Raw genomic sequence first — 262,943 nt, forward strand, 5'->3', positions numbered from 1 at the left:
AGACAGGGGGGCAAGGATTGAAAAACTATTGGGCACTATGTTCACTACTTAGGTGACAGGATCATTCGTACCGCAGACCTCAGCATCATGTGATATACACTTCTAACACTACTGCATATGTACTCCTGAATCGAAATGAAAGTTGAAATTTAAAAAAAGCAAAAAACAAAATGGAGGGAAAAATGATATAAATAAAAGTAAAAATAAATGGGGTCAGAAAGTTGGGGGAAAAGGAATCTCAAAACATATGGTTAAACTGACCAAAATTAAACAACTTTTAAAGTTGTTTTAAAATTTGTATGGGGGTATTGAGGCTTAATATCAAAAAATTACTAATGCAAAATTAGAATTTGACTTTCTCTTTTGAAGATTCTTATGTATTTTTAGTACTGGTAAAAAAAAAGTGTTCATTTTTGAGTAAACTGCAATAAACGGTGGGGGGATAGAAGGAGAGAAATTATGCTTGCCTCATGTTGTATGGAAAACTGAATCTCCTCTCTGACAAAGGGTAGGATATTTTTGCTTTTTGAAATCTTTTATCACTTTGACTAATGAATGACTATTATTTTATAGCAACCTGTAATCTTATTTTGATAAAGTGTTTTAAATCTTTCTTATTTTGATAAAGTGTTTTAAACCTTTAATATGTCTGACAGTCTTCCCAACATCAAATTTCAAAATCCAAATTAAGCTCTTTTGAACTCAAACTAGCTTTGGGGTGTTACAGAGGGCTCCTGAAACATCCAAAAGAGAGATCATACACAACCTGATTAGATATGTTAAGGAGGTTTATGAAAAGGATGAACGGCTGACAGGTACTCTGAAATACGGACCTGTGCCGATTACTCAACAGGACGAGGTAAGAATTTTAAAACGTCTCATCAACAAAACTGGACTCATGGAACTGCTAACCAAACGTCCAGCAGAACAAGAATCAAGTACATGAGATTGAACTGATGGAGGACTAAAATAACTTCATGACTTTTTTGGTCTCCCACTCACTTGACTTAAAATTACTAAAAATTAATCCTAAAAACTGAAGCTGGACAACTTGATATAAATTTTGGGAAAAATCACTACATTAACTATAATATGAACAGCCTTCATGCCTATTGATGTATGGACTATTCAGAAAGTTCATGATTCAAACTCAGTTTAGAAAAATCCATCAAATTGTCACTGCCTACCCACTCCAACTGCAAATGCTTTAGAGACTCTAGAAAAACTAGCTTATAGATGACTCCAGACATTAATCTTGGTTCTTCTTTTTTCTTCACAGAAAGGTCTCTTGTTGAAGATCTGTTTTTCTACACCATATATAGATGCCTAGCTTTGAGGCCCATCTGCAATGCCATCTCTTGAAATGAGACACAACTGTTGAACTGAACTGACCTGTGCTCTCAGGACTCAGGACTGAGTCAAGAAGATATGGGTGACTTGTTCCAATCTATGGGTTTTTTTCTTCCCCTTTACCAATCTCTTATCTCACAACCTCTACCCCAAATCTCTCCATAGCTACCAATCCTACTTTAATATGTGAAACTTTCTGAAAATAAAATTTCAAATGAGGAACTAAAGGAAACCAAAAATATTTCACCCCAAAATATACTTCTTTGACATATTTTGAGATGGCTATTCAGAGGGCCTACAGACAGAAATAGTCTTGCAAAGCTGCCTTTTGTGGAGGAGATTTGCATCTGTAGAGAAAAATCTACATTAGTGAAATAAATAGCCAGGCTTTCTCTGACAACGCCTCCCCTCCAGTCTGGATCTAGGAAAGACATTTATTCTTTCTGGGAGCTGCTACTAGTGAGATTGCATGTACATAACAAGATCGCCCTTGCTAGCCATGCCTTTCCCCTTCTCTCCTCCCCATAATCTCTTTTACCACACTCCAAGCCCCTATTCTTTCTACAACCTCAAGAAGGGATAAAAGTGTCAACCATCTGAGCCCTTTGTTCATATTTTCTATGAATCCCATGCATATGTGTATGTTAATAAATTTGGGATGCCTTTCTTTTCTCCTATTAATCTGCCTTTTGACAGTTGATTTTCAGCAACACTTCAAAGGGCAAAAGGGAAAAATTGGGGGAGTTTTAAACATTGCATTTGTTGAAAAGAAATCTTCTGGCCTGGCACAGTGGCTCATGCCTGTAATCCCAGAGTTTTGGGAGGCTGAGGCAGGAGGATTGCTTGAAGCCAGGAGTTCAAGACCAGCCTGGGCAACAAAGTGAGACCCTGTCTCAACAACAACAAAATTTTAAATTAGCCAGGTGTGGTGGTGCATACCTATAGTCCTAGCTACTCAGGAGCCTGAGGCAGGAGGATCACTTGAGCCCAGGAGTTCAAGGCTTCAGTGAGCTGTGATCATGCCACCGCACTCCAGCCTGGGTGACAGAGTGAGACTCTGTTTCAAAAAATATATATAATTATTATAAAAATAAAATAAATAAATAAGAATCCCATACCTGTAGCCCATGTCAGTTAAAGTGAACTAGGCTATACTTGCCAAAACTTCTCTTATTGAGGCTGTAACAGTGTTTCTGCAGTTATTATCTAATACTATTACACAACTACAAGGCATTTGACTAAAGTCCAAATACTAGACTCTTTTTGCCTTATCTTGCGTATTTCTGAGCCCAAATACCATCATCAATGATATGTCCACAAATATGAATATAGAGAATCAATATTTCGATTCCAAATCAACCAAGACATTGTTTTTCCCAATAAAAGTTTTGACTAAAGTATTTCTTTCTCTCCAATATGTTGATCTCCAAGTTTTTGCCAGAAATCAATTTATTTTCTGTCTATTCACAAAATGGAAAAAAGGTGATCCTATCAGGTGTATGACAGGATTTTTAGAATATGACAGAAAAAAATCTAAATAAATGTGTCACCTTCTATTAAAAAATAATACTGTTTTAAGGATAACCAATAATGTGGTGAAAGATGGCAAAATTCAGCTGCCTAATAAGTATAATGAAAACCAAATGAACATGTATTCTGTGTGATGAGAGGACTTACACTTATGTAACAGATTTAAGGATAAAAAGCAACGGAAGGACTGATTTTTAAAAAACATACTGACAATGTAAGATTTGTCAATGTTTGAAACTCTAAAAAGTAATGGGGAAAAGTATCACTTTTCCTAAAATTGTTCCTTATGCAAAAGATAAAGCTACAGCTATGATTAGTTGACAACATAGGTTAAGAGCAGCTTTTAAAAAGTAGCAACAGATGTTTTAGCAATTCACTATATTATTCCTTGACAACTAATTGCTAAGAATTATAGTGAGAAACTGAACAAATCAACAGATGGTTTTAGTTCTATTTACATAGTGAGAGTAACCCCTTGAATGATAGATTATTTTGTAAATGTTTGATGACACAAAGAAGAGTTTGTATATATTATGCTACAAAAGGAAATAAGTTGACCCTCCAAAGGAAATTATTTGACTTTTTCAGTTTAATATTTGATACCATTATTAAATACTATTATTGTTTTTTTAGTCTCTCAAATAAAAAATTTAGGAAATTAAAATATTGTGAAGTTACATGAATCCCTTTCAAATAAGAACTTCCTTCATTTGAAGGTTAAATGAAGTCCTTCTTTAGGGAGAAGAAAAATATTATTAAAAAGAAAGCTTAATGAAAGTTTATAGATAATTTTACATAATTTTAAAGGAGGCTTGCCCAGAGAATTTTCAGTTTCCATTTCTGCAGCAATTAGAAAATGACTGGTTTAAACTAATGATCTGAATATATACACTCTGAATTGGAAGGTGTTATAAAGATTTGATGACATTCAATGGTCTATATGATTTTTACAATACAATTTTCTGTGATTTACCCATTTTTAAAAAAGAAATGGAACATGTTAGCCATCATTTTCAGGAAGAATTAACTGAGCTAAAAATTGACTTTGAGAGGAAAGCATAAATTAACTAGTGTAACTATAAAAGGCTTACATCCATTAAGACTCTTATAGTTATTTTTTTGCAGAAAGAACCTAATTACTTATTTATAGCTTTCCAATTACATATTTGGTTGAAAAAGTTTTCACTGGAAAAGGGAAATTACCATAAAATATCAAAGCAATTATGCATATGAACAGAAGAAATGGGAGACTATTTTTTACAGATTTACAACAAAATGTTATTAAATTAACATACACATAAAATGCTGGAATAGCATTGTTTCATTAATAAGATTGTTTATTAAATATTCCATGTTATTGTCACACTTTTAAAAATTTTTGTGAAGCATAATGATATGAGCAACCTAAGGTACTGAAAGATGTATTTGGAAATTATTTGTCTTTGGGTTGCCTGTTGTTTTTCAGTCTCACTCCAATATTATGGCCAGAAGTCTGTGCCATACAACTTCTCTATTCTTGCTTGTGCTTCCATTACCTTTTCCAGTCCATCTTCTATCTCCCATTACTTACGTAAGGCTAGGATCTTCAAGGTCTTTTTCTTTTTTTACTCATAACTACATTAGTATGTTTCTCTAACTGATAAATACCTTAAAAAAAATACAACCAGTACTCCATGTTCACATCTAAAACTACACGTTATTCAGGTCAAGTTTGAGAATTGAGTTAGCTATTCAAATCTTTTGTAACATTATAGATTTACTTTGTATGCTTGCTATTAATATACTTGTTATTGAAAGAGATATAATCTCACACCGTAATTGTGGATTTGTCTACTTATATCATTATTGCCTAATTATTATCATTAATTTGGCTTTATATATTTTGAAGCTGAAGTCACATTATTAGATACATACATGAAACTTGTACAATTGCTTGTTGTACTGATCCTTTTAAAATTATGAAGCAACCCCCTCTATGTCAAGAAACACTTTTCCTAAAGTCTACTTTACCTGATATTAGCATATCAGGTAAAGTTGTTTTGTTGGTTAAAATTTGCATCATATATTTTTTATCCATTTATTTTCATTCTTTCTCTTTCTTTATATGCAAGATGTAGCTCTTGAGTGTATTTGTATATGTTTTATTTTTCAAATTTAGCCTCACAATTCTTGATTTTGAATTCCATTTCTATTTAATATAACATATGTATTTGGGTTGGAGTCTACCATATTACTGGGTTTTTTTTCAGTTTGGTCCACCTGTTTTATATTACCTTTTCTTCATTTTTGCCTTTCTTTGCATTAGTCAATTATGTTTAGCATTTCATTACTGCCCTTTACTAGCTTGTTATTTATATATAAATAGAAAATTTTACTCTGCTTTTACTAGGTATTAGGGATTATAACATGCGTCATTGACTTTTATCATTTCCCAGTTTCAGAATCTTACAACACTGTAACTGCATTCTTCACTTTCCTGCCTTTTGTGTTATAATTATCATGTATTTTAACTCTTCATATTTTAAATTTCATAAAACATTATTTATATTGTAAATAATTCTTTATATTTGCCCATTTATTTACCCTTTCCATCTTTCTTGCACTTCAATGCTTTATCCTGAATCATTTTCCTTCTTTCTGAAGTTCGCTTTTGATTTTCCTTTTTTTAATTTAATTTAGTTTTATTTTATTTTATCTCATTTCATTTTGTCTATTTATTTAGAGACAGAGTCCCCCTCTGTCACCCAGGCTGAAGTGCAGAGGCACGATCTCGGCTCACTGCAACCTCCACTTCCTAGATTCAAACGATCCTCCCACCTCAGGCTCTCGAGTAGCTGGGACTACAGGTGTGCATCACTACACCCAGCTAACCGTTGTATTTGTTTGTTTTTTGTAGAGATGGGGTTTCACCATTTTGTCCAAGCTGGCCTGGAACACCTGGGCTCAAGTGATCCACCCACCTCAGCCTCCCAAAGTTCTGGGATTACAGGCGTGAGCCACCACGCCTGGCAGATTTTTTTTTTTTTTTTTTTTTTTTTTAGTATGAGTCTAGTGAAAGTAGCAAATTGTATTTGTTTTTATCTATGAATATCTTTATTTTGCCTTCATTTTTGAAAGACCTATTTATTGGATGTATAATTCTAGGTTGGTGGTTATTTTCTTTTAGGACTTTAAAGGTGTCATTTCATTGTCTTCTGATTCTGTCGTTTCTGTGGAGAATTCAGCTGTCTTATTGTTACTCTGGTCTATTGTTAGGTATTTTTTCTTTTGATTTCTCTGAATATTTTCTCTTAGTCTTTGTTTTTTAACAGTTGCAGTAGGATGTGCTGAGGTGTGATTTCTTTGTATTTTTCCTACTTGGGGTTTATAGAGCTTTTTCAATATGTGGATTGATAACTTTTATCTGTTTCAGAGAATTCTCACCCAGTATCATTTCCAATATTTCTTTTGTCCCATTCTATTCTACATTTTGGAGACTACTATTACACATGATAGACCATTTTGCTGTCATGTACTTTCTAGTTTTTTCATCTCTGTCTGTGTATTTTCTCCTGATTTATCTTTCCGTCCAATAATCCTCCTGAGATTCCCAATCTGCTGTTAAACTCATCTATATTTTTCATATGTGAACTTTCATTATTTTTTTACAAAGTTTTGATTTTGGTGAAATTCTCCATCTTACCTATTTTATTAAAATAACACATAGTTATCTTAAAGTCTATGTAGGAAAATTCCAATAACTAAATCACTTATGGGTTGGTTTCTAATATCTTTTTTCTTTTTTTGGGGGGGGGGTCATTTGTTTCTATTTTCTTGCACAATAAAATAAAGAATTGAATGATAGATTCTGGAGGTTACTTGAATCTCTAGCTGATGTTATATTCCTCCAGAAAGGATTTATTTTATCTTTTGTGGGTGGGTGGGAGTGAAGATAGGCAGTTATAGTACAGACAGATGATCATAATAAAATGTGGGCTTTAACTGTATCAAAGCCAGGTTTCAGTCTTTATAAAGGCTGGTATTTTTCCAATTTTCCCTCTCTCCTAGGCTCTAGCCCCTTCTGGCATCGTTACTGGAAATGTAGGTGTTTCCAGTGTCACTCTACCTTGATGGGGCCTTGAAACCTCACTTTTATTTCCCTACCCTTGTGAGAGAGCTCAAAGCTCTACTCAGTTTCCAGCTTCTCAGCAGCAGCTGTTTGGCTTCTTAGCTTCTTGGTTTGGTTTCACAAATCAACTAATGTTTTTGGAGGAAAAGTACACACCTCAGTGACTTTCTCTCTGGGATCATGGTACCACAATTTCTGATTGCTTTGGTAGTAGGTCAGTGTCTTCAAACTAGTGTTCATTTGTTTTAGCTAGCATTTCTGTACTTAGTGGACAATGTGGTGTGGCTTCAATAAACTACTGTTGCCGGAATTCAAACGCAGTGCTGTGGCTTTAGCTTCAGGATGGACTCATCCCTTCTCTACCCTATCTCTAATAATATTTGCGTTATATATCTGGGTGAACCAATGTTGGGTGCATATATATTTAAAATTATAATATCTTCTTGCTGAATTGACCCCTTTATCATTATATAGTGACTTTCTTTGTCTCAGAGTTTTTGTCTTGAAATCTATTTTGTCTGATATAAGTATAGCTCCTCGGGCTCTTTTCTTATTTCCATGTGCATGGAATACCTTTTTTTACCCCTTTATTTTCAGTCTGTGCCTTTATAGGTGAAGTGTGTTTCCTGTAGGCAACAGATCACTGGGTCTTGTTTTTTTAATCTGTTCAGTTACTCTGTGATTTGGAAAGTTTAGTCAATTTACACTCAGTGTTATTATTGATAAGTAAGGACTTACTCCTGCCATTTTGTTATTTGTTTTCTGGGGTTTTTTTTTTTTTGTGGTCTTCTCTTCCTTTCTTCTTTCCTTCCTGTCTTCCTTTTAGTGAAGGTGATTTTCTATAGTGATATGATTTAGTTTCCTGCTGTTTATTTTTTGTGTATCCATTGTATATTTTTTGGTTTGAGGTTACCATGAGGCTTGCACATACTACCTTATAACCCATTGTTTTAAGCTGGTAACAATAATGTTTGCATAAACTACTGTCTATGTTCACTTAAGGCCTTGGGGCTCTTCAATCAGCAGGTGGCAAAGCCATCCAGGCCTGTGGCCTTCCCTTCTGGGCAGTGAGTTCTCCTAGGCCCTATGTGGGTCCAGAGGTGCCATCTGGGAGCCAGGGACTAGAGCCAAAAACCTTAGAAGTCTAGCTGGTGCTCTAATGTACTGTGGCCAAGCTGGCTTTCAAACCACAGGATTCAGTCCTTCCGACATCCCACTCTTTTCTTTCCAAAGTCAGAGGAGCAGGCCGGGTGCGGTGGCTCATGCCTATAATCCCAGCACTTTGGGAGGCCAAGGCAGGCGGATCACAAGGTCAGGAGATCGAGACCATCCTGGCCAACACGGTGAAACCCAGTCTCTACTGAAAATACAAAAATTAGCCGGGCGTGGTGTTGGGCGCCTGTAGTCCCAGCTACTCGGGAGGCTGAGGCAGGACAATGGCGTGAACCCGGGAGGCGGAGCTTTCAGTGAGCCGAGATCGCACCACTGCACTCTAGCCTGGGCGACAGAGTGAGACTCCGTCTCAAAACAAAACAAAAAGTCAGAGGAACCTCACCCCATGGGCCTCCACCACGGGCCCACGGGAAGTATTGCTACACTACCACTGATGTTCCGGAAAGGCCCAAGGGCTGTTCAGTCAGCTTGTGGTGAATGCTGCCTGGCCTGGGACTCACATGTCAGGGCAGTGGGCTACCCTCTGGCCTAAGGCAGGTACAGAAATACCATCCAAGAGCCAAGTTCTGCAAATGGGGCTCCAAGAGCTCGCTTGGTGCTCTAGCCCCCTGTGGTTGAGCTGGTAACTAAGGTGTAAGACAAAGTCCCCTTTACTTTTCCCTGCACTTTTCTTCTGTGGGAGGAGTCTTGCCTTATAGGGAATGTGCTGAGTCTCATCTGAAGCCAGAAAGCCCCGGAGTCTCATCCAAGGCCCACAGTGTACTACCTGGGTATCCCTGCTGGTTATTCAGGATGCAAGGGCTCTTCAGTTAGCAGGTGATGAATCCTGCCAGGACTGAGTCCTTCCCTTCAAGGTAATGGGTTTCCTTCTGGCCCAGGGCATGTTTAGAAATGTCATCTGGAAGCTAGGGCCTGGGAAGGGGGCCCTCGCAACTCTGACTGGTGCCCTACCCTGCTATGGCTGAGCTGGTATTCAAGGTGCAAGACAAAGTCCTTTCTACTCTTCTCTCTCCTCTCCTCAAGTGGAAGGAAGGGGTCTCTTTTGGAGCTGTGAGCTGTGCAGCCTGCAGTTAGGGAAGGGGTGATGCCAGCACTCACTAAGCTGCCCTGCTGGAGTCTCAGTGGGTTGTGTGACCTTTCTGTCCACTGGCTCTGGGGCCAGTTCAACACCAGAACTCATCTAGGAGTTGCAGTCCTTGTGACCCAGACTGCCATTCAACTTTATTTAGGGCCACAGAGCACTTTAGCCCATGGTGGCAAGGCGTGTAGGAACTCAAGCTCCAATGGCTGGGGTTGGTGATTCCCCTCTTGTTGGGGCTGGTTTAAATGCTCCCTACATAAGCAGGTGTCAGCTGAGTTTGGCCCGGTTTTGCTTTCTGCTATAACAGGGCAGCACTGTGTTCAGTGCCTCACAACTGCTGTGTTCTCCCTCTCCCCAGTGCACAGAATTACCCTCTGCACCACACCACTGCTGCTGGCGATGAAGGAGGAGAGGCACTGGCGATCCAAGGCTTTTTTCTACCTCTTCAATGCCTCTTTCAGTGACATGAAGTTAAAACCAGATACTGTGAGTGCTCACTTGATTTTTGATTCTTATACAGGTACTTTTTTGGTGTGTAGATAGTTGTTAACTTGGCATTCTTGTGGGGAAACAATCAGTGACGCCTTCTGTTCCACCATCTTGCTCTACTGCAACTCCTGCCCTATCTATCAATATTGTGCATCAGGATCCTATAAATGTACTTCCTTACAGAGTGGTTCTTCATGTTGGGGCTCAGAAAACAATACCCCAAATATGGCACTTTCACATGCTGAACTAAAGAAGCAGCCTCAAGGTCTCTCTGACCTTCCCTTGCCTTCCTTTCTCACTAATCTTCTTTCCCAAAGCACCAGGAGGGACTCTCTGGAATTTCCCTATCTGACTAAGAAAACTTCTTTCCAAAATAAATGTAATCATCTTAAAACTCCTCTCTCTAGGAATTTCATCAAATAACCAGGAATGATTAACCAGCAAAGAAGAGAAGAGACTGGGAGTTATCTCCACACTCAAATAAACTTTCCTCTATTCTTCTGAGGGTAGGTCCAAGAGATTATCTGGGTGGTTTTATCTGCATAAAAGACCTTTGCTCACAGTGAAGTTCTGTCCCTCACCTGCCTACCACCTCCCCCAGTGCTCAGAGGAACTTCATTCAAGGCCATGATTCTTTGGGTTCATTCATTTCCTCTGAAAATCAGTTACTCCTACAATCTCCCCTTCCCTGATGAAGAAGAGTTGGGTTGCTGGGTAATCATTCTCCCGTGATTACCCTGTGCTATGCTTAAATAAATGGCTTTTTTTCTCCTATTAATCTGTCTGTTGTTGGTTCATTTTCAGCACCTTCAGAGGGCAGCTTTCTTTTAGCCCCTACACTCAGTTCAGCCTACTTATTTCAGTTTATCAAGTGAGTTTTTGACTCTCGCCCTTTGGACTAGGGGGTTTAGCATACACAGCATTCATAGTTATGGTAAAAAGGTATTTCCATTCAGGGCCTAATACAAGATCCTATCCTGCATTTAAGATTTAATAATGAATTATACTGCTGAAATATCTCAAGAAGCTTGAAGGCTATGAAAGATTCCATCTCTAAGGTTCACAGAGTTATCACAACTTTAATGGTAATAATATATTTGTATCATACTTCATAATTATATTCTCATCTATTTTTACAGTAATTTCTTATAGGGTAAATGAGACATAGAGATTAAATTTCCTGGTTACATGGCTAGTTAGTGAGAGCCAGTACTGCAAATTTCTTTAACAATCTTTCCACCATATTCAACTATACTATATTTTTTGAATTGCAAATGTAGTCTATTCAGTGGCCTCTGAAAATTTTTCTATTTCAATAGATCTAAATAAGAGTTCTGTATGGTTATTACCTAATGGAAGTCACTTTAGGAGGCATCACTTGAAAAGTGGCCTGGTGGTTCTCAAACTTCAGCCTTTATTCTCTTTGTAATTCTTACCACTCCTCCTAGTTAGGCTTCTGCAACTCTGATTTTACTGATATTCTAGCACATGGAAGTGGAAAGTGGTGAATCCCATTTGTTTCAGTCTCCTAACATTTTCTGATTCTCTCAGTAGGGCCCCACATTTCCTTAAGCAACTTAACTGCCTTTAGCTATAATTTCAGAATGGAAGTGAAATCCTTAGTTGAGCAATATGAACTAGCCGTATGTGTCCCCCTTTTCCTTTTGAATGGAATTCATTGGGCTCTGCAAATGCCTTTGCCTCTCTTTGAGGATCATATAAACTTAGGCTGACATTTTCCTGAAAATTAAGAATCTCTCTCTAAATAAGTGGGCATCCATAAAGACTGAAAATCCTTAATTGGGCTTGAATTCAGTATTCTAGCATGCACATCTGTGTGAAGAGTGATCAAGTTGAGAGTTCTCACCCCAAGTCTTGATGGTAACATTCAAAGGAAAACCTTAAGAATTCTTTCAGCACAAGCAGTAGTTTTTATTAAGTCGTGGTGTCCACATGTGAGTGCCAACATGAAAAGGTTCTCTTAAGTTCATTTGACAATGTTCTTTGGCCGGAAAGTAGGACATGCCTAGCACTATTAATGTCAATTTATGCTTTTTCTACATTTTCTCTCTTTGGTTTTTTTTGTTTTTTTTTTTTTTTTTTTTACCTCTGTCACTATGTTCATGTGATAACCGGTTAGTCAGTAAATAACATTGCTAAAAGCATATGATCAAATATATAGTTGGACTTCAAACACTAACTCTTCAAAAACTGAGAACCATTTCCCTCACTCCCTCCTGACCCCAATGCCCAGACATTGCCATCAGGCTCAGCAAAAAAAGCAAAGAAAATAGATACTGCATGCGATGGGTTAGGAGAACTTGTGAGCCAATGTGGTCTCCTGGGAACACACAAAAGTGAAAAATTTTTAATAAGTGATTGGTATTTTTATGCTTTTTAAAGAAAGTTTAGTTTTCACTTTTATCAAGGTCTCCAATTACGTGGGTGGGGGTGGTAACAAGCAGAATAGTTACGTGTGAAACCCCTTCAAAGTAAAAATGTGTTTTGCTTATTTATGGATATCCTGAGAATTTTAATATTTTCTAGAGGGAGGAATACACCTCTAAAAAAAGAATATGAATTCATACAAAGAGTGGGAATAGGCAGTTATATGTGGTGGGAAAAGTGTCAAATATATATTTTTATATTTCAATGTCCTACCATTTAGCATAAGAGGTTTCTGTCCGTTTGTCCAAGATGTTTCCTTAATCCCTACTAAGAGTTAATCCACTTAACCTTGAATCAAAAAGATTTATTCTTTCTCGTTTATGCAGATCAAGTTGAGCATTTCTCTTGAAAATCAACTAATATTTTTAGGATATGTCTCAAAACAAAATTTTTTCCATCTAATTCCTTTTTTGGAACAACCTACCTCTTCTTCCCAGTTAGAATAAAGAATTTCAGTCTCATGTAGACATCCCCCATCATAAAAGCAGAAAATAGTCTGTAGAAATTCGTGAAGATAGGAAAAATGATTAGCAGGATCCAAAGTTTGACTTTCAAAAATTCTAGGATTTCTGTCAGTGAACATTTACTGGGTATGTTCCCAGTGTATGCTTACTAAAAAGTACCACAAAGTGGAAAGAATAGCTTATAAGTTGATTCTTGCCCTAGCAGAATTTTAGATTTGCAAGAAAGCTCACTGACAAAAAACTAATATTCTGTCCTTCTATATATAAAAAAATTAACTTAAAATTTATAAACTCTAAAACATCACAATCTTTATTTCTGAGGACCTGTGTAGATTCATGCTAGAAAGCACTAATAAAAATTTTTTGACCATAATATTTCCACCACTGCTAAAAACTTACAGTACAAATTAATGATTTATTTTAACCCTTTTAAAAAAGATTAGTCTGGCAGTACAGGGAGGGAAAAAGTAATGATACAAATGTCAACGAAAATTTTGTGATCTGTTGATTTGAGATATGTATTCTAAGACTGGGGTTGTTTTTATGCTTCGTGTAAAATGGTGCTGTTATGAAACAGGAGAGAAGGAAAAGCGAGCTGGCTTATTTCCTTTAATAATGAAGTATTTTCTTCGTAAAACATGGCAGTCCCAAAGATATTGATAGCAAGTCTACAATATATTATGTATTGATTGTATTATCCCGTTTATGTAAAATTGTATAAGGCTATCTCTACGTGCATGTAGGCTCAGAGTCATATAATATCTGGGATTATGTTAATCAAAGTATAAAACAACAGTTTTCTCTGGTGGAAAGGTTTGGGATGATTCTACTTAAAACTTCATATTTTTTCTTGATTGTTTAAGTTGCTTCAAAAAGGACAAATTATTTTTACCAATGTAATCAAAGCATGTATCAGATCCCCCTACATGAAAATATTGCTTCTCCAGCCACTGTTGTGGTCCTAGACTTGAAGCAAGGCACTCTGAGCTCTACAGACAATGACCAGGGTTCGGCTTCTTGCATACAGCAGCCCATTGCTCACTAAGTTCCCTCGTTAACACTGCCTATTTACAGAAACTTACCAGTTATCACCAGATTCCATGCTCTTATCCTTCCCTGCTGATAAAAATCACCAGACTATGATGTTCAGTTTTTGACTCAGTGTGTCTGGTGTGGAGAATAGATATTTGCATTTGAATAAGATCATCTGGTGATGGTGAAGCATAATCAACTTTCAAAGCATCCGGACTCAGCATATCCCAGTAAATGTTCTCTGCAATGGAACAGAGCTTTCTGTGCCCTACACATCAGTTTGCTTCATCAAAGTCTTAGCAACCAATGAACAGCTTCAGAATCCTGAAACTACACCTTAATGAAATAGCGAACCACAATCATGTCAGAATAATCTTTCATAGAAGCCAGGCATGACCATTAAGAAATGGCTCCCTCCCTGGCAGATCTAAGACTATAAGGCTATTTTAAAAGCTAATACAGGTTCTCTCTCTAGCACCATGTTTTAAGACCATGATGTTCTAAGGTCTTACAATATGAGAACATCATGGTCAAGAATCTAGGCTTTGACTTTCACCACACTTATTCAACATAGTACTAGAAGTCCTAGACAGACCAATCAGGCAAGAGAAAGAAATAAAGGCCATCTAAATCGGAAAAGAGGAAGTCAAACTATCTGTCAATGATATAATCTTATATCTCAAAAACCCTAAAGATTCCTCCAAAAGACTCTTAGGTTTGATAAATGAATTCAGAAAGGTCTCAGGTTACAAAATCAACATACATAAATCAGTAGGACTGCTATACACCAATAACAACCAAGCTGAAAATCAAATCAAGAACTCAATTCCATTTACAATAGCTGCAAAACAAAACAAAACAAAGAATCCCTAGGAATATACTTAAGCAAGGAGGTGAAAGATCTCTACAAAGAGAACTACAAAACACTGATGAAAGAAATCACAGATGACACAAAAAAATGGAAAAACATTCTGTGCTCATGGATTGGAATAATTAATATTGTGAAAATGACCATATAGTCCAAAGCAATCTACAAATTCAATGCAATTCCTATCAAAATATCAAAGTCATTTTTCACAGAATTAGAAAAAAAAACCCTAAAATTTATATGGAAACACACAATTCCCTGAATAGCCAAAGCAATCCTAAGCAAAAATAACCAATCTGAAAGCATCACGTTACCTGATTTGAAATTACACTACAAAGCTATAGTAACCAAGAGAGTATGGTACTGGCATAAAAGTAGACACATAGAGCAATGGAACAGAACTGTAAACCCAAAAATAAGGCCAAATCCTACAACCAACTTATCTTTGACAAAGCAGCCAAAAACAAACAAACAAACAAACAAAAAACACTGGGGAAAGAACACCCTATTCAATAAATGGTGCTGGGAAAATTGGATAGCCACATGCAGAAGAATGAAACTGGATCCCTATCTCTCACCATATGCAGAAATTAACTCAAGATGGATTAAAGACATAAACGTAACACTTAAAGACACAAACATTCTAGAAAGAGCAGGGTGCGGTGGCTCAGCCTGTAATCCCAGCACTCTGGCAGGCCGAGGTGGGAGGACAGCTCGAGCTCAGGAGTTCAAGACCAGTGTGGACGACACAGGGAGGCCCTTGTTTCTACAAAAAAAAATTTTTTTTTTTTTTAAATTAGCTGGGTGTCGTGGCACATGCCTGCAGTCCCAGCTACTTGGGTGAGTTGTGGGAGGATTGGTTGAGCCCAGAAGGTTGAGGCTGCAATGAGCCATGATGACCCCACTGCACTCTAGGCTGGGTGATAGAGAGGGACCCTGTCTCACAAACAAACAAAAAAGAATTCTAGAAGAAAACCTAGGAAAAACTCTCCTAGATATTGGCCTAGGCAAATAATTTATGACTAAGACTGCCAAAGCAAATGCAACAAAAACAAAAATAAATAAATGGGACTTAATTAAACTAAAAGCCTTCTGCACAGCAACAGAAATAATCAACATAGTAAATAGACAACCGACAGAATGGGAGAAAATATTTGCAAATTATACATCTGACAAAGGATTAATATCCAGAATCTAAAAGGAGCTCAAAGAAATCAGCAAGGAAAAAAAGCCAAATAATCCCATTTTAAAAGTGGGCAAAAAACATGAACAGACATTTCTCAAAAGACATATAAAGGGCCAACAAACATGAAAAATGCTCAATATCACTAATCCTCAGAGAAATGCAAATTAAAAACACAATGAGGTACCACCTTACCCTAGTCAGAATGCCCATTATTGAAAAATCAAAAAACAATAGATGTTGGTGCAGATGTGGTAAAAAGGGAATGCTTACACACCATTGGTGGGAATGTAAATTAGTGTAACCTCTATGGAAAACAGTATGGGGATTTCTCAAAGAACTAAACGTAGATCTACCATTTGATCCAGTAATCCGACTATTGGGTATCTACCCAAAGGAAAAGAGGTCATACACCAAAAAGACACCCACATGCATATATTTATTACAGCACAATTCACAGTTACGAAGATATGGAATCTACCTGAGTGCCTAACAACTGATGAGTGGACAAAGAAAATGTGGTGTACACATACCATGGAATACTACTCAGCTATAAAAATGAACGAAGTAATGTCTTTTGCAGCAACTTGGGTGAAACTGGAGGCCATTATCCTAAGTGAAGTAACTCAGGAACAGAAAACCAAATACCTCATGTTCTCACTTATAAGCTAGAGCTAAGCTATGGGTATGCAAAGGCATACACAGTGTTATAATGGACATTGGAGACTCAAAAGGGAGGAAGGTGGGAAGAGGGTGAGGGACAAAAAATCATCTGTTGGGTAAAATGTACACTATTCAGGTGATGGGTAGACTAAATAAAATCCGAGACTTCACCACTATAAAATTCACCCATGTAACCAAAAACCACTTGTACCCCTACAGCTATTGAAATTTTTAAAATAATAAAAAGGAAAGAGAAGCAGGAGAAGACAGTAAGTGAAGGAGCCAAGGTTCCACCCAAAAATTAAAATAAAAGCCCAGACATTAAAAGTTTTTTCAAAAAGAGCAATCCAGGTTTTGGAGTTGACAAACCGCTTTTGAATACTAGCCATAGTGGCCTTCAGCAAGCCTCAGTTACTTTATCTATTAAGTAGAAATAATATTTACTTCCTAAACTTTTAAAGTTTTCATTTTCAATAACTGTATTGAGATATAATTCACACAGTATAAAATGCACACATTTAAAGAACACAGCTCAATGGTTTTTTAGGATAGGTATATTGCAGATACTGCAAGTTGGGTTCCTGACCACCGCAATAAAACAAGTATCATAATAAAGCAAGTCACACAAACTTTTTGGTTTCCCAGTGCATATGAAAGTTACATTTACACTATACTGTAGTCTATTAAGTGTGCAATAGCATTATGTTTAAAAAGATGTACAAACCTTAATTTAAAAATACTTTATTGCTAAAAAGAAGCTAACAGTCACCTGAACCTTTAACAAGTTGTAATCTTTTTGCTGGTAGAAGGTCTTACCTCCAATGTAGATGGCTGCTGACTGATTAGGCTGGTGTTTTCTGAAGGCTGGGGTGTCTGTGGCATTTTCTCAAAATAAGACAACAATAAAGTTTGTCATATCGATTGAGCCTTCCTTTCACAAAAGGTGTTTATGTAGCATGTAATGTGGTTAACTTGCTGATAATATTTGACCCACAGTAGAACTTCTTTCAAAGTTGGAGTCAATCCTCTCCAACCCTGCTGCTGCTTTATCAACTAAGTTTATGTAATACCCTAAAGCATTTGTCACTTCAACAATATTCACAGCATCATCACCAGTAGATTCTATTTCCATAAATCACTTTCTTTGCTCATCCATAAGAAGCAACTCCTTATCCATTCAAGTTTGAGCACGAGATTATAGCAATTCAGTCACATTTTCAGGCTCCACTTCCAATTCTAGTTCTTTTGCTATTTCCACTACATCTGCAGTGAAGTCTTGAATACCTCGAAGTTATCCATGAGAGTTGGAATCAAATTTTTCCAAACTCCTCTGAATGTTGATATTTTGAGCTCCCCCCATGAAGCATGAATATTCGTCATGGAATTTAGAATGATTAATCCTTTCCAGAATTCAATTTACTTTGCCCAGATTTATCAAATAAACCACTCTCTATGGCAGCTATAGCCTTATGAAATGCATTTTTAAAATAATAAGACTTGAAAATCGAAATAACTTCTTGATCCATGAGCTACAGAATATATATTGTATCTGGAGGCATGAAAACAACATTAATCTTCTTGTACATCCCCATCAGAGCTCTTGGGTGACCAGGTCCATTGTCAATGAGCAGTAATATTTCTAAAGGAATCTCTTTTTCTGAGCAGCAGTTCTCAACAGTGGGCTTAAAATATTCCAATAAACTGTGCTATAAACATATACTGTCATTCAGTCTTTGTTGTTCCATTTCTAGAGCACAGGCAAAATTGACTTAGCATAATTCTTAAGGGCTTTAGGATTTTCAGAATAGTAAGTTAGCACTGGCTTCAACTTAAAGTTGCCAGCTACAGTAGCCCCTAACAAGAGAATCAGCCTGTCCTTTGACACTTTCGAGCCAGGCATTGACTTGTCCTCTTCAGCTATGAGAGTCTAGCTAGCATCTTCTTCCAATAGAAGGCTGTTTCATCTACTTTGAAAATCTGTTGTTTAGTGTAGATGCTTTCAGCAGTGATCTTAGCTAGATCTTCTGGAGAACTTGCTGTAGCTTCTATATCAGCACTTGCTGCTTCACCTTGTACTTTTATGTTATGGAGATGGCTTCTTTCATTAAACCTTCTGAGCCAACCTCTGTTAGCTTCAAACTTTTCTTCTGCAGCTGCCTCCTCTCAGCCTTCATAGAATTGAAGAGAGGTATAGCCTTGCTCTGGATAAGGCTTTAGCTTAAGGGAATGTTTTGGCTGGTTTGATCATCTATTCAGACCATTCGAACTTTCTCCATATGAGCAATAAGGCTATTTCACTTTCTTACCATCTGTGTGTTCACTGGAGTAGCGATTTTAATTTCTTTCACAATTTTTTCCTTTGCATTCACAATTTGGCTAACTGTTGCAAGAGGCCTAGTTGTAGCCCTGTCTTAGGTTTTGACATGCCTTTCTCACTAAGCTTATCATTTCTAGCTTTTGACTTAAAGTGAGAGTTGTGTGACTCTTTCACTTGGACACTTAGAAGTCACTGCTTAATTTCAATATTGTTTGCATGAGGAGAGGGAAAGAGATGGAAGAATGGTTGGTTGGTGAAACAGGCAGAACACATGCAACATTTATCGATTAATTTGGCTGTCTTATAATGATACAGTTCATGACACTCCAAAACAACTGCAATTGTAACATGAAAGATCACTGATCACAGATGACCATAACAGATATAATAACAATAATGTCCTCACATTTCAATACCAACATTGAATGTAAATGGCCTAAATATTCCATTAAAAAGATACAGAACTGCAGAATGGATAAGAACTCACCAATCAAATATCTGCTGCCTTCAGGAGACTCCCCTAACACATAAAGACTCACATAAACTTAAAGGGGTGGAAAAAGGCATTTCATGCAAATGGACACCAAAAGTGAGCTGGAGTAGCTATTCTTATATCTCACAAAACAAACTTTAAAGCAACAGCAGTTAAAAGAGACAAAGAGGGACATTATATATTGGTAAAAGGCCTTGTCCAACAGGAAAATATCACAATCCTAAACATATATGCACCTAACACTGTAGCTCCCATATGTATAAAACAATTACTAATAGACCTAAGAAATGAGATAGCAACACGATAATAGTTGGGGACTTCAATACTCCACTGACAGTAGTAGACAAGTCATTAAGACAGGAAGTCGACAAAGAAACAATGGATTTAAACTATACCTTGGAACAAATGGCCTTAACAGATATATACAGAACATGTCATCCAACAACCACAGAATATGCATTCTATTCAACAGTGCCTGGAACTTTCTCCAAGATAGACTGTATAATAGACCATAAAACAAGCCTCAATAAATTTAAGAAAATTGAAATTATATCAAGCACTCTCTCAGACCACAGTGGAATAAAACTGGAAATCAACTCCAAAAGGAACCTTCAAAACCATGCAAATACATGGAAATTAAATAACCTGCTCCTGAATGAGCATGGGGTCAAAAACGAAATCAAGATGGAAATTTAAAAATTCTTCAAACTGATTGACAATAACGACACAACCTATCAAAACCTCTGGGATTTAGCAAAGGCAGTGCTAAGAGGAAAGTTCATAGCCCTAAATGCCTACGTCGAAAAATGTGAAAGAGCACCAACAGACAATCAAAGGTCACGCCTAAGGAACTAGAGAAACAAAAACAAACCAAAGCCAAACACAGCAGAAGAAAGGAAATAATCAAGATCTAAATGAAATTGAATGCCCCCACCCCCAAAAAAAAACACAAAAGATAAATGAAACAAAAAGCTGCTTCTTTGAAGAGATAAATAAAATTGATAAACCATTAGCAAGATTAACCAAGAAAAGAAGACAGAAAATCCACATAACCTCACTAAGAAATGAAACAGGAGATATTACAACTGACACCACTGAAATACAAAAGATCATTCAAGGCTACTATGAACACCTTTACACATATAAACTAGAAAAACCTAGAAGAGAGGGATAAATTCCTGGAAAAATACAACCCTCCTAACTTAAATCAGGAAGAATTAGATCCCCTGAACAGACCAATAACAAGCAGCAAGATTGAAATGGAAATTTAAAAATTAGCAACAAAAAATAAGAAAAAAAAAAGGATAGGACCAGACGGATTCACAGCAGAATTCTACCAGACATTCAAAGAATTGGTACCAATCCTTTTGACACTACTCCACAAGACAGAAAAAGAAGGAACCCTCCCTAATTCATTCGATGACGCCGGTATCACTCTAATACCAAAACCAGGAAAGGACATAACCAAAAAAGAAAACTACAGACTGATATACTTGATAAACATAGATGCTAAAATCCTTAGCAAAATACTAGCTAACCAAATCCAACAATATATCAGAAAGATAAACCACTATGATCAAGTGGTTTTCATACCAGGGATGCAGGGATGCAAGTCAATAAATGTGATACATCACATAAACAGAATTAAAAACAAAAATCACATGATCACCTCAACAGATGCAGAAAAAGCATTTGACAAAATCCAGCATCCTTTATGATTAAAACTCTCAGCAAAATTGGCATAGAAAGGACGTGCCTTAATGTAATAAATGCCATCTACGACAAACCCACAGCCAACATAATACTGAATGGGGAAAAGTTGAAAGCATTCCCTCTGAGAACTGGAACAAGACAAGGATGCCCACTCTCACCACTCCTCTTCAACATAGTACTGGAAGTCCTAGCCAGAGCAATCAGACAAGAGAAAGAAAGGGCATCCAAATCGGTAAAGAGGAAGTTAAACTGTCACTGTTTGCTGATGATATGATCGTTTACCTTGAAAACCCTAGGGACTCCTCTAGAATGCTCCTAGAACTGATAAAAGAATTCAGCAAAGCTTCCAAATACAAGATTAATGTACACAAATCAGTAGCTCTTCTATACAGCAACAGCGACCAAGCAGAGAATCAAAACAACTCAACCCCTTTTACGATAGCTGCAAAAAAAAAAAAAAAAAAAAAAAAAAACCTTGGGAATACACCTAACAAAGGAGTCGGAAGACTTACAAGGAAAACTACAAACTACTGTTGAAAGAAATCATAGATGACACAAACAAATGGAAGCACATCCCATGTTCATGGATGGGTAGAATCAATATTGTGAAAATGACCATACTGCCAAAAGGAATGTACAAATTCAACACAATCCCTATCAGAATATCACCATCATTCTTCAAAAAATTAGAAAAAACAATTTTAAAATTCATATGGAACCAAAAAAGAACGTGCATAGCCAAAACAAGACTAAGCAAAAAGAACAAATCTGGAGGCATCACACTACCTGATTTCAAACTATACTATAAAGCCATAGTCACCAAAACAGCATGGTACTGGTATAAAAACAGGCACACAGACCAATGGGGCAGAATAGAGAACCCAGAAATAAACCCAAATACTTACAGCCAACTGATCTTCAACAAAGCAAACAAAAACATAAAGTGGGAAAAGGACACCCTTTTCAACAAATGGTGCTGGGATAATTGGCTAGCCACATGTAGGAGAATGAAACTGGATCCTCATCTCTCACCTTATACAAAAATCAACTCAAGATAGATTAAGGACTTAAACCTAAGACCTGAAACTATAAAAATTCTAGAATATAACACTGGAAAAAACCCTATTAGACATTCGCTTAGGCACGGATTTCATGACCAAGAACCCAGAAGCAAATGCAATAAAAACAGCTGGGACATAATTAAAGAGCTTTTGCATGGCAAAAGGAACAGTCAGCAGAGTAAACAGACAACCCACAGAGTGGGAGAAAATCTTCACAATCTATACATCTGACAAAGGACTAATACCCAGAATCTACAATGAACTCAAACAAATAAGAAAAAAACAAAAGATCCCATCAAAAAGTAGGCTAAGGACATGAATAGACGATTCTCAAAAGAAGATATACAAACGGCCAACAAACATACGAAAAAATGCTCAGCATCACTAATGATCAGGGAAATGCCAATCAAAACAACTATGTGATACCACCTTACTCCTGCAAGAACATCCATAATCAAAAAATCAAAAAACAGTAGATGTTAGTGTGGATGCAGTGAACAGGGAACACTTCCACACTGCTGGTAGGAATGTAAACTAGTATAGCCACTAAGTAAAACAGTGTGGAGATTCCTTAAATAACTAAAAGTAGAACTACCATTTGATCCAGCAATCCCACTACTGCGGGAAAAGAAGTCATTATTCAAAAAAGATACTTGCATATGCATGTTTATAGCAGAACAAGTTACAGTTGCAAAATCGTGGAACCAACACAGATGCCCATCAATCAATGAGTAGATAAAGAAACTGTGGTATATATATACGATTGAATACTACACAGCCATAAAAAGGAATGAATTAACAGCATTTGCAGTGACCTAGATGAGATCGGAGACTATTATTTATTTATTTTTTTTTTTTTTTGAGACAAGAGTTTCACCCTTGTTGCCCAGACTGGAGTGCAATGGCATGGTCTTGGCTCACTACAACCTCTGCCTCCCAGATTCAAGTGATTCTCCTGCCTCAGCCTCCCAAGTAGCTGGGATTACAGATGCCGACCACCACGCCTGGCTGATTTTTGTATTTTTAGTAGAAGTGGGGTTTCACCATGTTGACCAGGCTGGTCTAGAACTCCTGACCTCAGGTGATCCGCCCACTTTGGCCTCCCAAAGTGCTGGGATTACAGGCGTGAGCCACCATGCCCGGTCTTGGAGATTATTATTCTAAGTGATGTAACTCAGGAATGGAAACCAAACATCATATGTTCTCACTGATATGTGGGAGCTAAGCTATGAGGATGCAAAGGCATAAGAGTGATACAATGGACTTTGGGGACTTGGGGGGAAGGGTGGGAGGGGGGCCAGGAATAAAAGATTATAAATATGGTGCAATGTATACTTCTTGGGTGATGGGTGCACCAAAATCTCACAAATCACGATTAAAGAACTTACTCATGTAACCAAATACTACCTGTACCCCAGTAACTTATGGAAAAATAAAATTAAAAATAAAATTTTAAAATGATAATAAAAGTTGGACATATTAAAAAGAATTACCAAAAGGTGAAACAGAGACACAAAGCAAGTATATTTCATTGGAGGATGCCAATGATTAAGACTTGCTTGACACAGGATTGCCAGAAACTTTCAGTTTGTGAAAAAGTACAATAAAATGAGGTATGTCTGTATATTCATAAAATTATGCAACCATCCCCACTATTTAATTCTAGAATGTTTTCATCACCCCAGAAAGGAACTACATATCCATTAGCAGTCACTACCCAGCTCTCTTCCTTCCCACAGCCCCTAGTAAACACTAATCTACTTTGTGTTTCCACGGAATTTCCCTGTTGGGTCATTTCATATAAATGAAATTATACATTATGTGCCCTTTTGTGACTAGTTTCTTTCACTTAGCATAGTATTTTCAAGTTCTATCCATATTGTAGACTGTATTAAAACATTTTCCTTGTTACAACCAAATAAAACTCCATTGTATGAATACATTTTATTTATACATTCATTGATGGATATTTGTGTTGCCTCCATCTTCAGGTTGTTATTAATAGTGCTGCTATGAACATTCATGTACAAGAATTTGTGTGGATATATGTTTTCATTTCCCTTGCGTATAAATCTAGGCATGACTGCTGGGTATTATGGTAGCTCAATGTTAAACATTTTGAAGAGCTGCCACACTGTTTTTTAAAGTGGCTGCACCATTTTACATTCCCAGCAGTTTTGTATTTCTCCATGTCTTTATCTTTTTTATTAATGTCATTCTAGTGAATATGAGGTACTAACTCATTGTGGCCTTGGTTTTTATTTCCCTAATGACTAATGATGTTGAACTTCTTTTTCACACGCTATTTGTAAATCTTATTTGGAGGAATGTTTATTCAGATCCTTTGTCCATCTTTTAATTAAATAGTTTGTCTTTTTATTATTAGGTTGTAAGTGTTCTTTATATAGTCTTTATATATATATATACACTTAGAAATTCTGGTTACAAGTCTCTTAACGGATATATAATCTACAAATATTTTCTCCCTGTGGGTTGTTTTTTCACTTTCTAGATAGTGCTCTTTGAAACACAAAATTTTTAATTTTAATTTTGATAAAGTCTAATGTATCTATTTTTTTCTTTGGTTCTTTGTGTTTTTGGTGTCACATATAAGAAGCTATTGCCTAATCAAAATTTATTAAGATATACTCCTATGTTTTATAGCAGGGGCCCCCAACCCCTGGGCCATCAACGGTACTGGTCTGTGGCCTGTTAGGAACCAGGCTGTACAGCAGGAGGTGAGCAGTGGGTGAGCAAGCATTATCACCTGAACTCCACTTTCTGTTTGTTTGTTTGTTTGTTTGTTTGTTTTGTTTTTTGAAACAAAGTCTCACTGTGTTGCCCAGGCTGGACTGCAGTGGTGCGATCTTGGCTCACTGCAACCTCTGCCTCCCAGGTTCAAGTGATTCTCATGCCTCAGGCTGCCAAGTAGCTGGGATTACAGGAGCACGCCACCACACCGGGCTAATTTTCATATTTTTAGTAGAGACAGGGTTTCGCCATGTTGGTCAGGCTGGTCTCAAAGTCCTGGCCTCAGGTGATCCACCCACCTCGGCCTCCCAAAGTGCTGGGATTACAGGTGTGAGCCACCACACCTGGCCTCGCTTTCCGTAAGATTAGCAGTGGCATTAGATTCTCATAGGAGCATGAATCCTGTTGTGAACTGTGCATGTGAGGGATCTAGGTTGTGCTCCTTACGAGAATCTGACTAATGCCCAATGATCAGAGGTGCAACACTTTCATCTCAAAACCATCCCACTCGCAGCCATTTGTGAAAAAGTTGTCTTCCACGTAACCAGTCACTGGTGTCAAAAAGGTTGGGGACCACTGTCCTACGAAATTTTGGTGAAGATTAACTGGGATAATGTATGTAAATTCTGGGCATGTAACTATCAGTGGGAAGTAATATCTTATATTGTCATTCAGACAATTCCTCCAGGCTTCCACCTCCACCCTCATCTAATTTCTCTGGTTTCCACCTCTACCATACCCTCTGGATTTGCCCCTTGGTTGGACTGGCTCTGGCTTTGATTTCAGACTCTTCCTAAAACACTGCTTCTGCATACCTCATGACCTTTAGTTTCAAGCAAGTGAATGTTGACAGTTGCTTAGCTCAGGTTCTGGACTGTCCAGGAGGGGGCATCAGACAATAAGAAGAGAAGTCCCTAGAAAAGACAGCTTTAATCAAATACTACTGCCATTCATTGAAAACCTGCTGCGTGGCTTCCTCTTTATGGGCATTATCTCTATTCTCTAGAATAACTGTGGGAATAGAGTACAGTATTACCACCATGATATAAAAGAGGAAACTGATTTTCTAAGTTTAATAACTTTCCCAACATTTCCCAGTTTAGTAATTGATGGGCTGGGATTTGACTATATAAAGCTTGTACTATTTCTTTTATACCACCAATCTCGATCTCACAGGGCTACAAAAAATCTTGAAGCAAGCATTAGAACTTCCCTCTATCTTTAGTAGCTCTAAATGACATTAAAATGTGTTTAGAGAGCATTAAAATGTGTTTAACAAAATGTGTTAAGAGAATATGTCCTGTACTTACGGGACAAACTAGAAATCAAGCTTCCAGACCTCAGGACCTACAATATAAATTAGAATGCAAAACACAAACAAGCAACATACCCAGAAGGTAGTTATGAAGTAATAATGACTTGATAAAGTTAACATCATACATTCTGATACTTCATTGAAATTTTCTCCCCTGGGCTGGTCTATGATGTTTTTAAATATCTAAACTATGGCTTAACTTCCATGAAGCTTGAACCTGATCAATTTCTCTAAGGCACTATAGTTACAGTTTGAATATCATTCACCCAGGGGATAGTATTATTTTCTCAAAATGTTTTCTGGATCTATCTGCAGCAGAATCTCCTGCTATACTTAATAAAATTCATGTTTCAAAGCCACTCCTTTCATTTACTGATGTCTACGCTGGTGACTGACATGCTGCATTTTTAAGCAGCTGTTCATTAAACAGCAAGAAACAGTTATTGCCTCACCATTGGACTTCCCTTTTTGCCATTAAGAAACAGCGTCTCCCCTTTAAGTTCTGCCTCTCTTACCATGAGTCCTAAACATTATAAAAGCAATAGTTTATAAAGTTAGTCCAATTTCTACCATTTGGCACATAGTCATAATAACAGCTAACACTTTCAGAGGACTTACTGTGCTCCAGGTACTAGTCTAAGTCCTTTACCTACATATTAGCACACTGAATCCTCACAACTGTCTCCTGTTGTTGATTCTATTAACTTCAAATCTCTTATACAAATGAGGAAACAGACAGGTTAAGACTTGCCCAAGGTTAGGTAGCTTGAAATTGACAGAGCCAAAACTCGAACCCACAGGCAACCAGATTTCAGAGTCTAAGCTTTTGAACATTATAATTCTTCTTTTTGAAAAATGATTTAATGGCAGAAGATTTGGAAAAACAAACTCATATATTCATCACTAGGGGAATGGTTAAAGAAATTATGATTCCCCCAATGAAACACAGCTGTGAAAAAGTAAGAAGCTTTCACTGAGCTGAAAGGCAAGGGTCAGAATGTGTATAATATGCTGACTTTCTGTTTAAAATCAATCTTTTTTCAAATTGAATTTTGGATCTGTATGTATTAGGAATTTAGTCTTTGTTACATGAGTTAAAAATTTTTCCCAATTTTTCATTTAACTTTTTAGGTACTTATGGTATAATTTACTATGCAAAAGTTATCTTTAATTTTATGTACTTGCGTTATTTCACGGTTTTTGGATTTTTAGTCATCATTAGACCTTCTCCACTTCAAGGATAAAAAGTAATTATCCTAATATTTTCTTCTGGTGCTTTCAGGATTTCTTTCTAAATGTGTGATTTTTAATGTATTTTAAGTTTACTGTGATACACAGGTAAGGTATGAACAAGCTCATTATTTGTCTCAACATCCATTATTAAATTGCCCTCTTTGCCCCACTAATTTCAGATGTCCTTTTTATCATGAAGTGAATTTTCTTATGTATTTTGGATTATTTCTGGGCTTATTTTGTCCCTTTGGGTACTAAGTTTTTAGTTTATGAGGCAGCCAGATCCATTTATTTTTGCACTCAAGTATTATTTTAGTCCTGGAGATAAATTTATGGTCTGTTTAATGTACCATGTTATTGCTGACATCCCTTATCATCCTGGGGAAGTTACAGAAATAATGAACAGTAGTTTTACAGTGATGGCTTCAGCAGAAAACAGATCTAGAGAAGCACTGTCCCTGAGGATAGCACATTGAGCCCCACACCTGCTGAGATTTTCAAATTCGTATCATTCTGTCTGCTCAACTCTGCAACTACCTTTCATCTTCCTTTGGAAAGCAGCAGGAATGAGGATTAAGGTTAAATTCCCATTGTCTGTGGTCCAAACAGAAAGCATACTACCACTGTCTGTTCATATTATTGCCATTGTGTTAAAGTGCAGAACCAAAAGCAAACTTTCTAATGTTTCATACTCCTAGCTTGGTGTGTGTGTCTGCTGTTGGCACCCAGGATCTGCCTATATTCCCCAGAAAGCACATCAAAACAGCAGCTTGACTCTCCTGAGAATGGAGAGGTGGACTGGCACAAATCCAATGGAGTATGGTGAGAATGTCACAGGAGCTACTCCAACCAAAATTCCTTTTCATATTGCAAAGCTCCTACATGGGCCACTCTGAGCCAATGTCCCTTTAAGTCCCCTTGAAAGCACTGTTTGAATAGGATAAACTTCCTGACAGTGTTTGAACTTTGCAGACTCCCTATCAGACTCACAGTCTCAAGTTAGCAGCTCACAGTGGATAAGGCGGTGTGAGCGCTAGACCTCAAGGCCTGAATATGATTTGGCCAGCGCTCTTGGCTCAATCCCTGCTCCATGTTAAGCTGCAATAACCACAGCTGGAATGTGTGTTTGTGCCCTCTAGGTCTGAACAGCTGGAAGAAGAGGGGGCCCCCACGACACAAATTAAATTAGGAGGTGTAAAATGCTGTGGGAAGAAAAACAAACCAAGATGACAAAAACAGGCGCCAAAAGGCGTTTGTTCACAACCCCCATCACAGTTTCATTTTTATGTGTATGATTAGCAGCTCAGCTGCCTTAGGGCACATTTCATACTTCTTTGATCTTTTAATGTCTTGAAAAGAAAAAGAAACAGCACCTGCTGATGAAAGATATTCCAAGAGAATAGCAGGCTCTGTTCTCCAACAATTTCAAAAGCTTAACTATCCTACTCTGGACAGTTTTAAAGACTGTATTTTAGAAACCAATCTCTTCAAGAACTAGCTGAACAGTATAAAACAACTGTCCTTTTATTGTTATTTTCCAATTTATTGTCAGAGGATTATCTGTTAATGAGCCTTAGCTTATTAGAAAGACTTAAGGAAGCTAGAAACTTTCACCACAATAGCACTGATTGGTTTGTCATAGTCTGAAGTAATTCTCTTGTACTAGATGATTCATAAATTCTAAATAGGAGACCAAAGGGGCAGTAGTTCTAAAGAGAGCAGCCACACAACCCCATTGCCCAATAAGCTTTGTCAGCACAGCCTGTAGATAAACACTGGGTTGCAATATAGCCACTAATGACTGGTTCTCTCCCTTGTTCATCCATCCTGGGAGATCCACAGGTGCCTTAAATTCTCCCTAAATTGTTCTAGAAGACATCGCCTATGTCCCTTAGCCCGGTCTTCTTGACTACTCTTTAGGTTTCAGCCTTTTTTTTTTTTTTTTTTTTAACTCTCATCTGCTCAGTTTTGTGCTGATTAATGCCTGTAAAGGTACCACCTTGGCTGCTAAGGCCCTCACTCTCACATTTCTGTGCCCAGATTGTAAAGCCCTAAGTTCCATGCCAAGCTCCTGACACCTTGTGCTCCCAATGTCCTAGATTTATTCATTTTCGATCTTATCTTTCATTATACTCTTTACTTTCAGACTCATAGCAGAAACAGGACTTGAGGACCATCTAAATGAGTGATAGACATCCCACCCCTTCCTTCCTGACCTACCATTCTTTAACCCTCTTCCAATACAGTGCATTCCATCCCAAGTTTCTCAGTCCCTCATGCCAATGGTACCTGGCCAGCCTGTGGCATCAGTCCTCTAGACTTGCCTTAGTCTTGGGACAAACTTATGTAGGTCTTCCTTCTAGTAAAACATTGAGATAAAACAACTTTGAAACTGTTATTTCTTCTTGAAATTAGCATTCTGAACTAGTATCATCCTTAAAGGTATGAATCAATAGTTTCATCTCTGATAAATATTAGAAGTCATCTGAATTTCTTTCCAAGTCATTGGAGGGGAGCAAGAATTAATAAGACAAAGAAAATGAATTCATGCTTGTCACTTTATAGAAACGGACCCACTAACTGATACGAAGCAATAATGCCTTGCATGTCCTATGTCCAGTTTTCAAGGAGTCATCCAATTAATAGTGTTATGCACTCAGAGCTCCCACATTCATGAATCAGTCAACCACATATGCTCGTATCTCATGAGCCACTGGTTTTACTGTCCTAACCACTTGCTCCCATTGTGACTCACAGTCCAGTCTCTTTGCTTGCAAACTTAGCTTTCCACCCAGTGGCTCTCTTCTCTCACTATTTGGAGGCAGAACTACAGAGTGATTAAGAGCAACTTGGAATTCTGGTGCCAAGTGTCAACGGTGTGACTGTGCACAGATAATGTACCCTGCCCCTGTAACTGAGTCTCTCCGGCTGTAGAATGGAGGTAATAATAATAATACTTAAATCTTTGGGGGTTTTAAAAGGATTTAAAGCACTTCAAATGTCAAGCACTAATTGTTAGCTAGGATTGCTATTATTCAGGGAAAGGCATGTCACCCATCAATAAAGAATAGCCTCAAGAATCAAACTTTGAAGGGCCACTCTGAAGTGGAGAGTTAGAAGATAGAATGTAAAAGTTCCTAATTATTTTTTGTAAGTTGTAAGCTGACTCGTGGCAAGCTTATCTCCACGACTGCAGCCCAACAGAAATAAGTAACTCCGTAAATGGAAGGCTGTATCATTGCACTTCACAGCACCAAGACCAACGGATGGGCTCTAAGTACCAGCTGGCAGATGAACTAAAGAAACAGAAACTAATTTTTTTTAAATGCTAATTTGATGCTGTTTTATTTATATAAGAAAATCCTCAATGTAATTTGCAAGCTCAGCAATAATTCAAGAAATATAAATAGCTCTGCAAAAGAATGTGTGAACATCATTTAGAAAGCTTAACTTCTAATGAGTGAAAAGTTTCCTAAGAAAAACAAATGACTTAGGCTAACAGGAAAATAACTCCTAAAGCAACACACCCAAGGAGAAGAGCCAGGATCCAGAACCTCGCTGGGTCTCACGTCCACCAGAGCTCTGCTTGCCAATGGTTCACAGGTGCCTAAGATATGTTCTGCTCTCCAGACACCTGGCACACCAAAACTGTTCCGCTGAACTGAGAATTCATTGATTTCATTTCTGGGCTACAATCTTGGCTACATGGAGTCACTGCCCCGTGACTCCAAGGTTTTGCAGTGATTTTGGGAAAGCCCCTCTTTGAGATACTGCCCTCTGTGTTATTATTCCTTACTCATCACTGGAGCAAGGTTATTTGACCAAGCTTTTATTCCAGACTCTCTCTCACTTCTCTTAGGACACATTGTCTTCCAGACGGTTTGTAGGGCCTCTCCATAAGTCAACTATATACCCAAAAGCATCTGAATCCTAGAATGGGCACACCTGAGGCTCAAGCTAGCCCCTGCCCTGGAATGATTTTATCAGTGAATAGGGTCATTTAGCCAGTGGGTTACAGAAACAGTATTTTAGTCAGGAGACTCTTATTCCAATGCCCCTTTTCATTTCCCTCACTTCATGTTGACTCACTCTGTGGAAGAGCTCAGGTCAGTTACAAGTAGAACTAGCCAGGAAGGAACAGGGTCTCACCACAACTAATAAAGGAGTATCTTTCCAACAATTAGCCTTCAGCAGAGGGAATTAATTAGTGAATTCCTTAAAAGCAGTTTTCTATGCACCGACTTCAGACAAGTGCAGTTTTGGTGGGATGTACTTCTGTTGTAATAGGAACCCAGACCTGGTATCTAATCATCAGGATATTATTAATTGCATGATTGTAAGTATCATTTAAACTGACTCCTCAGAGGGAACTCCTAATTCTATCTCAAATATTTCCTATGTAAAACGGAAATAACTATATCTTACAAACTCATATATGTATACTCGGAACTTCTGAATGGTATTTCTGGGTTTTAAGACATGCATTTGAAAATTATCTTGATTTCCTTCTCCCAAAGGATGATTTTGCTTTTCCTGTTGCCCTTGTAACATCTATTGGACAGGAGTCTGCATACTTGGGCTGCTGACCATAACTATGACATCTCTCCATTAGAAATCTCCTTGCTTGTGATGTTCTAGGAGAGAATCAGTGGCAGGCATCCATGTTCCATACCATAAAGCACTGCCATGGCTAATGGGACAAAGAATGGCTCCTGATCCAAAGATGACTTCTGAGGTGCTCCATTCTGAAATCTCCACCCAACAGAAATGCCCTAAACTGGATGTTGACTGGGTGAATCAATCAAATCCTCTCTCCTGGATTGAGCACAAAGAGAAAAAGCAATGAAAAAAATTCCAGAAATGTAGGACACCACTGAGAGAACATCTGAGTAGCAGAGTCCCAGAAAATACAGTAAAGGAACCAAACACAAGAAATAGGTAAAGATAATTTTCCAGAAATAATAAAAGACATAATACTATAGACTCAAGGAACACAATTGTGAGCAAGATGAAAATACACATGTGCACAGGAGCATGTGCTTATGGACACACACACTCCCCTAGACACATCATAGTCAAACTATATAGTAAAACAAGGATTACTGAACGCACCTAAAAAATTAGAATAATAGAAAAAAAGGTGCAATACATACAAAAAAAGAAAATAATTACAGCAGACGTCTCTAACAAAACCAAGCAAGGCAAGCAATGGAGTGATATTTTTAAAAAATCATTAAGACTACTTTTAAGTACAGTTTTAGATTTACAGAGTAATTGAGAGATAAGTACAGAGTTCCATATATCTACACCACCCCCCTCCTCATTCCCCATCCCCAGTTTTTCCTATAATTAAAATCTTACATCAATGTGATATATTTGTTATAACTGCTTATATTAATGCAATTATAATAACTACATAATAGGATAGCATTATTAGTAACTATAGTACATCATCTACACTAAGGTTTATTCTTTGTATTGTACAGTTATATGGGTTTTCACACAAGCCCTTATGACACGTATCCACCATTTTGATTTCATTCAGAATAGTTTTCCCCCATGTGTTACCTATTCATCCCTCCCTTCCCTCTTCCCAAGTCCCTGCAACCACTGACCTTTTTACACTTATGGAGTGGCATATACAAAGTACTGAAAAAAAGTATAGTCAACACAGAATTCTATGCACAGTGAAAATACTGTTCAAAAATGAAGGTGAAATAAAAACTTTTAGGCAACAAAAACTGAGAGAAGTCAAAGGTAGCAGACATGTGCCACAGTGAATGTTACATTAAAAATTTTCTGGCAGGAGTACATTACGAGACAGCAACTTGGATCTGCACAAAGAAATAAAAGCACTGGAAATGGTAAAAATAAATGTAAATATAAACAGTACTTTTCTTCTTTTTAATCACTTTAAGAGATGTCTGACTAACATAAAATAAATAAGTTTATTATAGGGCTTATAGAAATATACTGTTATAAGACTTCGGCTATAAACAAAGCTGTATAATATTTTAAGGCAGCTGTGGTGAATTAAAGTTGTATATTTCAGATCTTAGAGAAACCACTCATTTTAAATAGAAAGTAAAACTAATAATAACCCACTAGAGAAGATAAAATGGAATCATAAAAAATATTCAATACAAAAAAAGATTAAAAGGGAATAAAGAACAAATGGGACAAATATAAAGCAGCTACAGCAAGACAAATTTAAATTCAACCGTATCAATAATTAAAAACAAATGGTTTAACTACATTTAACACATTAAAACGACCACATCTAATACATTACAATACAATAATACAATAATACAAAGTAAAAGGCAGAGTTTTTTTAAAACAACAAAAAAAGCTGACTCTGTTTTGTCAACAAAAAAACCTGTTAAAAAAAGGGTCAACACACTACAACCCACTGGCTAACTCTAGCCGCACATATTTTTTTAAGGCCTTAAAGCAAAGAATGGCTTTACATATGTGATCTATAGTGTCGAAAATGTTAGCTATCTAGCCATTTACGGAAAAAGTTCGCCAACCCTGTCTCTAAACAATAAAGACACAAATAGCTTAAAAGTAAAAGAATGAAAAAGATACACTATTCAAACACTAATCTAAAGAAAGCTGGAGTGGCTTTACAAATATCAGATGAAGTAGACTTCAAAACAAAGAATATTACCAGGGATAAAGAAGAACATTAGGCAATGATAAATTGGTCAATTCATCATATAGATATAAATACCTTGTACATGTATACACCTAAGAACAAAGCTTCAAAAACATGATGCAAAATCTGACAGAAATAAAAGGAAACATAGACAGAATTTATAATTTTAGTGGGAGATGTCAGTATTCTTCTTTCAGTAATTGAAAGACCAAATTAAAAAAAAAAGTTGGTAAGGATATTACAGTCTTGAATAGCACAATCAACCAACTTGATCTAACCAACAATCACTGAATACTCTACCCAGTAACAAGCAGAATATATATTCTTTTGACAAGACAGATCATATTCTAGGCTACAAGACAAACCTCAACACATTTAAAAGAAATCACATTAAGTGTGTTCTCCAACTAAAAAGGAATTAAACTAGAGATCAATAGAAAAATATGAAAAAATCAAAATATTTAGAAATTAAACAACACACACGTCTAAATAACCCATAGGACAAAGAATAAATCAAATAGAAAAAGAGAATCTTCTGAATTAAATCAAAATGGATTTTTAAAAAACTCCAAATTTGTGGGATATAACTAAAGCATACTTAGAGGGAAACTTATAGTATTAAATGATTATATTAGGAAACAAAAAAAGTTTGAAGTCAACAATCTAAGCTTCCACCTTAATAATTAGAAAAAGAAGAGTAAATTAAACCTAAATCAAGCAAAAGGAAATAATAAAGAGTAGACATAAATAAAACAGAAAACAACTGAGAAAAATCAATGAAACAAAAAACAGGTATTTGCAAAGATCAATACAAATAATTAAACTTTAGCCAATCTGATGAGAGAAAGAGAGAGGAAGCAGAGTAGAAACACAGGGAATGGAAGGGTAAAGAAGAAACACAAATTACCAATATCAGGAGTAAAAGAAGGAATAGCCTCACAGTTCTCATATATATTAAAGAGTAGGAGGGGAATACTATATATAGGCAACTTTATGCCAATGAATTGGATTGCTTAAATCAGTGGTCCTCAACCAACAGGGGACATTTGGCAAAATGTCTGGAGACATTTTTAATCGTCACAACTGGGGAGTTTGCTCCTGGCATCTAGTAGGTAGAGGCCTGAGATGCTGCTAAAACATCCCATATTGCACAGAACATCCTCCCACAACAAAGAATTATCTTGCCCAAATGTTACCTTGGTTGAGAAATCCTGATTTAGATGAAATGAACAGTTCAGATAAAATTCCTTCAAAGACTCCAACTACCAAAGCTTTCTCAACAAGAAATAAATAACTCAAACAGTCCTTTATCTATAAAAGACACTGAGTTTGTAGTTCAAAACTTTCCACAAAAGAAAACCATAGCCTAACAGGCAAATTCTAACAATTAGGAAGAAATAATATATTCTTCTAGAATATATAAAAAAAGAGGGAATACACCCCAACTCATTTTATGATGTTGTTGCTTTGCTACACAAACCAAACATTAAAAGAAAACAAGTGACTAATATCCCTCATGATTATATATGCAAAAATCCTTAATAATAGAGATTCAAATCCAACAATATACAAAAAGGATCATATGTCATGACCAATTGGGATTAATCTCAGGAATGCAAAGTTTATTCAATGTTTGAAAATCATGTAATTCTCCATATCAACAGAGTAAAAAACAATACTACATGATAACTGAAAATGATATAAAGGATTTGAAATCTTCAAAAGGTATTTGTGATAAAAGCTGTCAGCAAATAGGAATAAAGAAAAACTCCCTCATTCCAATAAATGACATCTACAAAAAGCCGACAACTAACTTCAAACTGAATGGCAAGACACCTCTCCCTTAAGATTAAGAACAAGGTAAGGATGTCCATTCTCATCATTCTTGTTCAGCAATATGCTGGAGTTCCTAGACAGTAAAATAAAACAAGAGAGAAATAAAAGGCGAAGGGATTGAAAATGAAGATTTTAGGCCAGGTGTGGTGGTTCATGCCTGTAATACCAGCACTTTGGGAGGCCAAGGCAGGTAGATCACTTAAGCCCAGGAGTTTGAGACCAGTCTGGGCAACATGGCAAAACCCCATCTCTACATAATAAAATTAATAAAAAATACAAAAAAAATTAAAAGTGAATATTTTAAACTGCCTTTATTAACAGATGATATGATTGTCTATGCAGAAAATCCCACAGAATCTTCAAGTGAGTTTAGCAAGGTCACCAAATATAAGGTGAACATAAAATATTGTATTATTACATGCTAGCAATTAACAATTGAAAGTTAAAATTAAAATACAGAACGATTTATAATAACATCAAAAAACATGAGACACTGAATAAATCTAGCAAAATATGTAAAGGGTTTGTTCAATGAAACTATAAAACACTGATAAGAGAAATTCTGCTATATTCATAGATTGGAAGATTCAATATTAAGATGCAAAGTCTCACCAAACTGAGCTATAGATTAAATGCAAACCTTAGTAGAGGTTTTTTGTTTTGTTTTGTTTTGTTTTGGGGTTTTCATTTGTTTGTTTTGTCTGGCAGACAAGCTGATTCTAAAATTTGTATGGAGAAGCAAAGGAGCCCAAATAGCTAAAGCTATTTTGAAAAATCAAAACCAAGTTGGAGGGCTCACACTACCCAATTTTAAGATTTAGTATAACTTTACAGTATTGGCAACATAATATATATATAGATCCATGGAACAAAAATCCAGAAATAAAACCACACATACATGGTCAACAACTGATTCAACAAAGGTGTCAAGGTAATTTAATGGGGGACAAAATGATCTTTTCAACAAATTGTGCTGGAATAATTGGGGATTCATAAAAAAAAACCCCAAACTTATACCTCACATCATACATAAAAATATATTTGAGAGATGGACTATAGACCTAAATGTAAAATCCAAAAATAAAAAGCTTCTGAAAGAAAATGTAAGAGAATGTCTCTGTGGTGCTGAGTTAAGCAAAGTTTTCTAAGAATGAAAGGGAAAAATTGATAAATTGCACTTCATCAAAATTTAAAACTCCTGCCCTTTGAGAAATACTTTTAAGAAAATTAAAAGATACAGAGAAAACCTTTGCAAAGCACACATAAAGAACCTGTATCCATAATGTACCCATAATTCCTAGAACTCATTAATAAAAAAACAAAATAAAAAGAAATGAGCAAAAGATTTGAGCACCCCCTTTACCAAAGAGACAGAATGGCAAACAAGCATATAAAAAGGTGTATAACACGTTAGTCATCAGGAAAACCCAAATTAAAGCCACAATCAGAGATAACTGCATACCTATTAAGATGGCTAAACTTAAAGACAAGAAAAGCCTTATAATACAAGTGTTAGCAAGGATGCAGAGCAACGGAAACACACACTGCTGGTGGAAACGCAAAATGCTACAACTACTTTGGAAAATAGTTTGGCAGTTTCTCATAAAATTAAATATACATTTATCACATAACTTGGCAATCCCACTGCTGGGAATTTATCCAAGATAATTAAAACATATGTCCATGGACTGGCACATGAATGTTTATTCTGATGACACCTGGTGTACTGTAATACAACTTCAACGCTAACCACACAGACTTAGCACCACACATCTCAGGTTTAAAAGCATGCTCCTCAATAAGACTTCCCTTACTTCTGAGGCCCAGATGCACTTGTGGGTGCCCAAGTCCCCTGCATTTTTGATCAACTGGCTACCAATCCTGTGGTTTCCACAACGTCCCCAGGTTCGATGAGAGTGACTCATATAACTCAGGAAAGCACTGTAATCATGATTGTGGTTTTATTCTTTATTATAAGAAGTAAAAATCAGAAACAGCCAGAGGAGACAAAGGGCAAGGTCTAGGAGGTTCTGCAACACAGGGCTTTTGTGTGCTCTTCCCATGGAATTAGGGTGTCACTCTTTTTTAAAGAAAAGGCAGCAGGCCCAAAATGGAGTCACTTATGCCAAGGTTCCAGGTCACCAAACCTAAATGTTTCACTTACAAGATATGACCTTCTGAGAAATCAGGAGATGATGCCAAATTCCATTAGGCCAACAAGATTTTGTTTACTCCCGTAAAAGAAATGTAATCTTAAAACAATCCATCCATTAATTTGTTCATTGTTCTTGCTTGCTTCCACTTTTTTCTGCCATAAAACCCATCCATTCTGTCTAGCTTATTGGCACTCCTTTCTATTTTGTAGACTGGATGCTGCTGGGCTCATGAATTGCTAATAAAAGCCAATTAGATCTTTGTAAATAAATGTTTAAATTTTCTTCTTTGATATCCTTGTGGCACACCAATGTGTTCTCCAAACAGGAAACTCTACTGAGCTTTGCTGTCCAGAGTTCTAATTGGGGATTCATTACACAGGCACAACTGATTAGCCAAGTGATTGAATCCAATCTCCACTCTTTCTCCCCTCCTTAGAGGTCAGCTGGCTCAAAATCCCAACACTCTAATCGCAGGTTAAATTTTCTGGGGACCAGCCTCCATCCTAAGTCATCTCATCTTGTTAGCATAAACTTTGATAATCCAAGGGGCTCATGAATCAAATGCATTCCTATTCCTAGAGAAATTCCAAGGATTTATAGTCTCCCAAGAACGAAGGAAAAAGCCCAAATTCTTTATGTAACAATGTTTATACAAGCTTTATTAATAATCGCCCAAACTTTGAAATAATCCAATTGTCCTTAAACTGGTGAATGGATAAAACTGTGGTATATCCATACAATGAAATGTTAACAATAAAAGAAACTACTGATATATACAATGACATGGATGAATTTTAAGAATATGACAATTTTTTACATAGAAACTGTAAATGGAATAACTATCAATACAGCATCATCTTATGATCTGTAGCATCAGAGAAACAAATGCTTTTTTATAAAGCTGTAACTTAGTTCAGTGTTTCACAGCCTCAGTGCTCTTGACATTTTGGACCATACAGTTCTTTACTGTGGGGAGCTATAGGATATTTAGCCTCATTCCTGGCCTCCATCCACAAAGACACCAGTAGCAATGTCCCAGTTGTGACCATCAAAAATGTCTCCAGATATTATCAAATGTTCCATGAGTGGTGAAATCACCCCCAGTTGAAAACTACTAATTTAGTTAAACACATATCTTTTATATCTTCATAATCTTAAGTGTTTTGTGGAAACAAAAATCTTACCTGATCTATTAAATCAGTGTAGAAAATTTATGGCATTCAAATTATGCTTTCCATAGAAAAACATATCAAAATTTTACATAAATTAGAAACTTTAGAGCAGTATTATTTTTCACATCAGGGCAAAGATATAGTTGACTAAAATAAAAATTATTACACTTGTCTAAATTGTCCAAGTATTCACTTTGTTTAGTAACATTACCTGATCTTTTTCCACCATTTAGTTAATAACAAAAACCTCATTTTTTTAGAGCTAATTTTTTGATACATACTTGTACATATTTATGGAACATATGTGATATTTTACATGCATAGATTCTGTAATATCAGGTCAGTATTTGGACATCCATCACCACAAGCGTTTATCATTTCTATGTGCTGAGAACATTTCAAGTCCTTACATCTACCTATTTTGAAATGTACAATACATTGTTGTTTAGTCACCCTACTCTACTATATTATAACTTACTCATTCTAAATGTATGTTTTTGCCCATTAACCAACCTTTCTTCATTGTCTCCCCCCAACACCTCCCCACTGACATTCTTCCTAGCCTTTTATAACAATCATTCTACCTTTTACCTCCATGAAATCAACTTTTTTAGCTCCCACATATGAGTTGGGAGGCGTATAATAGCTTTCTGTCGCTGGTTTATTTCACTTAATGACCTCCAGTTCCATCCATGTTGCTGCAAATTACGTGATTTCATTGTTTTTTATGGCCAAATAGTATTTCATTGTGTAAATATACTACATTTTCTTTATCCATTCAGCTGCTGGTGGACACTTAGGTTGATTCCATGTCTTTGCTATTGTAAAAAGTGCTGTAATAAACATGAGGGTACATGCATCTGATATATTGATTTCCTTTCCTTTGAATAAGTACCCATATGCTGGATCATATGGCAGTTTTATTAGTTTTCTGAGAAATTTCCATACTGTTTTTCTATAATGGTTGTATTAATTTACATTTCCACCAACAGCGTATGAGAGTTCACTTTTCTCTGTATCCTTCCCAGAATCTGTCATTTTCTGTCTTTTTGGTAACAGCCATTCTAACTAAGATCACATCTCATGGTTTTGATTTGCATTTCCCTGATTAGTGATAATAAGCCCTTTTTCATACACCTGTTGGCCATTTGTATGTTTTCTTTTGAAAAATGTCTATTTAGATCCTTTGCCCACTTCTTAATAGGTTTAAAAACCTCTTATTTAAAAATACTGACGGTCTTAGATTGTTTCCTGTTATTTGATAACAAATGCGTATCTTTGTTTCTTGTAATCTGGCAATCAAGGCCATTTAACCATGGCTAACTTCTTCAACCCATCTCCTTAACTATTTGAAATTCCTTAAAAAGCCAGTAAACTTACCCACTGAAGTTTTTTGTTTTTTTACTTTCTCTCTGAAAATTTGGTTTTCTTACAAAAGTCTTACTTTGTTTATGCCAATCGAAATAGGAGCTTGTGTTAGGCTGTTCTTGCATTGCTATAAATGAATACCTGAGACAGGGTAATTTATAAAGACAAAAGGTTTAATTGGCTCATGGATCTACGGGCTGTTCAAGCCAGCATCTGCTCAGCTTCTGGGGAGGTCTCAGGGGACTTTTACTCATGGCAGACGGTGAAGCGGGAGCAGGAATGTTACACGGTGAAAGCAGGAGCAAGAGAGAGGAGGGGGAGGTACCACACACCTTTTAAACAACCAGGTCTCACATGAACTCACTCATCATCAAGGGGATAGTGCCATGTCATTCACGAAGGATACGTCCCCATGATCCAAACATCTTCCACTATGCCCCACCTCCAACACTGGGGCAACATGAGATTTGGAGGGGACACAGAGCTTCGTTAAATTTAAGAGACATTAAAATCTAATTTAGTACTTATCTCTGGAGAGAAGCAAAGGCATGCAAGTTTATCAACAAATATATTTAGAAAATATTGTACACTCATAAAATACTTTTATCCAACATCTGGGCAAACTAGGGTACTGTGGAGGAGTTTAGTGCCAAATTTCTTTCCATTTCAGTATTTATGTGTGTATGTTTTGTTTTTAAACACAAAGCTTTTTCAGACCACCTGATTTGTATTTGATTCATTTTATTTTATGGGATGTTTTTTCTTTTTTTTAAAGAAAGGAAAAATAAAAATCCAAGCTACTCAGCACCCTTTAGGTTGCTTAGGAGGTCATCAATCTCCAGAAAAAAACAGAAGTAATTTTCCCATTCAGTCTGCTGTCTCATTCCATTACACATACACATTCATTAATATAAGTGTTTTTTAAAGGAAAATTCTTAAATCTGAAGTCTTTACAACTATGTAAAACTAATTTCAATTTTTTACTTAAATCCCCGCATCACTCCCCATCGCTCCCTGATATTTGATGGTTAATCTGTATTTTTAAATTAGGTATCACCAGTAGTGCATAGAAATGATCACTTTTTATGTCTAATTAATATCAATAATTTCCAGAAGTTGAAAGACCATAAAGTGGGTATATGCCAGCTGCAAATACAAAAAGTGTTACAAGCATAAACATCTGTAAAAAGCTTTTACAAGGAGAGGTCTTTTCTTTCATTTACACACACACACTTTACAAGGAGAGAAGTCTTATATTTACACACACACACACACACACACACAGAACTAGCAGCCTAACTTTTATAACTTCATCCTTCTTAATCAAAAATAAAGAATAAAACTCACCAACTTATTGGAGGGAGATCAGAGACACGAAGGATAGCTGAAAGATGCCTGCTTTCCAGCAAGCATGAAAACTATTTTCTCGAATACTTTTTAACGCTCATAGCACTGTGTAAATAAGACAAGGAACATGCACAAGACAGGGAGCTCTCTGGGCTTCTCCGTACAGGGGGCCTTCAGCAAATGGGCTAGAAAAGGAGAAAGGGAGGTCGAATTCCTCCCTTAGAGCCAGACCCTGCCACACAGGTTCCAACGGCCTTAGCCCCCTGCCCTGGCTGATGCTCCCTCCCCCTCTCCCCCTCAACAGGGCCCTAAGCCCACCACACAGCTGAGCTGGACCAAGCTGAGGAGTTGCTGGAGCAGCAGCTGGAGCTGAATCAGGCCCTGCTGGAAGGGCAGGAGGGGGTCAGGGCCGAAGCCCTGGTGCTCAAGGTCCAGAAGCTGAAGAAACAGATGAGGAAGCACAGATAGTCTGGGAGGAGACACCCAAGCTTCCCACCAGTGCCCATAGCACGCTCCATCCCTGGAAATACTACAAACCAACCCCCCAGGAGCCCCGGGATCAGAAACATCCCAGTCTCTTTCAGGCCAGATAAAGCAGAAGAGACCCCCACAAAGGGCCGGCAATTGGTAGGCAGTGGGGGAGCCAGGGCTCTGCAGTCTTAGTCCCATTCCCCCTTGACCTCGCAGCAGGGCACCCAGGCCTTACAGGAATTTACCCTGGACCATGCCCTAAAATAACCTCACCCCAAATACAACAAAACAAGAGAGCACCCACACATTAAAAAATAATAATAAAATAAATAAGACAAGGAACATGAAGGATTCTGCCACTGGCAGAAGAAACTGATCTAGGCTGCAACATGAACAACTTAATCATACAGGAGAGACAAGATATTGGCCTGACTGAGATGCCAGTTGATATCAACAGCCTTGAAGACATGAAGATAATCAAGAAAGATAAATAGCTGCTTGGCAGAAAATTAGGTCAGACCACAAAAGTCAGCTCTCTTACACTGCTTCCACCAATTCAGAAATAAAGCAGCTATGCACTTATCAAACCCAGAACCAGACTTAACCAAGACCCAGAAAAAGAGCCATGAGGAGGGGAAAGTAGAAAACAGTCAGCAAGTGTAAAGGCTCTAACTGTTTAATGAGGTTCATCCCTGGAGGCAAGGTGAGCCTGGATGTAAACAGCCAACTAGGCAAAGCTGGCTCAGCAGGTGAGTCACCTGGGCATCCCAGTGGAACATCCACCTGTCAAAGGAAAACTCAGACAACAGCATTTAGGAAGGGAGTTTACTTGCAAAGAAGGCTGCAAGAAAATTTTCAGGCTTTAGAAGGACTGGCTCACAAATAAAAAGGACAACAGTTATTTGAAAGAAAAATAACTTTCCTAAGAACCAGTATTACTGAATTAAAAATTAGCCTGGTCAGGGTGTAAAATGACAATTTTCTCATGTAATCATTTACCTCACATCTTCAAACATCTTGAAAAACTGTTTTTCTTATTTATCTTAGGTTGTAAGTCCCTTCCCTACCCAACCTCCCCCAGCTGTGGGATGCTTACTTAACTGAAAGCAAGCTAAGAAATTTGGACTTGTTGCACCCCCACCACCCCCATCCCTTTAGGGCAGAAGTAGGCATTCCATTTACATTCCCCTACAATGCAAGCCACAAATTTGTCAGGTGATTGCTTAAAAAGAGAAGACATTCAGCAATCCATAGTTCAATCTTCAGTCCCTACTTACCTTGGTTATTTGACTGACAGCTAAGGTCAGTAGTTTTCAATTGGTGGTAATTTGGCACCCCAGACACTATTTGGCAATGTCCACATACATTTTTGGTTGCTACAGTGGGGGAGGGGGTGCTACTGGCATCACCTAAAGGGCAGAGCCCAGGGAAGAGGCCATCTCAACATTAAGAGGTATTTCTACTAGTGAAGTAAACCATGTTTTTTTTCTAACAGCCTAAGAATATTACACCAAAAACAGAATTTTATGTAGACATATTAACACCAAGCATTTATTAGTTTTCATTATAAATCTGACAATTATTTTGAGTATCTCTGGTGTTGAGATGTTAAAAAAAATTAAGTTGAACTTCTCTTAGATTAATTCCATTACTATTGTAAATGTTCTTAAATATTAGGTACTAATGGACAGAATAAGTAAAATAATGGATTACCTGTAATGCGCAGGATAGTTCCCACAACAAAGAATTACATAGCCCAAAACGTCAATAGTGCCACTGCTGAGAAACCATGACACAGACTCTGGAGCCAGCCCACCTGGGTTGAGATTTCAGCTTGATGACCAGTTACCAGTTGTGAAGCTTTGGACAAACTGACTCAACTACTCTGTCGTATTTAGTTTGCTCATGTAGAAACTGAGTAAGATAAAACAGTACCTATAATGCCTAAGGTTGCTGTGACTATTAAGTGCCATATAACTGTTTGCTATGGTAATCTTTATCGGAAATACTCCTCCTGTTTCTCAGACTGCAATATATATCCGTATCAGTATCACTTCAATAGTTTTTCCTTTTATTTACGTTAAAATTTCCTCTGTCATGTTTCCACTTCTAGATATGGAGGTTTCAACACAAGGATAAATCTTATGGACTTCCAACATCATCACTTTCTATTATATATAGTCATACAGAAGAGTTAACATAGGAGGCTTGACTGCTCTCCTTGGAGGCCTGCTTACAAGGTTGGCCCTTGTTCTCAGGTGTTTGAGAATTTAAGATTTTAGGAGTGTTCCCATCAATTCCCAGAACTGATAAAAGTGGCTCAGTAAGCCTAAACTATACCAAAACTATGGTGTATGTTGAACACAATTCTCTGAGAAATTCCATAAAGGAATTCTGTTATGTGCCAGGCAGAGGGTGCCTAAATAAATGCCCTCAATGAAAACCCCAGGCACCAAGTCTCGAATGAGCTTCCCTGGTTGGCAACATTTCACAGGTGTTGTCACAACTCCTTGCTGGGGGAGTTAAGTTGCATCTTGTGTGACTCTACTGGGAGAGAGCAGTTGGCAGCTGGAGCCTGGTTCCCCCAGACTTCATCCATGCACTTTTTTTGCTCTTGTTCTATATCCTTTTGCCATAATAAATCTTACCTGTGAGTATGACTATATGCTGAATTTTGTAAGCCCTCCTAGTCAATCACCAAGGCGGAAAACTCCTAACAAATAGTTCTTGTTGTTTCATTTCATTCTTGATGATATGTAAAAGATCATGTTTACCAATTTAAAATATCACGTTTAATACATGTCTCATACACTGCATTGGTAAACAGATGGGTTAAGTTTCATTTTCACGCAGCTACTGCAAGTTTTCCTAAATCAAACATATTCTGTCATTATATATATGGGTCAATATCTGGCACAAATATTTTATAAACTAAACTGTATGGCATTTCCTTCTTCCCCTTACATTTCCGAGTTACTGTTCTTCTGGTCACATGAGCAAAATCTGTGGAAGTATCTTTCCCACTTCTCATGAGATGTGCTCTATTATTCCTCACTGAAGTCATTATTCTGGTATTCAGAGCCAAATTCAACTCTTTAATATCTGCTATATAATCAGCTGTTAACTTTCCATCTTCACCCTTTTTCCATCTTTCCCTTTTCTTCCAAAGATTGAACTTTCCATTAAAATGGCAGGCAAGAAAAAAATCTTTGTGCTCCAAATCCACTGGGTTTTCTGTCCAGTTTACATTCCCTAAATAAAGACACTTCACCTTTTTTTTCTCTCCTACTAAAGATTTTCCAAACTACATTCCGTGAGAACATCATCCTCAAGCTGTTCATGACAAAAGATTCTGTGGTTAACTAAGTTTAGGAAATTAGGTAAGCAAAATTAAACAGGTTTCTTATGGAACGTCTCAAAATTTTTGATATAATCATTTGAATTATGGAGGAACATTTTTGCTTTTTGGTTCATATTACAGATAGTCCTGTATAAGTTACATAAAAGTATAAGACTTCTCCCTCAGGAACATCTTATAGGGAACAATATTTTACCATATGCATTTTAAGAAATATTATGCCAATCCCTGATGGGCTAGAAGTTATCACATCTGAGGCCTTAGAAGTCTGTTGATACAGCTCCAAGAAAGATGCAAATATTATGACCAATCTACTTTTAGAATGGCAAAATCTAAAATATTAGCCAAAATATGAATTTAAAATGAGATCAAATAAAATGGATTACTAATTATAAATCTTTTCATCTGTGGGAAAACACTTTATAATTTTATATGATGAGGAAGTATAAAGTTTCTTTAACACTGTGGTGTAAATTATTTGCCCCATAAAAGAAAAAGTTAAATTCAGTCCATTTAAGTCAGTAATCACTCAAGCACTCATCTATCAACCTGGAACTTGAATTGGTTGATATCTAAAAGAAAAGAAAATACAAACAGATACTAAAAATAAGACTACTGAGCAAGCATCTTAAAAGTAACAAAAATGCATTACTACTAAATGAACTCAACAAAAATGTTTGTTAATACTTTATTAGTATTTTCTAATGGACAGAACACAAACCAAATAAATTTTTTAATCCTTTTAGTTGAATAAAAATAACTGACATTCTGATTGTTGTTTCTTCTTTGTTAAAGAAAGAAAGTATTGATAGAACAGTTAGGCACACAGTTGACACTTACTGTACAATGATATGCACACATTATCTTTTAACAATTATAATCCTAAAATGTGCTCTTTATATTTTTTCCCTTGTAATACAGGAGCCATGCTCCTATAAGCAAAATTTACTACTAATAAAAGAATTTTCCAAGGAGTGACAAAAAGACTTTTAAAACAAGTCCTTAAATAAAAGGATGCAGCAACAACGGAATGTAAGTTGTTGGATTAAGAAGACAGATTAAGCTACATCTCAAAAAATTAAAAATTCATTTATCTTACAATTACTCAAATACACATGCATTAAATGAAAATATTGCACAAAATTAAAATTTTAGATTGTGAAATTTATATTATTCTTAATTTTTATAAAAATTGGTACACTTTCTGGTAGCACTTAACTGTTTGATTTTTTTTCCCAAATACCAGCAGCACAAACTTAAAATGAACAAACTGAAATATTCAAGAAAGTTTTTAATGTTTTTTTTTTTTTAAAAAAATTAAGGCTAACCAAGTGCATCCATTGGTCAATGGCACAATTGATTTCAGCAACTATTTGGAATATCCTAATTATAGGAAATGCCCATCTAAGTGATATATTTAAATAATACAATCAATTTTTTAAGGTGAATAAACTATGATGGTTTCTAAATAGTGTACATGTTACCTGAAAAATCAGAAAACACAAAGAATGATTAATTTCGAAAGTTCTTGCCTAAAGGCACCACTGACTTAAAAAACATTCAAAATCAAATACCAGAAGACATAAAGCCTCTTCATGTATATATTCATATACGCAATAAATGCATTAAATGTAACTTTATTAAACATAGTACACTGTACTTGACTTATGGTTAAATATTTTACACACAGCTTGACCAAGTCATTCAAAAAGTTATCTCTAATTTTAGCATGACCACAGCTCTTTCTGATGTAAAAGACAGATGTGCACAGAGAAGGTGCACCACCATTTACAAAGACTATCATTTGACATTTTCTGCTTCTGAAATATAAACTCTTCTAAACAAAAATTTAAAAACCCATTTACTCAAATAGTTTTTGGTATGATTGCAGTTATCTTGCAGGGCTCTATTTTGAAAATTTGCAATATTACATGACCTTTATTTCCCTGACTGATGGCCAGTGCTCCTCACATTATATAGAAATGCTTTTTCACATGTACACGTTAGGGTCTTACATGAATTATTCTGTATACTGTTAGATTTATTCATGTCAAAAATATACTTGAAATGAGCAGAGGCATATATGAAAATCATTGCACTTATGGCCATGCTGATGCTTCCTACAGACATGTTTCATGTTTCAAACATCTTCACTTTTAAAGCCTGGGGCTCAGGGAGGGGCCAAGGCAGGGAGACACCCTGAGAAGAAGAAATACTATTTCTTCCACCAGAGCCACTAAGGGTCTTTTCTCACTTGCAAGTTGCAATGAAAGGGATTTCATTTTATGTAATTCTGAAGACATGCAACATATGCTGAATATATGCATACTATAAGTATGCACAACAGCATTATTAATAAATATGATTATTATAAAGCTTTAAAGGAAGGCTTTATTCCGTTAATAACCCTCACTTTGTAAGTAGGATCTAAGTGAAAACAAGACAGTGATATCTTGTTCCAATCTTAAAGCTCCCAAATAACTGGGATACCAATACTCTGTCCCTTTATCTTAAGCACCCAGACTTTCTTTTAATACCAGTATCTTGGCTCAGTGGTCTGATAAGTAGCTTCATTATTTTAAGGTTTTAGTGTTAAATATTTTTAAAACAAAAAAAGCTGACACACCCAAACCCTTAGACAATGAAAGTATTTAAAACTATGCAGAAATCCTGCATAGAAGGGATATGAAGACTTCTAAGATGGATAAAATGGACAGTCAGAAAACTATAGGAAATACAGAAGCTCCAAAACTAGAGAAAGTATTTTATTTTATTGATATAAAATTAATTTATGGGTTTAAAGGTATACACTGAGGGGTCTTGCCTACTAGCTTTATTTTGTAGAATTTTACATTATGTGAAATATAAATAAAAGCATATTTTTAAAAATATTATAGTTCTTTTTTCATCATTTATTTTCATATATGTACACTGTCATAGAATTAGGAATTTGTATGTTTACTATGACTAATAAGCTCATTAATCATTTAATTTGCTATTTCTGCAGTTACCTAAGGCATGTCTAGATCACACAATTAAAAATTATCATATGGTAACTTTCCAGACTACTATTTAAATTTCCATATTTTTAGAAGGACAAAATGTATTTGGCAGTTCTTCCAATAAATTATATCTTCTGTATAATCAGTAATCTGTTAAAGATAAAACTAATAATTTTGAAATTTAAATGAGAGCCACCACATGCTTCTTTTTGCACAAAGAATGCCAAAAGGAAACATAAAATTGAGTACCATAAGAGCAAAACACAGCCCTTAAAGCACACATAAGAATAAAAATTGTTGTATACCAATGAATAACAAATCCAATCAAATTCTGTGTTTGATTGGTTTTATTTTATACTCAGCTTTATTTTATATCACAAAACTGTAATTCAGGTATAAGGTTATTTCACACTTTAAGGGCATTCTGTCTCTTTCTCCAGACCTGAAAGAGATGTTTCAAGGATCATTCACCTGGCTAATCCACAATATATCAAAATGCTGACAGACCTACAAAATCATTATGCCAAACAAACTCCTCCAAATCGTACACTGCACAGTCTCCAACTGTTAAACAAATTAGCCAATTTATCTCTGAACCATTGTTTTGTGCTTTCCTTAGCTTTCATATATACACTCTGGCACTTTGTCATTGCTGGAGAATGCTGATTAGTTTGAAATGGAAGAAACCAACGCCATTCTTGCTTGAGATGGGGGCAGTTTTCTCTCAATGTTGCAAAATATGCACCAAATCATTTAAGACACAAAAATCTCTCTTGGTAGCGGTGGATTATAGATGAGAATGAGAAGAACCACAGACTTATGGATGTATTAATAATCTATTTTGAGACACTAAAAGACTGGTGCAGACACAACAGTATTTTGAGTTAAGCCCCAGAAGATCTGTCCATACCATTAGTCCTGGACAAAATGAACACCAGCTTCATAGAGTGGAGTGTCACCTTTTCTGCAAAGAAGGCGCTTGAGTAGTTTGAAGTTTCTGTTTATATTTCTGCATCTGCTTTGACCGTGAATGCAGTTTGTTGAAAAGTTCACGGAATTTATACTGTGGAAATAAGGTTTCTAAAAAGCCTTCCAAGAAGACATAAACCATTCTCCTATTTAATTGGTTGTGCTGAAACATTTCAAAAACACGAAGAATACCTTTCCGTGTTGTCTCAGCCCCAATAATGTGCTTCAGCTCATCTAAATGAAGTGGGGGAAAATACACATAATTATTCAAAGGAAACACAAGGCCTAAACTCTTAAATGCTCTTAAGTTAAGGTACACAGCAGAGTAACTGATAAACAGTAGGTAACCAGTTAATGCATTTCAGCTATGTAGTATAGCTGAAACTTAATATGCATCTTTGCATGCATGCATCTATTTATGCACTTAATGCAAAAGCTACTGGGAGACAATATAGCAGAGGTGTAAGAGATAAAAAATAAAAAACAGTCTCAAAGATCCCAAACTATGATTACAAAACATGTCCCTTAATACCCATATGATACTTACCCACCACCCTGACTCTCTTTTCTCATCTGAAAAGGATTTATAATAACATCCTTATAAGGATTTATAAGTCTTTAATGAAATAATGTAAAAAGTGATCTGTAAACTTTGTAATATTATACAAATATTCTTAGTATGCCTAATGAATAGTGACAAATGCTGTAAGGAAACAAACTAATCAATGATGGTGAATAAAGTTTCATTGGAACACAGGAAAAAAAAAATTAATCCCTGATCTACAAAAACCCCTGGCATAGTAACTATACCATAAAAATGCTAAAAGTATAAGAATATTGGTAGTGGGGAGACTTCCAGACGCGATAACAAAGAAAAGTTCCCTTTAAGGAAGTGGCAGGTAAAGGAGACTTTCTACTTGGGCAGGATTTTGATAGGTGCAATGAGATGAAGGATTAGCCTTGGTGAAAAGAACATGAATGAGCAAATAAGCAGTAACTAGAATAACAAAGCATGTTCAAGAAATAGGGATAGTACAAGTTTGGCTGAATTTTATTTAAATTCAAAGTGAAGAGAGCAAAAAAAACAGAAAACCGATGGTGCTGTGACTAAGAGTGAGCAAATTTGGTGTTTAATCATAAATAACACCAAGTTATGAGACCAACATGTATGATTATTAATTATTCATATTCTTATTCATAATTACAAATAATTATTCATAATACTGATAATATAAATATTATTTTGCTGCTTTGGAAAGAAACATGCAATTTCCAAAAAGTCTTTATCTAACTAGGGGTACGATATAATTTAAAGCAAAAATTTTGAGAATTTACTAAAAAATAGGCAAGGATTATGTATATATAAATTTATATACTTTCATATTTACCCTTACTTCCTTCAGATCTTCACACCACCACCATCATCTCAGTGAGGCCTGCCCTGGCCACCCCATCTAGAACTGCAACTCATCTGACACTACCTAGTCCATTTTCCTGCAGTATCTTTCTCTCTAGTACTTACCACTTATCTAACAAACTACGTTCCATTTATTTGTTCTGTGTGTTTTTGAGTCTCTCTATTTCTACTGGAAAGTAAGCTCCAAGAAGGCAAACATAAGTGCAAAGAACAGCACCTGGCACATAATAACTTTCAATAAATATTTAGTGAATAAAGATTTCTTCCAGCTAGATAACTGAGTCAGTCTATATAGCACAATCAGGTTTACTATAATAGTATATTAAATAATATCCTAAGCAATTGTTTCTTATTTTTCTAAAATGTTATTTCTATAATTTGCTTTTTTATCAGCAAATGAAACGGTATATAGGTAAGAATTAAAATTGTGGCAAATTTTTAATTTAATTGACAGAAGAGAAGGCTGTTCATTAAAATTTATAGAGAAAATACATGTAAGAAAACAAAATTAGAGAAAAAATTGGTATTGTGTGATATTAAAGAATGTACAAATATGTCTGTTCATTCTCTACATCCAGAATTAAAATACAGAGAAAAGACATGTAGGCATTTTCAAAGATACTCATTAACAAGGGGCAAAACAACCATCACCACCTCCCAGCCGCATTAAATTGCTTTTTACATTATATAACTTCTCTGATTGAAAGAAGAAAAACGAGAAAAAGTAAATCTAAGGTAGTGAGATAGCTGTACCCTAATGAAGCAACTAAAATCAGACCAACAAAATGCTACTAAGTATACTTTGTTTGGGATTGTATTTTAAGTAATAAAGATTAATAATCAGCCAATCAGTTGTTTCTATGTAAATGGAGTTTTTGAAATAACCTGTTTTCCTAAGTACAACAAATATTCTTCCTGAAAAATTCATACTTTATATTTTATTAGCCCTTTCACCTGTCATGTATTTTATTTATTTAACTTAACTCCCAATATGTTTCAAGGCAGCAGAGCGAAGTGGCTAAAAGCATAAGCTTTCACATCACTTAAAGCCAAGTCAGAATACCAACTGTTGCTTAGTAGCTATAAACCTTGGATAGATTATTTAACCTCTCTGAGCTTCCCTTTCCTCACATATAAAGCGGTGATGTTAACACTCCTTAGCTTTACAGTACTGTCATAAGGACTGATTAAGAACATATGAGAAATGCCTAGTACAGTGCCTGATATGTATTAAGCCATCAAAATGTAGTTGTTATAATCAAAAGGCAGTTACACTGGCATGATGAATGCTAAAAATTCAGAAGAATGACAAATTATAGAGATTTTTAACTATACATGCTCACTCACCTGGCATAATTGCAAGTAATTTCGTTTTTCCTGCTACTCTTGTTCTCATTCGAATACTTTTATCTCTGCATGGAACAGCCTCTGCTAAAATGCCATTTGGCCAAAATGCATCTCTATTTGAGAAGATTAAATACATTTTGTAAACATTTTCATTTTCTAATGATACAAGTTGATAAAATTATTTCAAATTTCTACAGAAAATACAAATGTGAACAGAAAGAAAAGTTTCTGAATAATAATATATAGCTATAATGATATTCAACAAAGATCAACTAAGTGTAGGGTTCAATTTTAGGGGTTCAAAAAAAACGAACGCAAGAAAAATAACAGATAAAGTCTGCACCAATGCAGTTCATAAATACTAATGAAGACAGCAAAATGGAATATGTAGATGACTATATCACAGCCATTTAAACTCAAAGTGGGCATCTGCTGATTGAACATCTCATCCAAATGCAATCCTACAATATCTTGAATTTCAATGCCTTAGAATTTAATAGCTATCTCCTTCAGTTATGCCATCCCACTCCTCTTACAATTAAGCCTACATAATACTAAATTCTAAGCCCACAACTTACAGATGGATTGACTATAATGGTCCTTTCACAAGTAAAACAACCCATTCTTCTTAACTTTCAGTGTGCTTTACTCCTGTTCCCTAATTCTTGGCCTGAAGGCAGGGACTGAGCACAAAAACTAAGCTTTCATCTGGGAATTTGGTGTAAGGGCAAGACTCCCCAGAGCAGCTGTTCTTAACTTTACACATTAGAAGCACCTGAGAGCTTTACAGGCTCTTAATGCTCGGGCCTTTCATTGGATTAAGTCAGACTCCCTGGACATGGGATCTAGGCATTAGTAATTTTTAAAGCTCTACAGGTGATTCCAATGAACAGCCAAAGCTGAGAATCACCACTCCAGAGGAACATCATTTACCTACCCTGAAATAAAATGAACATGCCAGGGCAGCTAGTCCAGGTTTTGGAAACAGTATGGTACAGTGGGAAGAAACTTAGCTTCAGATTAGAGAAACCAGATTCCCCACTTTGTAGCCTGAGAGCCTATTCAACTTCTCTAATCCTCAATTTCCTTAGAACAAAATAGAGACAAAAATACCTACCTCGAAAAATGGCATAAAATCAGAAAGCATACATAAAGTACTGTGCACAGTGCCAAGAACTTAGTGTTCAGTACTGATAGTTCCCTTCTTGCTTCCTTTCCTTCCTTTCAAAATACGTGATGCCATGAATTTTTACGCATTGCTTATCTTCACTTTCAGAAAAGAGGTTTATTTCTCTACTATCTGTACTTTCCTCAAGGGACTGCATCTTATCTCAGCAATGGGCTGAGTGCTAGGCACAGAGGAGGCGCTCAGTATTTTTTGTAGAAAGAAATATGAAGTAGGGTATCTACTTAATTTTTGTCCCTTGTAGAGGTTCTAATATTTAATAAAAAATTAGAACATAGCCAGAGAGACTTATCTAAAACAATTTCATTTAAAATGAAGGTTAGAAAATACAACTGAGAAAAACTAATCCCCAAAACTAGATATTTGATGATATAACCGTATCATTCTTAGGTGAATATTTCAATTATCTTACAGCCATGGTACTGTGATAAAATGTAGCTTATCATTTGAAAGATCTTTCTTCTTACTTTTCCTATTCTGGTTTTAAAGAAACAAAGATCAATAGGTTCATAAGACAAATGTTTAGTATAATTCTTAGAAGTCTTTTTGCTCATCAATGATAACTAAACCAACTTTATGTCCAGGAAGGAAACAAAAGCAATGAAAGTTAATTAGTGATAACAATGCTAAACTCTGTACTACCTGAAAGAAGTGACTGTGTCTTAAGATATACCTGAAACGTTTCACTGAGTCGGCTACTTGTTCAGGTGAAGTCATCCAGTCAACATGGTCAACTATTTTTCTGAAAGTAAATTAATGTAAATGAGTAAGGTTAAAATTTTAGAAGGTGAAAAAAATAAACGTGACTTTCATAGAGCAAGCAACTTAATCTGGATGTAAATTATCCCTGAGAGCAACAGACTGCTTTAATGATGTTCTTAAAAGGCCCAGAGAAAAAAATTCTCCTACAAAGGTTGAGCAATCTACTTCCAGAAGTAAGAGTTTAATAGCTAAGTAAGATCAGATTAAAAGCGAGGAGGAAAGAGTGCTACCTATTAATAGTATCGCCATATGTAGCTCTAATAAGCTGTTGAAGTAGGTTTTTGATATTCCTTCGCAACCACTGATTTCTTTCTTTTAAGTCGAATACTTCATCCATGAGAAGCAGCATTACCCTAAGTGGAATATTGTCATCCACCTGACAAAATATAAGAAATAAGAATAAGTTTGAGTTAGCTATCTACTATGAATTGTTACTTTTGTTGCTTTTACAAAATGATTGATATTTCACAAGTCAGAGAACAAGTTACATTTTAGCCTTCGTAACTTGACATTAAATTCTAATGTAGAAAAAATATTTCTAGTAGTCATTCTGACAGAATACAGAACTTCATAGCCCCACAATAATGAATAAATTTTAAGGCTATAGTTTAACATTTTCAAGGCAAAGTAGATTCATGATGGTCCTAGGAAAAGATGATTTGGTTCTTACTATTGGAAGAGACTGTATGAGTTTGATAAGGCAAATGCTAGACCCTTTGTCTATTTTCTGATGCATCTTTTTCACAAGAATAAGATATTCTCAACATCTCCATATATTTAATAGAACAAAACATGAATGATACAGAATAATGTATTTTGCTTAGTTAGTAAATTGTATGTATTTATGTACTTTCAGGAAAAAGATGCTGAAGTTCAATCCATCACACAACTAAATTCACATTACAAAAGGCATAGTTTACTAAATTACTAGAATTTTCTTTTAGCTTTTAGCAAATAAAAGTTAGTACACTTTTATTATGGGAGTATACAACCACTAAGGTAAAAAGGAAGATGATCGGAATGCTTTGATGCAAAAAAATACATATAAAATAAAAAGCAGGTACAGATTTAGTACCACATATAATTGTTAGTAATTTTATAATTCTTTCATCACTGAGAAACTGTTTCCAATTATTTCCTCATCAACACTGTAATTTAAATACTGGCAAGAAAGCATGAGTTATACATTTTTCACTGTCATGTTACAAACATTTCCTTAGTGCACCTTCCATTTCAAAAACTGAAATCATACAGCTTAATCAAAACCAGTAGGGAGAGGGAGACCCATTTCATTACTGAGACAGAATAAAAACTTCTGTATTCTCTGATCAAGTATATTCCTACGAGTTTGGTGCCATATGAAAATCTAATAAATAGCTAAACTGTCAAAACCACATACCAAAGGTACAATGTTATGGATATTATACCATCAATAAACATAATAAACATTCTAAAATAATCTTGAAAAAGCAAATGAAAATATTATTTTTGATTAAGACAGTTGATTATAAACAAATTCAATTAGAAACAGAAAGGAGATAATTACAACCTTAAAATAAATCTGCCTAATAGAACAGAATAAAACAGATCCAAACATACATGGTAACCTGATTTGTGATAAGGGAGAAACAGTACAGTGGGGAAAAGATGGCCTTTTCAGTAAATGGTGCTTGGATCAAATGGACCCATACCTCAATCCATATACAAAAATCAATCCCAGATGAACTGCAAACTTAAATGTTGTTACAGTAAAACAAAAAATGTTTTTAAAGAAAATTATAGGACATCTCTGTGACCCTGCAATAGGCACAGATTGCATATATAGCACAAGAAAGAAACCTAGAGAGAAGACAATGTATTACATATATCTGACAAACAACTCACATTCAGATTAGATAAAGCACTCCTACTATCAAAAGAACTAAGATAGCTAAGAACTAAGACAGCTAAGCCAACAGAAAAATGACAAAAGGTCTTGACAGAAGCACAAGACAGAACATTCAAATGGCCAATAAACATATAAAAAGGTGTGTAACATTTCAACAGTTATCACAGAAACGCAAATACGCATGAAATATAAAAACCAGAATGGCTAAAATAAAAAAAAAACAAAATACTGAGTACTGGCAGGAGGTAGAACACTGGAACTCTCATGTACTGTTGATGGCAATGTAAGTGGTACAAATAATTTGAAAAAGTACTTGGCAGTATCTACTAAAACTGAACATATATATATATATATATATCCTGATACAGCAATTTCATTCCTAAGTATAGATCCAATAGAAACAGGTACAGACATGTACGAATGTTCATAGAAGTATTATTCATGATATAACAAATAGATTGTACTATATTTACAAAATGGAATACTATAAAGCCACAAGAATGAAGAAACTAAAATCATACAAAACCACATGGAAGAACATCACAATTTCGAGCAAAAAAAAGTCAGACTTCATGGAATACGTACCTTACAGTTTCATATATACAAAGTATAAAAGCAGAGTAGAAGTTAGGATAGTGATGGTCCTTGGTGGAGGAGAAGGTCCTAACAGGAACAGAGGATGAAGGGCTTTTCTGGAGTAGTGATAATCTTATTTTTTGATTAGAGTGTTAATTACATGGGCATGTTCAGTTTGTAAGAATTCATCAAGCTTAACACTTATAATATGTGCACATTAATGATACATATAACACTTCATTAAAAAGTTAAAAAGATATGCCAAGTATGACTTAAACTAAATACTACCAAGAATAAAATTAACTCACATTATCATCAAGTTGAGCCGAAACTCGGCGATGTTCAGGGTCTGAATCAGTCTTAGGAATTAAAGGAGGCACCTAAAAATAAAACCAAACTCACAAAGTAAACACACACTAAAGCAGACAGTGAAAGAACACAACACAATCATAAACCTAAATGAATATCAGCATTTGATCTGACTTTTGGTACAATTTATAAGCCAAATTTAACAATCTAAAATTTGGAACCAAATATAAAGGGTAATTATTTCATTACTAAAAGGGTTTTCTCCTTTACAAAATAAATGACTTTTGAGTTAGAAAGAAAAATTAGTCAGTCAAACTCCCATATTTTTTAGAAGAATTCAAAGCTAAGAAAGGTCAAATGACTTGAAAGCCAAAAAGTCACGCATCGCATAATGACGTTTTGTTCAACAATACCACAGTGGTCCCATAAGATTGTAATATTATATTTTTACTGCATTTTTTCTGTGTCAATATATTTAGATACACATTTGTGTACCATTGTGTTAAAATGCCTACAGTATTCAGTACAGTAGCATACTGTAAAGGTTAGTAGCCTAGGAGCAATAGGCAATACTATATAGCCTAGGTGAGAAGTAGGTTTGTGGAACTTACACATACCATCTAGGTTTGTGTAAGTTCACTCTATGATGCTCCCAGATGATGAAATCGCCCAGTGACACATTTCTCAGAACATATCCCTGTTGTTAAGTGATGCACATCTGTAGTTAGTAGTACTGCCAGGGAACAGAGCTCCAATCTTCTTTCTTTTTACCATAAAGAGCTTTTGATACAGTATGTTAATATGTTTAAGAAATTAACAAAATGTTAGATGGAAAGAAGGACAGAAAGATCAGTATTAGCTGAAAATCATTTGTCAGCACAAGGACTGTCAAGACCATCTCAAGTTATTGGTGATGACAAAGAGGCCTAGAAAACTTCAGTGACTTTTGTACAAATTCATATGAGTAATGAACAGCAGAAGTGGGACTGAACAATACTGATTTCAGTGTTAGTATACTTCCTCACAAATAGAAATAAAAAGGAGGCATCAGAGAAAGTATGAGAATTAACAGAAAAGTATGATTTACACAATTTTAGGAGTGGCCCTTAGATTAAAGAAAACCTGTTTATATACATTTCCCCTACATTCAAGCATAATCTATCAAGTACAAAATTCTAATACCTATATGTTTTATAGCCTTGATTACAACTTCAAATAACTACGTCAAAATGATTTTTAAAATGTTAATTAGGAATTCAACAAACTACACAGTCTAGTACCTTTATGTGTTAATGTAATTTAAAAAAAAATCTCCCTGTGAAATTCTTCTATGACACGCAGAGGTCTATACCCAGTAACATATGAGCCCAGAGATTGATGGTAATGATGAACTTTTCTTCTCTTTGATCTGGTAATCATTCTATCATGTAAATCAGGAGAAATAAGACTTTATGCTTCCTGAGTGAATACTAGTATAACTCATCTGCACGACAGAATTTGTTTGCTACTAAATTTAATAGTACTTCATGATAAAAATGGCATAATGAAATAAAACAAGATAAAGAATGTTAACTTTACTAATTTTCAGTTTTTGTTTTAAATGAATTTTAAAACCCTACCATAGCAGAGACTAACAAGCAAGTGGATTTTATAATACTCATTTCTGGTAAGAATTTTTCTCTTTAGTTCTTTATTCTTTATGAGACTATGTGTCTAGCAATGTTTGGAAAAGAAATAAGGTTAAGGGACTAAGGTAAATCCAACCAGAATTCAATACATCTTATTGACTTAAAAATAGTTTGCTTTAGACATTACTGAAAATGTCTTCTTACCTTAAAAAATGATTGCTTTATGTCTTGACCTAATCTTTCTGACATTTTGCCCATGTTGTCTGACATTTTAGTCATTCCCTCTGCCAAGCTATCAGGAAGGGATTTAACTGCATTTGAAACATTCCTCATTGAATTGCGAAGTGGATTTACAAAAGTGTCCATCTAAAGGGAAAAAAGATATTATACCATGACTTTATTGTACCAGGGTTGTTATCCAAATGACAAGCCTTGGAAAATATAGAGTGCAACACTGGAAAGATGCAGTAATTTTCTGGTCTATATTATGTCGTTACATTTTAAAAGTACAGAAATGCTGTCTTCAGTGTGTCTTAAAAACGTATTTTCAGCTGGGCACAGTGGCTCATGCCTATAATTGCAGCACTTCGGCAGGCTGTAGCGGGAGGATCACTTGAATCCAGGAGTTTGAGACCAGCCTGGGCAACACAGTGAGACCCCATCTCTACAAAAAAAAAAAGCCAGGTATATTGGTAATGTTGGTACACACCTGTGGTCCTAGCTACTGGGGAAGGTGAGGCAAGAGGATGGTTTGATCTCAGGAGTTCAAGGCTGCAGTGAGCCGTGATCATGTCACTGCACTCCATACATTCCAGCCTGGGCAAAAGTGAGACCCTTGTCACAAAAAACAAAAGTATTTTCACATACATATATACGATTTGAAAATCTGCCAGATGAGGTTATTCTTAGAAAATCAATATAAGCTTTGGCTGCCTTCTTATTAAAGAAATTTTGAATAAAAAAAGTTTTCCATTCAAAATTGTAAAACAAAAAAAATTAGCCGCTATATACTTCTGGCACAGTTCAAGGCAACAATTAGGTATTTTGAGTAGATACTGAACAGAAAACAGGTAAAATAAACAGAAAATTGAAATAACTAATAAGTATTTAAGATTTATTTTTTAAAATAATTTTAGAATACATTATATGTGCAATTAAAATCTACAGAGGAAATTTGAAGTTCATTGCAAAGAAGGAAAAGAGACGTTGCAAATCAGACATGTAAATCTTATCTTAGCAAGGTGGAATACGAAGACTGTAAAAGGAAATATGACCAGAGATATAAAAAGGAATTAAAAATCTTCAGAGTGACAGAAAGCAAAAATGGTATAAAATTAAAATAATTTAAATTAATAAAGAAAGAGACATCTAAAGAAACCAAACTAGAGATGCAGATGAGACTGAGTGATTTTTTAACAGAAATAAAGAAATCAAAGAAAAGACACAAAACCAAAGTCATACAAAACTACAGAAATAGTTTCCAAAAAAAAAATTAAGTATCATAAAAGCTACCAGTGAAAACAAATTATGTTTCATGCAAAAACAAAAAAATGAATAACAGTAACAAAACTGAATCTCACTGCTTAGGAATCATAGCAACATTAATAGATGATAAGAAGACAAAACTCCTTCACTCTAATTTTATTTTCATAGCTTCCATCAAGAAAAACTAGAAGAGGTAAAATGCGTATTAATAAAAAGTGAATTTCAAGATAACTATACAAGGGCTGAGAGTTTTGGTTGGTTACTCCCTGGCTTAAGCTCAGCCAATAGTACCATAGATATGCTTGACGGAACATCCAACCCTAGAAGAGACTGTCACAGTACAACCCAGAGTAAAACCAAAGAACAGAAACTGGCTTGAATAAGGATTTGAAAAACATGACCACTGGTGGAGAGAAACATAAAGATAAAAAGATGAAGTTAAGTCTCACGTTTGGCTAATGATTCTTTGTGTGTGTGTGTGTGTGTGTGCGTGCGTGCATGCACATGTGTAATTCTAATTCTATATACTGTAGTTTTTGGTCAACCAGAATAGTATGTTGAAATCAATCGGGACATTATTTGCAACACTGTGGCCTTTTCTTTTAAATGGTAATAACATATAAATAAGCTAAGTCATGAGAACATAGCGTAGAATTCTAAAGAGAGATAAGCATTAAGCATGACAATGCAACATTTAAAATGTGCAGCTTGGGAAAAAACTGCCACCTTGCTAATAAGCTAAAATGTTCACAGAAGAAATAGCATTTCAGAAGCATAAAAGGCATGAATTTCAATTTAATCTCCAACCTGAGTTTAAATAGTGTGATATCCTCAAAAATATTTTAGAAATTTATACATCTTACAATTCACAGCAGAAACTTGAGTTTACCTATTATGAATTGGTTAAATGAATACTATCTCACATGCTTATCTAGGCATGAGGCTATACTACCATTGATACTCTAAGAGAAAGTAAATCTATATAATGAATTTCCTAATAATTAAAAATAGTTGTCTGTATAGCATCCCAGAAGTACTGAAGCCTTCTTTTTTGTTTGTTTTCCCCACCAAAAGGTAAAGCCCAAGCATTTGTATTAGGAGGGAAGTGGGGTAAGAAGAATGAAAAACCTCTAAAGGTGACTCTGTTGGTTAACCATGAAAGAGGCAGAATTTCATAAGCATAAAAGCAAAGCCCATCATTGTATGAAAACATTTCCAAAAACAAGATTTGTTTTAAAGTAGATTTTTAGAAAAAAAGAAAAACTTTCAGATGATCATGCACAGGAGATTACGGATTGCCAGCTAAGTGTACACTTAGCTGTCCTTACACAGATGCTGTGTATTCATTCAATTACCACCCCAGCTGAGTTATTTGTATTGTTAACAACATACACAATGGTATTTTAGCTTAAATTTAGATCTCTAATTATAGCTTAAAATGCCTTCACCATGATACAAAACTGGATAGAAAGATACTGTGTACAAAGGAGAAAGGCTACCTGTTACTTTTTCTAAAAATTGTTTCACAGATTTTCCAAAGCTAGGATACATTGCGTGACCAAATTAATGTGTTATAAAGTATTATTTCTCAAGTTCTGAATAGCCACTGATAAAATGTTTGCAGATGATCTACTTTAATAGCTATTTAATTTCCAGTGAAATATAATTAAGGAAAAAAATATTAAACTATCATTTAGCCAAAAAGGAAATAAAGTTGGAAACCCCCAAATTCTTAATATGCATAAAAATTATTCTGACATTCTAAAGAGGTCTGACCTTGGTTATCACCAATATGGTTTATGAAAAATGTGTGTTATTGTGGATTGCCAGAAATGAATCAGAAAGATAGGTAGATGCCATTATTAATTAAAAAAACAAAAGTGAGTGGCTGGCAAGACAGCCAAATAGGAACAGTTCCGGTCTGCAGCTCCCAGCGAGATCAACGCAGAAGGTGGGTGATTTTTCCATTTCCAACTGAGGTACCCAGCTCATCTCACTGGGACTAGTTAGAAAGTGGGTGCAGTCCACAGAGGGCGAGCTGAAGCAGGGTGGGGCGTCGCGTCACGCGGGAAGTGGAAGGGGTCGGGCAACTCCTTCCCTAGCCAAGGGAAGCCATGAAGGACTGTGCCTTGAGGAATGGTGATTTTTGGTCCAGATACTACGCTTTTCCCACAGTCTTTGCAACCCACAGACCAGCCGATTTCCTCCGGTGCCTACGCCACCAGGGGCCTGGGTTTCAAGCACAAAACTGGGCGGCCGTTTGGATAGACACCAAGCTAGCTGCAGGAGTTTTTTTCATACCCCAGTGGTGCCTGGAATGCCACCGACACAGAACCGTTCACTCCCCTGGAAAGAGGGCTGAAGCCAGGAAGCCAAGTGGTCTAGGTCAGCAGATCCCACCCCCACGGAGCCCAGCAAGCTATAAGATCCACTAGCTTGAAATTCTTGCTGCCAGCACAGCAGTATGAAGTCCACCTGGGACACTCGAGCTTGGTGGAGGGAGGAGCGCCCAGCTTGGTGGGGGGAGGGGCCCCCACTAAGGCTTGAGGAGGTGGTTTTCTCCTTATAGTGTAAACAAAGCCTCAAGGAAGGTCGAACTGGTTGGAGCCCACCACAACTCAGCAGAGCCACTGTAGCCAGACTGCCTCACTAGATTCCTCCTCTGGGCAGGGCATCTCTGAAAGAAAGGCAGCAACCCCAGACAGGGGCTTATAGATAAAACTCCAATCTCCCTGGGACAGAGCACCTGGTGAAAGGTGCAGTTGTGGGCGCAGTTGCAGCACGCTTAAACGTTCCTGCCTGCTGGCTCTGAAGAGAGCGGCAGATCTCCCAGCACAGCGATCGAGCTCTGCTAAAGGACAGACTGCCTCCTCATGTGGGTCCCTGACCCCCATGCCTCCTGACTGGGAGACACCTCCCATCAGGGGTCGACAGACACCTCATACAGGAGAGCTCCAGCTGGCATCTGGAGAGTGCCCCTCTGGGATGAAGCATCCAGAGGAACGAACAGGCAGCAATCTTGGCTGCTCTGCAGCCTCTGCTGGTGATCCTCGGGCAAACAGGGTCTGGAGTGGGCCTCCAGCAAACTCCAGCAAACCTGCCACAGTAGGGCCTGATTGTTAGAAGGAAAACTAACAAACAGAAAGGAACAGCATCAACATCAACAAAAAGGACATCCACACAGAAACCCATCTGAAGGTCAGCAACATCAAAGACCAAAGGTAGATAAATTCACAAAGAAGAGGAAAAACCAGTGCAAAAAGGCTGAAAATTCCAAAAACCAGAACGCATCTTCTCCTCCAAAGGATCACAACTCCTTGCTAGCAAAGGAACAAAACTGGATGGAGAATGAGATTGACAAACTGACAGAAGTAAGCTTCAGAAGGTGGGTAATAACAAACTCCTCTGACCTAAAGGAGCATGTTCTAACCCAATGCAAGGAAACTAAGAACCTTGAAAAAAGGCTGAATTGCTAACTACAATAACCAATGTAGAGAAGATCATAAATGACCTGATGGAGCTGAAAAACACAGCACGAGAACTTTGTGAAGCATACACAACTCTCAATAGCTGAATCAATTAAGTGGAAGAAAGGATATCAGAGATTGAAGATCAACTTAATGAAATAAAGTGTGAAGACAAGATTAGAGAAAAAAGGATGAAAACAAACGAACAAAGCCTCCAAGAAATATAAGACTATGAGAAAAGACCAAACCTAAGTTTGATTGGTGTACCTGAAAGTGACGGGGAGAATGGAACCAAGTTGGAAAACACTCTTCAGGATATTATCCAGGAGAACTTCCCCAACCTAGCAAGGCAGGCCAACATTCAAATTCAGGAAATACAGAGAACACCACAAAGATACTCCTCGAGGAGAGCAACTCCAAGATACATAATCGTCAGATTCACCAAGGTTGAAATGAAGGAAAAAAAATGTAAAAGGCAGCTAGAGAGAAAGGTCGGATCACTCACGAAGGGAAGCCCATCGGACTAACAGCTGATCTCTCTGCAGAAACCCTACAAGCCAGAAGAGAGTGGGGGCCAATATTCAACATTCTTAAAGAAAAGAATTTTCAACCCAGAATTTCATATTCAGCCAAATAAAGCTTCATAAGCAAAGGAGAAATAAAATCCTGTACAAACAATCAAATGCTGAGAGATTTTGTCACCACCAGGCCTGCCTTATAAGAGCTCCTAAAGGAAGCACTAAACATGGAAAGGAAAAACCAGTACCAGCCACTGCAAAAACATACCAAATTGTAAACACCATTGACACTATGAAGAAACTGCATCAACTAATGGGCAAAATAACCAGCTAGTATCATAATGACAGGATCAAATTCACACATAACAATATTAACCTTAAATGTAAATGGGCTAAATGCTGCCATGAAAAGGGACAGACTGGCATTCGGATAAATTGTCAAGACCCACCGGAGTGCTGTATTCAGGAGACCCATCTCACATGCAAAGACACACATAGGCTCAAAATAAAGGGATGGAGGAATATTTACCAAGTAGATGGAAAGCAAAAAAAAAAAAAAAGAAAAAAAGCAGGTATTGCAATCTTAGTCTCTGATAAAACAGACTTTAAACCAACAAAGGGAAAAAGAAGGGCATTACATAATGGTAAAGGGATCAATGCAACAAGAGCTAACTATCCTAAATATATGCACCCAATACAGGAGCATCCAGTTTCATACAGCAAGAGACCTACAAAGAGACTTAGAGTCCCACACAATAATAGTGGAAGACTTTAACACCCTACTGTCAGTGTTAGACAGATCAATGAGACAGAAAATTAACAAGGATATTCAGGACTTGAACTCAGCTGTGGACCAAGCGGACCTAACAGATATCTACAGAACTCTCCACCCGAAGTCAACAGAACATACATTCTTCTCAGCACCACATCGCACTTATTCTAAAATTGACCACATAATTGGAAGTAAAACACTCCTCAGCAAATGCAAAAGAACGGAAATCATAACAAACAGTCTCTCAGACCACAGTGCAATCAAATTAGAACTCAGGATTAAGAAACTCACTCAAAACAGCACAACTACATGGAAACTGAACAACCTGCTCTGGAATGACCACTGGGTAAATAACGAAATAAAGGTAGAAATAAATACGTTCCTTGAAACTAATGAGAACAAAGATGCAACATACCAGAATCTCTGGGACACAGCTAAACAGTGTTTAGAGGAAAATTTATAGCACTAAATGCCCCCATGAGAAAGCAGGAAAGATCTAAAATCGACACCCTAACATCGCAATTAAAAAAACTAGAGAAGCAAGAGCAAACAAATTCAAAAGCTAGCAGAAGACAAGAAATAACTAAGATCAGAGCAGAACTGAAGGAGATAGAGACACGAAAAACGCTTCAAAAAAATCAATGAGTCCAGGAGCTGGTTTTTTTTGAAAAGATCAACAAGATAGATACAGGACTAGCCAGACTAATAAAGAAGAAAAGAGAAGAATCAAATAGACACAATAAAAAATGATAAAGGGGATATCACCACCGATCCCACAGAAATACAAACTACCATCAGAGAACACTATAAACAACTCTACACAAATAAACTAGAAAATCTAGAAGAAAGAGATAAATTCCTAGACACATCCACCCTCCCAAGACTAAACCAAGAAGAAGTCGAATCCCTGAAGAGACCAACAAGTTCTGAAATTGAGGCAGTAATTAATAGCCTACCAAAGAAAAAAAAAGCCCAGGACCAGATGGCTTCACAGCCAAATTCTACCAGAGGTACAATTCTACCAGAGGTATAAATTCTACCAGAGGTACAGAGGAGCTGGTACCGTTCCTTCTGAAACTATTCCAAACAACAGAAAAAGAGGAAGTCCTCCCTAACTCATTTTATGAGGCCAGCATCAACCTGATACCAAAACCTGTCAGAGACGCAACAAAAAAAGAGAAAATTTCAGGCCAATACGCCTGATGAACATCAATGTGAAAATCCTCAATAAAATAATGTGAAACTGAATCCAGCAGCACATCAAAAAGCTTATCCACCACAATCAAGTTGGCTTCATCCCTGGGATGCAAGGCTGGTTCAACATACACAAATCAATAAACGTCATCCATCACATAAACAGAACCAATGACAAAAACCATATAATTATCTCAATAGATGCAGAAAAGGTCTTCAACAAAATTCAACACCCCTTCATGCTAAAAACTCTCAATAAACTAGGTATCAATGGAAAACGTATCTCAAAATAATAAGAGCTATTTATGACAAAAACACAGCCAATATCATACTGAATGGGCAAAAGCTGGAAGCATTCCCTTTAAAAACTGGCACAAGACAAGGATACCCTCTCTCACCACTCCTGTTCAACACAGTATTGGAAGGATGTCTGGCCTGGACAATCGGGCAAGAAAAAGAAAGAAAAGGTATTCAAATAGGAAGAGAGGAAGTCAAATTATCTCTGTTTGCAGATGACATGATTGTATATTTAGAAAACCCATCATCTCAGCCCAAAATCTCTTTAAGCAGATAAGCAACTTCAGCAAAGTCCCAGGATACAAAATCAATGTGCAAAAATCACAAGCATTCCTATACACCAATAATAGACAAACAGCCAAATCATGAGTGAACTCCCATTCACAACTGCTACAAAGAGAATAAAATACCTAGGAATACAACTTACAAGGGATGTGAAGGACATCTTTAAGGAGAACTACAAACTACTGCACAAGGAAGTAAGAGAGGACACAAATAAATGGAAAAACATTCCATGCTCATGGATAGGAAGAATCAATGTCGTGAAAATGGCCATATTGCCCAAAGTAATTTATAGATTCAACGATATCCCCTTCAAGCTACCACTGACTTTCTTCACAGAATTAGAAAAAACTACTTTAAATTTCATATGGAAGTAAAAACAGCCCATATAGACAAGAGAATCCTAAGCAAAAAGATCAAAGCTGGAGGCATCATGCTACCTGACTTCAAACTATACTACAAAGCTACAGTAGTCAAAACAGCATGGTACTGGTACCAAAACAGATATATAGACCAATGGAACAGAACAGAGGCCTCAGAAATGACGCCATACATCTACAACCATCTGATCTTTGAAAACCCTGACAAAAACAAGCAATAGGGAAAGGATTCCCTATTTAATAAATGGTGTTGGAAAAACTGGCTAGCCATATGCAGAAAACTGAAACTGGACCCCTTCCTTACACCTTATACAAAAATTAACTCAAGATGGATTAAAGACTTTAAACATAAGACCTAAAAAACATAAAAACCCTTGAAGAAAACCTAGGCAATACAATCCAGGACATAGGGATGGGCAAAGACTTCATGACTAAAACACCAAAAGCAATGGCAACAAAAGCCAAACTTGACAAATGGGATCTAATTAAACTAAAGGGCTTCTGTACGGCAAAAGAAACTACCATCAGCATGAACTGTAGGAACCTACAGATTGGGAGAAAATTTTTGCAATCTATCCATCTGACAAAGGGCTCATATCCAGAATCTACAAAGAACTGAAACAAACTTACAAGAAAAAAAACAAACCCATCAGAAAGTGGGCAAAGGATACGAACAGACACTTTTCAAAAGAAGACATTTATGCAGCCAACAAATACGAAAAAAAGCTCAACATCACTGGTCATTAGAGAAATGCATATCAAACCACAAGGAGATACCATCTCACACCAGTTAGAATGGCAATCATTAAAAAGTCAGGAAACAACAGATGCTGGAGAGGATGTGGAGATACAGGAATGCTTTTACACTGTTGGTGGGAGTGTAAATTAGTTCAACCACTGTGGAAGACAGTGTGGCAATTCCTCACGGATCTAGAACCAGAAATACCATTTGACCCAGGAATCTCATTACTGGGTATACACCCAAAGGATGATAAATCATTCTACTGTAAAGACACATGCACACGTATGTTTATTGCAGCACAGTTCAAAATAGGAAAGATTGGAACCAACTCAAATGCCCATTGATGATAGACTGGATAAAGAAAATGTGGCACATATACACCATGGAATATTATGCAACCATATAAAAGGATGAGTTCATGTCCTTTACAGGGACATGGATAAAGCTGGAAGCCATCATTCTCAGGAAACTAACATAAGAACAGAAAATCAAACACCACACGTTCTCACACATGGACACAGGGAGGGAAACATCATACACCGGGCCTGTCAGGGGGTTGAGGTCTAGGGGAGGGATAGCATTAGGAGAAATACCTAATGTACATGACAGGTTAATGGGTGCAGCAAAGCACCATGGCACATGTATACCTATGTAACAAACCTGTACATTCTGCACATGTATCCAAGTACTTAAAGTATAAAAAATAAAAAATGAAAAAAAAAGTGTTGTATAACTGTTGGGACATACACATGTGCTATTGTTGTTTGGTTAAAAAAAAGTGTACTTTAATATTTCTTTTATCTCCAAAAGCTGTTATCAATTTATTACTTTATCTTAAAATGGATATAATCTTTAAAGGAGAAAAGATACATAAACATAAAAAACACGGAACACTAAAATGCATCTCTAGTGACAATAAAACGGTTCCAAGTTGGAATTTAACTCAATCACTTCCATCATGAAATACGCAGAAAAGCAACATATATTTTTCCCCTCCATTGTAAGGTCCACACTCTAGAACTTATTATTAAAATAAAACACTAACTTAGAAATGTTATTAGGTTGGTGAAAAGGTAATTGCGGTTTTTGCCATTTGTTTTAAATGTCCAAAAACTGCAATTACTTTTGCACCAAACTATACAATCAAAAATCCTAAAGTAATCATATGAACTCCTTTTTTTTTTTTTTTTTTTTTTTTTTTGAGACAGGGTCTTGCTCTCTCACACGGGCTGAAGTGCAGTGGCATGACCATGGTTCACTGAAGCCTTGGCCTCCCAGGTTCAGGCAATCCTCCCACCTCAGCCTCTTGAGTATCTGGGACTATAGGTGTGCACCACCATGCCCAGCTAGTATTTTTTATTTTTTGTAGAGACAGGGTCTCGCTGTTACCAGGGTTATTCTTGAACTCTTAGGCCCAAGCAATCCACCCGCCTCAGCCTCCCAAAGCACTGGGATTACAGGCATGAGCCACTGTGCTTGGCCCAAACTTCCTATAATTGTTAATTCTTACTTATTTTGTATGAATTCCTTAATCTTTTTAAAAAGATGGTCTTTTTAGGGGGACGAAGAATAGTGAGAAAGTCCTTGTTCTTTTTACATTTTCATTTTGAAATAATTTCAGACTTATAAAAAGTGATAAAATACAAAGAGTGGTATAAATAATACCAGCTTCCCCCACTGCTCCTCCTGCTCCTATTGCTATTATTACTAAGAGCAAACATTTATTCAGAGGTTTATTATTTTCCAGGCACTGTAATATACAGAATATTGCATGATTCACATAATGCTCTAATGAAATTTAAATCTTCATTTCTTGAGTAAACTGAAGTACCAAAGGTTCAGTAACATGCTCAAGGTCACAGCTAGTAAATAGTAGAGCAGGGATTTGAACCAAAAGACTGCCTGATTTCAAAGCTTGTGTTCTTACCCACTAAGCTATCCTACCTAATTTAAGCACTTATTTACTGTCTTATCTTACCATTTGATTCCAAGTATAGGTCTTAAACCCTATTTTAAATTATTTAAAATATTTTATATAATGATGATTTTATTCAAAAGGCATACTTTCAGAACATATCCTGTTTAATATTTTTATCATTATTCCAAGAAAATGACATTTTCTCTCAGAATGAAACATTTCCCTCTAAAGATAACGAAAAGCTTGTGACTTGTCTCAGGCAAACTTTTCTTAATGTACCATTTCAAACTTTTTTTTTCTTCCTTTCAAGCGTCTGCTGAATTATAATAAACATGTCAAGACAGGAGTTTATATGTAGATATTCCTATCAATAGTGATAAACATGCCAAGGAGAACTTAATAAAATTTTCTAGTTTTAAAACACACATACAAATCTAAATTTATTTTCTTTTATTACAAACAAAGTAAGAAAACAGACCTAGAAAGAAACCCAGTGCAGTGGTCTGCTAACTTACCTTGCGAGCAAAATCCCCTTTTCCTTTACTGTAGGCTTTGTTCTCAAGGAAATCATACACATAGTGAGCTAAAGCTGGGGATGCCTTCATCATTTCAGGAGCTAACAGTAACTAACAAGAAAAAAGAAAAAAAGAAGAGATTATCTTAAACTGACAGAATGCTAGAAATTACCATTGTTTATAATTTTAGCTCATAAATTTTAAGAATGTATAGTAAAAAATATTGATTTATATTTTTAAAAACCCAATTATACAGTTAGGATAAAGTCACCAATAATTTTATGACGATTAACAGTTTGGTATATATATTCTTTATATCAGCTATTTTGACTTTAAGTGTATCTAATGTGAAAGTTGTCTGAACATATTTACTATTTTATTTTCAGATCTTATAGCTTATACTAAGAAGATCCACGTTAGAAAACCGTCACGTTATTTGCACAACAATTCTAGAGTTAACATTAAATAAGCTGGGCAAGGTGGCTCATGCCTGTAACCCCAGCACTTTTGGAGAATGAGGTGCGAAAATTGCCCGAGCCAGGAATACAAGACCAGCCTGGGCAACAAAGCAAAACCCCATCTCTACAAAAAAATTTAAAAAATTAGCCAGGCACAGTGGCATGCACCTGTAGTCCTAGCTAGTCAGCAGGCTGAGGCAGGATGATCCCTCGAGCCCAGGAGTTCAAAGTTACAGTGAGCTATGATTGCATCACTGCACTCCAGCCTGGGTGACAGAACAATATCCTGTCTCAAAACAAACAAAACATTAAATAAAAATGGTATGAAATAAAGTACATAAAATAATCCAAACAAAAACATTCAAGTGTTATATGGAAGCCCCAAACAAAATACTGCTTTCACAACTGCTAATATAACAACATTCTAGCTTGGTTCCTTCAATGGAACAAGTTTTGACATACTGAGTTCATTAGCTAAGAAGTATATAATACATCGACATCTAAAAGATACATTTAGGATAAAAGATTTGGGAAAAGGTGGTTTTTCTTAAGAATCTTGTAAATACATGACACAGACATTTAGCACTTTAAAAAAAAAATTCAAATGTTTGAGCCAGGAGAAGACAGGCAAGTGCATTTATCTAAACACAAACAAGCAAAATCCCTAACATGGAGTGTCTAGAAAACTTCTAAGTTAATCAATACACACAGAAATAATGTTTACAAATTACTAAGCAGACTGCACGTCACATTTGACATGCTGCACAAAAGTGGTTGCTACCCTGTGATTACAGTAAAAACATTCTGTGTGCTATATTAAATGAAAAACATTCTATACCTGTGTGCTATATTAAATGAAAATCTGTGGATTATAGTAAGCATGAGCTTACCTGCAAATATGCATTTAGATCCTTTTTTCTCTTTTCTAAAAAATCTCTATCCATATTATTAAAAGTCTTTTTTCCAGGAAGTTTCAATATGCTTGAGAGACTTTCAAACTGTAAGACAAAATACATTCAATAGCACCTTTTTTTAAAGACAAAAGGTTTTCTCAAGTGATTGTTTCTCTACATATTAAAAACATCTTCAGGCCAGGTGCAGTGGCTCACGCCTGTAATCCCAGCACTTTGGGAGGCTGAGGCAGGCGGATCACCTGAGGTCGGGAGTTTGAGATCAGCCTGACCAACATAGAGAGACCCTGTCTCTACTAAAAATACAAAATTAGCTGGGCATGGTGGCACATGCCCGTAATCCCAGATACTTGGGAGGATGAGGGAGGAGAATAGCTTGAACCCAGAAGGTAGAGGTTGTGATGAGCCGAGAGTGTGCCATTGCACTCCAGCCTGGGCAACAAGAGCAAAACTCTGTCTCAAAAAACAACAATAATAACAACAACAACAAAAACCCATCTTCAACAGATAATTTTGCAACATATTACGTGAAAATCAGAAAATAAAAACCATTGTCCAAATATACTCAAAACACAGTTCTAATATTATTTATTAAAAAAGTATTTTAAATCAAGAATGACAGATTTGCATAAATGATGAAGATGGATTTTGACCATGTGGGGTTTCATTTAATATTCTCCCTAATATTGACATTGTTCAAAATTTTCTTAATAAAAGGTTTTAAAAAATATTTTCCTTAATAAGCCTTTGACCTGTGAAGTACTAGCAAATAAAAAGGCAATTTTCAAAATACAGATAGTAGTTATATTATAACCCCGTGTATACACAATTATAATAAATATTGATACCTTTGCCCCATCAACCACATTAAACATAAACTCATAGATTACACTAACCAAAAAAAATTAAGAACAGTCAGCATATACTTTATCTTTGTAAAATCACAAACACAAAGTAAATGTGTATACCATAAGTCTAGCACTTATGGACTTAACATTTGGATGCACCTTCAAAGGTCCATCATCGTAATCTGTAATGCCTTGCTAAAACACTTTTTTTTAACCATACGAGCTGCTAAAGTAGTTTAAGAGCAAAGTCATTTAACTAGTGACTGTACCTGACCAACAGCCTAGTGCTGAAATTCAAACAGCCTTACCACTTTTCCCTTGTGATACATATCCTAAAGCGAAGCAAACTTTTTAAAACAATTATTTGTTGAAAACAACGTCTCTGTAAAGAAAACTAATTCTTGGTGCAGAGATTAAAGAGAAGAGAAATGAAAAGGATTAGGATAATTTCCATCCCCAAACTGGAAGATTCTGATACATTAAAAGAAGGACAAATCTGATGGCTGCTTAGAGCTAAAATGTGAACAAGTTCATTATATGTTACACATGAAAGGTAAAAGCAGTTTTTTACTCCAGTATCGGGAGGAAAACCAATAAAGGGTAGAGGTAATTTATAGAGAAAACATTAACTATAGCAATATTCTCAAATTTGGTGATTTACAAAAGTATTAGAAATGGGTCCTCACTGAACATCACATGTGAAAAAAAAATTTTTCGAAGTAAATTTACTTTTTCAAGGTGTCCTAAGAGATATTTCCTGCAATATGACCTATCCACATTAAACTACTGACTCAATTTTAGAAAATACATATTTTTTCTGGTATTACCAAGTCTTGTGTGCTTGTACTGTATTTCCTCAAATTCATGTTGAAGCCCTAACATTCAGTGCCGCAGACTGTGACTGAATTGAGAGACAAAGCCCCTAAAGAGATTATTAAGTTTAAATGAGCCCCTTAGGGTGGGCCCCAACCCAACCTGACTGGTATCCTATCAGAAAAGAAAATTTGGACCCACTAAGAGACAACAGGAATGCATCACATAGAGAAATGGCCACGTAGGGACATGGCAAGAACCCTGCCATCTACAAGCCAAGAAGCGAGGCCTCACGACAAACCAAACTTGTCAATACCTTGATCTTTGATTTCTAGTCTCTGGAACTGTAAGAAAATAAATTTCTGTTGTTTGGGCCACCCGGTTGGTGGCATTTTATTAGGGCAGCCCTACCAAACTAATATACCAAGGAAATATGACACTATCCATTAAAACAACAATTTATTTCAGAAACTTTAAAATATTAAACCTTACTAATAAAAAGAAAAAAAAACCACAGTAACAGTTATTTTCTTAAAGCCTAAATTACCAAAATAAATTCCTTTGTAAGTTGTCTGTCTGGAACAGAAACATAAATCACTAACAGTTTTCTCAAACTATAAAAGCAAGGGAGAAAATGTGAAAATTTATACTCTATATTAACTCATCATAAACTTGCTATTTAAAAGATTATTTTAAACTATGAACAAAACAATTGCCCATTCCCTGAAAAGTAATATAATCCCCTCTGCCAAAAATTCATGAAAATATTTTTAAAGGCATTTAAAAGAAATTCAAAATTCAGCAAAAAAGAACTAAAATAAATTATATCAGAGGATTTCAATGTTTAAAAATAATTCAAATACTACACATAAATCATGGACATTCTAAAATCAAAGATCTTACTTTTCTACATTAAAAACACAAGTTTAGATTCCTAATACACTGCTGGAAAATTTAAAGAACAGACGTGAAATTCTGTATTAAAATAATTCAAAATTTGTTTAATATGGTGCATATTTTTACTCAGTTACCTTAATGAATACTTAATATGATCATTTAAATCATGAGTAGTTTATCTATACCTATACGGATTTCACCAAATAAAACAGAAATGCACAGTAGCTATTACACTACAAGCTCTTAGAGGCAAGGACTTAGTCTGTCTTGTTCTCTCATATGTTGCCAGCACCAAGAAAAGTACCAGACACATAGGAAAAGCTTAATAAATATTTGTTAAATCAATGAATGAGCAGCTCAGGCCATTTCCAAAATCATGACATTTAACATTTTAATTATTTTCTTGTAAGTCTCCATAAAATATCAAATAAGATTATTAAAATATTTAAGGAAAATAAATGATAGCTCATACATTTAGCTAGGATTTTCATTCATTCATTCATTCATTCATTTATCCATTCATTTATGGAACAGGGTCTCACTCTGTCACCCAGGCTGGAGTGCTGAGATCTCAGCTCACTGCAATCTCCACCTCCGAGGCTCAAGTGATCCTCCCACCTCAGCCTCCTGAGTAGCTGGGACTACAGCCCAGCTAATTTTTTTGTATTTTTGTAGAGATGAGGTTTCGCCATGTTGCCCAGGCTGGTCTCAAACTCCTGACCTCAAGCAATCTGCCCACCTCAGCCTCCCAAAGTGCTGGAATTACAGGCATGAGGCACCACGCTTGGCCTTGGAAAAAATGTTGTATCACAAAATTATATAAACAAAATGAAACTTGTTTTAAAATAATTTTACTTTAAGAGCTCTATGCAGTTACCATTTATTCATGTTAACAGGCTGTACTGTGACCAACTGCTGAATTACAAATCATTACATTTTTCTTCCATTATTTTATAAGGGATTTGAGTTTTTAAAATATAGATAAGGCTGAGCTAAAAGGCAAACACCCTAAATCTTATTTACAGATACTTAATATTTTACTAAAATCTGATTTTCATTTAAAAGGAGTTTTTAATTTCTTAAGTTCTGTGAACAATCTAAACACTTAGGTAATCACAACTACTGTGGCTTTATAAGAAACACACACACACACACACAAACACACAAAAGGAAACACCAAGTCAAAACATGTCCATTTCACTCACGTGAGCTGTTTGAAAAAGAAATTGTACTGTATCAATTTCATGTAATTTTTGGCACTGAACTGAAAAGGGAAATTTCTGTATGAGCTGTCCTCTTAAAGTTTTCTTAAAAAGTATGTTCTTCATTTACATTTGTCAATATGTAAAATAATGCTTACAGTTCTAGTCTAGAACATTTAAATCAGGGAATGATTATTCCTCTTAACTAGAAAGAAAATTACAACTATTTACACAATAAAAAATTTCATATTAAACTCTCATTAATTTGCAATTAATTCATTTGCAAATAAATAAAACTCTTACCAATTCAAATTATTTTTTAAATTATCATGTTTGGTTAAAGTGTAAGGATTGGAATAAAAAGATATATGAGCTATATGCTTTTAAAATATCAAACAGGTAATATTTTAAAAAGTAAAGCAATTATTTCTTCAATGTGGGGCAGAAAATTATTTCATCTCTGCAAACAAATCAAGCTAAACATGAAGAAAAGTTATATTTGACACCAGAAGAACGCGCATGTCCAAAGTTATTAATTTAATTTTCTTATTAATATAACACAAAATAGTCCTTTTAATATAGGCTTCAGAAGTCAACATTAACTTGTTTTTCATCACTTTAAAGCTATTAATAGTTTATCTCACTCTATCCACAAGATATTTTAATAAGATTATCATGGTGCCAACTATATATTTTCCACTATATTAAGTTGAAAAAGATATTTTCTGATTTCTAAAGTAGTACAATGTCATTTCAAAGCTTTAGCTCACCCAATCAGATGTCACTTTTAACTATTATTGGTTTAATACCAGTTGTATACCTAAAATCCCTGAATGAGTCAGACTTTTTAAGAGTTAAAATAAGTTAAAATAAATTTCATAGATCATTTATTCCAATTCATCAAAGATCTTTTTGAGAAAATATTTAATTAAAAAATAGGACAGGGAAATAATTTCTTTAGATTTGTTATCTTTAAGAGTACTTTCAAATTATTTCTATAAAACAAGAGCATTGTATTTAATAAGAATTGAAAATATTACTTGGTTAATATTAAATTTATTTTAGGTTGTGATTCAAAATAATTTGAGTAATGGATCAAGGATTCATTTCACTGTTACACTGCTGGATTAAACTGCCATTTAAAATAACTTCCAGGTTTAAATTATGCCTTCAAAAACAAAAGCACAAAATGTCCTACAGCAATCTCCATTCCTACTTCAATCTAAGCCCAAAAAACTTTGAAAAGCACAATACACACACACAAATTTTAAAATCAGAAACATGTATTCACTTTAATTTTCCAAGGTATACTCTTGATAGTTTGTCACTAGTCCGTGATGGTTAGGACTGAGGAAGTGTTCAACATTTGATTTACTGGTTAAATGCTCAGATTAATTCTAAGATTTATGGTGATTATACCAAAAATTCTTACCTTATTTTTTTAATTAATCACTCTATCTGGGCATCCTCAGATTTATAATCAAAATCAAATCAAGAAACAACATAAAGTACACAAGTTTTTAAAACTTCATTACCTGTTCAGTGATTCTCATGTGGAAGTCATGGAAGTCACTATAACGACGATAGGTTTTCCACATCTCCTCACTGTTTAGGTTGCGCCGGTGTACAGTGATGGCATATAATGCATATGTCTTGCCATGATCATTACAAACGCCTGCCACAGCATATGGGTCATAGTCAGCATATACTAATCATTTAAAACAAAATGAAGAGAAACGAAAGACACAAAAAAGGAGGAAGATGAAGAAAACAAAAAAGATAATATGAAATGAAGAAGAATCTGAAATGACAGACTGAGACAGAAGGATGTCAGCAAAGGATAGACTCCCTTCCTCCATATTCACATCCATAAGGTATTACATATAATGGCTAAAATACAAAATAAACTAAGTTCAGTATGACACTGTCAATCACAAAGTGGTACCTATTACAATTCTCTGTCTTCCAAAGAGCTTTCTGTTACTACATCACTACATCATTACATTACTACATCTAATGTTACCTTAGAGAGTAAAATTAGAATTTCTTAAATTTAATATAGAAAAAATAGACAAAATGATGTTTTGTACTAGCCTTCACTCCTCAGTTGTATTACAATTAAAATCTTTTCAACTCAACAGCAACAGCCACGGGATAACATTTATCTTCTGGCAATTTTCTTTTCCTTTGATATGTTCAATAGTTCACAAGTGCGGTTTATTCTGGGGATTTTTTTTTTCAAAGCATTTTCGCATTAATTTGCCACATACCAAGCAAGTCAGGTAATCTCTAAAATCAAAGCCTGTTCCTATTTTGTACTAATCTTAACTAAGGAGATGCACTTTAAATCATTTTTCTCTAACTTGTCTTTCTGATGTTCCATTTCTTTATCTTTCTGCACTCTACAATTAACGTCTCCAAAAGTTAATACTGAGTCTCTTCTCATCTGTATCTGGTCTATTTCTTAATCCATTCTCTGACCTTACCTTCAATCACTGTATTTTTTTGATCTCTAGAGTTTTATTTGGTTCTTTTTCATACTGTTTATTCTTGTCTTAGGATTTCTCTCTAGGAATATTTTTAACATACTTATGGCCAAGTCTATTAAGACTGCCATCTCCAAGTTCACAGGATGCAAATTATCTGCTGGTTCTGTTGGCTTTCTCTTATTGTGGTTCATATTTCTTTCTGTTGCTATTATTTGCTTTCTGTAAGCTCATTTCCAGCTGGTTTTATTTCTCCCTGGGTGTTCTGAGTGCCCTGGGCTAGGGAAGCGTTCACATTGAACAGTGTCAAGTGTCACCACTCTAACTGCTGGTTTCGGTGGTTCAGAAATAATTTTAATACTAACTCTCTGGCTTGAGATCTTGTAGTACATAATCACTTGAGGACAGCTAAATCCAGACATACTCATGATAGGATGCAAGCTGGGCTTTCAATTTTTTGTGGGTGACAGATACCATTTCCAATCATGATCTTGACATTTCTTGTTCTTTCTACTGATGGTAGGCTGTTTTCCTAGTTCCTCTTTGACAGTGAGCTGCCCTTTGTGACTCTAGGCTTTATGTAAAGCACTTTGTTCCAGCATCCCATGGCCTTGGCCTATCCTGCCTCTTCTAAATTTGAGGGCAGGAAAATGCTATCAAAATCAAGATCCAGTCTTTATGCTACTATGAGCCCCTTGCTTTAACACCCCTTCAATTCTCTGAATTTATTTTTCCCCATGGTCTATGGCATCTGTAGATTTTCCCCTTCAGCTATACTTATAATATTGTTTTTAGCCTTTCTATGAGTGGAAGGCATGATTTCTCATAGCAGTTCAGACTACCACAGTAACCGGAAGTCTAAAACTGATCTTGTAATAATGGATTACGTTTATTCATAAGTGTGAATAAACGTGGTCAAGTTCTGGGGCTAACATTTTGCTATTTTGTATATAACTGGGCAAAAGAAGGTCACTACAGCTTTTTGGTAAATTAATAACATAAAAGTTAGGACTCTATATTGGCAAGAGTAGTTGGACAGAAGATCTTCCCAAACTTTCTTAAAATTTTTTCTAAGATTTGTACTTTCTTTCCAAAATTATCTTTCATTCCCTTTCCATCTATTATCACTGTTTCTGATTTAACAAAGTATATGACTAGAAATAGACTTTGGACATCTTGCTCTATAAGCAGCACTATTATTCACTGTTCACCTTGTCCAGTTATCTTTCTCTCAGAGACTTATGCAAATTAAACAGCACAACACGTTTTAATCACGTTAGAGAACCACCATTTCTCAATGGAGTTAGCATGGCAACAAGGGAATGGTTTTATCAGGTGTGTCCAAGATAGGTTTGGGAAAGGAAAATAGAAAGCAGAGGCCAATTAGGCAGCTAACCATAACTAATTAAAAATTAACAAAAGTAAGGAGAATAGCAAGGAACAAAAAAGGAGAAGAGATATAAGAAAGAATAATCAGGATTTGTCAAAAACCAACAGGCTTGGAAGATCACCCAGGGTGGATGCACAATAGGAAGAATAATGAGGTAATTATTAAAAAAAAAATGCAGAAGACATCAAGGTAATCCGACTTAAAGGAAGATATTGGGGTTACATATATTGGTTTTGTGAAGATGGTGATTTAGCTAGAGGGGTTTGTTTTTATTAGGCCAATGTTACTCATAGCAGGCGATCTGCAAACTATTTGCTAGTAATTCGTATTATGTAAAAAAAAAAATAGCACCAGAATGTAAATCAACTCCATTACTAATCATATTGTTTAATTTAGCCAATACTTTTTAAAGCAAGATTTCTCAATGAAGGAAGCAATACACATACTAGACCACCATTCTTGTGTGTGTACTGCTTCCTTGGGCCATTCTTTCAGTAGCACTGGACTAGTCTATAAGCTCCTACTTTCTGAAATAGAGATGCTAAAAGATCTAGAATCAAAGAGACTCTGAAGTCCAGTTGGTAAAATAAGTATTTAATGAACCAAAAATCAAATATGTCTACCATGCATAATTACCAATGTAATTAATTAGTTCCATAACAACCCTATGAGTTATGTATTATTATTATTATTACTAGCCCATCTCACAGGTAAGGAAATTGAGGTACAAGGAAGTTAAGGAACTCACTCAGGTTCACCCAGCTATTTTTTTTTTTTTAACTAGATCTTAATTTTGGATGGCTCACCCAACTATTAACTGGCAGAGCTGGGGTTTGAGCCCAAGCAATTCAGTAAAAAAGTTATACTCTTAACCACTATAGTATGCTGCTTCTTCAGTATTTACATATGTTTGTCAGAAAGAAATAACTTTTTTTTCTTTTTTGAGACGGAGTCTCGCTCTGTCGCCAGGCTAAAGTGCAGTGGTGTGATCTCGGCTCATTGAAACCTCCACCTCCCGGGTTCAAGCGATTCTCCTGCCTCAGCCTCCCTAGGAGCTGGGACTACAGGTGCGCACCACCACACCCAGCTAATTTTTGTATTTTTAGTAGAGATGGGGTTTCACCATGTTGGCCAGGATGGTCTCAATATCTTGACCTCGTGATCCGCCTGCCTCAGCCTCCCAAAAGTTCTGGGATTACAGGCGTGAGCCACCAAGCCCAGCCTGAAATAATTTCTTAACAATGCCTAGCACAGTGCTTCCATACATTTTAAGAAGCTAATAAATACTTGTTTTCTTCCAGAAATCTGGCAGGCAACAAATGTAAATTGAGACTTCAGTTCCAGTGAGAAGAAAAAGGAAATGAAGATCTATTTTAAAAAGATACAAGTTAATGTCTTCTAAACTAGACTAGACTAGACTAGACTATAAAATCTCTTCAGTGTCTAAAATGTAAGCATGAAATTGAATTGAGGTATATACCTCAGTATGTTTATACTTCAGTATGTAATATGACAAACACACTTCTACATTCTAAGAACAGTGAGAGGTCAGATAAGAAAACTATCATTATTTAATACTCATTAGTGTTATCTAATAACTCAATAGCAATGATGAAAACTGGTTATTTTTCCTGGATTTACTAACAATTCTTCACATATGCTGAATGATCACAAAGTTTTAGAGGTTTCTCACCTCATTATTCAAGCACTTCTTAAAGTTCTGCAAACCTCTATACCTGGGGCTTCATTTACCCCAGTTATCTAGCCTGACTTTGTATATATGAAAACTAATCCTGAACTAAGATCTCTCCAGAAAAGATTTAATGAGAATTATACAGACAACTATCAGCTAGACTCAAGAACAAAGAGGAAAAGAATGGTTTTAGAGTTTATTAGAAATAGTAAAACACTTAGAATATAAGCATTTTCAAATGTTGATAGTGACAATCTTAGAGAGATCAAACACATAAACAAATAAATATAACAGAATTTAATGAAGGACATGCTGCAGAAAAAAAGTAACAAAAATATGACTAGAGAACAAAAAAATGGTTAGTAAAAATTAAGTGTGGAAAATTATTTAGGGATATAATAATACATAGTTTTAACGCAATAATTATACTTCAAACTCTCTTACCTGTGTCTGAAATGTAGGCATGAAGTTGTACTGAGTCATCAGAAGAAACATTTGAAAGGTCATCTAAAGACTGAGAAAAAAATAATCAGGAAACAAATTTTTAAAATTTTATAGGAAAAAAAGAGTAAAGAATTCTACATCATATATTCATTACAATTACTCATTTCCCTGCATGTAAACTATATATTATTTGTATACCCTCCATCCCCTCCATACACAATAATATTTTCCATTTAGGTTAACAGAAAAAAAGCAAAGATTAAGAAACAATAAAACAAAATAATTGAGTAATAAACTTAATATATTAAATTATTTCTCCCTTAATTGCTTGTCCATCTACAGTAACTTGCTACTTTTCAATTATGGTCCTTATATGGTAAGAAAATCTAGATAAAAATAAGTAGACATATTATGTTAACATTTACGTTGAAATATACTAGAACCAGCTCTGTAGTTTTTAACTTAATAGTTTTGTTACTATAAAAATAATTTTTAAATTTAATTCAGATTCCTTATCTATAAAATGAGAATACTACCTAAGTCAGAGAATTATGTGAAGATTAAATAAGACATGTAAGACATTTAGAAAACTGCCTAATATAACAACTGTTAGCTATTATTCTGATTATTTATTAAATGAGGTGAATCCATAGACTATGATAGATTTTAAATGATTAGTTTTCAAAAACAATTCCACAAACATAAATTCCTATTGACTGACTCAAAATGAATCTTTTATAACTACGGCCTTTGGGTCTAAACTTTAAAAATGTTTTTGCCACATATACATATATCCACACATATATAAAAAGGAACATAACCATGTAATTAAAGCAGGCTGCAGAGTTAACATGGCAGCCTGAAACTGCTCTGCCTAGAAAAGACTGCTTCCAAGGTTGTCCCTCGGATGGAATATGGGAACTTAAATTTAGGGAAGATTCTCAGCATTCTCTAACCAATAAGAGTGGTTTACCATACCTAAACTATCTGTATAAGAAATGTTTATGCTGAACACCTGCTTTCCTTCTAGGAGTCTAGAATTTTGGTACGTGCTATATAATCTGCCTCCAATAAAAAACCTGTACATTTAGTCTCCAATGAATTTTCCTGGTGGCAACATTTCACATGTGTTGTCTTGCTGATTTTGCTTTATAACCTTTCATGATAAGAAATTCTAGCCATGAGTAAGACTACAGTGTGTTCTGTGAGTTTTCTTAGCAAATCACTGAGCCTGGGAGTGGTCTTGGGGACACCTAACATATATAATCTAGACATATTTCACGTATTTATATTATTCACACATTTCACATATTCATATTATATAACTCAGATATATTTCACACTTTAAAAATAATAGGATGTGAATGAGCTTTTGAGTCCTAATGTAATATTATTATTACTAAAAGGGTCATCTAAATGACTTAAAAGCAACCATCCATATGGCACAAAGTCACTTAAATTAAGGCAATTGCATTCTAAGAAGAAGGCCAAAAATGTATCTATTAAAAACTGATTGTTAAGAGAAGCAAAATGTGATAATTCTATACAGATAATCCACAAGTCTTCCCTGGTCAACTCAAATGGCAAAGACATCAAATTAAATTAGATCTAGTCCATGCTCTACTACCAATACCTTAAGAGACTTTAACCATATCAACTACTTTCTCGGATTTCAGTTTTCCCAGTGGTAAAATGGGGCTAATACCTGCTTTACATCTCTGTCAGGACATACTGTGAATGAAAATGCTTTGGGAAAAAAAAGGAGTGCATTTATTTTTATGTGCTCAAGAAATCATTTTGATAGAAATAGCACAACCTTTACTTCAATATTTTTATGTGAAAGAAGACTCAGAGGAAATGGAATAGTCTACCAAATTCATATTATCTACTATAACTTCTTCTAATTATAAGCCAGCACAGGTAACATAAAATAATCTATTTTTTTAAAAAAGCATTATTAATAATGGTAACCTTCCCTTGTATGTTAACATTTAACATGCTAAATGTACTTATCTCTTTAAACACGTTAGCATCTCATACTATGCAATCCAAAAGTTGTTAAAAAGGCTTTGTGGAGAAATGTCTTTTTGTCTCTTTTAAAATATGCAATTAGTAAATATTATTTTCATTACATATGATGAAAACTTTGGAAAAACATTAGTTACAGTTATAGTGCACGTAAATATCAAGTGGACTATAAAGTTACAATTGGTAAAATAATATTTACAAAACTACATTTGATTTAGGAATGTATTAAAAGAGAATTGTGATTTCAAAACAAGTACATTAATGCTATATTGAAATAAGCATAATTTGCAAAGTACTCCTTAAGTTATGATTCTTAAACTCCCTGTAAGAAAGTGTTTTTTAACACTAAGACAACAACTGAAAATTCAAATTCACAATGATAGTCATCAAACACAACCAAAATGGCACTAAAGGAAATGCTTGTAATTTACCTACCAAGCTACCAATGGCAAAATGAGTAAAATACCAAACACATTAAATATCTCCTTTGTTTAGTATATTGGAATAAACTATCGTGACCTAGTTTACAATCTTAAGCTACTTTTAAAATGCAGATATTCACTAAAATTTGTCTACATGGTCCAACTACTTGAAAGTATGAATTAAATAGATTTATGGGAATAAAAAAATACTGCAAGTCACTGACTTCAAGTATGACCTTTTTTTGATCCAGAGACTATTCTGGTTTATATTACCATGTGACAAAAGAGACTTATCTTATTTGGAAAAGCATTTATTCCAGACATGGAATAAAGAAAAAAAAATTTTTACTAGTGTTTAAACATTTACACAAGTACTACAAATGTGAATACTAAAAAATTTCAAACTAAGGAAGGGTTTCATCACATTTGGAAACTTTTCTATATAATGAACATTATTTTTAACACTTCCTTCAAGCTCTAGGAGCAATTCCTTTTAGTTTAAAGCTCTGGACTATAACAAGTAAATGGTAATGACACCAAATGATTTAGGAAATATTTTAAAAGTTACAAAGTACCTGACAATTCTACGACAGATTTGCTTTAGTGTTTTACTAAAGGTTATAATATAGTAATAGAACATTTACTCAATAAGGTTATTTTAGAAGCAGACATGGTAGTACAGCTAACACCTAAGACGACTAACCTCTAAAACATTTAACTATTATGAAAGGTCTAAAAGAAAAAGTAATGCAGGTAGGAGGAAAAACAAAACAGACAACACCTTACCTGTTTTTCCCCTCCCCAACCCAGCCAAACTGAACTGAAACCTTCATAGAACACTAATATTTCTTCCTAACAGCATCTTAGAAAATAAGTTATTCAATGGCAAGGCTGGATATATAAGAGAACTGAAACTTTCATTATTTTACACTGTACCTTGAATATATAAAATGCCAATGACAGTTGAGATTCTAAAAACATGTCATTCTAACCTCTAATCATTAAGGATGTAGTTGCTGTAAAACTGTCTAAACTTACAAAAAAAATTTTTTTGTTTACAATGACCTGAATTTGTTTTAGTGCAGACTTAAAGAAATATCTATTTGGTTTTGGTTATCCCCACTAGTTTTATATTTCTTTCTAAATACAAGAGGAGAAAAAAACTGATTCCAATATAAACATTTATGTGTCACGAACTTATTGCCTATCATAGCAATTTAGTAATCATAGTAATTTAAACATGCTAAATATTGGAATTGAAAATAACGAAATCAATTTATTTATAAAATGCAGAAAAGCAATTATGCAGGTATAACCTAAGCCAATTTTTTAAATAAAGATTAAATATAATTTTTAAGTTCTAATTCATAGATGCCTTATATGTGAACTTAGCATTTCTTTAAAAGCATAATAACTTTTTACAATACTAAAGGATGATTTGGGGCCTTCTTTATATATCATTTATTTATATATATTAAGGCTCAGCCTTTTACATTATTTTCAAGTCACTTTAATAAAGTACCCATAATAGTACTTACCAAATTTATGCTTCCTGTAGGAGACCCATTAAAAGATTCTGCAGGGGGGAAATTCAACTTAGTATACAGCAAAAAAACTTTAAAACGGTTGCTTTATCTAAGGTTCAAACACTAAGAATGAAAGTCACATAAGCCAAGATATAACATAATAGTAAAAAAAAAAAAAAAAAATTGTGGATACTCCCAAAAACTTGATCCCTTAAAGTCCCATGGTTTTCTAAGACAGGCATTTAAGTGACAATATAGTATGTACCTGATAGCTGGCCAAAAATCAAAAAGGCATTCGTGTTCAGGAAAGTAATTATTAAATGTTTTTATTCTCATGGTATCAAGTAAGTTGCCTAATACACTATAAGCATGAGGAAAACATTGCAGAATGAGGCCCATTAGGAAACACCAGCACTATTTTGTAACTTCTGTCTCACTGGATTAAGAAAGATTACAAATAAAATCAGTCTGTACTGTAAGGGATAAACAGACTTATTTTTAATAGGTCTATTAAGTCCTCTTATTCTTGGTGGTAGATTATCTTGAAAACACTAGAAGTCCAGATTTTTAAATCAATATATAACTAATAGACAAAAAGACAGTTAAAACTGCATATGCAATTCCATTTCATTAAAAAGCAACTAGGACAAATTAATGTTAGAGAATAAGTCAATGTTAGATTGTTAACATTAATGTCAAACAACAATCTTTTCCCTTAGAGTTTTATTATAAATCTAAGAAAATTAAGTTACCAATTAAGGTGTTCCTTTATTAAACACACAAACAAATCTATGGTAAAGCAATATTCATACACAGTTTAATATATGGTTTCGAGCACTTAAGAGGTTATATATGAATTTGGTTCTCTAAATGGGTCTTCAAAAAAGCAACACTACTATTCCTACAAGGAGGCAGCTGATATTGCCTTCCAAATTTACTCTAAATGCTCAAGAACATTTCTTGGTTCTTCAGCCCTTTGGTCATAAAAAAATGGGAATTTCACCTAGGATTATCCCTTGGTGATACTTAAAATGAGTAAAATAGTTCTCTATCCTCCTTATTCAATTATATGCCTCCCACCTCTTCTGTAGTGTGCCCACCTCTTAAATCTTCCCACCAAAGACAAGTCAAGTTAAAGGAGAATTTGGGAGCAAAATAGGGCATAGTTTATTTTCTTGATCAACAATAAGAAGATCCAGAAATACAGTATAAAATCAGTCTTGGTCGACATTTAATCAAGAATTGGATGACTACCTACAAATATTAGAAAACAAAAGAAAGCACTGTTCAACATGGTGAGAAAAATAATGTTGAGATTAAAATTTAAAAAGGAAAGCATAATTTAGTTTTAAAAGCCTATGAGACTGTTTTAATAAAGGAGAAAATATCTACTTTTAAAATAATTTCATAACTAAAGAAAGTAATAATGAATAGAGAAAGGGCAAAGGAAGAAATGAGGAGAAAAGGAGAGAGGAGAGATAGTAAGCACAAGCAAGCCAACCAGCTAATTCTCTACCTAATGTTAAGTTTGGTTAAATAGGAATGAAATTTCTACTCAAGCAAAGAAAAACCACCAGAGGATACAGTACTATACCATATGATATGACTTGGTCCTTTAATTTTAGGCTCAAATGTAGACTACTTTAAAAAAATCAGCTGTACATTAATCCCTAGGTTAGATAATTATTTCAGAATGTCTAAAAGGTGGTCAAAATTTCAGAATGTCTAAAAAATGCATGTAGTGCTCAGCAGCTTAATTTTAAAAGTCAGAAAACTAATTTATAACAAAAAAAGTGGAAAGGCCTATTTTTGATTAAATAATCATATAAAAAGAAGTATATCAGAAGCATTACTAGTTGAGAAAGGTAAACCAGTGGCCTAAAACCTAAACACTGACAAAGACAACAAAGCTGACAGTTACTTTAAATAGTAATGTTTCATATTATACCCATCACTCCATATACTTTTTTCGAATGGTTTCAAAAAAGGGATAGGTAATTTCACAGTATAAAACTCATCAATTAGGAAACAAAATATTAGACAGCAATGTCCTAGAAAGACAATAAGATACATAAGTATATAATCTCAAACTACAATCAATGATTCAAATGTGAGGGATTACTCAATAACTGATATATAAGAGAAGCATATTTACTTCAGATCAAAACCAGTTCCAAAAAAATTTTTTTTAATATACTTCGTGTTTTAAAAAAGTACAGTGTATGATTTTAGGAAGTTTGAGACTGCTTATAGTTTGCTTCCAATAGCTGTACTGAAGAAGACAGACTGGCTAGAAAGATATGAATGGAAGCTAGAAATCCATTTAAAAGACTGGAAGCATTCTTAAGTTACAGGATCAAAAATTACTTCCACAGAATATATTGCTACTATCACCAGTTTAAATTACACATTACTTAGAAGCCCACACAATTATTTGGTTATGACTTTGTCTTCTCTCTTTCTGAATCACATAGCAAATCCACTTCACAAATACGAGGAAATTTCTAAAATAGATAAAATTAGTATAAACAACAAAAACTTTTGTAATAGTCATTTTAGGATGGTTAGTTGACTGAGTTGCTATTGCAAATTTCATAGCATCTCTATAAAAGAACATTTTTCAACAGAATAAGTACAGATATATAGAACAAACTAGAGGTACATAAAATTTTACTATTCAACTCAGAGAAGAACTCTGTTTTTTAAAAAAATCTTCCTTAATTATGCAATCAAAATCAGTTAATACATTATTCCAATTGTAAACATAAGTAAACTTGAAAGAGTATTAATTTAAAAACCCAAGGCATCAGATAAATAATCAAAGAAAAGTTACTAAATTTCAAATGTAAACTTCAGTAACTAGATTTCTTAGATTATTTAAAAAACAAAATCTCACTAGTGTAGACAAAGGGATAGGAGGTGGAGGAGAGGGGAGGCTGGGAGACTTCCATAATAGAGGTATTTTTTAAAGCAGTGCTCACTACCTAACAGCTCTATTTTATCTCCATTCTCAAGTGTGCTTGCCATAAAACCTATTCATAAGTAAACAGTCATAACTAAAGCACTTTCTTAAAATACTTAAATCTTTCCCGTTTACTTTTTATTGACTTCATTCACTTGGTAGAACATACTAGAAAGATCATCCAACCCTAGATATTTAATTAGAGCTTAATAAATACTTCTGAATTGAATCACAAGTTAATGATCATTGGGCCTAAGAATTTGGAAACTTGTGTTCTAAAGGCTATCCCTCCCACTATTCTTATATAACTCACTATTTACTAACAAAAATTGATACTTGTGTTTTACTTTATAAATCATTTTCAAATGCATAATTCCATTTAAATCTAACAATGACTAACGTAAGATATTATGAGGATATTATTTCAGATTTGCCAACTCAGAAAAATGAGGCTTGAAGAATTGAAGCAGTTGGACAACTTCACACAGGTAGTAAGTGATAGAATGGGAGTAAAATCTAAATATTCTGACTCTTAAACCATTTTATTCACTATAACATGTAAATAGAACTCATTATCCTCATTTGAAAAAACTGAAGGTTGGGATAAATGACTCCTGCGGCTTTTTCTAGCTCTAAAGTCTCTCGACACTGTGTAGAATTTGGAAAAGTGTACAATTAAAGACATTTAAAACTGTAGTGTTTTAATAATGCTTTATAGTTTATGATATACTCTGAGTCATTACTTATTGCATATTAAATCTTCTCAATAATTCTATTGTTAATCATGAATATTGTTACTTACTCCCAAAAGGGAAACTGCCATAAAAATATTTTAGTGACTCACCTGAAGAAAACATTCCTCTTCTTTAAGAATTCAAGGCTTCTATAGTTATATTCTAATCCATTATTAAATTTTCAACATTTTAATTTAGTATAGTCACTAAACTTTGTCATTCATTTGTAGATTTTTAAATATATTACAGTTTATATTTGGACTCCAACAACATTTTTAACTTATACAAAAGCTCTTTTGGTAAGCAGAATATACATAAATATATATGCATATTATGTGTAAAATGGGTGCCACCTTACCTCCATCCCCATCATCGGATCCTCTGAAACTAGGATCTTTTAACATGTCAAGCTCAGCTAACATGCGCACATAAAGTGCATTCTGTCTGAAGGACGGATAAAATCTTTCATCTCGTAGCATCAATTCATATACCTTGGTGAAATAAATCAAGATATTCAACAATTAATACAGATATGTGGTGATTTTTACAAAACACAATTTCACCAAAAGACACATTGAGGTCTTGCCATAATGTATCATCGTTACAAGCTGTCAGCAATAAGACTATTTCACAACTAATGATTTCCTCTGATCCCTCCAGTAACTAAATTATATTGAAAAAAACCCTACTACTGCAACACAAGTCACAGACAGCAGGTTCTAGGAATTGTTTTCTAAGAAACAAGTATATGTAAAGGTTCAAGGCTCATGTTAAAATGAATTTGAAAGACATGTTATTTATATGGCATCAATTCATCAAATTCTGAGACTACAATATCTAGCTCTACAATCAAATTCAACTAAAACAACCCAACTTAAGGATTTTCCTCAGAAAATTAATGAAATAAACAAAAATACTGGTTTACATTTCTGGAATTGAGAAGTATAATTGCCATAGCTTATCTTTTTAATACCACTCTACTTTTAAAAAGTTTTTAAAAACTAATTACATTACATAAAAGTATTTTTTCTCAAAAAAGATAAAATGACAAATGCTGTACATAATAATACCTTCCTTTGAATGTCATCAAAGATTTCAGGGGTTGGATCTTCATGATTCAAAGTATCTGCTAATTTTGCTACTAAATAGTCATCAACAGTAACTCTTGGAGATGCCTAACAGAGAAAAATAATAGTAATGATCTCTGTAATTTCTTAATACAAGATGATACTTGATAGTATGATAATAATGGAATCATATTATTGAAAATAACTGGCAGGTAAGAATCATTGGTTTGTAAATGACACCTTGATGTTTAAGAAGGATGAAACAGGACTAAACCCTTCTCTTCCTCATGTACTACAAAGCAGGCTGGCAAACAAACACGGATTTAAATCTCAACTTTTGCCTAGCAAGTTATCTCTCACTAAGCTTCATTTACCCCATCTGTAAAATGGAGATAATACTATATAAGGTTATTTAAGATTATTGTAAGGATTAAAAAAGATCTATATAAGATATATACCATAGTGTCTGGCACATAGGAAACATTGTCATTAGGAGTTAGTGTTTAGTATTCAGTAGTACTAGATGTGTATTAATATGACTGCTGAACGAATAAGCCATTTCATTTATTATTTGACCCTAGAGAAACCTTTTGAATGTCCTTTAAAGAGACTACTGTTATCCTAAATTTGGTTTTATAACTAATGCTGCAGCAAAGTTCCAGTGTGATATGGGGAAAAAAAAGCCTTAAAATTAATTTGTTTTAAGAACTTCCATTTCAAAGTATATAACACAAGCAAATACAATATTTGACATTTCAAGTTCAAAAATTACTTTATTAAAAGAAAAAATGCTGAAAAGCTAGACATGTCAACAGCTTCAGCACATCAACTTTTGCATTTTCAGTTCTGAAAAGTCTGGAGAGTAAATGAGTCCTAGAGATAACATTTAGAGAAACTAACAAAAACAAAAACCATTATTTACATAACTTCTCTAATTTATCCAATAAAATAAAGAACAGGTAGATAAATCAAGAAAGGAGAAAAAAAAAGTAAACATCAGGATATAAATATGTAGGAAAAGGGCTATACAACTTCTAATGCCCCATTGTCAATTTGACGCTTTTGTTAGTAAACCTAAGTAGGTTGTGTGGTGGTTGTTTTTTTGAGGGGGATGCTTATTTGTTTTGTGTTTCGGGGGGCAGTAGAGTTGCCCTGAAATAGAAACGGGAGAACTAAACAGCTTCAAGTATTTAACAAACATTAGAGAGGAATATGACGTTACTTGGTTTTGCCCTTTCATTTGCCCTCTAAGCTCACTAAACTCACTTTCTAGGAAATAAAAAGGGTGAATTTGAAACATCATATTTTACGTTTCTTTAAACTTTACTTTTTCCTATATATCTCAAGTATACAGAATAGATTAAGCCACATCTTTGGTATAGGATGACCAACACTTTTAGTGTACCAACATGAAACACAACCAGTCAGGATCCCCTCTTCCAAAAAAAGTAATACAAAAATAATACTTATATGGCCAGGCATGATAGCTCATGCTTGTAATCCCAGCACTTTAGGAGGCTAAGGCAGGTGGATCACTCGAGGCCACAAGTTCGAGAACAGCCTGGCCCACATGGCAAAATCCCTGTCTCTTTAAAAAAAATATAAAAATTAGCTGGATGTGGGTGCATGCCTACAATCCCACCTACTCGGGAGTCTGAGGCAAGAGAATTGCCTGAACCTGGGATGCAAAGGGTGCAGTGAGATTATGCACTCCAAACTTTACGACAGAGTGAGACTCCGTCTCAAAAAACGACAACAAAAAAGAAATATTTGTACACATTTGTTATTACTTTAATGTGAAAATATAAAAGTGAATGTTTTCCCAAAATTATCTCTTAATGTGTATTCTTTACTTTTCTATTACAGAAATGTGATTATTTAAACAAACCAATGGGACTAGTTAACAGTGGCAAATAATCTGTGTGAGAAAAATACAACAATATGTAATTTATAATGTTTCTGTCCTCTGATATACCAATTTAACTTTTTTTAAAACTCTATTGGATACTTAAATGTTATAGGCTATATTGTTTTGTATTCTTAAAATACAGAAAGACTTTTTAAAAGACAAACGTACATAAAAGCAAAATGTACATGCAAAACAGGTATTAACTGTATTTAACAAAAATAAATAATGACTTTTCTATCGAGTCCATGATGCAGTAGGATATTTTTGTTTTTTCTGTTTCCTTCTCTAATAATACTTTTCTGAACTGCCTGCAGCCTTTAGGACATCTTTTATGCAGTGTTACCACCGAATATAATCAAACATAAAAATTCACCTTGATTTTTAGCTCTGCTCTTTTCAAGCCCACCTCACACTTATTTCTTGTGTCAATCCAATGTGAAGGATCAAGTTAAATAAACTTTTTAAAAAAAAATTTTTTTTAAAGGCAGAATATTGTTCTGTTACCCAGGCTGGAGCGCGATCATATGATCACGGCTCACTGCAGCCTTGATATCCTGGGATCAAGCAATCTTCCTGGCTCAGCCACCCAAGTAGCTAAGAATACAGCCTTGTGCCACCAACTCCAGCTAATTTTCTTTTCTCTTTTTCTTTCTGTAGATACAAGGTGTTGCTATGTTGTTTGTCCATGCTGGTCTCAAACTCCTGGCCTCAAGCAATCCTCCCACCTTGGGCTCCCAAAGCACTGGGATTTTAGGTGTGAGCCACTGCACCTAGCCTAAATATCCTTTCAACAAAATAATTTGGGAATGTAATAATTGGGATTTTATTTATTAAAAACAGGTTTTTAAATGTGTAGAAATTTGATTTCGGTGCTCCAAAAAAAATCCAAAAACCATATATATGGCTTGTTTGGTAGGTAGATCAACTGTTTGTCAATCAGGTCTTTTTCATCTATAAATTCATCATATAGGCTATCCAGGCCTACAATACTCATTTTTAAATACTTTGAAGCAAAATGATGTCATCATAAGTTAAATCCCTTTTTGAGGAAAAATGGTTTTTAAATAGACAGATAAACTTGTCAAACTGAAGTTCAATTCGAAATAAATTACTTTTAGTAAAGAAATTTAGAAAATCCTGTTAAAGTTGGCTGTCCTTTTCTGGTGACACATTTTTTTTTTTTTTAATATTCAAGTAGTCTTATTTTAAAAACAGGAGTCATTTTGCTCACTATATGAGTTTTTATCACAACCTACATGTATCATCAAACAACTCAGATCAGTCTGTCAACTCTTTTCTAGGCTGCTTTTGGCCTCGTCAAAGATCACCTACCAATTTTAGAGAAACAGTATATAAATTTCTGTTTACTGTAATCCTTTTCTCCATTTTCATTCAAAAAGTATTTCAAATTAGAGAAAAACATTTTTCTTGTCCTATACTTAAAAAAATATGATTTTACCACAGACCAAGATTTTAGCATTTTTTCTATAGCTAGCAAGAATCAGACCTTATTAAGCAAATTATTTTATTTTCTATTTCTTCTTGAGTTAGTGTGGCAATCTGTGTCTAAAAATTTGTCCACTTTAAGTTGTTTAATTTGTTGTCATAAAGTTGATCATAATATTTGCTTACTCCTTTTAATTTCTGTAGGGTCAGGGTTCATGTCTCCTCTTTCATTTATGAATTTGGTTATCTGTGTCTTCTCCCACTTTTTCATGGCCAGTCTAGCTAAAGGTTTGACAATATTGTTGATATTTTCAGAGAACCAACTTTTGGTTTTAGATTTTCACTATGGTTTTTCTGTTTTCTATCCACTGATTCTCACAATAATCTTTGTTTCCTTCTGTTTGCCTTGGATTTATTTTTCATTTCTAGATTTTTAAGTAAAAAAGATTGTTGATTGTAGATCTTTTATCCTAGACATTTTTAAAGCTACAAATATTCTTCTAAGCACTAAGTAGCTGCATCTCATGAATTGATACAATGCATTTTCATTCTCATTTAAAAATGCTTTCTAGTTTCCTTGTCATTTCTTGTTGACTCAGAGGCTATTTAGAAATATGTTGTTTAATTTTCAATTATTTGTAGTTTCCCCAAATTTCCTTTTGTTGATGTCTAATTTGATTCCATTCTGATCAAAGAACAATTCCAATACTTTTAAATGGAGACGGCTTTTATGGCCTAGCAAATGATTTATCTTGGAGAATGTTTCATGTGTTCTGGAAAATAATGTGTATTTTGCTGTCATTAGGGGAAATAGTCTATAGAATAATATATATATATGTATTACAGTATTACATTACCTATTATATATATAACAATATATGCATATATTACAATATTATAATTGTTATTAGATTAGAATTATTACAATATTATTAGATTAATTAGAATACATGTATTCTATAAGTTCTAAAGCAATTCTATTCTATATATGTATTCTATACATTCTATAATAAAATAATCTATACAATCATATTACATAAAATATATTCTATAGACGCTACAGATTATATATATTCTATAGAATTATAGTGTATTACATATATTCTATAGAATTATAGTATAGTATATATATTATTCTATAGGATTAAGTGATTTATAATGTTCCTAAAGTCTTGTATATCCTTGATGTTTTTCTATCTAATTGTTTTATCAATTATTCAAAGTGGGGTATTGCAGTCTCCAACTATAACTGTTGAATTGTCTCTCTTACCCTTCAATTCTGCAAATTTTTGTTTCATTCATTGGGGGGCTCTGTTATTAAATGTACACATGTTTAATACATACATTTAAACATATATACATTTTTAAAATATATATACGTACTCTCTTTTGTTTACTTTTGCATGGTTTATCTTTTTCTACCCTTTTACTTTCAGCCTGTGGTGAATCTAATGTGTGACCTTGAATCTTATTCTATCATTTAGTATTTGCATGACGGTGGCCATGATAATTTGACTGGCTAAACATCAGAATCTTCACTTAAACGAGGATACAGACAGACAAGAAGATTGTTATCGATTAAAGGAGACAATGTTTTCGAGGTAATCAGCCTGGCATAAGCAATGGATTACAAAAATTATTAATAATACTGCTAAAGAAGAAAACAGTAATCAAAATACAGCCTCACCTTTTCTGATAAATACTGTTCATAAATTCCAACAGCAGCTGCTCTTAAAAGACCTTTGGTTTGGTTGGTTTGATGTTTTCCGTCTCTCTGACGACTTAATAAAACTTCTAGCTGCTGTTGGGCAGTAACCCGGTATCCTTCCACTGTCATCCAAAAGAATAGATGTGCTTGACCTCCAGTTTGCTGCATGTAATCTAGCAATCAAAAATCCATAATAACATAAATATTAGTGTCACACAATTTGGGGTCCATGTAGTTTTATGACAAGTAAAGAAGGATTAAAGTTTCAAGTGTTTAAAACTCCACATTTTGAAAATGTTTTAGCAAATCCCTGAGGTGAAAACATAGTTGTAAATTAGTTAGGCTAAAAAACCAGTTATGTTGAAAACAAAAGTGAAGTCATGTATTTCAGAATTTTTTCAATCCCACTTTTCATAATAAAATCTCTACTGAATAAATTTGTTACATAAAACATTCAACATTTGTTCTCAATAAAGATTGTTATAATATGAATATTTCTAGGCATATTTTTAAAAATGACTCTTCAAACCATATATTTATATTTTTATCACAAAAATGAAAATGTATAGAGGTTTGCTGAAAATGTCCTCCAGATAAAAGCAATCCTAATGTAATAGCAATAAGATCTAAATTAAAAAGTATATATTAAAATGGTATAAAAACAAAATCCTTCATGTACACATGAACAAAAACGATACAAACAGGTTATATACATTGTATGTTCCCAATAAAGTACTCTTTCTCAATGAATTTTAATTTGCATTAGAATTTCCTAGAATTTATTTTAAAAGCAGTTTGGTAAATGCACATTATTTATGATAACTATTTCCTTCAAAACAAAACAAAGCTCTACCTCCATGGTTTCTAAAGAAAAACATTTCAGAGAATAAAGGCTGGACTGAATTTGGCACGCAAAATATTAACTACTTAAAATTCAATAATATTTAAAATTCTTAAAAATTTCAAAGAAGATGTGGGAGTGTGAAGCACCAGAATTCTATCTCTCCACCTCCACAACAAGTGCAATGGCAGAATCTGATGTAACTAATTTGGAACTCTGGAATCTACTGAAGATTTGCAACATTTAAGGGAAGGCTTGGGAAGTAAGCTTTGGTTAATCTCAGTCCATTCCAGCTCTTAGCACAACTGCAGCTACCACTCCCCACTCTCAGACCACTAGAACAAGTAGCTGTGCATGCACTCCAGAATTAGCTTGTACACAGCAAGGAGGAACCAGGGTGGACAAAAAACAACTTGTCCTTCAAATATTCAGGATCTAGGCTCTGACAGCACACTGCTGCTTCTGATCAAAGAGGTACAGACAAATAGGCAGCCTTTGTTGTTGCATATCTCTTGATTGGTCCAAGCCCCTTTCCTTTCTGCTGAAGTAACAAGCAAGGGATTTAGAAGACTGGCACCCTTTCTCCCTTGACTCCTACAGTTTTACCTTTATCTCCCTTTGGGAGCCATGCATTAAAAATGAGGACATTCAAAAGCAACCACATATGTGGGAAAATTAGAAAGTGACTATGCATGCCCAGGGAAAACCACAAGCTCAGAATAGTCTTGAGAAGACTTTAAGTTTATACCTCAGGCTGATCCTTAGCATAGACAGCCTACATATTAAAAACAACAATAAAGAACAGCAAACCCTAAGGAAAGGGAAGTGATTTCCAGTTACTACCTTATTAGATTCAAATAGCCAGTTATTCATACACACACACACACACACACATGCACACACACCCCAAGGCATACAAAGTACATGGCAAGTGTGGCCCATTCAAAGAGGAAAAAAAGCCAACAGACATCAACAGAAACTGTCCCCAAAAAAGACCTGATGGAAGATCTACTAGATGAAGACTTTAAAACAACTACCTTAAAGATGCCCAAAAGACTAAAGAAAGATGTAAAAAAGTCAATAAAACAATCTATGAACAAAATGGAAAGATCAATAGAGATAGAAAACCTAGAAGAAACCAAAATAAAATGGAGGTGAAAAGTACATAACCAAAATAAAAAATGCACTAAAGGAAATTTAAGGTAGATTTGAGCAGGCAGAGGAATCAGCAAATGTAAGGATAGATTAATAAAAGTTTTAGATTCAAGAAACAGAATGTAAAAATATAAAGAAGAGTAAACAGAGCCTAAGGGACCTGCTGGACCAAGTTACATATGGGAGTTCTATAAGGAGAAGAAAGAGAGAAACAGGCAGATCATATTTGAAGAAATGACTGAAAATTTTCCAAATTTGAAGAAAGGCACAAATATAAACATCCAAAAAGCTCAACAATCTCCAACTAAGATGAATTCAAAGATACCCACATGGAGACACATTATAATTCAACTTTCAAAAAATAAATCATCCGAAAGCAGAAAGAGAAAAACAGCACATACAAAATATCCAAAAGATTATCAGCAGATTTCTTTCAAGAAACTTTGGAGGCTAGAAGGTGATGGAGTGATATTCAAAGTGCTAAAAGAAAAATATTGTCAACCAAGTTCCTATATCTGGCAAAACTATACTTCAAAATGAGAGAGAAGTAAGGATTCCCAGATAAACAAAAGCAAAGGAAGCATCTTACCATAAGACCTGCCTTGCAAAATGTGCTGAAGGGTAAATTAAACAAAAGGACACTAGATAGTAACTTAGTACTTTGAAATCATATGAAGAAATAAATATCTCAGTAAAAATAAAAATATGGGCAATTATAAAAGCTAGTATTATTAACAATGATTTGTAACTCTATTTTTTTGTTTTCTATGTGACTGGAAAGACGAATACGATTTTTAAAAAAATCAACTATCAGTCTGAAAGCCAGAAATATTGTACTTTGTTACTGCACATCCTGGTTTCTACATAATTTACAAAAGTAACTCATTTAAAAGAGCTATTAGTTCATATTTTGAACACACAATTTGTAAAGACTTAGTTTTGTGACATCATCAAAAGAGGGATGGTGACAGAGCTGTAAAGGAGCAAAGTTTTGAATATATTTGAAATTAAGCTGGCATAATTTCAAATTACAGTGTCATAAATTTAGGATGTTACATGTAATCCCCATAGTAACCACAAAGAAAATGGCTACATAATATACATAAGAGGAATGAGAAAGAAATTTAAACATGTCACTACAAAAAAATCAACTAAATACAAAAGCCAGTTATGTAGAAAAGACTATCAAAAAAGACATAAAGCATGTAGAAAACAAATAAGATGACAGAACTCTTTCCTTATAAATAATTACTTTACATGTAAATTGATTAAACTTTCTAATCAAAAGACAGAGACTGGCAGAATGGATTAAAAAAATCAATCCAATGATATACTGTCTACAAAGACTTTAGATACAAAGACATAAATAAATTGAAAGTGAAAGAATGAAAAATCACATCACATGCAAACAGTAACCAAAATAGAGCAGGGGAGGCTATACTAGTATCAGCTAAAATAGACTTTAAATCAAAAATGGTTAAGATGTAAACAAGGTCATTATATACTAATAAAAGATTCAGCATAACAAAATAATACAACAATTATAAACAGTTACATACCTATTAACAGATCACCAAAATATATGAAGCAAAAACAGACAGATTTGAAGGGAAAAAGAGACAGTGCCACAATAATAGTGGGAGATTTCGATGCCCCACTCTCAGTAACGGATAGACCCAGACAGAAGACAAGTATGGAAATAGAGGACTTAACACAATATACCAGGTAGACTTAACAAACATACAGAACACTTCCCAACAACAGCATACAGCTTCTTCTCAGGTACACATGGAATATTTTCTAAACAGACCATACAGTGGGCCACAAATTGAGTCTCATAAAGTTTTTAAAAATGGGTATCATGCAAAGCATCTTCTCCAACTACAATGGGATAAAATTATAAATCAATAACAAAATTAAAACTGGAAAATTCACATATTTTTGGAAATCAAACAACACACTTTTTATTTACCCTACTTATACTCTGAAAACATGAAAACACACTCACACAACCAATGGATCAAAGAAGAAATCACAAGAGAAATTAGAAAATACATAAAGATTAATTAAAACAAACATAACATACCAAACTAATGGGACACAGCAAAAAGGAAAATCTCAAATCATCTTTCCTTATGTTATAAAGCTTTTTAACTTTACAACATAAAGAAATAGAAAAAGAACAAATTAAACCCAAAGCTAGCAGAAGGAAGGAAACAGTAAAGATTAGAGCAGAGATAAACAAAAGAGAGAACAGAAAAACAATAGTAAAAGTCAATGAAAGCAACAGTTGATTATTTGAAAAGAGTGACAAAATTGACAAACATTTATCTAGGAGGACAAAAAGAGAAAAGATACAAATTACTAAAATCGGAAGTGTAACTGGGGATATTACTAATGACTCTACAAAACTAAAAGTACTATGAACAACTGTATGCCAATAAATCGGATATCCTAGTGGAAATGGAAAAATTCCTAGAAACAGAAAATCCACCAAAACTAAATCATGAAGAAATTGAAAATCTGATGAGGAGACTGATAGGTAGTAAGGAGAATGAATCAGTAACCAAAAATCGTCAATAAAGAAAAGACCTGGACCTGAATAGCCTTACTGGTGAATTCTATCAAACATTTAAAGAAAAGTAACACCAATCCTTTTTAAATTTTTCCAAAAAATTAAACAGGAAACACTTCCTAACTCATTCTATGAGGCCAGCATTATCCTGAAAACAGAACCAGATAAAGACAGTACAAGAAAACTACAGACCAATGTTCCTTATAAATATAGATGTAAAAATCCTCCATAAAATACTAGCAAAACAAATTCAGCAGCATATTAAAGAAATTATACACCATGACTAAGGTGGCATTTATTCCTGGAATCCAAAGATGGTTGAATATACAAAAAAAAAATCAGTCTAATACAGCACAACAGAATGAAGGATAAACACCACATCTTAATTGATGCACAAAAAGCGTATCACAAAATTCAACACACTTTCATGACAAAAACACTCAATAAACTAGGAACAGAAGGCTACTATCTCAAAATAATAAAAGCTGTATCTGAAAAATCCCACAGTGAATAATACACTCAATGATGAAAGACAAAATACTTTTATTTAAGATCAGGAACAAAAACATTAAGATCAGGAACAAGACAAAGATGCCTGTATTTGCCACTTCGTTTCAACATAGTACTGGAAGTACTAGGCAGAGAAATTAGGAAAAGTGGAGGGAGGGGAGAAGAGGTAAGGGGAGAAGCAAGTGTGTGTGTGTGTGTACACACACACACACACACGAATATTATTCAGCATTAAAAAGGAAGGAATTCTCACATATGCTATAACACGGATAAAACCTGAGGGCATATCCACGTTAAGTGAGTAAGCCAGTAACTAAAAGGCAAATACTGTACAATTCCACCTACGTGAGGTACTTAAGAGTAGTCAAAATTATAGAGACAGAAAGCAGAATGATGGTTGCAGGGGTTGAGGGTGTGAGGAATGGAGAGAGTTGGTGTTCAATGAGTAGAGTTTCAGTTTCGGAAGATAAAAATAGTTCTGGAGACTGTACAACATCATGACTACATTTAATATCACTGAACTATACACTTAAAAATAGTTGAGATACTAAATTTTATGTGTATTTTACAATAAAAAATCGAAAAAGAAATTCAATGGCTGTATCATTTAAATAGAATTGATCTACCTACCCATAAAAAATTGTAGTGCAACATTGTCTACAAGAATGCTGTCCAGGGGGACTGTGCAAAGTTTCCCAAAGTTTGCTGCAAGTTTCACAGTATTTATTTCCTACAGGCAAAAGTGAATATAAGTTAATATTTTATCTGATCATTCATTGGTAAAGATGTTTACATAAATATAAGGAAAAAAATCAAGCTAAAACGGAGTAAAGATGAAGTTTTTCCCTTCTCATGCATGTTGTTTCCCAATAGGTATACATTGTGTGAATTTAAATTCCTAGTTAGGAGTTGCTTAGCAAATTAAAAATATTAACACATTAAAAATAATAGCATTCAACTCTTTCAATATAAAATAAATAGAATCACTATATTTTCAATTATTCTCTATCTCTATATATTCCAAATGAAAATGAACATTCCAAAGGCTAAAAGGGTGAAGGAAATGTTTAATATATGCAAGAATTTTAAAAACTCAACATTTTCATGTATAAAGTCTATTTACTACTAGGAAAACAAAATATGCCTAAAGAGTAATTTTGCTCCTAACTCAGTAAAATCTCTAATTATTAGAGAAAATGTGTTTTTTTTTCCAGACTCTCTAAACAGTGAATTTCAGACATACTTTTCAAAGTCACAGAGCAAGGAAACAACCTACATATGAAAAAAAAAAAGGGAAAAATTGCGCCCAAAATTTAAAGAGCATCTACGTATCAGGCTTTGGGCTAGTCACATTACACATATTACTTCATTTAATCCGCAAAGCAATCCTGTTGGATATGTATCACCACATCTACTTAACAGACAAGGAAAACGAAGATGAAAAAGGTTGCCTATTAAGTCACAAAGCCGGTAAGTATGACTATGTGTTTTCAAATGCTGCTGCCCTTTCCAATAAGAGCCATGATGTTTCTATGAATTATTTATTTTCACTGGCTTCTCTATATTCCCAAGTTCATATTTCAGAACCCTCTATTTAAAAAAGAAAGATAGGCAGGTTTACTGTAAATGAAGTAGGCTGCCATATTCAGAGGCAGATACTAAATTAAGCATAGGTGGTAAATAAAGGAAAATGTAGAGAATTAAAAAAAAAATCCATCTCTATAATTTGTATTTTCCTTCATATAAGTACTGAATAATAACAGCTAACTGACTTTAAATGTCTGGTAGAGAGCAATCTAGAGGCAGCACATGATTCCTACTAAGTCTTCCTTCTTCAAATTGTATCACCTCTTTCTCCTGCCCAGCAGCGGCTCCACAGATACAGGATGGGAGGAAAATTCGCTGAGGATAAAGGTTTCTAAGATTTCAAGATAAGTAACATGGCTATATAACTGCAAATCCGTGCGGATTCTGAGTTTACTTACAAAGGAAAACAGTGTATGATCTGAGCTCATTAAAAAATAAAGCTTGTATTCAAAATGGAATTGACAGGCTTGTAAACAAAATACCTAAATTTTAAAAGGATTCAGTATCAAAAAGTGCCTGGGAAAACACACTGAGTAATGACGCTGAAAGATCACTACCTCTGAGATCTAGATAAGGAAGTAGTTAAAGAAAAGCACAAGTGAAACCGTATCTTTCTTCTATGCTCATTTGCACGAGTATATAAACTAGTTTTAAAATAAAGTTAACCAAAACAAAGGTACACACACACACACACACGTAACAAATATGGGCCTCAAGTAATGTTTCTTAAGTTATAATTCACCTAGAAAACTAAATTTAAGGGGTTTTTTTGTTTGTTTTTTGTTTGTTTGTTTTTTTGAGACGGCGTGTCGCTCTTGTTGCCCAGGCTGGAGTGCAATGGTGCCATCTCGGCTCACCACAACCTCTGCCTCCCAGGTTCAAGTGATTCTCCTGCCTCAGTCTCCCGAGTAGCTGGGATTACAGGCATATGCCACCACGGTTTTTAAAAATAATTCTTCTATTCCTTAAGGAATTTAAATACACTGTAAAATTATAAGACCAGAGAGTCATAAATAAATTTTCAAAACAGAAAACCACAGCAAAAATGTGACCTCATTAAAAACCTAAGGGTATTTAAGAAATGCTTTTTCCTGCTTTAAAGCCCCAAATCTCTGCTCTCCTTTAGGGCAAAACTTCTCTAAAGAGCAACTATCATTACTGTTTCTAATTTACCTCTTCCCATTCTCTCATGGACAAACTCCAATTAAGATTTTTCTCCACTACTCCACAAAAAATGCTCTCATCAGATCACCAATAATCCAGAAGGTAGGAAGTCCAATGGTCAATTCTCAGTCTTCATCTTTCTCCATGTTATCCTTCGATACACCTCTTCTTTCCCTTTTATAAACACTTTTAACATTTGGCTTCTGAGATATTATTAGGGACAGGGGGCACAAAATTCTAGGCAGAAAAGGGTGGTCCCTGGCGAAACACCACCCCCTCAAGCCAAAAAGCCTGAGCCCACAGTCCTAAATGAGAATTTATATCCCTGTTTTCCTGCTCGAATGTTGCCTTTTCCTAAACCACCCATGGCCGCACACCACCCCATCCTGTGCCTATAAAAAACCGAGACTCAGCTGGTAGCCGGGACTACGGCTGGACGTTGGAGAGAAGCGGCTCAACTTCAGAGGGACAGCTTGATGGCATAACTTCGGAAAGAATCCAAATGGAGACAGCTGGACTTCAGGAGAAGATTACCTACCCGCCCCATTCCCCTTTTCAGCTCCCCTTCCCACTGAGAACCGCTTTCATCGGCCATAAAGTCTCCAGCATTTACCATCTTTCAACTCATTCATGCAACTTCATTTTTCCTGGACGCCGAATAAGAGCTCAGAAGCCACGAGTGTGCACACAAAAGGCTTTCACACTGGCCCTGTGCCGTCACTGGTGAAGGACAGCCGCCTCATGCAAAAAGGCAAATGGTCCACTGAGCTGTTAACCCTTAAGCCATCCAAAGACAGCAGAGCTAAGAGAGCACTGTAACACACCTTCTAGGGCTTTGGGAGTCACAGGCACCCCTGACTGGACAGCTGTAGGGCCTGAACAGAGTTTGCTCTTGCCAGTGCTAATGCATCTGGCCAGTTCCTCCACCCACTCACCTGTGCGCTCCCTCTCGCGAGGGGTGGAATACAGTGGGTCCGAGTGAGTGGAGTTTGATCCCGCCAGTGCCGAAGTGGCAGGCTGGTTCCAGCACTCCTTCACTCAAGTTCCCACTGGCTTGCTCACACGCTCCCCACCACAAAGAGTTGAGAATAGCAGGCTGAGTAGTAAACAAGACACCCCTGTTGCAAGTCCTGCGAAGGGGTCAGGGAAGTACCCTGCTTCAATATCACATGCTCAGGTTTTCCTGCAATCTCACTGGCTATTTACTCTGTTTCTTTGCCTAGACTCTTTACTTTGTCTTAAACTCTGTTCACTGAAGTGTAGTAGGACCAAGTCACCAGTGCATTCCTACTTACACACACTCTTTTAGATAACATCATCCAGTCTCTCAACATTAAACATCTGATAATTCTGAGGATTTACAAAATTCATCTCCATCACTAACTTTTCCTTAGAACTCAAGATTAACAATTGGCATGTCTACTTGAATGTCAAACAGGGATCTCAAATTAAAATACCCAAAACTCAATTCTCTTTTCCAAACTTCCTCCCCTCTCAGTGTTACCCAATTCAGTAAACAGCACCACTATTTATACAGTTGCTCAAACCAAAATACCCTGAAATTATCCTTGAGTTATTTTTTCTTTCTCACCCCATATTCACTCCATTAAGAAAATCCTATTAGCACTATATCCAGTCTCTAATCGCTTCTCACAACCTCTTTTTTAGACATAGACATCTCTTATCTAGTTTTAAATCAGGAGTATTGCAAATAATCTCTCAGTTTCCATTCTTACCCCCATCATCTCACACTTTGTGTCTATTCTCCACAAAGAGTAAAGATAATAATTTTAACTTTTAGCTTGTAAGTCAGGTAATGTCACTTGTCAGGGCAAATCTCCAATTGATTTTCATCATAATTAGAATAAAATAAAATTCTTACTATGGCCACTAAGACCATATATGACCATATAAGATTTAACCCCCCGGTTCTTCTATGACTTCATTCCTAGCACAATAGCTAATTCATTCCATACCAACCACAACGACCTCCTCCAATTCACCAAGGACATTGTTACTTTAGTGCCCCTGCATTTGCTCTCATGACTGCCTCTAAGATAGATACTTCAAAGGCAAACAAAAATACATCACAGGACTAACTGCCTCATGTTATTTAGATCTCACTACGATCAAGTGTCGTCGAACCTCTTGGAACCTATCTAAACCAGTCCAAGACATTCTCTATATGCTACTTTGCTTTATTACTGTTTTTTGCAGTAGATGTCACCACCTGATATTACGCATCAATTTGCTTATTGGTTTATTTCCTGACTCCGCAACTAAAATGTAAACTCCATGAAAAGAGTCTGTCTGCTTGGCTCTTCTAAAAAGTACCCAACTCACAAAATTGAATAAATGTAAATTTTGAATAAACAAATGATACACAAGTAAATGCATAAATAAATCAAGGAATAAAATAAAATCTTCAATTACTTTAACATTTTTCAGGCAGCATTTTAGTTAACCTTTTCGGCATGTTTTAACAAATATTTATATCACATTGTAGAAGAGAAAACTCTTTTTAAAGTCCTCTTGTAAAGTGCTGCACTGGTAAACGTCCTACTTTTTGTCCTTTACTGTGCATTTTTAATCCCTATAGTATAGTATTTATAACTAAACGTTAATTCAAAAGTACTTTACTTACTTTGCCTGACTGCAATCGCTGTATTCTTGAGTCACATACCTTCTTCACAAATAGTAAGCTATTTATTTGATTTTTGATAGTGTTGATATCTAAAAGCAAAGAAATCATGAACTAGAAAGTGGTGATGTTATTTATGAAATACTTTAAACATGCACTTACTGTAATTTAACAAAATAACCAATAATACAGCAACTGTTTTATTCAATAAAAGAAACCATCTGAAATTATACAGTGAAATTATTTAATTAAAAGTAAACCATGCCAATTACCTTCACTTTAGGGATAATTACAATAATCACATTCTCACATTCTGAAAATAATGCTTTTACTCTAAGCACATGTTAACCTAATAAGGAAGATTTAATTAAGGTGAAAACATTAATATCAGAAAATGACATTTAGGTAAATTAATCAAAGTTTTGAAGATAAAATAATACTTCAAAAAATATATTTTAAATTAAATACATTACTTACCATCACCAGCTGTATCTAGAGATCTAAGATACTGTAATTCTTCTGCTGCCTTATCTCTGACTGCTTCTAGCTCTCCAATATTGTCACTCAATTTAATAATGTTCATAAAGGCCTCATAGTTGCAGTTAGAATCACGGATCTGAAAACAAGTTTAAGAAAAACAGGTGGGAGAGGAACTCACTTATGAAAAGGAAAACTGAATCTTGAGTGCCTACTATGTGCTAGGACAATTTGCTACGTACTCAGTGCTTACAACAAAAAGAAAAAAGTTCTGTATTTGGGCACCTATATTCCAATGGGTCTTAGACTGCAAATAAAATAAAGTAAGTATTATACAGCATGTTTGAAACTGTAGGAATAGGAACATGCTCACAATATTTGATGATAGCAAAGAAGCCATGATGACTGGAACTAAACCAAAGACAAACTGAGCAAAAGATATGGTCAGCAGCAATGGAGGGCAAATCTTCTGTTATAGTACAAAGGTTTTAGCTTTCACTCTGAAGCAAGTCAGAAGTTATATTGGAAGGTTTAAACAGAAGAGTAACACTCTCTAACCTAAAATATAACACAATCACTGTGTTGTTGTATAAAAATAGAATAAAGGCAGAGCCAAAATCAGAAAAAAAGACCAGTTAATAAGACAAGTGAAAGATAATATAGTCAGGGAGCAGGGTGGTGACAATGGTGGTGTGGTACAAAGTGTTTTATAGAATGTTTTCTGGTAAGACGGGTTTTGTAAAGACAATGCCAAAAGAATTTGCTGATAAATCAGATGTGGCCGTGAAATAAAGAGAACATAGAACTACACTAACATCGTTGGCCTGACAACTGGAATAGTGGAGTTACCACTAAACAAGATGGAGAAAAAAATTAAGAGATGCAGCATTTGCCGGGGGGTGGGAGTGGGGGAGGCAAAATATTATGAGGGTGTTTTTGGCAAAATTAAGTGTGAGATCCCATTAAATATAAAAATGGCCATTAGTATACTTTTGAATATGATGGACAAGAGTTCAGAAAGGAAGGCTACACAGAAATATGCATTTTAAAGTCACTGACATGGAGATGACACTTAAAACCATGAACATGGATGGGAATAATCAAGAGAATGAGGGTAGAGTGAAAAAAGAAGAGATCTAAGGACAGATACTCAGAAGATTTACTTACACAGCAAAAAGACTGAGAAAGGCCAAAAACGTAGAAAAAAAAATCAACAAACTTTGGTGTTCTAACAAGCCAAGTAAAGAAGTGTTTTAAAAAAGAAAATGACGGCCGGGTGCAGTGCTTGTAATCGCAGCACTTTGGTAGGCCAAGGCGGGCAGATCACCTGAAGTCAGGAGTTCGAGACCAGCCTGGCCAACATGGTGACATCCTGTCTCTACTAAAAATAGAAAAATTAGCTGGGCATGGTGGCAGGTGCCTGTAATCCCAGCTACTAGGAAGGTAAAGCGAGATAATCACTTGGGCCCAGGAGGCGGAGGTTGAAGTGAGCTGAGATCGTGCCACTGTACTCCAGGTTGGGCGCCAAAGTGAGATTCCGTCTCAAAAAGAAAAGAAAAGAAAAAAAGAGAGGGGAGGGGAGAAGAGAGGAAAAGAGGATAAACTGTGTCAAGCATTTCATATAGGTGTAAAACAAAAATAAGGAATCTAAGAATTGACCATAACAATGGGGATTATTCTCTTTGACTTGTAAAAGTTTATTGGAGGAGTTCAAGAAAGAGAAGACAGAAAATGTAGACAGCCAACAGTCAACCCTCTTATAAAGTTTTGCTGTAAAAAAAATAAGCAGGAGTAAAGAGTACTGCCTAAAATGGAATGTAAGATCAATGACTTCTTTCATCTTCTTTTTAAGATGAGAGAGATAATGACAAAGGTGTATGATAATAAGAATGATCATATAAAGAGTGAAAATGTGATGTTACAGAAAGAAAGCGTAAAATTGCCAAAGCAATAAAATGAAATTGTCTAGAAGGAGTTGGTTACAATGCTCACATAAAGGACTTGCTTTAGCTAGATACATGGATATTTCATCCACAGTAACAGAAGAAAATATAAAATATACATGCATAGATACAGGTTATGAATGCACATGGTAACAGGATATTATGAAACATCTCTTTCAATTTCCTCAATTTTTCAGTGGAGAACTATGGTCATGAGCTAAGAGAAAAGATGTGAAAAAATATATTAAATTAAAGTGAAGGAAGTATAAAAGAGTTGGTCAGAAGAGTGGGCCAGGTAACCTAACAGGAAAAATTTAATGATTGCAAGGCAAGAATAAGGGCACAAATGAGATTAGTGCTCATGAATTTAAAATGAGACCAGTGTAGGTTTCTTTTTTTTCATAAACCACATTCACCTGCTTAAAAATAGGAATGGAGAAACAGTTATGTTGGATTTAACCAGTGTTGTGGTGTCAATAAGCAAATAAAGTTAAGGAGGTAAAGTAGTACAGGATGTTGTAGAGGGATTAATAACTATGACTGTAAATAAAATTTAAACTAAGCAAAGCAGGAAGAGTGGGCTATGAAAAGGTAATAGACTTCAGATGTTATCCATTTTAAACAAAAAGCCAAATAACTGAATACTGTAAAAGTACAAGACTATGTAAAAAGATGCATTACATAGAGGGGATCAATTATACAGTGGAAGTTGACTTCTAATTAGAAACAATAGAGGCAAAAGGAAAATAAAACAATTTTTAAAGTACTAAAAGAAAAAATACAGCAATTCTACATCAATGAAATATCCTTCAAACTTGGCAGTAAATGAAAATATTTTCAGAGAATAAAAAACTCAGATAATTTGTCACAAGAAAATTGGCAATAGGCCAGGCACAGTGGCTCACCCCTGTAATCCCAACACTTTGGGAGGCTGAGGTGGGTGGATCACGAGGTCAGGAGTTCAGGACCAGCCTGGCCAAAATGGTTAAACCCCGTCTCTACTAAAAATACAAAAATTAGCCAGGCATGCTGGCGGGCACCTGTAATCCCAGCTACTTGGGAGGCTGAGGCAGAGAATTGCTTGAACCCGGGAGGCGGAGGTTACAGTGAGCCAAAATCGTGCCACTGCACTCCAGCCTGCGCGACAGAGCGAGACTCCGTCTCCAAAAAAAAAAAAAAAAAGAAAAAAGAAAAGAAAATTGGCAATACACAGAATCCTAAAGAAAGTTCTTCAAAATGAAGAAAAATGACAACAAAACTGAAATTTGTACCTACAAAAAAGAATGAAGGGTATTGAAAACACTAAGTAAATGTATGAGTGTAAAAGATTTTTTTTCTGTTCTTTAAGAAAGGGTGTTTAACGCAACAATCAGCATAGCACTGTGGAGTAAATTATGCATGCAGATGTAAAATATATAATGAAAAAGAACAAAGGGTGGGGGCTAATTAAAATTATGCTATAGCAAGGTTCTTCATATTTCATATGAGGTGATAAAGTACTGCCCTCTAGGCATATGATGACAACTTAAAGAGGACACTAATTCCTAGAGCAACCACTAAAATAATAATGGTTATAGGAACAAGGAATAGCTAGAAAGTCATTAAAATAATAAAGCAGAATACAGGAATACCTTGTTTCAATTCCACTGTGCTTGACTATGACACATCACACTGTGTTTTTTTAACAAACTGAAGTTTTCTAGCAACCCTGTGTCCAGAAACTCTTACCAGCATAATTTTTCCAACAACATGTGCCCATGTTATGTGCATAGTCACATTTTAATAATTTTCAGAATATTTCAGACTTTTTCATTATTACTATATCTACTATGGTGATCAGTGATCTTTGATATTATTGTTTTGGTGCACTACAAAACAATCCTCATTTAAGATGACAAAATTAATTGATAAATTGTTTTGTATATTCTGACAGCTCCACAACTGACCATTCCTCCGTCTCTCTCCCTCTAGGAGGGCCTCTCTATTAACTCACATATAACAACATTGAAGTTAGACCAATTAGTAACCCTACAATGAACTCTTAAGTGTTCAAGCAAAAGGAAGAGCCACATATCTTTCATTTTCAATCAAAAGCTAAAAATGACTAAGCTTAGCCAGGAAAATGTATCAAAAGCCAAGACAGACTTAAAGCTTGGTCTCTTGCACTAAACAATTATCCAATATGAGAATGCAAAAAATAAAAAAAAAAGGTTCTTCAGGGAAATTAAAAGTGCTGCTCCAGAACAGATGACTGATAAATGTGAAGAACACTTATGGTGATATGGAGAAAGTATTAGTGGTAAAGGATAGAAAATCACACCAGACACAACATTCCCTTTGTCCAAAGCCTATTCCAGAGCAAGGCCCGGACTAGCTTCAATTCTATAAAGGCTGACAGAGGTAAGGAAACTGCAGAAGAAGAGTTTGAAGCTAGCAGACATTGGAGGTTTGAGGAAAGAAGCTGTCTGCATAACACAGAAGTACAAGGTGAAGCAGCAAGTCCTGATGTAGAAGCTATATGGCAAGTCATCCAGATTTAGTCTGGATCACTGATAATGGTGGCTACACTAAACAGATTTTTCACTGTAGACAAAACAGCCTTATATGGAGAAAAGATGCCATCTACTACTTTCACAATTAGAGAGTAAAAGCCAGTGTCTGGCTACAAAGCCTCAAAAGACAGAATTAGTATCTTGTTAGAGGCTAGTAGTGACTCTAAGTTGAAGCCAATGCTCATTTACCATTCCAAAAATTCTAGGGCCCTTAGGAATTATGCTAAATCTACTCTACCTGTGCTCCAGAAATGGAACAAGAAAGCCTGAATAATAGCATGTCTGTTTACAACACGGTTTACTAAATATTTTAAGCACACTGTTGAGATGTACCACTTACAAAGCGATTCCTTTCAAAATATTACTGCTCACTGACAACACACCTGGTCGCCCCAGAGCTCGGATGAAGGATATCAATGTTGTTTTCATGCCTACTAAAACAATATCCATTCTGCAGCCCAAGGATCAAGGAGTAATTTCACCTCTCAAGTCTTACTATTTAGGAAATGCATTTTTTGTAAGGCTATGGATATTTGCTCTAGATAGTGATTCCTCTGATGGATCTGAACAAAGTAAACTGATAACCTTCTAGAAATGACTCATTATTCTAGATGCCATTATGAATATTCATGATTCATGGGATGAGGTCAAATATCAACATTCACAGAAGACTGGCAGTTGATTCCAATCTTCATAGATGACTTTAAGGGGTTCAAGAGTTCAGTGAAGGAAGTCACCACAGATGTGGTAGAAATGGCAAGAGAAGTAGAATTAGAAGTTGACCCTGAACAATATCAACAATGTAAACTGAAAATAAAAGTCAAAATGTGGGAGGATTAAAGTTTAAAGTTCTTTACAATTTTCTTTGTTTCTTTCTTTGCAATCAAAGTTAATTTGTCATCAGTTCAAAATAACTTGTTATAAATTTAAGGTATCTTTTGTAAGCCTCATGGTAATGACAATCCAAAAACCTGTAATAGTTAAACTAAAAAGCAAGAAATTAAAACATACTACCAGAGAAAAATCACTTAACCACAAAAGAAGACAGTAAGAAGGAACCAAGAAGTTACAAAACAACTAGAAAATAGTTACCTCCCTACCTATTAGTAGTAACACTAAATGTAAGTGGACTAAATTCTCCAATTAAAAGACATAGAGCAGCTGAATGTAGGCCAGGTATATGGCTCACACTTGTAATCCCAGCACTTTGGGAGGTTGAGGTGGGAGGACTACTTGAGCCAGAAGTTTAAGACCAGCTGGGCAACATAGTAAGACCCTGTCTCTACAAAACAATAAAAAAATTAGCCAGGTATGGTGGCATATCCCTGTAGTCCCAGCTACACATGAAACTGAGTTGGGAGGATCACATGAGCCTGGTTGAGGTTGCAATGAGCTGTGATCATGCCACCACACTCCAGCCTAGCTGACAGAGTGAGACTCTCTTAAAAAAAAAAAGAAAGAAAGAGAAGAAAAGAAAAAGAAAAAGAAAAACAAAATTCACCTCAAGGAACTAGAAAAGCAATAACAAACCAAACCCCAAATTAAGATTTAAAACAAAAATAAATGAAATTGAGACTAAGACAACAATACAAAAGATTGAGTTGAAAAGTGATCTTTTAAAGAGAGAAACAAAAGCAATAAATGTTTACGCTAGACTAAGAAAAAAAGAGGCACCAAAAAAATACAATCAGAGATGAAAATGGATATACTACAACTGATACAACTGAAATATAAAGAATCATCAGAGACCATTATAAATAATTATGCTCCAACAAACTGGAAAACCTAGAAGAACTGAATAAATTCCTCACACATAAAATTACCAGCAATAAACCATAAAGAAATAGAAAATCTGAACAGTCCAGTAACGAGTAATAAGACTGAGGCAGTAGTAAAAGTATCCCTCCAAGAAAAGCCCAAGACCTGATGGCTTCAGTGCTGCTAAATTCTACCAAATATTTTTAAAGGAACTAATATTGATTCTATTCAATGTTTCCAAAAATTAAAGAGGAAGGAATACTTTGAAACCCAATCTACAAGCCCAGCATTACTCTAACACCAACACCAGACAAGGACACAACAAAAAAAGAAAACTACAAGCTCATCCCTGATGAACACAGATGTCAAGATCCTCAACAAAATACTAGTAAACTGGCCAGGCGCGGTGGCTCACACCTATAATCCCAGCACTTTGGGAGGCCGAGGTGGCAGATCACCAGAGGTCAGGAGTTCAAGACCAGCCTGGCCAACATGGTGAAACCTCATCTCTATTAAATATACAAAAATTAGCAGGGCATGCTGGCAGGCATCTGTAATCCCAGTTACTCAGGAGTCTGAGGCAGGGAGAATTGCTTGAACCTGGGAGGTGGAGGTTACAGTGAGCTGAGACGGCGCCACTGAACCGCAGAGCAAGACTCTGTCTCAAAAAAAAAAAATACTAATAAACTTAATTCAACAACACATTAAAAAGATTATTCACCATGATTAAGTGGGATTCATCACAGAAATGCAAAAATGGTTCAAGATATGAAAATCGATAAGCATAATACATGATGTTAACAGAATGAAGCACAAAAAACATTATCATTTCAAAAGATGTTGAAAAGGCATTCAATAAAATTCAACATGCCTTCAAAATAAAATCTCTCAAAATATTAGGTATAGAAGGAAAATACCTCAACACAATTAAACGCCATTTATGACAAACTCACAGTTAACATCATATTGAGTGGAGAAAAGCTAAAAGCTTTTCCTTTAAGAACCAGGAGAAAAAGGATGCCTACTCTTACAAATTTTATTCAGCCTAGTACTAGAAGTCCTACCCAGAGTAATTAGGCAAGAGAGAAATAAAGAGTATCCTAACTGGAAAGGAAAAAGTCAATTTGTCCTTGTTTGCAGACCACATGAACACCTATTTAGAAAAACCTAAAGATTCCAAAAAATGTTGCAGAATACAAAATCAACATATAATACTGAGTATCATTTCCATTTGTCATTAGTAAACAATCTGAAAAATAAATCAAGAAACAAATCACATTTATAACAGCATCGAAAATATAAAATATAAAAATTTATTTTAAAAATGTGAAAGATACATAAACACTAAAAATTACAAAACAATGCTGAGAGAAACTACAGAGGCTTCAATAAATGGAGAGATGCCATGTTCCTAGATAAGAAGACAAAATGTTAAAATATCCATTCTTCCTAAATTCATCTCTAGATTCAATGTAATCACAGTTAAAATTCTAATAGGTTTTTAATAAAAACTAAACTTTTGATAAATTTTCTGTGAAAAATAGTCAAAACAATCCTAGAGAAAAAGAAAAAGTGTAAAAGACTCATACTGTCCCATTTCAATATTACTATAAAGCTAATCAGAAAGTATGATATTTGCATATGGGTACACAAAGAGAGCAACAGAAGAGTCCAGAATCAGAACCAAGCATATTAGAGCAAACTGATATTTTAGTAAGGTGCCAAGGAAATTACTTTTATGAAAAAGTCTTTTCAACAAATGGTGCTAGAATATCTAGATGTCTGTATTTTAAAAATCAATCTAAACTGTCATACTCCACACACATAAAAAATGTGAGATAAATCATAGAACAAAATATAAAAGTAAAAATTATAAAACTTAGCATAGGCAAATAACTTGGTAATCTTCAAACAAACAAGGATTTCCTAGAGAAGACCAAAAAAATACTAGCTGTGGAACCCAAATTGGGAAATTATGTTTCATCAAAACTTTAAAATTGTCATCAAAAGACATCACTGAACGAGAAAAAATACCAAGTCATAACCTAGGGAATAATATCTGCAATACATATATCTGATAAAGAACTTCTATGTAGAATATACGAAGCATTCTTACATTATCAATTTAAAAAAGATAAACGGGGAGAAAATGAGCACTTGAAAAAAGATACAAAACAGGCCAATAATCACAGGAAAAGACGCTCGGTATCATTAGTAATAAAGAAACTGCAAGTAACTACAACAAAATACCAATTCACACATACTAGAGAAGTTAAAATTTAAGATTGACAATGCTAAATGTTAATCAGAATGTGGAAAGACCAGAACTATAAAATACTGCTACTGGAAAGGCAAAATTATAATACAACTCTGAAAGACAATTTGTTCATTTCATTCTTTTTTCTACTGTGGTCAAAAACAGAAAACATAAAATTTATCACCTTAAACATTTTAAGTTAACAGTGGTATAAACTATTAGAACATTGTTTTTAACAGTTCTCTGATCTTTTATCTTGAAAACTGAAACTCTAGGTCCACTGAACAACAAATCCTGTTTGTTCTCTCCTCCCAGATCCCAGCAACCAACATTTTACTAAGAGTTTGACTACTCAAAGAGGGATCATGCAGTATTTGTCTTTCTGCGATAAGCTTATTTCACTTAACACAGTATTCTCAAGGTTCATCATGTTGTAGGATATACAGGATTTCCTTTTTTTTGTTAAGGCTGAATAATATTTTACTGTATGTATATACCACATTCTCTTTATGCATTCATCTGTTGATAGACACTTAAGGTTATTTCCACCTCTTGGCTACTGTGAATACCACAATCATGATTACACAAATTTCCCTTTAAGATCCTGTTTTCAATCCTTTTGGATAGAGACCTAGACGTGGGATTGTTAGATCATACGGTAACAATTTTGAGAAGAACCTCCAAACTGTTTTCCAAAGTGTCTGCACCATTTTACATTCCATCGATAGTGCAAAAGAGTTTAAATTTTTCCACATCCTCGCCAATACCTGTTATTTTGTTTTTTTTTCTTTTAATAGTGACCAAATGGTTGTAAGATAATTCATTTACTATTATGGTTGTGATTTGCATTTCCATAATGATTAGGGATGTTGCACATCTTTTCATATTACTGTTGGCCATCTGTATAACTTCTGTGGAGATACGTCATTACACTATTTTGCACATTTTTAAATACTTTTCTTTTTCCTGTTGTTGAGTAGTATGAGCTCCTTATATATGATGGATGTTAATTCCTAATCAGATATATGGCTTGCAAATATTTTCTCCCATTGTATAGGGTACCTTTTCACTCTGGTGATTGTTCCTTTGCTGGGCAGCTTTTTAGTCTGATACACTCCCACTCACTATTGCTGTTATTTTTGTCTGAGCTTTTGGTATCATATCAAATAAATCATAGTCAAATCTAAGAAGCTTTTCCCTTACATATTCTTCTAGGAGTTTTGTCATTTCAGGTCTTTAATCCATTTTGAGTTAATTTTTACATGCAGGGCAAGGTTAAGGGTCCAACTTCATCCTTTTGCATGTGGCTATCCTGTTTTCCCAATACCATTTGCTGAAGAGATTATTCTTTCCCATTTTGTAGCCTTGATACAAATCTATGCAGATCATTTGAGTACGCACATGAGAACTTACTTCTCAGTTCTCTATTCTGTTCCACTAAGTCTACATTTCTATCTTTATGCCAGCACCATACAGTTAATTACTGTAGCTTTGTAATAGGTTTTGAAATCAGGAAGGGTGAGGTGCAAAGAAATATCACTGGGATTTTGGTAAGAATTGCACTGAATCTGTAAATTGCTCTGGGCAGTATGCCTGTCTTTACAATATTAGGTCACTTCATGAACATAGTATGTGTTTCCATTTATTTGTGTCTTTTTTTTGTGATGGGGTCTTGCTCTCTTGCCTAGGCTGGAGTACAATGGCACAATCACAGCTCACTGCAGCTTTCATCTGCTGGGCTCACATGATCTTCCCCCTTCAGCCTCTGGAGTAGCTAGGACCACAAGTATGCACCACCATGCACAGATATTTTTATTCCTGATATTTTGTTGCACAGTACAATAGGGACTGCATTCTTGTTCAGCAGGAGAGCACCCCTTTCACCCCACCCCTGCCAGAAATGTCAGGCAGCCATCAGGTGATGGGTTTGGCAGTTATCACACATACAGTTATCACACACACACACACACACACACACACACACACACACACAGAGTGTGATAACTGCAAAAATAATTCGCAGCCCACACCAGGGAGAGGCAATTTCCTGATGGTCCATAGCTGTCACACTAAAGTAATCATTGGTCACAGGCACCAGGAAGTGGCAATTTCCCAAACAGATAAAAACACTTGAAATTGGTAACTAGCTTCCAATAAAATCTCAGGAAATAGTCAAGTGAGCTCGAGGATGTGCATTGAGAGACAAAATGACAGAGTATGACCTTCTGGTGGAATGCCCCTAGAAAAGTGAAGAAAGTCTCAGATGGACATGTGTACAACTTCCTAAACACACTGCATGTGCTCACTTCCCAAGTGTAAGGAAGGCACCGTGCATGCGGGCAGCCCACCCAAAGGGAAGAATCATGGGAAAAGGGATGCAAGATGCCAGAAGTGGACCAGTACAGAAAATAGTAGGATCAAGGTTAAACAGGGCACTTGACCTCCAAAGTGCCCACTTGGGTCTCTTCCAGTGTACTTTCCTTTCTTTCCTGCTATAAAGCTTTTTAATAAACTTCCACTCCTGCTCTGAAACTTACCTCAGTCTCTTTTTATGCCTCACGCCTCTCAGTCAAATTCTTTCTTGAGGAGGCAAGAAGTGGGGTTTCTGCAGAACCATCAGTAATTCAGCTATCTGCTGCCCCCAACAGTTTGAAATATTTTTAGAATATAGGCTAAGCCCACTCCAAAATGTTTTTACTATATACGTAATTACAGTTAATGCAGTTAATACATGCTTAGGAACAGAAAACTGAACACTAAAAAATATCTGTATAGAGACAGAGGGGAATAAAAATAATTCCCAATCCCATGAGTGAGAGATAACCATAACATTCTGTTCAACTTGCTTCCATTTTTGGACCAGAGTTAATAATTGTATCCTGATTATTTAAGTTTAGTATACAATATCCATTTTCTGTACTACTAAACAAATTTTATTACTATTTACCCTGAATTTTAACTTAAATGTTTATAAATTTTGCATGTAAGTTTCTACCGCTTAAAAACATACTATTTTATTACATAATCCATACTCATTACAAGTGAAATGAAACACATAAAAAAGAAAAATTACTACCTTTCTATTAACATTTCAGTGTATATCCTATGAGAATTACAGTCATTAATAAATACATTTTTCTAAAGAATGGGATATTTATCTAACATATATGCCAATTTTAGTTATCTTTTTCATGCAAAAGATATGAACAATTTTTCAAGTTCATAAAGATATACTATCACACTTTAAATGGGTACATAGTATTCAATTGTATCAATGTGTTATTATATATTAACTAATCCCCTATTTGGGACATTTAAGTTGCTTTCCATTTTTTGCTACTATAACCAATGCTGCTATGAATGGTCTTAAATATACATTATTGGAGGAGGCCGAGCAAGGTGGCCAAGTAGAGCCCTCCAGCGATCATCCTCCCCACAGGAACAACATATTAAACAACTGTCCATGCACCTTCATAGGAACCATAAAATTAGGTGAGTGATCACAGTACCTGGTTTGAGCATAATATCAAGGAAAGTGGCATTCAAAAGGGTAGGAAAGACAGTCTCGCATTGCCTCCACCACCCCTCCCCTCAACCCTGGACAGCACAGCACAGAAAGAGAATCTGTGGGCTTGTGGGAGGAAGAGTGAAGTAAGTATAGAACTCTGCTTTGAAACTCAGAACTGCTCTGTCACAGCACAGGACAGAATTCCACTAGCACCCAGGGAAGGAGCATTTAGACCAGCCCTGAGCCACAGCAGAATTCTCAGCTCAGGGGGAATAACTCAAATCCAGGTGGCTTCACTATGGGCTGACTGACGTGGCCTGGGACACTAAATAAATATGAGTGGCAGTCAGGCCACAAGCACTGCAGTCCTAGGGCAAGCCCTGGTGCTACATACACTCTTCTCAGCGGCCAGTAGACTTCGGGTATGACCCGGTGTAACACCAGCTATGGTGGCCAGCAGAGTGTCTGTGTCATCCCTCCACCACTTCCAGGCAGTGTAACTCCAGCAAAGACTCCTTCCACTCAGAGGAAGGAAAGGGAGGAATACAGAGGGCTGTGTCTTAAAACTTAGGTACCAGCTCAGCCACAGTAAAACCAAAAACCAGGCAGATTCCTGAAACCCAAGAATATACATCTTTCCTCCTGGACAGCATTTCTAGACCCACCCTTGGCCAGAAGGGAAGCTGTTGCCCTGATGAGATAGACCCAGTCCCTAGCAGAATTCACAATCTGCTGACTAAAGTGGTCCTGGGCCATGAATAAATAGCAGCAGCAGCCAGGCAGCAGTGGCCACAGGCCTTAGGCAAGCCCCAGTACTGTGCTGCTCTGCGAGGTTTGAGGTACAACTCTGCACAGTGCCAGCCATGGTGACCATGACAGTGTCCATGTCACTGTTTCCCCAACTCCAGGCAGCATTACACAGAAAGAGACCCTTTGTTATTAAGAGAAAGAGAGGGAAGAGCATGAAAGACTTTGTCTGGTAACCTAGGGAATTCTCCTTTATCTTACTGAAGTGCATCGTGGCAGTGTATTTAGGAGTCTCCAAGAGTCACAGTATTCCTGGGCTTAGGGATCCCACTAGTGCTGAAATAGCATAGTGACCATAGGCTTAGGTTACAACATTCAATCCCTTTTGACTTCATGAAAAGCCCTCTCAAAAAGGATGGTACAAATAAGCCCAGATTGAGAAGATTAAAATAAAAATTAACTCTTCAATGTCCAGACATTAATGAACATCTACAAGCACCAAGAACATCCAGGAAAACATCACCTCAAGAAACTAAATAAGGCACCAATGACCACTCTGGAAGTGAAGGAAATATGTGACCTTTCAGACATGAAATACAAAAGAGCTGTTTTGAGGAAGCTAAAAGAATTTCAAGATAACACAGAGAAGGAATTCAGAATTCTACTGAGAAATTTAACAGAGGCTGAAATAATAAACAAACTCTAGAACTGAAAAATTCAATTGATAAACTGAAAAATTCATCAGAGTATCTTAACAGCAGAATTGGTCCAGCAAAAGGAAGAACCGAGCTAAGACAGGCTACACGAAAATACATAGAGAAAAAAAGAATCTGAAAAAAAAATGAAGCATACCCACAAGATCTAGAAAACGGTGTCATAAGGGCTAATCTACGATTTATTGGCCTTAAAGAGGATGTAAAGAGAGAGACTGGGTAAGAAGTTTATTCAAAGAAATAATAACAAAGAACTTTTCAAACCCAGAAAAAAACATGAATATCCAGGTACGAGAAGGTCGAAAAACACCAATAAAATTCAATCCAAATAAGATGACCAAAGGCATGTAAATCAAACTCTCAAAGGTCAAGGATAAATAAAGAGTCCTAAAAGCTGCATAAAGAAGGAAAAGAAGGAGAAGAAGGAGAAGGAGGAGAAGGGGGAGGGGAAAGGGAAGAAAGGGAAGGAGAAGGAGGAAGAGGAAGAGGAGGAGGAGGAGCAGCAGCAGCAGCAGCAAATAACACAAAGGAGCTCTGATATGTCTGGCAGCACACATCTGAGCAGAAACCCTACAGGCCAGGAGGGAGTGGGATCATTCATACATTCAAAGTGCTGAAGGAAAAAAAATGTCTTCCAACCTAAAATATATCCTGCAAATTTATCTGTCAACTCTGAAGGAGAAATAAAGTCTTGGCCAGACAAACAAAAGCTAAGGGATTTCATCAATACCAGATGAGTCTTACTAGAAATCCTAAAGAGAGTTTTTCAATCTGAAAGAAAAGCATGTTAATGAGCAATAAGAAATCATCTGAAAGTATAAAACTCATTGATACTAAGTACACAGACAACTACAGAATAATACTGCAACTGTGATGTACAATCCACTCATATCTTTAGTGAGATGACTAAAACACAAGTCAACAAAAAATAACTGATAAACAAATTTAGTAAAGCTTCAAGATACAAAACGAACATACAAAAATCAATAGTGTTTCTATGTGAACAATTTGAAAAAGAAAACAAGAAAAGTAATCCCATATAATCACAAATAAAATACGTAAGAATAAACTTAACCAAGGAAGTAAAAGATGTCTACAAGGAAAACTGTAAAACACTGATAAAAGAAATTGAATAAGACACAAAAAAAATGAAAAGATGCTCCACGTTCATGGATTGGAAGAATCAATATTGCTAAAATGTCCATAGTACAAAAAGCAATCTGCAAATTCAAAGCAACCCATATCAAAATACCAATAACTTTCTTCACAGAAATAGAAAAAATAATCCCAAAATGTATTAATATATGGAACCACAAAAGACTCAAAATAGCCAAAGCAATCCTAAGCAGAAAAGAACAAAGCTGAAGACATCACATTACTTGACTTCAAATTATACTACAGAGCTACAGTAACCAAAACAGCAGGGTACTGGCATAAAAACAGACACATAAACCAATGGAACAGAATAAAGAACACAGAAATAAACCCAAGCATTCACAGTAAATTCACTTTTTACAAATGTGCCAAAAACACACATTGGGGAAAAAAACAGTCACTTTAATAAATGGTGCCAAGACAACTGGATATCGATACGCAGAGGAATGAAACTAGACCCCTATCTCTCAGCATATAGAAAAACCAATTTAAAATGGATTAAAGACTTGAATCTAAGAAGTGAAACTATAAAACTACTAGAAGAAAACAGTGGGGAAACAATCCATGACGTTGGTCTGGGCAAAGATTTCTTACATAAGACCTCAAAAGCATAGGGAACCAAAGCAAAAATGTACAAATGAGATTACATCACGCTAAAAGGCTTCTGCACAGCAAAGGGAATGATCAACACGAGACAATCCACAGAATAGGAGAAAATATTTGCAAGCTACTCATTTGACAAAGAAATAATAACCAGAATATATAAGGAACTCAAACAACTCAATAGGAAAAAAAAAAAAAGAATCCCATTAAAAATGGGCAAAAGATCTGAATAGACATTTCTCAAAAGGCAACATATAAATGGAAAACAGGTTATTAAAAAATGCTTAACAGCACTTATCATCATAGAAATACAAACTACAATGAGATACTATTTCACTCCAATTAAAATGGCTTTTAACCAAAAGAAAGGTAATAACAAATGCTTGCAAGTATGTAAAGAAATGGATAAAGAAAACATGGTACATACACAAAATAGAATATTATTCAGCCATTAAAAAAAGAATGAAATATTGACTGGGGGACATTATGTTAAGTCAAATTAACCATGCACAGCAGGCCAAATATGTGGGAACTAAAAACAAAACAAAACAAAGACTGAACTCATGGAGATACAGTGTCAAATAATGTTTCTTTACCAGAGGCTGAGAAGGGAACTAAAGAAGGAACGGCTAATGGGTATAAAACACAGTCAGACAGAAAGAGTAAGATCTACCATTCAGTAGCACAACAGGGTGGCTACAGTTAACAATAATTTATTGTATATTTCAAAATAACCATAGGAGTGGAATTGGAATGTTCCTAACACAAAGAAGTGATAAATGCTGATCTGATGGATACCCCAATTATCCTGATTTGAACATTATACATTGTATGCTTATATTGAAATATCACATGTACTCCATAAATATGTACAACTCTTACATATCCATAATTTTTAAAAATTAAAAACTTGTTAAAATTTTTAAATATAGATTGTCACAAATTTGATTATCACTTTAAAATAACTTCTTAGGAGTTCCTAGCCAAAGGAGACTCACTTTTTTATAGTTTTAATTGTGCAGATACGTGTATTTTCAAAGCTTTTATAGTGCCTAATGCAAAGTCTAAAAAAGTTCACAGAGGAAAAGAAGAATCAAGTTCCATGGTCTCCAGGAAAGGCTCCAGAAGTACACAATTAATAACAGTTTTTGTCTGCAGGTACTACAATCTGGTCAAAGGGTAAACCTTTGCAACAACAATAATAAAACAACAGCAGCCAGGCACAATGGCTCACACCTGTAATCCCAGCACTTCGGGAGGCTGAGGCAGGCAGATCGCTTGAGCTCAGGAGCTCACGACTGGCCAGGGCTACATAGCAAAACCATGTCTCTACCAAAAGTACAAAATATTAGCGGGATGTGGTGGTGCATGCCTGTGTCCCAGCTACTTGGGAGGCTGAAGCGGGAGGATCACTTGAGCCAAGGAGGCTGAGGCTGCAGTGAGCCAAGATTGTCACTGCACTCTAGCCTGGATGAAAGAGTGAGATCCCATCTCAAAAATAAATAAATAAAAATGAAGTAAAAAAAAAATAAAACAATGGCAAGTCTGACAATGCCTAAGGGAAATCAAAGAACAATCAAGTAATTCTTTCTTAAGAAAGCTACACTGAGTTAAAGGAAGACAAATGTGAAGTAGAAATCCCAGATTTAAGAAAATAAATCAAAGATCTAGAAGTAGGTATCAAAATATTCCCCGAAGGTGGCCCATTTACAATTCTTCCTTGACCATGAGTTTATTAAGGAAAAGTATACATTATAAAGAAAAAAAAATAGGGCTTGTGGACTTAGTAATAACTAAGTCTTTGATATGTCTGACAGAAGAAAACTATTGAGTTAACTACTACAGACACTAGGCAACTTACAGAAACATCTAGAATCCAGATCTTCTGGTTCTCATTCTACTATTCTGTCCTCCATATTTTCCCCATTATACAGTATAAAATGTGAGTTACATGTCAAGTAGTTCAAATCCCAAGTTGTATTTAAAAATCAAATAGTAGCCATTAAAAATACTCATCATCTATAGACACAGGTAGTAACATATTCTATTTTTTTAAAGAAATAGTAGTAGCACCATAACCGCAAGGAAGATAATCAACAAAATTCTTTATTAAAGACAATTTGGCCAACACATACAAAATATAAGCAAATAAAAATACTGGAAACACGGAGATTACTTCAGAAATATTTTTACTTAATTTCTTTAATAAATTACTGCTTAAACACCCTATCTCCCAACTATATTTTTACATTTAAAAAATTATTTCTAAAACAGAGTTGTAATTTTAAAAGGCACCTACCATCCATATGACATACTGATTAATATAATCAGGATCACTGAGTTGATTTATTAATGGAAGAAGAATTCCTCGTGCAAGGATTTCCTGAAAAAAAAAGTAAAAAACAAAAACAAATTTAATCTATTTCTGAAATCAACAGCAAAATGTAAATATTCTAACACAATGCTGTTACTTAAGAAAAGTATGATATACATGTAACTAGAACTTGATAAGCAACACAGTCTTATAAAAAGATGAACTACTGTGCCTCAGTTTAGATAAATGAGATAAAGTTACCTATATCAACTTGGACACATCTCCACAGTAACAACTGTGGAGTGAAATAAAGCAAGATGATACCTCTAGTATGTTAGCATTGATGTCAATTTTAAAAAGACAAAATATAAGACTAACAGTGTTCATGGATTCATTTATCTTTATTAAAACTATAGAAACAGAAAAGAAAAGGGAAGGATACACACTGATTTTAGAACTACTACCAAGGGATGAAACGGCAACTACAGTACATTATCAACACTGGTTACATCTAGGTGGTTGGTACATAAGTGTCTACTGTATTATTCTCTATGCTTCTCTGTGTTTGAATAGTTTCCTAATAAACATTTTTAAAATAATAGATATGTTAATCGATTCAACATTCTCTAAAATCTACCTTCCCATTCTTTGCAGTTGTTTATGTTCCTATGCAGAACAATTAACTGCAGAATCAATTACCCTATTAAATAAATCTTGATCATTCCAACAGAAATATGCTTGAAATACTCATGCCCTGTATGTACAGCATTTAACACTTGATATTTTCTCTGTAATTATAAGTCTTATATTTTTCTAATAGAGGCAACTATCTAGGAAACCTCCATATGAGTGGAATTGGTCAACTTATCTATTGAATTATTTATTCTCAAAAATATTTACCTTCCTCATCCCATCTTCTCAAGGTCATTGTTTTAAACATGGCAGGCATTTGATAAATGAATAGAAAAAAAGAAACTAAGAATTTAGTAGATTCTATAAATACAATGATTTCACCTGGTATTACCCTTTAGTGCCAGTAATATATAAATTTATGAAACCTAATTTCTTAAGAATATTGGGGGAGGTTAAATAACAATCAGCTTAACAGGATGTATAATTTTTCTAAGTAAAGGATCACAGAAGGTGGTCTTTATTTTTAGTAAACTGTACAAGTCTCTTTTGTAAGCTGTACAAGTCTCTGCCAACTATTACCCCCATGATGAATCACTATTTCCAAAAAGCACTAATGGAGGCGCCAGTAATTTTTTTGAAATGTCTTTGGAGACACTTTACAGTCTGAAATGACAAAAAATTGCTTCTTTCAAGGTTAGTTTTAGTCTCCTACTTCTTTAAAATTGTATTTACGTATGTAATTCCTTCCTTCAAATTATGTCTCTGGCCACATGTTCAAATTTTAAAATGCACTTTGTTAGGAGAAAATTCACACACACTCACACACACACACACACACACACACACACACACACACACACACTTTTTCCAATGCTTCTTTTCAAAAGGAGAAAAAAACACCTGGGGAAAATTTTTGATTAAATTTTGTGTTTCTTATTAAGTTGGTGCAATGAGTCGATTTGTATTAAAAAACTTCTAATCTGTCACATTAAAGGGTTTGGTTAGTCAAGGGCTAGTCATATGACTCAAGGTCCTAGTGAGAGCTCTAAATATTCCAAGCAAGTAGCCACTTCCACATAATTCCTACTTTAAGACCCCCAATTTTTAGAAGACAGCAATGTTTGTCAAACATGGGGCCTAAAAGATACAAAATCATTGAAGCCGTATCTTTAAAGGAATAAAACATAGTAATGGCAAGAAAGTAGAGGCAATTAAATAGCAATTATCTCAAATACTGTGACTTACACAATCTATACAAAGTATCCATACAAAGAAAATTAAAACTCTTTCATCTGTTATTTAATCTAAACAAAAATATCCTGTGAGAAATTTTAGAATTACTGACAAAAGAAAACAAAGAAAGAGCTAAAGGAAAAAAAACTGACTTGCTGAATGCATGGTCTGCAATTATCCTCACTTAATTAGATTCAACCAAAAAGTAATAAAATACTGGCCTAAAAAAGAAATTTATTTTAAAAAAAATGTGCTCATTAAAATCCTACTTATTTTAAATAACTTCCCGTAACAAGGCAGATTTTCATTCATGGCTCTTAGAAGTCAACTTAATCTTCAAGAAGCTGCAGTAGCATATGCACCACAGCCATCAAGAGGGTAAATGGGTTTCCTTTTGCATTAAAACTGATTGTCTGAGCATCTGCTATGTGCCAGGTATTATGTTAAGCACTAAGTATATATTTATGACAAATACAGATATAATCTCTGTCCTCATTAGAGTTACAATTCATCTGGGAGAAAGAGGTATCAAATTAACAACCAAATTACCATCTTAAAATATGGTAAATGCTATGAAGGAAAACAATTGGATACTATCCATAATAACAGGGAATTATGAGGGAGATTTAGATCGGGTGGTCAGGGAGGGCATCTCTAAGGAAGTGACATGTAGTGAGATATGACGAATGAATACAATTTAGCTGATAGAATAAGAGGAATCGGATTTTCTTTTTTTTTTTTTTCTTTTTTTTTGAGAGGGAGTCTGGCTCTGTCGCCCAGGCTGGAGTGCAGTGGCCCGATCTCAGCTCACTGCAAGCTCTGCCTCCCGGGTTCATGCCATTCTCCTGCCTCAGCCTCCCGAGTAGCTGGGATGACAGGCGCCTGCCACCATGCCCAGCTAATTTTTTGTATTTTTAGTAGAGACGGCGTTTCACCGTGTTAGCCAGGATGGTCTCGATCTCCTGACCTCGTGATCCGCCCACCTTGGCCTCCCAAAGTGCTGGGATCACAGGTGTGAGCCACCGTGCCTGGCCGAGGAATCATTCTTAACAGAGAAAAAAAGGACATGAGAGACAGGGAGGAAAATGGCACTTTTGGGGGAAAATGCCAGTGTGGCTGGAGTATAGTGACCACTAACAAAGACTATCCTTGACCAAACTAGGCTCCTCTGAATCCTCCACCCATTTACGCCTTAACCTTTGAGTTTTCCATGTCCATTCATCTTTTCATTGCAGTTTTAGCAAGAATTCTATCAAGTGGGTTTAGCCAAACCTCACTCACCTTAAATTCCTCAGTCCCCACCCTTTGTGTCTGAACATCCCATCCTGCTTTCAACAAGAATCCTATTAAGTCTGTTTAACCAGAATTCCCACTACATCTGATGTTTCCTTTTAGTAATTTTCCATCCACTGATCCCCAGCCTGCTCCTTGGCTATAAATCCCAACTTGTTCTTTTTTATTCAGAATTGAGTTCGGTCCTATACCGAGGTCACTTTTCCCCTACTGCAACAGTTGCTGGATAAGGTCTGTTTTTTACTACACTTACTGTCCAGTTCTGGTTTTCCTTGAGATTGCTTGGCATGAAGGCTAAAGAGGTAAATAAGGCCACACTACATGCGAACCTATAAACCTCTTGAAGGACTTGAGATCTGAAAAATTTACTAGATGATCATACCACTTACTAGGATGGAGAGAAGACTAAAAGGCACACAGGATATGAAGGTAAGAATAAGACTTCCACTTTGGATATTTCAGTTTTAAAAAAGCTGTGAGTCACTCAAGTGGTGATTTCAAGAGGGCAGCTCAGAGTTGCCCGGAGCTCAGAAGGTAAATCTGAAATAAAGCTACAAATTTCAAACTCATTAGCATTTGGAAAGGCGTTTAAAGTCACAGTAATGGATGAGCAAGAAAAAGTCCTGGGACTTAAGACCTTGAATAATCAAAATTTAAGCAGAAGAGAAGTTAAGGAGTATAAACATGACTAAAAAGGAAAACAAAGGTGACTAAAAATGAGACCAGTGACATGAAAGAAAGGAGAAAATAGAGTTTCAATAAGGAAAAGATGGCAAGACATGCGAAATAATGCTGAGATTCCACGTAACAGTAGCTGGCTGGAGTAATATATAAACAGATTATTATGCCAAATGGATACTCTGCATGAACAAGTGCTATACCTGACTAGTACTATCTTCCTTAAGTGACAGATATGAATCTAGTGATAGACATCTAGGTACTTGCCACCCTTCATAATGACCAGCCCAAATAATTGGCCTTAACAATATATAGTTAATGTATCAGGCTCCTCCCACCAAAACTAAGCACTTTCTATTACTTCACATAAGTACCATTAACATACCTGAGAAGTACACTGAACCCCAAGCTAGGTAGATGTTAGGAAATTGTATGGTATTGCTTATAAACAATAACATGCAAGCATAAAAGCAAGTCTCAGGAATTGTTATCTATTTTGCAGGACAGACTAAAGAGATCATAAGCTTTTGTTTTTAGGAAAATTCAAAACTTTCACGTTACACATTCAACCAGGACATGTTCTTGTGGAGCTAGCCTTTCTAAATCATTACCAGCAGCCAAAGACAAATGTTATTCCTTTAAATTTACACACAGAACTTTACTCTGAAGATTTATACTCAGGGAATAAGAAGTCCAAGACTACTATTCTCATCTGACATTAATTTTCCAATTGCTAAAAAACATAATCTTAACTGTACAGTTTTTAAAGTTTCTGTCCAAAAATGTTATTTTTATCTAACCTGATTTAGATAACACTAGGGTATAAGAAAATTTAAAACAAACTTTTGTCATAACCAAAAACCAAAGCACCTAACTATCAGCCAGAGACTTCTGGGGGATTGGGGGGAGGTTTCCAGGAACCTGAAGTTCCCCCGAAGCTTGGGTTTCAGGTGACCCTTTCAACACCATTTTCATAATAATGCTAAGACATTATTTAACTTTTCACTCTTGTTCTTTCATGTACACACAGTGACCTTTACAAAGTTACATAATGCTATGATGGTATCGAGCTATTAGGTAATGAAATACATGCTTGCATATTTTCATGTTTTAAAAATTTCTTAGTTTTCACTTGTGTAAATATTTTAAAGAAAACTCACATAAACAAAAGCTCTTTGGAGTCTTCAATAATTTTTAAGAGTGTAACAGGGTCTTAAGACCAAAAATTTTGAAAACTACTGCTCTACATTTTTTTACAGGTATGATTCGGTATGAGTTTAAGCTTACCCTGACAAAGTATCGCATGATCTTGTTCTGGAAATCTCCAGGAGGTAGCAATAAATATAGTAAGACCTCACACAAATCCCTTAGGAATCCTAAAAGTAGAAAAAGTAGCTATCATAACATTAGAAAATATAAAGTCTACACTTCCTCTTGATATATAAGATACATTAAAAAAGGCAGAAATCACCAGTTCCCTGGTTACAATGGCTTATTTTAGTAATTAGTACACATCAGTATTCATTAAAAATTCCTTCATTATTCTCCAAGTAGTAACTATTCATTAATCAACTTAATTTTTTTTAATTTTGCTGTTTTAACCAGTTTTTTGAATCATAAAAAAATTTCGTTACAAGTCTTTTTTCCCAAAATAGTTTTAGATGGACCAGGTACTCTGTAATTCTACCACACATTAATTAGCTTTCCATACTTAAAAGTTATTCACACATTTAAAAATATAGCTGTAATTCTTCTTTCAAGAAAACACCTCCACCATCTCAGCAGCCTATAACAAAGGAAAAAAAGAGTATGCTCTTCTATTCTGCTGATTTAAGAGAGCTCAACTTACATAAAAGTATTGCACATCAGTATATCTATGTGTTACATTCTAAGTTACTGTAACATAAATTGACCCTTGAACAAAGAGTCTGAACTGCTCAGGTCCACTTATATGTGGATTTTTTTCAGTAAATATATTGGAAAATTTTTTAGAGATTTGTGACAATTTAAAAAACTCAAAAGATGAACCGCATAGCCTAGAAATATCAAAAAAATTCACAAAAAGGTATGCCATGAATGCATAAAATATATGCAGATACTAGTCTATGTGTTAATCAATTGTTTACATTATTGATAAGGGTTATGGTTAACAGTGGGCTGTTAGTATTTAAGTTTTTGGGGGTCAAAAGTTATGCACAGAATTCTGTCTGCACAGGGAGTCAGTACCCCAAACCCTCTCACTGTTCAAGTGTCAACTATACTTCTTAACAGTGCTAATAAACTGGCCATTAAAAGCTGAATTATACAATAAACATAAAAAGAAAAGGGAAAAGAAGGAAGAACAAAGGAAATAAATAAAAATATTTAAAACATTTTCAAAATCTAAGAAAACAATTTCAACAACTAGAAGGGCTTTTCTATAGTTGTTCCTATGCTGACACTTTCTGGGAATATAATTGCATAAGTGATCCTCTTAATTCAAAACTGTGCCAATTAACAAAGACTTAATACTTGCAAAACTGGGAAGATAACGTCCTCAGCTAAAACTTGTCTAGTGTAAACTCCTACCAATAAAAGACGAGCCCGTTGAAATCTACAAATTTTATTTGAAATCACTGTATCATTCCCTTAGGAAATATTTTATGGTAACAGGTATACTTCTGAAGCAAAAATAACAAATTCAAGAGGAAGAGAAATTACTACAGATAAAAAAATTCAGTCATAAGATGTTTGTGTTTGCTATATTTTAAAAGTAGATTGATAATTTCTTTTCTTTTTTTTAGACAGGGTCTCACTCTCGTCACTCAGGCTGGAGTGCAATAGCATGATCACAAGTCACTACAGCCTTGACTTCCCAGGCTCTGGTGATTCTCCCACCTCAGCCAGCTGATGTTTCGTACTTTTAGTAGAGACAGGGTTTCGCCATGTTGCCTAGGCTGGTCTTGAACTCCTGGACTCAAGCAATCCAGGCCCTTCGGCCTCCCAAAATGATGGGATTACAGGCATGAGCCACTGCACCCAGCCAGGACCAGTTAATTATTAAAGATGACCTTTAAAGAAGAAAACAGAATCTGGAAACTACTTTTAAGAGTTACAAAATAAAATAAAATGAAAAGCATCTTTACTATGCTACCTGCCCTAAGTAAGAATAATTTTACCCTTAGATTTTTTCACTGGTTCTGCTAACTTGACTCTAGCCAGCTACTATTGTCAAAAAAGTTAAATTAAAAGAAAACCTTCTTCATCTTTGGGGGAAGTGCACACTAGATCACGGCAAACCTCCTTCTCCATTTCAACTTCAACTTCAAAGAAGGTATCTACAAGATCTTCTGCTGTACCTAAAGAAAAACAATTCAAGATATATAAAATGATGAAAGGAAAACAGATTTTTAAATCCTAGTTTTCAAATGGAATAAAGATATTACCTTTCACTTGATCATCTTTCTCTGTTATTTTCTGTTGAGCCTTTCTGAATACTCGTAAGTGTGTGCCAAAGTCATCTACAATGCGTGTAGTAAAATAAGGTTGCCAGTCTATTTCTTTTGACCTTATAAAAAACACATTACATAAAAGGATTATATAAATGCTGTCAGAAAATATAAATTCATTTTAATGACTACTGACAAACAACATGATTATCTGAGACTGTAAATTTAAATTGAGATTTTCATTCATTATTACCTGTTAGTACGGTTTCACAAGATTCAAAGTAAATCAAATCTACTTCACTAAGTCTTCTAACAATATTACTTGAATTATTTTATGTGTCAAAGCTTAAAACTACTATCTAAAGGCTTAAAATAGAAAAAGAAATTAATTTTTTCCAGTTAAATTTGAAGTGAATCTGACAACAGTATATCATGTAATTTCTCAGCCCCAACATAAGAATACATAAGGAATTGTGAATAGTTTTGTTTGCTTTAAAAGAGCATTTCAAACATTTCTTGGTTTCTTCTGAACTCTTTCTGAATTCTCCACATTCGTCTTTTTAGCTATGCAACACATGTTCTGAACGTTCTGTTTGAATACACTAGCACTTAAAAACTTGGCCATGGCCAGGCACAGTGGCTCACGCCTATAATCCCAACACTTTGGGAGGCTGAGGCAGGAGGATCACTTGAGTCCAGAAGTTCAAGACCAGCCTAGTTGACATGGTGAAACTGTCTCTAAAAAAATTACAAAAATTAGCCAGGCATGGTGGCATGCACCTATAGTCCCAGCTGCTAGGGAGGCTGAAGTGGGAGGATCACCTGAGCCCAGGAGGTCAACGCTGCAGTGAGCTGTGACCACACCACTGCATTCGAGCCTGGGAACAGAGCTATCTCACCAAAAAAAAAAAAAAAAAAAAAAAAGCCGTAACCATTAGAAATAACTAATTACAAGGAAATGGTATAAAGAATGATGTAAAATATCACACATATAAAAGCCTTTAGAATACTCATGAAAAAGGTGATTACTAATTTTAAGAAGTCACCTAGTACTCTATCTCAAAAGCAACAGACCTCAAAAGATACTGTTAATTCAGTATACCAGTGAAACAGGTAAAAAACACAATAGATAACTCAAAAACAATTTATATCTCTCCTTGGATTGGGTGATTTTTTAATATAATGTTCTTTTTCATAAAATCGCACTAAAATTAATTCACCCAGGAACATACCAAGTAGATAGAAAACAAAGAGTCTATTCATGAAGATGCTAGACAATGGAGGAACCAAAAAAGTATACCATAATTCATTATGGTAATTACCCACACATACAATAAAAAGGCTAGTGAAGATGCTGACTTAATTACTGTTACTTTTTGGGAAAAAAAAAAAAAAGCCTTAAAGAGTCAGTATGATGTTGAAAAATAAATGGCTGTCTTCAAGTAAAAAAATAAGTTATTAACACTAAGGTTTGTTGTATACATGAAACTAAAGAGAAAGCCGTAAGTATATGAACACGAAAACAAATTAACATAAAAAGGTGGATCCCTAAGCTCAGTAATCCGAGGATGAATTAATTAACATTATTTAGAATATAAGAGCCATGCATATAAGCATATAACTAAACTTGATAACAATATTCAGTCTCAACATAAATCTAAAATAAAAACTTAAACCTAGCAGTCTCTAGAAACTCTTTTTTCTTATTTAAAAAAATAAATCACAATCTGTGTAAGCATCTTTCAAAAATCTTTACATGAATATTTATTCAAAATCATCCATACTTGAAAATTTTATAAAAACAAAATTTACTTAGTATAGGCCATAGCTCATTTAATCCATAAAAGGTTCATTTTGACAAATTTAGAAGACAGCAGAATATATAATATTTCAAGTTACATCTGTCCTGTTTCATGGTACAATGCTGTTTACTTAATTTACTGAAACTTTCAAACAAAATAAATTTTACCAATTTAGAAGATATTTTAAATCCATCTTGATTCATTATAGAGGATGTAATGACATTTTAAATGAATAAAATTATCAAGCAATGCAAATACATACAAATTATTTTAAATTTGATGTACAGATTTCTATTTTCAATACAGAAATATGTTGAGGGTAGGAAAAATAGGAAAAACAGTACCGATATCTTATCTCTTTCTGAGGTTATTTTCCTTCTGCTTGACTTATTTCCACTGACTTCATGCAAACTTAATATAAATCTCAAAAGAACTTTCTAGATTAGGAAGAACAATAGCACACTGCTTCCCATTTATAAATCAGGATATATACTAACAATTTCTAGTAATGTTTGTCTTAACAAAATTGGAAAATACTTTGATGACAGTGAAGCACTTTCTAAAATCATGACATGATAAATATGTAATAAATGCAATGTGAAAAAGAGAAAGAAATATTTCATTTATGTAATAGCCATACTTCTACTGCATTTACTACATAGCTTTCTATTAGAGCTCTTAGTATCAATTATTCTTACATTATGCCAACAGTCAAAACTCTTTTTCATTTTGCTTAAAATATTCCCCATATAATTCTTAGTCTAGTAAAACAACCAGGCTATTACATAATGCATCTTATTACCGACACTTGAGCTTTATTATTACTAATAAGCTGCAATTTCTTGAATTTAAAAATAAAAGAACACAACCCCTATATGACCAAAAAAAGTGATACAATTAACCCTAGCTTGAAAACATTTACAGTAGGCCCCTGAAGCTTATGTATCTTGACAGAATGGTTGCAAGAAAAAATTAAGAAGGTTAACTAGGAATGCAAACAACTCATGAAATTTTAACTGAAAGCACAAAAGCAAAACAAAACTATAAAGTGTGTCTCTCTGAACATAAATTTTGCATGCCCTTATCTCTGTCTCTAATGCTACCATCGTATCCCTCGCCACCATTCTACTTACAGGTCTCCCACATCCACTCGTTTCCCTTGCATTCCAATTTCCATAAAGCAGTCAAATTTTTAAAATAGGATATATACAGCTTTAAAACTGCAATAACACCCCATTATTATTAGGACTAAGCACAAACACCTTCTCTAAGATCTTCCATACCGGAAAGCCCTTGTGTATTTCCTCATCACCATCTATTTCACCCTCTCCCTTCCTCTTTGTTATGCAGATTCACAGGCTTTCTTTCCATTTCTCAAGTGCAAATATGCCCCTTTCACTCTCAGTGCCTCTGGACAGACTATTCCCTCTACCAAATTTGCTTGGCATTGCCTACTCTCCATAAATTTTCCTTCTCTCCCCCCATTCACTTGACAATTCCCACTTATACATTAAAGTTCATCTAAAATGTCAATTCCACATGCCAGCCTTCACTGACCCCCACCCTCTCCGCTATTCCTTCAGACTAGGTCCTGTCTCCAGTTATGCATTCTAATAATACCAAACTTTCCACTTTTTATAGCTCTTACAACCTACAGTTGAATTATTTGCTGTTAGAACATTAATCTCAGTAAGGCACAGATTGACTGTCTCTGTTTTTTTTGTTTGTTCATTTTGTTTTTTTTCAATAGAGTCTCGCTATGTTGTCCAGGCTGGAATGCCATGACTATTCACATGCATATTCACAGTGCAGCCTCAAACTGCTGGGCTCAAGTGATCCTCCTACCTCAGCCTTCTGAGTAGCTGGGAGTACAGGCACATACCACTGCACTCAGCCAACTGTGTTTGTTTTATTCATAGCTGTATCCCCCATGGAAAAGTAATGATTCGAACATTATTAGAGGCACTCAATGCATATTGATTTATTGATTCCTTTTTCAGGGTCGGAGCACTGTTTACAATGGGTGTTTGGAGAATGGCAACAGGAGGCACAAACAACAATTGCTTCCTTACTCCTTAAAGTGTTAAAGTAGAATATGTACTGAGAAGCTCTTTTTGTCCCATGGCTACTTAATGCCAATCCCTTAAAAAGGCAAGTAAAGTCCCAAATATGTGGTTGAGTTTAGGATTATAAATTGCCTCACTTGTTCCATCTATTCTAAGCAGTGTACAGCTCATCATCAGTAGCACAAAACACTACCAAAATCAAGTATTTCTGGAAAACGCACTGGACTGACACAGATGCCTTTGATTCTAACAAAAGACTCCCCCAAATGATGGGTCTTTTACTCAAATCAAAGGCATCAGTGCCAGTCTATGAAATTCAGCAAGTCACATCATTTCCCAAAGTTTGTTTTCTCTAACAACACTTATTACATCTTTGAGTCTATGATTATATTAGCTACATAAAACCACACATATACATACACAGGGATGGAGTGTATAAAAAACTGGTAATTGGGCAGTAGGTAAATTTAAACATTCAATCAAAAGAGGGAGCCATGAATATATTTCACTTTAACTTCAATTATATAAATCTTCCTGTGCAGGAATAAGACTTTTTCTTTGGTTAAGGCTCTGCTGAGTGGTATTAACATGACCTGGGTCTTGAAAAAACTATGAACTGTTCCTACACTGCAAAACCTATGGTTTCCAGTTTCTTTAAAATGGCATGGCAATAAAGACATTTGTGAACAAATTTGCATGCAGAGTCCTTGAAGACTTTCAAATTTCATAGTTGCCTTTCGCTCACTTAATTCAATTACACTCTTCAACCAGCTGCGAGTAATTCCAAAGCAAGTGACTTGGTTTTCATAGAAACTACCTTGTCATATTCATATTTCTTCAATCTAAGTTGAGTGTTAATTAAACTACCTGATTATCATAAAAAGTGTAACTGGGATATTTAGGCTCAAAAACAAATACAACTTTTATTTCAACGTGTTTGATTATCTGTCTCCTCTAAATCACCAATATTCAGGTCACACTACAGACTAATTGTATCAGATTTTCTGGAGATGGGGTCCAGGTATCACACAACTGACTTTTGATAAGCATAAAACTCCAAGGGTGGAAACAGAAGTGGATAGATGTAATAGAGCCTAGTCTTAATGCTAAGGTTATCAGTCAGTACAGCATACAAAGGGAATGGAGAGCACTGGCTAACCAAACATCAGTTAAGAGAACTTTCACTGCAACAGCACAGAATAGGAACCATTTCAAAATCAGCTTAAAATTTTGTTGACGAGAACCACACACACAAAGACTATAGATTAAGTGATATGTCATAATTTAAAGAGGCTTCATTAAAGAGGCTACACTTAAATCTTGATGAAAGAGCAGTATTTATATGAGAGAAGAAAGGACACAGGAATGAGCAGAAGAGGGGGATGAGCATGATAAATATATATGCAAGGGTCATCTTGTAGACTTGCCTGACTAGAGGAGAGGGTGATCATTTGGCAGTAAAGGCGATCTTCATATTCATGGCAGAATATTTTCCTGGAAAAGGTGCCTTATGTCAAAATGATAAAAGTAAAACCTGCTTTTTCCACAGAAAACAATCCCATAATAAATGTTATGCTCCTGATGCCACATTAGTTTTTCAGAGAAATGACTACGAAGACCTTTTTTAAAAACAGTAAGAATGGTATACTATATACTGCATAATGTGTAGGTATACATATAGACACTATATGTACAACACACACACACACACACACACACACACAAACACAGAAGTCCATAGAATCTTAGTATTTTAGAACTGAAAGGAATCTCAAGGGAAAAGGTATATACATATATACATACACACACACACACGCACGTTAAGAGTTGGCCTTTTTAAAGGTATGTTAATAAGATCAATATAATAACCAATCACATAAAATTATATGTATTAATCTTCTACAAAAGGTCTTTATCTTCTATGTAAGAAAAATAGAAATTTTTGAAAAATCATTAAAATAGAATTCCTGGTTTTCTTGGGTAGATTTTTGACAAGTAACTTTGAGTAGATTTTGAGAAAAGTTTTACTCCATTAGAAGGCCTTTTGATCAACTGACTCAGACTTTTTTTTGTTGAGAGAAAGCAACTGAGTGGCTTATCTGTGAAAGAAAAAAATTCCTTCTCCTGAGCCTCTGAATCAGATACTAAGTCCCCCTCTTAATTCACTATTAGAAAGGATATACTACTCTTCACTCTAAATACATAATCCTTTACTTGTTTCCATCCTTCAAAGTCCTTGAAGAACTACTTTGTTAACGGTGTCAAAAACTCAGGCTGAAATTGAATTTGGGTAAAATTGTAAAGGCACAGAATTGTAAGCTTCATTTTGAATCCACTAAATCAATCCCCCCTACGTCAATTCAGTCATAAATACTACATGTTACCATAACCATCTCTCTAGAGTCCCCTTTTATCATCCACTTTAAGGATTTAGTTGTCAGTATTGATTAAAATAATGAAACTAATTTGACCTTCTTCACAAACATTCCTGAACTTAAAGTTAATGTATGAGTACCCCCTACCATAGTCCTCAAAAATATATGGGGAATTCTTTCATAGGAGCTAAATTAGTAACCACACAAGGAAATAAATCTCATTACTTCAGGTTTACAAATCTGCCTCTGCCCCCTCTTCACTTAGCTGTATCCTCTCCAACTGTGAGCTGGAGTAGGCAAACAATTGCGTACATCTCTTCCTATTTTCATGTTCAGTGACTTCATGCTGATAGCTTAAAACTGAACATGGTGGGAGAACTTACACTTCAGAACACTTAAAAAAAATCAGACTCATAACACTACAGATTTATTGTTTTCAGCATTCTATAAAGAACAGCAATAGTCTGGTTGTACAAAAACTTTTTATTTCATTGATACAAGGGTTTTAATCATCGAGAAAAGATTAGTAAATGTATTTTATGTTTAGAATCAAGCATTCTTTCTGATCATTTAGAAATATATTAAAAGGTTTAAATAAATTTTGTTATCCTACTATAAGACCCCTACTAATAAAACAATTGATATGAAGAGTACTTTAATCCCAAAGTAAATTAACTCTAATTAGCAATCCTATATACTTAAAAAAAAATAACTCCCCAAATGGTATTCAAAATGTGGAATGTGATGGAGTATGCTAGTGTGTGTTTTGGGAGGAAACATGATTGAAAAGAAATCAAGATTAGTAACAACCTGACCAGAGAATCTTACTATTTTAGAACTGAAAGGGTTTTCAAATCACTACCACAATTCCCTGTAATTTCAGAGCCAGAATTTAAATTACATATTCTAGGAGACACAGTGAGACCAAGGTTTTGTTAAACAAAACAGGGTTCCGGGAAGCGGAGGTTGCAGTGAGCCGAGATTGCGCCATTGTACTCCAGCCTGGGCGACAGGGCGAGACTCTGTCTCAAAAACAAAAACAAAAACAAAAACAAACAGGGCTCTTAACTTTCAGTTCAGTGTTCTTTCTACTCTACCATAACAAGAAAACAAAACATCCTGATTCATAGAAGTAATAAGCAAATTTGTGGAAACGAACTTAGGCATGCAGTTTTATATGCCTGTATTAAAGGAAATGGTATTTAGTGAGCTATAACACTGCTTAAGAAGTGCAGTCCTATATCCTATATTTCAATGCTTCAAAGAGATTCCAATATCCAGATGCTCTGAAGGACATAGATCTCAGAAAATAGTAAAAAATTTACACAGAAGTACACACATAAAGTATAGTCATCATTTCAGGAGCACAAAAAACAAGATGTGAACACCTTAGTTAAGATAAAATACAGGAAAAAAAATAACATGGGGCTAAGTGCACATCTTCTTAAGTATGTTAAAGTATAGAAAAACTCATGATGTTAACTATTTTAGTAAACAGGAGTATTAATAAAACTACTAAAACTAAGACCTAAGTCCTTCAGAACATCTGGACATTTCTTCTATAGTGAAATGTCTATTCAAATTATTTCCCCATTTTTTAATTAGGTTACTTGTCATTTTATTATTGAGTGTGCTGTTGCTTTTTTTAATACATACTTTAAATTCTGGGATACATGTGCAGAATGTGCAGGTTTGTTACACAGGTATACACGTGCCATAGTGGCTTGCTGCACCCATCAACCTGTCACCTACATTAGGTACTTATCCTAATGCTATCCCTCCCCTTGCCCCCCACCCCCCAACAGGCCCCGGTGTGTGATGTTCCCCTCCCTGTGTCCATGTGTTCTCATCGTTCTCATCTCATCACGCCACTCATGGGTGAGAACATACGGTGTTTGGTTTTCTGTTCTTGTGTTAGTTTGCTGAGAATGATGGTTTCCAGCTTCATCCATGTCCCTGCAAAGGACATGTACTCTGCTTGTTTTTATAAATATAGTTTTATTGGACAGTTATGCTCATTTATTTGCATTTTGTCCATAGCTGCTTTTGTGCTACAATGGCAGAATTTACTAGCTGTGACAGAAATGATGTGGCCTACAAATCCTAAAATCGTTGCTGTTTGGCTCTTTAGAAAAAAGTTTGCTGATTCCTGCAACAGACAGTTTTATAGCCATTAAAATATGTAAGAAGAATTACAAATATATAGAAAATACATTAGAATCACAACTATACAAAGTAGCATATGCTGTATGATTTTTAGCTATATAAAAATTGTGACTATGTATGCACAGCTAAGACATTAAAAGGAAATACACTAAAACATTAACAGTGATCTTTGGATTGTGGGTCTATGGCTACAAATAGCTAATTCAGAAAATCTAAAGAAGAAAATTACATTTTACAAAATAGGGATATATTACTTTACAGCCAGAAACAGCAACATTTGGTTGTCAGTAATAAAGATACCTAGGATGACTTTTTAAAAAGTTAATTTATTTGCCATTTTTCTTTTCTATTCTTTGTGTTTTTATGAACGAAAACATAAGAATTGTTTTTTCAACTATAGATAACAATTTTGTATAGGCAGCCACTATCTGGAAACAAATTCTTACTACCATGGTTTGTACATGATGGAACAGTAAATACCCAATAAATATTGTTAATAGAGTTCCCACTTGTGACTTCCATGTTTTTTCCACACATTTTAATATGCTCCCATTGGGTCTATGAACATTTCATTTTTCATAGACACTGGGAAAAAAGTATGATTGAAAACAAACCATCTATCTGTAGAACAAATCACATATCTATAGAAAATATACAAATGACCAATAAGCACATGAAAAGATGCTCGATATCACTAGCTATCAGGGAAATGCAGATTCAAACGATAATGTAATACTACTTCACACTCACTAAGATGGTAACAAAAAGACAGACAATAATAACTTAAGTGTTGGTCAAAGAGGAGCCTTCATACACTGCTGGTGGAAACATAACAAAATACAGCCACTATGAAAAAGTTTGCAGTTCCTCAAAAGACTGACCATACAATCCAGAAATTATATTCCTAGGTATATATCCAAGAGAAATGGAAACATTTGTCCCTCAAAAACTTGTACATGAATACTCATAGTAGCATTATTCATATGATTCAAAGAGTAGAAACAACCTAAATGCCCATTTACTGATGAAAAACAAATGTGGTATGTGTTCAACGGAATATTATTCAGCAATAAAAAAGAATAAGCACTAATTTATGCCACAACATGAATGAACCTTGAAAACATAATGCTAAGTAAAAGGAACAGGAAAAAAGACCACATATATTATTTCATTCATATAAAATGCTCAGAATAGGCAAATCCATAGAGACAAAAAAAAAAAAAAAAAAAAGATTAGTAGTTACCTAGAGCTAGAAGCTTGGGGAAACGCAGAAGTGACTGACAATGGATATAAGGTTTCTTTGTGAAGTCATTAAAATGTTTATAATTTATTGTGATGAAAGCTGTACAATGCTTAACTAAAGCTACTGACTTTAAGTGGGTGAACTGTACAGTTTGTGAATTGTATCAGTTAATAATGAATTATTACCCCAGGTCTATTCTACAGATTATAAAAACGTTAGGCTGGGCGTGGTGGCTCACGCCTGTAATCCCAGCACTTTGGGAGGCTGAGGCCAGTGGATTGCCTGAGCTCAGGAGCTCCAGACCAGCCTAGGCAATGTGGTGAAACCCCGTCTCTACTAAAATACAAAAAATCAGCCGGGAGTGGCAGCGTGCACCTGTAATCCCAGCTACTCAGGAATCTGAGACAGGAGAATCGCTTGAACCTGTGAGGCGGAAATTGCAGTGAGCCGAGATCGTGCCACTGCATTCCAGCCTAGGTGACAGAACAAGAGTCTGCCTCAAAACAAAAACAAAAAACGTGAACTATTTCCCCTTCTTTTAAATATTTAGATAAAATTTCTAATTTTAAATTAGTTTCTAATTGTTTTTGCTGTACTGTAATAAATATAACTGTCTTTCCAAGTAATGTCAGTTTTTACCCAAATTTCATAAGGCAAAGAATATAAAATGGTAAAACAAAAAAAAGGATAAAACTTTGTTGCAAATGTCCACTATTTGAGTTTTGTTCGCCTTTTAACAAGTGTAGGGATATACCATTTATTTTCATTATTTCTATGGCAAAAGGTAGTAAGAAAATTGGTAAAACTTCAAGAACACATTCCCTATCATTCCCTGTGATACTATATCATTAGTATCACAGCCAGCAAATCCTGAAACCTATGTATCTATCCCTCCTCCCTCTACAGGAAGATCCTTCAGTTAGGAACACAGTGGCATTAGCATATACCTACTTTCGCTGGGGGGCACAGTGACTCACGCCTGTAATCCCAGCACTTTGGGAGGCTGAGGGGGGCGGATCACGAGGTCAGGAGTTCGAGGCCAGCCTGACCAACATGGTGAAACCCCGTCTCTACTAAAAATACAAAAATTAGTCGGGTATAGTGGCGTGCGCTTATAGTATCAGCTACTAAGGAGGCTGGGGCAGAAGAATTGCTTGAACCTAGGATGCAGAGGTTGCAGTGAGCCGAGATCGTGCCACTGCTCTCCAGCGATCATGCCACTGCACTCCAGCCTGGGTGACAGAGTGAGACTCCGTCTCAAAAAAAATATATATATATATATATTATGTACTTTCTGCTAATCTTGGGTTAAGGGGAACAATGATGGAGAGATTTACCACCCACATTTCACTTTCAAGATCAACAACAAGGTTGCCTGTTATAGTTTCTACTACACTATCCTTATCTTCTTTTTTAGAAATTTGCTCAAACTATTCTTATTTCCTAACATGTCCTTCCTCTCTATCTATCCAAATAACCCATTCTTGAAAACCAGTTTTGGTCTCAACTCCGTTCAGATCTTCATCAGCTACTGTGGTTCACTCTGTCGCTACATGACAAACTGCTCTCAATACCACAGAAATGATTGTTTTATTTCTCTATGTTTCATGTGCCTTAATTTTGCCCTCTCCACCTCCCTTGCTCTACAAAAAAAAAAAAAAAGAGCTAAGACAGGGTCAAAGAATCTGTGTACACAACCTAGGAACATAATAGCAACAATAATAACAGAGAAGTTAACTTTACTGAACACTTACTATGTGCCAGCTTATAGAGGCACAGAGTCAAGTGAATTGCTAAAAATGTCATTTATTGGTTGGCAAACACTTTACTAAATGTTTCACACACATCATCTCATTTTCCCCTTACAACTCTAAGTTTGCTACAAGAATTAGTATTACTATTTTACAGAGACATTAAAAATTTTCTTTTCGATACACTAAAACTTAACAGTAGAGATAGAATTATAGATTTTATGACACAGACCAAGGCTGTCTGCATCACACTATAATATCTTATTTAAAGGGTGAATAAAAATACATGGGTTATCCAGGATTCATCCCCTAAGGCTCCCATCTAATCCACACCCAAATTCCACAGAGAAGGAGAACTCAAGGGTGCTGGAGGAAAGTTTCCTTCCCCAAGCTGGTACTGGAATAACAAGTACTAATACTAAATAAGATGTTATCACTACAAAGCACTCTCCCACACATGATGTCATTTAATCCTAACAACCACCTCATAAGGAGATATAAGTTATCATCTCCAGACAAAAAATGTATGTGTTTTGTTCACTCAAGGCCAAGAGCTTAAGAAGTAATAGAGCTAAGCTCAAATCCACAGCTTCGGACTCAAAATATACATTATTTTCTTCCCATCTTTCAAAATTAAGCACTTCATTTTACAGTGACATTCTCTAATTGCTTCTCAAAGTTGATGAATAAATACAAACACTAGAAATCATGGGTTCTAAACATTTTCTGAGTTCATGACCCTTTAAAGAAATCAAACCTATGAAACCACTGGATAGGAAAAAAAAAAAAAAACCACAGTTTTTTTTCCAGGTTTGTGGGTCCCTGTTAAGAGCCCTATAAAGGACTGTAAGTTAAAGAATAGAGGTGATAGTTTTTGCTGCTATCATATGTTTCACAGTATACAGCAGACAGCACAGAATAAGGCTTTTTGAAGTATACGAATGATTGTAAACAGACTAATTTTCCTGATATTGGCACCAGAAGTCATGGAGCCTCTAGTAAGTCATATATTTGTGTAGTAATAGAAAAAGCGAATGTAGGAAAGTCATTAACAGAGAAGGAACAAACCAACAATTAATGAGTTTTACTGCATGCTAAGAACTTTATTTGATACCATTTTTTAGCCTCAAAGCAGCCTCTAAAGTAGTTATTATCTGTATTGTTTTAATTTTCCAGAAACTTAAGGTAAATGGTCAAGCAAAGACATAAATTTAGATCAGTGTAGGATGGAAAAAACCTTGCTTTTTCACTAAGCTTGATAGCACTGAATGTTTTCAAAAGAAAAAAAAAACTTAATACCTAAAGTGAAAAGAAAGGTGACTAGGGGATCAAAAACAGGGAAAGTATTGCAATAACAGGAAAGAAGAGCAGGAAACTAAGATAAATAACCTAAATTATAAAATATTTAATTGGGTAGGAGAAAAAATACCAAACTTAAGAACAATTTGATTCTAACTCACTAGATAACATTAGACTAACCATTTTACCTTTCTGGACCTTAGCTTCCTCATCAGTAAAATTATGGGTGTTGGATGGCATAAAAACTTAAATTTCTAAATTCCTTCACAATTTTCAAAACACTGTCACAGGTATTTCATTTCACTCCACTGAGCAGGGACTTTGTTTTATTCACTGCTGTATCCCCAGCATCTGGTTGGTACAAAGTATGCCCAAAATATTAGTTGAATAAGATGAATTTTGATCCTGACAATTATCCTGAGAGGAACACAGAACAGGGCAGTTATTATCACACTTATTTTACACATGAGAAAAACCAAGGTTCAGAGTTTAAAGACACTTGCTCACAGTCCCATAGCTAGAGGTGGAGCTAGAATGCAAACTCAAGTTTTCAGATTACTTGTTCAAATCTCTTCCCAGGTCTAAAATGTGTTACACATTTTTATATATTTTTCAATAGTCAGGCACAAGAATAATGAATTCTTCCTATTCTCACCCTTTCAAAGAAAAAAAAAAGTCATCAGGATAGTGTTGCTATAGAAAGCAATAAATAAATATTTAGAAGAGTTATCTGAAAGAATACCTAACACTCAATAATGGTGCATATGAAATAAAAGAGATTAAATTCAAGTTCTGACTTTCTTTGATTATACCAATTATATGTTCTGTGTTCCACAGTGAGTCTGCATCTGTAATTCTGGCTGGCTACTTTGTAAATTCTTGCTCCTAAACACGAGGGATGAGGAGTACAAATCTATCTCTATAACAATTATTGTTAAAATCATAAAACTTGTGCCAGGATCCCCAATGAGGTTGGGAAACACATCCAATGCCCTTCCTCTAGCCAACTCCAAATCTAAAGCTTTATAATCAATGGAGATAGAGGAAAGGGCCTGAGAGGGCAGCATGGCTGGAAATACCTAGCAGGGCAATCTTTGCGTGTGATGGTAGCAACAAATTTTAATGGAATAAAAAAAAAATCTACAAACTCATCCAAACATAAAATCTTTCTTTCAAAAATAAATAATTTCTAGAACACAAGTATTCCCTTTCACATAACGTTGCCCATTAAAAGGCTTTCAAAAAGTTAGACATCAAGGATGGAGGGGAAAAAAAGCCTTCAAAAATAAAAATGAAAGTAAACATAACTTAAACAGGTGTGAAATAGCCTCCCATCAAAAAAAATCAAGCAGTTTAAGTACAAGAATAGAAGTCAAAACACTTTCATAATATGGGAAGCAGTATATAGCTGGTTTGTAAAGTAAGAATTTTAGTATATCTGACAAGAAAAGTTTGTTAAAACAAACTCACCAAAATATACTTCTCTTCTGAAAAATATAAACTTGAATATTCTCCACTGACTTACGTTCCTTTGGTCCCCTCTCGTCCAAGAGGACTTCCAATAGATATGTGTCATAATTAGGAGAAGGGTTACAGCAAAACTATGTGGAGAAGAGCAGTTACACTGAAACTAATCTATTTTCATAGCACTCACATAAAATAGAGGGTCTAGGGAAGCGGGAGGGGGGAAGTAGCAATAAGTGGGGTAACAGATTTGAAAAGTCACCTGATTTGGACCCTAAAGAAAAAACTACCAAACAGACTTAGAAAGCAGGGCTTAATCAAAATAACATTCTGTAAAAACCTAAAATCTGGGGTAATTTAAAGGTTTTAAGAGCTCTAGTTGTAAAATCTTGGAGTTATCCCACAGTAATAATCTGCTGTTCTACTTACCTTTTAATAAACAATTCCTCCCCTTAAAAGTTGTTTTCCTTACTGGTACAAACCATACATCTAAATTTTTCTAGATAAATACAATGTCGTGTCCTTACCTAGTAGCAAACTGAATGAGTGCATTTTGAAGAGTCTGCCTAATTTCAAGAAGAAAAGATTCATCATCGCTTAGTGTATAATACCAATACTGGACATAATCCCTCAAGGAAAACTGGATAACCTATAACAAAAATATTGGAAAAAAAATTACAACATTTTAGGATTTAAAAAGTTACAGTGGTAAACTAAAAAAGTATGCTGTATCTACCAATTTATATTTACTCTCTACGTATTAATTTATGGTGGTAAATACCTGCCCTCATTACAAAAACATCAACATACTAAAAACCATTTCAAACATTTTTAAATTATTCTGGTATCCCAACTTACCTACTGCCTAGATTTAAAAATAAAATAAAATAAAACACTATCTATGGCCAAGTCCCACAGAAATCCAGGTAAAGACAGGGTTTGCAGAAAAAAAAGAAACTTTCCATGCTATAATCTAATAAATAATATCAATCAGTTTAATGGAATGAGATGTAAAATAAGAGACTATAATTCCAAAAAAAAAGTTTTTTTAAAGATTATATCATCAGATCCATTGCAGTCTAATTATAAAAATGATACAGGAGTTCACTTATTTCTACTAATACCTTTGATACTGCCAACAGTATTCAGACAATAAATAGCAAATAATACAACTCAATGTATAATTTTCACAAATCAGATAAACTAAATATTAGTAATAATAATAAATGTTAAAATTCTAAAGTACACATTTTTATAATCATATAATCAAACATCAATGAAAAATATTTCAGGGGGCATAGTTTTTTTTACCTATCTCTAATTTTTTAATGTTTTTGGATCGGATATTTCTTTTCCACTTTTTAAAAGGTAACAAGTAGGAAAAAAAGTCTGATTTACCACACCACTAAGCTTGTTCATCAACAAAAGAGTAACACTTTAACTGTAAAATTTTAAGAAACACTATCAAATGTCAGTAAAAACTTTTTTTCTAAATCCAAGTTCAATCGAAAGGCTTTTACATAAAGTAAACCACCTCATTAGAAGTGAGTTAATAAATAAGGAAGCATCTTCAAGTATAAAATTCAAGGATAACATTAAGAAATTCCAGGATATTATTTAAAGAGCAAAAAGTATTTCCTGGTATCTTCAAAAGAAATATACCTAGAACACAATATATAGAATTCAAATACCACACGCTGAAACTCACTTGCTGGAGAGGTTCATCAATTATATTGGCACCCGTCAATCTTCTATCAATCTTAATAGTCCTGGCTTCCCGTTTCATTTCTTCTAAGCACTTAAAGGAAATCAAAATATCTTACTGAGTAGTTTTCTGATCTAAAATCTCTCCAGTTTAATTCCAGTTGAATACTCAATGTAACATCCCTTCATTATCCTCAAGTAAATACATAACCTTATTTGAGGTGCTACTCTATAAGCCAAACACTATTTCTCAAGTTAACAAAATTAGACACTCCCAAAAAAATGATTATCCTCAAAAATTTAATCAGCAAAAATTATTTAGAATGTGGGAAAACTGCAAATGTACAGGTATGCTGCTGCCATATTTCAGTGAAACTCTACAACTATAAAATTAGTGTTTCATGTAAGTCAAACTGTCTTTACTGGACACTCTCCCTCTTGCCCCTCCCCTTTCCCAGCCCAAAACAGTATACCAGCTGCAAAATAATTAATTTTTAAACAGATTTTATTTAGGGATAGTTTTGGCAACTTAAGAAAATGTACTTCTCTACTTTTTTGTGTTCAGAAAGATCAGTGGCCTGAAAATTGGGTAAAAGGTAGTGGGAGATTCTTAAAAAAACAAACCATAAATATATATAAACATAGATACAGATATAGACATAGATATCTATATTAAAAATACATGCTTCAAGTTATAATATGAAACCACTGATATTTTTTCATAAAACATACTTAGAAATCATATTTTAGAAATAGCAAATAAAACCCATTGTTTTTATACTATTAAAAATGGATTATAAAGACTTAACCATTCTTGAATATAATTTATTACTGTTAAGGATCTTAATTCTTAAAATATTTCCTATTCTCTGTATATGCCACTCAAATGAAGTACACTATAAATAGCTAAGAAATGGTTCAAAAAAGGAAAGGTTAATTTCCTAAGACTTATAAGTAAAAAAAAAAAATACATATTAATATGAGTCCTAAAGGAGAGAAAGGTTTCAGATTATAAAAAAGTTTAAGTATTAAAAAATTTGTTTATCAATATAAAAGTCAGTGGAATAGAGTGAAATTCTTTTATTAATGTAAAATAATATTGGACATTATTTACTTCTACATCTCCTGCACCTTAGCATGTAACAGACAAATTAATAACTGTAAAGAAAGTTGTTATTAGCAACAACTCCAGGCCATCTGCCTCTCTTCATACAAAATGAAACCAACCCAACTGCACAAGAATTGAAGGCACTACAATCTGAAACCTACACAACTCCGATTTTATTTATAGAGTATGATACTGAAAAAATAATAGCACCATTCAAGATGACAAAAATTAGGCCTGAATTATTAAAATTACAGATACTGCATAATCTAATTATAAGCTGTATTTTTCAAAGTAATGAAAAGTATCCATTTTTTCCTCTGATTCCTCTGCAATTTATTTCATTCAAACCAGAATACTCATTGACATTGTTACAAATCATATGCATGATGCTTTGAAATACTATGATAAGACAGCAGGAAAAATACCCAAAATAAACTAACCAATTTCTATCGTTTTCTCAAGTTTGTATTCCCACTTTTTAAATCTAACACTAAGAAAGTTTGTAAGATGGCCTTTTAAAATATATTTTCTAAGTATAATTAGACAATCTCACATATATTCCCAGTGAGCATTAGTAAACTATACGAAAATTTGTCACGCTATATATACAGATGATTACTCTATTATCATTGCAAAGAACTGGACTTTGAGGTTTTATATTCCCTCAAACTATTTACCTTAGGAACCCCAGTTGATGTTGGAGGAAGAAATGAGTGTTCACACTGTTCTAGGTACTTCTCTGAGTTTGTTTTTCCAAACAGGAGAGTAACCACTAAACCCCTAGAAAGAAAAATTTAATCACAAATATAAAAACAAAATTTTCTTATAATTTAATGAATCTACTACCAAGTATATTTTCCAGAGTTCACAGATGGCTCATCATTTACTAAAAAGTCAATTTGTGACTTTGGCAAAGCAAGAAATTGACAGATTGTTTTGGGTTCTGAAGTTTAAAACAACTACGAACATTTTGTGAATTATACAATAATACTTTTTAAAGTTTTAATCCAATATATTTCCTAAAGAATCTTGTGACAAGGCCAGGTGTGGTGGCTCATGCCTGTAATCCCAGCACTTTGGGAGGCCAAGACAGGAGGATCACAAGGTCAGGAGTTCGAGACCAGCTTGACCAACATGGTGAAACCCCGTCTCTACTAAAAATACAAAAATTAGCCAGGGTGGTGGCGTGCACCTGTAGTCCCAGCTACTTGGGAGGCTGAGGCAGGAGAATCGCTGGAACCCAGGAGACAGAGATTGCAGTGAGGTGAGATCATGCCACTGCACTCGAGCCTGGGTGACAGATCAAGACTGTCTCGAAAAAAAAAAAAAAAACTTAAGTGACATTTTTCAAACTTAAAAAAAAATCAGGCTGAGCACAGTGGCTCATGCCTGTAATCCCAGCACCTCGGGAGGCCGAGACAGGTAGCTCATCTGAGGTCAGGAGATCGAGACCACCCTGACCAACATGGTGAAACGCCGTCTCTACTAAAAACACAAAAATTAGCTGGGCGTGGTGACATGCACCTGTAATCCCAGCTACTCAGGAGGCTGAGGTAGGAAAATTGCTTGAACCGGGGAGGCAGAGGATGCAGTGAGCCGAGATCGCGCCACTGCACTCTAGTGACAGAGTAAGACTCGCCTCAAAAAAAAAAAGAAAAGAAAAATCAGCCCTTATTAAACAAGTAGGCTAGCTAATAACCATGGATAAAGACAAATGAATCTAAATATATAGCTAAATGACCAAATTCTATAGTTCTGTTAACCAATTCACGTGAGGTATTACATTATTATAACTTTCCAGTATGAATACAGAATACATAAAGGCTATTTAGGGAAAAAAAAAATCTAATCTATGATTTGTTTAAAATAAGGCTGGAATTAAGAAAATATAAATGTATCCCAAAAAAAGTTAATTATTTTGAAAAATAATTACAGGATCAAGGAAGATAAATGGTGATTTAGAACTACTTCACTCTAAGTATTAACTAAATATTATCAATATTTCATAGATTTTAAATTTACCAATAAAGCAAAGTGCTGGAAATCCATCAAAAAACATTTAATCTAATAATGATCTTACAGTAATGTTACAATGATTCAAAGACTGTAATGACAGGAAGGGAATAGTAAAACATTAAATACTGTCAGTCTCAACTACTGAAAGGAAGATTCTCAAAGTCCTCCAATTTTTGTGGCTACCTGCCCTCTCACTAGTCCTCAGTACAAGTATCACAAAAGCAGGGGTTGGGGGTTGAGAACATGGATAAAGTCAAATCAGTTTAAGTCATTAATTCTATTTTTGTTATTTGTAAAAGGCTGGTCTCAGAATTACTGCTAAATTTCATCTATCTGTGTTATATCTGATATTATTATTAAGATTCAAGTTGGCCCTCTACTTCAGTTTTACCTGGTTATTAAGCATTTATAGACAAAATAAAATGTTTATATTAACACTGTGTTATTAAAAACATCATCAAGAAACAGACTGATAAGACATTAATTTTTGCCCACAAGTGTGTAACGATAGGAAGACAAGATAAAGAGCAGTCTGATTTTAAAAGAACCTAAATAGTAGTTTCAGCTGTAAAGTTTAAGTAATAATTTAAACTGTAGTTGGGTGCAATAAATAATTATATAACCCAACAAATACAACAGAATGCCACAAAATAACCATAATGCAGTAAGATGAAAGTATCCTACAACAACAAAAACGAAAAATCCCCAAGTGTTTTTCTTTCCAAAAGCATTCTTTATATTAAAAAATAAGGAGTTAACTTCGACTATAAGCAAAATATAGACATTATCAACACTTGACAAAAATAAACTACGCAAGTTAAAAACTTAAGTTTTATTAGAAAAACAAAACAAGAGAGGATTCCACAGACCCTACCATGTGACTCTTAATATTCTCTAGAGTTTTTTAGTACCCATTATCCTCTAGTATCCCACCTTATCTCCAAATTTTTACAGAACTTTGTAAGCATCCGAAAGATTTTTTGAAATTATTCCTTGATAAACTACAACATTTAAAAAAGGAACAACAAACGTTCTCATGACTTTAAAAATGAATAAACTTTGTGCAGGATCTGGTTTTATTAAAGATTTAAAAACTTAAAAAATTAATAAACTGATTACTCTTCTCTTTTTCCTAAATTTATTTGGAGCAGTTGAGTAAAAAAAGAAATAATTATTCACTTACCCACCTTCCAAGGGCTCCTACCTTAGCCTATAAAGCTGCAATATCCTCCCTTGACAAAGTATTGGGAAATACTCTGAAATCCTTTTCCTTCACTCTTACAAGGGCTAATACAATTAGTGAAATTAGAAGAAATTTCTACCTTTCAAAAAAAAATGTCAAGACAATTTCCTTTCCAATTAATAAATGCAGCCTCGACTCTGAGAGGGAGAGGTGCAACCATGTCACTATTCAGCCATGCTGTCGCCTTAACTGTGACTGAGAAGTATAATTAGGAAACCCATTTGGCTGCAGATCTGTAGTATCTTCAATCATCTTTATCATCTTCAGTCATCTTTATCATCAATAAAGATATTCTCAACTCCATTATCAGACTCTTACAGCCGAAATAAGTTTAAATGTTTCAGTACACAGTATCGTATCTAGGCCATAGATATGAAAATACTAAATCTAACATAAAATATAGTTTTATGGAGAGTCCTTGACATAGCTGCTCAATTAAAGAAATTATCACTTGTTCAAGCATATGCTCCCTATAGAAAGACTACAACATGACTATCAAATCTGTATCCCCAAAAAAGTGATAGATATATTTAGAAGCTAACCCTTCAGTGTCCTATACAGTTTCTCAAGCTACTGTTTATATATGCTATTCAATTCAGCTAAATCCTCCAAACCTATTGGCTCAAAAAACTCCTCCAAATATCTCGGGTCTCAAAAGATTTTTCAGAAAGAAATCAGTGTTCATTCCACAACTAACTACATAAATACGTCATGTTATAAACATACATACAAACACATTAACAACAAAAGACTCATTTCAACTAAGCTATTTTGGTAACAGTGTCTAACAAACATCCCTTCTCTATATATTTTCTAATATTTCCTTGTAAGTCATGTCTGATACCAAATGCTCTGCATACAAAGCTACAATAAATTATGACTGAAACCTCTCTTGTAAAGGTTTATCAACTTAAGGGAAAATATAAACGTACACCAAATAACTATGAAGAGAAAACTGCAAAATCAGGTATTTGAATTTTCTAGACCGAAATGACAACATTCATTAAAGGAAAAAATTAACATTTGTTTGAAGTCTAATCACAATTTCTATAACATAAAACTTCATGTGTAGTCTCAATTTAACTTACTTATTAACATAATGCAAAAGAAAATTTCAACTTTAAAGGAGAACCACCACCAAAAGGAATGTGAAAAATTTTTTAAACTTTACATATTATCACCAAAAAAAGTTCATACCTTTGGAAATGGACATCTTATTATTGAAGGACTACCCATATTTCTGATACAAATAATGACAATCACTGTTTTTATTTTTATGGGTATCCTTATTTTTTTAACTTTAGTAAAAGCAATTTATTAAAAATGGCATTCACAAATAAATCATACTCCCGTTTCTCAGTCATTTGTTTCCATTTTAACAAGATATGACACATGAATTATAAAATTATAATTGAGTATACTTACCCACCCACAAAGCAGAGGATATAAAATGTCAAATAAAATATTACAAAGGGTCCAAAGGTTATCAGAAAAAGGACAATGCCAAGGCTTCCCCATCCCCATATGGATAGACTGGCCTGAAATACAGAAAAAATATAAGTAAATTAGTAAATAATTCTCCACATGAATTAGAAAAGAACCAACAAAACTTTTACATAGTTTTAAATTTCTTCTTGTAAACATTCATGGTATTATTTCAGTAACTTTTGAAAATGTGAAGTGTATACTTGAAAATTTATCTCCACAAAACAATATACAAAATTTATATGTATAGAGAGATTTACAGAGCATCTGCAATTACTTTTCAAAAAAATCCTAGTGGCAATGCAAAGGTACAGGACAGAAATAGTTATACAAACTGTTAAATGAAATCCTGGCATGAGAAATACAACAAAGTATGTACAAAAACATCTGCACATTTATATTTGCAAATGCATATACAAAAGGATAAGTAGGCTACGAAGTTATACTTACTTAGAATTAATATTTCATCTTGAAACTAGCTCCCAATATAACTACAGCATAAGGAGACATTTTATTAGAAATTTAAATTTCAAGGTAAGAAATCCTTATCTCATTGAAAATTGTGATATTATTTTACTCAAATTATGTATAGAAACTCATACAATTATAATTACAAAAGTTCCAACTTCCAGTTACCGAAATTTACTATGAGCTCAACAAAACATCACCAAAAAGTATCCATACATTAAAAAAAAACCTATTTCATACAGAATTATACTGTTTTAGCCAATAAAAAAAAAACGCCTTTTATTAAAGGCAAACTGGAATTTGGCAATTTAAGTCGTTATGAATAAATACATGTGTTCAATTCAACAAGTTCCTACATCCATTCGCCTTGCACTGTGAGGTAGTACACAAAGCAAGCATTTGTCCCACTCACGCCGTCAAGGAGCATAGAGAAGAATCTCCTATAGGAACGAAACAGTTAGATACTGAACCAAAAGAAAATAATAGAAAGCATTATAAGATGCTAAACTGAACAAAATTAATGACCAAAAAACTATAGAACAGACAGTAAGTGCTGTGGATTATGAGAGAAAGGAGGGCTTTATTTATTCATTCATTCACTCACCAGTCATTGCTTCCTATGTGCCAAGCACAGCTGAAGGTAGTGGGGATACCATAAGGGATAAAACATACCCTCATAAATCTACATTCTAGTAAGGAAAGAAACACAAGCATACCCGCATAAGTTCACATACCTTCATAAGTTTACATTCCACAAGTGGGGAAAAAGAAAATTAAGTAAATATATAGTTATATCACATGGGGATAAGTGCTATGGAGAAAAATAAAGCAACTGTGTAGGGCTGGTCGAAGCAACTCTAAATGATTAGATGACAAATAAACAGAAATCCTGGATAAGATTTATTTAGGGAGACACATAATACTCAGTCTTCCTACCCCAAAATGATATTTTTCCATTAATCATATCTTCTTTTACGTCCCTCAGAGTTATACAACTCTTATTCCTTTGTGTTTTATTATCCTTTTTCCACATCTTGGCCACTTTTATCTTTTAACCAAAGGACAGAATGCCTGCTAACGAAGTTTCTGCTCTGCCTCCATGCTCTCTTCTCTCTGAATCAGGGGGGAATACTATTTCACCTACAGAAGTGTCCTCTGACTTCCTTCTAAGAGCGGGTAAGTAGGACATAGTTATTTAGAATAAAGTACAGAGACATTCAGTTCCTCTGATAATACTTTGCTGAAGTTCCTAATCCACACTAAAATATGGCATGCCACTCTCTCCTGGCCTGCACAACTTCCACTGAGAAGTCTGCTGGCAAATGTACTGGAGCACCATTACATGTTTTTTTCTTTTTCTCTTGCTGCTTTTAGGATCCTTTCTTCATCCTTGACCTTTGAGAGTTTGATTATTAAGTATCTTGAGGTAGTCTTGGGTTAAATCTGCTCGGTGTTCTATAACCTTCTTGTATTTTAATACTGATATCTTTTACTACGTTTGAGAGGCTCTCTGTTATTATCTATCTGAATAAATTTTCTACGCCTAACTCTCTCTCTACCTCCTCTTTAAGGACAATAACTCTTAAATTTGCCCTTCTGAGGCTATTTTCTAGATCTTGCAGTTGTGCCTCATTCCTTTTTATTCTTTTTTCTCCTCTGTGTATTTTCAATTAGCCTGTCTTCAAGTTCACTCATTCCTTCTTCTGCTTGATCAATTCTGTTAAGAAATTCTGATGCATTCGTCAGTAGGCCAACTGCATTTTTCAACTCCAAGATTTGTGCTTGATTCTTTTTATTATTTTAATCTCTTTGTTAAATTTACCTGATAAGATTCTGAATTCCTTCTCTGTATTATCTTGAATTTTGTTGTACTTCCTCAAAACAACTATTTCGATTTTTCCACCCAAAAGGACACATATCTCTGTCTCCAGGATTGGTCTGTGGTGTCTTATTTAGTTCATTTGGTGAGGCCAATGTTTTTCCTGAATGGTCTTGATGCTTGTGGATGTTCACTGATGTCTGGACATTGAAGAGTTAGGCATTTATTGCAGTCTTTACAGTCTGGGCTTGTTTGTCCCAGTCCTTCTTGGGAAGGCTTTCCAGGTATTCAAAGGAACTTGGGTGTTGTGATCTATGTTTCTAGTAACTGTAGCCATATATACATTAGAGGCACCCTAAACCTACTAATGTTGTGGCTCTGAAAGACTTGTAGTGGTATTGCCTTTCTGGTCCTAAATAAGATGTGGAAGAATTATCTAAATTACCAGGCAGAAACTCTTGCTTTCTTCCCTTACATTCTCCCAAAGAGAGTCAGTCTCTCTGCTGAGTTGTGTGGAGCTGGGAGAGGGGTGACACAAGCAACCCTGTTGCTACCTCCACTGTGATGGCACTGGATCATACCTGAAGTCAACAAAGCACTGGGTCACACCCGAGGCCTGTGGTAACCATGGCCTGGCCACTGCCTATGTTCACTTGAAGCCCTAGGACTCTACAATCTGCAGGCAGTGAAGCCAGATAGGCTTGTGTCCTTCCCTTCAAGGTGGAGAGTTTCTCCCATTCCTGGGCAGGTCAAGAGATGCTTCTGGAAGCCAGGGTCTGGAGGTGGAAACCTCAGGAATCTACCTGCTGCTCTACTCTACTGCAGGTGGGCTAGCACCCAAGCCACAAGACGAAGTCCTTCCCATTCTTCCCTCCCCTTTCCACAAGTAGAGGAGTCTCTCCCTACAGCAAGCACAGTCCCCAGGCCCATGGCAAGTACTGCCTGGCTACCAATGTTCATTAAGGACCAAGGGCTCTTCTGTCAGCTGTGGTGAATGCTGCCAGGCCTGGGACTCTCCCTTCAGGGCAGTGGGCTCCCCTCTGGCTCAGGGTAGGTCATGAGATGCTATACAAGAGCCAAGGCCTAGAATCAGGGACCCCAGAGCCCACTTGGTGCTCTATTCCACTGTAACCAAGCTGGTATAGCTAAGGTGCAACACAAAGTCCCCTCACTCTTCCCTCTCCTTTTCTCAAACAGAAGAAGTCCCCCCGCATAGTTACCACAACTGGAAATGTACTAGGTCACATCTAAAGCCAGCATGTCTCTGAATCTCACCCAAGGCCCAGGGAAAGTACTGCCTGGGTACCTACCGCTACTGATTATTCAGGGCCCAAGGGCTCTTTAGTCAGCAGGCAATCAATCTTGCCCGGACTAGGTCCTTCCCTTCAAAGCAGTAGGTTCCCTTCTGGCCAAGGGTGTGTCTAGAAATGCTGTCTGGGAGGTAGGGCCTGGAACAGGGGCCTCAGGACTCTGCCTGGTGCCCTGTCCTACTGTGGCTAAGCTGGTATCCAAGTTGCAAGACAGAATCCTCTTCACTTTTCCCTCTCCTCTTCTCAAGCAGAGAGAAGGAGTCTTTCCCGGACCTGCACTACTTGGGGTGGGAGGAAGGGTGGTGCAAGTGCTCTCTTCGTCGCCCCAGCTGGTGTCTCACTGGGTGGTGTGGTAGCTCCAAACCCAGCACAGCACCAGGACTCGCCCAGGAATTGCACTCCTTGTGGCCTAGCCTGCCTTTCAAGTTTACTTAGGACCCCAGAGCACATTAGCCAGCAGTGGCAAGGGTTGCTGGACTCAGGTTCCAACCACTGGGATGGGCAATTCCCTCTGCCTAGGACTGGTCCAAATGCTTCATCCACAGGCTCTGGCTGGGTTCTGCCCAGTGGTGCTTTCCACTGTGACAGGGCAGCACTGAGTTCCAATGCAAAGTCCCATAATCACTGTGCTCTCCCTCCCCCAGGTGCAAAGATTTTCTCTCTGCACCACTCAGCTTCTGCCAGGGGATGAGGGAGGGGTGGCATTGACAATTCAATATTGTCCTTCCTACTGTCTTCAGTGCCTCTTGCAGCAATATGAAGTTAAAACCAGCTACTGTGATCAGTCCCTGATTTTTGGTTCTTATGAAGGTGCTTTATATGTGGATAGTTGTTCAATTTGTTGTTCCTGTGGAGAGGACAATCAGTGGAGGCTTCTATTTGGCCATCCTGCTCTGCATCCCCCAGTATTCTATTTTTTAACCAGTTGTTAGGACTAAACTGTATAAATGTTTTATTCTCTCTTATGTACAAATCATATCTTTCACAATTAAAGAAATTTTCAAAAAAGAGTCAAAATGAGTTGATATGGAGAAGATTCATGCACCAATTTGTCAACAAGGGGAAATACTTGATTTTTCTAAAAACTCAACTTTTCATATTCTAACAGGTGTTTTATTATTCATTTGAAAACAGTAGCAAAATCACCTAAACCAAAGTCCTATTCATTCATTCAACAACTATTCTGTGTATTTCTGCAATGTGCCAGGTGATAATTTAACAGTGAAAAAACAGTCATTACTGTCATGGTTTTTTTTTTTTTTTTTTTAGAAAAAAAAGATTCTTTCCTTAATTAAGCTTGAGAGAAATTTTTAAATTCCAGAGACTACAAATATTATGCTTTTCTAATCAAGCAAGTGCAGTGCTAATTTGCTTGGTAGTTAATCTATTACAACAGTTAACTTCAAATGTTAAACTGTTCATTGAAACATCAGAATAGCGAATTGTCCAAAAATCAAGTTATGTTATTCTAAGTGTTCTCATATGTATAACTGGCTGACATTATAATCTTATTAGTGAGATAAATTAGGAAAAACATTTGATCTAATGCCACATAAAAATAATTGGGTTCTAATTATTTCCTAAAATGATACAGGACAAAATTTAGGGTAATTTTCTTCTATATAAGAAACCTTTCACAAATTCAAACAAGTATTATCTCAAGAGTTGTCCTATAATGGAATCCAAGGAATACAGACAAATCTATATGACAGTGATTTACATTTTCTTTAATACAGGAGTCCCCAACCCCCAGGCTGCAGACCATTAGGAACTGGGCCGCACAGCAGGAGGTGAGCATGCCGCGAGCATTAGCACCTGAGCTCTGCCTCCTGTCAGAGCAGCAGCAGCATGAGATTCTCATAGGAACGTGAAACCTATTGTGAACTGTGCATGTGAGGGCTCTAGGTTGAGTATTCCTTATGATAATCTAACTAATGCCTGATGATCTGAGGTGGGAGAGTTTCATCTCGAAACCATCCCCTCCACCTCGCAGGCCATGGAAAAATTGTCTTCCATGAAACTGGGGGTCCCTGGTGCCACAGAGGTTGGGAACTGCTACTTTAATATAGTACCATTTTCTTTGCTAAATACAATAATCAACATTGATATATCCATGCTGACTGGTCCCAGAATCACTCACAACTGTGAATTGGAAGAAACTCTCAAGATCATCTACTGCAATACTTCTCAAACTTTAAGGATATTAAATACAGTTTCTTAAAATGCAGATTATGATCCAGTGTGTCTGGGATAGGGCCTATAGTTCTCTCATTTCTAACAAGCTACCAAAACTGTTTAGAAGGAAGGACAATTATATATTTATAATTTTCCCTAAATTAATCTCTAGGCCATAAAATCTTAGTCACAATTTTAAAATCTAAAATGCTGTGGAAATCATACACCTCAGAACAACTTAAGAAGCAGTAGAAGGCAGCAACATAGTACTCAATAACTACACACTTAGGAGTTAGGACTAGCTGAATTCAAATCTCACCTCTACCATTAGTTGTGTAACCACTACATGCCTTCATTTCCTCCCCTATGTCATGTGGTTACTGTGGGGAGTAAATGAGTTCACAGTCCAAGGTCAATTTTGGCTTAATCACTATTATTATGCAAAGTTAAACAATAAAAAAGTTTTTAAAAATTGCCCAAGGTCACACAGCTATAAGGGTAAGATCTGATACTAAACAAATCTTGACTCTTTAACCCATAAAATTTGTCAGCTGACAATTGTCTTAAAAGTCACAGAAAAAAATGTTAATATCATAAATGAATGCTTTTACCTAAATATTAATCAGCTTAATATGCCTCCCAAGAAAGTAGTCAGAAAACTACCTGCAATAAGTGAATATAATAAATTCCTGGTCTGAAAATCAATTTATCCATGTATCTTCTAAATACATAACGGAAAAAATTTGAGTTTCAAAGGGTGTCTACTTACTAGCATGCTTAGATAATCTACCTGTATTGGTTTGAACTCAGGGACACAAAAAAACATAAAAAATGACCTCAACTTCCATGATTCTGAAAATTAAGAAATGGCAATGCAAAAAATCACATATGCATCCTGACCAAAGAAAGGAAGTAGAAATAATTTATCTGGTGATATTTTCTGCCTATCAAGGCGTACTGACATTTATCTCATTTGATCCTAAAAAGATATTTATGATAGGAAAGGCAGCATAATATACTACTTAAGAGTCAGAAATCACGGATTCCAGATTGCCACTAACTTTCTGTATAACCTTTGCAAAATCACTAACCCTCTCTTTGATCCAGAATACCTATCAGCACCATGAAGGGGCTGAGTTGTGACATCATCTCTCAAGTCTAGTTGTAGCAGACTGGTTCATTAACTCTTCACAATCACACAACTAATTCAGTGCTTAATTTAGGCCTAGGTTATCAGTGCTTAATTCAGCTAATTCAGGTGCAGATTATCCTGGTTCATGTGGAGAGTGGGGGTTAAGTGGAAAATGCTGTTTTAGATCAGCTGTTTTATACCAGCTATCTCAGAACAGACTGTCAGAACTACCACAGAAAGGAACTTCGACTCTGAGATCGATCTCACTAGAATGGGGTCAACCACTCTCCAACTTATATTCACCTGGTATATTTAAATACATATGGCTTAAGGCTACCAAACAGGGCTAAGAATCTTACAGTTGATACTACTTCAGTGCCAACTTGAGTCATAGAAATTATATATATAGTTCAACAATAAAAATAAGTAGCCATAAGAAGAGTGGTCTTATAACAAGTACAGACTGTTTTCCTCCCACCTTATTCTATCTACAATAAGTTGGACGTTCTTCTCCAGGTAATTTCAATAGAATGTGCTCCTGATGTGGAACCCTGTCTCATTCAGCATCAAATAATAATGTAACCAAGGCCAAGTACACAGAAGCTGCTCATTAAGTATGAAAATTACTAACTAGACAAGTGAAATGAGGGAAGGAATGGAAAAAGGAGAGAAAAGGGGAGACCAAGGGAAGGGGGGAAAGGACAGTGAAAAGGCAAAGGATCTTAAAGTGTTCCTCCTCAGTCTCACCTGATGGCTTCAGATACAATGCTATATACTCCTATGATTAGTTTATAGTGCAGCAACATATGCGTGGCTATACAATTAAGAAAAAAATTAAATATGAAACTAAGTAATGAGCCTTAGTATTCTATTTTATGTGTGGGTATGAGTACATTTAATTTAAAAACTACTGTCCTCCAACCCAATTATTTTGGAGGCTTCATATTGATTCTATTGTTACTAGGTGGGTATGTGCTAGGCCTTAACGATACAAAGATGAATGAGGCAGTTTCTGCCCCTAATATGCTCAGAAGCTAAAAAGGTAAAATATACATAAATGTAGTAAATACCACAATAAAGAGATTCACAAAGTGTTTGGGGAATACAGAAAAGATAATGCCTTTAGAGCTTAAATATTTTTGGAACTCCTTTTAAATTGTCTTCAAAAGGCAGTTTTGCAGGTGAACAATAAAAATCAATCTCTTTTATTTACAATTACCCAATTCTTTCCACCAAAATAGTACTACCCAAAACCAGTTACTAACTTTATATGCTAAAGTTTTGGTAATTTCCAAAAACAAAAACTTGAAGTGAACAAATATTCACAAATGTTGAGGCTGCTCAACAGTGTACCCACAGGGAAAGTACTCTTTAAAACTCTTGATTCAACAGGAGAATATAAAATAACATTTGTTTAGTGAACCTAAGCCCAACGCTCAAGGCTATTTACACTTTTACAGATTTTGTCTGTTTAAAAAGATGGAGTCTCTCACTCTCTTCCAGACTGGAATGCAGTGGTGCCATCACAGCTTAATGCAGCCTCCAATTCTGAGACTCACAGGATCCTCCCACCTCAGCCTCCTGAGTAGCTGGGACTACCAGCATATACCACTTTACCCTGCTCTGGCATGTCTAAATATATATAAATATTTCATTTATAAATGATAATAAAGAAAGAATATGATTCTTACTCAACATATACTAGTTTGTGTGGGATAAATGCACTATTCAAGAGTTTCCAAAAAGTAATTTTAAAACCATATATAAATAATCACAAGTACAAGATGATTTTACAAAAGAGGGAGAACAACAGCTAGATGGCACTAGCCATGAATTATAATAAACTGATACATGGTTAGACTTATCAGTGCCCAAAAGAACAAATGAAAGAGAAAAAAAATGTAAAAGTCACAATTCATTCGACATTTAATAAAACATAGAAAAAACTATTTCCACATGATATTAAAATTAACTGCTTAGATTCATCTCATAGCTTTTATCATCCCTAACATTAGTATAAGGAAATAATAGATCAACAACTCTGGTATAGAAAACCTTAAGGGAAACTATAAATATATATAAAATATGTACCACACAATTTAAAAAAACCATTTGATCAAAATTTTAGTTGATATGGTAAATTCACACGTAGTTTATTTAGTTCCAACTATACTCCCACCTCAAAAAAAAAAAAAAATCACACCTCCTTTACTCAGGAGGCCTACTCCATAACTTCCTCTCATAATCTGATATGGCCAAAAGGTGGTTAGAGCAAGAATCAATGATCAAATTATAATATCTTGTGACACATTTTTCAATTATAATTTTTAACTGTAAGATCTAATTGTTATACAAGTGGAATTTATTTCCAGAGAAATCTGTTCCTAAAAGTGAACACACAAACTCAAGGAATCATAACTCTTTCTTTCCACAGGGTCAACCAATAGAAGAGCCAAAGGTCAGTTCCAATTACCTCCTTGATTTTTCTATAGAATAAATAGGAGACTTCCTGTAAAAATTCTTTAAACTGATTCAACAAAAATAAATAAATAAATAAAGATAATATAGTCAGCCCTAACAAATCATCCTGTGAGCTCATTTGGTGTATCAGGTGTTCGGATTTTGAAAGCCACAGGCTGACAGAAACATTTCCATTCATGTTGGTTATCTTCTTGGGGTGAAACACCAAGTATTTTTTGTATTGTGTTTATAATTTTGTACTAAAATATGCAGGACAAAATAATAGAAAAAAATCCTCCCTAAAAACCATTCCAGTTTCAAGTCCCAGAAACAACAAGACCTCAGCAAACAAGGAGCCAAAGGTGGCAATGATTGATTCACTGCCAGTACAGTCACTACAGATGGGTCTCAGCCCATCTGACTTATAACCTCTATTACTCACTCAATCTCTAAATCTTCTAAGCCCAGGGACTCAGTCTGTCTCCTTTTCCACTATAATTTTCTGTAGCTTCCAGTCAAGTTTTTTCTTTCATCCTAGTATGCAACAGAAACAAGTACATTTCAATACCTCAGAAGGTGATACTAGTTGCTCTTTGTTACAGAGAATGTAAGGATTGAGAAAGGGATCAGAAACTGACAATGTTTTACCTGACCAACAACAGCACTTTTAAAAATTCTGAGTAAGCATTTAAAAATCTGCAAAAAATCAGGATTTCTGGCTTTTCTTGAAAAACAGAAATATCTGGAATCAGGAATCGGTGGAATTGAACTCCTGCAAGGCAATAACTGGATAAAACTGAGTTGGCAGCAACATCGCCCCTGAAAATGAGCCATGAATGTTTTAGTACTGCTACAGCGCCACACTTGCTATAAGGTTTATCTGATGCTGAGTCCAAGACATGATATCTCAACATAATTTTACTGCCATTTTGATTAAAGTTGGGAAAGCATACAGGAAATAAAAGGGACCAAGAAAAACTAACACTACTTTGCAAGTATGCCCTTGATTACCTTTAAGCAGAAGAAAGCTTGCAATTCCCAGGGTTCTGTTTTTACCTTCTTATAGTCTTACTAGATATGCAATCCTTGAGTTTTCTAGTCCACCATTTATAACTACCCATATGTACTGTGACTTCCAGAACTGTGCCTCCAGCTCAGAAATATCTCCTGAGTTTCAGAAACTTATATTCAACTACATACTGAACGCTCCTACCTGAATTTGTCATAAAGATCATAAACTTATCATGTCCAAAATTAAATTCATTCAAGATCCCAAATGTTTCCTATATTCCTTTACTTTTTTAAAAGGAGGCATCAATACCTACCCAGTTACTGAGAAGAGAAATTCTAGAGTTGCCTTGGATTACCCTCCTGGAATTTTTCAGCCAATTAGCTATCAGGGCCTGCCTGACCATTTTATATCTTAAGTATCTTTTGAAACCTTCCCTTCCTCACAGCCAAAGCTTGACACAAAACCTTCATTATAGCTGCATGACTGTATCATTACTGCTTCTCCCTATATTCCATCCTCCTTACTGCCAAAATGACCTTTGAGAAAGATTCTAAAATACTTGGCTTTTCCATGATCATGACTTGCTCTCTTGCTTCTGTTCTCTAGGATGGATTACTTTTACTCCCTAGCAAACAATTCTATCAAGTTCCCCTCAAGAACCAGCTGAAATTGTTATCTCCCATGAAGCAAATCTTCCCTCATAAACACCTCACACTCTTCCCAAATATATTTTTCCTTGTATTCTCTGCTTCCACTGCACAATTTACAATTCTACAGTAGTTATTTATGCATATTTGCCTCTTCTAAAGTAGAAGCTTCTTTCATTCATTCACTAAACATTTACTGAAGTCTATCATGTGCCTAGGATAGTAAGGTTCTGCAATTTCAAAGGTAAATAAAGCATAGTTTTCCTGGAATCAAAAAGCTCACAGTTTTGTAGGAGACAACATACATATAATTACAAAACAATACAGTAAGTAAAATGACATATGCTTCAGTTATTACAAGACATTAGGAAGGAACATATCATCTGACTCAGCTAGAAAGGGTGGGGCGGGGGGGGGGGGTCAGTCAGAGGAAGCATCTTGGAAAAAGCGACACCTAAGATTAGTCTCCAAGAATTATAAGGATATAGCCAGGTGAAGAACAGAATAACTGATAAAGAGACCATAATATGAGTAGGCACTGAAGCAAGGAACGATGTTCTGTGTGTTAAAAGAAAACCCTTAAACAAACAAAAGACACGAAGAGACACTTTGCAAAAGAAACAGATGAAAAGCTCAACATCACTAATCATTAGAGAAATGCTAATCAAAAAAATAAATAAAAAAAAACATGAGATACCATCTCACGCCAGTCAGAATGCCGATTATTAAAATGTCAAGAAACAACAGATGCTAATGAGGTTGTGGAGAAAAAGGAATGCTTTACACTGTTGGTGGGAGTGTAAATTAGTTCAACCATGTGGAAGACAGTGTGGCAATTCCTCAAAGACTAGAGGCAGAAATACGACTTGACCCAGCAATCCCATTACTGGGTATATACCCAAAGGAATAGAAATCATTCTATTATAAAGATACATGAACATGTATGTTCACTACAGCACTATTCACAGTAGCAAAAATATGGATTCAACCCAAAAGCCCATCAACGATAGACTGGATAAAGAAAATGTGGTACATATACACCATGGAATACTATGCAGCCATAAAAAGGAACAAGAGACTAACAAGATTACATCCTTTGTAGGGACACGAATCAAGCTGGAAGCCATTATTCTCAGCAAACTAATGCAGGAACAAAAAAACCGAACACTGCATGTTCTCACTTGCAAGTAGAAGCTGAATGATGAGAACATATGGACACACAGATGGGAAAAATACACACTGGCACCTGTCTGGCAGGTGTGGATGGGAGGAGGGAGAGCAACAGGAAGAATAGCTAATGGTTGCTGGGCTTGATACCCAGGTGATGGGATGATCTGTGCAGCAAACCACCATGGCACACACTTACCTATGTAACAAACCTGCACATCCTGCACATGTACCCCTGAACTTAAAATAAAAGTTGAAAAAGAAGACATATTTGAATAGTATTTAACCTATCTTAAACCATTAACGTTTTCTACAAATCCATTGATCAAATATAATACAAGAAATTGTTTTAGTAAATATGTCACAGCAATACGATGGCCTCAAATTTAAGGAGACTCAAAACCGAGCCCTACAAACTGACTCCTAGAGCAAAGGTAGAAGACAGAGAGATCTGACCTGTACTTAAGTCAATTAAAACCTAACATAACTCCTTCAAAGTACCCAAGACTATTTCAGTGTTGCTATTTCTTATTGATTATTTTCCTTTTATTTTGTGCAATAAATAGACTGATATTTAATTAGACCTCCAAAGTCATTCCCGTAGGTTTTAGGAACATAAATATAATAAGGGAAAAGAAATTCACCTCAGTTTGAATGAAAGGAATAAAACAAAATACAATTCAATAAACCACTGGAAAAATAACAGATAAAACTGGTTGAAAAATCTGTTGCAAAAGATGTACCGAGAGTTCGTACCTCAAACAAAACGACTAATTTTTGGCTTTCTTTTTCAAGTCAGCATGATCTCAGCATGATGGAGGACAGGGAAGATAAAAACAAAATGGAGGTATGTACAATGGTGCTGCCACTGTGTAAAACAATCGGCAGTTTCTCAAAAAATTGAACACAGAATTATGATATGACTCAGCAATTCCACTCCTATGTACATACCCAAAATGATTAAAAACAGGTACTCAAACAGAAACACGTACACACGTGTTCACAGCAGCACTAATTACTATAGCCAAAAGGAGGAAATGCCCCAAATGTTTATCAGTGAATGAACAAATTGTGGTATCTACCTATAATTCAGCCATGAAAAGGAATAACGTACTAGTACATGCTATAATGTGAATGAGCTTAAAAAACTTATGTTAAATGAAAGAAGCCAGACACAAAGGCCACAGTTTGTGTGATTTCATTTATATAAAATATCCAGAATACATAAATCCATAGTAACAGAACTCAGATTGGTGACTGCCACGGGCTGGTGGGGAAGAGGAAAATGGCTTAATGGATACAGTCTTCTTTTTAGGGTGATAAAAATGTTCTGACACTAATTAGAGGTGGTGGTTGCACACCATGGTGAATGAACTCAATACCAATGAATCACTCATTTTTAAATGGCTAATTTTACATTATGTCAATGCTAACTCAACTTCCAAACGTTAAAAAACAAAACAAAACAAAACTGGGCCTGTTGTTAGAAGACACAATTTCTAGACCAGGTTCTAGGCTAGCTACTTTTTGTTGACCTCTCCAAGCCATGGTTTCTTCATCTGTACAACAGTTGAAAACACATGATATCCAAGGTCCCTCTCATTAACTGTATCTGTAGCACTGAATTTATAAAGAATTGTATCATATAGGAATGTATCTGAAAAACAAAGTGTGAAGTAGTAGTTAACGTTCTCAGCAACAGTTTTTCAGGAAAGTCATTAGAAAGCTAAACATAATTGCCGGGGCGCAGTGATTCATGCCTATAATCCCAGCACTTTGGGAGGCTAAGGCAGGCAGATCACTTGAGGTCAGGAGTTCAAGATCAGCCTGGCCAACATGGTGAAACCCCGCCTCTACCAAAAATACAAAAATTAGCCAGGTGTAGTGGTGTATGTCTGTAGTCCCAGCTGCTCTGGAGGCTAAGGCAGGAGAACTGCTTGAACCAGGAAGCAGAGATTGCAGTGAGCCAAGATCGCGCCACTGCACTCCAGCCAGGGCAACAGAGCGAGACTCTGTCTCAAAAAAAAAAAAAAGTTTAACACAATTGCTTCCCATAACGACTTTACTTAAAAATTGATGTAAGTATTAAAAGATAATGCAATGAAGGCAATGCTACAGGGAGTACAATATGTTATTAAGATTATTATCTTTTAGCGGTCAAACTATACTCAAGGATAGAAATCAGAGAATCAAAAATAAATAAGTAGATTTTTTTAAAAAGAGAGAGAGAATCTACACAAAAAGCCTGGACTAAATAAGTCTTGGGCATCTTCCCCAGCATCAGTTCTTTCAGGCTTTGAGAGATACTCAAGAGTATCACATAGTCTGAGGTCACTAAATGTTGGCACTCTATATTTGCAATTAGAGTCAATCCAGGCAGATTTTTTTCCCAAGATTGTGGATTAGAGGTTTTGAGTGTGCCTCAGCCACTTGGAATTAGCAAAATAGTGCATAAAGATCAACTCTGCAAGCTTTAATTCAAGAAAGAAAACAGGATTCACCAGAATGCAAAGAACACCCCAGAACCCAGGAAGAAGAAGGTGGGCAGGCAGCCCCAGGGACAGCATTTGGCTGAGAAAAGTAAGTGAAGCTCCAGTACATGAAAGGGACAGTCAGTATCCCTCTGTGACTCATCTTTCCACTAGGGATCTGTGCAACCCAGGCCATGGGAGAGTACCCTGTTTCTCCCAAACACTGACACTAAACTGGGAAAAGGCTGAGAGATTGAGACAGGAAAAGACACCAGGAAAAGCTGCAGGCATTTTCCCAGGCATGGGAATAAGAGGAAAATGCTTTTTTTTTTTGGAAATGGAGTCTCACTCTGTTGCCCAGATTGGAGTGCCGTGGCATGATCTCGACTCACTGCAACCTCCTGCCTCCCGGGTTCAAGTGATTCTCCTGCTTCAGCCTCCTGAGTAGCTGGGATTACAGGCACCCACCACCATGCCTGGCTAATTTCTGTATTTCTAGTAGAGACGGGGTTTACACCATGTTGGCCAGACTGGTCTTGAACTTCTGACCTCAAGTCATCCACCTGCCTTGGCCTCTCAAAGTGCTGGGATTACAGGCTTGAGCTACCATACCCAGCCAGAGGATGCCATTTCTAATCTGGGCTCATGCAAAGTAAGTCACTGTTTGGCAACCTGGCAGCAGCAGCCATTGCAGGCACTTTTGTCTCAGGCCAGAGACTGGAGCACTTGCCCTGGAGTGGGGAAAGGACCCTCACAGTCAGAATTGAGTGGCGAGTGTGGAAAGCACCCAAGCAGCAAGCACTGAAATTAGACTTTCCCATCACAGGACTGGAGCAGGAAGAGACTTGTGAAGCTGAGGTTTCTCCTAGGATGCAAGACTCGCAGCCAGGGACAGCTCTGCGACCTGAAACTGGTCTATGTGTGTCACTGCTGGGCACCCCAGTCTGCTTTCATGGACAGTTCAGGGAGAGTGTCTCACTAGTTCTGAGGAGCGGGAGGGAGGCAGACTCCACTCCCATGGAGATCTAACCCTTGGCATGGACTGCCCCTGAGGGAGAAGGGAGAGCACACCACCAAAACCCACCTTGGGTCAAAGGAAATACAAGAGTGGTGGCAGCCACAAAAGGAGGGACCACCAAAATCCGGGAATGAACTTGAAGAGGGGGTAATCTCTTAATCCCCACCACTCCCCAGTGCACTGTTGCAGAGACAGCAGTGGCTCTTCCCACTGGGGTCCAGGGAACGGGGGCTGAAAGAGGCCATTTCTTAGACTTCTCCAGAAGCTTCACCCTCACCAAAGGTGAGCACACCCTCACCAAAGGTGGAGCACTTTTCAGGCTTCTCCACTGCCTCCACCTCTGCTGAGGGTAAGCATGTGCAGAGTTAAGAGCCCACCTGCCAACTCTTAATCTTAAGTGCCACCTACTGGACTGCAGCCTAAATCATACCACCAAACAAAAATATGTTGCTACAATAAACAATATCTGACAAAACCACCATATGAATTTATCTGCAACCAAGGAACCCATACGGAGCCTTGGCCCTCTGAAAGCACCCAGAAACAAAGCCAACTGATCACATGCAACATACATCAGTCATACCCTCAAGGGAAAACAGAATTTAAAAATCAAAAAGCCCGAGCCAAACAATAGCAAATTAACAAAAAAAAAAAAAAAAAGAAGAAGCATCGGCTCCCTCAGATGAGAAGGAACCAGCACAAGAACTCCGACAATACAAAAGCCAGAGTGTTTTGTCACATCCAAAGGATCACACTAGCTCCCTAGCAATGGATCCTAACCAGAATGAAATATCTGAAATGACAGTATAAAATTCAGAATATATATGGAGCAAAGAAACTCAATGAGATCCAAGAGAAAGATGAAATCCAACACAAAGAAGCCAGAAAAACAATCCAATTCAAAAGATGACATAGCTGTACTAAGAAAGAACCAAACAGAACGTCTGGAATTGAAAAATTTCAAAATACAGTTGGAAGCCTTAGGAATAGACTAGACCAAACAGAAGAAAGAGTTTCAAAGTTCAAAGGCCAATCCTTCAAATCCACCCAGTCAGACAAAAGAAAAAAGAATTTAAGGAAATGGGAGAAAAAAAAAAGACTTCAAGAAATACAGGATTATGTAATGCAATCAAACCTATGGCTTATTGGCATTCTTGAAAAAGATGAAAGTACGCAACTTGGAAAACACATTTGAGGAAATAATTCGGGAAAATTTCACCAATCTGTCTATAGAGATCAACATACCGATACCAAAAAATTCCAGAGAAATCCTGCAAGATACTGTACAAGATGACAATCTGCAAGACACACAGTAATCAGACCATCCAAAATAGAAAAAATCTTCAAGGCAGCTAGAGAAAAGAGCCATATTACCTATAAAGGCAAACCCATCAAACTAACAGCGGACTTCTCAGCAGAAATTTTACAAGCCAGAAGAGACAGGGGGCCCATTTTAAGCATTCTTAAAGAAAAGAAATGCCAGCCAAAAATGTCATATCCCACCAAACTAAGCTTCATAAGTGAACAAGAAATAAAGTCCTTCCCAGACAGTCACTAAAGAAATTTGCCACCATGAGACTGGCCCTACAAGAGAAGCTTAAGGGGGTTTTAAACATGAAAACAAAATAACAATACTTGCTGTCACAAAAGCACACGTAAGCACATGGTCTCCAGACCCCATAAAACAACTAACAATCAAGATTATAAAGCCAACTAGCTAACAACACTATGGCAGGAACAAAACCTCACATATCAGTATTACCCTTGAATGTAAATGGAATAAACACTCCACTTAAAAGACACAGAATGGCAATTGGGCAAACAAAGACCCATTCTTTTACTACCTTTAAGAGACTCATCTCACATGTAATGACACCCATAGGCTCAAAGTAAATGGTTGAAGAAGGATCTATCACACAAATGGAAAACAAAAAAGACAGAGGGATTGCTATTCTTGTATCAAATAAAACAAACTTTAAACCAAAAACACTAAAAAAGGACAAAGAAGAGCATTATATTATGATAAAGGTTCATCAACAGGAAGATGTAACTGTCCTAAATATACACACACCCAACATTGGAGCACCCAGATTTATAAAATTACTACTGTTAGGGACAAGCTGCCCCAGGACCCCCGCCCCTCTATGCAGCTGACCCTTACCCTGAATACTCTGCAGCTGCATTCCTGAACCCTTACCTAGGCGCCACAGCAAGGTCACCAGACTTGCTGAGCAAAACCCTGATTACAGCCCCCTGGGCGGCACTGGGGAGGTCACAAGAAACGTGGATAAACCTAAGTTACACCCTCTTGTAAATTCCTATATTGTAAGCCCGTCAATGATAAGTGGTAAAGTCAACCAACAAACAACCCCAGGGTCTCTCTCCCCCATATAAACCCCACACTTTTTAAGATCAGGGCTGCCTCCTCTGACTGTGGTGGAGCAGCCCAACAGGTGAAGGAACTTACTCACCTGACCTTGGAGGTGTGTCTCTGTCTGTCTGTCTGTCTGTCTCTCTCTCTCGTCCTTTCTTTCAGCTAACCTACAACTACTACACCTAAAACAAGACTTAGACAGTCACACAATAATAGGGACTTCAACATCCAACTGACAACATAAGATAGATCAACAAGGCAGAAAACTAACCAAAAAATCCTTAAGTTAATTTGACACTTGACCAATTGGACCTAAGAGACATCTACAGGACACTTAACCCAATGACTGCAGAGTACACATTCTTCTCATCTGCACACAGAACATACTCTAAGACTGTCCACATTGCTCTGCCACAAAGCAAGTTTCAACAAATTCAAAACAACTGAAATCATACCAAGTATCTTCTCAGACTACAGTGGAATAAAAATAGAAATTAATACCAAGATGACTCTCAAAACCACAAAAAATACATGGAAACTAAACATCCTGCTCCTGAATGACTTTTGGGTAAACAATAAAACTATGACAGAAAACAAAATCATTTGTTAAAAAATGAAAACAGGCCAAAACCTCTGGGTTGTGACTAACACAGTGTTAAGAGGACTTGACAGCACTAAACGTCTACACCAAGGAGACAGACAGACGTCCAATTAACAACCTCACCTCGCACCTAAAAAAACTAGAAAAACAAAAACAAACTCCAAAAACGAGCAGAAGAATAAACTCATAAACTAGAAGAAGAAAGCAAATAACTAAAATCACAGCAAAACTCAATGAAATTGAAAGCCAAAAAACATACAAAGGATCAACAAAGTCAAAAGTTGGTTATTTCAAAGGATAAATAAGACTGACGGATCATTAGCTAGCTAAGCAAAGAAAAAGAAGATTCACAAATAACCACAATCAGCCATGAGAAAGGTGACATTACAAGCAACCTAAGAGAAATACAAAAGATCCTCAGACTACTATAAACATCTGTATGCACACAAACAAAAAAATCTAGAGGAAATGGAAATATTCCTGGAAACTCACAAACTCCCAAAATTGAACCAGGAAAAAATGGAAACCCTGAACAGATCGATAACAAGTTCCAAAATTGAATCAGTAACAAAAGAAGAACGTATCAACCAAAAAAAAAACCCTGTACCAGATGGATTCACAGCCAAATTCTACCAGATATACAAAGAAGAGTTAGTAACAATCCTACTGAAACTATTCTCAAAAAATCTAGGAGGAGGGATTCCTCCCTAACTCATTCTACAAAACCAGAATCATCCTGATAGCAATTTCTGGCAAAGACACAACAAAAAAGGAAAACTATAGGCCAATATCCCTTATGAACACAGATGCAAAAATCCTCAACAAAATACTAGCAAACTGAACCCAACAACATATGAAAAAGAAAATTCACCTCCATCAAGTGGGCTTTATTCTTGGCATGCAAGGATGGTTCAACATATGCAAATCAATAAATGTGATTCACCACATAAACAGCATTAAAAACAAAAACCATATATGATCACCTCAATATATTCAGAAAAAGCATTCAGTAAAATCCAACATCTCTTCAAGATAAAAAACCTTCACAAACTAGGCATCAAAGGATCATACCTCAAAATAGTAAGAGCCATCTATGACACACCCACAGCCAACATCATCATAAATGGGCAAAAGCTGGAAGCATTCCCCTAAGAACTGGAGCAAAACAAGGATGTCCACTCTTGCCACTCCTATTTAACATAGTACCAGAAGTCTTAGAGCAATCCGCCAAGGAAAAGAAATAAAAAGCATCCAAATAGAAAAAGAAGAAGTCAAATAATTTCCCTTTGCTGACAATATGATTCTATACCTAGAAAACTCTAAAGATTCTGCCAAAAGACTCCTAGACCCGATATACAACTTCAGTAAAGTTTCAGGATACAAAAATCAATATTATTTCTATAGACCAATAACATTCAAGCCAAAAACCAAATCAAGAACACAATCCCATTTGCAATAGCAATAAAAAGAATAAAATACCTAGGAATACAGCTAATCAAGGAAGTGAACGACCTCTACAAACAGAACTATAAAACACAGCAGAAATATGTTACAGAAGACACAAACAGGAAAAAAAAAAAATCCATGGTCATGGAATAGAAGAATCAATACTGTTAAAATGGCCATAGTGCCCAAAGCAATCTACAGATTCAATGCAATTCCTATCAAAGTGTCAACATCATTTTTCACAGAGTTAGAAGAAACTATTCTAAAATTCATATGAACTACAAAAGAGCCTGAATAGCCAAAGCAATCCTAAGCAAAAGAAAATAGGTATCACATTACCTGACTTAAAACTATACAAGGCTACAACAATCAAAACACCATGTACTGGTATGAAAACAGACACACAGACCAGAATAGAGAACCCAGAAATAAAGCCACACACCTACAACCAACTGACCTTCAACAACGTCGACAAAAATAAACAATGGGGAAAGGACCTCCTAGTCAATAAACAGTGCTGGGAAAACTGGCTAACCACATACAAAAGAAACTGGACTACCTCTCACCATGTATAAAAACTAACTCAAAATGAATTAAAGACCTAAAACTGTAAAAACCCTAGAACAAAACCTAGGAAATACGCTTCTGAACATTGGCTTAGCCAAAGAATTTATAAGTCCTCCAAAGCAAATGCAACAATACCAAAAATTGACAACTGAGACATAATTAAACTAAAGACCTTCTGCACAGCAAAAGAAACTATCAACAGAGTAAACAGACAACCTACAGAATGGGAGAAAACATTCGCAAACTATAAATCTGACAAAGGAATAATATCCAGAATCCGTAAGGAACTTAAGATGAATCAACAAGAAAAAAAAAATTAAAAAATGGGCAAAGGATATGAACAGCCACTTCTCAAAAGACATACAAGCAGCCAACATATTTTTTAAAATGCTCATGACTAATCATTAGAGAAAAGCAAATGAGGTATCATCTCATGTCAGTCAAAATGACTATTATTAAAAAGTCAAAAAATAACAGATGTCTGTGAGGTTATGGAGAAAAAGGAAATGTTAATACACTGTTGGAAGTAAATTAGTTCAGCCCCTGTAGAAAGCAGTTTAGAGATTTCTTAAAGAACTAAAAATGTAATTACCACTGGACCCCACAATCCCATTACTGGGTATTTACCCAAAAGAAAATGAATCTTTCTACCAAAAGGTAATCTGCACTCATATGTTTATCACAGTACTATTCACAATAGCAAAGACATGGAATTAACCTAGATGCCCATCAATGGTGGACTGGATAAAGAAAATGTGGTACATATACTACGCAGCCACAAAAGAGAACGAAATCATGTCCTTTGCAGCAACATGGATGCAGGTGGAGGCCACTGTCCTAAGCAAAATTAACACAAAAACAGAAAACTACCTACCATGTTCTCACTTAAAAGTAGGAGCTAAACACTGGGTACACACGGACACAAAGACGGGACCAAAAGACACTGGCCACTGCAAAAGAGGGGAAGAATGGAGGGAGCCAAGGGTTGAAAAACTACTTACTTAGTGCTGTGTTCACTATTTGGCTGATGGAGTCAATAGAAGTCCAAACCTCAGCAATGCACAAAATACCCATGTAACAAACCTGCACATTTATCCCCTGAACTTAAAATAATTTGAAAAACAAAAATAGTTGGTCCATATACACCTAAAAATCAGAAAAGCCATAAATACTAAATAACCTACTTAGTGTTCTCACCACCCTATTATAAGGTGACATACTATAGCAAAGTCAAATAAAAGCCAAAAATTTCCTCAGAAAGCAGCTTCGAATATATTCCAACATAACTAATGTTGTCCTGAGTTACCAGAATTTCATACCATACAGTTCAGTAGAAATAATTTTGGTTAGAAATTCTCAGCCAAATGATGTCACCTACCATAGCCAAAGAAAAATCTTAATAGCATTCCTACAAATAGTCTGAAACTGTATCTATAAAACACAACTTAGAAATGTACCCCTAGATGACAGACAATTGATCTAATGTGCAGAGTTCTATAACAAATACTCGAGTTTTAGAAAAATTGATACTATTCATATCCACCTAAACATCAGTTAAGTCAATGAAAGCAACTCAGGAGGAGGAAAGCGAAACAAGCATCATTTAACGTAATTGCTCTTCAGTTTTCGTCTTGCACATCTAAAACATCTAAAACATGAATACAAAAGATACATTATAAAAATGTATGTCACTCAGCTACTAAAAGTTTACTTTTGGGCTGGACAGGGTGGCTCACAACTGTAATCCCAGGACTTTGGGAGGCCAAGGCAGTAGGATCATTTGAGGCCAGGAGTTCAAAACCATCCTAGGCAACAGTGTAAGACCCCCATCTCTAAATAAATTAATTAAATTAATGAATGAGTAAAGAATAAAATTTTAAAAAGAAAAAAAAGTATCCTTTTGATGTGGCCTAAATCCCCATGACTTAAAACAGGCTTCATCTATCTGGTGTCATAGCCTCAAAAAGTTACCTTGCGTTTCACAATTCAAACACAGGTGAAATAAGATCGCTATACGCAAAATAGACTAATGTTTAAAAGCATAAAAGCTTTAATCATGATATATATTTCGCTTAGTAAAAGCACATGGGTTTTAATTACTAGTTAACATGATATACTATAATTATGTGAAAGTCTTGTTTTCACTTAGCATACAATTTTCTTATTTCTACAACAAACTGTTACCAAATTTACCATTTTACTACTTACCTTATTCTGACCAAAAATATATTTGAATGTTTTCGAGAAGGTTTGAATGAACTCTTCATTCAAAAGCAATTTCATAGTTCTCTTGCATAACTAGAGTAGCTTTTAAAGCCTACACATACAATGTACTTTTAAAAGCTTTCTTTAATTGTAAAAGAAAAATAAATTTGAAGCACTCTGTGGGCGGTGATGTCTGATGCTCTTATATTTCAAAGTTTAACAGTGAAAAATACAGAAATCAAGTTACGTGTCAAATTAATAAAATGAGTTGCAGTTAACCCATTTATTCTTACAAAAACTTTGAATCAGTGCAGCAATTATAAATTTCCAGCCCCATATACAGTTTATACTTTAATCTAAGTAAGAGGGTTCTTTGTGAATTTCACTTTGATTCTCTATGCATAAAAATTCTAATGCATAAATAAGAGGAGTTTGCCTAGATAATATATAAGGCCCTTTTTCACTCTAAGTCTGTATCATTTCTTGTATGTTGAAAAAGTGAAACCTATAAATAGTTGCTCACGAATCTAGAACTGGACAATTTAAAGTGTTCCTGAAAAGTAGGAAGTATAAAAGTAAAGAAATAGTAAAGGCTTTGCCATCATTTGGTGCAGCAGCGTGTACCCAGCCAAGCAGCACATTGGAGTGAGAAGAACAAATCTGACCAAACCTTAAGACTTCACAGCCTCCCCCGCCAGCGTTAGAAAAGACTCCAACCACTATCAGGAGCCTGTGGGACAACAGCCCCAAACTCTAGGGCTCTCCTTAGATCTTGCACAATCAATCCAAACCCCTTACCAGAGGATACAAGGATAGGACTTCCTATGAAATTCAGTCTATCAAGGTCTGGACTGACTCCTAAGAACTGTTTACCCAATTCCCAATTATTGGGCACTACAGGACTGCTGGATGTGTTCTCTAGACTAATAATGAACCCACTAAGCCTTGTTATCCTTGTTCATCATAGAGAGATAAATACATTCAGTTATCGATTCTCTCCTACACTCTGACCGCTGTACTGTTCTTGCTTTTTCCTCCCTTATACAATTTCCCAGTGATTCCATCCCTCCTAAACTTTCCCTCTAGGATCACTCTGTTCCAAAGTCAAAACAAACACTTCCATATCCCCGACAACTTCACTATTTTTGCTTCAAGTAAAAGCTGCTTCTCCTGCAGCTCTCTCAAACAAAGGCTGCTTATTCTTTCATTAATCATGTACCCAACTTCAGGATGCAGGGTCACGATCCCAACCATAACTCCCAGCCCATTTCCTGTAAAAACCCCTGTTGTTCCTGTATAATTCCTGCCCATTAGCATTACCTGGGGAAGTAGGGGGATTTTAAAATCCCACTACCCAGCTTATGCCACATACAAATTAAATCAAAATAGCTAGGTATGTGAGCCATGCATCAGAATTTCCAATGTTCAGGAAAGCTGAGATAAGAGCATTGTTAGTTTGTGAAGTTCCCCAGATGATTGCAATATGCAGTTACTTTTGAGAACCACCGATGTATGCACTACTAATCCATAAACATTCTTCTCTATCAGGAATGCTGAATAACCTTCAGTTATTTTAACATACATGTGGATAATCCATCAAATATGCTACTTTTAATATCATAAGCATTTCACCTCCACCAACATTCACTACAACTTCACTTTAGACACTACAAGACCACACACCCTCATTTACATAACCCACTTCTGTACTCACTTTCCTATCTAGATTGGACTCCATGGTTCACCATTCCAACCATTCTCTAGCAAATATCCTCATTTATCACATTATGTTGGAACTGCCTGTCTACTAATGGAGTAAACAGGTCACACAGGCAGTGAGCACAGGGTTACAAATACTCATTTCCACTTTTGGAGGAGTCCTCTTCTAGTTGCGGCTAACCAGGGAGAATACTCACAACAGGGCAGTGGAAGAGGACACTGCAGAATTTAAAGCTAGTGGGGTCTTAGTTTCCACTACAAAGCACAGCAGTTGTTAATTTTTCAGCACTGCTACATGTAAACCCAAGCCCCCACTGCCCTCATGTATATACCACATACTGTAAGTCTCCTGAGGGCATAAACTGTGTATGTTTTGTTCAGTGTTGTCTCATGCCAAGTATAACAACATCTGCCACACAAAGTAGGCTCCCAGTAAGTATGTGTTAACTAAGTAAAACAAAAATAGAGTAGAACTTCTGATTAATCATCTAAACCAATGTTTTCTAAATCGAGATTTTTTTCTTCAGTGAACATCTTCACAAGTTTATTTTCCTTTCTGATCATTAATTGGCATCATAACATTTATGTTCAGCTTGACCTTGGTTTCTGTATCCAGTCAATTCACTGGGCAACTACTATGTTCAGAGCAGAAAGAAAGGGAGAAGATTTAGAGTATGAAGTGTAGCAATAAACAAAAACTACTGGGAAAAAAAAAAGAGAAAATTATCAAGGCAGAAAAAGATAATTCACAACACTACCTTTAAGAGTAATTTTTTAAAATGTAATGAAAAATCTCTCATATGTGCTTACTCAGAAAAAGGTATGAAAGTAGATATGCAGACTGTTTTTAAAATGAAAACGGTAAACAATATTTTAACTTAATACACTTTCACACTGGTTTACTTTTCAAGTAGCAGGTAGTATTATAAACAAAAAAATGCATTGCAAATAATATTTTATTTTTAGATAGCACATACCACTTTTCTACAAAGAACACACCACATGGTTAACTCATTTACATTCAGTTAACACTCATTTAAAATATTTAAGTGAAGGCATTACTCCTAACATTTATTTCTACCATGCAAAAGTCATAAGGCTGTCACAAAACTTGTACTCCACCACGTGAAAAAACATGAAATATCCTGTTTGAGAAAGCAAAACAAGAAAGTTGGTCCAAATTGTGGTAATAATCAGGAAAAATAACTTACTATACACAGGATCTTTAAAACAGACTTGCATATAGAAAGTTGTAAAGAGAAAATGAATATGTATTTATATACTGTCAAGGTTTAACTATTTAAATGGCAAATAAAACTTTTAAAACCCCTCAATGAGAAAAGGTGTAACATTAGGAAGGTGGTAGCAATGAGGGCAAACAGACTGCTGCCAAGTGACTCTGTTAAGAGGCAGCTGGACCAAAAACAGATGATCCTCAAGAATACCATGATTTGAGCTATAATTCTTAGACCTGGAGTGTTGCTAAAAGAACGGGTCAGCCCAGTAGGGATCTCCAAAGCCAAAACCCAGAGAGAATGTGCTGGGAGAAAAAATAACAGAAAGCACCCCAATAATCCACGAGATCATGAAGCAAGGAGAAGAAAACAGATCACATATGCAGGGAGAACAGAGAAACAAATACTAGTTTCTACTTTTGGGAGTCCTCTTCTTCTCGGAGTTGTGGCTAATCAGGAAGAATACTCACAATAGGGCAGTGGAAGAGGACACTGCAGAATTTAAAGTTACTGGGGTCTTAGTTTCCACTACAAAGTACACTGGTTGTTGTTAATTATTCGGCACTGCTACAAAGTAAACCCAAGCCCCCACTGCCCTCAAATCCTCAATAAAATATTCTATAAATATATACACCATCTAGATATGATAGAATTCATGAAAAATACATTTATTCAAAACTCAATTTGGGGAAAACTATAATGGTTTAACTTCAGCTCTTCTTTTATCTATTTATCTTGTATATATGATATTTGACACCACTAATGAAGCTAACTTTTTAATGCATATCTTTTGACACCAAAAGCAACAAAGTAAACATAAATTGGACTACATCAAAATTAGAAAATCCTGTGCTTAAATGACACCATCAAGAAAATGAAAAGCTGTCCCATAAATGGGAGAAAATATTTGCAAATCATGTATCTGATTAATAGACTTCTACTCGAAATATACAAAGAATTATTAAAACTGAGTAAGAAACATGAATAACCCAATTTAAAAATGGGCACAAGACTTGAATAGACATTTCTCCAAAGAAGATATACAAATGAAATATGAAGATATACACATGAAAAGGTGCTCTCTAGAGGCACTAGAGAGATGCAAACAAAAACCACTAAGAGATGCTACTTGAGCTCACCAGGATGACTGTAATCAAGTGTTCTGGAGGATATGGAGAAAACAAAACCTTCCTACACTCCTGGTAGAAATGTGAAATAGTGCAGCCACTTTGAAAAATAGTTTGCAGTTTCTCAAAAGGTTAAAGAATTACTGTATAACCCAGCAATTCCATTCCTAGGTATAGACTCAAAAGAAATGAAAACATATTTCCACAAAAAACACTGTGGAAACACAATACAAATGTTCACAGCAGCATTATTTGTAATGACCAAAAAGCAGAAATAACCCATATGTCCAGCAACTGATGAAAGGATAAGCAAAATGTAGTATATCCATACAGTGGAATGTTACTTGGCAACAAAAATAAATTTGAAGTCCCATTACATGATACAACATGGATGAATCGTGAAAACATGCTAAGTGAAATAAGCCAGTCACAAAGGCCCACATATCGTACAACGCCACTCATATAACATGTTCAAAACAGGCAAAACCGGCCTGGCACAGTGGCTCACCCCTGTAATCCCAGCACTTTAGGAGGCCAAGGCGGGCAGATCACTTGAGTTCAGCAGTTCAAGACCAGCCTGGCCAACATGGTTGAAACCCCATTTCTACTAAAAATACAAAAATTAGCTGGGCATGGTGGCACGTGCCTGGAATTCCTGCTACTCTACTCAGGAGGCTGAGGCAGGAGAATCACTTGAACCTGGGAGGCAGAGGTTTCAGTGAGCCGATATCATGCCACTGCACTACAGCCTGAGTGAAAAAGTGAGACTCCATCTCAAAAAAAATAGGCAAAACCATAAAGACAGATTAGTGATAGCCTGCTGTGTGAAGGAGAAAGAAGTGTGGAGTAACAGGAGGAGGAGTTTTCAGTTTGGAGTAATGAGGTACTTCAACTTATTTTGATGACAGATGCCCAACTCTGTGAATATAGCAAAAGCCATTGAATTGAATGCTTTAGTTAGGTGAATTGCATGGTATATGAATTATATCTCAATAAAGCTACTTTTCAAATTACAACTAAACAACCCAGAGAAGTAAAATACATAAGCAGAATAGGCTAAAGGACAGACATATAGATCAAGGGAACAAAACAGATTCAAGATAAAACAAAATAAAAGCAATTCTAAAAAATAAGTAATTTAAAAAATAAGGTACTATCTCTAGTGCAGTGGTTCTCAGCCAAGGGCAATTTTGCTCCCCATGAGACACTTGGCAATGTATGGAGAAAGTATGGATTATCACACCTTGTTAGGGAAGGCACTATCATAGACCAGGCCAGGGATGTTGCTAAGCATCCTACAATGCACAGGACAATCTCTCACAACAATGAAGAGGACGAAGAAGGGGAAAAAAGAGGAGGAGAAAGAGGAAAAGGAAAGGAGAAAAAGAGGAGAAAGTGGAGGAGGAATAAAGGTATTCTATATTAAAGAGACATAACAATCACATTACTGAATTAGAACCTGGTTCTAACTGGGAAAATTTGCACATACCAAGTATTAGATTATAATTGGGAATTGCCGATAATTTTACTAGGTGTAACAATAATGTTGTGGTTATAGGTATTTTTTACATTCTTATGCCTGGGAGATTCAGGAGCGCATTTTAAAAAGTGACATAACATCAGCAATTTACCTTAAAATAGTTGAGCTATAATAACAACAAAAATAACAGAGAAAGTTAGGGCATATCCGTAGAGCTAAGGTAACAGAAGATAAATACGAAGAAAGTAGAGAGAAAGCAAATATGACAGTTTTAACAAATCCAGGTAATTGTATAATGGATGCTAGTGACAGTATTTTTTTTCAGGGTTTCTGTATGTTTGAAAGTGTGCTATATAAAAAATTAATTTAAATTAGGAATATTTTTCCCTTACAAAACACATCACAAATATACTAACAATACGTAGAAAACTACTTGGAAATTCTGGCTTAAAAAAAGGTAAATTGTTGTATTATCTAGGGCTGGGAAATGTCATTTTTAGAAAGGCAAAATCTATAGAAAAAGATCAACATATTTGAAAACATAAAATTAATTTTTTACTAATAACAAAACAAAATCAGAAAGTATACATATACTTGTAAAAATACATGCACCATATGCAACAAAATATTATAATCCATGAGTAAACAGATGTTTATAAATCATTAAGAAACAGACTACTACTCCAGACCCGGCACAGTGGCTCACACCATCACTTTGGGAGGCTGAGGTGGATGGATTACTTTGAGCTCGGGAGTTTGAGATCAGCCTAAGCAACATGGTGAAACCCCATTTCTACAAAAATACAAAAATCAGCTGGGCATGGTGGCACGTGCCTGTAGTCCCAGCTACTTGGGGGGCTGAGGCAGGAGGATCACTTGAGCCTAGGAGGTCAAGGCTGCAGTGAGCCGTGTTCGTGCTACTGCACTCTAGCCTGGACAACAAAGTGAGACCCTGTCTCAAAAAAGAAAAAGGAATAGACTACTACTCCAAAGAAAAACAGGATACGAACAGCAATTCAAAACAGGAAATATAAATGGCTAATAAGCATATGAAAAGATTATCTACCTTACCAGCAATCAAAGAAATCCAAAATTTTAAAGCAAGAATGTAATTTTTCACCTATGTAATAAGCAAAGATAAAAAGTTATGTCAAATTTTTTGTTTTAATAAGCTAAACAAGATTAAAAAATATAAACTATGCTCTTGACATTTATTTTGACATATATACACATTATATATGTGTATATATTATGCATGTACATATAATATATATGTGTATATATGTGTGTATATATATGTGTGCATGTGTGTATATATATATGTGTGTGTGTGTATATATATATTAGAAACAGTGTCTCACTCTGTTGCCCAGGCTAGAGTGCAGTGATGCGATCATAGCTCACTGCAGCCTCCAACACCTGGACTCCAGCAATCCTCCCGCCTCAGCCTCCTGAGTAGCTAGGACTACAGGCACACACCACCATGCCTGGCTAATTTTTTAATTTTTTGCAGAGACAAGGTCTCCCTACACTGCCCAAGCTGGTCTAGAACTCATGGGCTCAAGCAATCCTTTCACCTCAGCCTCCTGACGTACTGGGATTACAGGCATGAGCCACAGCACTCAGCCAGAAATTAAAATATTCTTGACTGTCCAGGTTTCTCAATAATTTTCCTATTCCATAAATACTCTGTTCTCTTTAGACTGCCTGTCCTTATGACACTAAACCAAAATAAAATTTATTATTTTGACATAATACAACACTACACTTGGCATTTCTAACCTTCTGTCTACCTCCTAAGCACTCTGTTTGGGCCACATGATAGTACTTAAAATCCTCAAGCATCAAGACCATTTCTATCATTACCTCATACTAAAAATAAGCTCAGTTACATGGAAATTCACCTTCAATTCCTTTAACTGAGTTAGAACAAATTTAGTTTATATATCAGAAGATTTCCACTCACAAAGTGTTCCTCTACTAAATAAAGTACACAAAACTTTTATCACAGCAGTTCCCTGGTACATAAGCAAGATAAAACAGGCCATATTCACAAATGTCCCCCCATCCATCTGTCATTCATACAGGACTATAACAATACAATAAAAGTCCTAATATTTACAAGTTTTGACTTCTGCTTTTCTCCATAATACAGACTCCAAGGGGAAATCAAAGCAACACAATCCTACCACAGCAAAGAAAGCTAGATCCTCAACGCATGGTATTAACACTTCATTTCTTTCTTATGAAAAGGAGCACCCTCTAAAACAACAATAGGAGCTATCATTTATTAAGTGCTTACTTGGCCAGGCACAGCAGCACATGGATGTAGTCCCAGCTACTCAGCTACTCAGACTGTGGCAGGAGGGTTGCTTGGGCCCAGGAGTTTGATTCCAGCCTGGGCAATATAGCAAGACCCCATCTCTAAAAAAATATATATATATTAAGTGCTTACAGTTGGCTAGGATTTGCTAACCACTTTAACTATATCTAGTTCTCACAATTCTATGACATAAGTTATACTAACTATTCTACAGATTTAAGAAATAACAGCTAAGTGATAAAACTGGAGCATGAACTGAGCTTTGGCTTAAAACCCAAGCATGTTCTTGAACCATTACTTTACACTGACTCTAAAGGTTTTTTAAAAGGAAGGATGGGCAAAATTCTGAATCAAACAAAACTGATTTACTTAGATTCAAAAAATTCAATTATGAGAAAAAAACAGAACAAACTAACCTGCCACTAACATCTTAAAATCCTTGATGCTTTTTAGGAATCTGATGTAGATTTTGTAGGTGTTAAGATAACTTTCAGAGTATGTTCTAAAGTTAGTAACAACTCAATATCAGAACAATGACTCTGACCCTGAAAATACTACAAGATTCTTTTAACTCACAATAAAAAGTAAGATTAACAGTGTTCATGTAAGTCCAAGATGATGTCTTTTCAATCAAGATAAATTCAGATAAGAGGTATATCAGAAAATTATACTGGGCTCTACTGCTCATGAAAAAAGTATATAAACCATTCTATTTGTTACCCTTTTAAATTAACAATAAAAAGTATTTTTTAAACCTAAAAATAAAGTATAACAAAAAATAGAAGTTAAATTTTCTATTTTGGCTTTTTTAATCTATTTGAGAAGGGATAGAAAGATTAAAGGCTAGGGAATATACCCTGAGAGAGAAACTTGCAGGCCTGTAGACACAGAGAAGAATAATGAATACAGAAAGGAGAAAAAACAAATCAACAACTACACAAAGCATCAGTGACAAGAAAGAAAAGATGGAAAGCATAGAGTGTAACTATATAAAGGAATAGAGATAGATATAGATTCACCCATAAAGGACCTTAATGGCATAATCTCCAACTAAGTAAAATGTTACTGTAACAGGCAGAAGACCCCACTCCTTGAGTATAATAGTTTATTCTATTATTATGTGAAAAGATAAGCAACTGCTGCATAAAGGGACTGAAATTATGTATATGCTTAATATCTACAATTTAAATTTATATCAGCACAAATTTTATTTGTAATACCTTAGCCCTAAGTCTCTTTACCTACCGCACAATACTATTAACACCACTTAAGTCAACTACATATTTAAAAAAAAAAAAGATTTTTAACACTCCTCACCTTTATGCTCTAAGACAATTCAACAGAAGAGCTTATATAAATGAGAGCCACTTTTCATAAAACTTTATCAAACTGACAAGAACCATAGTACTTCTCATGTCAGAAAACTACAATAATAGCATTTCAAAAGCATAATATGCAAGTGTACTACAATCTTTCCTTTTCATCTACAGTAAAAGTTTTAGTGTCCAAAAGAAACATATTGGTTAGCCAAAAATTATGGTTATGATCAATTCATATTACACAGGTGTCATCCCTTTTTATTTCCTCCCGAAATTCAGTCTAAATCTCACTCTTAGTATTCACTTTGGAAATGCAATACGTAAATTGAAAAGTTAGTAAAAACTGAGATAGAAAGTAAGGAAAGAATTAGATCATCTGGGTCATACAGGATTACTCTTGACATTTTAAAACTACCTCAATCAAAGAACACTAAAACAACTTCAAACATATTAAATTCTAAGTTTTGAAAATAAACCGCTTGCTATTTACATCAGAGGAAATAAGAATAAAGCCTCAGATTTATTGTTACTGTAGGAAACACTGCACAGTACATGTGTTACTTCACTTAATACTTGCAACAACCCTATGAGGTCAGTACCATTAATTTATAAGTCACACATATAAGAAAACTGAGGCTCTGAAACGTTAGCAACCTTTCCAAGGACAAAATGCTTGGAATCGAGAAAACTTAGATTCAAATCCAAATAATCTGACACCAGCCATCACTCTTAACCAAAAGTATACACTTTTATTCAGAAATTAGGAATATTTGGTTTGGGATTAGAGGAGATATATATACATATATAAAAAAGATGATTAACACTGAATCCTAGTATAAAGATAATCTTTCATCATCACATAAATTTTGTGTTAGTGCCTATTATATGATTGAATATTCTGAGCTGCTGACATTAATTTCTGGAGTTTCAGATTCATAAAATACATTTTTAATGCATCATAAAATACTCTCAAGTCTACTTGGTTTTTCTAAAACCTTTATGCAACCAATACTCACTATTTGGAAAGTATATTATTTCAGTTTCTTTTCCTGTAACTTTGTGGTGTTCTGCCCTTCAACCCCTGGGCCACAGAGCATTACAGGTCCATGGCCCATTAGGAATCAGGCTGCACAGAAGGAGGTGAGCAGCAGGGTTTAGTGGCGGGGAGTGGGCTTTTCCACCTGAGCTCAGCCTCCTGTCAGATCAGCTGGGACATTAGATTCTCATAGGAGCACACCCCCTATTGTGAAGTGCACATGCAAGGATCTAGGTTGCATATTCCTTATGAGACTCTCATGCCTGATGATCTAAGGTGGATCAGTTTCATCCCGAAACCATTCCCCCCAACAGCCGTCCGTGGAAAAAATGTCTTCCACAAAACCGGTCCCTTGGTGCCAAAAAGGCTGGAGACTGTCATTGTAGCCCATTTATTTTACTCTCCTGACTCCCACCAGGATTAAGACTATTGCAATACTTTAAGTGTTGAGCAGTTAGGTACCATACAAGAAAAAGATCAGATGTTAGTAATTAACACCACATGTAAAATAGCTGATTATATTAATAGTTGCAGTCTGAATTAAACACCAGTTGTGTTTCTCAGCTGAGAAAAATTCTGAGAAAACAAGCTATCTCAAACTCGGGAAGAGAACAAATTGCAAAATACAATATTACAGCTTGGAGAAACACTGGATAACACAATATCACATCTTAAAGTCAGAACATTATTTCCTAATATTTATATAATAACAGAAATAAGGTGAAATTTTATTTCACATTTAACTCTTCCACTAAAATTGTACAACTTCAGTTTTATAATTTCCAAACTTCACATGACAATGAATCCAAAGGCCATTCTCCACAACTCTAGCTCGAAAATAAAAGAAATCACAAAACAAAGAATCACAACTCTTTCCTATGCTAAGCCAGTCAGGCTAAAAATAGCCCCCAAGTTTCAGGTATAAAACCAATTCAGGTTTAAATGGAATAAGAACCAAGGATTCTCCAACAATGCACAGCTAAGGTCAAGAGCAAAGCTGGATTCACCTTAGGGTCTTCACAGATGCATCAGAATAAAAAGATCCCTTAGGAAATCAGAGAAAACAGTGCAATAAGTAAACAATGGTGAATTATTCCAGTTAATATACATGATCCTCTCATAAGTATATTTACAGACCATTATTCTACTTTAACAGTGGAAAAGAGGAGAATCATCTTATTGAACTTTTCTGGTATATATTATTTCTGAATATACAGTGGAATTACAGATGGGCAAACGACATAACAGTACTCTGTCTCCAACATTGAACAGAGACGCATTTTAGTCAAGAGACTGTGGTAGCAGCTGCCCTCCTTAAAAATGGACCCCCAAAATTTCCAACTTTGAAACCATGGCCAAATTTTTACTGATACTTACAAACTTTCAAGATAGCATCAAAGGTCATACAAACTGAAACAGTCAACAAAGTGCCATGAAAATCAGCATTATTGTACTATTACAGACAAAGCTTTTTTTAAATGTATCTAGTTTAGGAATTAAATTTTAAGTAATATTAATGAAATCATAATATCAAGTAGTAAGAGATACAAAATAAAATCCAAGTCCTTCTTGCATTTATAATTGGTTATATCAAAGTAACAACCTAATCAGATTTTTCCCTGTAGGAAAAATTAAGACAGAATTTCATTCCTAACTAAAAGCCTCAGGTTCAACTTTTTTTTGTCCCATTGCTCTTAAACACAATATTTAACCACAACGTACTTACTATATAAAATGTCTAATGAACAGATAGTAACCAATCCTTTAAGGGTAATTAATATGATGGTTTAAATTTATCATTGACAATTTCATCTCCGTAATTTTTCACTTTAATCTTAATTTTTCTTGAGGAAATATTCAACATTCATTCATTCAACAGATATTTAGTGAGGCCTACTAAGTATCAAGCTCTGTTCTAGGCTCTGGGAGTACAACTATGAGGCCCATCCTCAGGAGTTTACTCTATTAGGGAAAAACATGTAACAAGCAAATAAATATATACATAACACATGGAGGTGGGAACCGCAGGATCAAGTATTACTTTCACCAGGTTGACTCTTCAATTGCAAGAAATCCATTTCAGAGCTGCTGTCTCATCCAAACTAGTAGATTTACCAGGAGTTGTAAAGCTAACCCAAGACACAGTTATCTTTTAATTATATTCTCCAATCTTTTCCCCTCTTAACTTTTCACCCTTTAGTGGTATCATTTTATTCTGACAAAAGACCTCAAGGCTCCCGCTTTGATGGCCTAAGTGGTACAATGCTAAATTTAGCGCTGATAGTGATTTCTGAGGACAGGTTTCCCAACTGACTCACCACTTCAACACTAGAACTTATCAGCATGTGCCTAGTACAAAGTAGGCATACTCTTGTTTGGTGAAGAAATCAATCCATAAAAATCAATCTCCAGCACAAGTTATAACGAAAGCCTTATAAACATTATCCTTAATAACAGCTTTTCAAGGATTTACTAAGTCTGATTAAAAATAAAAGATTTTTCTTCCCACAAATGTTTGGGAATATGTACAGACAAATGACTGGCAACCCTCAAATAAATCATCTTTTTCAAAACATTTTTTAGAACTTTGCTTTAAGGCGGCCGGGCCCAGTGGCTCATGCCTGTAATCCCAGCACTTTGGGAGGCCGAGGCGGGCGGAACATGAGGTCAGGAGATGGAGACCATCGTGGCTAACCTGGCGAAACCTGTCTCTACTAAAAACACAAAAAATTAGCCAGGTGTGCTGGCACGCGCCTGTAGTCCCAGCTAGTCAGGAGGCTGAGGCAAGAGAATCGCTTGAACCCGTGAGACAGAGGTTGCAGTGAGCTAAGATCGCGCCACTGCACTCCAGCCTGGGCAACAGAGCGAGACTCTGTCTCAAAAAAAAAAAAAAGAGAACTTGCTTTAAGGCATTCATTGAAATCGGTTTACCAACCACACAAGAGACTATCCCCTTTTTTCTCTTTCACTTCTTTTAGTCTATTCCCTGTCTCCCCTGTAACTGCACCACTAGCCAGGAGACTCCCCTCCTAATTTCCCCTCAGGACCCACCCACCTAACCACCAAGAAAATAGTGAGCAATAAAACTACATGGAGCCTAGGATTTACATTCATTAGTACAAGGAATATACAGAAAAAAAAAAAAAAAACCCTGATGTACTACCACTATTTCTATAATGACTGGCAATTGACAAAGTTATACCCTCCATCATCTTATATGATCTTCATAACAATGTGAGAACAGCAAGAAAGGTGCTATTACCCCAATTTTACACAGAAGGAAATTAAAGCTTAGAAAGTTCAAACTACTTCCCCAAAATCCCATCATAAATAAGTGATAAAGTCGAGACTCATCCCTTATAGTGCTTAACATACAGGTTTGTGTGTTGCCATACATATAATTTGTTGATAGACACAGTATTTATCACTATCACTCCAGCCTATTTATTCATTTAATTCCAAATACTTTTAAAACGTTAAACAGTTTAAGAGCTATCTGCTTGCTTCAACGTTTCCTCTCCTTACACATATTTAAGGCTTTGTGTCACCAAAATTAAACCTGACTCTGAAACAGAAAGTCAATTCCAGATTACAATCAATTGAGGAGGCACTTCATGGTCTATGAAACCACAGAATTTCAAAGCACGGTTTAAAAAGCCATAATCTGAGAACCTCATTCAGGGAAAGCTGTAAAGTCACTGTGGTGGATAATTTTAGATGTCAGCTTGACTATATTAAGGAATACCTAGAAACCTGGTAAAGCATTCCTTTGGATGTGTCTGTGAGGATGTTTCCAGAGGAGACTGAGATTAGCATGTGAGTCTGAGTGGACTACCTGGAGGTCTGCCTTCCATGTGGGCAGGCACCACCCAATCTGCTGGGGGCCCAGAGATAACAAAAACAGAAAGATGTATATCTACCAGAGCTGGGATACACTTTTCCACTCCACCACTTGGGAGAAAGTGTAAACCATACATGTGATAAGGGATTAACAGACTAAATATAAAAGGAACTCAATTCAATTTCAAGAAAATAACCATTTTTAAAATGGGCAAAGGGCTTGAATAGACATGTCTCAAAGGAAGACATAAATCTGGCCAACAAATACATGAAAAACTGCTCAGCATCACTAACCATTAGGAAAATGCAAATTAAAACCACAATGAGATATCACCTCACACCTGTTAGAATGGCTATAATCAAAAAAATGAGAGTAAGTGATGCCATGAATGTGAAGAAAAGGGAATTCTTGTACACTGTAGGTAGATATGTAAATTAATACAAACATTATGAAAAATGGTATGTAGGTTCCTCAAAAACCTAAAAATAGAACTACCATACAATCTCACTCCTGGGTATATTTCCAAAAAACGGAACTCAATATGTTGAAAGGATATCTGCACTCCCAGGTTCACAGCAGCATTAGTCACAAAATCCAAGACAAAGAATCAACCTAAGTGTCCATCAATGGATAAACAGATGAAGAAAAGGTGGTAGATACAATGGAATACTAATTGGGCTTAAAAGAGAAGGAAATTCTGTCACTTGCTACAACATGAACGAACATGGAGAACATCACGCTAAGTGAAAAAAGCCAAGCATGGGAAGACAAATACCACACGATCTCACTTATATGTGAAATCTTAAGAAGTCGAACTCACAGAAGTAGACAGCAGAATGACAGATACCAGAGCCTGGAGAAGAGGGAGCAATGGGGATATACTGCTCAGAGTACAAAGTTTCAGATAGATAGAAGGAAGAAATTTTTAGATCAATTAAACAACTGTCAACAATCATGTATTATATTTTTTAAATAACTAAATTTCAATTGTCTCACCACAGAAAATAATCAAGGTGATATGTTATTCAGCTGCACTTAATCATTCCACATTGTACACACATTTCAAAATATCACCCTGTACTCCATAAATGCATAAAAATGACTGTCAATTAAAATAATATTTAAAAAGAAAAAATTCTTTAAGAATGTTTATCAATATTCCTCTTGGTTTGTCAAAAGATGCCAAGTAAGGCTGTGTGTAGAGTGGCAAGCCAAACTCATTTTAGATACTGATGTCCTTCCGCTCCCGTTATAAAATCCCTTTCCTACCTCTTAACACCTCTGAATGCCAGTGGACCTATGGTCTTCTTGCTTTGGTTAGTAGCTCTTGCAATGTCATTAATAATTAAAGAAATAGCTTATATAGCTTAAGGATTAATCGGCCCCAAGAGTATTTCTATTACAAATATATTAATCAACAAAACCAAGTCATAATATTTTACTAAGCACTTATGGGCAAGATAACTGTGTGTGAGCGTGGATGTATGTGCATGTGTGTGTTCAAAAGGACCCCTGGATGTTCAGGGAGCCTTTCTTGATACGTAACTCATCACTCCAGGATTTCCCTAAGTGAAATACAAGAAAGTATATTCACCTCCATGGTTAAATGACTCTGCAATATGCTGTAAATTCTATCATCTTCTTGGAAAATAAATCACCTATCAAAAACTAACTATGGTAAGTCCTCCAGAGAAGAAACCTATTAACCTTCTTTAGGCAAATATCCTCCAAATTTATTTCAACTACAAAACCTTTTACTTCTTTAACAACTATTAACCTGGAACTTCTCAAAGTGCTGCACTTTATGTCTTTTCCCATTTATATCAGATCTGTTAACTCTGAGAATCAGTGTTAATATTGAAAAATCAACAAATCTGGATGGAAGTAACAACACAAATAGAAACTATTTTTATTTAATAGTCACTTAATGATTCATATTTACAGACAACTCAAACAACTAATAGCTTTAAATAGCTACACTGTTTATTATTTTTTAAAACACAGGACAAGTGACAACACGTTGATAACTGGTTTCTATGCAAAAACAACCTCCAAAGTATGCCACAACACTGGAAAGTATTGAGCACATTTTCCCACATTTCTTACCTTTAGTTTTCTGTAATAATAAATGCTCAGAATTATAATCCTAATTGCTCCTGGTATCAAGAAAAGTTTAAAAGTGTGTTTGATGAAAATTCACTGATAAATATTTCATTATCTTCTAATGTTGTGAAAACTCGGATTAATTAAAACAAATTCTCAGGTAAACAAACATCCCATGCTCTAATTTCGATATATGAAGTTTACTGTTAGGGAAAAAAGAAAAAAAAAGAAGGGATAGAGGGAGAGTGAGGAGTGAATATTAAACAAGTAACTTTCATGTACACTATGACAAATTTTTTGCCAAGTATAGCAGGAGTCACATTAGGAGCAGGAAGTCCTAACAGGAGCAAGGACAACAGAAGGGGAAAAAAACTAACATTAAAAACAAACAAACAAACAAAAAACTAGCTAGACATTACATACAGCTCATCCCTGTATGTAAAATGCAAAAAAAAAAAAAATATATATATATAAATATGACTAGCAAGTTTTCTAAATAATTCCATTGTATTTAAGATAAAATAATATAAATTGAAGCCAAAAAGTTTACATCGAGAATTATATGGGAGCTATACTTTCAATTTACATTAATCTATATTTCATAGGCTCAAAGTTCAACGTACATATTAGTTTGCTCAACTGAGTGATATTCCATTTTAGCTTAACTTAAAATGGTCCCTAATTGATCACTTGTGTGGCTTCTCATTTCTGAAAAGGTTTCAATTAGAGATATATTTTTGGCCCGGCGCAGTGGCTCACGCCTGTAATCCCAGCTGCTTGGGAGGCTGAGGCACGAGAATAGTTTGAACCTGGGAGGTGGAGGTTGCAGTGAGCCAAGATCGCGCCACTGCACTCCAGCCTGGGCAACAGGGCAAGACTCCGTCTCAAAAAAAAAAAAAAAAGATATATTTTCACAAAACGCAAAACTGAAAAGTTTCATATGAACACTTATCATTACTATTCTCATTATGTATCTATGTACTTAATATCCTCACCTTGGTTAAAAAAAAATAAAAAATAGTATGCTGATTTTATCAGCTACAAAGAAAATTAATGATGCATTCCACACTGAGACATAAAAAGCACACAATGTGGAAAAAGAGGACCTAAATATGATTTCTGTCTCCTCCATTCTTTATACAACTCTAAGTAAGCTCTTTCAACTTTCTCAACCTGTTTTATCATTGGTTAATGGGGATATCACCTACCTCAGTGTTGAGATGTAAAGAATCCAGGCACATAGTACAATTCACCACTTTCTGAGCACAGTAAATGCTTGCTGAGCATGACTAATATAAAGACAGGAGAATCTTTCATAGCACAGCTCATCACTACACATTTTGAGACCTAACATGAATTAAATCACATCTCCTAAAAGCTGCTGATCTAAGTCAGCAATGTCTAGCAGAAGCAATAAAAAGGAAGTCTCACACTAATTTTGTAGTAGCCAATATTGAGTGAAATTTTATATCTAAAATATCTCAAAATAGGACTAGTTTACGAGGCTTAGAAGCCTTGTTTAAAAAATGAAAAGGAAAAAAGCTAAGGTAAAGCAGAAAGTCTTTAAAAAGTAATAATCATTTTCAGTTTACTGACAATATTCAGACAAGGAAGTACAATAGCATGTTTTAAAATCTATCAAGAGAGCTGAAAACTACTTGAGAGGCAGCAAAATGGTCAAATGGTCAGAGCTCTCTACTGAGAGTTAGGAGATGAGATTCCAGTTTCGACTGTCACTAATATTTAATAATTGACCTTGGACAAGAGTCTCTGGCTTCAGTTTCCTAATCTATAAACGACTACTGAAAACTATAGGGAAGACTTTAGTACAATTTAATCTGGGCCTTACTTTGGCGAGGCAATCTAGAAAAGTTAATAGAATGGGCTAGGTGGCAACTGCCAAGGTTGGAATCCTGGTTCTGCCACTTATAAGTTGTGCAGTGTTCACACAAAAAGTACTGAAGTACAGTTTACTTAATATTATCATTGATTTACTGTTTAAAATATTTCCCTAAAACGCAAAATTGCATTAAAATATAGAAGCTGAGAAAGCTCCATCTTTCCAAATCATTTTACTGGCAGACATAGAAGTAGTTCATTTGAAAGTACTAAAACTCTAAAACATGTTAACATAAGCTAAGTTTAATGAAAAGATCGTATCATATAATATTACACATTAGAGACAACACTAAACACTTATTATAAGGCTAACTGTTCCCACTAAAATATCACACTTAAGGTAAAAATGAAACTTCTGCTACTTATGTCTTTTTTCTAATCTATTACTGCTAATCACAACACAAACTTATGCTATAACCATAATCTCAATTAACTCCAAGAATGAAAAAGCTGTAGAATTTAGAAATATAAAATGAACTTCAAACAACTAAAAATACGTACTGTAGAAGTTACAATCAACCAGTAAGTATTTATCATATGCCAGGCTCTGGGCTTAGATTAAGTACAAACAGCAAAGTATAAAGTTCCTCAAAGTTAGTCACGTTCCAAGGACCTGAAATTTCAGGCAAGTACGTGCTTTACCATCACTTTTCACAAAATAAAAGCCACTCACCTACAAATGTTTGTATTTCCTTTTTGGCCCATGTAGGAATACTTCCCATTGCCCACTAAAACTGTTTCCTATTCAGTTCAGCCCATAAAAATGCCCAATCCGGTCAGTTCCTCACGTCAGGATACTCACAGTACTTAAAGTGAACCGCTTCGAAAAAGGTATTTCATCAAATCACAAGGTTGAGTATTTTATGTTCAGTGACACCTACACCTGCAGATACTACAATACATAACTGGGCTAACCTGGGTCAAGTACCTAGTTGCACCGATTTAGTTCTTCCCCTTAAAGTGTTGCTAGTAAAGGCAAACTCTACTTCTTCAAAAAGTCGGCTTTTTGCAATGCCCATTAGGCACTAGAAAAGGGAAATTGATTGGTTCGTCATAGTTGCCCTACTTCCATTTCAGGTCCAAAGAAAAAAACTATTCCATAGAGAGTAACAAGGGGGCCACACGCAAATCAAGGTGGCAGATGCTAAACTGAACTTTGTGATGACCACGATTTAACCGAAAAGGTGATGGATGTGGGGGAGGGGGATGACACAACTGAGCCATACAAGCGCAGCTTGAGATAAAAAGTCCACTTCATGAAGCAGTCAAAGTAGAGGGTGGGAAACAAACCGGTCGGGCCGAGCAACAACCCCAGGTTGCTGACCGAGCTCGGAGGCGGAGGGCCCTGGAGCCCAGGGACCAGAGAAAGGAGACCTAGGGCAAACCATAGGATAACAAGAACCAGCAGTAACGTGGAAAGGCCAACGCTGCCACAGAGTAGCGTGTAAGGGGACACGAAGAAGGGAGCGATGAGTTAGAAGGGAGTGACAGCAGGAGGGAGACCAGTGCCAGGGGCGAGTGGCAAGTGGCAACTGCGAAAGGCGAGGCACGGGCAGCCGGAGGTGGTGGGACTCTGTTGAGTCAGCACAGCTCCTACTCTGAGGGCACTTGTAGGATCCCTGCTGCTCCTCGGACCCTGGAGCCCGCGGCGAAGGGTCAGGCCCACCTTCCGTAGAGATGATGTTCTCTGACGGGCTAGCGCCGGCCCCTTCCCCATTTCACAGGTAAACACTGGCCACCGTCGCTGCTTACCTCAGTTAACATTATTACACCCCGGGGAAGTGAGGTCCTCCCTAGCCTCGCCTCATGGCAACAGCCGTAGCAGCAGCGAAAACTGCTCGGGCCGCCGCCAACGGCGGCAACTGCTCCTTCAGTCTTCTCCCGGGCGGCGGCTTTACTCGGCTTCTCTGGCCTCCCCGCGGCCCGGTCGCTCGCGACGGACGCGCCGCCATCTTGGAAGAGCGACGTCCGCGTCTCGCTGCAACGTGCGTTCCCATTGGCGGGCGCAGGGGCTGCCGGCGTCTCGTGACCGTCTCCATAGCGCCGGCGCGCGGAGGAGCGGAGGTAGGCTGTCGGCAGTCGGCTTGGCGCTGGCTTGTAGGGCCCCGGGACCGGGCGCCTGGGCCAACTTGGGACCGCTGGGAGTGCAGAGGGGCCCCAGCGCCCGAGCCTTCCGGGAACGGACGTGCGCGCCCTTGGGGCCGGCGCATCATCCACCGCCCACTAGCGTTGGCCCGCCCTGGGGAGAGGAGAAAATGCCAAAGGCCGACACTTGACTGATGGCGCTGCGGACCTCGCTGGTCTTGGGGACAAGGCGGCAGATTTCCTTTAGAAAAACTTCCCTCTCGCGTCTCCCTGGCCCCGCGGCGACCGAAGAGTTGGGGTTCGGCTTTCTTCTCCTGGGATTTAAGTGTTAGTTGAAACAGCTCCCTGCGCGGCCCTTTTCTCCTGAACTTTGACAGAAACTTCCCTTTGTCCCTACCAATCCTCAGTGAGTTCTTTACAGGGGTCCGAGACAGGTTGTAGATATGATGCGGCTTATCGGCTTTACCCCGATCCTAGCGGAGTTAGGACTGTTGCTGATGTGATTGGCCAGCACCTGCCTAGACTGTTGCTGATGTGACTGGCCAGCACCTGCCTAGACTGTTGCTGATGTAATTGGCCAGCACCTGCCTAACGATGAAGGTTTAGTTATGCTACAAGTAAGACGCCTCTAAAAAAACGTAAAACAGGCTTTACGTTTTACCTGCTATCTCCACAAGTTTACTAGCTGCTTAATACAATATGCTTGTATATCAAGGTGAGCAAATTTCAGCAAATGTCATTGTAAATAGTCCCAACTTAAATGGAATTGAACTCTGGAACTCAATGTGCATAGAAGTCCCTGAGACTGACGCCATTCTAGATCTACCACTAGATGGTTTGCGATGTACGGAATTAAAGGCAGTCACTTCTACCTGAATTGTGATGAAAGTAGTTTACCTGAACATGCTGGGAAAGTGTGCTACCCTGTTTTGTATTAGAAACCAGTTTCCAAGTAAATTGAAAAGCAAATTTTCAGACTTGACATTAAAAACACCTCCATGTCATTCTTAGAAGAGGTACAAAAGCATTTTAGAAAACTAAAGCCGGGAGTTTCTTCCCGTTTACCAGAATCTTTTCCCTCCATTTAACAATAGTACTGTTGTGCTAAATGAAATTGACTTAGTGTATTACTCTTACCGTCTCAAAACAATAAGGGCATTGCAAACCTTGTATTATCTCTGTCGTGTCAAGGAAACAAAACGGTTCATTTAAGCAGTCATGCAAAAAATTCAAGAAAAACTGATTTTGCTCAATTCAACTAATTGAAGCAAAGTAGTTTTTCTTGTTGTTTTAATCTGCATTTTGTACATCATTTCCACATTGCTGGACCAGCAAAATTCTGACCTCTGCAATACAATAAAATGTGTTACTGGTATTGACAGATGAAGCCACAAATAGAAAATGAGCATGGAAATCCTACCTGGACTGAGGTATCAAAGGATACCAAGAGATACTAGAGACAACAAGGAACCTGGAAAAAGATAGTGTTCCAACCTGTAAATAAGAAAACAGAGAAGGAGGTTCATTAATATTTAAGATACCAGCTAGTAAATTAAAACAGCAATGTAGTTGTCTGGCTTGAGTATTCAGTTTTATTCACTACATCTTTTTATCTTTTCTAGAAGCAAGGCATTAAGTGTTGACACTTGAGTTTTGAACCAATCTGTGATATGACATGAATATGCCTTTAACTTTCAGAAGTTTGTCTACAGACGTACGAGGAAACCAAAAGTAGTCGCTCTTCCAATGGCTTCCTAATTTTCTCAGCCAGAGTCTTTTCTGCAGCCTAAAAATCCTATGCTAGTTGGCCTCCCAAGTCCTACCTCACCTCCACCCCTCTGACCTCATTTCTGCTAAGCGCTTTGTTCCAGCTACACAGACCTGCTCCCTGCTTCTGTAACACCAAAGCATCTTCTTGCCCTGAGGCCCTTACACTGTGTATAGTTTCTATCTGCAAAGATCTTTCCACCAAATACCTGCATGGCTAGATCTTCCACTTCTGTCCAATCTTTGCTTAAAAGTCATCTTTTTTCAAAGAAGCCTACCCTAATCATCTCATTTAAAATATTGCCCCTTCCCCAGAATCCTCCCTTCCTTGCTTCTGTTTTTTTCATAGTACTTACCTTCTAACATCGTCATTTTCTATTTTTATTTTCTATTGCCTTCCCTCCGCTAGAATGTAAGCTCCACAAGATCAGGGATTTTTTTTTTCATTTTGTTCAATGTTTCCTTAGTACCTAAAATACTAGAATAGTAGATGGCACAGAGTAGATGCTCAATAAATTTTTCTTAAGTGAATAAATGAATGGGTGAATCATTGCCTAAAAGACACTAAAAGGAAAAGACCTAATTAAAACTATTTAAAAACAAAATCCTTGGTGTTGAAAGATTAAATTATTTAAAAATTGGCCATTGTGTGTTCTCGTCTTCCAATTAATAGGAACATCACTTCTGCCACTGGAATGTTGAAGTGTATGACAATTGTTACTTCCACTAGAATGCTACAGAAAAGTTTATGACAAAATTGTGAGCTATGCGTTTTCCTTCACCTTTTGTCTTTTCTTTTTTTTGAATGTGTTGTAGAGATGTGTTCTCACTGTGTTGCCAGACTAGTCTCTGGACTCCTGGCCTCAAGGATCCTCAGGCTTTAGACCTCTCAAAGTGCTGGGATTGCAGGAATGAGCCACCACACCTGGCCTCCTTCACTTTCTTAAATACATCTTGGGCATGAGTCAAAGTTAATTTCCTAGTAAGGGAAGCAACAAAGCGAATAAGGTATACTATTTAAGAGACTTACGGAAATTAAGGAGTTGTATAGTTGGAAAAGAGAATGCTTATAGAAACAGCTAGCTTTAAAAAAAAAAAAAAGCACGTAATTTGATACAGATTCCATGTCTTAAAAACATCCTATTCATATCAGTTGTTACAGAGGAAACCTGGGACAGGGTGATCTGAGATGCCTGGTTCCTTGGCTATCAGAAATTAAAACAAAGCAAGCTATCGTAAGGGATGCATCTGTGACTGTTACTGCAAAAGGTTTGATTCCTCAACAGCAGTGTCCAGTCTGTCTGATTAACACAGGAAAGCATGACAAAAAGAGGTAAGAGGCAAAAGTCAAGTGTATTTTTTGAGACGGAGTCTCGCTCTGTCACCCAGGCTGGAGTGCAGTGGCGCGATCTCTGCTCACTGCAAGCTCCGCCTCCCGAGTTCACGCCATTCTCCTGCCTCAGCCTCCCGAGCAGCTGGGACTGCAGGCGCCTGCCACCATGCCCGGTTAATTTTTTTTATTTTTTATTTTATTTTTAGTAGAGACGGTTTCGCCATGTTAGCCAGGATGGTCTCCGTCTCCTAACCTTGTGATCCGCCCGCCTCAGCCTCCCAAAGTGCTGGGATTACAGGCGTGAGCCACCGCGCCCGGCCGTAAGATGCTTTTAAACAAGCCACTGCCAGTGATTTCTAAACCTACAAGCAAAAATTCGGAATATCCAAGTTGCCTGTTTTTTAGTTTTGAAACAAAAATTTCTTCTACATATTCAGGTTGTCACAAATTGGCTCTAATTGCTTTTTGAGAAGCAGGAAAAGTATGCCTTTAACCTCCTAGGCAAATTGCATGTAGCAAACAGTTGTCTCATTTAATCTTCCGATGTCTTAAAGCATTCTGTTAACTCCAGTTTCTTCACAATGCAATATTATCAGTGTCATCTACCATCTCTACTGAACATTAAATACTATATACTCATTAACAAGGATTGGTGTCAAAACCTGCAAATTGGTATTGAAATCATGCATTGACAACAGAGGAGACATCCTAAGAACAGATAAGAGTTGGATATCCCGATTCTTTTTTACAGCTTTAATAGGGCAGTAGTAAGCAGAAATCTCAGAGCATTTAAGAGTACTCTGAAGTCTAGCCCAGCATGTACTTTTTTCTTGCATGATACTTTTTGAGACAATGTTGAGCCAACTCAAGACAGAAAGACAGAAGCAGAAATAATATGAGGCTTTACTAACAAATGCAGCCATAACAAAATAATAATGTACACAAATGCCTTCAATATTAGCTCCACAATGCAAAGATCTAAATAGAAAGAACCACATTATAAATTTGTAAAAGTCTATAAAATAATTAAGAGGTATTACTACATCAATGACACCTCAGTCAATCATTTTGAAAACAAAAATTTAGAGCACTTTTCAAACATTTAATTCTTAATTATGGATACTGTTTTTCAGTATCTATTATGGGCCAGGCACTGGTGGTAGACATTTTGCATGTATTATATTTAACATTTGAAAAAGACCATTACAGTAGATCACTACCCTTAGAGGCCACTAGAGGTTTAGTAATTTGCACCACATTACCTATCAAGGATTCATACTATCAACATGATTTATCACTGGTGATGTTGACCTTTATCACCTGAATGAGATAGTGTTTGTCAAGTTTCTCCACTGTAAAGTTACCATTTTCCCCCCTTCTATGCTATCCTCCTTGGATGGAAATCACTATGTGCAGCCCACACTTAAAGAGTGGGGATTTCTGCTTCTCCTTTTGCTGGTGGAATATGTAGATAAATTATGTGGCATTTTTTTTTTTTGCATGGGAGATTTGTCTTTTCTCCCTTTTTATTTAATCATTTATTTATGTGAGTATGGACATATAAATATTTGTTTTATACTTTGAGTTATAATCTAATACTACTTTGTTGTTCAAATTGTCCCAGCTTTGGCCACTGGAGCTCTCTCAGTTGTCCTATTTCCTTTTAATATACTCCCATCAATGTGGTATGGTTTATTGTTTGGTTAGTTTTGTTTTTAAGCACATGCTTACTTTCTAGTACTATAAGATGCTCTGGGGTCATCATGCCCCAGGCCTAGAATTAGCCATATCTTTCAGAAATCTTGGTTTCTTTTATTGGAGAATGGTGTCAGAAACCAAAATCTGGGCTCAAGAAGTGCTATTTGCTGCTTCAGTGTCAATTCTTTTTAAGACCTGGTAGCTGACACAGCAAGGAATTAAATACTTGTATACTAACCCATGTATACATACCTATGTATAAATATTTCTGCATGTAATCATCTGTATTTATATTAAGCTAAACGTGAATTCATACTGGTATCTCCAACTCTAATCCATTATCAGATGGATCATTCTAGTCTCTTCCCCTAGCTTATCTGTATGTAATTTCCACTTCAACAATGAGAAACTGACACCTAACATGTACCATCCATTTACTTAATTGTTCAGTTTGAAAATACATATATGGCAATTTCAGAATTGTTAACCCATACTCCCATTGGAAACAAATTTATCAACTAGAGTACATTGCCTACATGCAGTTCCTTCAGTCTTATAGACAAATCATTCCTAAAGTCACTTAGTTCAGCACCTTTTCTCCCAACCCTTTCATTGAGGTTGTTTCATACCTTTGCAATACATTTAAATTCTCTTGTCAAAGTCAGCATTCTTTCCTGAGGTCTGCCTACCTCCTAAATGATTTGATTTTTAATTTGCATACATTTTCACTCTTTGTGCTGCAAAGTTCTGCAAGTTCTGACAAATGCATTATGTCAGGTCTCCACTTTATAGTATCATACAGAATAGTTTCATAGCCCTAAAACATAAAGGAAAAGAGAAGTACGTAACAAAATTGCCTTTACATATTTATCTGTAGACCCAAACAACTGATCATTGTATTGAATAAACTTCACTTGAATCATAGAGATATTTATATTGCTAAATAATATGTAATCGATTTCTCTATAATACCTAATTACCTAATACTTGTTAAAGTCTTACCATATGCTAGTAGCTGTTCTAAGTGCTTCACAATAATCCTATAAGATAGAAACTGTTGTTATTTCCATTTTACAAATGAGTAAACTGAGGCTCAGAGAGTTAAAATTTTTTGCTGAAGTTTACATAGCTAGTAGAAGAGCCAATATTTAAAGAAAAAAATATATATATACATTTATACATAACCGTGTATATGTATAAACTTATCTATATGTATGTATATATGTCATGTGAAGTTGTATGATACAGAATTGTGTGTATACTGTGTCAAGTATATTAATTAAGCTAACTTTAAGAACTAAAAATTTTCAACCATCTTTGTCCTTCATTTTTTATGTGAATCATAAATGTTGTGGTGGGTCCTTGAACTCCTGTTTTTGCCTTTAGCCAAAGAAGGAAATGAGAAAAGGAATCAGTACTCATAGATGAAGCTTAATACGTGCCTATATTTAAGGCTTACCTCAGCTGGTTTCATTTTTACAGAAGAAGGGTGAAATCAAAGGCTGTCATTATATTGCTTCCTGTTTTACTATTTTAACAACTGAGGTAAAATAATAAGATTATTCTAAGAATTGCTGTTGTTTTTAAATGATAATATGATAATTTGCACAGTTAATTTGGCATGTCTTCACCCTTGCATATATGGTGATCTTTTTGTTTTGAATGAAAATTTTAAATTGAAAACTATTTATAATAAATGTATATACAATTAAATGGAAGAGATGTTACACACATGCCCCGTAATATTGGCTGTGGAATAAAAAGAATACAAGCGTGGAAAGATTTGCACTGTGGCCTTGCCTTTGCTGTTTAATGAGATTAAACCTTGGAAATGAAAGATCACCATTTGTTGAGCTTCAGTTTCCTTTTCTGTAAAGTAATGAAATTAAAACATATAATTAGAGTAACATTAACATACTGTCTACATTAATACGGTGGGTTATTATTGTAATCATTGGACAATGCCTTGTGGCTCAAGATCAAATGCTTCATAAGGTTTCTTTTCGTGTTAAAACTGTTATACTTAATGAAAGTAAGTTGCAGTTCATTTTCTTATCACTTTCCTTCAACAAACATATGCATCATCACCTTTTTACAAAAACCTTGCTACCAAGCAGTGGCAGAAACTGCTGTGAACTATTTTGCGTATGATAATGAACTCCTTGAATTACCACCTGTCTATTTAAAATGAGACACCTCCTACCTTATAATGGCCATATGTGCAAATATCCATGAACAGAAAAATCAGCAAAAATGTCAAGAAAAGTCCTGGTGTATAAAAACAAATCAAATTATCAAATAAAAGACATGTAAAATCAGGCTATTTATTCTTGAAATCTATGGGATGTTCACCTAATCTGGATGGATAAGATTTGTATTCTGTCTTGTTCACTAAATCAGCAAAATGCTGAGGGCTTCACATTTTATTTTTAAAAATAGATGTCCTTTTCGAGTTTTCCTGTTGCTGGGGAAGTGTTCTTGCTGTTGCTAACAGAGAGCTAAATGTTCTGCTTTGAATGGGATGTGTTTGTTTTTATTGGTAGGAGTGGCAGAAGGATGAATGAAGGAATTCATGTTTTTTAACTGTGTTTCTTTAAGTGAGATGTCTGCCTTCTGGGTAGAGGTACCCTATTGGCTATTTACCAGATAATCTGTCTATACAATCATAGAATATGCTCATTTGTTTACATATTATTTTATTCATTAAATCTTAAATGGGCTAACTACTCAAATTTAGAGAGCATAAGGTTATGGAATTCATATCAGGAACATCAATTATCGCTCAACATCTAGTGGTTAGAAGGTACACAGAAGATACTTAAACCCTTTACATTTTTGCCTAATGTAATTTAGCCTCAAAAAAGGGAAGAAAAATAGATGAGATCTGGCTTTTTCTTTAAATCTTCTGATCATATAATTAAAATACAAGCCATTGTTTCTTAATCTTTATATATTACTCTTTGCTCTATTTACCACAGGAAAATGATGAGAGAAATATCACAGACAAAATATTACAAATTATTACTTTGGTATATACTGTGCTTAAAACTGCATGGAAAAACAGTAGTTATTCTGGCTATCCCAAGCTTAAAATAGGAATTACAGAATTACTTTTTAATATAATTGTATTGCCCTAAAGTTAAGTTCTATATTATTATGATTTTAATTCTGTTGTAGTACTCTGTAAAAGATTGTTGATTTCTTAAACAAGAGCTTTTACTTTGTTTGAAGTTATGTCCGTTCTTCTGAGTAATTCATTGAACTTTATGGTTATGCCAGAAAATTTGGTAATGCTGAAATTCTACACTGTGAAAATATAATTGAGTTTCTAAATTTCATGTTTGTCTTTAGGGGAAGGTTGTTAATCTGTGAGTCATTGGTTTATGGGGAGGAGGCAATATTTCATAATATCTCTCTAAATCAATCTGTAGCATGACGATGCTATGTGTTCACCTAATTATTTCATTTTCCTCATTGATGTTGAAAGAGCTTACATGCTCTACCTATTTGGGCAGGGTGGTCTAACTAGCTTACATCAAAGGAGTGTAGCAATCTTCCCATCTCTCCATCTTCCAAGGTGACCTTGGATGCTACAGATTGAGATAACAGAAACTCAAACTGGAAGGAACCACACAGGAGAACCCATCTACTAGATCAGGAAAAAAATACCTTTGGACTTTGCATGAGTGACAAATTCTTTTATTATTATGGGTGGCTGTTACAGCAGCTGACAATATATGCCTTGAATTAAATGCCCTCTAACTCTACTTACTGAGAATAGAAAGTTTCTAACCTAAGGAATGTTTGCCCTCTTTTTCCCCCCACCCTTCAGAATGAGGGGACTGTTGTAATTAAGTGATATTACTTAAGTAGGATCTCCAATTGATATACAATTCTCTAAGGACTATGGCCTTAATAAATCATGTCCTAGGTGTTATAGATTAGAACACACACACACACACACAGATTAAGATTTCTGGGTGAAAAGGGTGACCTCAAAACCCTGCTCTGGCCGGGCGTGGTGGCTCACACCTGTAATCCCAGCACATTGGGAGGCCGAGGTGGGTGGATCACTTGAGGTCAGGAGTTCAAGACCAGCCTGACCAACATGGTGAAACCCTATCTCTACTAAAAAAAAATACAAAATTAGCTGGGCGTGGTGGCACACACCTGTAATCCCAGCTACTCGTGAGGCTGAGGCAGGAGAATTGCTTGAACCCAAGAGGCGGAGGTTACAGTGAGCTGAGGTCGCACCATTGCATTCCAACCTGGACAACAAGAGCAAAACTCCATCTCAAAAAAAAAAAACAAAAAAACCCCTACTGCAACCAGGTTACACAGAAAAGAAAACCAAGGAAGCAATCAATAGCAATAAGGATGAATAAGACAGTTATGGACCGGAAACAGTGAACAGTTACTCTGAAAATCCTGAGAACCTCTCCAGAGAGTTCCAATAGCTAATATAATCCAAGGATGTGGTCAAATTCGAAGGGAGTACATGTAGGTGTTTTGCTTAGGAATCTGCATCAAAGAATAACTCAAGTCACCTGGATTGGGGCGGATTTTGCCCTGGGGATGTTTGACAGGTGCTTCTCACCTCTGACAGTCACCCACACTGACAGTTCACTTGGGTGAACAAGGGAACTAATGCTTATTGAATGCCTCCTCTGTGCCAGGCCCATTATGTGCGTTACCATTAAACCTCATGGGGTAAGTATTGCTGGCCCCATTTACACAAGGAAATAAAATTCAGATGGATAATTTGCCCAGGAGTTATTTGCCAATAACAGGCAAATCAATTTGAGTCTAGACTTTTTTTACTTGGAACTTACTCTTTTTTCTGTAAGCTCTCACAAGTTGAATCTCAGTTCTAGGAGTTAGTACACCTTTTGAATTCCCATAAAAACCTATCTCCTTTTCCAGAGCATGTTTTGCTTTTTTTTTTTTTTTTTTTTTTTTGAGACGGAGCTCGTTCTGTCGCCCACGCTGGAGTGCAGTGGCCTGATCTCGGCTCACTGCAAGCTCTGCCTCCGGGGTTCACACCATTCTCCTGCCTCAGCCTCCCGAGTAGCTGGGACAACAGGCGCCCGCCACCATGCCCGGCTAATTTTTTTTTTTTTTTTTTTGTATTTTTAGTAGAGACGGGGTTTCACCGTGTTAGCCAGGATGGTCTCGATCTCCTGACCTTGTATCTGCCCACCTCGGCCTCCCAAAGTGCTGGGATTACAGGCGTGAGCCACTGCGCCCGGCCCCATTTTTTGCTTTTTACAGTCTATTTCTCATAAAGAACTCTTTAAATAAACTATCATTTATCTAGTGATGATGAGTTTTTCCAGTTTACCTACTTTCTCCCCTCTCATGTAAGAGACAAGAGTGAGTCCAGTAGTTTTATCTGATTTCTCTTGTTAATTTGTGAAAATCTAACCGTAGTTCTATTCCGATCTTAACAAACTTTACCTCTCCTCTTTGTAAATTGCTAATCTGACACATTTATTTTTCTCATTGATTGACATGACATTATACATTTGGAAAATCCAAAATGGCAAATAATCTAAAACTTGTCAAATTATAAAGTAAAGCAATTCAAATTTTAGTGTTTGACACTGGATATTCACCTAAATATAGTTACTGAGTATGTTGTTTTAGATAAATCACAGGGATGCCGTGGCTGAATCTTGATTTTACATGTCAGCTCTCTAAGTTATTAATAATAACTTCAAATTATTGTTTCTTAATTTAAATTTTCTTCATAAGAATCATGCAAAACATCTTTCATGATTTGCTGTTACTTGTTTGAACTGGCTCACAGAACAATTGTTAAATTTTTGGAATTTTGCTAAATGATTTCTAATAACAGCCATTATTAAAAAATAAAGTATATAAACTTACAATTAAATAGATGATATATAGGGGCACATGTCATCAGGACCTCTTGAGGCTGTGTCACAGAAAAAAATATAAATAAATAAAATGGGTGATATATAAAACGAAGGTAGTGAATATTCAAAAATCTTTACTTATTATTTTACCCTTTTTTACTGTTACGTATGTTTTTGAGGTTATGTATGTCTTGTATGGTGAAAATAATATAGATTGGGGTGTTAGTGCACATCTCTGTGTTCAGTGATGTCCTGTCAGTAGCTTAAAACCAGCTATAGTGGGAGAATTTACACAACAGAAATAGCCAAGTGAAAAATTAAGGCTTGAATTATTGCTTTCCTGATTTTGTAGAGTTAAGACCAAGAGAAAACGTTAATAATGAATAATAGGCCAGACATCGTGGCTCACACCTGTAATCCCAGCACTTTGGGAGGCTGAGGCAGGAGGATTGCTTGAGGCAAGGAGTTTGAGACCAGCCTGGGCAACATAGTGAGATCCTGTTTCTACAAAAATAAAATAAAAAATAGCCTGGCATGGTGGCACATTCCTGAAATCCCACCTACTCGGGAGGCTGAGGCAGGAGGATCACCTGAGCCCAGGAGTTCAAGGTTGCAGTGAGCCATGATCATGCCACTGCACCCCAGCCCAAGCGACAAAGTGAAACCCTGTCTCAAAACAAGAAAACACACACATAAAGGTGTCATGACTAGCTGTACATGACGTATAGCACAAAGAACTATCCTTCAAGTATTAGGCACAGCCTTTTTTTATTGTAGTTTGTTTTATCGCGATTTGCTGATATTGCGGTTTTTACAAGTTGAATGTTTGTGGCAACCCCGCATCAAGCAAGTCTGTCAGCACCGTTTTTCCAACAACATGTGCTCACTGGTAATTCTCACAATATTTCAAACTTTTTCATTATTATTATATCTGTTATGACGGTCTGTGATCAGTGATTTTTGATGTCAATATTGTAATTTTGGAGGGGCAATGTGTACCACATCCATATAAGACTGCAAATTTAATCAATAATGTTGTGTTCTGACCGTTCCACTGACTGGTCTTTCTCAGTCTCTCTTCCTCTCTTCGGAACACTTCATCCCCTGACACACAAGAATATTGAAATTAGACCAACTAATAACACTATAATGGCCCCTAAATATTCAAGTGAAAGGAAGAGTCACGCATCTCTCACTTTCAATCAAAAGCTAGAAATGATTAAGCTTAGTGAGGAATGCATGTCAAAAGCTGAGATAGGCTGAAAGCTAGGCCTCTTGCACCAACAGTTGGCCCAGCTGTGGATACAAAGAAAAGGTCTTGAAGGAAATTGAAAGTGCTACTGCAGTGAACACCTAAAAGATACGAAAGTGGAACTGCCGTGTTACTAATATGGAGAAAGTTTGAGTGGTCTGGATAGATCGACCCAGCCACAACATTCTCTTAAGCCAAAGCCTAATGCATAGTAAGGCCCTAACTCTCTTCAGTTCTATCAAGGCTGAGAGAAGTAAAGAAACTGCAGAAGAAAGGCTTGAAGCTAGCAGAGGTTGGTTCAGGAGGTTTAAAGAAAGAAGCTATCTCTATAACATGAAAATACAAGGTGAAGCAACAAGGGCTGATGTAGAAGCTGCAGCAAGTTATCCAGAAGATCTAGCCAAGATCATTGATGAAAGTGGCTATATTAAACAATATATTTTCAAAGTAGATAAAACGGCTTTCTATTGGAAGAAGATGTCATCCAGGATATTTACAGCTAGAGAAGAGAAGACAATGCCTGGCTTCAGAGCTTCAAAGGACAGGCTGACTCTCTTATTAGAGGCTAATGCAACTGGTGAGTTTAAGTTGAAGCCAATGCTCATTTGTCATTCTGAAAATCCCAAAGCCCTTGAGAATTATGCTAAATCTACTCTGCCTGTGCTCTAGAAATGGAACAACAAATCCTGGGTAACAGCACATCTGTTTACAAAATAGCTTACTGAATATTTTAAGCCCACAGTGGAGACCTACTGCTCAGAAAAAGGGATTCCTTTGAAAATATTACTGCTTATTAACAATGGACCTGATCACCCAAGAGCTCTGATGGAGATGTACGGGAAAGTAATGTTGTTTTCATGCCTGCTAACCCAACATCTGTTCTGCAGCCCATGAATCAAGGAGTAGTTTCAACTTTCAAGTCTTAGTATTTAAGAAATGCACTTCATAAGGCTGTAGCTGCCATAGATTAATGATTTCTCTGATGGATCTGAGCAAAGTAAATTGAAAATTTTTGGAAGGGTTTCACTCTGCTAGGTGTCATTAAGAATATTTGTGATTCATAGGAGGAGGCCAAAATATCAATATTTATGTAGGAGTTTGGAAGAACTTGATTCCAACCCTCATAAATGACTTACAGAGGTTCAAGACTCCAGTGGAGGAAGTTATTTTAAATGTGGAAGACATAGCAAGAGAACTAGAATTAGAAATAGAGTCTGGAGATGTGACTGAATTGCTGTAATCTCATCATCAAACTTGAGTAGATGAGGAATGGCTTCTTATGGATGAGCGAAGAAATGGTTTCTTGAGATGGAATGTACTCCTAGCGAAGATGCTGTGAACATTGTTGAAATCACAACAAAGGATTTAGAATATTACATAATATTATTATTAATATAATAATATATTATTAGTTGATAAAGCACCAGCCGAGTTGGAGAGGATTCCAATTATGAAAGATGTTCTACTGTGGACCAAATGGTATCAAACAACATTGCATGCTGCACAGAAATCTTTCATGAAAAGAAGAGTCAATCAGTGCAGCAAACTTCATTGTTATCTTATTTTCAGAAATTGCTACAGCTACCCCAACCTTCAGCAACCTGCTAGCCTGATCAGTCAGCAGCCATCAACCTTGAGGCAAGACCCTCCACCAGCAAAAAGATTACCACTGGCTGAAAGCTCAGATGATTGTTAGCAATTTTTAGCAGCAAAATACTTTTAAATTAAATTATGTATATTTTGTTAGATATAATGTATATTTTGTTAGACAAAATGTATATTTTGTTAGATATAATGCTATTGCACATGTAATAGATTACAGTTTTATATAAACATAACTTCTATATGTACTAGGAAGCCAAAAAATTTGTGTGACTTGTTTTATTGAGATATTTGCTCCATTGCTGTGGTCTGGAATTGAACCCGCAATATCTCTAAGGTATGTCTGTATTCAAAAACTTAATTATCCGATTTAGTAAAGAATTTGCTCACATGAAGTTGTTCATTGACAAATGAGTGAAGTTCTGACATTTTACTTGCTAATGAAAAAGAAAATATCAGCCAACACTCATATTTATGGAACACTTTTTATTAATTGCAACCATAATTTAGGGAGGATACAGGAATTCAGCAAAAGTCAGCAAAAGCATTAGAAGAGATTTAATTGGCTATATGAAAATCATAAACCTCATGAATATATCATTTTTAATAATTGTGTGCCATTTATTCTTTATGTTAATAAAGTATATTTCAAAAGTATATACGTGTATGTATTTTCTTTCCTAGAGAGCAAATTTATCAGCGCAGCACTGATACTGTTTTACCCCCTTCACATTGCCTTAGTTTATCCATTAATTGCCAGCTCGTTTCCTTCTTTGACATTCTCACATTTGTTTGGCTGAAACTTGAAATAGTTGTCAGATAGAAGTTGAGAAAGGTAATTTCTCACCATTATCTCTGTGGTCTTAGATACTTGATACTGGAAGCTGTGGATATTGGTGATAGTGTTTAAGGTATTACATTCTCTTTCTTCTAGTTACAAAATTTGCCTCTCTTGCCTTCCTGCCACAGAGGAAACTATGGGACTCAGACTTGATTAATTTGAGCAACAGTGATTAGTGGATTATCAAGTGTCCTAATCAGAGAGAGAATTTGTCTCTGGGTTTGATACATAGATGCTCAGGGGAACTTCTTCCTAGGGTGGCTAAGCCGGATCTTCTGGCAGGTTAAGTTCTCCACCATGTGAGGAAGGTATCTCTACAGCAGGAGAAAATGAGATTACTGTGCCAAGAGAGATAATTCCCACAGTAGTGAACAGCAGATAGAGTACATCCTGGTAATGCTGAGTCTCCAGACCCAGTTCCTGTGGGCATTATTTCCTACAGCCATTGAGTTATTGTACGATTTCCCCAGCTATATGGGCAATATATTGATATTTGCCTTAAGATAATATGAGTTGGCTTTCTCTTATTTGCAACATTGGTGTCCTGACTCATACAAATCCCGGTATATTTAGTGAGCAGGCTTCATTGAGTTTGCAAACTTTCTGAAATTCTATGCAAGATTTGTGTGTTTCTGTTTAGGTGCATTTTTACCCCCTGGGAATAGGGTTCATGGCTTTCCTCAGATTTGAAAAAAGAACCATACACCCACAAAAGCTGACTAAAGTTAATGTGAATCAAAATAAGCTAAATACATAGCTTTCTATGTCAGAATTTGTTCAGCATGTATCACACAAATCAAGTGGTGGTTACATTCACCTGAGCATGAATTTGAGTCTTTCTTTGATGTTTTTGACCTAGATTTCAAAGCTTCCTAAGAGTTGTAAGTCCCAAAGGCACTTAATTTTCATTTGATTTCTTCCTTGTTACTTTCTTCACATAGTAACATTTTTGTATATGTGTGATATTGTTAGCATATTTCTCATGAGAGACTAAAATGGGAGGCACTTGTTATTCACTTGATTTATGAAATTCCAAGAAGGATGAACAGTGAATAAGAAGTATCTGTATTTTATCAAAACTTCAAAAAATGACTTTTATCTGTCTTTAGAAATAACTTTCAAGGAAATGACATCAGGCAGTAAACTCAAATTTGGTGACTATTTCTCAGATGTTTTAAGATTACTTTTACAAAGACTTCTATGTTAAGAGGACAATGAAATTAAGTTATAGAGTGGGAAGAACCTTTAGTGGGGGCAAATTAAAACTAGACTTATTGTGAATGAGAAAACAGTAAAATATAAGAAACCTATCTTTTTCTCTTGTGATGTTAGCTATCAAGTGGAAAATAATTGCATTTGGTAAAAGGCAAAATAAAGTGTTCCCAATACCATACATTTAATACCTTTACTTCAGAAACAGCTAAAGTAATTTCAGAGGATGATTTTTGTCTAAAAAGGTAATTTATTGCTTGGATAAGCATGACACAGAAGGCTGTACAGGTTCTGCTTGCCTAACTGAAGCAATATTTTGTCAGCCTCTGTAAGAGTTTTGATTGATTGTATCTATGGCCCTAAAAAGAAATTATTTAAATCTTCTTTAAAATGTAATGCACACAATAAAGTAATATAGTCAGTTATTTGAAAATAAATCTTAATTAAAAATTAAAATGCAGTATATTTTACTTTATAAAAAATAAAAACACTTTCTCACTAGAGCCAATAGACAACATTATAAATATCCTGTCAAAGTTGAAGTAAATAAACAATGTTTAAGGCTTACGGAAGAATACAAATAGACTAAAATATCAGATTAATAGATAAGTCTAGTAATGAGAGTTTAAGAGCTAAAGCTATGAAATTAACTGGACTTATTTTTTCTTTTCTTTTTTTTTTTATTTTTTTGAGACAGAATTTCACTTTTGTTGCCCAGGCTGGAGTGCAATGGCACGATCTCAGCTCACTGCAACCTCCGCCTCCCGGATTCAAGCAATCCTCCTGCCTCAGCCTTCCAAGTAGCTAGGACCACAGGCATGCGCCACCACACAAAGCTAATTTTGTATTTTTAGTAGAGACGGGGTTTCACCATGTTGGTCAGGCTGGTCTCGAACTCCTTACCTCAGGTGATCCACCCGCCTTGGCCTCTCCAAGTGCTGGGATTACAGGCGTGAGCCACTGTGCCTGGCCAACTGGACCATTTTAAGAAGAATTTTACTACATTTAAATTTGTGCACTTAGTTGAAATTTAGCGTTACTTCTCTAAATCATACAAACCATTAAGTTACTAGCTGAGAATGATTAATTAATACACAGAAAGAAATTCTATCCTTAGTTCTAAGGCTGCAGTAGTTTATACCTATTTAATGGGTAGTTTAGCTAGTCTAACCTTTAAGGCTAGCTCACATTCTTGGAATCTATATATTCACAAATACCTCTCATGCTATTGGCAATAATATTAAGTCAAACATATGCAAAGATAAGTTGATATATAAGCATGACACAGAAAGCTATTAAGTCCTTGTTCACTGAACTGAAACAATATTTTGCCATCCTTTACATGAGTGTGTGCATGTGTGTGTATGTGTGTGTGGGTGTGTCTAAAAGAAAGGTTTGGGTACAAGATTAATGAATTGGCCCCTGAATGTTTCTGATGACAGAACTCAGATTTTCATGATCATTCATTACAACAGAACTGCAAATTAACATGGCTTTAGGTGTTGTGTTCAGTGCCAAGAAGAAAAAGTTAGATGCAAAGAAATCTGGTTCGAGACAAGAAATACGTGACTTATAATTCTTTATTATCTACTTATTGAAATTCTTTATTACTTCCATAATATACCTTACCCTGATGTCGAAAGTAGTAACTGATCTCAAACTAAACCGTGCTGTAAAACAGTTTGGCACCTATTTAAGTTGTTATTTTATTTGACATGCAGATGGAGTTTTAAAACACAAAATAAATAACCAACAGATCCATGTGGCAACTCCTCACACAAAAGACTTTATGGATACTAAGGTGTATATAAAACACCACGCTCTCACCCATGGATAATATTAATACTGAGTTAGAAGATTTTCACCCTTATACTGCCGGAAAGGAAATTGCAGACAGATGATATACACAGTTCATTGATATGCTTAATACACTTACTCCATGAAGTATAGAAAAACTGCCAAAAAAGAAATTATGAACAGCATTCCAAACGCTTAGGAAGTTAATGTTATATTTTAGAAAAGTAACGACCAAAAACCATTTTCTACTTCATACATGCTACTTAGATATCTGCACAAGCTTTCCCCTCACATATAAAAAGCTGAAAATAAATGGAAAACACCAATAAAGCTGGCCACTAATATTGCCACTTCCAGAAGAAGGACAATAATGTGACATCTTTCATAGCTGGCAGGATTTCTGCCAGAGGCTTGGTAGATTGTCCTCTACTGAGTTACTTCTTCTACCTATTTCTCAATTACAAGCTTATGTTCCTGCAAAATACTAACCTAGCCAAATAAACAACCATTGTTTCTGAAAACAGCATCTGCCCTGTGTCCCTTCTTCTATTCTATCTTAATAAATCAGGGTCAGTACATGACAAAAACAATCTGAAATCTTCTCTACTAGTCTCTTCGGAAATACAGCATCCAAATTTAATCCTAAGCATCCACTTTTGTGCTTTCTCCCCTCATACCTTATAATGGCCCCTCTACCTTTTCTGATTCACAGGTAACTCTTAAACTAAAGGTACATCAGACCCAAAAGGCAGAAAAAGAGCCTGCAAGGCAAGAGAATGAGACCCAAATGCTGCACCAGTTCAAGCTGAAGTACAAAGGAGGCCAAAAGTTTACCCTACTGTGTTAGATTTTTAAAATTCTATAGCCCATTTTAGGTTAAAGATCCTATCTCCTCTTTTTTCAAAATGTCTAACCCCATTCCAAACATGAGAACCATGTTTGGAGGGGTAGAAAACTACCCTCTTCCAAATGTGAAACCTGCTGAGCAATTAAAAAGAACAGAAGTCAATAGGCACTGAGGAAAAACATGGGTCTCAGAGTTGGTTTGTGGTAGGGACAAAACATTTAAAGTATTAGTATAAGCCCTTTAGCAAAAGTAAGAGAATTCTTTTACTTTCAGAATTTTTATTTGCATAACTTCATTTAATAGACAACTGACTGAACTTTGATTATAAAATAATTATGAAAACCCCAAAATGAATGTGACTGCTTGCCATAATTGATGCAGCTACAGTTTGAAAATAACACATGAGGCAAGGAGGGGACACAGCAGAAAATTTAGAATAATAACATGTTAGGCAGTAACTGTTGATGAATGCCAATTTTGAATTATTTTAAAAACCAGAGATTAATAAATAGTTTTATAGGACTCAGTTTTATAAAACTTAAAACTAAATATTTTTGTGAACTCTCTAGAGAATAACTTTTGGCAAATATACTAGTGATGAAACACTTTCTATTCTGTAATAATTATATTGCATGCAATCATTATTTTGTAGGTCTTTCCTCTACTACATTGAGCTTAATAAAGAGCTTATCTTTGTATCTGCAGGTCCTATACAAAATGTAACTCAATAAATGTTTGCACACTTACTTAATTTACTTATTTATACCTTATATTATTATGGAATACATTCTTGAGAGTTTACATTAGAATCAGTTCTGAAGCTTTTTATAAAACAAATGCTCAGGCCCCACTCTGCACATAGGGCTAGATATGTTTTAAAAGCTGTACAAATTGATATACATGCTATGAAATGATGGATATATAGAGACATGATGGAAACATTCCTGCCAAAGTCAGGAACAAGGTAAGGAGAGCTATCAGCTCCACTGCTACTAAACTTAGACCAAAGCTACTAGCTGGTGAAATCATACAAGGGAAAATAAGCAGCATTGTAAGAATTTGAAAAGAAAGAACCCAGTGCAGTAGTGTGTACCTGGCAACTGAAGTCCTAGCTACTCGGGAGGCTGAGGTGGGAGGAGGGCTTGAGTCCAGGAGTTTGAGGCCAGCCTGGAAAATGCAGGGAGATCCCATTTCTTAAAAAAAATAATAAATAAATAAATAAATTAGAAAACAAAGAGTAAAACTGTATGTAAAGACATATGATATGTTGGTGTACTGAGAACACAGAAGATAATGCTAAGACTAACACAAGTAAGAAAAAACATTTAATAAGGTAGCAGATATTAAAAATATATAATTAAAGAAACTTGTTTAAAATAAGGACAGAAAGAAATATTTAGAAATAAATCAACAAAAACTGTGCAAAACCTATATAAGAAAAACCTCAAAATATTCAAATGCAGAAAGTAGGCCTGAAATAATGGAAAGACATCCCTTCTATTTGGGAAAGAAAATTCAGTATTATAAAGATGTAAATTCCCTTCAAGTTAATATATAAATTAAATGTGATCCCAGTAAAGATACTCTGAAGTTGTTGTTATTTGATGAAGATAGATTAATGCTAAGATTCATGTGGAAAAATAAACATGCAAGAATATGAAGGGAAACTCCAAATAAAGAAAAGCTAGGCTAGGCGCAGTGGCTCACGACTATAATCCTAGCAGTTTGGGAGGCCAAGGTGGGCAGATTGCCTGAGCTCAGGAGTTTCAGACCAGCCTGGGCAACACGGTGAAAACCCATCTCTACTAAAATACAAAAAAATTAGCCCTCCATGGTGGCATGTGCCTATAGTCCCAGCTACTCGGGAGGCTGAGGCAAGAGAATTGCTTGAACCCAGGAGTTGGAGGTTGCAGTGAGCCAAGATCATGCCACTGTGCTCCAGCCTGGGTGACAGAATGAGACTCCATCTCCAAAAAAAGAAGAAGAAGAAGAAGAAGAAAAAAAAGTTGGCCAGGCGCAGTGGCTCACACCTGTAATCCCAACACTCTGGAAGGCTGAGGTGGGCAGATCACCTGAGGTCAGGAGTTCGAGACCAGCCTGGCCAACATGGCAAAACCCCGTCTCTACTAAAAAATATAAAAATTAGCTGGGCATGGTGGCACACTCCTGTAATCCCAGCTACTCAGGAGGCTGAGGCTGGAGAATCTCTTGAACCCAGGAGGTGGAGGTTGCAGTGAGCCGAGATTGCGCCATTGCACACCAGCCTGGGTGACAGAGCAAGATTCAGTCTCAAAAAAAAAAAAAAAGCTAATGAGTGGGAAGTAGACTTACATGACATAAAACATACTTTAAAGCCTCTATAATTAAAAAAGTAGAGTGTAGATGCAGGAATAGAGAGACCAATAAAACAGAATACCAGGTCCAGAAATAGATCCAAGCACATAAGAAATTTAGTAAATGATAGATGTGGAAGTTTGTATCACTGGGGGGAAATGATAGTCTTTAACAAAAATTGTATTCAAATATTAGAATTTTGGAGCCAGGTGCAGTGGCTCATGCCCCAGCACTTTGGGAGGCTGAGACAGAAGGATCACTTGAGGCCATGAGTTCAAGACCAGCCTGGGCAAAATAGTGAGACCTCGTCTTTACAAAACATTAAAAAAATTAGCCGGACCTGGTGGCATGTGCCTGTGGTCCCAGCTACGGGGGAGGATGAGGTGAGAGGATCACTTGGGCCTTTGGAAGTTGAGACTACAGTGAATGGTGATCCCGCCACTGTACTCTATCCAGCCTGGGCATCAGAGCAACACTCTGGCTCAGACAAAAAAAAAAAAATTTTTTTGAAAAAAGACAAAATTAGATCCATACTTCATCTATTCAAAAGACAATTCTCCAAACACATCAGGCATCCAAATGTAAAATATTAAATCATATAATTACTAGAAGAGAACATGAATGAGTTCATTTAAGACATGAATGTCAGTGCCGCTACACACATGATCCCATACCACACACTGTATATAGGTGATCTCAATGAAAAGTTGCTCAAAACTCAGTGAGGAAGATACATTGTCATCATACCCACTCTGTCGATGGAGAAACCTGATGCAGATAAGCTATGAGATAGAAGGCCACATATTTCCCTGGGTGGTCTCTCTCAGCCTGATCATGTAAATTAACACCTTATAGTCATAGGGATATTCAGAGTCTAAAGAAGATTTTAAGAAACAAGGTATCACACCCATTGCAGGCAGCCTTGCAGCCTTCTTCAAATTCCTCACGCCACAGAACCTGCAGTGTAATGACACTAGTTAAGTCCAGGCCTTTTCGGGAAAAGCAAGGGAAGATACTGCTGAAAGGTCGCAGGCTCATTGCAGACGATCTCAAGGCTGGAGCTGTGCTGAAAGTTTTCTTCTCTAGCCATCTATAATACATAAAGAAGCTGCTCATCGATAAGCTGAAGGGTGTCAGCCTCATTAAGATGAAATTCGAGGACATCAAGGATTGGTCCAACCTAGTAATGCCACAAGAATAATGGGGATTTTTGCCAAACCTGACCATGTTAACATGACATATCCAAAGACTCAGCTTTAGCACTCACTGCCTTTATTATTGATTTGTGACAGTCTCTGCGACCCTGGGAACCTGGGGACAATTCTGAGATCTCCAGCTGGGGAAGGCTGCAGCAAAGTGTTACTCACTTTGAAAGGCTGTGTGGATGCCTGGGAGCCCAAAGTGCTACAGGCGGCTATGGGTGCACATTTCCAAGTGCCCATTATCAATAATCTGAAAACGAAACAGTGCCAAATTACCTGCTCCCTGACACCCAGGTCTGTGTGGCTGACAACTGAAGCCTTTATGCTCAGGCTCAGATGTCTAATAAAGCCAGGGACTATGGCTGGGTGTAGGATTGGCGATTCCTGAAGTTTCACAAGTATGAAGAAAAGCAAGGTCTAGAAACTGGAGCCAGTAAAGGTTTGCTGCCTGTTATTGAGGTTCAGAGTTATGACTTGGACTGGACAGAGGCACCAGCAGCTGTAGTGGTTGGTGGCGAGACCTACGGCATGATCCTGGAATCTCTGTAGTTGGCCGAGAGCCCTGCGGGCAAGAGGCTGCTGATCCCTGTTGCACCTGGAGTGGACAGCCTCAACTCGGCCATGGCTGCACGCATCCTGCTTTTTGAAGGGAAAATACAACTGCGGGTGAGGGCGGAACACTTGAGCAGGGACAGGAGTTACCACTGAGAGGGGACAGAAAAGTGAGTTCTGCTGAGGACATCTCCAGCTCCCCCTATCCTGGCACATCGTTAGGAGGCTGGCAGAGTCGGAAACTGTGGCCTCTCAGTTGGTGACTGTGGCCTCCATGTTCAGGAGGCAACAGGTAAGCATAATACCATCATATGGTTATAGGAAAAATCAGAATTTCCATAAATTTCTGCTATTCCTCAGAAATAACAGGTCAAAATCCTTCCTGAGAACCCCCATCTCTTCACTGATTTTGAGGTTATATCTTATTTTTTCCCTTGGTGACAATACAAATAGGGGATCCACATGGCTCTGTATGTGTGTTTTTAAAAATTGTCCACTGAGAAGCATTTCGTGCCCAGAAAGCTCCTGAAAGCATCATCTTGAGCAGGGAGGAATTTGCTCCACCAGCTGGTGGGTGTTTTGCAATCATCAAGCACTGGTTATAGGTCATGGCCAAGTCACTCACATGTGATCATTGGTCAATGGTAAATAAAATAAAGTGTAGAACCACCAGATTACATTGAAAAGTTTTATTTGTGTGATCAAAAAAATAAATAAAATAAAACAAGAATGTAGGGAAATCCTTTCTAACTATGACTCAAAATCTAGAAGCATTAAGAGAAAATATTTTACTTTGCAGCTCTTATTGCCAAAGGGATTTTTATCCAGTGAAAGGCTGACTTCACCAGAGCAAGAAAAATCAGCCAGAGGCATCTGGGATGAATCTTGCAGCTACAGGGCCAGTACCCAGACCATCTGTGAGATTTGGGCAAAACTGTGCTCATCAAGTGCAGCCTACCTCTACCCTCACAGTGTTGCCCACTTCATTCAACTGGGATTTTTTTCCCTATTAGTACTCCACCAAAATTAGAGCCTCTAGTCTGTTTCTCCAATACCCAGAGGCCCTGAATAGAATTTACTACCATTTTCCTACCAAAGGCCACATCCTATTCCGGAATTCCCCATACTATTAGTCGTTAACTAAGGACCTGCTTTAAAATAATAACCCAGAACCAGAATGCCATCAAATTGACTTCCTCTGGTACTTACACTTCCTTGTACATATTTATACCCTGATATGACATGGACCCCTTGCATTACCTGTCACCTCTAATAATTACTGCACAATTGGTTCTTCTCAAATAATGACTCCTGTTAGGACCAAGACCAGGGCTTCTTTCAACTTTGCATTTTCGACTACTAGCTTGGTTTCCTCAGTTTTTTACCTGCAGTGAAGTCACTCTTCTCAGTGATGCTTTTCCCACACAATCCTGCCTTTCCTTTCCTGTGTCCAGTCCCTATCGCTAGAATTAGCTAGCTCTCTTTAATCAACAAATTGCCTTTTATTATGCTGTGGCAGACATGATAGCGCCCAGTTATATCAGTTCTTTCTTTCTGGAAATGTGTTGCATAAAACTTCCCTGTCCACCTTTTAGTTAGGTGATATTGTCTTAGGTCAAGTTTCCCAGATCCAATCTGTAAGACAAGAATGTATATGCAAGTGATATATTAAGGAAATATTCTCATGGAAGACTGTAAGGAAGTGATAGAAGCAAGACAGAGAATGAAATAAAGCCAAGCAAGGCAAAAGTCCCACACACGGTAGGCTTTAGGAAGATCCTACAAGAGAATTTTGGAGGGCAAACAATTTCTCAGAGTTATCCCAACCTGAAGCAAGGGAGCTGAGCTAATATTCCTGTACAGAACAGTCTCTAATCAACAGCCACAGACAGGCACGGTGACTCACGCCTATAATCCCAGCACTTTGGGAGGCTGAGGCAGTCAAATCGCTTGAGCCCAAAAGTTCGAGACCAGCTTGGGCAACATAGTGAGAGTCCATCTCTACAAAAAATTAGCCAAGCATAATGGTTCTCACCTGTAGTCCCAGCTCCTTGGGAGACTGAAATGGGAGGCTGAAATCGCTTGAGCCTGGGAAGTCGAAGCTGCAGTGAGCTGTGAACACACCACTGCACTCAGCCTGGACGACACAGTAAGACCTTGTCTCAAAAAAAAAAAAAAAAAAAAATCAACAGCCACTTGAAAGTATGCACCAGGCATTTCTGGCTCTTGATGCAAAGGGGCTCCAGTAACCCAAATGGAAGCTATTGAAGAAGAGTCACAGGTGCTGGCCATTGAACACATGCCAATCAGGGATTTAAGCCAATGACAGACATTGTCTGTTTCAGGTCTCAAGTGAGTAGTTCTCTGGCCAATGATTTTTGAAGGGAAATTATCATCACAGTGAATTTCATTTTCAGTGTGCACTCCTCCAGCAATTTTTTCTCCTTCCTTGTGTCAATCTAGAAGTCTACCTGCTTTAGAAAATGCAGCACCATAAGGTGGTAGAGTCTGGTCAGATTGCATCTTTGAGTTATGGAGGCAGAGCTTTCTTCTGACCTATGTTAGACATTTCTATCAAGTGAGAAATAAACTTAGTATGTGTTTGTTATTATAGCACATCCTCTCCTATCCTGACTAATACATATCCCATATATGCATTTTTCATTCAAAAATATTTGCTGAGCAAATATCATGTGCTAGATATTATGCTAGAGAATATAAAGACAAAAAAGAAATGTTCCTTTTCCTCAGAAAGCCCCTCATCATAATAGAGTCTAGTTAGTGCCATGATAGAGATATGCGGTGGGACCCAGAATGCTTTGTGAACAATGAGTAGGAGACTCTAAAAGAGACAGCAAGGCCAGGCAAGGCTCCTTAGAGATTCCACATGAGTCACATTATAAAGCATGAGTTAAAATTAGCTAGAAAAATAAAGGGGCTGGGAAAGGAAGGTCAACAGAAGCAGCCAGAACACGAGATGCAAAGTTCTGATTTGTGAAGGACAGGATACACTGATGACTCACTAATATATAACAATATACAAAGTAGTATTTTGATATTTTATTTGTTGTAGCTTGGCCTGTCAGATTGAACCACAGACTAGTTAATTGACAGGAAGTAATTTCAAATGATGAGCTAGTTCATGACCTAAAGCAAATTATTGTTTTACTTCTCTGTGTCCTGTTTACCTATTCTGAAAGATGAAAGTACTGACCTACTTCATAGAGATGTTGTTTAATTACTATTCAAAGTTGCTTTGAAAATATCAAGCCCTTCTCAAACATAAAGGACTAGTACAATTTCCTTGGGAGCTGTGCTAACAGAAGAAAATGTAGGTTTAAATCTTTAGACTGGAATAAATCTAAAGAAGAAAATAATTATTGCTTCCTTTCCACTAGTATTAGAGCAATTTCTACTGATATGTCTTTAATGATCTCAGGCTAAAAAAAAAATGGTAAAGGTATGATTATTCCATGACAAGAATAGGAAAATTTTTAAAGTTACCACCCCTGGGCCGGACGTGGGCTCACGCCTGCTATGCTAGCACTTTGGGAGGTCAAGGTGGGCAGATCGCTTAAGCTCAGGAGTTCGAGACCAACCTGGACAAGCAAAACCCCATTTCAACAAAAAATAAAAAAAATTAGCTGAGTGTGGTGGTGCATGCCTTTAGTTCAGGTTACTTGGGGGACTGAGGTGGGAGGATCAGTTGAGCCCAGGAGGTCGAGGCTGCAGCGAGCCGAGATCCTGCCACTGCACTCCAGCCCGGGTGACAAAGTGAGACCCTGTCTCAAGAAAGAGAAAAAAGTTACCATCACTGGAAGGGGCTTCCAGGGAACAAGTACTCAGATGACCCATTTTACCCTTTTAAATTTAAATACAGACGATCATGATAACTAACATCTAATGAGCAAAATAATATGTTCTAGAATGGTTCTATGTGTTTTTCCATGTATAATCTTTGGAAATTATCTAGGCAACTTTATCCCTAGCTAGTAAAAAACCTAGATAGGTTTATTATTATCTCTGTCTTGCAGATAAGGAAATGCAGGCACAGAGAGTTTAGCAATGCGCCCAGGGCCACTCATTATATTCCAGGGTACTCATGATATTCCTGAGTACTTGTGTGGCTCTGAGAAACTCTGTTTCTCTGTGTCTTTTTAAAACATCCACAATTTTCCTTTAGGGCTCAAGGGAAGAACAGTACCTTCAAGGTATTTCTATACTTGTGGTAAAATTTCTGCTTATATGACCAGATTAATAAAAGCTGTTATCTTAGAAGGCAAACTATATAGAAAAGTTCATCTGAATTCAGCTTTTCCCTGACCACTTTTATTGACAGTACTCAGTTGACCCGTCTGTTTCCCAATTTAGCTTCCCTCAAGATTGTGGGAAATTTCTGATTTTTCTCAGGAACAATTGTGGATATGTCTTTTTTGTGCACCACTATTTCTGAAACTTCTGCCCACATTTAATGCCGCTTCCTTATTAGGAATTATAATTATTAATGCCACTGTCTTACTATTGTCTCTAATTTGTCTCTAGAATTGAGACAAAACTAGAAAGCCTGCCATAGTTTCATTTTACTTACCAGACCAGTCCCTGGCTTTCTTCTTTGCCCATGCTGGTATATGACATTGAGCAATAATACACACTAAAATAATCCCCCATATTTTCTGTTTTTTAAACACCAATAATATGCACCTTCCTGTAGCATATTTTCAGTGTTCTCAAATGTATTGAAGTATGGAAATCATCTGTGATCTACATACTGAACAAATAATATTAGTATTGCTTAATGTTTCCCTTCATAGACTTTTTTCTGAGGCCCCCATTCAGACTACAGCATTAAAGAAAAGCTAATGTCAATCAAAATTCAAGTGAATTATAACTAGCAGTGTGTGAGCAGTATAATCGATTAGATCAATCTGAAAAGATAAAATTATGAAAGCAGAATTGTGTCTGCTTCTCTAGTGGGCATGTCTAATTATTTTTATTTGCATGGAATATTAGTCAGACATTTAATAGTTAAATGTAGATTCACTTATAGAACAGTAATGCAAACAATAGCTAATATTTATTGACCACTTACTATGTGCCCAGCACCGTGCTAAGCATTCAGTTTGCATGATTATCTTCTAATACCTCCCAAACTCTATAACCTATATCATATATATATATACATATATAAATAGTCCATATGCTAGTTGATACACTGATTGATAGATGGCAGAACGTATTCCCATTATATAGACTGAACAGATGTTTCATTGATATGGTTTTATGAGGGCTATGAAAATTTATCTAGTCGCCCTACGTTAACATGCAGTTTTTGCACTTATCACCTACTTCATGTAGAAAATATCTTTTGTTCTCTAAGGGTTAGATCATTTATTCCAGCGAGTTCTATCAGGAAAATTAGCCTGACATTAACAGTCTTTAGCAAGAGTCAGAATTTACCAGAATGAAACGTAAGGAGAGATTAGAGGAGGAAAGGATTGTACCTGGGGCTTAGGATCTTTATCAGTTCAAACAACAGCCAACAAAAAGACAGTATTAGGTTGGAAGAGGCATAATTGGGAGTACAAAAGAAGGAAAAAGAAAAAAAGAGTCACAACTTTGGATTAGAATCATAATATTGGCTAAAGGCAGATATAATTTCCATTTCACACAAAGGGAAATTAAGAGATCAATAACCGCACAAAGTTACACAGGTGGTAAAGCCTGGAATCAAATTCCAGGAGCCTGGTTCCAAATCCTTTCTACCATTTTTAAAAAATTATTATTATATAAGAGTGCTGCCTGGATCCGTTGTGTTTTTTCACTGCAAAAGTCGAAGGTGAGATGACTTCCTAAACCCTTCTTTAATCAGCCTAAATCTACGTTTTCTCATGTCTTTTGAGGTTCATGGCTAGCATTGGGTAAAAGCAGTTAGGAAGAAAAGCTAAAGCAGTATAGCCCAGTAACGAAATCTATGGACTCTGGAGTCCAAACTTTTTGAGTTTCAAATTCCAGCTTTATCACTTACTGACTTTTCTTTTGGACAAGTTACTTGAACTCCTGCATAGCTTTCCTTATCTGTAAAATGAGCACAATAAGAATACTACTCTCATGGAGCTTTTTTAAAGGAAAAAGTAATACAAACTGCAAAACATGCAGAAGAATCCTTTTCACACGGGGAATGCTCAAGTCATGTTGCAAGATATTTCAACATAAATGGTAAGACACTGTTAGGACTGGGCATGGAGATGAAAATCACGAAGGCAATGAGGATAGAAATCCTCTAAAATAGACAAAAATGGCTTCATGAAAGTGACAGAAGAAACAGAAGAGATGCAAAGGTATGTGTTGGCAAGCTGACTGAGCAAATAAGGTGTAAGTGTTAAATAATGAGGAGGAAAAGAATGCAGTTTAACGTGTAGAAATTTCTAGGGAATAGGGAGGAAGCTTGCTTTGCCTACATTTTGGCTGTTTATAGAAGCAGTGGAAGGCAAGAGCTTCACAGAGGAAACTGTAAGAGATGCAAAGACATGGGAAGAGTTTAGAAGAGATGGAAGGAAGCTATAGAAACAGACAGGATTAAACACAGGTTTTCCCTCAGAGGACTGGGCCATGGGAGTTACAAAGAGATAGTGGAAAGGAATGTTGAAACAGAATTTTATGGGAGGAAATGAGGATAATAAACTTGCCCTGGGAAAGTGGGTGGGGAGGATAAGAATGAGGAAGTATTAGAGGAGAAAGAAGTAGGAAATTATATTTGGCAGAAAAGAGTCAACAACCTATATTCCATCCTCTGACAGGCTTCAACATAAACCAGGTACGTAGCCAGGGTTAAGAATTCGAGCAGTTGGCCAGGTGTGGTGCCTCGCTACTGTAATCTCAGCACTTTGGGAGGCCGAGGCGGGAGGATCACTTGAAGTCAGGAGTTTGAGATCAGCCTGGCCCGCATGGTGAAACCCCATCTCTACTGAAAATACAAAAATTAGCCAGGCATGGTGGTGGGCACCTGTAATTCTAGCTACTTAGGAGGGTGAGGCGGGAGAATCGCTTGAACCCAGCAGACAAATGTTGCAGTGAGCCAAGACAGAGCCACTGCACTCCAACCTGGGTGACAAGAGCGAAACGCTGTCTCGAAACTAACTAAATAAATAAAATAAATTAGAGTAGTCAGGTGGCAGACAAAGTAGAATTTTTCAGAGGACGTATTAGCGTTGGCTCTCTTCTAAATCTTCATCTTATAGACCCATCTGCTTGACCCAGAAAAGCTCAACTCTGCCATGACATACACACAGAGACTTAAGCCTTGATCCATGATGTGCATGAGTAGTTAGATGTAGAAATCCTTTTTCTACTTGTGACTGGGTGAAAATTTGGGGTAGGAATGGCTGTTCTCAATTTTTGAAACTGTCTGGGTTCTTTTATAGCTACTCCATTAATTTTAGGGATTCTGACAAGAGTATGGTTTTAGAGTAACCTAGTTAAGGAGGTGAGATATTAGCTTTCTAGACCTCACAAAAATTAACTGTTTTATTTTTTTAATTTTTTTTAATTTTTTTTTTTTTTGGAGATGGAGTTTTGCCCTTGTTGCCTAGGCTGGAGTGCAATGGCGCAATCTCGGCTCACTTCAACCTCCACCTCCCGGGTTCAAGTGATTCTCCTGCCTCAGCCTCCCGAGTAGCTGGGATTACAGGCATGCGCCACCACACCTGGCTAATTTTGTATTTTTAGTAGAAACGTGGTTTCTCCATGTTGGTCAGGCTGGTCTCGAACTCCCGACCTCAGGTGATCCGCACATCTCGGCCTCCCAAAGTGCTGGGATTACAGGCGTGAGCCACCGTGCCCAGCAATTTACTGTTTTATTTAAATTTGAATAGCTCACACAGTGAACTGTTTTGACAGTGATCTTACTAAGTGGTAGAAGCCTCTGACCCACAGTGTACATGTAAGTGAAGCAGGAAGACAAATAGGTTATGATTGAAAGAGCTGGGCTGAATATAATATAATATAGTATAGTATAGTATAGTATAGTATAGTATAGTATAGTATAGTATAGTATAGTATAGTATAGTATAGTATAATATATAATATATACTTTTTTTTTTATTTTGAGACAGAGTCTTGCTCTGTCACCCAGGCTGGAGTGCAGTGTCATGATCTTGGCTCACTGAAACTTCTGCCTCCCAGGTTCAAGCAATTCTCCTGCTTCAGCCTTCCAAATAGGCTGGGACTACAGTCACACACCACCATGCCCTGCTAATTTTTGTATTTGTAGTAGAGACGGGGTTTCACCATGTTGACCAAGCTGGTCTCAAACTCCTGACCTCAAGTGATCTACCCACCTTGGCCTCCCAAAGTGCTGGAATTACAGGCATAAGCCACAATGCCCAGGCTGAATATATTTTTGTTCAAGGAATTTAGAACATAAGACATTCTAAATAATTTGACCTTTTGTCTGTGAATAATTTGCATATGTTAATATATTAAATATACTTTCTCAAAGACTATTTTAAAAAATATAGCCAATAGATAATAACATATATAACATCTTTTACTTCTAGTAATCTTGTACTGTACTCATTCAATAAAAATCTTTTTTTTTTTTGCAGAACTTCCAAATTTATAGAGACATGGACTCTACAGATAAAGGATTAAATGGGCTCTATAGTGAAGGTCTTTGGTGTACATGTTAAATATGTGAGACATCTAAAAATCTTGGACTGATAGGGTCATTTTTATATTAGATATTGAACTGAATTTAAATCTCAACTCTAGGTGGCAGTTTACACCATCACTTACTTTAGTTCTTTTAACAAGCAGTAGATTCATTCACAGTTTTTCCATGAATGCATAATTTTGTGTAAAAATTAGCCCCTGGCTCTCGGTATCTGTTAAAAATAGATTTGATTTTAGGAATAAAATCATGGCTTGAGATGCAGGTTTTCCATGTATCTTGTCATTCTTGGTTTCATTAAGCCAACAGAATAAAGCAAAAGAAAATAGATAAAAATGAAGGTTTTAACCGAATTTTTTGGAGAAATATAATATTTTAAAATCATAGCAATAGTTCTACATCAACGTTGTGCTTCTGTCGTGCAGAATAGATCTTAGTATGAATAATTTTTCCATGAATACCCTGATTTTCAGAACTATCAAGGATATTTGAGATTCTGGGTTTTCTGAGATTGTTTAAGCGTATTGATTTAATTGAAGGAAAAACTGTCCTGCAGAAAAGGAAAATGACTCATAGCTGTGTTTCTTTGCATCTTATTGATGAAAATAGCCAAAGCTGGAGTTTAATTGGGTTGTCAAGGACCAAAATACTCAGGCTGCCCAATTAAAAGCAATATATCGGCAGGGCGTGGTGGCTCACGCCTGTAATCGCAGCACTTTGGGAGGTCAAGACGGGCGGATCACCTGAGGTCAAGAGTTCGAGACCAGCCTGACCAACACGGAGAAACCTCATCTCTACCAAAAATACAAAATTAGCCGGGTGTGGTGGCACATGCCTGTAATCCCAGCTACTCAGGAGGCTGAGGCAGGAGAATCTCTTGAACCTGGCAGGCAGAGGTTTTGGTGAGCCCAGATCATGCCATTGCATTCCAGCATGGGCAACAAAAGCAGAACTCCATCTCAAAAAAAAAAAAAAAAAAAAAAAAGCATATATCAGGCCAGGCGTGGTGGCTCATACCTGTAATCCCAGTACTTTGGGAGGCCTAGGTGGGCAGATCACTGGAAGTCAGGAGTTCGAGACCAGCCTGGCCAACATGGTGATACCTGTCTCTACTAAAAATATAAAAAGTAGCCAGGCGCAGTGGCGGATGTCTCAAAAACAAACAAACAAACAAACAAAAACTCCCCCACCACATACCCCAGCAGTCCTGCATGAGGCATTTTGTCCTGATTCGTATTTGCAAGAGCCCCAATGATAGGATACACAGAACAACTCCTGGGCACTTATCACATAAAAAACTTGCTACACTTCACAGTTCTCTCATTGTTTCAGTTCTAGCAGGAGAAAAATGCATAAAGGATTTAAATTTTGTCCTAAAATTAGATTTTCTTTAAATTGGGGGTAATAACTGTGTTGTGAGCATGAAATAAGATTATGTTTGTATACAGTGACTGGCACCTGGCATTCTGCATATTAGTTATTCTTATTCTTACTATTCTTATTTTTATTAATAAGAAATGTTAACTACAATCCCAAAGAGACTGGCCAATGTGGCAAACTCATGAGCAGCTTTTATTTAGGGAGTTGCATGCCTTCGGCTCCCCTGGGGCCTATCCCTGTCTCCATACTCGCCTATGTGTAAAAGGAACATAGGAAAAAGCCATATGGCATGGGCGTAGGGGGTGAGGATATTAGTCACTGGAGTGTGAAAATTAACAATTTCCAAAATGTGTCTAATTGTTTATAAAAATGAATACAAAATTATATTTGGCAAAACTTGGAATCGTTTCTGCATTTCTCCTTGATATATATGTGTGTTATGTGTATGTATATATATATGTGCATATATAATATAAATGCATATATATTTATAATATGTGTGGATGGAGAGAGAGGTATACATTTTAATGTCATCACCATCTGCACTCTCAATTTATTGAATGATATTCTTCAGGATTTATGTAGAAGTCAAAGGTACCAACCCTATGAATAGAATGTAATCTCTCATTTCAATCAAGTTCCATTTATAAATTATTCACATAAATATGTCTAAATAAAAACATCCTTGGCCAGGCGTGGTGGCTCACGCCTGTAATCCCAGCACTTTGGGAGGCCGAGACGGGTGGATCACCTGAGGTTGGGAGTTCAAGACCTGCCTGACCAACACAGAGAAACCCCGTCTCTACTAAAAATACAAAAGTAGCCAGGTGTGGTGGCACCTGCCTGTAATCCCAGCTACTTGGGAAGCTGAGGAGGCGGAGGTTGCGGTCAGCCAAGATAGCGCCATTGCACTCCAGCCTGCGCAACAAGGGCTAAACTCCGTCTAAAAAGAAAAAAAAATTCTCTATCTTATAACAGAATTGATCCCCTATGGCATAGTTCCCTAACCGGCGTGCCACATAGGAATAAGTAATAGCTATATTAACGTGTTCATCCTTGAAGGCCTCAGGGCTCCTAGGTGGGGCCGCAGCAGTTGTGCATGGGGCCAGTTGCCCTCAACAGTTAAAAGCCTCATCTATTTAACCCAATGTGCTACAAAAATATTCTTCTATGCATAGCCTCATGTGAAAAAAGTTGGAGAGAACTATTCTAGCATTGCCAGGTATTCTCATTATCAAGGTCTGAATATGTTCCCCCATTGCCTGTCGAGCAAAGGCCAAACTTCCTATGGTGCTATTCAAGTCCCTACACCACCTGGTTCCAGGCTGCCCTTGCAGGTCTATTTGTCATCAATATCCTTCCACATCCCACATAGGGATGCCGTGTTTCCACCTCATTTCCAAATGGCCAAATCCTACATGGTTCAAATGCAACTGTCTCTACACAGTCCTGATTCCTCCAACCGGAATGAATCCCCTCCTTTTCTAGAGCATTTGTCACTCTGTATGGCTATTCTCATATTCTACAATAATTTAAATCTTGGTGTTAACTAGGATTAAGCTCAGCTACACGTAACTGAAAATCATCCAAAATAATAATAGCTTAAACACATATATTCTTTTCTCTTTCACATATTGAAGTCCTGAAGGAGGCAGCTGAAAGCTGTTTCACTGCTTCATGGTGTCATCAACTTAGGTTCTTCTGTCCTGTTGCCCTGCCGTCCTCGGCACATGGCTTCAACCTCAGGGTCTAAAATGGTTGCTCAAGCTGGGGCCATTGTATCCACAATCTAATCAGCATGAAAGAGGAAGAGAGGAAGAAGAGCATCACCTCTGCACTTTAAGGACCCATTCTGAAAGTTGCATATACCACTTCCACGTATATTACACTAGCCAGGACTGAATCACATGTCCATATCTAGCAACCAAAGCAGCTGAAAAATGCAGCCTTTATTCCATGTGGCCATATGCTGAGTTTAACAATATAGGGGTTATATTAATAGGGCATAAAGACAGGATGATATAGGTACAACTATTAATCTCTGTTCCATTTACCTATGAGAAGTATAAACTTTTTGATCTATGTTTGATTAACTTTGTAATATAAATCAATACGTTTGATCTATAGTTGATCTAACTTTATAGTCTTAGAATCAGGAACAGTGTCATATATATTAATATTGAATGAACAACTACATGGATAAGAGGTATGGGGATACTAGTCCTCTGCACTTTTATTGACTCTGTCAATTCAAGTGACATTGAATATTGAGCTTGAATACATCTGGCATTGATTTTATTTTCTCTTTATTTTCTATTTGATTTTATTTTTGAGACAGGGTCTTGCTCTGTTGCCCAGGCTGAACTGCATTGTCACAATCATGGCTTACTGCAGTCTCAGCATCCTGGGCTCAAGCAATCCTCTCGCCTCAGCTTCTCGAGTAGCTGGAGTAGGCACGTGCCACGACGCTTTTATAATTTTTTTTTTCTTTTTTTGTAGAGACAGGGTCTCATTATTTTACCCAGGCTGATCTGGATCTCCTGAGCTTGAACAATCCTCCTGACAGCCTCCCAAAGTGCTGGGATTGCAGGTGTGAGCCACTGCACCTGGCTTTGATTTTATCTTATTATGCTCACATGCCTACCAGACATTGAGAACCAAAGTGATATTTAAATATAGGGAAGTAAGGCCGGGTATGGTGGCTCATGCCTGTAATCCCAACACTTTGGGAAGCCTAGGTGAGCAGATCACCTGAGGTCAGGAGTTCAAGACCAGCCTTGCCAACATGGCGAAACCCTGTCTCTACTAGAAATACAAAAATTAGCTGGGCGTAGTGGTGCATGCCTGTAATCCCAGTTACTCAGGAGGGTGAGACACAAGAATCGCTTGAACCCGGGTTGGGGGTGGGGGGAGGTTGCAGTGAGCCGAGATTGTGCCACTGCACTCCAGTCTGGGTGACAGAGTGAGACTCTGTCTCAAAAATAAAAATAAAAATAAATAAATACAGGGAAGTGAGATGAAAGTGATTACTCCAAATATTTTGAGCAATGGAAATCTGGAAATCATGTGTATTATACTTATGCTAACGTCAAATTTAAATGCCATTATTGGCAAGCTTACTGTTATTGCTCCACTCCAAATATCTGTATGGTTCAGATTTATTTTTATACTTTTTATTGTTTTGAGACAGAGTCTTGCTCTGTCATCCAGTGCAGTGGCACAATCTCAGCTCACTGCAACCTCTGCCTTTCAGGTTGAAGCAATTCTCCTGCCTCAGCCTCCCAAGTAGCTGGGATTGCAGGTGCCCGCCACCACGCCCAGGTAATTTTTTGTATTTTTAGTACAGACGGGATTTAACAATCTTGGCCAAGCTGGTCTTGAACTCCTGACCTCATGATCCACCCGCTTTGGCCTCCCAAAGTGCTGGAATTACAGGCATGAGCCACCGCACCCGGCCAATGGTCCGGATTTAAAATTCACAAATCTGAGCCTGGGTGATTATCAGAAGCATTGGGATTGTCAACTTTAATTTAAAAGAAGAAATGTGGATTACTGTCTTTCTTGTTTCTTTCTCTCTGGGCCAGTGACAGATTATGTCATCTTGTCACTGAAAGCTGCTTGGATTTGAAGAAGCTTTCTAAAATGTACTCCTCCACTACCACCCCCAATAATGAAAAATGTTGGCTTTGGAGGAGTTAGGTCATATCCCCTTGGGTACCCCGACACACTACAATTTATAATTCGAGTTCCCTAGCTCCATCTTAGATTGTGGTATGGGAGGAAGACTGTTGAATTTCACTTTCTAGTTTTCTATCTATTGGTCACTAGAGCTTAGGCCTCTAAGGCTTCCTATCATGTTTCATGTCCGCATGAAGGTTTAAAGCATTTCCCTAACAACTCACAGATATACCGTTGGGAAGCAAAGGCCTTCCATTTGGGCAAGAACAGGAAGAAGAGGGGAGTGGGAACTAAATACTACAGGAATTTAAATATAAAATAAATTGTATCTCTGTCTCTTACATTCTCTCTATAATGGCTACAATCTTCTAATTTTGTTTGACTTCCTTTTATGTGCCTAACACCATAGAGCAGGCTTTATCATTAAAACTCAGATTTGATCAGGTTTTGATGAAGCTCAGAAGCTTAATCTTCTATACACTGACAGGAAGATTTAAAGTTGAATCCACCCACCCATTCAACAACTGCCTGTTGAGTGAGGACTCAACAGGCAATATGACTAACATCAATACTTAAAATGAACACAAAGATGAATCTCATGTCAGGTTGGCTCTCAGGAAGATGACAAGCTAACCACACAAAATAAATATCACACAAGAGGTATAGATTCGCATTATTCAAAATAGCAATGGATTAAAGAAGATATTTCTTTTCCATTTTAAGATATGTAGAGGTGGGAAACCATGGTGACAGGGTTACTCTGCCATGTCTAGCCCTGTCTAACTTTCATTTCTAAGGCTCCTTCATGGTCTCATGCTGTTTTGGGAGTTCCAGCCTTCAGAATGAGCAGGAAAGAAGAGCGGCTGGGCGTGGTGGCTCACGCCTGTAACCCGAGCACTTTGGGAGGCCGAGGCGGGCAGATCACGAGGTCAGAAGATCGAGATCATCCTGGCTAACACGGTGAAATCTGTCTCTACTAAAAAATACAAAAAAAAAATTAGCCGGGCATGGTGGCGGGCGCCTGTTGTCCCAGGTACTCGGGAGGCTGAGGCAGGAGAATGGTGTGAACCCGGGAGGCGGAGCTTGCAGTGAGCCAAGATCGCACCACTGCACTCCAGCCTGGGCGACAGAGTGAGACTCCGTCTCAAAAAAAAAAAAAAAAAAAGAAAAAGAAAAAAAAAAGAAGAAGAGCAAGAATGGCATATTAGATTCCTAGGGGTGCTGTAAGAACGTGCCACAAACGTGGTGGCTTAATACAACAAAATCTTATTCTTTTATAGTTTTGGAGGCCACAAATGTGAAACAAGGTGTAAGCAATCAATCAAGGCACGAACAGGGCCATGTTTCCACCGAGGCTCTACTGGAGAATCCGTCCTTGCCTCTTCTACCTTTTAATGGCTCCAGGTATTCCTTCGCTTGGGGCTGCATAACTCCAGTCTCTGCTCTGTCGTCGTATTGCTGTCTCTACCGTGTGTCTCTGTGTTTCAAATGTTCCTCTACCTTTGCCTTGTCATTGGATTAAGGGCTGCCCTTCCTGTATTTAGGATGATTATCTCAGGATCCTTCACTTCATCACACATGCAAAGATTCTTTTTCTCGTTTCCACGTGGACATATCTTTCAAGAAGCCACAATTGAACCCATTGTACCCTCTCACTTTTGATAGAAACTATTTAGTTTCCATACCTAACTACATGGGCAGCGGAGAAATGTAGTATTTACTCAGCGGACATGTACTCAATTAAACACGAGACATTCCATTACTAATTATAAGTAAAAGTGATATTGTTTTACTAAAAAGTTACTTAGAAAATGTGACAGATTATTATAACACTCTGCTCATTTGGAATGATGCCCAATTCTAATGTTAGATTTGTATGCTTTATAAAAATAAAAAGTAGTAACCTCATATAAAGCAGAAACTGTAAAAGCCCTACTGGGGGCCGGGCACAGTGGCTCATGCCTGTAATCTCAGCACCTTGGGAGGCTGAGGCAAGCGGATCACGAGGTCAGGAGTTCCAGACTAGCCTGACCAACATGGTGATACCCTGTCTCTACTAAAAATACAAAAGTTAGCCAGGCACGGTGGTGCGTGCCTATAATCCCAGCTACTCGGGGGACTGAGGCAGGAGAATTACTTGAACTCGGGAGGCGGAGGTTGCAGTGAGCTGAGATCTCCCCACTGCACTCCAGCCTGGGTGACAGAGCAAGACTTTGTCTGAAAAAAAAAAAAAAACAAACTGACAAATTCCATAATTGCCATATTTTCCTGAGGTGTTCATAGGTTAGGTAAGCTAGTTTATACTCCTTTTGCTGTTGCTTCTCTATGCCTTAACTCTAGCTCTAACTCTGAAAAATCTCATACTTTTTTAAATTAATTTTTTTTTGAGATGGGGTCTTGCTTTGTTGCCCTGGCTGGAGTGTAGTGCTGTGGTCATAGCTCACTGCAGCCTCAAACTCCTGGGTTCAAGCAATCCTCCTGCCTCAGCCTCCTGAGTAGCTGGGACTACAGTTATGTGCCACCATATCTAGCTAATTAAAAAAAAAAAAAAACCTTTTTTTTTTTGTGTGTGTGTGTGTGTAGAGATAAGATTTCATGATATTTCTCAGATTCCCAGACTGGTCTCAAACTCCTGGCCTCAAGTGATTCTCTTTCCTCAGCTTCCTGAAGTGCTGGAATTAGAGGCATGAACCACTGAGTCTGGCCTCAGACTTTTTTTTTTAATCAAGAAAGAAATCAGCCGGGCGCAGGGGCTCATGCCTGTAATCCCAGCATTTTGGGAGGCCGAGACAGGTGGATCACCTGAGGTCGGGAGTTCGAGACCAGCCTAACCAATAAGGAGAGACCCTGTCTTTACTAAAAATACAAAATCAGCCATGCGTGGTGGCTGGCACCTGTAATCCCAGCTACTCAGGAGGCTGAGGCAGGAGAATTGCTTGAACCCTGGAGGCGGAGGTTGCAGTGAGCCAAGATTGCACCATTGCACTCCAGCCTGAGCAAGACAGCGAGACTCCATCTCAAAAAAAAAGAAAAAAAAAGAAAAAGAAAGAAATCAGTCTACATTTGAGAAGAAAAATCTGTTAAGCTCACAGACATATAATATGGGGGCAATAAAGTGTTTCTTTTTGAAAAGAGGCAATTGATTATCTAGTCAGTCTAGTCAAATGGAACCATTTCTATATAGAGTTGAGAAAAGTAAAGAAATAAAGCCTCAGGCTTAAAATAAACTACACTACATGAAGAGACATTTCTAGGACTCAGAAAGTAGAGAGCAGCCTGATACTCAAAGTTTTGGGTGGTGGATCTTGGTTTATAAAGCTATGAAGAGTAAAGTCAAGATACGGGCGTACCTCAGCGATATTGTAGGTTTGATTCCAGACCAGCGCAATGAAGCAAATGTAACAGTGATGCAAGTCCACTAATTTTTTGATTTCAGTGTATATAGATTTCAGTGTATATAGAAGTTATGTTTAGGCCAGGTGTGGTGGCTTCTACCTGTAATCCCAGCATTTTTGGGGGGCCAGAGTGGGAGGACTGCTCGAGGCCAGGAGTTTAAGACCAGCCTGGGCAGCATGGCAAGACCTCATCTCTACAAAAAATTTTAAAAAGTTATCTGGGCATGGTGGCACTCACCTGTGTTCCTAGATACTCCAGAGGCTGAGGCAGGAGGTTCGCTTGAGCCCAGGAGGTTGAGGCTGCAGTGAGTCTTGTTTGAGCCATTGTACTCCAGCCTGGATGACAGAGCAAGACCCTGTCTCAAGAAAAAAGAAAAAAAAAGAAGTTATGTTTACACTATACTGTAGTCTATTGTGTGGAATAGCCTTGTCTTAAAAAATGTACATATGTTAATTTTAAAATACCTTATTGCAGCCGGGCATGGTGGCTCACGCCTGTAATCCCAGCACTTTGGGAGGCCGAGGCGGGCAAATCACGAGGTCAGGAGATCGAGACCATCCTGGCTAACACGGTGAAACCCCGTCTCTACTAAAAATACAAAAAATTAGCTGGGCATGGTGGTGGACGCCTGTAGTCCCAGCTACTCCAGAGGCTGAGGCAGGAGAATGGCGTGAACCCGGGAGGCAGAGCTTGCAGTGAGCTGAGATCGCGCCACTGCACTCCAGCCTGGGTGACAGAGCGAGACTCCATCTCAAAAAAAGATGGAGACAATCCTCTTCAACCCTGCTACTGCTTTATCAACTAAGTTTAGGTTTTATTCTAAATTCTTTGTTGTAATTACAACAATGTTCTCGGCATCTTCACCACGAGTAGTTTTATCTTAAGAATCCACTTACTTTGCTCATACATAAGAAGCAACTCCTCATCCATTCAACTTTGATCATGAGATTGCCACATCTTTAGGATTCACTTGTAATTGTAGTTCTCTTGCTGTTTCCACCACATCTGCAGTTATTTTCTCTACTAAAATCTTGAACCCCTCATAGTCATCAATATGGGTTGAAATCAGCTTCTTCCAAACTTCTATTAATGTTGATATTTTGATTTCCTCCCATGAATCACAAATATTTTAATGGCATCTAGACTAGTCAATCCTTTCCAAAAGGTTTTCAATTTATTTTGCTCAGATCTATCAGAGGAATCACTATCTGTGGCAGCTATAACCTTATGAAACATATTACTTAAAGAATAACACTTGAAAGTAAAAATTACTTCTTGATTCATGAGCTATGGAATGAATGTTGTGTTCACAGCCAAGAAAAACAACATTAATCTTCCTGTACATCTCCATCAGAGCTCTTGGGTGATCCGGTCCACTGTCCATGAGCAGTACTATTTTGAAAGGAATCCTCTTTTCTGAGCAATAGGTCTCAACAGAGGACTTAAAATTTTCAGTAAACCATGATTTAAACAGATGTGTTGTTATCCAAGATTTGCTGTTCCAATTCTAGTGCACAGACAGAATAGATTTAGCATCTTAAGGGCCCTGGGATTTTGAGAATGGTAAATGAGCGTTGGCTTCAACTTAAAGTCACCAGCTGCATTAGCCCCTAACAAGAGTCAGTCTGCCCTTTGAAGCTGGCAGACATAGACTTCTCTCTCTAGCTATAAATATCCTAGATGGCATATTCTTCTAATAGAAGGCTGTTTCATCTACATTGAAAATCTGTTGTTTAGTGTAGTCAACTTCATCAGTGATCTCAGCTACATCTTCTGGATAACTTGCTGCAGCTTCTACATCAGCACTTGTGGCTTTATCTTGCTTTTTTTTTTTTCTGGAGATAGAGTCTCACTCTGTCATCCAGGCTGGAGTGCAGTGGTGCGATCTTGGCTCACTCCAAGCTCTGCTTCCTGGGTTCAAGCAATCCTCCTGCCTCAGCCTCCCAAGTAGCAGGGATTACAGGTGTTTGCCACCCACACGGCTTATTTTTGTATTTTTAGTAGAGACAGGATTTCACCATGTTGGTCAGGTTGGTCTAAAACTCCTGACTTCAGGTGATCCACCCACCTCAGCCTCCCAAAGTGCTGGGATTACAGACTTGAGCCACCATGGCTGGCTTATCTTGCACTTTTATGTTCTGGAGATAGCTTCTCTCTTTCAGCCTCTTAAACCAACCTCTTTTGATCTGCAGTTTCTTCCCCTCTCTCAGACTTCATAGCATTGAAGAGTTAGGACCTTGCTCTGGATTAGGCTTTGGTTTAAGGGAATGTTGTGTCTGGTTTGGTCTTATATCCAGACCACTCAAACTTTCTCCTTATCAGCCAAAGGCTGTTTTGCTCTCTTATGGTTTCATGTGTTCACTGAGGTAGCACTTTTAACTTTCTTCCAGAACTTTTCCTTTGCATTCATAACTTTGCTAGCTATTTGGTGCAAGAAGACTAGCTTTTGGCCTATCTCAGTTTTCAATATGTTCTCCTTACTAAGTTTAATCATTTCTAGTTTTTGAGAGAAAAGTGAGAGATGTATGACTCTTCCTTTCACTTGACCTAATTTAAATTGTGTTGTGTCTCAGGGAATAGGAAGATACAAGGAGAGGGAAAGAGCTGGAGGAAAGACCAATCATTGGAGCAGTCAGTATACACACAACATTATTGATTAAATTGGCTATGTTATATAGGCACAGTATATGTTGCCCCAAAATAATTACAATAACATGAATGATCACTGATGACAGACCACCATAATAGATATAATAGTAATGAATGTGTTGAAATATTGCAAGAATTACCAAAATGTGACATAGACATGAAATGAGTACATGCTTTTGGAAAAATGGCACCAATAATCTTGTTCAACTTGGGGTTGATACAGCCTTCAATTTGTAAAAAATGCAGCATCTGCAAAGAGCAATAAAGTGTAACACAATAAAATGGCGTATGTTTGTGTCAACGAAGATCTAAGCTTTTACAAGAAACTATCCTAAACCTATTAACTAAACACATTACCCTCGTAATCTTAGGAATTTCTGTATGTCAAATTTTCAGACAAATTTGAGTCTTCTCGCAAAGTTTATTTAGGAGTTTTGTTTTGCTCTGTGACCCGATAATACATTTAAGGCAGGATATCAATTCAAAATTGTTTTGCTAATCTAAAATTTTTCTCCACATAGCCCTCTTTGCTTGTCTAGGGTTTCTTTTTATCAGTTTCCTGAGGTCTTCTTCCTCCTCTTCTTCTTCTTCTTCTTCTTCTTCTTCCTCTTCTTCTTCTTCTTCTTCTTCTTCTTCTTCTTCTTCTTCTTCTTCTTCTTCTTCTTCTTCTTTCTCCTTCTCCTTCTCCTTCTCCTTCTTCTTCTTCTTTTTGCTATCCAAAAGCAGAATGATGACTCACCTTAAAGAAGAATTTTTTCATTTGCTACATATTACTCAGATAAAACTAACAATCTCATATGAGGAAGTGACAGGAGAAATAGAAATCTCTTTCTCAAGGTAAACAAAACAAAATTTTAAAAAAGAAATACTTGGTTGCCAAAGTTGCCAAAAAAGTTTAGATTTCTACACCCATTTTACTATTCTTGACTTTAAACTGCCCATCAGAACAGACTCTGAGATATGAAGGGATAGTTAATGCTCTCCTTCTTGTCCAAAGGATCCAATCAAGTCTGTTAGCAGTCAAAGAGACAGTAACTCCAAGCTATAAAACTCTAACCCACTGAGTATATTATGTGCTTAGTTTTGTCCAGATTTATTACCATTTAGCAAATCCAGGTGCAGTTTATAAGCTAAGCTTTGTAAGGAATTTTCCATTGAGCAGTCAGTGTTGCCTACAAGCAATTCCTGATTTTTAAAAGCCCATTTAACTTTCAGTATTACTAAACTTTAATACTGCAATATTAGTCAGGCTTATGAGAGCTGCAAAAAAGGAAGTCTAGTTTTCTCTTGTTTCCTTGGAAACAGGCAAAATTTTGAAATAAAAAAAAATTCTGAATGCCCTTTTAGTAGTATCCTGTTTTGTTTTTTCACCGTCACTTCCAAGATCACCCAGATAAACAGCTTCAGTATCTTCTTCCTGCCCTAAGTGCCCTTTGTAGGACTCTTTCGGGGCCAATCCTGCTCTCCAAGGTATTCTCTGTTCCCAATAGTCCTATCGCTCCTTCCTGAGTCTAACTGGATTTTCAGCCCCACAGCCTTCCTTTGGGTATTATGAGGAGTGCAATCTGATTGAATTAGTTTGAATTCTGTAATTCTAACTAGTGTGTAATAGTTTCTTCAGTTTCAAGTTGTTTACATTATTAAAGGAGAATGCTTCTTACTTAATCAGGATAGCCAACTGCAAGAATTTCATTCAGGACAACAAAATGAAGTGAAATAAATAGTTTCTACTATAACATGAAGGAGTTAAACTGGATGACTTTTCATATTCCCTTTACCCCTGATGTTCTTTAACTTTATAACATAATAAGGGTTGTAAAAGGGAAGGATATTTCTGGCCACAGGGTGTCAGTTTCTGCAGGCTTTTTCCTCCCACACCTGGACTACCCAGGCTCAGCTCAACTGTTGTCCTTAGGACCAATCTGGACTTTAGGCTAGAATCATGAAAGAAGCTCTAAAACAATACAAATATAATGCGAGTCACATATGTAATTTTAAGTTTTCTAGTAGCCACATTTTAAATAGTAAAAAGAAATAGGTGCTGGGTACAGTGGCTCACACCTGTAATCCCAGCACTTTGGGAGGCCAAGGTGACCTCCCTCTCTCCAACACCCCTTATAAAAAGAAAAAAGGAAATTTTATTATTTTATTTTGAGACAAGATCTCACTCTGTCTTCCAGGCTGGAGTGCAGTGACACAGTCTTGGTCACCACTGCCTCCGGCTCTCGGGCCCAAGCGATCCTCCACCTCAGCCTCCTGAGTAGCTGGGACTACAGATACCACCACTACACCCAGCTAATTTTTGTATTTTTTGTAGAGGTGGGGCCTTGCTATGTTGCCCAGGCTGGTCTCAAACTCCTGGGCCCAAGCAATCACCCACCTTGAAATCCCAAAGTGCTGGACAGGCTTGAGCCACTGCGTCTGGTCTAAAAATTTTTTTCATAGTTTATTTTATTTAACCCAATATATACGAAATGTTCAACATGTAATCAATATAAAAATTATTAATGACTATTTTACATTACTATTTTCATAGTCTTTAAAACCCAGTGTGTTTTTTAGGCTTACAGCACATCTCAGTTCAGACTAGCAACATTTCACGTACTTAACAGCCACATGGGACTAGTGGCTACCTTAGTCACCAGGACAGTGTAGTTCTAGACCATGACTTTTCACGTCGGCTGCATATTAAAATCATCTGGGGACCTTTGAAAAGTGCTTACATTTAAGCTGAACCCCTGACTTTAACTTAGAATCTATTGGAGTAGAACCTGACCTCAGGGTTTTTTTTAAAAGCTATCCAGGTAATTACGATGGTTGAGTACATTCTAGATGAGTGTTTTTCAACTTTTGCTTACAACACTTGGATAGTTTTTGTTTTAAAGAGCAACATCTAGGCTCCACCAACGGAAAACCCAATTTTAATTAGTTTAGAATGGGTACTAGGCAAAATTATTTGTTTAAATTTCTCCAAGTGGTTACAACATACTAGCTGGGTGAAGAAGCATTGGCTGACACTTTTGAACTTAGTACTCTGTTAGCTCCTTTCTCCACAGTCTTCCTGATCAGCTGGTAACAGGCTTCTACCTTGTTTCCAAGACCCACTTCACAAACTATACCCTCAGCCTTTTACCTGGTTGCTTGTTTTTGTTCCTCTACTTGACCCTACTTCATATCTAGCTAGTATTCCATGTCCATAGGTCTGCAGTCCTTTGCCTTGCTGGTTTTTCTCTCGGGCACTAGAATTCTCCCTCGAGTACCCACCAGTGAATAGGTCACCTTCTGACACTTCCTTGTTAGTAGTTGTTGGCCTGTGGGGATTCCCAGGTATTACCCTTCCCTGGATTCTATATCTTTATGCTTGATTGCTCATTGGGCACCTTCCTCAGACCACAATAGACTTCCCCATGCCCTGGGGTTGCCTCTACTACCACCTACTGCCTGTTTCTATCTACTCCAGGTTCCACGGACTTCCTCAGCCTTCAGCTGGGTTTATCACCGCAGCACGCGTCCCCCAACACAGTATTATATCCATGTCATATATTCTCCTACTCTGCCCATTCTGATACAGCCAGACAGATTGAATAAAATCCCAGGAGAAGGAATGTCTCTATGATAAGTGCACATTTTATTGTCCCTCCTCCTTCCCTGAAAGCCCCCCTAGAGTAAATCTTTTTGTTGTTGTTGTTTGTTTGTTTTTGAGATGGATTCTCTCTCTGTCACCCACCCAGGTTGGAGTGCAGTGGCGCAATCTTGGCTCACTGCAACCTCTGCCTCCCGGTTCAAGTGATTCTCCTGCCTCGGCCTCCTGAGTAGCTGTGACTACAGGTGCCTGCCACCACATTCGGCTAATTTTTGTATTTTTAGTAGAGACGGGGTTTCACCATGGTGGCCAGTCTGGTCTTGAACTCCTGACCTCAAATAATCTGCCGGCCTCGGTCTCTCAAAGTGCTGGGATTACAAGCATGAGTTTTGTAATACCAGTAGTGAGATTACATTGAAATACCACTGCGCCCGGCCTAGAGTAAATTTTCTTCCACTGTGAATAAACTTTATAAATTTTCCCCTAGTACTGCTTTGTGCCAAACTGTGTTCTTTCTCTTATGAGCTGCATCTCGGGTACTACTCTAACTATCTACACACTAAACCAAGCTAGGAGCCTCGGGGATGCCTTTCACTTCTGTGTTCCCGATCTCCAATTGGTTATCATGTTTTTTAAAAAATTATTATTTTACCAAATTTCTCCATGTTATGACACACCCCTGCACTTATCTCCCTGCACTTAACTTTCCAGAATACATTGAAATAGCACACACTTGCTTACAACTTCTGCTGGCTCCCATTTGCTTACAAACTTAAGTACAAATTCCTAAGCATGACACACGGCAATAAAATTAGCAATGTATAATGCTGCCAGGACTGAGTTAAGAACTCCCATGTTTCAGCCTATCCTCAATCTTTCTTTTCAGCCTCACCTTATTATGTTTGTCTCATGCCTTCTCTCTAGTCCTCTTGAACATGCACTGTGCATTCAAGAACTTTTCCCATGTTGCTGTTCCCATGTTTATGTTTAAATGGAGTAGCTATTCTAAAGTTCTGAGACTCTATGTTTTTCCTCTATGGATCCTTAGGACTTTGTGCTGAATTACATTACTAGAACTTACTGGATGATTAATTATTTATGTCTGTGTACCCAGTTAGAATGTGAGCAGACATTTCTTCTCCTTTCTGTGCTCTCCTCCCTGGCACATGCTAGGCACTCAATAAATGTTAGATATAGTTATTTTATAAGACGACCATAGCTTAATGTATGCGGAACTGTGGAGATTCTTTTATCTTCACCCATCTCAAAAGTTAATCATTGGTATGCATTCTGAGAGCATTTAGTTTTTTTAAAAATGAAGATTTTAGTCCCAGGTTTCATTTTTCCTCGTTTTCTTTTTGTCACAAACATCAGTCAGTGCTATTTATTGTCTCAGAGAAAAGTAAAGAGAGGCAGAATACATAACTAATACGGGCTTCTGAAATTTTACGGTAAAAACCAATAATATGTCAAAGCATACTGATTTGCAAGAATTGAACAATTTGAAGGAGAAAATTATTTTAGGTCTTCAAAAGTCGGAACTTAGAGAACCAAGCAAAGTTTATACCAGAAACTTTCAAACCTTTTTTGACAGTAACTCCCAGAAATAAATATTTTACACCTTGGTTCAGTGTAAAACACACACACACACACACACACACACACACAGTATTACAAAACAATACATACCCTTATTACATGACAGAGTTATATTTTCTATTCTGTTTGATTTTATTTAACAAAAATTATTTTATAAACTATTAATGAGTCATGATTCATGGTGTGAAAAAATCTCTGGTTTATCCTACAAACCATAAAATGGGAAGAATTTATTGTTAAATGTCAGGGCATCTTTTTCACCACAATGAAAAGAGATAAAATGTCAATTAGCTGTTGAAGAAGAAGACGAAAGGGACGTGGCTAAGATTTTCATTCTGCCTTAGCTAGAAAATCTAAATAGGTTGAGGAGGAATTAAAGAAAAACATCTAAGAAGAACACAGGCCCCTTAGAGAGGCTTGACAGAAACCCTGGCGCTGATAGAACTTTTGTGACGACAGCTGATGGGAGTGTCTGGGATCCAAGGCCTGAAAGCACACTTGTACAGGCCCATACATTCCAGCACAGGAAGGGACCCAGCTGAGTGTCCTTGAGTTCTCGAGTGGTATATAGAAGAACTGAGAGGCCTGGGGGACTAGAAACGGCCTGACACTAGGAGAGAAAACCTCTAAATGCATCAGATCAGGCACCACAGATAGCAGCAGCAGATGTCAGCTCATGATACACCAAGGCCAAGCAGGGGCAGCTAAGGCACAGCAAATGCCAAGTTAAGATACCAGGTGGGACACGACACATCTAAATGGGGCACAGCCCTTGGACCAGATATTCCCTATTCTCACCCTCAACATATAAATACACCAGGGTGATCATAAATCCCCAGGGGACTTAGTTCACTTTAGGGGAGAGAAGACAAGACCAAAGATGGGGAAGAAGAAAAGAAGGAAAGTGGTACTTTAAAAAACACTACCTGCCTGAAAGACATGAAATTTTAAAGAAGAGTTAAAGATATTGAAAATGCAGGAATATGGGATTTCCACCATCATTTCTGTACATTTGAGTAATGACTGCCAATTTTAAACCTACTAAACACTGTTGCCAAAGTAATACATTATCCAATGGCTAGCGTCTTCCATCATCAGCAGAGGTTCTCTGAATGATACACATAACGATGAAAATTTTGTCATTCTTCTTGTTTACCTTAACAGAACATAGCCAGAGGGAGGCGATGCTGCAGCAGCCACTGATGGTGATCTCTTGAGGTAGCTGGGGCACTACAGCAGCCAGGCCAAGGCAGGGAAGAGCTGGAAGGCCGTCAGTGGGGATAATGTAAATCCAGAACGAGCCTGGGCTACAGAGGGATATCTGAAATGGAGAGTTTGACTAGCCCCTTGGGGCAAAGCAGTGACTAGAACAGGATCCCAAGAAAGAACGCTTGCTGAACCTCTTATGGCATGAGAACGGTGCAATGGGAACACACTAGGGTCCAATGCTGGGTGACCGAGGAGGAAGACCCTGAACCATTGCGGAAGCCAGCTAAATAGGAGACAGGCTGTGTACAGGAGCTAGTTAGCTAGTTTGTTCAAGAGTAGCTATGAAGTTGAATTCATGATATGAGTTTTACTGGTACCATTTTTCTTTCTTTCTTTCTTTCTTTCTTTCTTTCTTTCTTTCTTTCTTTCTTTTTTTTCTTTTTTTTTTTAAGATAGGATCTTTTTCTGTCACCCAGGCTGGAGTACAGTGGCATGATCTGGGCTCACTGCAACCTCTGCCTCACAGGTTCAAGCCATCCTCCTGCCTCACCCTCCGGAGTAGTTGAGACTATAGGCGTGAGCCACCATGCCTGAGCACTGGTAACATTTTGAACTCTGAACTTGCCCTACCTGCTTTTAAAGGCATATTGCCTCCTTATGGACAGAGCCCTCATGGAACTCTGATGAGTCACTACTTTCCATTCCCACAAACCACTTTCTTCCTCCAATTCTTAGATCGCTCCATCTAGCTTCCTCTCTGCCCCGCTTCAGTTTGAAGGATACTTGTGTTTTTCCTAACACCTTCACTTTTATTCAACATCTGCCCACTAAACTTGCCTCTCTATAAACAATGTACCTTATGGTAGATGACAAATGTGCCCTCATTAGCACTCTTAAAGGTTCTTTGGCCATCCCTGCCTCAACTTTGTATCAGTTGAGGAATTTGTCCTTTTTTTTTTCTGTTATATCCAGGTTACAAAGCACATCTGTAAACTATTGGGTAACTGTATAGAATAGGACCATTTCATGTACAGCCTACCCAATCTCAACTGGTACTTTAATATTGTGTGAATTTTTGAGACAGAGTCTTGCTCTGTCGCCCAGGCTGGAGTGCAGTGGCACGATCTCAGCTCACTGCAAACTCCATCTCCCAGGTTCAAGTGATTCTCCTGCCTTAGCCTCTCAAGTAGCTGGGATTATAGGTGCTTGCCACCACACTTAGCTAATTTTTGTATTTTTATTAGAGATAAGGTTTTTCACCATGTTGGCCAGGCTGGTCTTGAACTCCTGACCTCAGGTAATCTGCCTGCCTCGGCCTCCCAAAGTGCTGGGATTACAGGTGTAAGCCACCATGCTTGGCCTGAAATTCTTTTAAAAAATGGCACATGTTGCTATACATTCTCCCAAAAGCTCTAGTAACCTGCCAGACCTCTTATTTGTATTAATATAAATAATAGTTCATATTTATTGAACACTCCTTGTGATAGGTGCTTTATAAGCATCATCTCATTTAATCCTCACAACAACTCTATGACAGATACTATTCTTCTTTTTTTCACATTCACCAGTTTATTATGAGGGATATTACAAAGGCTACAGATGAAGAGATGCATAGGATGAGATACGGGGGAAGAGATACAGAGCTTCCATTCTCAACCTGGGCTCGCCACCCTCCGGGAACCTCCAGGTGTTCAGCTATCCGGAAGCTCTCTGAAGTTGGTTTTCCTGGGTTGTTATGGATGCTTCCTGATATTAGCATTCCTTCCCCCCAGGTACAATGCAAGACTCTCTCTGGAATGAGAGTTTTATGTCCCATAATCAGAAAAGTGGGGAAGATTAGAGTCCTGCCTTGGAGCAGGTGAAAGGAGGGCAGGAGAAAGTCAGAGACATTCTGCTTCCTGAGGCTGACCCTGAGGCCTAACATACCCAACATTACAGCAAAAGACTGTAATGGGGCTATGAGAGTTATGAGCCAGAAACCATGGAAGAAAGCATAGATAGATGATAGATAGATAGATAGATAGATAGATAGATAGATAGATAGATAGATAATCTTTTATATATCTACATATATAAACAGATCATAACACCACAGGCCACCCCCTGGTTTTCGAACACAGATCCATTACATCAACAGAATATTCATAGTAATGAATAATTAGTCCAGTCCATCATATTGTATGAATGTCCCCCAGGGAGAGGCCATTTATGTTTGTTGGCTTTCTTTCAATCTTGTCAGGTTCCGAAAGCAGAAGTGGCCCTGGCGAATGTATAGCTTCACCTTTTCAGGCATCTGGAATAACTGAACTAAGAGACAATGTTATCTCTTGCTCTGAGACCCTTTCAAGTTGTTAAGGTAATATTGGATTTCCCTCCATTTATAACCCATTTTTTCATTTATTTACCCTCAGCTATTATTAGTACTCCTTTTTCCCATTTGTCATTTATTTTTTACCGAAACTTTTCCACCTTCGGAAGGGATATTAGGTTTGGCCACTGTGCTGGTCCACATTGCTGGTAGCAATACTAGTCTAACAAGTGCCTCTCTCTCAGACCATTCCCGCCCACAGAAGCTAGGGTTACATGGGTTCTGGACTCGTGAGACACCCTACTACTAGGCTATATAGCTGTATTCACTTTTAGCCCCAATTTGCCAGATGGGGCGAAGTCACAATCCACTCCCATCAGGCCCATAGGAATTCTGACATAAAGTTTTAAAACATAGTTACAGTTTCTTAGTTACAGAAATCATCCTTGCTTCAGCAGTTATGTTGTAGCCTGGTCCTAGGGCCCCTGCATCATGTAGGCGAGGAAAAAAAATGTGTTTAGATGACTTGGGGAAGAAATAAAAAAATTATAGTCATTAGCCAGCATACCTCTCCCTTGGCAAGAATTGCATATTCATACCAGCAACAGATACTACTATTAATCTCAAACTGCAGGAGAAGGAATTTAGGGTTAGAGACATTAAGTCATTTGCTGCAGGTCACAGTCCAGAAAAAACGCATTTTAACCACTCAGCAGCTTCGCATTCTTCTCAACAGGCATTTCTACATTTTCCCTGCTCTCTCCTGAAGCTCTCCAGGACTCCCGCCCTCCAGCTCTTTCCAGCAAGTGTCCTTACCTTTCCACAGCAATGCAGGAGAGGAGACTGACTGGAGCAACTGTTTACACCTTCCTCTTCCCCCACATCTATCAGCGTCTTTCCCCCAATGTATATGGGAGAATTGTCAAGTCCAGATCCTCCTTTCTTCTTCTAGGTCTTGCATTCATTCTTTCCTTTAACTTCTCCCTACTAACGCTTTTCTTTTTCTTTTTCTTTTTTTAGTTTTTTATTTTGAGACTGTCTCCCTCTGTTGCTCTCTCAGCCTGTAGTGAAGTGGCGCCCTCTCTCGGCTCACTGCAACCTCCAACTCCCGGGTTCAAACCATTCCCCCGCCTCAGCCTCCCGAGTAGGTGAGATTACGGGCATACCACCACACCCGGCTAATTTTTGTATTTTTAGTGGAGACAGGGTTTCATCGTGTTGGCCAGGCTGGTCTTGAACTCCTGACATCAGGTGCTCTGCCTGCCTCGGCCACCCAAAGTTCTGGGATTATGGGCATGAGCCACCATGCCTAACTCCTAATAGCTCTTCCTTTATAGAAAATGAACACGGTCAAACCTTTCTCATCTTAAAAAAAAAATCATTAAGTTGTCTAGTCCTTCTAGCTACTTCCATTTTTTCATGTTCATAGTCAAGCTTCATGGGAGTAGTCTGCACCACTGGTGTCAATCCTTGAGATTAAGAGACCTAGGAGGACACAGGCCACACCTGTCTTGTTTACTGTTCCACCCACCTACACCTCATGCTAAGCACAGTTCCTACCCTCATAAGCATCTGTTGAAGTTTTGTTAAATTAGTGAAAAGATGCAGAGATGCATGGAAAAAATAAATAAGATTTCTATTGCCAATCAGTTTTTGAAAGCTGTGGTAGCCCTGCTTCTTCTAAACCAAAACTCATTATTCCCCTCTTCGTGCTTACCTCTCCTTCTGCATTAGCTTCTCCTCCCTCATCGTGTATATGCAACAAGTCACCAGGTGAAACTATTACATCAAACTAGCAAGCATATGTGATATAAAAATAAACACATTTATATTTGTCTCCCACTCTCCTTTGAAATATTTCCTCTGGGACTAGTTTCCACTTTATCTCTTGATGAAACATAGGGCAAGACCCATGATTTTCTGGTCACTTTTAGTGACCAGTTGTACCACAACCCCAAAGGCTCGGTCTCCCAGGGACTGATCTAAAGTCTTCATTCAGAAAAAGTGTCTCTCTCCTTATGGGAGATTTTTAAACCAATAGTTTGTGTATTATACATGTGCACATACACACATGTACATATATACACACATATTCATATATATGCATATATACAAATCCATGTGATATATTTAAATTAAATATGAATATAATGTAAATCATACATGTTTAATGTACACATATCCAAATATATTTTACTATATGTAACGTACAGTATATATATAGTCCACACGATATTCTGGGTTTCTTGTTATTTGCCTGATTGCCTTATGCTGAACCTTGCTTCTGTCTCTTGGTCCAGACCTTTTGGATTCATGCCTTTTAATGTTAATTTCTCCACAAGACTGTTTTTCATTTGTCTCCTTTTGCTCTATGCATCCAAGTCTATCACCAGTTCCAATCTGTGGGCCCAGACCATCTTTGAAGGAGAGAGTATAATTTCTACTCACTTGGGAGTTCTTTAAGGAAAGACATCATATCCATTTATCCTCCAAAATGGAACTCTTCTCCTGGCATCCTAATGCTGTTCCCATCTTACACATGTGCTTTAGGACCCAGCAGAATACAGAATCCTAAACTGTCAAGCCACATATTTTGAGTCTGAAGTGACAGACATGTGAAATATTAGGTTGAACTCAGATAATCAAAACTCAAGTTATATACCCCATCGTCTCTGCAATGGGAACGCCACAAATTCACTACCAAAATTTGCAGTAATCAAATTGAGAGTTTCAATATTAGAATTTAAGGTAGTTGTTCCCACCCCTTCCCATAACACCCACTGATGGGCTTTCTTATTACTCCTTGCGCATGCCCGCCCCCATCTATTCTACCCCCTGTCACTCACTATTTGGCATGAGTAACTCGGCCTCTGTTTGTGCCTAGGTTCATAATGTGGCAGCTGTTTTCATTACCATCTCATTATTTCACTGAGGGGGAGATGTTTCCATGGTGATGCTGAACTGCATAAGTAGAGATTTTACTACACTGAGCTTTTATCTTCTCAGTGTATTAGTTAGAGGGAACTGAGCTAGAACCTTTCCAATAGGAAAAGGGTTTGTAAATCTCCCTTCTGTTTCCTTTATCTGTCTGTGCTTTTTTCAATGAAGGTATGTTGTAATTATGAATTTTTAACAGACGGGAGTTGATAAAGAAAACCAACAGCTGTTTCTCTGTATTTTAATTAAATTGCCCTTTTAACATATCCACAGAAGCTTCCATAATAGCATTACATAGGACAATTGACTAGCACAATTAATTTTTTCAAAATAGCCCCACCAGGAAAAGGGAATTTAGAGTCTTGAGAAAAATTCTGGATGGGAACTGGCCCAATTACTAATGTAATTATTGCTTAAGCTTTGATTGCTTCCAGAGTTGTCATTCCCTGGGGGAAACAAAGATCACAACAGCATTGAAATGATTATATAATACTTTTTCTACATGTGAATGAGTGATACTTGGTTTCATTAATTGCTTTGTGCTTAACCCTACATTGCAGGAGAACTTTTAATAAAGTTTAATACATTCCCCTTTGCAGTAAGCCTTCAATAATTTGATATTCACTGAAAGTAAATCTGCCCATGACAGCAAATTCTTTTTCATCATTTGCTTTTGGATTTTTAGCCAAATCAAACCACATTTGTTGAACACTGAAGTTCTTAAGCACTTATATTCTTATTTAATAACTGAAGTACAAAGACAATCAAAATGTTTAAAGTAAACAGCATTGATAGTAACAGAATTAGTAAAGGCACCATTAAACAAATGCACCAATAGGATAAATACATTGGATCAAATCAATTATGGCATGGAATTCAGTTAAACGTAGATTTATTTATGACCTGATCCAATGGACTTTGATAATCAAAATAATACTAATTTCACGTAGTTACTGATATGTTAATGTTATTGCTCTAGAGATTTTGGCAAATTTTCAACAAATGTAAGGCAACCTGTGGTATATCAGAATTCAATGTAACAGAACATTTCTTCATTTTCTTCTTCTCCTTTTTTTTTTTTTAGTAGAAACAAGGGCTCACTATGTTGCCTAGGCTGATCTCAAACTCCTGAGCTCAAATGATCCTCCTGCCTTGGCCTCTCAAAGTGCAGGGATTACAGGTGTGAGCCACCAGGCCCAGCCACAGAACACTTCTTGAGGAACTATTATGTGTGTTAGACATAGTGGTAGTTTTTTTTCCTGATATTTCTTCGCTTATTTCTTGCAATAGCATAAAGTGAATATTACTATTTCCACTTAAATGATGATGAAACCAACATTTAAGATGTGCAACAACTAGTCATACATCAAACACCCAGTCAGTATTATAAGTGGGATTCAAATTCTGGTGTTTGTTTCTAACATCTCACTGGAAGGAATTATGAAATTACGGTAGTCACTATTAGTCTCTAAATAAACTAGGAAAGTTTTTTTGGTGGGGGACTTTCTGAACAATTATAGGGTGAGTGCCTGATGGAAAAACATAGAATAGATAACAAAATCAAGTAGAAAAACCTTCTATAAAGAATTATATGTATTAATAAACAATATTCAGCAATATCTTGGACAAGTAAATCATATATTAAAATGAAAAATCAGTTTTTAGTACATGAGAATTGGTTTGGTGGCCAGTTCAAGTTTGAGTATAGTTTTCCCTCTCCGTGAGTCCTCATTTAAAATCAAAGTTCATTAGAATCGTTCATTCCTGTTTATTCTAAATTGTTTCTATTTCAAGTAAAGCCCAATTCTAGGAGAGTAACATCTATCTCTACATAAAATGTAACTCTAATATTCTCTTCCGTCAGTATTCAGATACAATCCTTAAAATACCATAACTTGTACACTTGAAACAAGTGTAGAGTCAAGATATGATGATCTTGCCTAACTCACCCACTTGGCATTCAAAGTTCTATTTCATTACCTGCTAAGCCAGATTCAGCAAAATTTAGTCTTTGCTTATTAGAATGTTTTTATTTACATTCCCTGTAACTCTATGTTTTCTAGCTTTTAAATTAAAGAGAAATTTTGGAATCAATGGTTAAGATGAAGAAAAATAAATTTATTGACATAGGGTTATCAGGCTATTCTCTGGCCAGTATATTTCCAAAATATGCAAGATAAAGCTAACACAACCAAAGTGTTCAGTCAAGTGTTTGTGGAATTGAGTTCTTTAGAAATTGTAATTATAGACAAAGCAGAGCCCCATTTGACTGCTAGCCAAGTATCACCTGGTACTATTTTTATACAGTCTATTATTATCAAGAAATGTCTTCACAGAGAGTGAAAGTATAATGACCTTTCAGGCCGCTAAATGTGGATAAGAGCTCAATGTCAAAACAGATTGCTATGCCTCACCACATAGCTAGAACAAAAATTAATCAAAATTTTATGTGTGCACATGGAAATGCTTAAGCCAGTTTTACATACCAATTACTGTTCGGTTCCAAAAACCTATAACTTGTTCAAGATTTAATACACACTGAACAGCCTCAGAACTCCTTGAAGAATAATAATTCAACCTTAATGTAGAATGTAAGTTGACTACTGCTTCTGTGTTCTTAATTTCTATATTTTTCAGTTAAGATAAGTTATAATTCAGAGCCACACAGGAGATGCCTTTATAAAATATGTTTTCTGCTGACTGGCCTTTCTACAAAGACTTATGCAGCATACTTCTAGTGATGTAGTGCCACTGCTATTACAGGACCTGATTCTGCACTCCTTGTTCAGAATAAAAGACAGCTGAATTTAGGATCAAGAAGCAAGATTTTATTTTAGTATTTGTCATGGCTAAATCTTGAAAATTACAATCAATGAATCAAGTTCTTCAGGGCATTGTTTTTTTCCTTTCGGTGCTGTTGTTTTTGTTTAGTAAAGCTATTGATGTCCAGATCAAAGAATACATGTTACTATTTTTATTTTAAATAATCTTTTCTTACTGTGTAAATAATGTGTGCTTGGGATATGAAAATTAGAAAAAAGATAAGCTAAAATGAAAATAAAAAATCACTCATAATTCTACCAGTCAGAGATAATCATTGTTAACATTTTAGTATTTATATTATAATCTACTTAATATATTTTAAATAATGACATAATATGCTAATATTAACAATAATTTTAAAATATCAACATCTTCTTCTAGATTTTTTAAATTGCAATGTATCATACCATAACTGTCATTTAATAAGTAATATATTTTGAATATTTTTCCATGCCTTCGGTAAGTAACGGCCATGAAAATATTAAATGCCAAATATAAAGTGTTCCATTTAATGGATCTTCAGCTTTTTTGGTTTTATTACTCCCTAAAATGTTCTGAAAAATTTAGGTCCCCCATTGCTAATTTTAAGTCAACTTTTAAATTTTTTATCATGGGCTTAATAGTTACAAAGTGCCCCATTTCCACAACATTAAAATATTAACATCTTAAATTAAAACTGCTAAAATGCTCTTAAATATAGCCAATGGAAACTAGTATCATAGGGATTTCATGCTGACGATCATGTGTTTGAGAAATACATCAAGATCTTTCAGTTAGAAAGCACTGTATGCATTATTCCTTTTCCTCCTTATATTATATTTCCATACACCTACCCCATTGATTTTTATTCCAATGTAATGTTTTTATGTTTAAAAGTATTCATTTTTTGAAAGTTTTTTTTGTTATATCTTTATGCCTCTTTGAAACAAAACTATACACATAAAATGCACTTGAAAATTCATGTATTGTGGGTAACCATAGAGCTCTAAGTACTGAATTTTCTTTTGAGCCGGGCATGGAGGTGCGTACCTGTAGTCTCAGCTACTCAGAGAGGTGAGGCAGGAGGATCGCTTGAGCCAAGGAGTTTGAGGCTGCAGTGAACTACAATCACACCACTGCACTCCAGGCTCGGGAATAGAATGAGACTCAGTCTTGAAAAAAAAATTATTTTGGATTGAGTTATGATTACATTTAATATTGAATAATTGATCAAACAGTTCTAAACATATTATGCTTTTATAAATTATTATTAAACATTTAACAGTAAGGTTTTATCAGAAATGCATGTCTTGATATGATGGATGTAAGTCTTTTTTCAATAGATTGTATATCAATCAATAAATGTGCCTTATTTCTAAAATGAGACTTTTAGTGGAAATTAACAAAATGGTCACTACTAAGTGTACAGCTTTTATGAGGTTTCTCCATGAATGTTTCTAAATGCATTATTTTCAGAAGAATCTATAACAGATTTCCTTTAAAGTAGTCCAAATTGCATAATTATGTGATAGGAATAACAAAATAAACAGAGAAGTAGTTGACATGTGATGAACAGGAGACTTATGCAAAGTGAAATGTGAATTTACAGTACTAGTAATATTTTAGCAAATGTTAATGAAAATATTTTCTTACAAGCCTGAATATATGTTAAAAAGACAACAACCCACTAACTTACCTCCACCATTGTTCTTTTCCCTCAAACTTGAGGCCCTTACTACTGGAAGTAAAAATGGAAGTTTTTGTTACGAAGCAAATGAGCTTGCTGCCTGATACACATATGAGCCAATACTATGAGGCACCTGCTTTTGAGAAAAAAAAGGCTTTATAGCAAAACCGATTAGCAAGGAGACAAGAGCAGACTCAGATTTGTTTCCCCAGTTTGGAGTCTGGACAAATTTATGGGCTCAGAGGGCAGGGAAAAGGATTTAGGAATGTTGGTTTCACACGGTCTGATTGGAGGACTTTATATTTGACAGTTTATGGAAACATACGTCAAGGTGGATTTTAGCCCCAGATCTTCCAGGCCCATCCACCCCTTGCTTCTGATAAACTTCTGGTGTTCAGGTCCCTGTCATGTCCTGGTCTTCTTGATTCCAAGGGGAGGATTCACTGTTTCCAGATATTGTTAGAGCTCAAAGCTTTTTCTGTTGCACATACTTGGACAACATGACTTGCAGTTTGGGGCTCTGTTCTATATAAAAGTTAACTCAACATTTTGTTATTAACAGAGTAGACTCAGTTTGGGCTGGTCCCAAAATTACTATCTCATTCCTCCTTTAAGTCATTTTCAAAAAAGTAACAGAGACCCAAATGGTGCTTTGATTAAATGAGACCCAAATCATGTCTCGATTAAATGAGGCTTCACAGGCACCAACATTTTGAATTGCCCTTTGTTTGGCACTCCATTGTCTTTATATAATCTGAGGAAATGTAATGGTTGTAAGGCTCAGGATGGGTAAGAGGCATGCCTTTCTTTGGTAAAGTGGACAAGGGTATCAGGGAAAGAGGAGGTGGAAAAGGAAAACAGACATGATGCTTTGACCATAGCACACTGTAAGGTGCATCAGTTTTAGGGAAAAAAGTCATTGAAAAATGAAGATCTGGAAACTGATTTTCTTAAAAGTGTCAATACTTGTTTGTGTTCCATAAGGAGCACCTTCAGGTATCCCCAAAGATACCGAACATTGGGTTGGACATCATTGGCATATTAGTTCTTTAATAGTAAAACATCACAGTGAGATCCCCCCATCTCTACAAAAATACATTAAAAAAATTAGCCAGTTGTGGTGGTGCATACCTGTAATCCCAGCTACTGGGGAGGCTGAGATGGGAGGATCACTTGAGCTCAGGAATTCAAGGCTATACTAAGCTGTGATTGCACCACTGTACTCTAGCCTGGGCAATAGAGTGAGACCCTGTCTCAAAAAAACAAAAATAGGCCAGATCTGGTGACTCCTGGCTGTAATCCCAGCACTTTGGGAAGCCAAAGTGGGAGGATCCCCTGAGTCCAGGAGTTCAAGACCAGCCTGGGAAACACAGGAAGACCCTGTCTCTACAAAAAAAATTAAAAAGAAAATAGTAAAACATTTACCTAAGTATATTGACTTAAGTGATTAATAGTAAATCATTTTTGTTTTTAAGAAAGCCACTTAGAGGAAATTCCAGCATCCTAGATTTACTTACATATTTATCTAAATTTAAAAAATATTCCATGATAAGTTTATGGCTGGTAGAGACTAGCTCAGTTTCCTGGGCATATATGGAAACCCGTGAGGCCCAGAGAGGGAAATGATTCTTCCCATGGCACCTAAATACTTAGTAGTAACGGAGTACTGAGGATTGGAAACCAAGGCCTTTTTTTTTTTTTTTTAACGAATCATAGAAAAATTCTTTTTCATTTATTTTTTAAAGCTTAGCCTAAATATAGTTTCAAACAGGAACTTAAAAATTGCCAACTGCCTCTTGCTAGGAAATTAATCTAAATTCCACAGAACCTGAATTTTAGTGTCATCACCATATCCATTTATTCTTCATGGCTTTTTTATTTTTGACTGAGTCTCGCTCTGTCGCCCAGGCTGGAGCGCAGTGGCGCGATCTCCGCTGACTGCAAGCTCCGCCTCCCAGGTTCACGCCATTCTCCTGCGTCAGCCTCCCGAGTGCTGCGACTACAGGCACCCGCCACCACGCCCGGCTAATTTTTTGTGTGTTTTTAGTAGAGACGGGGTTTCTCCGTGTTAGCCAGGAGGGTTTAGATCTCCTGACCTCGTAATCCGCCCACCTCGGCCTCCCAAAGTGCTGGGATTACAGGTGTGAGCCACCGCGCCCGGTCTCTTCGTGGCTTTTTATCAATGTCTGTTTCCTTGGTTTCTGCCTTCGTAACTTGCCCTCTTGGTATTTGGAGTCTTTAACTTCTGCACTCCTCAAAACTGGACTGAGACTTTCCCCGTCATGCATAGTGCTTGTCTTGACAACTCTGTTTGGGGTTCCACTTGGCCTCAAGGAGACTGGGCCCAGGTAGGTCTTCTGCATCAGGGAAGCCCTGAAGACCCTCCACAAGTATTGCAGAGCTTCACTTATGCCACATTTTACTAACGCTTTCTGCTTCTTCATTACTTTTATTTTTTCATGACCCTTTCTGTGCCTCATGACCTTTCTTCGCACATCACTTCAGCTTCAGTCTCACTGCCTGATTCCTTCAATATTTACAATTGCAATTTAATTAGAGCAAAATTCTGATTGACATAGCTTATTTCTGCCTGGTTAGGGATTCTGATGCCAAACTACACTGAGCCTGTAGACCAGTAGCTCACTCTTGATAAAATCAGATTTGGTGAAGGTGGGGCATGTTGCTAGAGGCTTGGGGCTGTCCCTTCATAAAGGTTGCAAGTAGAACAAAATTTCTATAGAACACAGCCATGTCCTGAATAATATTGTTTAGCATCTTGATTTTTTAAAAAAATACAATATATTGTGAACATTCTCTCATGATAATATTTTTCTATATTGTTTTAATGCAATAGTTCCCAAATGATATTGCACATTGTACCTGGGGAGCTTAAAAAAAGCAATGCCTCATCCCCAGAAATTATAATTTAATTTGTGTGGAATGTGACCTGGTCTTTAGAATTTTTAAAAGATCCCCAGGTGATTCTAAATTGCAGACAACTTTGGAAACACCACATTAATGGCAGCAGAGTGTTACTGAATAGGAGCAGTATAGCAGTATAACTTATTTAATGAATATTTTCTCAGTGGATATATTTTAAGGTGGTTGTTAAGTTTTCACTATTTTTAACTACACTACCAAGAACATTTTTTTTTTTTTTTTTTTTTCCCAGGCAGGAGTGCAGTGGTGCGATCCCAGCTCACTGCAACCTACGCCTCCCGGGTCAAAGCAATTCTCCTGCCTTAGCCTCCTAAGTGGCTGGGACTACAGGCGCCTGCCACCACGCTCGGCTCATTTTTGTATTTTTAGTAGAGACAGGATTTCACGATGTTGGCCAGGCTGGTCTCGAACTCCTGACCTCAGGCGATCCCCTTGCCTCAGCCTCGGAAAGTGCTGGGATTACAGGCATGAGCCACCACACCCGGCATGAACGTTCTTTTAGCAAAAATTTTTAGCACAATTATGGTTACTTAGAGCAAATTTCTACTTTTGAAATTATTGAATTAAAAAGTATGACTATTCCAAACTGCCCTCAAAAAAGATTCAATTTACACTTTTGCAAATGATTTATGGATGTTTTCCTATTCCAAGCTAATATTATTTATTAATTTTTTTCTATTTGATAAGTAAAAAATAGTATGTTTTATTTTTTGCATTACTAGGGAGATTGAATTCCACCCCCCTTCAGTTTATTTTGCCCTTTTATTTTTTCTTCCGTAAATTATTTATATTTGGGTTTTCTTTGGTTCATTTTTCTCTTAGGTGATCATCTTTTGCTGATTTGTTTATTTTTACATACTAACACTATAGATTCTTTGTCATATATGTTATACATATTTCAGCTTGTTTTTTGCCTTCATTATTGCCTTGCCAGTTTTTAGAAAGTAAAATAATTTAAAGTTTTTTATTATTTCAATTTCTTGGTGTCTGTGTCTCCACTTAGAAAAAAAAACTTTCATTATTATTTTTACCACCTTTCAAAAAATAACCTCTGTAAGACTAAAATTGTTTGTTATTTTTTAAAAACGATAGAAAATTGACTATTGTGGTATGATCTTTATCACAAATAAATGAGACCGAGACCAGTGTAACTGGTTTGTATTATTGAACCATTAGTTGCATCCAAGTCTTACTAGAAGTATACTCTAAAAAACATGAAAGACATGAAAAAGTTTAACCTCACCAAAAGTGTTTCCTTATTGCAACACCCCTGAAATTGAGACACTGGAATTTTCCTGGGTATACAGTAAATATGCAATAGGGAAACAATGGCAGAATAAAGCCAGATAATGTTCAATTGAAGACCATCTTGCTTATTTTATTTCATAAGCAAATTCCCAAATATAAAGTTTAAAAAGAAGTTGGTTCCCATATTGGTACCCTGGCATTTGTATTTGTCTGTAATGTAATCTGTAGATATAGTTCTCAAGTCCTGTGGAAAGTTAGCATTAAATTACTGGTTAATGTTACTCTAGAAGAATTGTGTTCATTACAGCATGTCTTTGAACCAACTCAAATATCCTTATAGTTGTCCTTCAGTTTATGATGCTGAACGTATGGTGCTTTAGTCCTATAAGAAAATAGCAAAGATTAGATTGCCTTGTAGTCTCATTTAGACAGTTAATTTTATCTTTGTTTTCTCAAGTCACATTTCATTGTGTTTCTCGATGGTGCAAAACTAATTGGCTCTTATCACAGTTACATTACCTTCAAAGGCAGATAAAATTAATGCAGAGTAAAAGATCACTACAATCAGAGATATCTGGTTAAAAGGGAGACAGGCTTGCATAAAGTGGCTGCAGAATCCACAGAAGACTCTGGCAGAATAATAAATCATGACTTTCTCCAGGTTATCATCTTGTGCTCCAGTTCATTATTTTGTATCGTTTGTTTTAACCTTGGATTGTCCCTACTACATCTGCTGTGCTGTGATTAATTCTGCTGATGGAAATAAACTGTGGAAGGGCAATGCTGTACTGCATGACTAATTAGCTACCAAATTATGTCCATAAATTAACATTTTGTTTTTATTCATTTAAATAAGTCAAAGTTGTCAAAACTTATTTTGTGTAGACCACTTTATATCAATTTATATTTGTATATCACATAATATCAATTTATATTTGTAACCTTTAACTGATTCAATTTACTTACTTTTTGGTCAACTAATTCTTAAACAATTTTGTATGTTAACTTTTCTAAAATGATCATAGTTCGGTTATTGTCTCTGCACAAGAGGAAGAAAGCTTTTCTCAGTTAAGCTGTATCTCTCTTCAGACTGTCTGCCATAGCCTACCACTTCCTCAGCTCTCACTTGTCCCCAGTCCTGGCCACAGTTCCTGGTCCTTCTTCTATTGGTTATATGGAAAGGATTACTATTGTAAAAAACTAAATCTTTCTCACAAGAATCTTCTAGGGCCTCTAACAAGAGGAAAGACGTTTATAGGTACTGAAGAAAGGGACCAAGCCACTTTTTATTTTTAAATACCTCCACCTAAAAAAGTAGTTAGGACCAAGTAGGCTCTCAGTAAACTTTAAAAGTCCACTCAAGAATGCTATATGAAAGAATAATATTAGATATAAAACAGATTATTTCAGATCCAGAAACAAAGATGAGAAATGTTTCTATATATCCTGTGGCATTGCATTGCTTGCTACCATAGGCATTTGAAGAATGCGACTCAGTCTTTCTGAAACACTGTTTCATTGATTTTATTTTAATAAAAGCATTTAGGCCTTTTTCAATAACAAGGCACTGCCTCCCACCTCAGGAAACTGAATAACATGAGAGATGTCACAAGCCCTCAAGTTAATTTCAGGAAGTTCTCCTAGTGGCTGTCCTTGCCTTTTATGTAGGGTGGTTGGGAAGACGACTCACACTCGTTCACTAGACCAAATTGTGCAAAGCTCTTCCCAATTTCCTGTTCAGTGAGGGTATGTTGGTAGCTTGAATTTGGCAATGGAAATATTTATTCCACAGAAATTTTCTAAAAGTACAAATTAGGACTTTTATTTTCCAGAGAGTTGGTTGTTAAACATTTACCAGCACTCCACTGTTTAGATGTGAGATAAATGCTGCTAGGCATGGATCTCTCTCTCTCTCTCTCTCTTTCTGTTTTTGTTTTTTTTTTTTTTTTTTTTTTTTGAGATGGAGTCTCACTTTGTCATCAGGCTGGAGTGCAGTGGTGCCATCTCGGCTCACTGCAACCTCCGCCTCCCCGGTTCAAGTGATTCTCCTGCCTCAGCCTCCCGAGTAGCTGGGACTACAGACGCGCGCCACCAGGCCCAGCTAATTTTTGTGTTTTTAGTAGAGATGGGGTTTCACCATATTTGCCAGGATTGTCTCGATCTCTTGACCTCGTGATCCACCTGCCTCAGCCTCCCAAAGTGCTAGGATTACAGGCATGAGCCACGGCGCCCGGCCGGGCATGGCTCTCTTATGGTGCCTTTCCAATTTAACTCTTAACTAGTTCATAGTAGAAGAATCTTTACATTTATGTTTTTTCTCTCTCCTTCTCTCTCTTCCTGAGAACATTCATAGTTCATCATCTCTCACCTTTCCTTAGTCCTCAGCCCTGTTTGAAATAAACATCCTAGAAATTCATGTTTGAAATAAATACCCCTGAAAATCTCTGAGTGGAACAATCAGGAGACAGTTGTTCCCAGGCTTTTTAACTCAGCTGAGTCAAGTACCATTCCAGTTACCACTCCAGACAGGTTTCCACAATGAGAACATGTTTCTGCTTTACCTGGGGAGTACCACCTTATGTCTTCCTTGATACTTGGATAGTTTTGGCAGAGGAAAGCTCTGCATCGTTGAATCATGGTATCATACATAATGGAATCACTCCTCAGCTTAGTGACCAATGTGTTTTTTTTTTTTAATGTGATCTCACTTTTTCTTTTATTTTTACATTTTGTATTATACTTTAAGTTCTGGGTTACACGTGCAGAACGTGCAGTTTTGTTACATAGATATATATGTGCCATGGTGGCTTGATGCACCCATCAACTCATCACCTACATTAGGTATTTCTCCTAATGTTATCCCTCTCCTAGCCCCCCAACCCAAGACAGGCTCTGGTGTGTGATGTTCCCCTCCCTGTGTCCATGTGTTCTCATTGTTCAACTCCCACTTATGAGTGAGAACATGCTGTGTTTGGTTTTCTGATCTTGTGATAGCTTGCTGAGAATGACGGTTTCCAGCTTCATCCATGTCCCTGCAAAGGACGTGAACTCATTCTTTTTTTATGGCTGCATAGTATTCCATGTTGTATATGTGCCACATTTTCTTAATCCAGCCTGTCATGGATGGACATTTGGGTTGGTTCTAAGTCTTTGCTATTGTGAATAGTGCCACAATAAATATATGTGTGCATGTGTCTTTATCGTAGAATGATTTATAATCCTTTGGGTATACAACCAGTAATGGGATGGCTGAGTCCAATGGTGTTTCTAGTTATAGATGTTTGAGGAATCGCCACACTGTCTTCCACAATGGTTGAACTAATTTACACGCCCACCGACAGTGTAAAAGTGTTCCTATTTTTCCACAACCTCTCCAGCATCTGTTGTTTCCTGACTTTTTAATGATCGCCATTCTAACTGGCGTGAGATGGTATCTCATTGTGGTTTTGATTTGCATTTCTCTAATGACCAGTGATGATGATCATTTTTTCATAGGTCTGTTGGCTGCATAAATATCTTCTTTTGAGAAGGGTCTGTTCATATCCTTTGCCGATTTTTTGATGGGGTTTTTTTTTCTTGTAAATTTGTTTAAGTTCTTTGTAGACTCTGGATATTAGCCCTTTGTCAGATGGATAGATTGCAAAAATTTTCTCCCATTCTGTAGGTTGCCTGTTCACTCTGATGCGAGTTTCTTTTGCTGTGCAGAAGCTGTTTAGTTTAATTAGATCACATTTGTCAATTCTGGCTTTTGTTGCCATTGCTTTTGGTGTTTTAGACATGAAGTCTTTGCCCATGCCTATGTCCTGAATGGTATTGCCCAGGTTTTCTCCTAGGATTTTTATGGTCCTAGGTCTTACATTTAAGTCTTTGATCCATCTTGAGTTGATTTTTATATAAGGTGTAAGGAAGGGGTACAGTTTCAGTTTTCTGCATATGGTTAGCCAGTTTTCCCAACACCATTTATTAAATAGGGCATCTTTTCCCCATTGCTTGTGTGTGTCACATTTGTCAAAGATCCAATGGTTGTAGGTGTGTGGTATTATTTCTGAGACCTCTGTTCTGTTCCATTGGTCTATGTATCTGTTTTGGTACCAGTACCATGCTGTTTTGGTTACTGTAGCCTTGTAGTATAGTTTGAAGTCAGGTAGTGTGATGCCTCCAGCTTTGTTCTTCTTGCCCAGGATTGTCTTGGCTATGTGGGCTGATTTTTGGTTCCATAGGAAGTTTAAAGTAGTTTTTTACCAATTCTGTGAAGAAAGTCAATGGTAGCTTGATGGGGATAGCACTGAATCTATAAATTACTCTGGGCAGTATGGCCATTTTCACGATACTGATTCTTCCTATCCATAAGCATGGAATGTTTTTCCATTTGTTTGTGTCCTCTCTTATTTCCTTGAGCAGTGGTTTGTAGTTCTCCTTGAAGAGATCCTTCACATCCCTTGTAAGTTGTATTCCTAGGTATTTTATTCTCTTAGTAGCAATTGTGAATGGGAGTTCACTCATGATTTGGCTCTCTGTCTGTTATTTGTGTATAGGAATGCTTGTGATTTTTGCACATTGTTTTTGTGTCCTGAGAATTTGCTGAAGTTGCTTATCGGCTTAAGGAGATTTGGGGCTGAGACAATGGGGTTTTCTAAATATACAATCATGTCATCTGCCAACAGAGACAGTTTGACTTCCTCTCTTCCTATTTGAATACACTTTATTGCTTTCTCTTGCCTGATTGCGCTGGCCAGAACTTCCAATACTATGTTGAATAGGAGTGGTGAGAGCATCCT

At 36.4% G+C, this 262,943-nt stretch overlaps 1 protein-coding gene, 1 long non-coding RNA gene and 1 pseudogene across 8 annotated transcripts; 2 read left to right on the forward strand and 1 right to left on the reverse strand.

Annotated features, from left to right (window-relative positions):
• Window positions 1-46,315: 46,315 nt before the first annotated feature.
• On the reverse strand, window positions 46,316-196,033 carry SNX13 (sorting nexin 13). Of its 7 annotated transcripts, none has more exons than XM_019031635.3 (26): window positions 195,433-196,033; window positions 152,667-152,779; window positions 148,660-148,762; window positions 146,879-146,968; window positions 145,698-145,819; window positions 131,002-131,123; window positions 130,813-130,914; window positions 128,864-128,952; window positions 123,725-123,808; window positions 106,190-106,328; window positions 105,716-105,804; window positions 100,951-101,050; window positions 95,219-95,412; window positions 90,180-90,284; window positions 89,468-89,600; window positions 85,426-85,463; window positions 81,438-81,507; window positions 76,960-77,099; window positions 71,644-71,751; window positions 70,296-70,406; window positions 58,930-59,091; window positions 57,097-57,168; window positions 54,555-54,700; window positions 54,236-54,304; window positions 52,377-52,489; window positions 46,316-49,846 (listed from the first exon to the last, which is right to left on the reverse strand). In XM_019031635.3, the coding sequence occupies exons 1-26, from the start codon at window positions 195,442-195,444 to the stop codon at window positions 49,599-49,601; spliced, it is 2,874 nt and encodes a 957-aa protein (XP_018887180.1). In that variant the 5' UTR covers window positions 195,445-196,033; the 3' UTR covers window positions 46,316-49,598. The 7 variants fall into 7 exon arrangements, with proteins under 7 accessions (XP_018887180.1, XP_055203359.1, XP_055203357.1 ...); XM_055347384.2 differs by lacking the exon at window positions 195,433-196,033 and adding an exon at window positions 162,533-162,652; XM_055347382.1 differs by lacking the exon at window positions 90,180-90,284.
• Window positions 155,684-162,202, forward strand: LOC129523781 (uncharacterized). Its single transcript, XR_008667394.2, has 3 exons — window positions 155,684-155,838; window positions 158,060-158,113; window positions 162,065-162,202. It is a non-coding gene; the product is annotated as an uncharacterized lncRNA (long non-coding RNA).
• An 18,889-nt stretch (window positions 196,034-214,922) lies between the features above and the next one.
• LOC101138836 (rRNA methyltransferase 3, mitochondrial-like) lies at window positions 214,923-218,237 on the forward strand (annotated as a pseudogene).
• The last annotated feature ends 44,706 nt before the right edge of the window (window positions 218,238-262,943 follow it).

Source organism: Gorilla gorilla, chromosome 6 (assembly GCF_029281585.2).
Source record: "Gorilla gorilla gorilla isolate KB3781 chromosome 6, NHGRI_mGorGor1-v2.1_pri, whole genome shotgun sequence".
In the NCBI taxonomy this organism is placed as follows: domain Eukaryota; kingdom Metazoa; phylum Chordata; class Mammalia; order Primates; family Hominidae; genus Gorilla; species Gorilla gorilla.

Excerpts from the sequence above, each read along its gene's own strand:
- SNX13 (XM_019031635.3), bottom strand. Across the intron at positions 77,100-81,437 it reads TGCCTACATTTCAGACACAG|GCGTTTGTAATGATCATGGC; the intron begins GTAAGAGAGTTT and ends ATGCTGTGGCAG. Across the intron at positions 49,847-52,376 it reads ATTACTTGCAATTATGCCAG|ATGAGCTGAAGCACATTATT; the intron begins GTGAGTGAGCAT and ends CACTTCATTTAG.